This window comes from Paramormyrops kingsleyae, chromosome 8 (genome assembly GCF_048594095.1).
Source record: "Paramormyrops kingsleyae isolate MSU_618 chromosome 8, PKINGS_0.4, whole genome shotgun sequence".
NCBI lineage: Eukaryota > Metazoa > Chordata > Actinopteri > Osteoglossiformes > Mormyridae > Paramormyrops > Paramormyrops kingsleyae.
Genome location: NC_132804.1, coordinates 19673838 through 19962195, shown reverse-complemented (window position 1 = coordinate 19962195; position 288358 = coordinate 19673838). Strand labels below are relative to the sequence as shown.

Here is a 288358-nt window from a genome sequence, read left to right as displayed (position 1 = left end):
GATCTAAAGGGGTCAAAGTAGCACGATATTAATCATGACTAGTGTGTGGCTGCAATACACGGATAATTACTATATGGTGCGCCAAGTGTGAATAATGTGTGAATAATGAGGCATAAATTCTACCTAATCAGTAGCTAATTTAACTTTGTCGCATTCCTGTTATGATTTAAATAACTTAAAATAAAAGAAACACAGAAAAGATATTGTAATAATTTATATATTGAGGCCTGTTTTATGAAGTAGAACTAACTTTATGATGTCACACTGGACATCTAAGATCTGATTCGGTGAGCGAGGCAGAGCGTACAGCGGGCGGTCAGTAACCCGTCAGGTCAGCACAGAGAATCTGTGCAGCAGCTGGCTTCCTACCAGCAAGAATGATGGGAAATTTGTTATTTGCAGGGATCCAACTGAGAGTCACAGCTGATATTTGTGCAGAACTGAGATCTAAGCTGACAAAAAAAGCCATCTGTACTAAATATTTTAAAATTGGAATTTAAATAGGAATTTCCTCTATGTCTATGTGTGCTATGTTTACTGTTTGAATGCCTTTGTTAATTTCATCAAATACTATATATTAGAAAGTATAATTTCTTAGCTGGCATAATAATTATTAATAATATAAGTGAATAAAGCTATGGTTATTTCTTTTTGGCTCTTTAAAATGTTAACACTATATTACATGTATTAATTCAGATTGATAAAGGTAAGACAATGGCTTTCCACGCATTATGATTGCAGATCACTCCGTAGAGTGATTTGAGTTTTTAATATGAATTCTGGTCAACATGCTTGGAGACAGTAAGGCACTGACACCTCTAATGAGAATTTCATTAACTTCATTCATCAAAATGAGGGAGGAAGCAGCATCTAATGACAGCAATTTGTTGTGTGTGGTTGGTGTAAGAAATTATGTTGTTTTGAGGATTGTGATGCCCTGTTAGACTAGTTGTCAAAGACCAATGGCTGCTAACTTGGCGTGTAACTCGTGTATTTAACTGAATGATGCTTTAACCCAGGGTTAATGTGTTTTGTTATTTTTGTTCAGTTAATTCATCTGAATGACAGAAAAATCCAGAAATTTAGTGCAACTAAACTGAATTCCTCAATGAAAGGCCTAAAATAAAGATGTACTTATTTTTTTATTGCTTATTTAGTTTAATTAGTTAATTAGGCTGCACATGATGTATGTATTCCATTTATCATAACCTGATATAGATTATCAGTTAAAAACAAGAACAGCAATTTTCCAAAAAAACAAGACCAAAGCTTCACATTAATTATGCATTCATGTATGTATGCTCTGTTACATAAAGACATCACATTGTTACAAAAGCAGACTTTGCTCAGCAATGTTTATTACCTTCCTTAACCTTATAAAAGTCCAGGCCTAGAAGGCCCTGATCTTCACCAGGTGACCAGTCACCCTACCAGTAATTTTAATCTGTCATCAAATGAGCCATTGCAGCCAGTGGAGTCTGTTATGAGCTCAGCGTTTCCACAGAATTCCCAAAGTGCCACTGAATCAGTGATGGGGGAAGAGGTTGAGACTATATTGGCTGCAACACCTGTCAACCTGTGATGTCTCCTGATTTCTTTCTCCCGTCTTTATTTTATTCTTTTCTCCCCTGTCCCTCTTAACCTTGATTCACTGGCACCCAGGTCACATTCCAGTGATGCATGAAGAAGCCCTTTAATAAAGCAGGACCAAAGTGTCTGGCCTTGGACTGTAAGGCAGCTTGCAGTGAAGACTCTGTAAATGCGTTTCACTGTACGTTTCATTAATCTTTACTGCACCGACATCTTATCAGTACTTGTACATCTAATTATGCAAGTTTTGCCACAGTTCCTGCTTATTCAGGTACAGGGTTGTGGTGAACCTGGAACCTGTCCCAGAAAGGCTTATTTGTCCTGTGGGAAACTGATGGGCATAATTAGTGTCCATCTCTGTTGCAACTGATTAGTTGAAAAGACATTGGGTGTTCAATGTAAGGTGCAAATTTAAGAATTTTCTTTTCTGAGAGTGCCTAAGATACTAAATTTCCACTACCAGACAAACATTGCCTTCTCTACTCATTCATTTTTATATTATTATTAATTAGTTTGTACATTAAGGTGACCATTTAATTAAGCATTCATTTAGTTTTTTTTCCCCATAGTATTTATAGCACTCGGATATGGTCACTGTGGAGCTTATCTGAGGAAGTGTATGGCAAAATGACATGCTATGGGCAAATCAGAGATTCCAGTTTACCTTCCAAGAGGACCTACAAACTCCACACACGGACCTGGAGTGAGAACTGAACACACCACCCTGGAAGTGTGAGACACAGCATGAGACACACTAAGACAGCTCACTGGACTAATTTACTTGTGTGTGGACTTTTATTTACTTGTCTATGTACTGTTTATCAAATTTCACTTCCTTTCTGTGTGAAAGCAGGGTTTGAAGTCAGATTTTGCTGAAACGTTATATATATATATATATATATATATATATATATATATTGTTTTACTTTATTTTTTCCCCTTAGGGCGTCCCTGAATGGATTTTCGGGAGCAGGCCTAGCTGTGCGCGTCAGTATTGGGTACTGGCCTTCAAAACTGCGTTTTCATAGGGAACGAGATCGCAGAGATCAGAGATCGCAGTTATTGGCTTCGATAGTGTCGATGCGCCGTCATTTGCACGTATTACAGCATACAATTTTACACAAAATGATAGGTGCGACTGTGCAAATTACTTAACAGAAATCGAGCCACTCTAAATTATAGCTCATCGTGTCAAATTCAGTAATGATTATTCCACGTTTAAGTAATGACTAAAGCTCTGCAGTAGTGTGAATTGGCTAGAATTATGTCGCAAACGATCTTCTGTCAGCATTTCTATGGACACCGTGCTCCTGGCCGCATATCGCACAGCCGATGTCGCTTCGGGGGTGGGGGGTTGGGGGGTATGCAGGCACTGTACTTACCGATGCAGCTCTCCTCGGCTGCCGGGGCAGCCAACACGCACCTCGGGTTGCCCTCCCTCCTTTAACACCTCCCCCCCGGCTCTATATGCCTTAGTGAGAAGCACCGCGTTGTTCTGTATACGAGATATGAATTTTGATAAATTCTCTGTTAAGTTCGTACAGTTATCGTTAAATATTCATCCATCCATCCATTTTATTTATTTGTTTGTTATTCTTGTTTACCTGTTTAAAAGCCACTCGATTTACTATCGTCGCATACACATTATTTTAAAAAGCACATGCTCTTTCCTCTGTGGTATTTTCTGTACCGATATTCTGACAATACGTCGAATGCTAAATAACTCCCGTTATTTTACTTTATACATATTTTAATATATACTTTTAATTATTACTGTCAGCGTCTATTTTAAATCATACTGCTATTCATGCGTTAAGTTTAAAAAGAGGTGTCAAAATGTAAATGAGGTGCAGTAGCCGAACGCACCGGAGCATGATAAAGCAGTTGGTATTGTACGTGCTTTTTAATATTTGCATTATGCATTTTAAATACGTTAGTTATGCGTTTATTACACCAACGGACATACTGTACATAATAACTTGAGATTATGTGCTGTGAACGTTATTCAGATATGAGAACCAGCAATTCGATGAACAAGTTACTGGGTTTACATCTCCAATAGGTGAATTACACCAGATTACAATATTATTCAGCAAATAACGCAATTGTGACCTCTGTAATGACACGTACAGAAACTGCACATAGCTTAAAAGTGATCAAGCAAGGGAAACGAACCCATTAACTTTTATTTCCCGTTCCCCAGCAAAAGAACTGTGCAAACTTCTGAGTAATAAAGAGCTCTTGCAGTAGAAGCCAGACTCTGATTAGCACATTTCAGCTGCACTTTAAATAGCGTGTGATTACAGTTTTGTCTCTAAAACTGCTATGTGTTTGGCGTTGCAATCTCGCCTCCAGGAGAGAGGTAGCAAAGCAAAGTGCCCTCTTGTTGTGACCAGTAATTTGTTTGCAGGGGAATTACAGTCAAAAACTACAAGATGGTTACTGTTATTGTTTGGGAATTTTATTACCTGCACTGTGTGTGGTGAAAGCTTAGTAGCACTTGCTCACCATTGTGTCAATATTGTCTCTTCATTAAAGAAATGGTGTTTTGAATGTGATTATTAGATTGTGAATTTGTTTGTTTTTTTCTGAATTAATCATGAAAAACTAATTTGATCAAGGATCAGACTATCTTAATTAAATACATTGGGGGACAACATCCTTATTGCAACACCTAAGCAATGGGCAGCACTGTTGTTTAAGATATTATGAGTTTACATCCCCTTTTTGCATTGAATGGAGAAAGGAGACAGCAGTGGATCAGAGAAATGGGAGCTGACAGTTCATTCCAAGCCAGGTGGGTTTGTTTATTCCCGGTTCCTCCCTTTAGTTGTTCCCCAGAGACTAAAATGCTAGTGGGATCGCAGACAAAAGGGCAGCTTCACATTCTGCATTAGAGCAGCAGGCCTTGCTGAATTACTTCTGAATTACTGAATTGCCTTGGTAACAGAAGTAATGTGTCCATATGGGGGGCTTCTTCTGGATAGTATGAATTGTTCTTGTAATAAGTATTAAATTGAATTCATGTGGATAATTGTCACATTCCGCTCCGTACGATCCCGATGTGTGCCACGCCCCCCTCATTACCTCGTGTTCAGCCCTGATGGTTCTCACCTGTTGCCTGTTCCGTTTACCTAGTCCTGTGTATATCAGTCCGCGTCTCCCCTTGTCTGCCAGATCCGGCATTGTATTGTCATGTGCTGTGCTTCGTCCGTCCGTCTGCCGTCAATAAACCCCGTTTGCCCGTCAGTCCGGCTGCTTTCGTCTGCTTCCCTGCTCGCCTCCCTGGCGAGCGTGACAGAATGCCGGATCTCTGTAGCAACACGACGCGGGAGACCGAGCACCACCGGCTCGGTCTCCTGCAAGACTTCGTGTTCTGGCGCTCCCAACCAACAGTACTGGAGGATCCTGTAGCCCTGGAGCTGGCCACCCGGGGCGCGGACCTCCTCGCAGAAGAGCGCCCGCCAGGACAGCAGTACCCGCTCGAGCGGGCACGCAAGCTCCTACGCCGTCTCAGCAAGCGCCTCGCACGGCTGAGAGGCGAACGCGTCGCCCGGAGCCAGGACGAAGCGTTCGCGGTGGCTCCGCTTTCGCCTGCCAGCGGCAAGAAGCGGCGGACCAGAGTGCAGCAGGAGGAGGCTCCGTCGCTCTTCATGGGGGCTTGCACTCTGCTCCCCGTCTGGGAGTTAGCCAGGGAGCATGATGGCTCACCGCTGCCCTGGGATGACTTCACCGCTACCCGCCTGCTCGGCGTCCCGGGTGAGCTGCCGCCACCGCGGGAGGCGTATCCGTACCGGCCGGAACGCCTGCACGGCAAAGGGATCAGCCCGGTGAGAGACGCCATTCCCCGGGTCTCTAGAGCCGGTCTGCCCGCGGCTGCGCTGCCGGCTGCAGCTGCCGCCGCTCTGCCCGCGGCACCGCCTGTCCTGCCTGTCCTGCCGGACCCGCCTGTCCCATCTGACCCGCCTGTCCTGCCTGCGTTGCCTGCAGTCCCGGTGGCTGGTCGCGTGGAGGCTGCGCCCGCCGAGGCGCCCCCTGCTGGCCGCGTGCTGGTGGCGCCCGCCGAGGCGCCCCCTGCTGGCCGCGTGCTGGCGGCGCCCGCCGAGGCGCCCCCTGCTGGCCGCGTGCTGGCGGCGCCCGCCGAGGCGCCCCCTGCTGGCCGCGGGGTGGCGACGCCCGCCAAGACGCCCCCTGCTGACCACGGGACGGCGGCGCCCGTCCTGCCGGCACTGGAACTGCCTGTCTCGCCTGTCCTGCCGGCGCCTAAACTGCCTGAGGTGGCCACGGTTGCGCCCCCTGCTGGCCACGTGATGGCGGCGCCCGCCGAGGCGCCCCCTGCTGGCCGCGTGCTGGTGGCGCCCGCCGAGGCGCCTGCAGTGGCCCCTGCTCTGCCTGCAGCGCCCCCTGCTGGTCGCGTGCTGGCGGCGCCCGCTGAGGCGCCCCCTGCTGACCGTATGCCCGAGACGCCTGCAGTGGTCCCTGCTCTGCCTGCAGCACCCCCTGCTGGCCGCGTGATGGCGGCGCCCGCCGAGGCGCCCCCTGCTGGCCGCACGATGGAGGCACCCGTCCTGCCGGCACCGGAACTGCCCGTCTCGCCTGTCCTGTCCGGGCAGCCCTGCTCGCCGGTTCTGCCCGTCTCGCCTGTCCTGTCCGGCCAGCCCTGCTCGCCGGTTCTGCCCGTCTCGCCTGTCCAGCCGGCCCAGCCCTGCTCGCCTGTCCAGCCGGCCCAGCCCGTCTCGCCTGTCCAGCCGGCCCAGCCCGTCTCGCCTGTCCAGCCGGCCCAGCCCTGCTCGCCTGTCCAGCCGGCCCAGCCCTGCTCGCCTGTCCAGCCGGCCCAGCCCTGCTCGCCTGTCCAGCCGGCCCAGCCCTGCTCGCCTGTCCAGCCGGCCCAGCCCTGCTCGCCTGTCCAGCCGGCCCCGCCTGAGGCCGCCGCTCTGCCCGCGGCCCCGCCTGAGGCCGCCGCTCTGCCCGCGGCCCCGCCTGAGGCCGCCGCTCTGCCCGCGGCCCCGCCTGAGGCCGCCGCTCTGCCCGCGGCCCCGCCTGAGGCCGCCGCTCTGCCCGCGGCCCCGCCTGAGGCCGCCGCTCCGGCTGCCCCGCCTGCGGCCACGCCCGCGGCTCTGGCTGTCCTGCCTGCGGCTCTGACTGTCCCGCCTGCGGCCACGCCCGCGGCTCTGACTGCCCTGCCTGTTGCCTCTGTGAAGGCCTTGACTCCCTCACCCTTACCCCGGCAACGCCGACGCCCCTTAGGACCCCGCCTGTCAGTGTCCCGAAGGGGAAGGGGCCATAGGCGTGGGGCCCGGTTCCCGCCCGCCCTGCCCCCTGGCTCGCCCTCGCTCGCCTTGGCTGGGGCTCCGGGGCTCGGGGTCGGCGGTCGCCGTCGGGTCCTCCCCTGGATCCTCGGTGCCGGTCCTCGGTCCCTCCTCCGGCTCCATGTCGGTCGCCTCCGGGCCCCCCTGCTCCGGCTGTGCGTCGGACGGCGCCTTCGCCGGCTCCGGCTGCGCCTCCGCCTGCCGCGGCTTCCCCCTCCTGCCCGCCTTCGCTGGGGTTCCCTCCTGCTCCCTCCGTGTCCCCTCCGTCACTCCCTCGTCCCGTTCCCTTGGCCCCTGGGTGGTCCCCTCCTGCTCCCTTCTTCCTCCCGCCTGCGGCCCCTCCGGCCGCTGCCCGTCGCCCGCTTGGGCTCCCTCGTGCTCCCCTTGTTCCTCCTCCCTTTCCGTTGGTCCCGCCTGTCTCTGCTCCTCGTCCCTGTGTTCCTCCTTTGTTCACTCCTGGCCCTTTTGTTCCGCCTGTCTCCCCTTCGGTGTCTCCCTTCCTTGTCTGCCTGTCTGCCTTCCCAGTTCTGTGTCGTCTCTTGTCTTTCGTCTCGTCCCTGTTCTTGTTCTGCGTCTCCGTTCTGTTCCCTGGTTTTGGTTGACGTTCTGTTTTGTTTTCCAGGTCCTGTTTTCCCGGTTCGTCTCGTCCGTCGCCTCTCCTCTGGCGCGCCCGGTGTGCGCGCCTTTGGGGGGGGGTTTTGTCACATTCCGCTCCGTACGATCCCGATGTGTGCCACGCCCCCCTCATTACCTCGTGTTCAGCCCTGATGGTTCTCACCTGTTGCCTGTTCCGTTTACCTAGTCCTGTGTATATCAGTCCGCGTCTCCCCTTGTCTGCCAGATCCGGCATTGTATTGTCATGTGCTGTGCTTCGTCCGTCCGTCTGCCGTCAATAAACCCCGTTTGCCCGTCAGTCCGGCTGCTTTCGTCTGCTTCCCTGCTCGCCTCCCTGGCGAGCGTGACAATAATGTTTTGTAATTAAAATAGGTGTGATTAAGGAGACCCACCAGGGTTCTTCTGTGTTCCGTGTATCCGTCCCTCCATTTCCAAACCTGGGGCCTATCCTGAGAAGACTTCAATCAAAACTGAAAGGGCTTCAGTATTAATTAGTCATATTTAGCAAAAATGAAAAATTATTTTATTTGTTATTTATGTTTTCAAGCTTAAGCTTGGAGCTGGATGGTGCTGCAGTAGTTAGCTGTTGTGTTAGTCATCTGGGACCAGGGTTTGAGTCCATGTGTGTGCAGTTTGCATGTTCTCCCATGTCAACATGGCTTTTTTTCTGGGTACCCTGGTTCCCCCCCCCAGTCCAAAAACATGCTGTGGCTGCCTGGAGTTACCAAAACACCTTTAGGTGTGAATGGCATGTGAGTGTGCTCTGTGATGGGTTGGCACCCTATTCTAGGTTGTTCCTTGCCTTGTACCTGTAGCCTTCAAGATCGGCTCCAGACCCCCCACAACCCTTTATAGGACAAGCTGTTTCAGAAAATGGACGGGTGGATGGAAGTTTAAATCCTACTCTTTAGGCAAAGGATCTCAGCTTTGAGAAACAAAATGATTAGCTGGTCTTATGCTGATTAGTTCCATTCTCTGAATATATGTAAAGTAGTTATGAGGGTGTGCAGATAATGGTGGGAGAAGTAGCTTTCCGCTGCTGCACTGAAGGAAATCCTGCGAGCTGAGCTGAACTGAGCACAGTGATTTCATACCTTCAGGATTGTGAGTCTGATTACCAGCTGTGTGTGTGGAGTTTGCGTGTGTCTCCCCTTCTTTGTGTTGCTTTCCTTCAGATACACAGATTTTCTCCCACAGTTCAAGTTATAATTGTTTTTCTCCCTGTCATGGGCTAATGTGCCCAATGAATCCTGGGATAGGCTGCAGGCTCATCACAACCACATTTTGTATAAGTAGTTATGGAAAATGGTTTGATTTCCTTCACATGCAAAATTTTGCTCTTGGAGCAGAACTGATTACTCAAATAAGTTTGCAAATCAGCTCTTGCTTTGATGTAAATATGTGCATTTTTGATTCGTTCTTTGTTGTGGTTCTACTTAATCTTCTCAAGAGCCTTGCTTGACTCCCTCTGGCATGTGTGTGACATCGTTTTGACATCATGAACAGGCGGTTCTTAACACTGAGTCGCCACAGTGGAAATCCCAGGGCTCACTTGCCAACTCAATTAATTCTGCCATCAGACGAATACTCCCACTCGCTGTCTTCAAACTCCATGTCCTACTGGGCTTCTGGCAGTGTGGGTCGATGCAATGCTTCCAGAAAATGGCCAAAAGCTGAAGGTTAATGAGATTTTTATAAAGTGTCAGTCGCACAGTTTAAACTAAGAGGGAATTAAGATGCATGATAATTAAAATGAATTGACCTGTGAAATGAATGTGTCCCCTCCCCGATTGCAATTGATGTACATGATGGAAAAGATAGAGAAGACTGATCAAAGGGAGAGGGGGGGGGGTACCCATTGCAGAGATGGTGGTTGAAAGAATTAATCCTTTATCTTCAAGGTAGTTCTTTATTAGGGGTGGCTGGGAGTAAAAATGTGAGAGATTATGAATCAGGTGCACATTTTATTGCATGTCATCCATTGTTCTGTCAGCTCCATAAAAATTTTAATTTTATGCTTTTTAAAATACCTTAAACTAGGGGAAATTTTCCTAGAGGTGACCCTATTTTATGTTCCAGTGTTTCTGTGGCAGCTTGCCGACTTAGACTTTTTTAACTAATTTACTTGTTCATTTTACAACATTCCCGATAAAAGACATCCAACTTGTACCATTATATGTTAATAAATAGAACATGAAACATCCCCAATTTATTTTGCTAGCTTCACTAACCTTATTTACAAGAAAATACTGATGTAAGTTATTAAATCAGATGGTTTATACCACCATTGCAGGGCTAGACATAAGCCGCGGCACCGCGGCCAATGGCCGTCGTGCCTTTCAAAATTGGCCGCACGCCTCCTCAAAATTGAAGTACCTTACGGCCAAGATTGGCCTGCCTTTAATGTTTGTCTGGCCGTATGCCCCCTTTTTACCGAAAGTAACGTTCATTACACAAAAGACTTGCGCACGACACGGTCCACTTTACCTTGTCAACAATCGATGCATCTGTACTGAACCCGAACCTAACCTAAGATACGAGAAACGAGGTCGACCCGCACATCTCGTAATTCCCAACTACTGAATGAACCGCAATGAATTCTGGACTAATACGATCATGTGTTCGTCGCATGATTGGCTGGTACGGTATGTATCGTCCAGCCTACTATGGAGCCACAGCAATGACAATGGTGCATCATCGGGGGGTTACGTTTTTGATTGGAAAAGCCATCCGACGGTTTCCGAATAACAGATAAAAATCATCGTGTAGTTGTCGTCTGCTGCTTATGCTGTCACCATGCCTCGCAAAGATCGAGAACGTACAGTACGTACAGAACGTAAAATATTGACGGCTCCTTTATTGTTGGATTTTGTTTTTTGAAATAAAGCTATATATATATATATATATATATATATATATATATAAATATAAATATATATATATATATATATATATATATATATAAATATAAATATATATATATATATATATATATATATATATATATATATATATATATATATATATAATATATATATATATATTCTGTCTCAAATCGAAGGTCGTATTGCGTAGGTTGTCTAAACTTGGTAATTACAGTAATTGGTAATTAGTGACTCAGTATTAGCCCAATGCCTTTTTGGAAAGTTTCTGCTTTTTTGAAAATAAAAAATGCATCTTTTATGGAAATAAAATTCCTCCACAAGGCCCGAGGTGTCCTATGAAATTTAAATAAATGAAAAAAAACATTTTTTCAAATTAAAATTTTTAATTTGTCAATTACTTCACAAAAAACAATACCACTGCACACTAGCTAATTTACTCCAGATTTTGGCCTTGTGCCCAGGCTTAATGGCCTTGTGCCCTAGAAAAAATATGAATAGCCAAGGCCAAAGTGGCTGTGCCCTCCTAAATCCTTATGTCTAGCCCTGCCATTGTGACAATAATCAGGAGCAGCAGTGGGAAGAACTTGGCAATCTGCAGCCGAGTCACTAACAGAAAATGTAACTTATTATGTTACATTGTGCGCAATGGCGAAATGGTAACAAATTTATTAAAAATTCATCGCTGGTTGGTATCTTCTAGCTACAGTAGTGGGGACACTTCGATGTGATCCTTACCACAATGAGAAGCAGAGCTGAGTTAAAATATAAGTAGAACCAAAAAACACTGGATCGAGGGATATGAGTGAAAATGTAAAGGATTCATCACCAAAAGGATACCGGTCAAGATCGAACTAAAGGAAATGAGTCAATCAAGTTACATAGTACCATATGATGGTTAGAGATAAATCCTTGAAGGCAGAATCAGTGAATGTGTCTTGGTTTTAATGTTTAGTGAGAGATTTTCTTCTTCTGACTACAAATCTCACATATATAGTGAAACATTTCTGGGATTAAGGTGCTGATGTCATGTATGTTATTAGGACTTGTGACATGCTGCATTTATATCTCTTGTTTTTATATATACAATGTCATTATGGTGGGAGTCATAGCCTAAAAAAACTTGGTACAATATGTGTACAATATTTAAAACTTTTTTGAAATGTAATGATTTGTAATGTTTAGTAGTCAAACTGTGTTGTTCAGGTATCTATGTAATGGAAAAAAGCTTGTTTGTGGAATTTGCTAACTACTGCAGTGCATGATGAGTATGATTTTTGGAGGCTACTTAAATTTCATCATCTGTGACTGCTGCAACTGGTGCTGGCAGGCCCTGGTTTCAAATTTGGAAGGGGGGGTGCATGGTCCAGATTTGTCCCAGGGCCCAGTGTACAGTTGTTCTGCTACTGCACCATGGTGGCACAGCCATGAAGGAGGATACCCTCTAGTGTTTAGGCAGATCTGTAAGAAATATGGAGATGACAGTAAATATTCTTTCCTATGTCTTTTGAAGTTCTAGGTGTCGCCTCGCATCATCCGCACCCGTATATTCTAACTAAGATCTGGAGAATATAGATGAGATCTGTGCCACTTTAAAATGCCTTTGAAAATGTGTTAGGGTACCAGGAAACAGAGGTATCTAAAATCATAATCGAATCTGCATGTTTTGGAAGAGACATGTGGAAAAACCAAACAGCTTAGAAAGCTGTGCTAATTATAATTAATTATCCAGATGGTCTAAATTGGACCTCATTTGCCAGTGCAACAAAACAGATTTAAAAGGTCTTAACTCTTTTGCTCTTTTCAGGACCATTTCAGTCATAGTGTTAAAAGCTGATAATAGAAGAAACGCAGAGACAGACTGACACTGGGGATGATGACAATAATTTGTTCCTACCTGAGCTGTTCCAGGCTCTAAAACTATATTTGAAAAGTCCTTGTCATATTCTTGCCTTTAGGTTTTTATGTAATCTGTCTGGATGTATATTTCATGGGTATGGGTCACATACAGAGGAGACAAAAAAACTTCAGGTTAGTAACATACCTGTTATCAAAAACATGAGAAGTCATCCTTCAAGCTAACAAGAAGGCCTCAAGTCAACCCTTGAAGTAATTCTTCAGACCAGGGGTCTCCAACTCCGATCCTAGACAGCAGCTCTCTAGGACTGTAGTCGGAGATCCCTGCTCTAGACAAAAGGGGGTTCTACCTGGTACTTTGTTCGGGCACCTAATAAAGTGGCCACTGTTCTAGTCAGGCTATGCCTCTGTTCTAGGGTATTATGCCAAAGACTTTGGTTAGTTACACTGACTATGGATGTTGCTAAAGTATTGGATTAATTCAATGCTGATCTGTGTCTGGGTACAAAGAAAAAAGGCATAATCAAAAAACAGCAGGTTTTAGAAAAGCATGCTACAAACTAGCAATGTACAGATGGCAGCATTTGAAAGTTACATACCATTATAAAGTTTGCAGTGTTGGGGAAGCTACATTTAAACGGCTGCTTTTCAAGCTATAAGCTACTTATGATTAAAAGTAACTAAGCTACAAATGACAGAGGATAAGTAGCTAACTACATTGAAGCTATTTTGTCTGGTAATACATAATATTTGTGCTGTATGATACTCTTAAAGAAAATTTAATTTTAAAACTGTGAAACATAATGTTAAAAATGAAAATCTATACTTTTAACAATGCAATGTCAAATCAGATACTTCACAATTGCTGTCTGAAAATTATAAGGGTTATCACAAACAATCTCGATGATCTGTCCAAGAACCAAAGTGCTCCACCGCATTTTAATGAAAGTGTCTAAAATATTGTTTGCCGTGAAGTATTTTTCAATCCTTTAACATCCATCCCCAGAGTATTCAAGCAAAAGACACCAATCAGAAACACCCGGTAGCTGAAAATACCCGTCTTTGTAAAGAGAGAAGAATAATACAGGTCATCGTCGACTTACAGCCCCCATCGGTTCTGAATGACTCGTCTTAAGTCGGCCCTTTATTTTATATGCAAAAAATTATCACATGTATAGTATGCTGTATAACAAAATTATATCATCTTTAAGTTATATAGTTTGGTGGTTTTAAGCTTTTTAATCACAATGTTCTTTGTTCATTATTGGTATAACTTTTTATCACCATTAAGCTACATATGAATTTATACTGTACTATGAGCCTGAGCACGAGATGAATGAATGAGCGTCTGGCGGGGATGCTCGCACTGCCGGCAGATGGGGGCGTAAACTGTCATATACTCACACGGCGTAGCACTCGTGCTGCCAGACACAGCACAGTCATTGCCGCGTATTTGCAGCCTCGGAACGGTCGTAAAGTCGATTAGTCATAAGTCGCATAGGTTGTAAGTCGACGATGACTTGTAGTATTTCTTTTAACGATGTAGTGTTTTACCGCGCTGCATTGATATTTGTTAAAAACAAAGTTACTGGAAAAGCTACAGCATTTTAAAAGTAGCTGTGCTACTGATAACCTACTGAAACAAGTAGTTAAGTTAGTAGCGTCGCTAATTTTAGTTAGCTACTCCCCAACATTGATACTGTAATAAGTTAACCCTGTATTATTATTAGCTGACAGAAGCTAGTACTGTGTTCAAGGACACAACACAATGCCATTGCTATGGTATTACACTGCTGAGTCAGGTGCTATAGCTTCATACGCACCCTGACTACGTACCTTAGAGTGTTGTAGCTGTAGTGTTTGACATACTGAAGGCATATGACACACTGAAGCTAGGAGCAAAATGCAGTGTTGTGCTGTGCGAAATCATTAATCTGAGTCAAACATAAAATGCATTGGTAAGTGAAATGGTGCCTGTTCCCATTCGGTGTTGATCTTAGCTACAGCCGAGTGGCGTAAAGATCCTGTGGGCCCTGGCTGGTGAACCAGGAGGCACCTGCACATCGTTAATGAAACACCGCGTGAGCAATTGGACTCGGGGCTGAGATTGTGCGGCGCCCGCTGCTCCCCGCGTCAGCCGAGGCACGATGACCCCGGAGCGCTCACATCTATTAATGTTCCTTGGTTTTATCTCCAGCCCTGTTATCTTCCCCCCTGCTCCGCCACGGGGGAAGTGAGAGTTCAAGTATGAGTTCTGTGCATTTTTATGTTTCATTTTTGATGCTCTGTATTAAATGAAAAAAGTAGAACCAGTACAACTTCAGAGTTTGGTGGAAAAATATGGAAAGAAGCAAAGAATCAGATGTTCAATAGCAAATGTTATCAATCTCAATTTTTATTAATTGCCTCAGAATTATATAGGCATTGAAATCAAGTTTCTACTCCTTCTTCATGCTGTATTTGCCTGCCCAACCATAGCAAGTCATTGCAACACTTATTCTATATTACACTAATTTCAGCGCTTCTTTTCCTTTTAGAGGTGATGCATGTTCGCTCAGAAGATTGCCTGTTGCTAGGCTCACGGATGTCAGATTAATATACTTGGTATGCTGCATCAGTAACTAGGAAACACATTTTGTTCCTGAACCTGAGTAGTTCTGGGCTGAACAGAGCGATGTAGTTACAGTTTGGTTTAATTGACTGGATCCCCAAATGACCAATACAATCTATTTCAGAACCATTGTCTAAAATATAATGTTCCATTTGCACTGGAAGAATTGGCCTCAAACCATTTCACAAACTTAGAGTCCAATAGGATAACAAAAGTAATTTTGTGGGAAAAGCAGATTCTGAAGTAGTATCTGGGGATGTCCAAACATGTTTTGGTAATGAGACGTTGCCTTTCTCCACACGGATTTCGAATGTTTGAACACATTTTATAAATTGAGGTCTCATTTGGAAACTGATCAAACACTTTGAAAATGACCAATATGGCCCAGGATGAAATCCTTGCACTCAGTCACAAGCTTACTTACTACCTAAGTGATCATATTTAGTACATTAATCGTGGCCTTGTGATTTCCACATTTTTGTAATGGTAGAGGCCTGATCAGAGCAAGTAGGTGTATTTTAATACATATGATAACACATGCTTTCAAAGTATTTTAATGTCTTCCCAATACTGTCAGTGTATGGCACGGCATAATACAAAATTGCATAATTGGAGTCACCCTTATGGTGGTTCTGGTCCACACAATTATGCAGTTAGAGTTTCTGTGGCAATAATTCATTTTATCCATCCCATCTCTTGTACTATATGTATGTTTTTATTATCAAACAGAGGCAGCTATGCTTTTAACGTCAACATATTATGTTCCTATTACATATTATGCTTATATTCACCATAACATGCTTGTTTTGCTACAATACGAAATATCATTTGTTTCGCCACTAATTCGTTGAGCCGGTTAGTGTTTCACTTTCTCTTTTACTCTGAAATAGCTACTGTAAGCGTTTTTTAATGAAATCGGCCCTTGTACAGCGCCGCTGGAGTCACTGTTGCCAGTGCATTCGTATGGGAACCAAACATGGTGCTGAATTACTTGTCTCAGTCACAGGGTCCAGAAAGGCTTTATAATGGATTAGTTTAGTGACTACAGAGGATTGAAAGCTACAGATTAGTTAAAATGCCAGTCTGTCTGAGATACAGATGGGATGTGTACTTTTTAATTTTATGCACCGTTCCCTGTGTACTCTGGAGACTATATATATACCCACGCTTATTCATGCCTCTTGAGTAAATTTAATTAGGGTCAGCTCTGCATTCTGGTTAATCACAGGCAGTGGGTGTACTTTAAAATCATAATGCAGAACTGTAGTTACTTTGCCTTAAGGCTTTTCATTGTCGCATTGTTTATTATAGAACTACCTCCCAGACGAAGGGGAAAGGCTCCGCAGATGGGCAGTGAAATTACACACTGCCGAAACTGAAAGCTTTTCCTCTTTTGCAACCTAATGCTGTAATTCATAGAACTTGTGACAACAAGATGCTGTGTATTCATGCTTTGGATGAGCTACAATTATAAACCTTGGTGGCACTGGGAGAGGGAGCCAGGTGACCGTGATTATGTCAGGCTGTCTATTCCACACACCGTGAATCCTGTAGGTGCCGCCTTGTGTGTTTTTCTGTAACCTGGGCTGTGGGACCGAGGCCTAAAAGATCCTAGACTGCTGCCCGCATGGCTCAGGGCTTTCGAAAAGAAAAAAAATGAAAAATCAGGGACAGGGTAGTATAGAATATCTTTACTGTCATTGTACATGTACAAAGAAATTCTTTGTGCTTTCTCACCAATGCAGCATGTTGTTCAAAAATGAATATTAACTTATAATTGATTGATTGATTGATTGGTTAGTTGAAAAATTAAAAGTAATAATATACAATATCGATGCAGAGGCAGCTTTACCAGCAGTGCAATTGCACCTCCTACTCATCCGAAGAAAATGCCATTTGAACACATTATGTTCAATAAAATGAAATCATTTTGTAAAGTTACATATAATTGAAAAAGTGCCTTTTGTGTGTGTTATATTAGTGTGCAATAATAATTTATTGTAAATGTATTCACTGTAATTTTTTTTTAACAAATTTATTTGAAGGGTTGAGTGTCCCATTACTGAGGGGGACCCCACCCCTTGGTGAGCAACTGGCCCTTAATAAGTTACCCCCCCCCCCCCCGGGAGAGAAGCCTACAGTCGCCTTTGTAAAGCTGAATAATGATTCATAGTGCAGTAGTGCAATGATATACAGTGTATTCTTTTTAGCAACCATATACGTAACAGTATAGATAGTGAGAAGCTCCAGGGTGAATTTGATTGTAATGCTGGGTCTTCATCTTTGTTACTTGTAACCCAATTTACTGTATACATATTGCAGGGAAGTAGAAACTGATTGAACTAATCCACAAGCAGAACCCCAGTCAGCTTCCCACAAGGCTGCTGTTCCATTCTCCTTCTCTCAGGTATATTAAGGTTCCTGTTTTCAAAAATAATGGCATCAGCATTTTTGTCCGCCTCTAAGATGCTGGTATAAGTGTGTATGGTTTTGGTGGTGTGGTGGCTTGCTGGGCAGCACTGTTACCTCATACTTCCTGGGTCTGAGGTTTCAAGCCCTCCCACTGTTTAATGTGTGGGAGGTTTTCAGCTTGTGTTGTGTACAGTTACCGCCTGGCACTCCGGCTTTCTCCTGCAGTCCGAAGATACGCCGTTAGGTGACTTGGTATCTCTAAATTACACAAAGTGTGAGAGCGCTCTCTGTGATGGACAGCCATGCTGTCGAAGGTGGTCCCCACCTTGTGTCCTTTGCTGATAAGTGCCAGTGCCCTTTGCCCCGTGACTCAGCATTGGATAGATGATTGGAAAGTAAGACGGATGGATGGAAGCGTTAAAGGCTTAGTGAATCATTTTAAAAGAAGATGAAGATTGAAAGTCTTCCCATCTGTTATTACCTGCCATTTTTTTTTCTTTCAGAGCCATCTTGTAGTTAGCAAATATTCCTTTCTTGCTATTACTTTTAATTACATGACTAACTGAATTATTCCTTATTCACTAACTTGCCTTATACTGAGATTTTTTATGTGGTTATACTTATTGCATATTTTCCTGGAAATACAAGGAGGCTGTGGACTAGGAGGGGAGAGCCTGGGTCGCTCCAGGAGTGAGACTAATCTTTTTTCCAATATGCAAACTTCTGTTCACCATAGTTTAATTTCCCAAACAACCAAGATTCAACTTAGTTTTAACCATCATTATAGCAATTTTTATTTGGCAATATTAAAAACATGCTAAGGTGATTCAGAGTTGCCAAATTGTCCATAAGAGTAACTGTGTGAGTGAATGGTGTGTGACTGTGCCCTGAGATGGATTGGCCCCCCATCCTGGGTTATTCCCTGCCTTGTACCCATGGGTGTGCGTGTGTGAGTGAATGGTGTGTGACTGTGCCCTGCGATGGATTGGCCCCCCACCCTGGGTTATTCCTTGCCTTGTACCTGTATACTCCAGGATAGGCTCTGGACCCCCCTCAACCCTCCACATGAGAATCTGGTACAGAAAATGGATTGATACGTGTCTTTATTTTCTAAGTGTAACTCAGCAACTGATCCAAAGCCCCTGCCTTACCTTTTATATTAAATATTCTTTAAATGGCTGAACTGGTATGATTGTTTTCTCTGTAACTAAAAATGTATATATTTAATATATTAATTTTTCAGTTTCTTCAAATAACTGATTTAAGGGAAAATGTCACACTGCAGTATACTTTTAGAAAAATGTATCTACATCTGTTCAGATACGGGGTACTTCGCTTGATTTTACTCTTTCAGTATAAGCCAGACTTTTAATGTTTCATGTTTGACAGCAGCAATATTATGAGATTTATCTTGCCTTGCATTTATTGATTTAAATCTGGCGAAAAGGACCAGATTATTGCAAAGGTAGCTGGTAGCCAACACAACACAGGACCTGAGTAACTGAGGAATAGAGAGACTGGAACGGATGCTTCCATACAGGTGTAGTTCCAAAACTAATTAAGCAACTAATATCCCACCACCCCAGCTGATGTATGAAAATGCTGGGCTAAGCTTCTTTCCCATTGTTTTAACTGCATAGCTGCAAAAAGAAAAAAAAAATTATCTATGACCGTAGGGGTGATTTTTTTGGGGGGGGCAAATTCAGGAGCTTCAGTTATGAAGACTGTCCAACTTGTTTTTGCTTCATGCTTAGGTGCAGTGACTAAGGCGACATTATCGTGAGAGTCTGAGAGAAAGACTAGGAGATACTATGGACAGAGACACACATTTTTCAACTATGATGTCCAGGTAGAAGGCAAAACAGACCAGCAGCTATGAATGAGCCTATTGTACATTTCAGCCCTAACCATTGAAATGCAGTTCTGTCAAGTATAGTCTATGGAGAACTAATTGTGTTAAGTGGACACTGGTTTGTGTTGCATTGCGTAATCCACATGTAAAAAGGTACTTTTCCAAGTGAAATGGAGAAAAGAACAGAGACTGTAGAGTATTGAGCAGTGGTAAAAGGTCACATGGTCAGATGAATCACCGTTCACTATGTTCTCAGAAGGCAGAGAAGTCTGGTACAGGTTAGAATAAGCCTTGAGTGCTTATTTTCTGTAGCGGTGGGTTCTGGTAGCTCCGTTGTATTTCCCAGGTACGGATTTCGGTTCCTTCAATTCCTTAGAGGGCAAGATAAATTCCAATAAATGTGAAGCCATTCTGACTGATCCTGCGGTGAAGGATTTCTTTCCTGATGACATTTTTATATTTTGGGATGACAATGCTCGTATCCACAGGGATTGGCTGGTCGCGGAATTGTTTGAAGAGCCTGAAAATGGTATTACCCTTATGCTGCGGCCAGCCCAGTTATCAGATCTCCGGCCAGATGAACACAAATGGAGATGCCAGAGAAGGACCTTAGACCTCCAATGTCAACAGAACATGTGGTTCTTGTGCAAAAATGGCACATCATTCTTCCAGTGGAGCTTCAGACACCTAGAATCTATGTCAAGGTGCCCTTAAACCATTTTGGCAGCTCATGCTGGACAGATGCCCTATTAATGGCTTTGTTTCCTTTCTTTTTGTGTATATATCTATACAGTCACAAAAGGGAGAGACAAGGTTTGACGTGCTGTTGGTGAACCTAACTGTAGGCCACATGCTACAGTTGTGTCTAACTACCTTTTCTTAAAATTGTAATTCATTAAGGGAATACATTTATTAGTCCATGCTACTGTGCCAGTTTTTCCCTACAGTACATCGAAATTATGCTATTTGTTTATGCATGTTTATATATGTTAGCGCATCAGGCATGATGGTGCTAATGAATGCTGAAAACTCCGGATGACAAACAGTAATTGACTGGCCCATTTATCTGGGATTGAGGCTGAGAATGTGCAGTAAAGTCTGAAAGGTGAAAAGACAGACAAGAAATGCCCTCAAAACTGATTGAACAAATCAGATATGAGACAGTACAGATTCTCCCATGTCTGAATTACAGGCATTAATACTTAGTTGGTGATATGAGTCGGGTCCATGTAAAAAACTTGGCCTGTGTTCAGCTATTTTTTTTAATACCTAAGCAAAATGCATGTTTAATGAGAACTGCCTATTCTCAGCCAATTTTCAGTGCATATTATGGGCTGTCTTTGTCACTGGTTCATTTTGTAGACCAGAGTTTAATCCTAGTCCCATGGAACCTCATAGCTAAACTCACTCCTGCTCAAAACTAACGTAATTGATTAAAATAATTAGACATTATTGCGCTGTTGGGAAATATTTAAAGTACCGGATTCTTTGAAACTGAGACACACTAATACTCAACCTTTTATTACATATTTTTATTACAAAGTGTTTTTTTCCAAACAAGATTTGGTTCATTTGTTTTAAGCAAAGCAAGCTGTACAAATTTCCTTTAGGCTATTCAGAAATGATTACTTAACAGTCGTCTAAATGATTAGAAACCCAAGTCCAACAAAAAACAGGGTGTAAAACAATGTCACAATTTAATCAATTGCACTGTTAAGCTTTATTAATTAAGAGGTAATTTGGAAGAAAGATCAGCATATACTCATGGGGTTGTCAAGTGATACTCTGGGGATCAATTTTTGTATTTGTCTGTGTTTTTATGATGTTTTACCCCCTTGGTTCTATCCTGTTCTGTTACTGGCCGTTACAGAGCTCCTATGTGGTAGGATTGTGGTCTCTACCCTAATTGGTCTATTAAGCTGCCCTTGTCAATTTGTATCACCTGTGAGATGGGAACCAAAGCACACCACAGGGGAGGAAGTGGGAAGGCTGTGGACTAGGAGGGGAGACCCCGGGTCTCTCCATGAGTGAAAGGAGAGTTTTAGTGCACAGGTCTTTTATGAGGGCAAAGTGGCTGTTTGTAGTTAACCAATGATTTTATATGGGAAATGAAGGGATGTAAGAACTTAGCCCAGTATACAGGTATAGTATGCTAAGGTGTGTTAGTTGCCGACATTTTGGGACCTGTGAGTGGACGAGGGGGGTAGTGCGAGGGGAGTTTGTGGGTGGATACAAACTGCGATTAGTGTAGGGCTGCTGGGGGGAGGGGAGGGGAGGGGAGGTAGTGCAAAGGGAGTTTGTGGGTGGATGCAAACTGCGATTAGTGTAGGGCTGCTGGGGGGTAGTGCAAAGGGAGTTTGTGGGTGGATGCAAAACCATGATTAGTGCTGCTGCGAAAGCTGTGCCAAGCTGGAGCATGACTAAGGATTTTCGATGGCCAGTAGTTAATGGGGGATTCAATGGTAGAATTGTGTGGTGTTTTTTGTGCTTTTGGTCAGTGACATTGTTGCAGTACACTTAAGGTTTTGTTTCTTTTTCCTATTTCCCTTCCGTTCCCAAGTTGTCTGTTGCTCTTGTTTTAGCACATTGTCTAGGTAGAATTACAGTTAGCGGAGGCTAGGACAATTATCTGGTTAATCGTGTTTTATTTGGATGTAATTGCTGCTATTAAATTGAGGTGGATATCAAATTGGTATGGGGTTTAAAGCACATTGGTGTGCGGAGGGACACTTCCATTGCTTGTATGTACACCTCCCTACATCAGTGCCTGCATGATTAGTACTATTTCCCCTGCTGAGTTGGGAAGATCTATGCCCAATGTGATTGTTGATATTGAAGGATGGCATGTAATAAAGCCTTTATTGTGAAGAATCATAAATTTCCTGTTGCCTGTCTAAATGCAGAGGATCATTATCATGGGGGTGGGATGATTAATTCTTCCTTAGGGGGTTGGTACTGGATTTGTGTGGATATTGATTTGACACAAGCCTGATGGGATCTATGGACCAAGGTTAAACGACGATTTTTTCTGGCCAATCTGCGTTAAAATCCTCTTTTTCCCTGAGCACCGCTAAGTTCAAGAAGGCTACGAGAAGATGAGTTTTAGAAGTTCCCTGTAGGTCTTTTGTATCGCTTCCCACGAAACCTTCTGTTCCGCCTTTCTACTACATAGGCGAGGCTTTGTATCAGACTGTGGTCTGCCATCTGCTTAAATCTGTAGCTTTTCACTGTGTTACTGAGTAAAAATGACATCACTGTAATTTCCAGCTGTCCCTAGCTCACACACTGCTATTAATTCTTTGCCTGCCCTGAAACCCACCTTTTTAGCTAAATATAGTTCCTGAATGTTGGACTTGAGAAAACTCTTGCTACTGCTTTCAGTGAAGCCCCATCTTTTTGGTGTCCTTCTTGAGGCATAAAATCCATATTTAATCTGTAATAGTCAACATTTCTTCTTCATCAGATGTCTTAGGAGAATTTGGGACCCTGTGGTTGGAAGCTGTCAGTTTCCTCTGATCTGAGGCGATCAGTTGAGGTTGACAGGAAACATGCAGCCTGTTTCTGATAACGTAGCTGCTGGGGGAATGTGCCCATTGCGTGAGTCACAGTTAACTCAAACTGAAGACTCATCGTTGTTTTTTGGCGCATCACTTAACGGTGCAAAAGCGAAAACAAATGTCAGGTTTGAGAATGATTTTCATTTAGATATGAGAAGCTTTGTTAACTCAGCTGTTTAAATGCCAACAGTATCAGCTGTATATCGGCATTTGCAAATTCCATTTTCCAGGGACAAGCAGAATGCAATGTAATTGTTTGTTATGACTGCAAGGTCATTATTGCTTTATGTTATTGCTATTTGGTATTTTTGTCTTTTGTGCTCTTCTGCCTGACAGGGGTGCGGCTAAAGGGTGTGGCAGCCTTAAGCCTAATCACCTCACAGGTGCTGCCTGTTCGCAGATGTGGGAGGAGAGAGCAGAGAGGAGGGGTCACTAGCTGAATGTTGTTGGGTCTTCTGTTGCTGCGCTGTGTCATGACTTTAGGAACAATGGCATGGGGGAGAAACACAAGGGGGTGCGTTGAATTAAATGGACAGATACTGGCAACAAACAGGATCGCAAAGGATCAAAACGGGCAGACTAGCAACCAGGAAGGGCACAGACAACAGAGAGGTTTGATGTCAATGACTGGACTGAATATTATGGGACAAACAGGTACTTAAATACAGAGACTAATGAGAGGCAGCTGGGAGTGATTTCCACATGAGGGATAAGAACAAGAGACAAGCAACCAGGAGGGTTAAACGAGTAACATTCTTGTTAGAGCCGTGATGGGGAGGAGATGGGCAGGGATATGACATTTTTGGTTTTTGTTCATCGTTTGTCCAACACAATAAGGTGTTAACGTGCTTTTGATATTTCTTTGTTTTGTTTAGGTTGTCAATAGGTTTATTTAGAGTAGTTAGGATCTGTAAGACTTTTCAGTAACACTTTACATGAGGGAGTACAGATAATACAATATTATGCTATTAATTATATATTAATTAACCACAGAGTAAGTCTTACTGACATGCTGATCATTGGTCATTAAGGAATCATGTCATCTTTTACCTTGAACAATAACTGTATTTATTACTATATCTGTTAATACTTCAACGATTTACATTATCTCAAGTAACTACTATATTTGTTCATGACTTCAGTAGTAACTGAGTTACTATTAAGTATTTGTGTCCACTAAAGTGTTACCAACATATAGTAGTACACACTTACTTAATGCATTACTTAACCAGTAACTGTTTAAGTACTGATCCCATATTCATTCATCATTAATCAATCAATCAATCAATTTTTTTAAGGAGTGCTGTGACTAACCTCGAGGGTTAGTTAGGTTTGCTTTTAGAGAAGCACACACCATAAGACTTTTCAAGAGTTTGTCAAAATCTGGGAGCAGAAGATGATCCTTCTCTTGTAAATTGGTTTTATCAGTTATCTGAAATTGTCAATATTACACAGAAATGAGATTTACTTGTCAATCTCTTGGTAAATGTTTTTCACAAGGCTTCTCCTTCCATTGATCTGCATGCATCCATATTCTTTCTGTCCTCTTACATAAATTAAAGCTTTCTGCTAAGTCAATCAGCAGTATTTCATTCTAAGTATCTATAGATACATCCCTCATCCATAACTACTAACTGGGCCGGCCCTGGGTGTTGTGGCACCCTAGGTGAAATTCTGCTATATTAAAGCCATTTCAGTAGCATGAGGTATCTGGCCAACTGTCTAGCTCAGGTTTGTTTCGCCTGAAATATAGCTTCTACAGTCATTGACAAAAGTCTTGTCACATAAGGACATAGTAACTTAAAAAGGCATATAACTTTATTTCTAATCAATCAATTGTTACATTGAATGGATCAATTTAATGCCAAGGGCTTTCACATTAATAACTGGGTGCAAAATGAAACAGTCAAAAAGTGTCCTGATGTTCACAGCTTGTTAAAGTCTATAACACCTGTTTTTGCATGGACAAAAGTCTTGTCATGTCTTTTAATTATTCAACCAATCACAAATTAGAGGTTCACCTGTGACAAATATTGTAATGAACATAATCCCAGGTGTGTATAAAAAGAACCCCAGCACACCAGACCTTCACTTGAAGTGCAACCTGACTTCTGACAACATGCCAAAGAGTCAACCACAGACCAAGTCTGCTGCTGAGGTGGCAGACATCGTTAATGTATCCAAACGTCAAGTGGAGAGGATTAAAAAAAGATATGAAGAAACTGGTGATGTTCATGACAAGCCCAGGTCAGGCAGACCCCGTAAGACAACTCTTTGAGAGGACCGTTTGTTGCTTCGAAAGTCCAGGGCCAACCCTTTTTCAACTGCAGTAGAGCGACATTAGAACTGGTCACCAGAAACCGCTGTGTCTACAAGAACAGTTTCTCGAATTCTCGCACGCAGTGGTCTCCATGGCCAAATTAGTGCTCAGAAACCAGCATTAAAAAGAACACAACAAAAAAGCATGTTGAATTTACCAAGGCCCACAGCTTGCAGCAAGGATAGACAGTGGCAAAGTGGCAGAAGGTTGATTTTTCTGACGAATCATCCATTGAACTACATACCAAATGCCGCAAATACTGCAGGAGACCTGTTGGAACCCGCATGAACTCAAAATTCACCCAGAAAACAGTCAAGTTTGGTGGAGGAAAAATCATGGTTTGGGGTTACATCCATGGGGGTGTTCGAGAGATCTGCAGAGTGGATGGCAACATCAACAGCCTGAAGAATCAAGATATTCTTGCTGCCCATTACATTCCAAACCATAAGAGAGGGCAAATTCTGCAGAAGGATGGCGCTCCTTCTCATACTTCAGCCTCCACATTGAAGTTCCTGAAACTGAAGAGGATCAAGGTGCTCCAGGATTGGCCTGCCCAGTCACCAGACATGAACATTATTGAGCATGTCTGGGGTAAGATGAAGGAGGAGGCTTGGAAGACGAAACCAAAGAATCTAGACGAACCCTGGGAGTCCTGCAAAACTGCTTTCTTTGCCATTCCTGATGACTTCATCAACAAGTTATTTCAGTCATTGCCAAGACGTATGGATGTGGTCCTCCAAGCTCATGGGAGTCATACACATTATAAATTTTTTTTTCCAAGGCACCATGGCTTTATGTTCTGATGTTATTGTAGCATGTTTGTGTATTCTAAATGAAATATATGTATAATTTCTACATTATTTTTGCATATGACAAGACTTTTGTCCAGACAAAAGTTGACCTTTCTGTCCTAATTACATGACAAAACTCAATGAATGATGCAAAACTTTATTTTGGTATAATAAGCATAATCTAGAGGGCTTTGCCTTTTCTTATAAGCCATTTCTGATTCCAACTGATTAACTACAGGTCAAGTTATTATTTGTTGTTCCTACAACTTGGTTAAGCGACAAGACTTTTGTCAGGCACTGTAGTGTAAATAAGCATACTGTCAAAGAATGCAACCAGAGGTATTTCAAAATTTTTTTTCCACCTGCTCTTTTGCACCCCCTAATTAAATGACGCCCTAGGTGATCGCTTATGTAGCCTATAGGGCAGGCAGAGTCAGTACAGAGTTGCTGTGAACTTGGAGCTTATCCCAGAAAGTAGCGCTTACAAGGCAGGGGGTTAACACTATGGGGATCCTTTTACCGAGCCTCATTCTTTCAGCCTGCAGCATAAAGCTGAGATACCTGGAGAAAACCTGTGCAAATATGGATAGAATTGAATTTAGCACCCTGTCATGGTTAGACTACCATGGTAAACCACGAGGCATCATTCTACAGTCATACTGCATATAGATCTGAGTGATCTGCTCACAACCACAACTGTTATTGTAAAAGTTGTTGTCTAGCAAACGGTCACATGATAAAGTAAAGGGGGATAAACTTTCATCTCACATCTTACTTTGGCATTTGTATGTCGCATTTGATTTTTGGGGTTTCTGATTAAGAATCTAACATGGCCCTTGTCTTTAACTGAAATAGTGGGTTATATAAACACTCCTCAGACGTCGCTGTTATTTTAACACTGCTAGAGATTTGTGTCGAAGCTGGTTATTAAGAGCATCCTGAATCTCACCATGCTGAGTTCATGCATCCAGAAGCACCATGTTGTTCATGCCAACAAATAGCCCAGCAAAAGCAAAAAAAACAAGATGTACATTAACTCTTGTCATTGTTGGCTGAGGTATCATAAGTCACCTTGGATACAGGCAAGGGTACAGGTTTGGTTTCAACATTGGTAGGGGCCAAATCAGCTTCAAACCCCACACCCCCCTAAAGAAGTACAATATTGGCTGGGTCCTGTCCCTACCATCTATGCCCAAATCTGCGCCCTTGGATAGAGGTGACCTCTGTAAAAAATAATGTGCTATCTAATTACAGATCCCTGGAGGACATGTTTGCTTTTCTCTTTTTTCCCCATCCATCTCATAATAATGGACTGTAGGTGTTCATAAGTACAAATGGGGGCTTCAAACGTGGTGGTGGGGGTGAATAAGACATTGATATTTAGGATGATTATAAGGCACTAAACTCTGTGAAACTTCAGTTCAAGCTGACATCTGGTACATTGCATAACAACACGAGTTTATTTGTAAATTGCTGATTCCTTTAGCCAGAATAGAGAGTTATTTCGGGCAGCTGTACACAATGAGGAAGAGTTCCTACAGCAACACAGGGGTGTAATGTAAGGAATATTCCTGGGACTTGAACTGACACCCTTCGCACAAATCTGTCCCCTTAATCACCACATTTGCATGCCAGCTATTTTTTCCCCTTAGTTTTTACACATATGCTTAAAGCAGAATTGTAATTTGTAACATGAGCATGTAAATTCTATAGGGTAGTATGCATCAAAAAAATCTCTGCTTGGTAAATGTATGTATGAACTAGCCATCATGTTTTAGTTGCTCAATTATTTTAAGTCTTTTGATTACAATTTCATACTGTATATCTGTATTGGTATTTTGTCAGATAGGTCTGCTAGTGATTTACAGGGTCCACTCTCACAGCCTCAGTCCTCCCATCTGTGATTCTGAGCACTTCCCTCAACGTGAACATTAGCAAAGTCAGCGCTGTGCCTTGTGCTTTGTGTTCCAGCTGCTAAAGTGATCTCTAATCCATTTTTTGATTATAGCATGCACATTTTGATGGAAGTATGCTCTTCCTCGTAGATTAGTGATTAGGGTGATATTTTTTTTTATCTCTGCGTTACATGCGACGGCACACATCCAAACGTGCCGTTCTCCGGCACACGGATTCCAAGACCTCTTCCATCAAAGTGCTCCTTCTCTGTGTTGTGCGGATTCCGCCGTGTCCATTATCCTATTATCCCTCTCACTCCTCCCGCTACCGTACTGCATGATGGCCAAGGTAACAAGGACATTTCTAAATGATGTTTGCTAATATTATTTTCTGGCTCAGAAAAAGATTATTTTTTATGGATTTTTGTTCCCTGATTTTGTCACTCTGGCGTATAGGAGATCATTTGAATAATAAATCCGGACACAGATAGCAGAGGATAGCAGAGGAGAACTGCCCGTGTGTCCTTGTTACAACACTGCCTTGTGAAGGACTGGAATAGAACGGGAGTTACAGCACCTGGTTCTGTTTCCCGCAGTCAGCTGGAAGATGCACTGGCTGATGATGATGTCATATGGAGCATGTGAAGCACGATGCTACACTCGTCTGCACAGCCACTGGGGTCCAGAGGCTAGTGTGCGGCACAGAGTAGCACCAGACCGTCATACGGCATGGATCACCTTACAAAGCCTGCATTCGGAATCCATTCTTTAAAAACCCAGATTGGCCCAGTCGTCATCACTATCGCCTGTAACGGGGTTGTTATGGTTTCGGATCAGGCATAACCATCTGCTGGTGTGGGAGTGAGTAATTGAAGCTACGCAAGGAAGTGTTAGGATGGATCGTGGCGTTTATTATAATGATCGGCCGTGACAGAAGAAGGATCTGCCGTCCCTGAGCACCTGCCCGTTTGCCCAAACTATTTTATGTGATCTTGTGTGTGTTTTAAAGGAAGACATGACAGACCCAATATGCCTGACCCAATGGTTGAGTGGTACACATCTAACAGAATTCAGTATATACTGAGTAAATATGCAATTTTGGATGCCCTCATTGACCCCCTACCCACTAGAGCCACCCCCCCCCCCCCATAACGTCACTTCTTGTTGTGTAAGGCTTCCTATAGGTCTACACAGTGCCTGGCATCCACTGCAGGAGGACAGAGGTCACCCAGATTACATTTGAACAAAAACACAACTTAGGAAATAAATCAGTTTCAGTGCATTCAGTGTTTCTTTAGATAGCTCAATGGCTCCAACAAGGATTGTGGGTTTAATTCCCCTCCCAGGCTCCGCGTGTGTTGAGTTTGCATGTTCTCCCTCTGTTGATTGCGTTTCCCCCAGAAATTTAGTTTCCTCCCATGATCTTAAGACATACTGTATAGTTATGTAAATGGTGTCTGTGAATTGTGCATTGAGTGTCAGTATATTACACCGTCCTGGGTGTTCCCTACCTTGTGTCTTGTGCTTCCTGCGATAGGGTTCAGGTTTCTGTGATCCTGTAATGAATAAACAATTAGATGATAGATGGATGGATGGTTGAGCAGCACTTACACTTGCCACCACATGACATCCCGTTATAGGTAATGGTTATTATTGTTAATTATGATTAATGGCTTTTATTCCATTGAACGCCAGGAGTGAGCCTCAAAGAAACCTTATTAACAGAGTGCTTTGGAGAAACTGGGGAGGGGACGCTTTTATTTCTGCCAGGAAGCAGGTGTAATGGAAAGTGTTTGGCAAGCAGGATACTGAGGCACACAGTCACTGTCCTCAGCACTGAGCAGGAATGCGCCTGAAAAGATTATTCCCTGGGGTGAAAACAGTAGGGCATCTCGTAAGGGTAGAATTTTTTTCTAAGCAATTTTTCATCATTTTACAGAATTCGGTATTTTTCTGTTCTGTTTCTGTTTTCCGCTCTCCTGTATTTCGTGCATTCAGACTCGTCTGTGTTTCATCGACCGTTGTGTTGACATTAAGCTCGCCCATCTCAAAATGGCAGAGGAAAGGACTGCATTAATATTCTGTCTGTGGCGCCTGATTTCCTCTCTCTGCTCCCCTTTTACTTTCGCCCGGGTTTGCCTCCCGCAGTCGCTGTGCGTCCGCATGGCATCCCCAAGCTGCATCGATCCCCTCGCTTTTTCTTCGCACATGTCAATATTTATGCTGCCTGTCGCTTTCGCTGTTCTCCCCTTACTCCCTCTCTCTTCTCTCCTTTCTCCTTTGTCTTCTCCACACGGAAGCCTTCTTTGGGACCGGGGGAGGGATACAGTGTTTCTGCAGCAGCTGTTGTATAGATTCTCGTGGAGATATGGTTATTTCTCACTTCGTCTTCCTACCTTTCCTACCTTTTTCCACTGTCACAGTCTGTAGAGACCCCTCTCATCTTGGGTCTGCTAACAAATCAGTTGACCCTCTTCACACCTTCTTGGCCCCTGCAAACGGCAAAGCTTTTATTTTGGCCTAGTTTTCAAGCTATAATATGCTGTCTTTCTGGCATCCATAATACCCGAATCATATTTACTTGCGAGTCCCCATTTGTTTTGGAATGCAATTTTATGTTTGAAAAGAGCAAGGATGCCAGTAAATGTTTGGTTTAGGATTTTATTTCTGCTTATATTGATGTCTCAATTTATTTTATTATGGACTAAGAACACAGTTTAACGTGCCTTAGTCACGAAAGCATTAAATTAACAGTATAAAATATGGAATATTTTTTGAAGCAGAGAAGATGCCGGGTTTATTTTTTTTTCAGCCTAACAGAGAAACTGGCATGAATTGATCAAGGGGAAACACAAGACAAAGGCTAAGAATTCAGCATATAATCCCCCAGGTAATGATAGGAGCAGCCAGCCAAAACAACGTAAGACAGGGAAACAAATCAAATGTGTATCTGGGCAACCAACCTATTCACAGCAAACACCCAGCAGTTATGGGCGCCGCAATGGAGACCCTCTCCCAAGGAGGCTTTTTTGGGCAGTGTTCCTGCTTAGGGTCACCGGGGAGACAAGCAGCTCCTTAGCAACCCTTCAAACTGGCTTCACACTGAAAATCCGAGAGCTGGGATGAAACCTGTTCATTGCATCACAGTCATAATGCAGTGTTATCTAGTTACGTCATACGTCTGATTTGATTGCGAGTATTTAGACTCGTGAATGGCGGCAGGGTGATGGTGTGGTTAGCTGAAACCCCTGGAGACCCAGGCTCTAATTGGAGCAGCCAGATTACCTGCAGGTGGGCCATGTGGGGGGTGTGTGTGCCCTGCGATGGCTTGGCACCTCATCCTGGGTTATTCTTTACCTTGTGGCCCATGTTTCCTGGGTGAGCTGTGGATCCCTGCAGCCCTTTAGGACAAGCGGATGGATGGATGAATAGACTCCTGAATCACATCAACAGGCTTTTGTATCTTTTCTGTATTGTTCCTTCATGTTCTATTACTGCTGACACTATTAAAACCTCCATGCTTCAAGGTGTGACAGTGAATTACAGGTCATCCCCAGATGACGTATCCTGGTTTGCATCGTCGGTTTATTTCGTTGTTGTTTTTTACCCTGATCCACCCGCAGTTACAGCACTACACCAGCCGGCCTGGTCAGACCGTGGTGACGTAGAGTGGTGTTCGCTTGTCACCCATCATACGGATCAGTGGGCAGGTGCTGGCATGTGGAGGAATCGCTCTTCCCTGCAAACCGAAGTCTTTTACCGAAAGCTATTTAAGATTCCTCTTGGGTGTCTGTCATTGGTCAGCTCTTACTTGACGTTCCCGCTGAATCTCTGAATTAGTCCAGTAAGGCTTGAAGATGGGTTGGCTCACAGGCCTTTCGGGGGGGTGTTCGGGACGTGCCTATCTCCCTTAAACAGCCCAATTTCTCAGAAAAACAGCAGAGTCTTTGATCCCAGACCAGCACTGTTGTGTCACCTTCTATGCTGAAACACTAAATCAGAGGAATGAGAACTTGAGAAATGAAGAGAGTTTCTGTGCTTTGCAAGAATTTAATGCGGTACGCTGATTAGCAGAACGGCTTTCCTGGCCGGCTTTACCTTCCTGTTCCCCCACCCCAGGGCAGCTGCAGTGTGGTGCGCCAGCAGCCATGCCACCCTGTGACTCAGAACTACCATCGATAAATCTAAGACTTTTTATTGCTAATCCATCTTGAGTATCCGTGCCAGGCCATCAGCACTGACCCTGAGATTTTCCTTTGTTTTCTCACTGGGTCCATGACAAGCCATTTGGACCCGCAGTGTCCCAGGCCCAAGGAACAAGCCGGGCTTAACAAAGAAGCCAGTTGGACCCGCAGTGTCCTGGGCTTAAGGAACAAGCCGGGTTTAACAAAGAAGCCAGTTGGACCCGCAGTGTCCTGGGCTTAAGGAACCAGCCAGTTGGACCAACCACATCTCAGCCATGAATTTTGATTTTTTTTCCACTCTCACCATATATAAGTCTGGGATTTTGATTCATGTGGCTGTTTCTCCACCAATGGCTGAAACCTTAGTTATCATCCCTACTATGCTGATTATGCTGATTAAGCTAGTGGACCAATTTATGGTAGTTGACCAGCTTAAGGTATGTTCTCGCTTGATGGTTTGACGGTTTAGCTGGTCATACCATCATGACCAGATTGATAGTCTGGCCACATCAGAATAACCAACTGGTGACCCACCCAGCTCAACCATCAAAGAGCAGCATCTTAGACCAGCTAAAACCAACTACCAGCATAAGCTGGTTTTTACCTGGATCAGTAAACAAGACGATAAAGGAAAGAATATTCGCAGGTTATTCACTTTCTGATATTATTTACAGGCCGTATTGCCAAGGGACCCACGCTGGACCCATGCAGCGAGCAGCGATCATTTCAGACCCGCTGAGCGGCTCGACGGCCGTCCGGTCCGCACTGGAGGAATGCAGCCCTCGTCATGACTCACCGCCACGCTCGCCTCCTCTGGGGCCGCAGCTGCAGCCGCTAATGACATCCCATGGCTGCGGCCGCATTCCCCAGTGCCTCATAAAAAAAGAAAGCAGAGCGCGGCGGGAGAGATGCTGGCGGGACTGGGGAAATGCGTGGTCGCGCTCCCACATGCACCGTGACATTCGGATCGGTCCACCCGCAAGGCCAGGCTCCTACCTTCCCCACATTCTTCATAAGCCACAATGAACCGAGGATGAAATACGATAGCTGTCAGCCTTTTTCCTTCTTAAGCAGATGATGCCTTCGATTCTCGCCTGATGAAAAGCAGCAGATAATCACGCCACAGTGAGGAGTGGTAATTATCAAGTGTGTCTAGTATCGGTCGAGGGCTTGTAATAAATAGAGTGACATCACTATACCAGCCAATACCATAATTGTTGTCTTAGGAATATTTATAGGGATATGATTTAATTACTGTATGTCTCTGGGCAAAATAATGAATAAACATCACAATATTATTTGTAAGGTCTGCATGGAGTTGCAATGAAAGGAGAGCTGTTGAATATAAATAAGACATTTTTTAGGTCTACTTTATGAAATATCGTTTAGTTCTATTTATCTGGTGTTCCAATTGGATCCTTTTGCTAACTTTTATGGCACCATGAAATAAATGCAATTCATCATTGCATTTATGGGCGGAGTTTGGGGGGTAGCGGGTCACCTAAGTTGAAATTGCAATTAAATGATAATACTAGAGCCGCATGTTCTATGCTGGCACTTTGCACCTTTGCATAAGCAATATGTTGGTGCTCTATAGGCAAACAAAATAATAGATCACGTGTGTATCAGATATACGCGTTAACACATAAGGTAAGCAAGATGTTTTGTTTTGTTTTTTGTCCCCCAAATGCACACATCAGACTCCTATGATTGCATTCCCTGGTTAACGTCCATTGTCAACAGTCTCAGGTGCAGAGGTGGAAAGTTCAGGTTCAGAAAGTACAAATCCGGACCAAGTTTTTGTTTTAACAAAGCAACTGAGTACTCTGAGAACTCTATATACTCAACTAGATTGTTGAAACAAAAACTTGGTCTGGATTTGTACTTTCTGAACCTGAACTTTCCACATCTTTTCCAGCATCACAGAGTAATGGCTGTGAGAACTTCCCCCTACCTCACATTCCATGTCAGTCTGTGAATGCGAATCACAAAACTTGTAATATTGAGCTTCCTGCTGTGCAAATATTCAGATACATCCGTGTTAAATGCTTAATCTCTACTGCCTCCCGTCGCTTGCAGTCAAAAAAAGAAAAACACAATTAGTTTGTCAAGCACTGCCGAGTGTATCAGTTCTGGCTCACAGACGACCAGTTCCTGAGTGGTCTCCCAATAACGGAGGTTGTTTTATCAAATGTCAGGAAGGCGGATATGAGACTGGCTCAGTTCAGTGGTCAGTTTTCACACAGATATCATTTAACTGTATTGTAAAAGCAATAATTGCATGCAGGATTAAATGTTTGATCTGCCTCTGCTCAGGCTGCACATTGTTCAGCATGCAGGCATAGTTTGAATCATTTTTCCTTTCCCTGTGGCTACATCTGCTGAATATAGCTGTATTGTGCTGGCAGTAGACTTCATTATTATGTAATTAAGCTTTACAGTTAGTGAGTCTTTGCATGCCACAAAGATGATATATGTTTGCACAGCATGCTGAGTGTGTTCATATATGTGAGGCACTCTGGGACAACTGTGTTGGGAAGAGCCCTTGTGTGTGTGTGTGTGTGGAGTTTGTTTCTGTTTGCATGTGTTTCCTCTGGATGCTCTGGACTTCTGCCATGGTCCAAAGACATGTACTTAGGCAGAGGTGGTCCTAGGGACTCTAGGGGCCTTAAGCAAAAAATAATCCACGGGGTGATTCGACACACTTTCGCTCGACATGGTATAATTTTTTTTTATCATTATTTCAGCATGAACCCTAAATTAATAATACCAGTAAAGAGAATTACGCAAGTACTTTATTTTCACTTTGGTGGTAAACAGAATACATAAATAAAGCTAATTTGTCGTTGTGATGTACTATATAATCGGCCGCCCTCGGGGGCCCCCTCCCCGTGGGGGGCCCCAGGCCATCGCCTGCCATGCCTGTCCTGTCGCTGAACCTCTGTACTTAGGCCAATTGATGCCTCTAGATTGCCTGTTGAGTGTGGGTGTGCCGTGTGATGGACTGGCATTCTCCACAGGGTGTCCCCCTGCTTCGTGTCCAATGCCATGTGAGAGAAGCACCAGGAACCCCTTTAATGACGCTCACCTGGATAATTGTTGGGTCATCGCATGGAGTCAGGATGGCCTGAAACCACCATGGAGGAAAATCTACCAGCATCTCAATTTTGGCAAGCATGACAAAGCATTATTCTTCTCGATTAGCATTGATGTTAACTATCATACAAAAATGACTATCAGCTCATGCTTGCTAGATGGTATCTGAGGCAACTTGCCTGGATTAAATGTTCTACCAGGTTTGGAATCTGGTCAGAAAAGTCAACACAATATGGATAACATTTACCTTGTGCTTGTGAGACCTTCAGACAGCTTTTTCTGTATCTAAAAGATGTTCCATAGCACTTTAACTGCACCTTCATAATGCATTCAATATGCATTCAAAGTATATTCAGTCGACCTTCACAATGCATTTATAATGCATTTATAAAACATTCATAAGCAGCATGTAAGTCTACCTTAACATGTCTTAAAGCATTGCATTCATAATCCTTTCAATGAACAAGATATGACAGCAGTTACATTGATAACAAACAATATAATCGTTTTATCATATAATGCCTTTTATTAATGTATATTTAAGTACTGAGATGTGTTAGGATGTTAAGGTATGCTTACATGTTGCTTATGAATGTTCTATAAATTGATTCTGAATGCATTATGACGTAGAACCAAATGTCCTTCGAATGCATTATAAAGGCATTATGAACGTGCAGTTCATGTAAAGTTGTATTAGGATGAATTCGCGGACGATTACGTCACCCACGTGACATGGAATTAACTTTACTATAATATTCTGGAAAGTTATAATTATGGATTAATTCCGATCGCGTGTTGACTGATCGTCCTGAAATTCAGATCAATCGTCCATGATTCACCCCGAATGTTACTAAACTGCACGAACAAGTTATTTACCGATCCCCTGTAAAACCTAATTTTGCCGTAAATAACTTGGGCTCATAAAAGAAGCCAGGATGCTTATCTTGGTTTCGGGAGATAGGGTGGGGGGTCGGTATACAGCACCCTATATTGCCTTTAGGGGGGAGCAGGGAGGTGTTGCGCAAAGACACCTGGCGCCAGGACGCCCATTGAAGTATGTTATCGCAAGCAGAATCACTCGGACAAAAGGGGGAATTGGAACACCATATATTGCCTGGGGGGAAGGGGTGAGCCTGGCCAGCTTACCCCCTGCCCACACGCAACTCTAAATTTAGTATAAAGGAAGGGGGAGAACCCAGTACTGACCGGAGTTCAGCCGTGGGATAGAGCGCGCATCGCCCGGCACTTTCTCGGAACTCACGTGTTGGTCTCCTGCCAGGACTGAAAGGGCTCCCCAGTCCATGTGTGAAGGTGGGTGATGATAGCACGTCCGAGTGTAAATAGCTTTGCAACTGCTTCTGCTTTCTATTGATTGTTGCGAGTAAATTATCGCCGCTTGTGATATTTCGTAACTTTCTATGTTTCCTTGCTTCTTTTATGTATAATTGCTTCTTTTCTATATATATTCAAACCTTTGCACCTAATGTTATTAGCTATAAGATATATATTATTTGATATCCGTTGTAGTACGAGTTATTTTGCATTGCCTTCAATATGATAGCTCAGTATTGGTGTTAATGTGAGATCATTTTGTATTACTTATTAAAGTGTATTTGAGTGAACCTAAGCGTGCCTGTTTGTTCCTTCGAGAGCCCTATATCCCTCTCTCATCCATTTTAATACAAAAGTGTTACCAGATGTTCCATCTGGTAGAAGAAAAATGCTGCAATATGATTGATAAAAACTGCTATTAGCATTAGATTAACTCAAAAAATCTAGCAGAGTGCATGGCCTCAGACCATGCTTTTAAAAATGCTCCCTAAACCAGTATGGAACAATGAGAATCATAGTTAAATATGTAAACCAGTATCTAAGGCTGGTGGTACGCATGTTATCTTTGTCTCTAGAACAGGGTGGAGGGTGACCTGATTTCTTTTGCTGAATTTGTCTTTACTCAAAAGCATGCATCAAATGGGAGGTGAGCTGTGAGTGAATGAGGTTAGGCTAGCTGCTCGCACACCAGCCTGCTGTTTCTCTTTGCATTTAAAAGTAAATCCCGACGTCACAGACGTGCCGTATGTGCGTCCCGTCACAGTTTCTCTTCGCTGGTGATGCTGTTCCATAATCTCTATGGCAAATTCAGCCATCCTGCCCTGGCCGCTGCTTAGTGTATTATCCACACGCATCCTTTGTGGATTATGACCTCCATCAGATTAGCTTTTGAATGAAGCCCTTGTTCTTGTGGTTTGAGTATTTTTGCCAGTATGTGACTTGTTGTTTTACATTGTATTATTTAGGGTAACGCTGTATAAGAAGTGGACCGATGCAAAGTACCCAGAAACTATACTGTGTCCTGAAGTACCATTCAACCTTCCACTAAATCTTCACACTCCACCCCCCCCGATACCGCTGCCAGTGCATCACCAGCCGCACCACCCAATTCCATCAGATTGCTAAACCAGTGACTGACTTCTGTCTACCATTGCATTATTTTGCCATTTTTTTAAATGATATTTTAATATATTTTTTGCCATTGTTAATATTCCATCTGCACTGTATCATTATCTGCACCTTATTTATTTTTATTTTCCATTTTATACTGTTTATACTTTTTTCTTATATAACTGTTTGCACTGTACAGTCTTGTATTGCACTGCTGTTTGTCCTGTACTGTCCTGGCTTTTATTGCATTGCTGCTTGTCCTGCAGTGTCCTGTCCTGTCCTGCATTGCACTGCTGTATCTCCTGCACTTGTCTTGTATTACACTGCTGTTTGTTCCGCACTGTTCAAGCCTGTATTACTCATCTCATGCCCTGTCCTGACTTGTATTGCACTGCCGTTTGTCCTGCACTGTCCTCTCTCATATTGCCCCGTTGTTTTTCCTGCAGTGTCCTGTCTTTTATTACAGTGCTGTTCGTCTTATCCCATGATGCCCTACCCCGCAACTGTAGCATAAGTATTTGACTGTGTTGCTAAAACCCCATTTAAAAAATTAAGTTTTGTTTTTTTTCCTTTTCCATCCGAAAATTGGCATTTTGTTACAGAAGAGCCTCATGCAGTGCTGTCCCTCCCCATGCTACTGTCGCAGTTAAATAGTGTTTGCAAAGGAATGAAATTAGTGTGAAGGCCCATCAGCTGGCATCAACGGGGAGCCCTGAGCGCTAAGATCAGCCTCATCATAGGGGCATCACTTATCCTAATGAGCACAGCTGTGCCAAGGCGGCCATTCCAAACGCTTAGCACTCAGCTGCTTCATCCCCCCACGTTGTCCTGATTTCTCTGACAAGATGTTGCAGCCTCGCTTGTTCTGTCACTCCCGCCAGCGGCTGTTCTCCCACCAGTTCTCCTAACCTTTATTAACTTACAAGATGTGCAGCAGCTCGGGGAGGTGTGCTGGCTCACTGGGTAACACTGTAGCCTCATACCTCTGGGGCTATGGGTTTGATAGCAGCCCTCGGCTCTGTGTGTGCGGAATGCGTGTGTTTCCCCTGTGTTTGCGTGTGTTCCCCCTGTTTGCGTGTGTTTCCCCCGTGTTTGCATGTGTTCCCCGTGTTTGCGTGTGTTTCCCCTGTGTTTGCATGTGTTCCCCCTGTTTGTGTGTGTTTCCCCTGTGTTTGCATGTGTTCCCCCTGTTTGTGTGTGTTTCCCCTGTGTTTGCATGTGTTCCCCGTGTTTGTGTGTATTTCCTCCTGTATTTCTGTGTGTTTCCTCCCATATTTGTGTGAGTTTCCTCCCGTGTTTCTCTGGGTTACTTCCTATGTTTCTGTGTATTTCCTCCTGCGTTTCTGTGTGTGTTCCACCTATGTTTGTGCAGGTTTCCTCCTGTGTTTGTGTGTGTGTTCATCCTGTGTTTCTGTGTGTTCATCCTGTGTTTGTGCAGGTTTCCTCCTGTGTTTGTGTGGGTTTCCTCTTGTGTTTGTGTGTGTTTCCTCCTGTAGGTGTTTCTAATTTGCCTGTATTGTGTGGGTGTGGGTGTGTGTACCCCTTGAAAGCAATACACTGACCATGAAAGAAAGTATCGTCTCATATCATATTTCACCAATGTCATGACTGCCTGTGATGCAGTGTAATGACATCTTAAGGCAATGTCAATGTGATGTTTCCCGGACATTACACTGTTGACACGCTGTAAACACAAGACAGGCTTGGACATCCTGGAGTGGCCTAAAGTCTAGTGATGAACTCCTTTGTTTTTGTGCATTCCCACCATTTTACTTACTCTCTTTTCCCTCTACTGCACCCTCTTCCATCCTTCCATCTCCTTCTCACACAGAGTTAATGAATACCCTTCCCCACATCATAGTACAATGTATTATTTACATCTATACCTTGTCTCTCATTCTAATCATGATTCATTAAAACTGCCACCAATTGCTTAGATAGTATTTAAATTTGAATTTTAATGAAATTCTTTTAGAACATGAAAACAATTGCCGATTATTTAGATGTTTTACCTGGCATAATGTAAACAGTGTCTATTCAGTAATTAACTTCAAACTTGTCAGCTTGTGATTCACCAGGATGAAGTATTGTTTTTTTTTTTTTAATATGGGCTTTAATGAATGCTGAAGTAATTGTTTTGCGTAACTGCAATTTCCTGTGCTGACTGGAATCTTCCCTGACCACATTAACCTTAACATGTTCATTTTCATGGCCTCATTAATGACTACAGAACTTTTTTTTTTAATCTCTTCTGTTGTAGTGATATCTTGTGCACAGTGCCTCCAGGGGCTGTGCTGAAATCTCTTAATGAAAATTTGTCCTTAATAATGAATTTAAATTACAGTTAAAGTTTAATAAGGCTGTACTATAGTCATTATGTGCCACAACCTATCAGGACCTATTGCAGAATATTAGCACCTCTGCTAATTAAGCTCAACTGACACTGATGGGACCATGCTATGTATAACAAGGGCCAGCTGGTGGATTCCAGCAAGGGAGGACGTAGTGGTACGGTGATGACAGTGCTAGTGTGTTAGTTGACATCAGGGCTTTGTTTTTGTTTTGTTTTGGTTTTGTTTCGTTGGTGCAGTTTAATGACCTTTCTTGTTTTTTAAGAAGACGTCTTTAGCTATATGAGGTCATGCCATTTTATACCTCCCTTGTGACAGATGTCCGCCCCACAACCTGCTGCATTTTGAAGTTGGTTTGCTTTTCCTCTGAAAATATTGAAGGTAGTAACCGAGGCAACAAAGACAGCCTAGAGGTGTTTACTACTTGTGTTTGTGACTAAAATTGCAGTCCTCTCCTGCTGGTGGCGGTCAATGGGATATACAAACTCATTAGATGGGATCCTCAACTGCAATGCCTGGGTGTAGTCTGGTCTGGTGCAAGGGCTAATGATATCACTGTGCCTCCGTGTGACCTAAGGCATCCTGAACCTTGGCTGAGGAGAACTCTCTTTCTCGTTAACAGGAGAAACAGTTGTGGTCAATGAAGAGGCTTAATGAGGTCTTCCTTTCTTCCCATTATATTTCTTTACTGCTTTCTTCTTCTGCCTCTTGTTCTGTCATTAGCATACTTGACATCTATATATCCTTACTGTTTGCCTACAAAACAGAACCAATCTACTACCTCATGTTTTGATATCTGCATTTTGATTACATGGATACCTATAGTGCTTGTTTAATAATTAAAATTAAAGATTAAGGTTTGTGTTGTCTGTGATCCCAAGGTTACTCTCTCAGATTTACCACAGCCTCGCAATGGCAGGGAAATGGAATTCTTGCTTTGTGTGCGCCGTAAGTTTAGGGGGGAAGGGGGGGGGGTAGAGACGTCACTGTAGGTTGACAGGTAGAAGGAGCTGCATTTTAAGTACCGGGAACGTGTGGAGGGGGCTGACAAGATCAAAGGGAAGGTATTCTTAAGAGATTCCATCCTTTCCCCTGGCGGTCCTCTGACCTTGACAAGATAAGTGAAGTTCCACCTAGGAGATCAGTGTTCAGTGGTGACAGTCTTTGTAGCTATGAACTCCTCCTATTCCTTTGTCCAGCATTTGTGCTAACAATGAGTCAGACTGTAAAACAGAATGACAAAATGTAACAATACTATTCTTATAACATTCCAATATGTAATTTTCATCATGTTAGAATGGGAAAAAATACCACCAAGAAACATTTATTTGTTGTACCATTATTCCATTTTATTGTGTGAGGTATTTCCTTCTTCTGAAAGGTAAATTTATTGTACCACTCTTTTATATTACATGTATATAGTGGAGTGTTAAGTTTTGATTTCACTTCCCATTTTCCTTCCAGAGCCAATAAGCATTGTCTCTCTGAATTATTATATAAAAAAAAAACAGTGCATTTATTTGTTTGTTTGTTTGTGATGATGTTTTACTGTCTCTTAAACTAGCAAAATACCAGCTTAATGTGGCTCCAGAAATGAGGAGCACGTTTTATAGGATGGCAGTAGAAGAATACTTCACATGAAGTGATAAATAATACTATGTTTACTGCTAGACAAGATTTCCTTTGTCATTAGATGTTGGTTGGGAAGGCCAAACCATAATCTGTTGGACATTCAGAATGAACTTTATTCCATTTTATACTCACACTGTGGACTTTTCGTCCATGGTACCTGCATCGCTTCTGAAGCTATTTAAAGCCAGAACAGGCATATAGGAAAGGCTCGCTTGGGCAAAGAGCTGGTCTGTTAGTGTCGAGCTGAGGAGCAGTCATGACGGACTGGCCAGTAGCAGGCGGAGCCTTGATAAGATTGTCTGACGAGACAGCGGTTACTGTGAGTGTATTTTTGTATATTCGAGTCACATGTATAATGCAATAACTACAGGGCTATGAGCAATTCAAGCCTCTTATGAAATAAACAAATATCTCTCTCTTATTATGAGGCACAGCATACAGCTGAGCCTACACTAGTGGCCAAAATTGTAGAAACACTTCCAGTTTTTTGGATCGCAGAACTTTATTCATGTGTTGCTTCAGTTACTTATTTATTCTTCCAATGTATGACATTTGTAACATTCTTTGATTGTTTATAAACGTTACTGGCAATATTCATGTAGTAATTTTTGAAGCACAATGCCAAAAATGTTTGGTGTTTCCAAAGTTTTGGCCACTAGGCTATTGATAGCTTACCGTACCGTCGTAATAAATACTCCTTAACAAAAACTTCATAATATAAGCTATAGGATGGACGAGTGGCATAGAAGCAAATGGACAGCTTGTGATATAATGTGCTGCTTTACTACATTTCAAATTAAATGAAGTGTTGTTACTTCTGCAAGTGGCAAATAAGGCGTCATTTCATTTCATCATTTCAAAGCAGTGAAACAGGAATTGCTGTTTTCAAAAACACACAGCATTCTGACTTACTATTAAATCACATTTATCTCAGTTTCACTTACAGATGAAGAGGGAGAAAGTATGACAGAAGGCAGTAGGGGAAGCTTTTGGATAACACTGCCATAAAGAGTGTATTTTTACATATTTAGCTGCTTGACAACTCCAATTTAATAATCACAATTCGCTTAATTCCATGCGGAGGAGAAGATTGCTATTCCTGCCAACTTGACCTTTCAGCTGGAACAATGCAAATATATTTAGTGTCTAATGTCTATAGAATTGTCCCAGTATGCAATATTTTAAGACCTCAGGGATTATAAAAATTAGATTAACAATTGGGATTTTGAACCTGGAATTTTTAAGTATGATTCTTGTGAGTTTCATTTCTGATCTGCTGAGACAGCATATGTGAAGCAATTCACATTCGCTTCAATATATGACCAGTTTGAATTCTTGGTGCTAAAAAAGAAGTCACTGTCATTTTAAATAACATATTAAGATTCTCCATATATGTACTGCATATATGTATATTTATTACAGTGGATTAATACAGTCCATATGCAAATATTATTTCACAATTGTTTAATGTTCTGGATAATTTGATATACTGAAGACTCACATATGTCTATTTATAGATGACTATATCTATACCTATACACACAAACAGACACACACACGTTTGTATTCATATCTTTGTGGGGACCATCCATTCATTTGTATGGGGAAAACCATAATAATTCTATAATTAGATTTGCTGTGGTAACCATTATATGAGTACACAGCTTTGATGGTTTCTTCCTTATTCCAAAGATAGACTACTGAAGATTTGCACAAAATGTTCCTTCCAAAGGAAAAAAAAAAATTCACAAAAAAAAAAACATTCTAAATGAGGTAGAGAGGCCTGATGTGGGCTTGCTGGTGCAGTAATTGCATTTTGAATTATGCAAGTCTTGGATACAAAAGGGAAAATATAATTAAACATTGACAAGTACAGAGGCAAATTTGCCAGTAGTATTTGCATGGGCACCCCTCTGGTGAGTACAGTGTGCATCCAGAAAAATAGTTTGTGACACATGTTACTGTCATTACAACTGAAAACACAAAGTAGGCAACCATACAATGAGGGGAAAATCCTCTTTGCATTTTAATGAAAAGGAAGGACTACATTAAAGGGAAACAAATGTATTACAGAATGTACAATTGTTGTCACAGTTTATTTTTATTAGTTGGAAATTCACTGGATTTAGCTAACTGAAAATGTCACTTCACGTTTGTCATGTAATTCGCAGATCTGATAAACAGGCAGAATACACAGTTCACCTTGTCTGTATCAGTCTTTCAGACATTGAGGGTGACTCGTGATCGCCATTACACATATCGGCACACTGAAAGCTACTTCTTATTAGTTTCAATTGTAGAGCATGTGACCAAGATAGTGAGCGTTGCTGTTGTCCTATTGGGTATTAGGTGTCTCTAAGTGAAAAATACAGGTGGATAAAATTGCAGTCTAGGCAAACGTAAGTAATCTTTGGATACAATTGGACACTAAGCGATAGCAACAGCAACAATGGGAAAATTGAGCCACTTCTGAAATAAAACCACAGTCATGTTGTTGTTAATTTTTACCGATTAGCTGATTGCTGGTGAGTCCAGGTGACGGACTCTTTCCCAAATGGTTACTGTATCCTTGGGCCTTACTTGATAATCATTATCCTTTATTGCAATTCATTAGAGGCCTTGCTTGAGGATTTTGCCCCTAAAAATGAGGATGGCTCCTAAATAGGATCTGCTGTGCCTTGCAGATCTGCCAGCTGTCATTCCCGGCGATGTGTCTGGGGTAAACTGTCAAGCCTTGCAGCAAGTGTCGCGGTGTTTATCCTGAAAGTGACAAGAATGTCAGCTGCTTCCCGTGGCTGGAGGTTAGCCAGTACAAGCACACAGGGCAAGTACTTGGATGTGAATCAAAAATAAAAGACTGGACTGTCTTCCCAGTGGTGTGTCTTTGGAAATTACAAGGCCTGCAAAGCTATTTTAAGGGAAGGCAGGTATGGATGTGTTAATTGAGATGTCGATCGCATCGGAATTCAGAGAAACAGTTCTGTGAGTACCGTTTTTAAACCAACACTTCAGAAACAAATAAAGAAGTAATTCTGTTATCGTCTTGTGGTATGACAGGCATAAGCCCGTACTTTTGCCTAGAGGTTGATATTATACCCACATAGTGTGCATTTAGAAGCTTGTTCACGTTGCATTGAAAAATGTATCGACATAAGAAACTGAATAATGAATTGGCATTAACAGCTGATTATCATCAAATCAAGACTCCCAGATTAAACTGTATGCATGGATAATTAAAAGATAGATAGATAGATAGATAGATAGATAGATAGATAGATAGATAGATGGATGGATGGATGGATGGATGGATGGATGGAGGCAGGCAGGTATGCAATGCTTTTGTTGAGCAAGATTATACCCAGCAAGTAGAGCATGGTGCTAATAATGCGATGGTTGTGGGATCAAATCCCAGGGAGCACACATACATTGTAGCCCTTCCATTTGGATGAAAGTTTCAGCAAATGAATAACATGTAATGTAATGGGGGGCAGGATGCAGTCCAGCAGGGCTCACACACATTCCTGTGGGCAATTTATAGATACCAATTAGCCTAGTTCCATGTCTTTGGATGGAAGGAAAGCAAAGCACTCAGGGGAAACCTGCACTCTTCCAGTAATATTTCACCTGCCATGCCGAAGCTATTAAAGCTGGTGACTGGTGACTCAACACCTTATCAAAACTTCTTAAGTTTTTTTATTTCGCCATTTGTCTCTATTGTCTATAAATGCCACTCCTACAAGATGACAAAACTAGTAATCACATAAGCAGCAGAAGAGTGTTCCAATTTTATAAATCATGCCTGTTTTTTTTTTTGTCGGTTAATAATAATAATATCCAAGGACATAGTTGATTAAAGCCTGAAAAATAAGCTTAGGTTTTCTGTAACATGGTGACTAGTACTGGGGTTAGGTGCTGGGGCCAAAACAGAACAGAATCAACCGATGTTTATATATTCGTAAATGACGGGTAGGTGGGGCCAATCAGAGCTTCACACTCCAGTCAGCTGACTCTTCCTCCGGAGACTGCTATAGGCCACACCCCAATAACACCCACATGCAAGCACACTAATCTTCTTTTTATCACCATAGTTGAAAGTTTTTTAAAGAAAGTAGTGGAAGCTGGGCCATATGTTATACTTCCCATATGTGCATTGAGTAAAAAATGGAAATAATTCCCTAATTAATTTATGTCTTTTTTTTACTTTTTAATTGATCATTAGGTGATCATTTAAGGGATGAACATTAATCATCTATACTCAATTATACTACTGTGATCCTTATGGGGAGGAAAACGAAACTGAACTGCAGGGTTTTGGGAACTTTTATAATGATATTTTTAAGAAAAAAAAAAAAAACTAGCATACTGCATCTTTTATTTTGTGCCGAAAAATCGCAGGGAAAGGCTTCAAAAAGCTTCACACTAGTGGTGACCAGCTGTGAGGAAGCATGACTAATTGCTCTTATTAAAATGTAGCAGTCAATCAATTGTCTGAGCGCTGGTAGAAATACTAACATAGAAACAGTCCAATTAGGGGGTTGACCTTGAGTCATGAGAATACAGGTGAGATCTGATAGATTTATAGCAGCTGTCTGAAGACGGAAATTATAATAAATGTGGCAGATGACTGACCCAGCCACCTGAAGTTCACTGTGTTTGCCCCCCTCTTCCCCCACATGCTGAATCCCTTGCTGCTGAGGTCTGATTAGCTAGACAGTCACCTCCGCCCACCCAACCCTGGGCTGCCTGTTCCCCAGCCATGCTCCATGCTCACAGATGCTCACAGGGAGACCAGCGAGCCAGCTGGTGGGTTTGTTTCTCTGCTGCAGATTTCGGCGAATGTCACCTTCAGTTTACCTTGTGGCTCCTCAGGCTGCAGCGCGGCGTTGACTTTGTGGGAGGGAGAATGTGTCTGGAGGCGGATGTGCAAGATGTGTGTGAGTCTTGTTGGAAGGAATGCAAAGGTAGGTGAGGAGCACTTTGCAAACTGAGGCTATTTTCAAAATACACAGGGTAACAATCATGAAAAGTGCATATATATATTAAATAAACTCTGCGCTGCTTTGCGCCCGGGAATCAAATATACATGTTAGAAGAGCAAATAGTCCTTACATATTTCAAAAATCTCTTAGACAAATCAAGTCACAAATCCACAAAACAGGTAGGATCTTCAAAGTGTTTACATCTGGTTCAAAAGAAGTGTCTTGGTAGTGATGGTGGTTCCAAATTCAAATGATAACTAAAGACAGCAAGACAGCTTCAATGCCTCAACCAGAAGGGAAGTCCTTCTTCTTCACAACCGTCAACAAAAAAAGACCATTGTACCAAAAAGACAGATGTACATCAAATGCAAGCAATTCCAAAAACAATTTAACAAGATAAATAATTCAATATACAGAAAAAAACACAAAGTGCTTACGTATGTTGCATTGTAAGTGATTTTTACCAACATAGGACTCCTTGGATGAAATCGGATCGCTTTATCCGCCACGAATCTTTCAGCACCGTTTCACTTGCTCGGGTGGACCTCCTAGCTAGTCACACGAGAAAATGCTAAATTCATCTCTAATTTGAACACTTTGGATTTCATGCAGTGGATTTATAGGAGTAAATGTGTTGCATTACAGTGACTGACAGGGTATAAAGGTTTGTGACCCTGAATGGGGAAAAAACAGCCAACGAACTTTCCTCTGGTTCCCAGTAGCTGAATTTAATTAACTGGCATAACATCAAAACATTAATTTCATATCAAATGTGGGCTGTTTGGGCTCAGTATTTTGCAAGCTCCACTCACATGAAAAACAAACCGATACTTTCAAACCTCCAATAGTATATCCTGCATACATTTTTTCTTTTTTTTTAATTAGCCATTTTATATGCTGGAGTCTGTGACCGTGAGAAGTTAATTGCCTGAAAATCAGCTCTGAATGGTCTATCAGGTTTTCTGTTTGTTCTGCTTCTGCACTGCAAGTTTGTTGTGTTTGCGGCGATGGTCTGAGTTATTGTGCATAATGCACGGCGATGAAAAAACAGAACACGTGCGAGGACATCGCAGCACACTAAGCCTCCGCCGTAGCTTTATGTATGAGGGCATGCAGACCTGAATGATAAATCCGATTTCGCAATGTGACAAGGCCGGACTCACACACTATCATTGTGTCTGTACACAGTTTATAAAAATCAGTAACTGCACTGGGATTGGCTGCAGCATAAAATGACATTTGGAGGCTGTGTTTCTCGTGGGGCGGCAAATTGAATCGTGAGGCATTTGGGTGCGTGGGGGGGGAGTGGGCATTTAATACGGGCCTGGGAGCAGAGAGCGGCTTACAGTGGTGAAGAGGAACAGAAACAAAGGCCAGATGTTTGGATTTCAGGAGAAGGGAAATGCACAGGACAACAAAACGGGAGTTGGGATTTAGGAAGGGCTGCGATTCTGCGTGCATTTTGGCATCAGGACTGAATTTCTAAGGGAACAAAAGGAAGAACCGCATTTTGTTTTATAAAAATGCAATGATAATGCACAGAGGAATGACTTTGCCACCCCACTTTGGGGTGTCCATATCTCTCCTGATCTTATGTATTTCAAGGTGAAATTTTAGATAATGTTACTCAGGATTGTTTTGAGCTCTTCGCAGATCTGGTTTAACAACGAGCAAAGTTAATGTTTCCCATATTTACATGACACCCCAGCTCCAGGAACCAAGGATACGATGAAGCAGGATGATGAAGAGTAAAGTGCAATGATGGAAATTAAGTTTAGGTCTGATGACATAATCCGACTTAGCATTCTGGATTTCCAAATTGAGTCAGCATTTTTATGGGCGTGCTATTTCTGGGGCGGTGAGCTTGTTCTTGGTCACCCCGTCAAACGCAGAACAGGGAGCTTTCAGCCAAGGCGAGGGGGGAGATCGCTCACCTCCAGTGGGGATTGCTTTTGTTGATCGTGAGCGACTCGTCCTCATGGCCAGCACACTATGAAGATGCCACACCACCCACTTCGGACAGCTGCCCCGAGCACCCTCGCTCAGCACACACTGAAGATCTGCGCCACTCTCTAGAGCAGGGGTCACCAACACGGTGCCCGCGGGCACCAGGATGCCCCCAAGGACCACATGAGTCGCATTATAAAAATAGCACAACTCACCAGTGAGCAGTGTCTAAAATGTAATTTTGTCCTGTTGGTATTCTTCTTTAATCACATTTGCATTTATATAGATAAATAACAAAAAAAAGCATTTAAAACAAGTTTATTATACATGAAGTTCGTTATACATAAGTTTAGGAGGGCGTTTCAAACTGGTAGTCCTTCATATGGCTCAGTACCCGTGAAGTAGCTCTCAGTTTCAAAAAGGTTGGTGACCCCTGCTGTAGAGACTCCAGGGCACAGCACCAAGGCCTTAGTGCACACTAGCATGCTCACTGGATTCAATAAAACTGTCAGTCAGAATACAGAGCAATCAGTGCTTAACTCAGCTGTCCCACAGCAGACATAATGCAGTGCTGTCATTTAACATCTGATTGGCTCTATTCTCACTGTTTCTGAATTTATACAACACTGAAAAACACTTCTTGGGATCACGGTGATAACATGCTGGCTTGTACAGTATGTGACAGTATCAGAGCTGGGAAACAGACAGGACTAGGGACCAAAATACAGCAGACTGCAGAGTTTATTCAGAAGCCAGGGCAAACTGAGCTTGAATCAGCGGGATGGAGATGCGGACGGAGTCACAGAACATGAGTGATCGAAGGCCGGGGAAATTATTCCTACAGACACACAGCGGACGGGAGGCAGGAGCGCAGGCTAGAAGAGGCGGGCAGGCAGGACGGGAGCAGCAGGACAAGATGAGAGACAGGGTCAATTGAACGCTCAGTACGGCACATTGAAAAATGGCAACAATACTTTGCAATGATGGCGCAAAGTCGTCAGCGTTTCATGCACTGAGCCTGGTGAAACCACTGGCAGTCTGCTAATTGGAGGGCCCCGCCCCGTTCGGAGGGACAGATACTTGGGATAAATATGAGCCAAGTCTAATTCTTATAACCACTAGCATCTTCTTTTATGGGCGAGCGGCAGTGAATGCTGCAGTGGCTGAGCAGGCCTGTATGTCATCTCCAGGAGCGCGCTTTGTGCCACGGCTTTGGAAAGCAGCAGTTATAATTTATTGCTGTAAACTAATCATTGCCTTGTATTTCTTGTAATATAAGAAATGGCATGGCAGATACCGTACTAATCCCAGTCAAGATAACTGGTTTGTCAATACAGCTCAAAAACGAAAACCACAGAGACTGTCAAAGATAGTGTGTCGCAGAAGTGGGAATGCATTTTTTAAAAAAACAACGGCAATGACTATAGTCCACAATCCATCATTGTCATCATCACTTGGATGAACACCAGAGATTTTATCATCCCGCGTGGGTATTTCATGCAGCTTTTCATGGCAGTGACAAAAAAAAAAAAAAGACTTCTTAAAGATTAGAGAAATTTGAAATGCAAACTGAAGTCAAGAAAATTATCTTCTGTTTAGTTGATTCTGTTTATTCAACAAGATCAGTTTGTTGCATCAAGCAATATTTCAGCATCTGTGATGGTCTGGTGGCCAATCCCAAGGTCCATGCCGCCTCCCTGCCTTCCAAAGCCTGGCTCCAGATCAGTGTGGCTCTGTTTGGATAAGCAGTTATTTATACTTATGGATAAAAATGCTTGTCAGTTTTGGCACATTGCTAGTAAGTTCCTATTGATCAATGAATCCAGTCTAGGCAAGAACAGCCCATTACAATTTGCATTATGTCTTGATTTTTATGTTTATATTATGTTTATAATATTCAATTGAAGGAACAAATAAAAAACATTGAATAAAACCCAATAATATTATTTCTTATTATTTACAGTGTGTAGTTTGCAAGATCTAACTTCGGTATATTACCAAATAATTTAATGAGAACCAAGGGTGTAGTTAGAGATTTATATATAGGGGGGTATTCATGACTTAAACCAATAAATACACATTTTTTAGTGGGGGCATTTTTTGGGGACTAAAAGGGGTACAATTACACCCCTGATGAAAACACTGAAATTACTGGTACATAATTGCAGATTAAAGCTAGTTGTCTCCCCAAAGCATTTACAGCTTCCAGTACTAGAATGCACTCCCTTTAAACACATTTAGATGTTACCCCATGACAAACACATGATGAACACTGAGCAACCACAATGCTACAGGGGAAACAGATAGACCACAACTAAGCACTGCAGTCTGGTCAAGATGGCTACCAGTATTATCATACTCAATAATGTAGGGCTTAGGAAAATGCCTTTCTCTCAGCCAAGCCAATACCAAAAAAGGTGTTAGATAATTTCCACAATGATTTCTGTTGTTTGTTAAAAATGTATAGGAATACACACAGTGAGTTTAAAAGCATCTATCTAATGTATACATACAGTGAAACATCACGACATGATGATAATTCATTCATCAAAATCTTCTAGATCATACAGGAATATGATTTATTTCTCTGTTTGTAAGATGACTGCGTGATGTAATGCTACGTAATGTTCTAAAATTCTGTTTAAATGTTTATTTCAGGCACTAATGGCGCTAACTTTACCGTTACCAGTGGAGCTGTTCAACCTCGTGGTGCTGAAAACGTAAGTTTTATTATGTGTTAGCTTTTTCTATGGTTCATATTTATTTTTATTTTTTTAATCGTTTTATTTCCTTCAGTTTCCTTTTTTGCCATTACATTGTTTAAGATATGTTGATTGGTTTATTACGATTAATTTATTTTACGGTCATTTTAGTTATCTGGTCGGAGTTATTTAAAGTGTAATTATATGCTTTTAAAAGCTTAAATGTGCTAATACAAACGGGAATTTCAAAGTCCTTCATATTCCCTTGATCACTTCTGCCCTACGCATTTTTACAATTCATCTCCTGGTCAAAATCACGATACCGTACAGCGCATTGATCATTGCACATTAGGCCCGTTTGATTGCATCCGTCATCTACTCGCCCACAGAGCTGATCCAAAACCCACTGCCAACGCTGCATCATGGGCGCAGAACCGGGCACATCCAGGAGCTCGGTGGCTCATAGCTCATTCATAACAGATCCTAATGGGGTGAGAAGACAGGACATATCAAGGGAACTGGCGCCATCATTCCTTCAAAAATTAATTTATAAAATATACTACCCTAAGGGTCTTGCAGTTGGAAATTGGCACTTGTGGCTGCGAGGAGTCACTCACCATGTCATCTTTTAAAAACCAGCCACCGTATATGAGACTAGTCATGCAATACGGCATCTCTGCTTGACAACCCAACGCCTGCGCTCTTTCCCTGTTTATATTCGTGCTCATAGTCGGGAAGATTCATGATCGATTGATTGGTGTTTCATTTTTTCCTTGGGAACATTTTCTTTTTGTTTCATCCCTCTTTCACAGAAATTTTTTCAGCATTCCTGCTGTCTTTGTCAGGGATACCTAAATCTAACAACGGTTGCTGTCTTCACCAACCTCCGACGTATTTATATGTATCCAATAATAGCCTACATCCAGAGAAACAGTTCAAACCAGAATCATAATGTGAATATATTTTAATATCTTACGAGCGTTGGGAACGTGTAGCACCACTGATCATTTACTTGTTTAGTTATTTATTGTCTAATCTGCAGGACGATATCCAACCGCAGTCATTGAAAATGCACGCATCGATCGCTTAAAAATAAACTACATATTAAATGGGCTGTGCGTTTATCATTTCGTGGCAAGAAAATAATGTATTTCTGATAAGGTTTTGGATTACGGGCTTGATTTGCACCACTCTTCTGCCTATATGCGCTGCCAATTCCGCAGGGATTTAACTGCTCCCAACACCTTGTAGTAAAACTTTAATGAAATAATCTGCGCCTCAGATCCCTCCGCCTACTTGATATTTTACAATGGAAGCCTGAGCACCCCTCTCCCCGGCTTCAAAGCGGATCTTCCTACGCAGCTTTTGGAGGCAGGCAGAATAGACCGAACTGAAAGGGGAAGAAGAAATAATTTTCTACAACGTGTGGCTTGAGGCTCGCAGCTCCCAAAAGGCGCTTTTCTTTTCTGTCCTGGAGTGATTTCGTTTTAAAGGAGAATAAGCTTGCTGGACCTGGCTGGATTCTTTCCCCCAATACCTCCCCTAATGTAAGACAGGCAAAGTATCCTACAAGCATAAACAAAAACGATGGGAGCCTTTGGAGTAATAATACACATTTTGCATTACATAGGACTCTACGTTCAACTCAGTTTCTCTTCTAGACAAGGTGGGCATGTTGAAGTAGAGAACCGCATCTCTGGAAATGGTAAGTAAAACGACAGCCGTCCACTTGGTTTTAAATAAAACAAAATTCAAAGTGAGCCAGTGATACATCGGTGGACCGCGGATGCTGAGCGTGTGAAAATAAATAGACATAAGGCGGTACTGCTTTTGATCGATTTGACGAGGATATTTAATGTTGTCCCTGGAATTTTCCAAGACAGATGTACCGTGATATTTTAGAACTACTTTTAATTTGTAAGATTATTTGACGCGCTCCTTGGATATTTTTAAGTATTTAATTATACATGATAATGTTAACGCATCAGTTATAATATTGCAATCGGTTTTGCCATGCGCATCAATTTCAGTAGATTGCTGATAAAAATGGATTGTTTCGGTTTTACCCAAGGCGTTTTGTGCCAGTGGATTTGCTGACGTTTCAGCGCTGCATTTATATAACATTTTATCTGGATGAGACTTAAACTATATTTTAATATTCACTACTGTGTTTTCACATATATACTATCGTTGTTAATGCGTCAGCGAGGAATTAAATGTGAACATTTCTGCAATGTAAAGTTTGTCTACGACTGCTTTGGAAATACACAACCGTAAATATGTGGGATGCAGAAATAAGCAAGGGGGAGTTTTATACCATATTAAATCGGTCAAAAAAATCCGACGGACTTTGAACTTTGGTTGCATAGAGATTTGGGTTACTGTGACCAATCTGAAATATACAGCATTTTCGCCTTATCCAAATGTTCCAGGCTGACCTTAAAAGGCACCCAGTATTTCATAGCCGTGTCCTCTGAAATTCCTCACAACGTCTTATTCCGGACATCAAACGGCTGGAATAAAAATGCAGCCTTTGGCCAAGGAAGAGTGGTGCACGATGGCTACCCTAATACAGTCATTTTACAGGTTGTGACATGAGTGTGATCAGTCCTTCAGTGGCCAGCGGCGCGAGGGTGTTACAGTGTCACTGCCTTTGTGCGCCTTCGTGATAGCGGAGGTTTGCAAATCAAGGCAGCAACTGCGCGACAGACGCTCATGAGATCAAATCTGCGATGCGTGTTTTCTTATGGATAAACTTACTTTGTTACAAATCGAGTGTAGTTGCTTATCAAATAAATTCAGTTTTCAATTAAAGGAATGCTTTACATGTACTTTACTGTGGGGAAAATTATATTTAAGTTTTAATATGGGCATCAATGTTCTACATAGTCACGTAAATCTTACTGTTACAGTAACCTATAATAATATAAGTGTTTCTGCCTTCATGAGTACTGGCTGAGAGAAAGGCATTTTCGGCAGCCATGCCGAAAAGCATGTAACAGTTACCTGTAGCAGGGGCGCTATGTGGGATGGGGGGGGCGTTAGGATGATTCCAAGGGTCCCTAAAAATTTGGAACATAATTGGATTGGTTTCAGTTCTGGGCCCAGTATGACGTGTTTTCATTGCACCCAGAATCTCTAGTTGTGCCCCTGATCTGAGGCACTATAGGTGAAAGTAGGGGGGAATTAATTAGCCCTCAAATGAAACCATCGTTTTGTAAGACTCCCTATGTTCAGGATGGTTTGAGTCATGATATGTCTTTTTCCTGTTGTTTTAAGAGCACATCTCCATTACTGGAACTACGATCAAATAGCTTGTCAGTCACATTTCTGCTGTGGATTTTACATGAGCGTATGCATCTTGCTATATTTTCTGATGCCCTTTTCCCTTTCTCTGCACACTGAAGACTGCAGGCACTACAGACCAGCTAACACTGATTATGAGAATCTGATATCTGTGGGTCTGGAGCCGGTCACAGGAGGTACAGGGTTATGAGGCAGGAAAGCACCTTGGATTAGAGGCCAGTCCATCACAGGGCAGATTATATAAATAATCATTATAAACAATCATATAAATAAGCCCGACTCTTGATGTTAGTCTAACGGTACTATTTTGGCATCCAGATTATTTTTCATATTATAAATAAATTGCTTATTATAATTAAAAGATGGTACTATGGTATAAATTTGTTCTCAGTTGCATACTGAATTGTTATTGATTTTTAGGATTATTAGACGTGCTCTCCGGATATTTTTAAGGACTGGATGTTTTAAAAGGTAATTTACATCATTTTCTTATGTTCAAGTCTACAGTTTTTTCACCTAAGAATTTATCTTTTTTCAATTATTGCATGTAGCAGCCATACAAAGAGATGGAACGAGTGTGTATGTATGTGAAGGCTGTGGCACTGCGGTGCTCCAATCCGTTTGGAAGCTCAGCTGTCCAATTATATATTATAACACCATAAATTATGAAGAGGAGCAAATCCTCACCAGCTCAACATTTGTCATAAATGTCACAGATCAGCATATTCATCATTTAAAAAACATGGAAAACATGTGGAAGAATTTCTATGGGGAAGAGGAACTGAGATCTTGCAGTTAAGAAAACATTTGTTGTGAAAACAAACCTTGAAATTGTTTCGCACACAGCTCTTTCAGTCCAAGTATGTATCAGCTGTACATGTGTTTACTTCATTGATGAAAAATGAATAAAATCAATCAACATCCACAGTTTGAACATCTATGTCTGTCTATGCTGGAAAATCAGTCAAGAATTTCCCAACCTGATTTACTGGTGTATGTCCTGTTTATGTGACAGATTCCTGGCAAAAAACAATTTTTACATACCAGTCAGTTTTACTTGAACTTTCCTGACCTTTTTTAATGAATTTCCAGTCGAGGAGGCTCCGTCCTTTCAGCCAAGCAGGGAAGCATTTCCTCAGAGCGAGCGCAACATTAATTTAGAGTCGGCGGGCTCTAGTTGGAGACCGCGGGGTGTGTAAAAATGTGCCAAGCGCCAGCGTGCTGCGTTGTGGCCCTTGGATCACACCCTGCGGCGGCATTCCGGTCTGCCCCCATCGTGCTTTTCAGATCCAACATCTACTCATTTACATCCCCTAGTGTGAGTTGTCTGCTGAAATCTTGCATCTGCACCCATTCCCCCCCCCACCCCCAGAACAGCCTATAATCTTGCAGTTCTGCTCCAGTGCAGTGGTCCGGAACCGTGCAGGCACCCAGGCAGGTAGGTCAGGCTCCAGTTCTCGGCCTCTGACTGGTAACGTTGTAGGTTACCATCCTGACCTGTCAGCATCTTGTAACATCTGGCACACAAGGACCTCCTGGCCTGAAAGCAGCAGCTCCATCACTCCTGAGATTTCAGCGCTGGAGTTGTACCCAAGAACTATACTGTCTCATGTCTTGTTTCATATACACAGATTTTGTATAGCTATGAAGCTTTTTTTTTTTTCGCATTACAATTTCTACATAAAAGTGTCTCTTGCGACACTGGGACAGCAGAAGGGCCCCGCGCTGTCTGATAATACAGGCATCCGCCTCCGCAGCCGGCACTGCACCTATCCCATTACCCGCGCACCACGCTGCGGGCGAGCCGGCAAGCTCACAGTTCCAGCACTTGCTCTGACTCAGTGGTGGGTCATGACGGTGCCCTGGCGCCTGTGTTGTGTTTCCAGGGGTGGTGGGCTGCGACTGTGAGCTGGTGGGGGGCGGTGCTGAGGCAGTGGTTTTAGGTAAAGGACAACAGGAAATAGTTGAAGGGGAATAATGGTGTCCACAGTTTGTTTATGTATATATATATATATATACACACACACACACACACACACACATACACACACGCGTAAAGTATTGTAATTATATCTTTGCGGGGACTCTCCATTCATTTCTACAGGAAGAAAATCTAATCCCAATATGACAACCTTAACCCCTGCCCAGCCCTAACCTTAAGCATAAGTAACCAAACTAAATACAAGACTTTTGCCATTTTTAGTTTTTTGATTGCATTCATAAATCTTTGTGGGGACCTGAAAAATGGTTCCCAAAATGTCAGAATAACAGGTTTTTATCACATTGCGGGTGTCATTTGATCCCCACATTGTAATATAAATATAACCCACACATGCATATACAATATGTATATACTGTATACACACACATACACACGTATATTAAATGTTTTGTTTGATCATAAATACTGGTTTAAAAAATGTAAAGGAGAAAAATATTATAATTGTATAAAATCAAATTCCACACAGTTAACGTCGACATCCATTCAATTGTTTAGTGTTTAGTTTACTTTAAAAGGTTATTGAAATCCGACATTTGCCAATAAAGAGATAAAGAACAGTAGGAAAAAAACTGATGAATAGTTCAATTGAAAAATTAATAATTTGAAAAAGCGTGTGATGGGTTTTATAGTGGCTTCTAATCATGCCGTCCGTGGTGTTTATAAAATAATAATGTGAATGCTTCTTAAGTGTCACAGAACAGATATTGCTGTTTTGACGGATTTATTTTGACTTCAGATGTCAATATGCCTCCAAGCACATGTATAATAATGTATAGGCTGTGCTGCCTGAGATTTAGTCTTCTGTGAGGGATTTTTCAAAGGCTTCCCCAGCTGGTCTGTTTTGAAAGGGGCCTGACAGCGAAGGACTGTGTACTTACTGTGAGTCATTATGGAGCCGTTACCAAATCATCCTGTGATGACATGAAAAGCAGAGGAGTGTTGGAGCTCAGGCAGCTGACTGTCACTGCCGGGGTTTTCGCCAGTCTTTTTGGGGGCATTATCATAGAAAAAGCGCTTGAGAGGACCACTGGACTCGTCTTGTGGGTTTGAAGGGATTTGGCGTTAGGCTTAGCTTATCTCTCCTAAGCACATTACAGCCACAGGTGACACGACTGCTTCCTGAGTATCCGTGGGAGCTTGTGTGTGAGGCGTTGTCACACAGGGATGTCTCAGCCGCATTAACTTAAAGACAGTAGAGCAGTGCTGCCTATGTACCTTGTGTATTCTTTTAGCGTAGCTAAAATTCTGCTTTTAAGCAGCTTGAATCTGGATCTATCTATCTATCTATCTATCTATGGATCGAACCATCCATCCGTCTGACTATCCCACCATCCATCCAAATGGTTTGCACCTTGGAATATTTCTGGTTAACTCCACATCTCATTTGCATAGTTACTCAGTTGGTATGTTGAAAGACTCAGCTCCTACACACAGCAAACAGCTCTGAAACCCGCAAATTACTTGTAAATTGAAATTTGGTTGCCGAACAGAGAGGATTTCCTACCAAGGCTCTGCTGGCATTCCTTTTTTAATTAGTCGTGGGCAGCATTTTCTTTTAGCAATGTCTATAAAATGTGTAAAATAAGATTATTTGGGTCTAAGTAGTTTAAACATCTAGTCACCAGCTTTCTAAAATAACCTAGAAACTGCATTCTGTGCAAAAAGTGACAAGTTTTGACATGACTTGGAAAACGATACTCCACTGTATTTGTGGTGAGCTCACAAACAGCAGAGCACAGATTTTTCTTGGCTTGAATTTTTCCTTCTTATTTTTCTTTGTATTTTCCACTTAATGTTTAATGGTTGCTCAGTTTTGCAAAAACAGGTCAGTAACAACAATGTGAGGCACTGAAGTTTGCAAAAGGGGGCTGCATTTTGAAATATGCTTTGTTAAGCTTGTAGTGCCATAAAGTTTCAGCTAACCCTCCCCCACCCCGACTCTACATGGATCCACAGCCTGGTAGCCTAGTCGGGTAAGATGCTGTTGGAGAGAATTGAAACTGTGTGTTTCCAGGTGCAGAGGCCTCAGTTCTTGGTGTAGCTCCTGTTTGAAATTCAGTGTTAACTAACACCAATCCTGTTAAATGAAACGTAGGAGATGTGGGGAGATGTAAAGCATTGTGTGTGTCGAATTATTGAATTCACTCTTTCACTCTGCATTAGCTGTACCACAGAGTACCCATATTACAGGGTGGCATTTGTTTAATTAATTTTCTAGCCTCCTTCAATAAGACATGAAGCCCCCCCCCCCCACCCTCCCCAATGGCGATCAGCAGCTAGCCCTTTGAGAATCTCCAGCCTCCTCCTTTTTTCATCACATTTACATTTCTGATGGCACCTCAGTGATGACATGAAAATAGTGCAACATTCCTGTTCCGCATTTCACAGCTAGGCGTGTAGGTGTGCTTCCGAAATGAGCATCGTTTATCAACCTGCATTCACCGCTAACGATCTGTTTCGCAATTAAATGCTCGCATTCCAGTAACAGTTTGATTAGAGTTGGGTAGATAAAAGTCATTTTCAGCAGACAATGACACATTGGACTATGGATGGCCTTTCCTCACTCAAGGAAGCTTCTGCCTCATTAGAAACGGCATTATCTGTGCTAAAATGGAGAATGTGTGAAATAGCCTTTAGGTAGAAGTGTGTTTGATTGCCTGTAGACGTTAAATGGGAATTCAACTCAAAATTATATTGCTTATCATTTTTTTCCATAACTGGATGACTTGATGCACGTCCAAAGGCAATTACATTACACAGAACAGAGAGCTGCCCTGCCTATTGAGGAAAATGTTATTTTGTTACACAATTTGTATTTTTTATGTAATGGTAGCCCGTGAAGAGTAGACTTCATGTGCTCAGCGAATCAAGCAAATTGTATTACAACGTCAATACCTGCCGTATGTATTATAGATTTTTGTTGGTCGGTGGAATTGTTAAAACAGCTGTTCCACATTGTGGCATTTACTTTAAAAGAGAAGGCTTTCATGCGGTGTCTGATTGTCAGCCTTGGCACAAATCGGTGTGTTAAATGACATTTCTTGGGTTCCGACTTTCCCAAATCCCACGCCCAAACCCTGCCTAGGAGAGACCAGTGTGACGAGGCTTGAAAAAGGCAGATACTCACAACATGTAGGTGTTGAAACTGAGATCCTCTGGTGACATACAGCTGTGGCCTGATGAACCAGAATTCAGTCAAGTACTGGGACACAGATGGGAATAATGGTTGCCTGTTGGCTGAGTCTGTTATGTAGTTAGTATTAAAAAATGATAACATTAAGGAGATGAATGTAGCACAGATCACAATAATTACGGAACCTGGTAAGTTCACGATTGAGTAGTTGTGTGCCACAAATTTTCCTGTGTGGAATAAATATTTTATGAATTTAGCTGTGGTTAATATTGGTTCATAACTTCATTTGGTTCATCCCTTACTTGATCCCTTTTGAGATACAGTTGGCCTTATATATATTTTATATTGTCCCCTTTTCGTCAGGCTCAGTTCCAGATTTGATGGAGAAAGAACAGATCGACCAATCAGAAAAAAAGTTGCCTTGCTCACTTCTCCCTACCCACTCCATGGCTATTCTATTAAACATCTGTCACATACTTCTTGGATCTTAAATGAAATGTCCTGTCAATTGTAAGTTGGGCATATTTCTTCTGCAATACCCAATACACACAAGGTCTTGTTTAATAGTTAACTAGAAAGTATTTTTTTCTATTCCATAAACACCTCTGAAAACCAAACAAAAAATAGCTAAAAATGTGACAATATAATTTGAGCTAAATGTTTACTAATATAGTGGTATGGAAGCAGCCCAGCCTGAAATTGTTCAATGGGCTTTTAAAATCAGCCTTCGTTTTCCAATGCCTACTGCTATTTCTACTGAAATATTAATGTTGTTAGGCTGGTGTATTAACAACCTGGTGACTGTTTTTAATGACCAGCAACCATTTCTTGCATCATGAAAAGTTGCCTAGGGAGAATTAATGGACGATCACACCACCTGCCACCACATGAACCTTAATTACAACCAGCCACTGAAAATAACATCATAGCTGAAAACTTTAGATTCACTTTAGATGCCCAGCTTAGCTTTCTAATGCTGCTCCGCCAGCTGGGATAAATGTTGAACCTCTATTGCACACATAATACTCACGTTTGTTTTTTTTTGTTTTTTTTTTTAAGATGACTGCCACTATTTTTGAAAATGGAAACTGGATTGTGGTGAAATGCATTCTGGGAATGCTGCAAATTATGATTCTAGATCTTTCCACCCACACCACTGGGTTGCTCCTTTGGGCGGTCCAGGGAAACCTCAAAAGTGGTCAGGATATACACACTCATTATTTATGTGGAAATAATTATTCAAGTACTGTGCTAAATGACAACCGGGCTTTGTTTGTGTACAAATGATAATTGCCTATTTGGGAAATAAGCAGTTATTTGGAATGAAAATGCTCCTTTTGATGGGGGGTTGACAACTGCTTATGAGAAGCATTTTTTTTTCTTTAATAATTATTGGTTTAGTCTAGAGTGTGATGGGTTATTGCCTCCGTGTGAGATCCATACATTTCTCCTCAATTGTCACTGCTACGCGCAGACCCTTCCCTGGGCATTTCGCAATGATTTTCAGTTTTGCTTGTGCAGCTGTGGCAGTAGTGTGGTGTGAGTGATAAGTGTTGACAGGAGAAATGAGGCTTCAAAGGCCACCGTGAGGGGGATTATGATGCTGCGCCAGTCACCCACCTGTCAGGTTCAGTGGTTTTCATTGGGTTAAAGCACATAATCCCACCTGCCAGGAGTCTGCCGGAGACATTTCTCTGATCTCCGGGCTTCTCACTGCTCTCCTATTTATCTTCGGTCAGTTTATTCCCACTCAGCCAGGACAATTGCTTTCTAGCCGCGGGAACATGGACTGAAAGAGAGAGAGAGAGATGGGGTTACGCACACAGGCTCCAGAGTCTGAAGTCTCGCCCTTGATTTTTTTTTTTAACCTACCTACGCTCCTCGGGAGAGAGATTTCAACTGCAAGTCCTCTTTGGAGCATTCAATCGACGGAAAACACCGCGATTATTAAGGCGCGAGGCCTGCGGTGTGCGTGACTTTAGATTTTAGCTACAGCTATCGTCTGTGGCGCCCGCGTGCTATTTGCAGGCCCGTTTGATTTCCGATCAGGGTTCCCAAGTCCAGGTCCCCGCTGCAGAGACACACATTTTAATGATGCTGCTCCAATGCTAATTTTGTTGCCACGGCGCTGTCTGACTTGTGCTCCCCCCGGAGCCATCGTGCGATTGAAGACGGCGAGAGGCTCTGAGCGGCTAAATTTATTCATCTCATTTGAAGATGGACTTGTAGGGAGGATGAATCTCTCGAGGAAAGGGGGTGCTTATTTATTTCTGGGTTATTTGGTGATTTTTTTTTTTCTCTTTATTTCTTCACATTTTAATGAGGCTTTCTGTTGTGTATAGCCAGCAGAGCCCTGCTTTCCAGATTTTGAGAACACTAGCCGGATGCAGTTAATACCATTTATAGCAGCATGGTCAAGGGAATGTGGCCATTATAATTTTGGAAATGAGTTTCAAGATGTTTTTTGCAAGCAAGCTCTTTTTTTAGCAGCTGAAATGGGGCACAATGAGATCTTGATGCCCAGTGATGGTCTGGTTACTCTGCACTCAGTCAGTGGTTGCTTACACTCACTTGTCATTAGTTTTTTTATTGGTTGCCATTAGGTTAAACCAGGGAATGCCTAACTGACAGAACATAACAATCCCACCTAATGTGGCTGTCAGTGTTTCATTTTACTCATCACTAACTAAAATGATCACTGTCATGCTACATTTTTTCTGTTGGCTATTATTTTTCTAATAGTATAACATCAATATTTATAACCATTGAGCTTCTGTAATGTCTTTCACTACCCTCTTCATTCATTTTAGTCTAGATGTTTTATCACAATATTCAGTATTGTTCTACATTAAGGTGATTGAGCATTGGATACAAAGATGGTCAAGGTTTTCCTTTGAATATTCATGAGCAATGCATATATGAATTTCATGAGTATATGCTAAATTTACTCCCGTGGAGACTTGTTGTAGCACAAATATTCAATGGCAGCATAAAAAGACAAACCAGATACTGTGTGGTCGTGTATCTTTTTATTGTTTATGAATAATTTTTTTCATGCCAAATGTTTGCTGTTTAATGCAGTTATCACTGAAGTCGGTGGAATATTAGAGTATCCTCATTCCACTCAGGGGAAATTTTGCGAGATTTGTTTGTTATTTGTCTGTTATTTGTCCTAGGCCGAAACAAGATAATTTGTTACTTTTCCGGTGGAAACCACATTTGAAAATCTCAGTTGGATCTTAACAATAGATCACTGCAGGGTCTTGGATATGCCTTCCTTATCCCATGACATTTTAATGTGGGATTACTGTAGAATTTCCGCTTCTTCTCCATCCGGACCTGAAAAATACAATGTAAAATGAGCATGTCACCCTGATTTGCCCTGCTGTGACAGTTATTATTGTGATGTACTGCCAAATCTGCAAAAGAATCCTTTTTAGGAGGTTAACGTCTTACAATACAAACTTAACACAAAGATTAAAACATATAGATTATTTTAATGTAGGTGTTTCTCTTCAGAAATGAAATGTAACTTTAAGCAATAAAGTTTCTTTATTTATTTTATATTTTTATTGTATATATTTTCTGTACTAAACATCTATACTTTAAAACCAGATTATCTGGAGGTAACCCACACAAACGCAGGAACAATATGCAAATTCTGCATCAGACTGATGGGTGACGTCATCTCCTTGCTTTAAAATAGACGCAACGCAATGTTTACTTGCTATAAATGGAGCTACTGCATAACAGTACTGATTGTTACCATTAGACATTAAAGTGAGGGAGATTGTTTTCTATATATATACGGAATTCGGGGCATACATCATTAGCGACAGCAGAGTGGTGTTAATGGTTTGTACGGGTCAGGGATCACTGGGCTTAGTGGTGGGTCCAGCACTTCCGCATTCCCATCAGTGGTGGTTTAATGATCACGCATTGCCAGTATACCAGTAATGATGTTTTCAAAGCTGACCCATACACTATGGGCAATAACTGTGAATTGACTCCTGGGAACAGGACAGAAATGGTATGTGAGGGTCTGGGGTCATTATGACCCCATACTTTCACATGAGCGATAATCAGCCCCCCTGACGTCGTTCGCCGTGACTCGGTTACACACGTTCCACTTTCAGACTTGGGCACCAACCTGGTCCCGACATCCAATTATTTTCTGCAGTGAAGAACAGCGCCACGCTGTTTCACATTATGCTGCGTTGGATGTGTTTATTTCTGCCCGGGTTCATAGTTTTCGTTTTGGCGGCCAGTTAAAGTAGAACCATGCTGCTGCAGCGCTAATTGGGCCCTGGGGCCTGATAGCAGGGAAAAGCTTCTCCGAAAGCTACTGGCGACTATCGACATGTTAGATTTCATAAGGTTAGCTCAGAATAGCCGGCGGGCCTACCATGCGTGAAAGCATTTAGCAACTCCACAATCGATGACTAGGTGAAAGCTGAGAGGGTGAGAGAGGAGCCCCTTCAAAGGGATTGTTTTTTCATTGGATTCTTGTAGTTAATTGAGCCACAGGGTGAGTTCTTGGGAAAAGTGGAGTTATTCCTTGTACTCTTTGTGCCTGAGTGTCTTGGAAACAATGCCATGCGGAAAGATTACTTAATAGATAACTCAGGTTGCGTGGACAACAGCACAAAAAACTCTCTTTTTACGTTGCGTTTTTCTATATTGCAGCACATTTAAAAATTCTATCCATTGTTTTGTTTAGTTGGGGTGAGAATTCATCAATCTTTAATGTATAAAGCAATTAATTTTATTCAATCAATCTCAATCAGTCAGCCTTTATTTATATAGCACTGTTTTGACCACAGGGTTTACAAAGACAAAGAAACAAATTGAAATAAGCATTGAATCGAATACCAAAATGAGAAAGTGACTGTGTATAATTTTTTTTGTAATTTCATTTGCAAATATAGAAATTATATATATATATTTTTACAGACCTTCTAGGTGGGGATGTGATTAAGTTTTGATTCAATCATAGTGAAATCATTTTTTCTTTGAGGTGTATTATACTTTCCTGGAATGTAATTGTTCTTTGTTACATTTCAATATACCTCCTTGAAGAATTGGCTTCTTCCCAATAGCATTGGATGCTACGGTGGTTTGCAGGCAATAATAATCCCCAAGTTCCACTCATGCTGTACTATTTAATTTTTAAACGTGGCCGTCATGACAGTTATTTGTCAGTAAAAGATGCAGTGTTATTGTTTGTATGTAATCCTGTTATATAGAGAACAATTTAAGTTATCTTTGTTCAGTATTATTTTTCCAAAAGTTGAGAGAAAATCTAGCTGTGGCATCTGTCTGGTGCGTGGCTCAGCGGGTCAAGCCTGGGATTAGAAGGTCGATGACTGGGATCCTGTCTGCCCAAGAATACTCACATGTCCATGGGGCCCTTGAACAAGCCCCTTAACCCCCTAAAATGCTCCAGGGGCATCTGAAAAATGGCCTGCCACCATTGCTCTGACCCCAGAAATCACTCTAAACTCTGTGTGTGTGTGTGTGTGTGTGTGATTGTATGTTTGTGTGTCTCAATGGACAGCAGAATGGGATATGCAAAAAGAAGCATTATAATGTACCTGCACTTCTGCAACTTTTCTGGTGCAGCCCGTAATCTCGGCACTGGAAGAGGAGACTTTCCTCTTCTTCCTGTATATTTATTAGTTGGTTTTCCATCTCCAGGTGCATGAGCACACAATCAGCACAATGAATCCGTGCCGCTCTGTGCCATGAGTGGGTGAGCGGCAGATAACGTGAAAATGAAGAAAGGGCAAACCCGAGCAAAACAGAAAGAGCCGGAGTGTGAAAGCAGCCAGGAGTTATCTCTGTAGGAGGAGAAACAGAGCTATAGCCAGGAAACCTTACAAATAGAGGATAATTCACACTTCCACAAGAAAAAAAAGTAGCTCTTGTAGCTGAACAAGTAGAGCATCACACAGAGGTCATGGGTTCAAATCCCCGGGAGCACCCATAAATTGCAGCCCTTATCCGTAATCTAAGTCGCTTTGGATAAAAGTGGTGGGTATATCTAATAAAGATGCACCCATATTTCCAGAAATGTGAGAAAGGATGTGTTTAAGCTCAGACTTCTGCAATTCTGTAACAATGTTGTAGGTTTATTGGTATCATACAAAAGTCTATTGACAAGCAATATTTAACTTCTGCACAGATATTTTCTTTTTATGAAGTGTCATAATGTTTTTCATTCAGTTCTTGCCATATTACTATTAATCGCAATTGTACGAAGTACGAAGCACAAGTGTCTGGCATTGTATGTTATTGTAAGGGGCACATACTGATTACAGCACATTGCCACACCCACTACACAACAGAGCACCTCAGGGATGAGAACCTGAACACAGCTGTGCAATACCTCAGCACCACACTAGCCCAAATAGAGCAGTGTGAGTTCTTTCCAGTGGCTGGAATGCCAATCCTGCCACCAACCCCCCTTGCAAGTTGAAAGACCTTCTTATAGGGCTGGATTCATATCACACCCAGGACAAAGCAATTACAGGTTAAGGGCTTTGCTCACATGCCCAACAGAGTACAATCAGTCCAGAAATTGGCAGGATTTGAACCAGCAACCTTCCGAGTGCTGGCACAGAGCCCTAGCCTCAGAGCCACCACTCTGCCAACATTGTGATATTGGAACACTCGGCCAATATTGTAAAGGTGTTACTAATGAGCCTGCTTGTCGAAACTTTTAACTTAAAACTACTGATTGTTTCTAGTGTGATATATATTTTTGTAAACAAAAGAATAAAGTAATGATTTTGTAATAAAACCAATAAATTTACAAATTTTTACAGAATTAAGCAAGTGTCCCAAGACTCTCTGTGAGCACTGTAATTGGTAAGAAAACAAAAGTACTTTCTTGTAGTTAAAACAAGGTTGATTACAATCTCAGGAATGACCTAAAACCCAGTGACCCTTAAGAGATCGTTAAGAACATCAGTGGTAATGCATTGTGCGCTTAAAGCTTTTAGCTGATTTATGGTGAGTTGTGGGAGCTGGGAACCAGCCACACGCCTGTTTGTAGGGTGAGATGATTTGCAGACATGAGGTTGTAGAACTGGCAGGTCGTCAGACATCCTTTAATTGTCTACCGCTTCACCTTGTCTGAAGTACAGTGGGAATTCACTAATAATGGTTTACCCTTCCTTTGGCACAACTGTATCACAAAATTAGCATTGTTATTAATCATTCAGATATTCAGTTTGTATTCATTTTATCATGGTTTAGGGTTAAGTTTAAAATGATATTTAAATAATTATTAAAGCCAGAATAACTGAGTAGACAAATAACAGGCTACTCTATTTCTGTACCTGCATGTACGTGACAGTTATCAGGGCGCTACACTAACTTAAGTGTAACTAAGTAAAAAATTTTAGTAGCACAGACAAAATTTTGGGTGCATAGTCAGTTCTGTCTTTTAAGCACTCAAACGTAATGCATCATGTCATAAGAATGACAGACAAAACTGTCAAGAAACTAGATTTTTATCTTTGTATTTTGGATTTCTTTTGATGTTTTGTCATATTCCTCATTACAGTTCATACTGTAATTAAGTTCGAGTGGCTTGGCCAAGCTTTGTACCTATAGTGTATGTAACTGGTTTATCTGTGTTGTGTGAATTTTCTATCTAACTCTGATGCCGTGTCCTGATAGCAAAAAATTCAAAATAAACAGATTTTGTGTAATTACAGTTCTTTTGTTTGAGCTAATGTGCCGTTAATGTTAATAACAGCAGCGAATCTAACACCCTAAACAAAAAGACTGGCTGCTCTGTCCTGAAATTGTACAGCTAAAAACTTATCTCTACCATACTGCAGAGGAGCACGCTGGTTTTGAAGCAGCCAATTGTAGCGTGAAACGCAACTGGCATGTAAATATATGCAAATGTGACGTGAGAGTGCTTTTTGATGTTTCAGTTTTTCTTAAGCGATGTTACAAGTAACTCGCACCAGTGCGCCAAAATCTTTTTTCACGTTCGCACACCGACATTTTTATTCGCATATGCGAGTGAAATGGCTGTACTGTAGAGCGCTGATTATGGAGGAGTTCAGTCTACAGGCCTTTTTAAAAACGTTTCTGTGTGGAGAATATTCCCCCTTTCATGTCACTCACATGTGTGGGTATAATAGGATGAGCAGCTAGTAAGCCTTGGAGCTCTTTTTCGTTGATTGACCTTGATGACCTTATGGACTATTCACATTGTGGTGTGGATGACCAGGGTCACACCAGAGAGCAGACTTCCCCAGACAGCCCAATATATACACTCACTGGCCACTTTATTAGGTACACCATGATAGTAGCAGGTTGGACCCACTTTTGCCATCAGAACTGCCTTGATTCTTCATGGCAAAGATTCACCAAGGTGCTTGAAACATTCCTCAGACACTTTGGTCCATGCTGACATGATAGCATTATACAATTGCTGCATATTTGTTAGCTGCACCTTCATGAAGCGAATTTACTGTTCCACCATGTCCCATAGGTGCTCTACTGGTTTGAGATCCGGTGACTACGGAAGCCATTGAATACGGAGTACAGTGAACTAATTTTCATGTTCAAGAAACCAGTCTGAGATGATATGAGCTTTGTGAAATGGTGTATTATCTTATTATTCTGCTGGAAGTAGCCATTAGAAGCTGGGTATACTGTGGTCATAAAGGGATGGACATGATCCTCAACAAGAGGCTGTGGCATTTAAATAATGATCAATTGGTAGTAAGGGGCACAAAATGTACCAAGAAAAATATCCCCCACACCATTACACCAACACCACCATTGAATTGTTGATACAAGGCTGAATTTATCCATGCTTCTATTTTGTTTACATCAAATTCTGGCCCTACCATCTAAATCGAGAATCGAGAATCATCTGACCAGGCAACATTTTTCCAATCTTTCATTGTCCAATTCTGGTGAGCCCGTACCCACCGTAGCCTCAGTTTTTTGTTTGTAGCTGACAGGACTGGCACCCGGTGAGGTCTTCTCCTGCTGTAGCTCATCTGCTTAATGGTTTGATGTGTTCAGAGATGCTCTTCTGCATACATTGTTTGTAATGAGTGGTTATTAGAGTTACTGTTGCATTTCTATCAGCTTGGACCAGTCTGGAAATTGTTCTCTGACCTCTGCCATATATTTTTCCCAGGCATTTTTGCCCAGAGAACCACCGCTGACTGGACCGGGCTCCAGAATGGCCTTTTCACTGGCACTCACCGAAATTTTAGGAGCACCAGCACAAAATTTAGGCGCACCACTTAAATCGACATGCAATAAAACACATTAATATCTTTTCCATCTTAACTGTATTACTGATAAATGCTCTTGTAGTACATATAACTTTAACAAATAACAATGTAACATTTTACTTTAAGGGTAGAAGTCACAATGTGAGGAAAAAAATCAAGTTAAATGGTGTGTTTTAAAACATAAACACTGATAATAAATTTTAAGGTAAACAATGTATGTGGTCAGCCTCTATTCCATCAGTGCATCTGCCCCTGCATAGATTATAATTCAAGCTGTTGTTGTGCTTTACTGGTGTTTCATGAGGCACTTTCCCACCGAAATTCTGGAGCCTGGTTCATAGTTCCAAGCTCCTGGGCCATTTCGAATAAATATGTTTCCTTACATCAGTGAAAAGATAGATGCAAAAACAACATGTCCACTACAATGGACATAAATAAATGGGTGGGGTCTCAGGAGGATATTAGCAAGTTGCACTGGTGTGCCTAGTTATAAAATTTAGTCACACTATCTTCAAACATGGTCGCAGTCTGGAGCCCTGCTAGATGTTTTTTCTTTTTCGGCATATTCTCTGTAAACCCTGGAGATGGTTGAGCATGAAAATCCCCGTAGATCAGCCATTTCTGAAATACTTATACCAGCCCATCTGGCACCAACAACCATGCCACATTCAAACTCACTTAAATAATTTTTGTTTCCCAATTCTGCTGTTTCATGTGAACATTAATTGAAGCTCCTAAACTGTAGCTGTATCATTTCATAAGTTGTGCTGCTGACATATAATTGGATGATTAGATATTTGATCTAACGAACAGTTGAACAGGTGTACCTAATAATGTGGCCAGTGACTTTGTGTGTGTATGAGAATGAAAACATGAAATAAATATTTTTTTAAATCATATACATATGTACATATAAATTCTTTTTTTACTTTGTGATGCCCATGTGCCGCATTGGCCTCAAAACTTTTTATTCTCCAACCCAAGACCACCCTTTTGAAATGTGTACAGGGGAGTACATTTCAGTTCATTTGTCTTGTGCCCCATTCACAAAAAAGCCAAAGGTTGTTGTTGATAAATTGCCCTTTTTGGGGCCAGGCAACACATTTGAATCAGAGAGTTAATTAAGCGTTAAAATGGTTTGATGGCCTGATGATTTTTTCCATTTATTGCGGTGGCTTTCAGCCGGTCGGTTGGGTTCTTCCTTTCTCTTTTCATCAATCTTTCTGCTTGCACACCAACACACAATCACATATAAAACTTTATTTTGTAAAGTTATATGAACATGATGTATTATCCTTCGTGCACTTCAGTCGTCCCAAACAGTGCCAGCTCGGCTGCATTAATTAAACCAATTCACTTGATGCCTGGTGCTAACGATAAATAAGCCTGTTCCTGCTTTCTGTCTTTCATCAGCACATGGGTGGTGTTGTCTTTGTAATCTGTAGTATTTTCCAGAACCGGACTCTGCTGTAAGCGGAACACAGTTCTTGTGATTATTTTAAAATGGGATTTGTGTAAAGGTGAAGCGGTAAACAGGCGGAAATGAGAGATCCTAGTCAATGACTAACTCCTGTGACACGTCACTTTCAGACAGGCCTACAGCTGGCATTACTGAGGCGAGGAGAAGCTCATCGCTGAATATTGGCACCAAAGATGTAGCTTCTCCGCAAAGGTATTTAGGAGCCGAGGCCCTTATTTTAAGTGCAATGCTCAAACTGAGATTGAGATCAATGAACTTCTGAAGCCTACTTAAGATTTACTAAAATAATTACAAATATACTTCAGAATGCAATCTTTTCTGATGAGACCACCTGGAGATTTTAATGAACCAAAAACATAGAATGTATTGACTCATTCAAATTGTTGAACCATTTGAAGTACAAACTAAATGATAGCACTAAGCTGCATGCAACCTCTTTTAAATCAATTTATTAATCTAACTAGCTAGTATTTTTATATACATGCGGTTTTAGGTGATGGCTTTTCTGGATTCCCCAGTATTTAATGACTGGTCATGTGGCTTTTTCAGAAGGTGTGGATAAGTTCTGGGGTCATCTGTTGTACTCTGGTCTCCCCTTTTCTTTTCTAGGAAATTAGTTGTCCTTCAGTGCTTTAATGAATTGAGGTTCTGCAACTGTGCTTTTTGCTGACTGACGCGTCCGGTGATTAACTTTTAATCAAAATAATCCTGTAGTGCACAGTAACCCTGCTCAGTGTGTCATGCTCTTAATTTCTCACAAATGCCTAACTGTTCCATTTTTGTCCATACTGTTTTTGCATTTTTAAACAGTTTGATATTTTTTCTTACATCTTTCAAATTTCCATCCTCAGTGCTTTTAAGATTATGTAGACAGCTTTATGAAAAGGAAAAAAAAAAAAAAGTAATAGGTCATTTATTCGACCCTCTGCAAATCAGGTTCCTGAAGTAGACAGCTCTGACAGATATATTCATGCTGGAACTATATGACCTGGGAAATATCACTGTCGTCGAAATATGAACAGAAAATTAATTGTCTGCCAAAATGAACATGTTCCTTTTTAATAGGATTTTTAATCAAATGCATTTTTAAATGAACTCAGTTTCAAATTAATGGCACGTGTTAATACGGACAGCACTGCTGTTTTACCGTCTATCGCTGAAGCTAATTTCAGAAATCCCAACACGATTGCCCCCAAGTGCTTAAGGCACCATATAGTAACATCTTGACAAACAGAGAAATTAACAAAGTAATGGTATTATGGATGAACATGAAAGTAATTGGCACTTTTTGATGTTCAGTGTTGGTGTGGAAAATTCTGGAAAGCCCCCAAGGTCGGCTCTGAGTCTCCAAAGCCAGCAGACTAACCACAGTCGCGCTTTTCTTAATAGCTGCGTGGACATTAAGGGAGAAGGTTTACCAGTGGCGGAGTTGGCTTCCTGTCAGTTCCTGTTAGGTCAGCCGCTGATGGGCAGCAGGGGTCGGGTCTGCAGGCGGCATGAAGTCAGCAATGACGACTAGGAGCCTATAAGTTGCCAAATCCGTTTTATCAGACGGCCCCTGCTGTTGTACCCATGAGAAAAGCACTTAAGTCGGAATTGCTCCAGTGAACTATCCAACTGTACTAGTTGTAAATAAAATCTTTTTTGGACGAATGTCCAAGCTAAGTGATTAAACAGGGTCTCTTGGTGGCACTGCAGAAGGTTCCAGAATGTTCTGTGGGATTGATTGTGGGATCCTGCTCTTTAGTTTATGCTGCCCTTAGATCACAAACCCATAGCCTTTTGCAGTCTGTTCTTTTCACATGATATTCTGCATTTACATTTATTGATATGTTGATATTCCTATACATGTAATCATAATACTTGTTTGTAGCCAGGCTGTCTTTTGTGAATACAAATTAGCAAAATGCTTTTTCATTGTGAACCAGAGATATGGACCATGGACTTTGTGGTCCCATACCTCCACAATAGGTTCGCGGCTCATCTTAATCCTACAAATGGATATCTGTCTAATTAGCTTGATTATAGGGGAAGCTGTATTGATTTTAAGTTAACCTGTATTGACTTTATTTACATGTTGATTTAATGAAACAAGTTTGCAAACCAGCCCAGTTGTTTACGATTCTTATTTTTCCTAGATTCTATGTTCTTATATTCCATTCTCTGTCATGGGCCACCTTATCTTAGAAATATGCTCTGATAATTTAAATATAGAAGATTAATCTTGCTTGGGGGGACTGTGGGCCAGGTAGTGTCATATAGGTAAAAGGATAGATAACAGAAGCAAATCAGATAAGCTGGGGGTGAATTGATTGGTTAACTGACTCTCTCCATATATCCAAGTGAAGAGTATTAACAACAAACACTGCAGCCTTTGGAAGAGGAACTGCTGGTGTAACCGCAGACTCCTTTCAGCGAGATGGACAAGGACGAGGTGAACAGCATGGAGGGAGAACAGAATTAAGAGCACATTTTATTTCACAGCTCTTTGCTTTCGCAATGGCTGCAGTATTGATTCTCCAACAGTGAAACCCTTTGAAATAAAATTCAGCTGAATTCTGAAGAGGTAAAGAGTGCTTTAAATCTCTTTGAGCTATCTTCTCCTTTTAAGTCTTGTAGTTTTTTTTGGATTTTTAAGATCCCATTTGCCTTTCATCTTGCGATAATGCTATGAAAAGTATATTTGCAGGCATAGAGATGTACCTGACACACTCGCCTGTTTTCGTACACGATGATGCAAAGCACATCACAAAGTTTAAGCAGCTGTACTCAATGGCAGTACCCGTGTGATAATGAGGGGAGTAGAAGAGTCCACGGCTTGCTGTTTGGGGAAGTCCGTCTCCAACCGGCTGAGATGAGGCTAGTTGCGGTCACCTTCCGTGTGTCAGCCGATCTGCGTGGGTGCTTTGGCCATGCGCTGGTCCCTCTGAGCACCGGAGAGCACCGGCTCCTTTAACTGCAGAAGCCGACTGTCACCTCAGCTACGCAGTTCAAGGGGGTAGCTGCCCCATTACAGCAGAGGGACTTGCTGACGAGCTGCAAATATCTGACATCAGTCTCGGGACTGATGATGAAAATGACGAGTGTCCTTAGCCAGGATTATTTACTTCCTATAACATATCTTCAGATAGCTAAACTATTAAAAAAGAATAGTACAAAGTACTATTAAAAAATGACACAAGTCAAAGGACTAACAGTGCCAAGCATTATAAACAGCAAATGAGAAAGTCCCAAGCTGGTGACTCTCCTCCAATACCTACCCAGCTGGCCCTGTTTATCCCTAATGATGTAATCAGTCCAATCAGGGCCAGCTGGGTGTTAATTGTGGGAAACTATTGGCACAGGGCTGGTGATCAATCACTGTGACAGCAAAAAAGGAAGAAAAATGCATCCAAATGCAGGCCGCTGGTTTGGGCATGGCTCCCACTGGCTCACACAGTACATGGAGTGAAACAGAAGTAAGGTTCAGCCGCAATGAGAGCGGTTTGTGTGAGAATGCAGTTCATTGTCCATTACTGCTTTAAGCACAGGAGGATGCTTCTATAATATGTGTGGCTAATGGATTTAGCTGCGTATCTGGTCTGGGTAGCAGGTGGACCTGACCAGCATTGTACTCCCACCTACCTGCTCGTCCTTCCTCCCCCTCTGGCTGACAGTTCCTACATTTCTGAGTGCAGCAGATCATGATTTCCAGCAACTTGTGGAGCATTCACACCCCACGCTGAGAATGTTACAGGTACACAATAGATGTGGAATATTTATTAAACCATTCCTCCTGTTCTCAGGGATCAAATTTTGCTAGCGGTGGTCTGTAAGAGAGGATTATTAAAATTGAGAAGGAAACTGTGTGCACAGGTTTAATCACGATTAATTGGTTTGCTTTACATTTCAAAGTACCGCAGGAAAAAAGGCACAGGGCAGTCATTTTATGCTGCAGTCAAGTAATTCGGTCTAAAAATAATCTCTGGAAGAAGCCTCCATCAGCCTGCACGACTAATGCGGTGGATGTGCAACTTTGAAAATTACTTCTATGCAGAATATTAATGCACCTGCATCATAATGATTCACCAGTTCCATATAAGAAGGTGGTTTGTGTTGTTTTGATCCTCACGATTTCCGGAGGAGGTAGTTTATTGTGTGATTTTATTGGAGCTGAAGTTTCTTGACAAGACTACCAAGATGTTTTTAAATGTCAGCAGGATAATAACTGCCCGGGGGGGTCCTAAGTCTCTCATAATTGTTTCCTTGGAGACCTGAAATTATGAAATGGCAGATAAAGTTGTAACAATTACGCACTAGGTAATTGTTTTTATTTTATTACTGCAAAGGTAATTCAGCAAGATTTTATGGCTTTCATAAAAAAGGAATCGGAATGCAGTTGAACTGTAAATTCATTTGAATCAAATGGGGTTCGGCTGGAAATCTTTGATTAGTTAGTTTGAAATTATACCCCTCTAATATTTGCTATACTTTATTCCCTTCATTGTCAAATCAATCCACAGGAAGGCATTACATACATCCAAGGTAGTAGGCTTTCTGCTTCAGCTTTTAATACTCAGTGCGCAAAATAGTTTGGCTATAGATTTAGTGCTGTAATTAGCTGCAGATCACTAAGTGTGTGGTGAAACAAGAATGAAGCTTCAGCACAGTGAGCTTTATTTCTCACTGTGGTACTGTAGGCTGGATTACGTGTAAATTTTAGCCCTTAATCAGCAGTGCACAGGCTTAATAAAAGGAACGATTCAATTGAATTTCATCAACAGTTTTTACTCTTTGCCGGCAAAAGGGGTAAAGACACATATTAATGCATATTAATCAGACAAGGCTGCAGCAAAGCCATAGAAAGCTGAATCACCAGAGCTGAAAGCACATTTTTATTTTTTCCTAATGACATCCATTATAGTAAACAAATCCAGTTAATGGTCCATCAAGGAGAAACTTCTTTAGTCTTAAACCAGTTTGAAATGTGGTTTATTGCAGTTTTCAAAATCTTTTGGTAGAAGCCATGAGGTTCAAGAACTCTGGCGGCCATATTGAGATTGTTGTATGTATGTGTTACCTTAAATATTCTTGGCATATGTATCAAAAAACAGGATTTGCATGGACTTTATTGTCCATGAAAATAAGTATCATAATACATTGGTCAGGAAACCTATCCAGCTAATTCTTTATATGACTAGAGGGTAGTAGACTGACATATTTGAGGGTAAAGGTAATTTTTGTCGGTATCTTTCTGAGCCATACTTCAAAGGCCTATCGCAAGAGGCTTCACATTATGGCTGGATCATGGAAACGTGTGCAAGCACGTCAACCGTTTCCAAGAGCATAAGTGGCATGGCGGAACACAGGTGCGAGTAGAATCAAATGGAGCGACGTTAAACTGACACAACTGCGCTCTGCTGAGCATAGAGGGGGAGAGTATCATTTAGCTTTGGCTAAATGGCTGTTTTGTGGATGAGGATACTGAGGTATAAGTTGCTCAGTTGGTGGGACAGAGGAAACAAAGTATGGTTTAAAATAAATACTTGTTTTTAGTATCTGTTAACATAAGAACAGGAGTTTATCCTTTGAAGAATAACATCCTAAAACCAGGACCTGAGCAGAAACATTGTATTTATCTCTCAAGAAGATCACATGCCGTTCCTCACATCTATTTAAGGCAGAAGCTTCCTCTCCTCCTGCTCTCATCTCAGCTGGGTTTCTTTCTGCTAATCCTTGTTGGGTATTGTTAACTGGAGCCAGCAGAGCTTCATTAAACTGGAGCCGGTGCAAGCAGCAGGAACGCCTCTAAACTGCAACCTCACAGTGCAGATCTGAAATCATTTTTCACCAAACAGACATCGCAGTAATAGCTCCGTCAGTATAGCATCAGCACAAAAGGAATGGTCTCTGCAAGCACTGTAAACGTGTGCTATTTTTCTTCCTCTTCTTGTCAAAGCCCGCTGGTTAGCCTTGCTAAGCCTGCATTTGCGGGGTCCTCGAGAAGGCGCAGGGCATGGTGAAGTACACTGCATTTGGACTTGGATGCAGTGCTGTGCTGCTCTTAAGGCTCTGGTGCATACAGCAGGAAACTACACTGCAGTCATAGATAATGTCACCCATCTGCAATGTCAACAGCATGTAATCTAGAACCAAGGCAAATAAAAGGAGCTGAAATTGGTGGCTTGGTTTATTTTAAACATATTGAAAAGAGAGCTTATCTGTAGTATTATTTCCTCAGTCGGCACATCTGTTTTCTTATGGCTTGTCTCACAGCACTCTTCACAGAAGTTCCCCATGACATCATCACACAGAGCGGGCAGGATGTTGAGATGGCCTGCTCCTTCCGGGGGGCTGGCTCTCCTTCATACTCCCTGGAGATCCAGTGGTGGTACATCAGGCACCACAAAGACTGGACGGACAAGCAGGCCTGGATGACCAATCAGGTGGGGCGTGGCTTATTGAGTAAATCAATGCACAAAAATAAATAAATAAATGAACAGATTACTGTTTATTTTTTAAATGGAAGAATAAGTATCCACATTACAGTTTTTTGTTTTTAATTAAGTACAAAATAAACGTCTACTTGCAATATTTAAAAACACTAAATAAATAAATTGTCATAGCTAAAGTAAACTAAGTTTTCAGCAAACAAATAATCTTTTATCCACTGTGAGGGTTAGAACCAGTCCCTGATGTTTGGAAAGATATAAAAAGCAGATTAAAAATCTCACTGCTTGTTCTGAAGATGAAAATTTTCAGTCCCCCGTTGTGTCATCAGACACTTTAATTGGAAGAGAGGAAAACAGATTGACTAGCCTTCTGCTCATTAACCCTCCTGCATAACTCAATGCAAACCCAGAATAATTTTTATTCCCCTGGTATTTTCTTTTTTTTCCTGCTTTGAATAAACTTTGAGCATAATTACCTTATTTTTGCCCAGATAGATTTCACTAACAACAATCTAGCCTGTCAAAATTAACGTGCCTACTGCATAATTCCAATAAGATGTCCTGTCGTTGATCACATTTTTGCCAACAATAATTTCCATGATGAAGGGATAGCAATAGGATGAGGTTAAGATATATAACTACAGTACAGCAGGTTGCCTTTGCTTCAGGCAAAAATAGAAGCTACTGGATGCATTTGACTGCCACAGTTTTTTAATTGACAGTTTGGAGTGTGAAAGGCTTTAATTGTTCCCTCTTTTACAGGTGGTGCCCGAAGATGAGATGGTTACAGATGCCACAAAAATAAGCGTGAGTATGCTCTGCCTGCAAGAAAACAGCCCCCTCCCCCCACTCACATATGAAATACTATATATGTATACTAAATTAGAGTAAGCGTTTGGAGCATCATCTTCAGTCCCAGCGTGAACTGGACTCCAGTCTGTCACAGGCCACACACTCCTACGCAGACTGTAGAGATTTCAGATACAACTGTGTAAAAGTCTCGAGCAAAGAAAGTGTTTAAGGGTATTTATCTGGGTAATAACTGTATATTTGCACAGGGAAAAAATAGAACATATGTAAATTAACAGTAACACTATAAAAATAATTTCAGTAACATTTAAATCATTCATGTATAATGCATTATAGATACCTGTATTACATTATATATATACATATATAATGTAATACATAATTATATATATATACATTATGAAACATTCATAAAGTATTATAAGCACGTCTAAATATTTATAAAAAAGAATAACACATTTTAGCCATGTGTATTATGCATTATGAATACTCTATGAAGCTCTCATCTTTAATGTACTATAAATACCTTCATAATGCATTATAATGGCTTATACTGACCATTATAATGCATTTTGAAGGTATTTTTTGTGCAAAAAGTTCCTGATATGTGTTGGATGGCCATATGAACACCTCTTTGGTTCACAGACCTCTCCTCAGGGGCACATCAGCCATCCATAAATTCGTTAAACTTCACCACTAGCCCAAATAATTAATTAATTTATTTAAATAAGTCATTGATGTATTGATTAGCCAAAGAAGGTGGGCTAGTGGTCGAGTCAAAAAAAACTTACATTGTCTTTTCTGGATGCCGTTGTTGGTTTGCTTCCAAGATGTTTGTCACATGATCATAAATGGTAGCACAAGTTTCAGGTTGAGATGATGGAAAGAGGTGCAGATGAGATTTTAAGATTTTTCATATTAAGAGTTAGCCATAGAGTTTTCTTCACAAAAAATATCACATTTCTTATGTCAAGGCTTTCTGTTAACATTCAAAAATCATTCCAGATGGTGTTCATTGTTCCTACTGGTACCCAAGCACATTCCTTTGGCCCTCCCAATCCACCAAGTATTGTAGCCAGCTATGGGAGCCCAGGAGCACTCAGATGAAGTGTTGGGAATGGCCTAGAAGGTGGCTGCCTGCACTTGCAGTTTTAATAAGGACACATGGAATGAGAGTTTTAGCTTGTACTGTGATGGTAGAATGAGACTGTAGAGTATGGAGTCAAGCTGTTACACAAATGGAAAAGGACCAATGAGCCTAGAATTTAGCTTCTTACAAGGGAGCCTGAGGGGAGAGTGTCCTACACCACTTGTGGAAATGACAGAAGGTGCAAAAAAACCTCATGATTTCCTGATTGAAATGTCTGGTCTGGCTGCTGGACTGTACCTGGAGCATCTCAAGAAATGTTGTGGCAGCATGTAGGTTTTAAGGACATGGTGGGATAAAATCTGCAGTATCCAGTGCAGTGGGTTATCTTTTTCACAAAACTAGCTAACACCCCTTGCAGAATCTATTCAGAGGCACTAGGATAGACATTGTTCTCTGAGAGTATGTGAGACTAGTGGCAAAGTCAATGGCTAAATGAGACCCAGGTCTATAAGGTGTGGCTTGAGGTTATAAGATACCACAGGACAGCCGACGAGATGCATCTAATTGAGCACGGTTGGGACATGCATTGACAAATTAGTTTACTTCATAATCTGAGGCCTGCAGACGGTGTTGATTTGGGGCAGTGGGTGCCAGTTACCTGGCTGTCTTGTAGGAGAAATAAAGTGAATCCACTGCAGTGGGGGGAGGCTTACTCAGGGGAAGGACACTCAATAGGAATTGAATCAAAATTAAGGGCCAGTTGGATCTGTTCCATGATATTTCAGTGGATGGGGATGATGCAGTAGAGAGAGGCATGCCATTGATGGAAGATGGGTCTTGTAGGCAGGACATTGAGTAGGAGCTGGATTAGAATTAAATGCCCGTTGGATCTGATCCATGATTTCCCACCGGATGCACTGCATGTGGGAGGTAGAATTATCTCTGGAACTTCTTGATTTTATGGAGTCTGGACAGAGAATCGGTTGTTTTGTTCTTCGATCTGCCGGACCTAAAACTGGACCTAAATGAAGAATAAACACCAGCACTCCTGACACAGACTTTCAAGATGGGTAAGAACATGGAAAGGATGCTGAGCTCCATTGGGCTAATGGCACCAGAAAGTGAATCCTCAATAGCTAATTTAATTGCTAGTAGCTTCCCATCGTCGAAGTCAAAATGCATCTACTCCAGAGAGACCATTCTTATGTGCCTCACTTAACAATTGGGACAGAATTGCCCTCACATCAGACACTGACGATTAGATTACCACTTTCTTATCCAGGTTGTGAGTGGTGCTGCAAAATAACTGAAATAATTCATAAATACTATGATATAAATTTATAAACCCCAGGAATTTCTGTAATTCTTTGATGTAAGTTTACCTCACTCTTTTTTTTTAGGTACTACTGTACCTTTTGAGTGATCTGTTAGTACTCATTGAGGATTAAACACATACCCAAGCAACTGGGTTTCAGTTTTGTGAAGCTCATGTTACACTAATTGGATGAAGGGACTTTTAGTAAGGAGCTCCTGCAAGAGAGGTGAACATGAAACATGTGGCTTTGATAATCAGGTAAATTAAGGAATAGTCACTATAAACAATGACAGATCTTCCAAGGTCCACGTGTAGAACTTCATTGATTAAGATCTGGAAAACCGACAGCATATTCACTAGGCTGATATGGGTATGATAAAATATTCAGAATGGCTACGGTTGGCATTGAATGTGGGGTTCCACTTATCACCTTCATGTACCCGTAACAGGTAGCATGCACTTCACAGGTCTAAGTTTGTGAACTACTGTACTTAGCTTCCTGTAGTTGCACAGGGCTGCAGGAACCAGAGGTTGTAGTTAATAATACTGCACCATGACGTAATTTAGGCTCAGGTAGTTGATATACCAAGTCAGAAACCACCATTATCCTTCTCTATGAATAAGAAATGACACCATTGCAGGCAAGGTAGACGGGTATATGAATCCTTGCAGAGGTGGAAACTTCAGGTCCATTAAGTAAAAATCCAGACCAATGTTTTTTCAACCAACCAGTTGAATATAGTGAGTCACAGTGATTCAAGTGGTTGGTTGAAACAAAATCTTGGTCTGGATTTTTATTTTCTGGACCTGAAATTTCCACCTCGGAATCCTTGATATAAAGCTTCCTAAATAGACTTTGCCATAGCTTGTGAGCCTGGATCGGACAATAGATTTGACCTTTAGGCAGCAGATCAATAGCACAATCCCAAGGTCGATGTGGTGGTAGACAGGTGGTCATTTATTTGTTGAAGACCTTTGCTAGATCTTGAGACTCTGGGGGAAAGAAAAGATTCCCAGAGCCTATTAGATTGTCTACACTTTGCAAGAAAGGCACGAAAAAACTGTCCTTCGCAGTCAATTAGCTTGTTCTTAGAACATGAAATTTTGGGATTGTGGCAAATTCATCACAGGTGGCCCAATCTACTAAAAATTTAAAGTAATTACAATTGTACCGTGCATTTTCTTAGTGTAGGTGAGTGGGCATATAGCACTGAACTGAGAAGGACAGCTTGCCCTGAATGCCCAGAATGACCACAGAATAGACTCGGGTGCTGTTCCACTCTATACCTTTCCTCTTCCAACAACAGATGCATTTGACTAAGTTGCATGCATACTCCACTGTTGTCACTTGGGTTGACAAAGGCAGATGGAAGATGGTCTAGGGATTGAATGTAAATGGGAGAAACTCTCATAATCAGTGCAAAGTCATTCCAGCTACTATTCTGTCCCAACTTGAGTCTAGAATTCTATGGCATATTCTTCTGCAGTTTTGTTCCCCTGCACTCTCAGAAAAGGTTGTACCAATTTGTACCTTTGTGTATCACTGGAGTTGTACCCTGAAGGGTCTGCCAATTGTTCCCTATTGCTGTAGGTAACTGTACCTTTTAAGGTACACAAATGAACTTTGAGGAACATCCCCAAAGTACAGACATCTATGTTACACCAGTGGTACTAAAATGTTCCATATAGTCCATTTCTTTACCTTAAAAGGTACAATTACCTACAACTATAGGGAACAATTAGCAGAATTTTGAGGATACAGCCCAAATAATAAGCAAAGATACAAACTGGTACTTTTTTTCTGACAGTGTGTTGAAGAGCCAGCATATGATTTCCAGCGCTTCTGCCCTTCAAAGGGTGGTGAAACGCATCTGAAACATATTTTATAAAAGTAGACAGGAATCTGATGGGGAGGTTAGGATCCCTTTGAGACCAGATTATGGTTGCGCAGTGTAAAATCCTATCCACGAGCAGCAAAATAAATGTGTGGAATCTGAACATCATGGAACACAGTAGGTTGACTAATGCAATGTCGTGACTGGAAACCTTCACATTAGTTGCTGCATTACTCTGTGCTGGAGAAGAAACTGGATCTGCAGATGCAAATGGTGACGTGGTGGGTAAAGATCCAGTGTGCAGAATTTGTAGCACCTCATCTTGAGATTTAAGCCCCTTTCAGACATGCACTAACACCCTGAACTTTTCTAGACATTGCCCAGACGGGCTGTATTTGTGAACACAAATATTCGAATCAGTCACGCCAGACCTTAAATGGACTTTACTTTGCTAACTCCCTAATACAAAGCCCAGGAAATTTGTGATTGACCTCCATGTGTGAATGGAACAGGGAGAATTCTGAAGAATTCACCATAACTTAATAGGCATGCTGATGACGTGAAAACAGAAGAATATAAACATGTGAGGGCAAAGAAGAGGAGTAGTTTACACAAAGAAGACCCCAACAAACATGGCAAACTGGAGAGACAATGGGATTTGGGAACTTCTGTCAGTAGAGCTGGTAACAAAACACTGTAATTACTGCAGTGTCCTTTTTTTGCGCATTGCCCTGCCTCGTGCATGCGCTACCCAAGCGCCACCCCACATCTAAACTTACCAGAGTATTTATAGTAGGTGTGTTATGCCTCATGTGTAAAAATGTTGCTTGTGAGCAGAGGTGGCAATTTCAGGTTCAGAAAGTAAAAATCCAGACCATGATTTACTATCAACCAACCAGTTGAGCATAAAGAGTCACAGTCACAGAGTACTCAACTGGTTGGTTGAAACAAAATTATGGTCTGGATTTTTACTTTCTGGACCTGAAATTGCTACCTCGGAATTTGTGAGTTTGCATCTCACAAGGATGTTCTCCGGTTGTGTGCCACGTGTGAGAGGGCAACTGCAGAATATGTCTGTACCTGATTCTCCAGTCAATGTCCAGAGCTTATTTGTGAAAACATCTTTAGAAATGTTTTGTAGGTGTATTTCATGCTGACCTAACAATGCACCTTGTGCTCCAATGGCTGCTCGCAAAGACGCTAACTCTCTTGGATTTTTTCCTATGCTTTGAGCATGAACATTTCTGAGGGATTTCCTCTCTAGCTTTAAAAATACTGAGTCACATGTTAAAGGTGGCAGCCCTTCCAAAGTGATATGCTTTAAAGTTTATGAGCTGTACTTAGTGGAAGAAGTACAACTTCTACATTTTGTTGTAACTTGCCCATATGTCTTGGGTTTCCAGGGACACTGTCAAAACCTTTGGAGGAAAGGCTATTTTCTTTGCAATATTTCTTTAGCAGTGGATGAACCATTTCTCAAAATTATCCTCACATTTTGCAAGTGTGACGAAAGCTTTACCAATGCCTGAAGAGGCTCAGGGATTTTCAGAATGACCCAGGGATTTTCAGAAAGACACTGAGGTTCTCAAAAGCCAATGGTCTTTTACACCAAATTTACACTGTAATCTGATCATTTGTGGCCTTAAAACCAAGCTGTATTCATTCCACTGTTTTTCCCCAGAACAGTTCCATCACTTGATCTACACTGTTCACCTATTTCAGTTATTTTTTGCAAGGATTCCACGAAATTGTTCGGTAACCTCAGCGTTAGCAATACCTGTCTCGCCATTGACTTTCACATCATGGAGGGTAGAACAATTCACCAATCTTTAATTCCATGCTTTCTTTCAAGTTTCAAAGATTTGTCGAGTTCTTGAAGGACATAAGTAGGAAAAATAAGAATCAAAAAAGGAGAGTGGCATGTATTGTTCCTAATCATTCATCCAGAACAGCATCCCAGGAACCTACCTCAGGAATCATAGGTCATAGTAAACACAACCCAAGCCCATAACAGGACAGACCCACACTGGGCAATTTAGAGATATTTAGGTGTATGTGTTTGCAAGCAGGGGGAAAGTTCAGGTCCAGAATGTAAAAGTTCAGACCAAGATTTTGGTTCAACCAACTAGTTTAGTACTCTGTGACTCTTCATACTCAACTGGTTGGTTGCAACAAAATCTTGGTCTGGATTTGTACTTTCTGGACCTGAATTTTCCACCTCTATTTCCATTGTGGGGGGACTAAATCATCATCCTCTGTGTCTGAGAGCGTGAGATCGGCCCCTTTCCGAAAGGTGACGGTGACGCCTTCCTGCTAATGAAGTGCGCAAACCGCAGCAGCCTGAACATCAAAGCCATGTTATTCTCCCCACAGCAATTGAAAATATTACACCATCAGTCTGCCACTGTGCCAGCAGCAGTCTGGTAAATATTCACCTGTTGTTGTGTGGAAGTCAGGGTCTCTGAGCATTAAATGCTTTCTGTGATCAATCTTCTGAACAATGCTAATAAGAAATGGGAGAAATTCTATTTCTGTGGTTGTCAAGGCAACAAAAAATTGGTAGTAAACTGTTCACCAGAAACATCTGTTATGCTTAATGGCTTTTTAAGCACATTTTAATCTGTCAGGCGATTACATAATCCATCTAGTATCACTGTTTGCTTGGTCAATGTCTATAGTATGTGGACTGGATTATGGGCTTAACTTTATAAAATTATTTTATAAGGAAAATATGCCTGATTTATGTTTGTATCCTCAATATTAAAATAAATACCAGCCAATTTATCCATCACCCATCTGTCATAACCATACTTCTCCGGTCCAGTGATTCAGTAAGCCTGGAGCCCCTCCTAGGAAAAGGCATCCTGGATGGGATCCCGGTTTATCACAGGGTGCGCGCACACATGTAATCACATGCTATGGGCAATTCAGAGTCTGTTTTTTGACTGTGAAAGGAAGCCTGAGTACCAGCCAGTTAAATCTTATTACATTTAAGCAGAACTTGTCACTGGTGGGCAAAACTATTTTGGCCCATCTCATAACTAAGGCCACGCCATGGGGTTGTGGGGATTTTTTTTTATAATAACAATGATGTAGCGTACCACAGAATATTGTCTCGTGTGCCCTGATTGGGTAGTTTCAGTCTATTTTTGTATCCTATATATGAAAGATATTATATTTTAATTTGGGTGGCTCTTAATGATGCCTTTTTACTGACAGTGTTTCCCTCGGGGATTTCCCCGAGGTGCTTAAGCGCATTCAGACTGCACATTAAAGCCCAGGATGAAATCACCCCAAAATGCCCAGCGAATTTAAGGATCTGCCAAAGGGCATGAGACACAAAAATAACGCTTGGCTGCCTAAAACTTGCATGTCACAAGGGTTGCCCGCTGGTCCATGAACCCAAGGCAAAAAACGCATCCCAGGTTAGGCTAGCTTTTACATTGATGTCATATTATTCTTGCTGACAAAGAGTAATTCCACTGTAACCTGCACAAGGTTAACCAACCCACTCAGACCACCTGCTACTGGATCATGCCATTCTTAGTGGTGTAACTCTCTATGGTGAAGATGTGCACTTTACTAGGGTGACATTAAGGATGCCTCTGTAATTACACTGTAAATATGATTTAGAAATGAATATAGGATAGTCTACGAAATTCTTAGTGTTTTATTGATATGCCACTTTTGCTATTAAGAATATACTATTAAGTTTTTTTTAGTCGGCTGACAGGTTTTTAGCAACAGCATATTCAGTATATTACTATCCTAGGAGGCAAGCATACTGACAGATTTTGTAGCTAGAATAAATATGGATGGATTATTTTTTCCCTCGTCTCGCACAGTCCAGGGGAGTCTTCATAGTGTGTCGCTTGTGAGTCGCGTGTGCAGGAAGGTATCGACTTGACTGCGTCTGCCTGCATGCAGTCAATCCGTTTCCTCGAGAAAGATGGCTTTATTGATGACACAACAGAGATGGGGCCCCTTTGTGTCGCCTCTAAGCACCCCGAGAGAAGGCAGCCGTCGTGTCAGAGTCTGTGATGTGTCACATCTACGGCTGCGGACGGCTCAGTGTAGCCGAGGGATGCGGGCGCCCCAAGGGCTCTGACTGTTGTTCCAATCCTATGATGAAGCGAGGGGGGGAAACACGTGGGGGAATGTGTTCTAGGAGAGAACAAGCAGTCTGGAGCTATTGGGATGGGGTGGGGGGGGGGGTATTTCTTTTCAGCAAAAAACACGACTCATTCAATTGCTCTACTTTGTGCCAGTACAGATAAGATTATTTTCTTTTTGCGCAGCAGAAATACATTAATGTAAGCAAGTTTGCCTGTTTTGTATTTGAGACTCTCTCTCAAGAAGGCTGTCTTGGGAGGGAGTGTCGGGTGAGCGTGGTTGGCAATGCTAATTGGCTTCACCTGTTTCCTGTGATGTGTGTAGCCAACCTGTGGACCCCAGCAAGCAAAAGCTTTCGCAGGTGGTCTCAGTTTCTTTCCAGCCCCTGCAGAAAGGGCCAGTTTTCTTTTCACTTTTGGTCAACTGACTGGTGCACTAGCAACAGCATATTTGGTATACTGGAGCACATTTATCCCTCTCTGAGCATAATTTAAACATTTCCCAGAGGTTTATTCGCTAGCTTTAGTCACATGACTCATAAAGGGGGCAGCCCTTCCAAAATAATATGCTTTAAAGTTTATGAGCTGTGCTTAGTGGAAGAAGTACAACGTCTACCTTTTGTTGTAACTTGCCCATACACTGTATGTCTTGGGATTCCGGGCTACGGAGGAAAGGCCACTTTCTTTGCACTGACGGATAGACGATACACCAGTAAAGATCCCATTCCTGCCCAGTCCAATGTCATGTAATTCAGACCAGACATTATTTCACACTTAAGACCTCGCCTTGGCAAAATGTCCCTTTCTGTTCCTTTCGTTTTACATTCCTTACACTGACAGCCACTGTACGAGCGACTTCATTGTTTGATTTCGCCCTTAATAACCGCTTGTCCTGTCGTCGGACGTCAGGTGGTGAAGGTGGCCGGAAGCAACATTTCCCACAAGCTCCGGCTGTCCAGCGTGAAGCCGGCGGACGAGGGCACGTATGAATGCCGGGTCATCGACTTCAGCGACAGCAAGGCCCGGCACCACCGGGTCCGTGCCTACCTGCAGGTGGAACCGGAGAAGACCCCCCCGGACGTTACGCAGCTGGAGGAAGGCCACCCTTCAGAGCTCAGGCAGCAATCGCCGTCACATGACCACCAGAAAGAGGACAGGAAGCTGAAGAAGCTTTCGGATGGTGCCCCCACTGACTGCACTGACAGCTGCGTCCTTTAGGGTCACGGCTGTGTGTTTAGGGTACGCCAGGACGAAGGAATGCATGTTCTTAATCTTTATGAGAAGGTTTCCCATCCATAGATGCCGTTAGTTCTGCTTTGGTATAGCTCTGATTTTTTTTTTACAGATTTTTCCTTTTCATTTTGTAGTCGCTGTGGCAAAGGCTGACTTTCTGCTTTTTTTGGGGGGGGGGGGGTTTGTCTTTATTGCTTTGTTTTTTAAGGCCTGATGGGAAATATGTATTTCATTGTTGAAGCTCTCATTCGATGTATGTAATGTGATTTTTTTTTTCAATTTTACTTTTTCTTGGTCCTCAGCTAAGATGAATGGCATAAAATGCTGCTGCCATTCAGTGTTTTAATCATTCTTTTTATCATTTGCACACTTTGCCTTGATGTTTTGTAAGAAATCAATGTATACTCTTGTACATTTTTAAACAACTTCTAAAAAATGTTGGTCACACCATAAATGTATGCCTTCAGTACATTAAATTAATCGTAAATAAAACAAAAGCGGTGATTTAGCTTGCCTTCATGAACTAAGTTTTTTTTTTTTTTTGCTAACTTTGCTTCTTGGCAAAACTTAATGTCATTTTCAGTATATGTATACAGTACATTGGTTTTTAAAAATCCTGTCTTGGTTCATTTAGCCATATACTGATTGTACCACAGTTTACTTTTTACCTTAATTAAAATACTTTTTTCTCCAAAAGAGAAATTACATTTTATTTTTGACAGATGCAAATTACTGATGTAAATCAGTCGTTACCCTCCAGTCAGGAAAAACCGAAATGAAAGCGATTGTAAGGGAAGTCATTTTCACTGTCTTCATCATTCATTTGCAAATGGCCTTCATTATAAAACTACCATATCACAATGGTTGTGTCCTGTTGTACAAGCCAAGGTCTCTGTAGGTGCCATTGAACCAAATTATTTTCATTAAGTGCTTGTAAGATGTCACACCAAGCTTAAAAAGCTGCAGTGTCGTCCAAAATGAAGCACCATTGGGGTACAGAACATTGTCCTTGGAGTTAAAGCTGAATCATACTCCTGCCTCATTAAAATCTGTGTTCATGTTATAATTCAAATCATATAATATGGGGGGGGGGGCAAGAAATTTCAGAAGAAGCTGGGGTTACATTTAGCTTAATTTTTTTTTCCAAAGATTTTTTATTAGATTGAAACCAGAAAACACAAAAGACACACAAAGTTATTATACAGTAACTAAGTACATTTCACAATGATTGCTTTTAGAAAAGAACGAGATAATAATCTGACATAGTATAATATAGTGTACTGACACATTCACGTATCTTTTTGTTGTGTTTTATCGATTTAATCCCTGCTCATCCCACACAATAACCCTATCAAGCCAAATTTAAAAAAAAAAAAAAAAAAACCACGGAACCATTACATTGATTTACTAAGTAGCGCTGGAAGTTGAAGGTTTGAAAAATATTTCAGGAAGCGCCCCCACACCTTGTAAAACTTTTTGCTGGTATTGCTAATCGAATAACGGATCTTTTCCAAAACAGATCTTTACCAAAACGAGCAACTAATGGATTAGGTTCTATATGGTATTCAAGAATTAGGGACAAAGTTTTACATTTGTCTCTCCAGAATCTTTTGAGGTTAGGACATGACCAGAACATAGGGATAAGGGAAGCCTCCTCATTCTCACATTTATCACAGCAGGGGTCCACATTCGGGGGAATACGAGATAATTTGACTTTGGACATGTGGAACCTATGCACGACCTTAAATTGTAGAAGACAATGGCGGGCACAGAAGGATGTAGAATTAACTAACTTGAGTATTAAATTCCAGGTATCCATAGACAATGACTGATTACTTTTAGCTTAATTTAAGATGGCATAAGGGCAAAATTAATTTTAAAATTAACCCACACTTAAATTATGTGATATTGGTTATCATGCATGCTGTGGTTGTTTTTACTTGTTACATCAGCCCATGGTCTGCAAATTATATTATTCAACTATTACATTTTTACTCAATTTTTAATTCATTACGGTCACCCTGGTCAATGTTTTACTTTTGCTGTCAGTGTAGCAGAACTGATAAATGATAATATATGATGCATACATATTACAGCAATATACATTTTAAATGATTTATTACCTAGTTTAAGAGTTTTTCATATAACTGTCATCATTATTGATATGTCACTTCCCCATCATCCATAACCACTGATCTTGGGTCAGAGTGAGCCTGGAACCTATCTACAAAGCTCTGGACACAAGGCAGGGGAAACTCTGGATGATAGGTCAGTGCCGCAATCACACACTATGGGCAATTCAAAGACAGTGATCCATCTAACCACATGTTCTTTATACCCAAACTCAGTCTTTGATAAGTGAACATAACACACCTTCTTGTTCTGCATCATGTTAAGTAGCATGTTCTCAGCTGAACCACTGTCGTGTCATTGGACTTTAGATAAAAGAGTGTGGGCTTATCGTATTTGGCACATTAGCTTGACTATCACCTACCAGGCTTCCACGGCTTGTAAATAACAACTCTGCTGTCAGCAGCAGGGTGAGCTCACGTGAGCGGCAGGGCACTGTGCAGCTCCAGCCCCACCGGAGAGTCCTCAGCAGAGGCCGGTTCACGTTCCAGCTAAAAGGAACATGATAGCAGAGTCATTGAAGACTACGGTCTGCGTCAGCCAGCTCTGAGTGTCTCAGGTTCATTAAGCAAATGTCTAGGTGAACATGATCAACTCATTTCCACAGTGGAGGCCTTAAGAGCAGACAGCATGTAGGAACTAGATCTAATGTAGCTCTGGCAGGCAAACATTAGCAATGTTCAGTTAATAGTGTTTCCTTTCCTGACACGGAGAAGGGCCTTGGCCTATGAGGTACGGAGCACACGCTGATTACCCACCACATGACAAACCACCTCAGGGATGAGAACCTGAGTGCAGCCATGCGGCGGCCATTAAATGGACCACCGAATGGACCAGTTGGAGTTTTTTTCCAGCGGCTGGAATGCGAATCCTGCCACCAAATTGCCCTATGATAGCATAAAAATTACTGTCCCCTCACCAGTCATTTTCTTTTGTTTCACTCTAAGCTCATTAATGCCACAGTTTTCAAGGAGCATTTGACTTAGCTTAGTATAGCTCTGGGTAAAAGTGTAGCTAAGCATAAGAAGATTACAATAATTGCCAGCAGGTCAATATTACCAAACCTTCCTGTTTGCCTTCTCTTACTTGCAGGAAAGGGAAATGATGTAAACAGCTAGAATTCAGATTTCATCTTCTCCCCATTTCCCTTCTGTTACGAAACCCCAAAAGTTAAATTAATGTGGTGTGTTGACACCCTAGGTTGCAGATTAGTTGGCTTCTGTAGTCTTTTTAATTGAATGTTCTGAAATTCCATCTCAGGATGTCAGGATGTCTTCTGAAAATAGAGAAAAAGATTATGAAGAACAGGTTCCCCTATTACCTTTTTCCAGTCTTGTTTCAGAAATTAAATTTTAGATTAACTGCTTGCAAAGAAAGTTAGTTTTGTACTCATCTTCAGTTAGTTCCAGATTATACTCCTAACCATCAGGAACATGTAGGTGAACCAGATGGGAGTAGCAGGGGCTGTTACTTCGAACCTCAGTGTTTGGACCCCCCCAACTCCCCCCTCCCCCTCACTGGATGTGTGTGTCTGTATGTCTGTGTGTGTGTGTGTGTGTGTGTGTGTGTGGGGGGGGGGGGGGGGTCCTCCAGGCACTCCACTTTCCTGATGCAGTCCATGCAGACATGCATGACATGCAGTTTGACCACTTGATGTCTCTGAATTGCACATGGTGAGTGAATGTCTCCATTGCTTTCAGTGGACTGGCATCCCATGCAGGATGTGCTGAATGGAATAAGCTCCAGCCCCCCCCCCCCCCACGACCCTCTAGGAACTACGCAGTTGGAAGAGAGATGGATGTAAGACAATAAAAATAAGTGTGTTCAGGCTCCCTTTGTTTAATACTAATACGTTGAAGCATGTCTTACTGATAGGTACCAATAAGTTCTTACTTTTTGTGTCCTTTATTAACGCCAAATATACATCTGTTGTAACTAAACATACTTTTATACACACACACACACACACACACACATACACAGACACACATACAGACACACACACTGCCCACTGCCTGGGCAAAAAAAAAAGTCGTCATTTGAATTTATATCAGCAAATACTTAAGAGCCAATGACTGGATCATTATTACAGCCCAGCAACGTTATGCAGCAATAAAGTGAAGTCAGCTGAGTACCTGAATCTACCGGCCAGGTTACACCTCCATCCATCATCAGTGGATTTTTTCTTCCCTGTTGGCATGGGCATATTCCAGGATAAGAATGCCAAGATTCATTGGGTTCAAATTGTCAAAGAGTGGTTCAGGGAGCATAAGGAATCATTTTCACGTATGACTTGGTCACCACAGAGTTGTGACCTTAACCTCATTGAAGGTCTTTGGGATGTGATAAAGGAAGCTTTACGGAGTGGTTCAACTCACTGGTCAATGCAGGTGAAAAATGAATGCAAATCTGGATGAAAATAAAGGGTGAGATGTTGCATAAGCCTGTGGAAACAATGCCATGACAAATGTGCGCCATAATCAAAGCTAAAGGCGGCCCAACGAAAAATTCAAATGGCAACTTTTTTTTTTTTTGGCTGGGTACTGTATATATACATGTGTGTGTGTGTGTGTGTGTGTGTGTGTGTGTTGTGCAAATTATTCAATTTATAGAAGAGTTCTGTGAAATCCCATCCGGGAGGGGGGGGGGGTACCTCTGCCTTTTGCCCTGTGCTACACCAGACTTATTGTTACCCTATACTGGATAAATATCTATTGAAAACCGATGGATGGATGGATGGATGGATAGATAGATGGATGTAGCAAAAATGATTCCTATATAAAAATTAAATTCGCCTCATGAAGGAAGCTATATAGATCTGCAGATATATATTCAGTCGTATATGGTTGTATTTTTGGCAGACTTAGCGGTTAGTGTTATCTGTCTAGGATGACGTGATATATATGTGTGCAAGAAATGTTCTAATAATAGTGTCGGTTTCATGACTGTACCACCCTTGAGAAACTCAGCAAAAAGCATTTTGAGGTGTGAGCTGAGGAATCAGAATACTGAAACACCACTTAACGCAGTCAGACGGAAAAGCTATAACGAACCTCATTCTTTGCCTCGAGTACGACACCTTGTGGCGATTCTTATACAGATGTTTGTCTCCCATAAATGTGCTCTAAAGGCGCCATTCAGGCGCAGTCTCCGTACCCCAAATGTCCCTATAATTAAATGTATTAAATAATAAAGAATGAACCGTGCCACACAAGAGTAAACCAGACAGGCATACCAGTGCATACCCATACGTACACTGGATAAATTTTGCCGATGGGGGTTTGGCAGAATTTTGCCGGCCTAAAAACCCATCGGGCCACGAAGAAAATGCCCGATGGTGTGAAGAGTTTCATTCATTATGTTTCATTGCATTATCTGTTACCACGGTCAGACACTATTGACACATTAACTCAAAAAAGACCAGCAATCGACAACATCGTTACTATCCCTTTAAATTCGGTAAAACGGACGTGACAGCAGATTCCTGGGTAAATCCCGTTTTAAAACGCCTGAACAGCATACGGGGGTAATTTTAGTTTGCACTTAAAACGGTCGAACTCCTTTATGCAGAATGTTGATCAATGTGAGATTACCATCATGTACATAAGGAACAGAAAGTATCACAGATCTTGGGGTGTCACCCTTGACAACATGAAAATCTAACCTTACTACATATCAACTCCACCTTTCATTGAACAGCACCAGTATGTACAGTATATACCACTTTACTTAACTCACTACATTTGCTGTTTCGTATGGTATCTCACATTATATGTTCATACAAACATATGTCTATTATTATTGTTGCTGTTGTTATCTTTAGTAGTTGTATTTTATTGTTCTTACATTTACTTCCAAATCAATGTTATTTATATGGTGCTTTGCAGACCCCCGGGACCGGGGACCCCAGAGTGACAATTGCAAAAATACTCCCCCAAAGAGTATCATGTCTAACCCAGGCATCTTTTTTACCGAACCAGCTTTTGTATTTTTAAACAAACTGAATAGGATTAATTAGTTAATTAATATTCACATCTCATTTTACACGTAAATGGTTAATAGTACTGTTAATCCCCCAATAAAAAGAGTGGTTGTCTTTTTATGAAGACTATCAGCTCCAAGCCTCCTTGAAAATAGTTGGGAGGTTGTGTTATTTAAAACAGCTGTCACACACACACTAATATTAAGTAAATTAGTAAAACGTTACTAAAAACTCGTTTGTAGTGCATTGCTGTATTAAGTCCAAATGCATTGCTAAAGGGCAAAGTTACGCTCGTGCATTTGCTCTGCGACCCCATGACGTGACGTCACACGGCCTTCTCGCCAGTCTTAGCTAGCTAGCTAGCTAGCTTCTTCAAAGAAGTTGGCATTGGTTAGGCAACTAACATGCGCATAATTGGACAGTTAGAGTAATTAAAACAAGTCTGGCTAAGGTAAACCGCGTTTAGCTTAATTATTTCTTGTTGGGCGGTGACGGTGTTTAGTCGTGGCTAGCCAGCCGACGCCGCAGACTCTGACTGTTAGCCACGGGGCGTTCTCCGGACAGTTACTTAAGTTTAAGCTCCTGCATTCTGAGTACTGTCAGTGCGTTTTTATTATAAAAGTCAGTACAAAGTGCGAATCTTTATTAAACACACAAATGACAAGCTCGTTATCGGTTAAGTCGATATGTGCGGCGTGCTACTAGCAAGTAGTCTAGTTAGCTTTTAAACTTACTCTAGTGCTAGTGAACGTAACAGGTAGCTAAGTGTGGCGTAATAAGTTAATAAGCCTTAATTTGTATTTAAAGTCAGTTTTAATGTTCTGTGTGCGTTTTTCTCCAGCGACCAGCACCGTTTCATGTTTGCAAATATATACAGAAAACCGAAATACTAACTTTGCTTTAGCTAGCTATCATTCACCCGCGGTTTAGCAGGCTAGGCTAACAAGCTAGCAGGTAGAATCCACTCGCCTTGGCAACGGGGCAGTCTTGTCTCCATGGGCGTATAGCGTTATTTATCTGCCGTCCGGCGACTGTGCAATTTAAATAATTTAAAGAAAAAAAAAACATAAGTCGGACGATGTCGTCTTTTTCGGAAACGGCCCTGGAAAAAAAGCTGTCCGAGCTCAGCAATTCGCAGCACAGCGTGCAGACAATGTCTCTCTGGCTCATCCACCACCGAAAACACTCACCGGTCATCGTCCGAGTGTGGCACCGGGAGCTGAAGAAGGGTAAGTGTCTGCTGGAGAATAGGGAGAAACTGGGAAAATAACAATAAACTGGGCTGAAGAAACGGGAACGCTCGTGTATACTTGTATAGTGTGATTGGCTATATGTTTGCAATGAAGGTGTAATTGTGTGTATTTACAAGTGTGCCAAATATGGACATTAAAGTCATGCAATTGTAAAGTAGTACTAACAGTCATGAAACGATGGATTTCTTAATATACTACCATTTGCACGGTTACGGATCGTGGGGATATACATTGCCTATTTACATTCTACTGTATGCATGACTCTGCAAGATTTGACAGTGATGAGATAGTTACTTGCGGTCATAGTTGCTAAATCGATTGCTTCGTGGTTATATTTTAATCCTTTCGTTAAACTGTGAATTTGTTGCGTTCCCGTTTCAGCCAAAAGCAGCCGCAAGTTGACTTTCTTGTACCTCGCCAATGACGTGATCCAGAACAGCAAAAGGAAAGGCCCCGAGTTCGCTCGCGACTACGAGATGGTGCTCGTTGATGCCTGCTCTCATGTGGCGAGGTGAGTCACTTACATTTATCCCCAGGTGAGATGATTATTTAGTTTTACAAGCTTGTAATTTAAGGAAAGGTGAGAGTCTGATTCAGAGAGAATCCCTCTGCACTTATATGTCTAATGTCTTTTGGCTTTCACAGACTACTTTAAACCTTGTGGGTTTGTTTTTATAAGGTTTCCGTATCTGATGAATATTATGGAACATGTTTGTCTGTTTCACATAATCACAAACTGTACAAGCACTATATGCAGTGCTATGTGAATTTGTGTATAATGCACTTTCCTTAAAGAAGTATGTGTGTAAAGAAAGGGCCTAAATTGAGTATCTCTCATTGTGTTTTTTTATAAGTCTAATTTGTCTGTGGAATGTAATTCCATTTGGTGAATTGTACAGTATAAGGAAATAGAATTTACCAAATAAAATCTGTCATTCATACTGTCTTCCTCTTAACTGAAAGAACTATCTCCTGCAGAGAGGCGGATGATGGGTGCAAAAAGCACATGGAGAGACTGCTCAATATTTGGCAGGAGCGTGGTGTATACAGAGCAGACTTCATTCAGCAGCTCAAACTGGCCATTGAGGATTCCAACAGCCCCAAACCTAAGACAGGTATGCATTTGGGGGGCGTATCTTGGCAGGCCAGAGACTGCTGCAATGTAACCTGTGTCCCATGTCGGTCTTATGATTGCGGCTCTGAAAATTGCTGTAGGATGTTTGCAGGTGTTCTTATCCTTGTTTCTTGTACTGTGGAGGAGCCCATGATCTTGTTTAGTGGATTTTAACTAAATTATGGCATTAGGAATTATTTCAAGGCTTGTATCATCATGTATTTGTGTCAAGGTGACCAGCTACTGTTAGGTTTGTTTTTCTAGCAATTTTTTTAAGCTCTTGTCATTAAAACAACAGTTTGTGGTCAGACCCCTATGCCTGATTAAATGTGCTTTTACACTCAAATGGGTGGATCTCATTTCTTGTCCCATAAACATTTACCCAGTGCGAATGTACTTTTTATGGAAATCCAAATTGTTGACTTGCTTTTTCAGCCACAAGTAAATTGAACTAACCACATGTTTACCCAGAACAGCATTGTAGCAGCCCTTCCAGTGAGTTTTAAAGGCAGTTTTTATAATGGGTAATTTTCACCGAAAAATGTAAAACTTCAATCCCAGTGGAGACAGACTTTGAGTGTAGTTGTCTTTGTCTGTTAACTTGGAACTGATGACATGGATGCCTGGAGGAAACTTTAGAACAGCAGCAGCCACCCAATCTGTGCCATGACTTTCATTATGAGAAATATGTAGGCAATGTGCAGTGTCTCACTAAATATCCCTGGATCAGACCTAGCTTAGCACATCTGTGATGTTTTAAGAAGGACTGGTATTGAGAGGAGCTGATAGGCAGCAAAGAACTGTTTTTAAAATTCCTTTAAGTGATTTATCAATCAAACTGTTTTATATGCAGAGGAAAAAAAAGCCATCAAACGTTCATACCAGAAAATTCAGGAGGAGGAAGAGGAAGAGGAAGATGATGACTACAGGGGACACTATTCTCCACGGGACTCTGATGCCTCAACTCCCCTGCTGGTATCAACACTCAGATTATCTTGTGCTACTGATATGTCAAACAACATGAAAGTGCACGTTTGTGTGTTCACCAGCAGATGTCAGGCGTGTCACCTCTCACTGGCTGACAGATTCCCAAGGAGCCAGAGTGTAACATGGAAATGACTCCTGACAAATGAGATTATTTTTAGCACTGTGACATGGGAGAAGTTTAACTTCATTAAAATCTGTACATTTTAAGCAAATTCTTTATGGTTTGTTATTCATCTAATTGCATAGGTGACATATCCAAAGCAGCTATTTTTTTTTTCTCTTATTGATGGTTTTGTTTTTCCCTATTTTGAGCTTTTCAGACAGGCATAATTAGGTCCTCCCCTGGTTCCCAGTGCCAGGAGATAACTCTGTCTTGTCACCCCAGTCTTGGTGTTTACTTTTATATTTAATGATGGGTGCCCTATACTGCCACTTGTGCTTGATGACTTCAGCTGGGTCTGGCATCAGTAACCGTGGGGAGATCAGTCAGCTTGCTCTCCCTCTTGCAGACCGAGGAGTTGGTCAAAGCCCTGCAGGATCTAGAGAATGCAGCCTCTGGTGATGCCGCTGTCCGCCAGAAGATTGCCTCGCTGCCACAGGAGGTCCAGGATGTCTCGCTGCTGGAGAAGATCACAGGTGAGGTTCTGCTTAATTTTGGTTTATTAACCTTAATTCTGCCATTACTACAGCCTTTCAGTTATGGGCTGGTTTAACTGCAACCAGGTTGGAAGCATGTTAGGCCAGTCAGTACCTGATTGATTTTAATTGACTGAATATCTTTATTGTCATTGCACACATGCAATAAAATTGGATGCCGACTGATTAATGCAAAACAAGGAAGAGCACAGAGTGGCTGTGTCGACTTATGCTGCCATGTTACGTAGCACATAATGACAGCAACTGTGACCATTAAAACTTTTTTTTTTCTCTTATCGCTAAGCAGCCGACTATCCCTTCACAAACGCCGATTTAAAGAATAGTACTTTGGCAACCAACTGTGAATTGTTAAATATTTAAACTGCCCCCCCTGCTCCCAGCTGTGGCCTCGTGTACAGATGTTTACAGACTTGTCAAAATCTGCAAGACATAGGCTGTAAGGCCTCAAAACTTTGCTGGCTTTCAGACAAGGAGGCTGCGGACAAGCTGTCCAGGACGGTGGACGAGGCCTGCCTGCTCTTGGCTGAGTACAATGGGCGCCTGGCCGCGGAGCTGGAGGACCGGCGACAGCTGGCACGCATGCTGACCGAGTACATCCACAGCCAGAAGGAGGCCCTGGTCGAGAGGGAGAAGAAACTAGAGGTCTCCGTTCCCTTCTGTTCTCAAAGTCTGCTTCTGTCTGTGCTGTGACAGTCCCCGAGTTAAATATCAAGTGGCATGACTGGATAAGCTAAATTTCTTTTCAATTTTCAACTAGCCAAAATACCGACTGAGTGGCAGATTTATGTGTTCCAGTAAGTCGATTCAGTATATTCAGAACTGGACAGGCGTAGGTTTGAATTTTGAGTCATGTGTTCATAGTCTTTTGTATACATATTTCCCATTGAAATTATTTCCAGCAAATATTTTATCATAACACAGGTTATGATGTGTGCGAAATAACATCGTAGCACTGGGAATCTGCGCTAAGAAGTGTGGGGGGGGGAAAAAATCTGTTCATCTATCATGAAATAACCTTTGGTGTCACTGTGGCCATGTTCCAGGAGTACAAGCAGAAGCTGGCCCGTGTTACACAGGTGCGCAAGGAGCTGAAATCTCACCTGCAGAGCCTGCCAGACCTCTCCCTGCTGCCCAGCGTGACGGGGGGGCTGGCCCCGCTGCCTTCTGCCGGGGATCTCTTCTCCACTGACTGAACATTTCCCCCGTCCCCTTTGTTCCTGAAATCCTGCCCCACATTCTTAACCTGGGTGTGGGGGCAGGCAGCACCGCCCTGAAAAACTACTGAAGTTGATCATGGAAGCTGCGGCAGTCTTGGGAGGCGGTGCGTTCTGAGGTTTTGGTTTTTACCTGATTCCTGATTCACCAGCTCCAAAATGGGGGGGAGGGGGGGGGTGTAGACTACGCAGGATGACTTTAGATTTTATTCATTTTACTTTTTTATCAATAAAAACCAAATATCAGTATGTAGCAAAGTTGCCCAGAACTTTGTTCCCCAGGGCTGTATTTTGGATTATGGTTATTGGTGTGACTCGGGTTGATTTACGAGTGAAAGCCAGGTTTTCTCAATTGATGCTTTAAAGCTCGTAGATTTATGGCAGGAAAAAATTTCATTTTGCTATTCTTGCGTAATGCGCTGTGGAAGTTACAACGGCAAGGCTTTGTATTTGCCCATTTTTTTTTTTCTTTTTCTTCGAAGTCTTTAGGTTGTTCTGAAGCAAGTTAAGTTTGTAAACTCATTTGAAAAGGTATCTTGCTTGTTTATGAAATGCTAATAAGAGTCCATTGCTGGCATATAAACTGAATTGCTCCCAAGATATCCAATTGTTTGAATCGGTAAACCTGCACACAACATTAATTTTGCCTCTGCTTGATACCTTTCTAATCACTGACCTGCATTCTGCTGTGAAAGTATCCCCATGAAAGTCATTTACAATCCTTTATATACTTTCCCTATTTATGTAAAAATTAAAAAAAAAATGGGAAAATTCTCCACTGTTTCTGTATCCTCATTTTGACAGATGGACGCTGGAATATGTTGCAGGATATATTGATTTTGCTGTGCACAAGGGGTCTCAGGCAAACTAACCTGGGGCTGAATTTTGAGCTAAAAGAGATGAGAGGGAATGCACAATGGAGGGGGGCAACTGGTGAAGATGAATAATTAGGAATAATTAGAATTGGAAACATGTTGCAGGTCTTATAAAAGAGTCTCTGGCCTGTGAGCCAGTAATTCATAATCTCTGCTGTACATGTTGAAATACTTTGTTTCAGCTGAAGTAGCTTAATCAAGGCTAATAGTGTGATGTACAGCATTAGGCCCAGATAACATTGGTGTTCAGCCGAAGGGAAAACATCTGAAGCAGAGTTTGTTTTTGTACGTTGTCAGATGGGCTGAATTAGTACTGTTACTCCATTTTGGAACATATGCTCACAGAAACTTCAGTGATCTGGGTGTGGAGAATTAGTGTGTAACTAAGACTTCTGAGTGCTGTTCCTGGAATCCAGGAGAAACTTCAGAACTTCCTGCATATCCTTCACCAGCTCCTGCTACTGATTGACTGACTGACAGCCTTCTCTCACCACTTCATCTTCATGTGTCTTTTGGCATTCTTGCAGTAGTCCTTTAATTGTTTTTGTTTTTTCTGGCAGTATTTTTTATATTTCCTACCATTCCCAACAGCACTTAATATCACTCATGCTATATATATATCAGTGCTTCACATACCGGTTCTTGCCCCCCCCCCTGGCAGTTCATGTTTTTGATACCAGGAGCTGGGAGGGAGCGAACACATGGACCGTCTAGCCGAAGACTGCTTTGTGAAACACTACTATACATCAACATTCTAACCAATTCTATAGCGATATAAACCCAATTAAAATAAATAAATAAATTGCCAGTAACTATTTTATAGGAATGATGCTTGCTACAAAGTGTAGTTTTTTTCGTGTGCCCTTTAGTGTGGAATAAATAGATATTAGGAAACAAAATGTTTCGTAATTGTGGAACAAGTATTTCACTTTGGATTTGTGTGCAGTGGAAAAAAAAAGGTTTTCTCTTCCTTCACAAAACCTATTCACATATTGTGGTTTGATACAAAGAATGATTTCTGGGATGGATGTTCATTTGCAATTTAATAACAGTCTGATTGCTTTCATCCAAAATTAAACTGCGTGCTGTGAATCTTATTTAACTGAACTTCTCTTGATAGAGTTTTCTGTTTAAAAAGTAATTTGCCCCGTTGTCTCTGAATGGCAAATACAAATTTGTTCATCCGTAAAAGAATGTGAAAATCACCTGTCTTCAGTTTAGCTAAAACCGTCTTCCTTGCATTCAGGTAATTCTATGCACCCAAACAGGCAATAAAGATATAAGGATAAGTAGAGATATTTCAGCCTCTGGTGAAAGATCATTAAATATTTTCACTTTTTTAATGAACTATATGCTTGTGCTTATGGTAATTCTACAAGCTCAGCTTTCCAGCCTTCATCTAACCTCTTACCGGTGCAGTTTCACGGGAAGCCCTAGGGGTTCCTTGGATGGGATGTCAGACCATCGTTGAGCACAATCACTTATGTGCTATGGGAGACTTGGTCCTGTACTCATGTAAAGCTGTAGAGAACATTTGTAGAGACTCTGTTTTGGCAAGAATTTCTCAGCTTATTGGACTGCAATTTCTGGATATTGGCAAATTGCTACGTCTTACTGGATCATTCAGTAAATAATATATTTAAATGTTCTAAACATTCCTTGTGTGACCAAAAGTAGTTTCCCCTTCCAAAATCTGAAACACTGTGACAGGTCTGCTTACTGTATGTAGGTTCTTGCATCTGATTGATTACCCCTGATAAAGGTCTGAGAATGGAAAACAAAACTCCAATGTGTGCCTGCAAGCACATGTATTTACACTACTTATAAAGTCCTGTGTGTGTTTCTGAATGGTTCCAAGATTGTGTTTGAGACCGGGTGCAGTTTGTCTGTTATTCAGTCATAAACCCCACCTACATATTCCAAATCTCTGTATCGGTATTTCAAACAGCGGAAGTTTATGACATGTTTACTCATGCCTGCCATGTCTAAATGGCAATAAAAAACAAATAAATATTACCTAAGCATTCTTTGTTTTCAACAGTTGTCAGATGAATGAGTTAATGTTTAATTGTTACCAGTTGTTGATTTATTGTTATAAATATGGGGATTATAACTATGATCCGATTAATCTGAAACACTGGACATGACCACAAATAAAAACATTAACTGGAAAAGCAGCTATTTTTTGCCAATTTCAAGACAGAAGTAGTGGAGGCAAGCTTGTTAGATACCTCCTGATTTAGGATAAATGCAAAAGAGGTCAATCAACACCATCATAAAACTGAATCTTTTGATATTATGAAAATGCTTTTTCTGAGACCCAAGGAAAAAAGTGTCCTTCAATTTTAGGTTATTTGTCTTTGGGGGAAATAAGACATCTTACAATTTAGATTTTTTCAAATTTATTTTTATTTTTAATTTCACAGCATGTCCTCTTTAGTGCACAACAGGAATATATATGTTTCCTTACATCAGTGAAAAGATAGATGCAAAAACAAAATGTCCACTACAATGGACATAAATGAATGGGTGGGGTTTCAGGAGGATATAGTTTTCATTGTGATGCCCAACATGGTGACTGATAGTGGATCCAACAGAATGATAATTTTCCTTTCTCTCAAAATGCATGGTTTAAATGTTACATAATGAAATCAGTGCATAAACTGTTATTTGTTAAGTCTAAGTATTGGAGTATATTAAGCATTCTGTATGACTTCAAAAATGATGATACTGAACAATTATCAACAGTAAAGATACTGTGTACAATGTAAAGTACATTTTTCAGGTGCACGACCAGAAAATAACTATGGAAAGCCTGAATTCCATGTCCTATTAACAAAAAAGAAGGAAATGCATAGATCATTCTTATGAAAAGTTACCACCACCTCTGCACCTCTGAGAATAGCTTAAAAAAACTATTTAGCTATTGACCAATCCAAACACATTCTAAACAGGGAAATCTGGAATGATTAAGACCGTTCAAGGAAAAGGCAAAGAATTCCAAATAATTTTGCGAGGGGGCTGTTAGTTTCTATAAATTTTACCCATATTTTACTAAAAAAACCGATTCATAGCACCTGTTTTCCAATGAACAGCATTTTTTAATACAATAAATCAGAAGGGTAGATAAGGAATGTTATCATTTGAGCAGTGATTGAATGAGAATTTCTGGTATCGCTCCGTGTACCCTGCCATCTCTACCCTCACAGATATAGCTTCGACCACACTTTGTGTTTTTACTCTGCTGTTTGAAGTCCGTCTGTTTGTTTGACTTTATGCTTCCCAGACAAAAGCAAGACTGAATTTATATTTGGAGGCAGGCATATTGATTCATACAGTTGCCAGATGGCAGGGTCATGCTGTCAGAATCTCAAAGCTCTGGCATTAAGCTATAATTCATTATTAACTCATAGCTGTCTCATAGACATCTGCCTTTTATTAAATGCCGTGATGTGACATAATAATTACTGCAAACATTGTCATATTTACAGGCACATGTCCTTCGGGATTAATAAAAATCTATCTATCTATAGAGTAGGGTTGTGGTACTTGCTATTTAGTGTATAGATTTTAGAATATTTAAACATTCATTAAAATTTTAATTAATTTATTTAAATTTTATATGATTTTCATTTGCATGCTTATTGTAAGTTTTAATCATTGCCGAATATGTGAAGATTTTTAGGATTATAAATGTACATTATCAATGTAAAATGTACATTTTAGTAAATTTAAATACTGATATTCTGACTTTTCATTTTCATTTTGTACTACAACGAACACAGTGGGCAGCAGTGAAATTGTTCCACTAATGACGATACAAAGAACTCATTTCCTGTGATGTGCATATCCGTAAATATTCCTGACAGGGTCATTACCTGCATGGTGCCTTTATAGACGTGTTCCAATTAGTCCCAGCTTGCTGTAAGGATCACTGAGGCAAATTCTCCCCATGTGAAAAGTTTGAACTGATATTCATCCGGTGCTGTGCCTACTTACGGAATCATGTCTGGGTTGAAGGAGGAGGCTTGTGTGCATCAGGGAAGCTAATGATTGTGTTGCTTGGAATTTTTAACTTCCAACTGTTTGATAAAACCTTTGATGTGTAACACTGTAATAATGTGTAACACTGGTGGTGTAACATTGTAATAATGGCAAAGGTGCTCTTTGAATCTGTGCAGAAGGCAGTGCTGAACCACTTTCATAACTTACCAATAAAACCATAGTGATGGACACAACAGAGTAAATGTCAGTATAGTGTTTGAAGATGGGAACAGCAGCTTGGGAGGAACTCAGTTACGGATTGTTAGCTAAGGATTAATAGAAGAAGTGCAGTTGGATCAAAGCCTTCTGGACATCCAGATGCCGATATTGGCAAGACAGAAAATGTAGTATGAAGCTGTTAAGAAACATGTAATGTACAGAACCTCAACCAAAGAAAGGTAGATGTAGTGAAGATGGAAATTGTTTTTATAGATGATGATTAGGCCAGTTAGACATGACCGTTCGGTTTATCAGTTTTACATATGAATCCAGACAATGTCCTCAAACGCTTCCTATGCAACTTGAATTGCTGCATGTTTTTAACATGGTTTAATGTGATCACTAATGTGCGAATCAGTTTGATAGGATTGTGGGAGGGTATTATGAAATAGCATGGTAAGATGACTGGGTCTTTTGTCAGCCTGTAGTAGCAGCCATTGGGTATGTACCCGTAACAGTCGCTTGATTCTGTGTAGCATCGGACCTCTTCCTGACCCACCGCCAATACTCCTGATAAGACTCAAGAATTGGTGTGTCATGTTTGGTTCAGGGGGCTAAATATCTATTTCTATTCCTTGATAAGGGTATCGGAGGAAGTCTCATCATTCGACAGCTTTACGCAAATACAGGACTGAGGTTTACTTCTGCATGATGACTGTTCAAGAACAACAGAATGAAATGCATGAAAAAGCAGTTTAATGGAATACACATATTAGTTAAAACAAAATGCAAAACAACATGTAAGATGTAATTAAATGAAAACAGCCAAACACTTGTGAAGAAATGACTGGCAGGCAAATATACTGCGTCATCAGGTAACAGACTATCATAGGAGTTACTGTATAAATGAAAAAAAGAGGGATTTCTATGCATATATGCACAAAATGCAGGGCTAATATAAAATCAGTATTTATGAAAATGCATTCTGTTTTCCTCATTATATAGTGACCTATAAGTTTCATCTCTACTTCCCAATGATAACATTCCGGTAGCCCTTGACATAACCAAGTTTGTTGCTGTTGATACCAACCACCAGCTTCCGGAGCCCATAGTGGGTGGGGGTGAAGTAAACTTTAATTTTGGCTTCCTCCCTAGGTCCTACCGTCGATTCAAGCCTGCAGAAGAAAAACACTGTCACACGTCGTGGAATGCGCTGTGTGCCACACACATCACAGCCCGTCCAGCAGAAGTATGATACCATCACAGTGATTCTGGCTGAGGCCCTCTCCCTCTTAAAGCTCCTAATTTATCTTTGTCTCTGTTGTCCTATATGTGCATCTGATTTTTGCTTATTTTTGTGCTTTTTTTGAGGGAAAAAAAGCATCTGGGGCTTGAAGGCGCACACGATGTATGAATGTTTCATGACAGTTTCTATAGAGACAGAAGGATAGAGGGATTCTGCAGCTTCCTCAACATCCAACCAAATAGTCCATGTGACATTTTCTGGCCAGGAACCAACGGCATTTGAACTCAATAATGCAATTATTCTATGAATTGTGACACCTATTACCATTGGCCCTTACACAGCAAATATTAAATATTTGCGTTGTTTGTGCAGGGGAAAAAAAGTTCCTTTTCTATGTTTCTACCCACAATGCATCTAAAAATAAGGTTTTTCATAAGGACTAAATGTCACCGAATGTAAGATGCATGAATCTTATTTGGAAAAAAAAACACAAAGCCTACGTTTCTGTGATAGTTCTTCCTCCGGTTAGGTTAGATCCTTCCACGTTGAAGCAACAATTGACAAGAGGCTCTGGGAGGGGGTTTTTCATAGAGATCTCTACCCCCAGTTTGCGGTTCACTTTGGGTTCTCCCAGGACCTACAGAAAAGAACAAGGCCAAGATAAATGAACAGCAAACTACAGTGCAGCATACCAGAGGCGAATTGGTCTATATTGCCTGTTTGGATCATTTTAAGGCTCACTATAATTGCCCTTGATATCCCGAAGCCTGAAAATGTAAAAATGAGCATGTTTCTGTTGTACCTTGATTTTGATCTCTGGGTTCTCCAGGAAGATTGTTCTCACTGATAGAAGGACTTCATTGTTACTATAGTCTTGCAGAAGTGCTGCCAGCTGGATGAGGCTGTCGTCAGTGAGATTGTTTCCATATTTGCAATAGTTCAACCTGAGAGGAATCTTCTTCTCTAAAAATTCAACAAACTCATGAAAAAACTATGCATTACAAAATATGATGAATAAGGTAGCAAATAAGCAATTACCATTAAAACAGAGCAGGATTCAATATAAAGCCCACGGTCAGACAAACCTTCTCCAGATGAGATCTCCGCATTGAGCAGGTTTTTAAAGCCACAGTCGTTCCCCAGGACGCCGTTGTATGAAATGGCCCTTGAGCAGAACATGAGGCGGCACAGCTTTGTGGTGTTTGTGTTGTTGGTGATACTGGCAAAGACGTCGAAGTCGCAGCCCTTCCTCATTTCCGGCGACACCGTGATCTTTAGCTGCAGTCCCGTGTCGTCCTGCTGCTGCAGCAGCTTGTGCTGGTGGTTGGCTTTTTTGAAGGTCTCTCTCTCCTCTGCGGAACCTGTTAAAATTGTTTATCTACATTGAGCCTCATTGTGATAGTTTCGGACAGAATGGCAACTTCAGAAGTTGGGATGAGTGCCAGTGCTTCAAAAGGTCTTCTTTAAAAACCGAATGCGAGTTAAGAGTGACTTGCTTACCCTCAGGGTACTTGTACAGATGGGTGATGTCTTCCCTCTTATCAGTGCCCACGCTCTTGGTGCTGATATTCTTCCCAACTTCAGCGGTCCATAAGACCTTCTGCTCTTTGCCATCTTTGTTCTTCTTGTACACCACCACATCAGCGTTGACCTCGGAGAACACGAATGGAGCGTCGTACTTAAACGTGAGCTCCCCTTCTTTAATGGCTTTTACTGGCACAGGGCCACAGCAGTAAACCCCTTGAGGCACAGTAGAGTGAAGGAAGATGTCATTTAAATGGCGATTGACCACATTAGACAAAACAGACATGGCATCCAAGCTGCAGAGCACAAGTAAGGAATAACAGCTCATCTTCACGAGGCATTGGGCAGATGTAGCCCATAAACCATACCGTCACTCTTCTCCTGTGGCGTTGGGTCACTAGCCTGCCAACCATCATAACCAGGCGCGAGATCAGGACGGGTCATCCAACCTTCCACCCAGCAATGATAGTTCCTGCATAGCAGATGTAAAACTCACAATGGGCTCATACATCTATCATGCTTTTGCGTCTCCTTTCAGAAATTAATTGCCAATGATCTGCTGATATGTGGCCCAGTCATTGACGTCATTTACCATATCATGTCTCTGGACTTCGGCACAAGTTTTCCATCCTCGTCAACGTAGTGCTCAATAACCAGATTGCTGTTGGTGTCGTGAGCAGATAGGTAGTTGGTAATCACTCGACAGGGGATCCCCAGAGCTCTGGCAACTAGTGCACAACCAAAATAGAAAAGCAAGTAAAATGACTAAACGTATAACGCAGAGGCACTCGGCAGAATGTGCATTGTTGCAGGAGTGCTCAGGTAAACCTTGCTTGACCAGCCTAGCATGTAATTACGATATCCTGCCTCTACCCTATCTCCACCTGTAGTTCCTGTTTATGACATCCTAGTAAAGGAGTGTGTGTGTGGGGGGGGGAGGCTAAAAAGCATGTGAAAATGGGCAGATGCCCCCCCTTCAGAAATCTTCAAGGCTGATGTACAACATGTGCGCTAGGAGATGTCCTACAAACGGCTGTATCTACTGAGCATGCCCTTTGGAATGAAAAAATACAACACTGGCATTTTAAGACTTGCTCCAATCAGAAACAAGACTCATGTGGTACAGGAAAGGGGGGGGGGGAAATTGGGGAATTTCACAAGCTAGGTGGGAGTAACAAAAGGGGAAAAGGGAAATGAGCAGGGAAGACAGGATGGGGTCTCCTGAGAAAGTAGAGGAGCATTCTGTAACCTCCTGAGATCCCACCCATTCATTTATGTATATTGTAGTGGACATTTTGTTTTTGCATCTATCTTTTCACTGATGTAAGGAAACATATTTATTCCTGTTGTACACCAAAGAGGACATGCTGTGAAATTAAAAATCAAAATAAATTTGAAAAAAGATTATATAAAGTCTTATATCCTCCAAAGACATAGAAAATCACAATGAAGAACACTTTTTTCCTTGGGTCTCAGGAGGATATTACCGGTTGACTGGGACATCCAAGACCCCCTCAAGACTGTATAACTGAACGGATACTGAACTGAGATAAACTGGTAATGGAACGTGTTGTTAAATGATGACATGCTCTTACCTGTGCAAGCCACAGCTGCAAATACCCAGCACTGCCCATAGCGTACTGGTTTGCAAGAGTTGGCGTCCCAGTCATGCAGAATATCAACGCTGCCCCTCCAGAACAGGGGGCTGGTGCCATCCTCAAAGCCGCCTTGCCATCTGCCAAGTAACACTCCCTTGTCGTCATTACAGTTCACCTGGGAAAATGAAAAATAAGTTAGTTCTACCTTCAAATAAACAAGTACAGGAAAGCACAAAACAAAAAGAAACATAGAAAACTTGGAAAGTCAGTCAACCTCTGCTTTTCTGGAGCACAGATACTGCAAATCAGGGTCGATCATCCATCTACAGTATCTTTTAACCACACAGGGCAAAAGGCAGGGGCTGACCCTGGACAGGATGCCAATTCATCACAGGGCACATGCATGCACACACCACACAATTAGAGACTCCAGTTAGCCTGACTGTATGCGTTTGGACTGTGGGAGGAAACCCGCATGACTTAAATTGATCTTTGCAAGTTCTCTCTAAGGCAGAATTCAAACTCCTAACCCCAGAGATATGGGGCAATAGGACTAGTCACTGTGGCACCTACTCTACAGTAGGGATTTTTTATGCAAATATTACTTAAAGGAAATCTCACTCAGTCACCTACATTTGCATATTGTATCCTATGATTACTTTAGGTGAGTTTAAATTGTACTCCCAGCCAGCACAAAGATAAAATGTCCTTCATTTCCCAGAAACCCAAGGAGAGGTACAGGTATAGCGATGCAATTTCCGAAGGATGCATACCAGTTGTTTGATGGAGAAAAACAATATAAGTGAAATATTTTAATAATTATGTCTGTTTTTGCTGTCAGTGATAATTTATACTGAAATGCAGCAGGAACTAAAGGGCGCAATCTTGGCTAAGAAATCACACTTCTTAGAACAGAGGCTGGCTGTGCAAAACCTATTTTATTTACAAATTTCATAGGGTGCACTGCTGATAATACAATGCTTTATTAATTGCATGCAGAATAATAAATAGTGATCTGGCTCCAAACTGACCAAGTTCAGATCTGATTCCTTGGCTGCCTGTCATACCAAAAGTCCGTTTGAAAGCAAGACAGCTACAGAGCTCAAGGCAGCTTCTACAAAACTAATGGGTTCAGGCCCAACACACAGCTCCACTGTGTCAGACCTCATCATGCTCAGATCCAGACTCACCATTGCGCTCAGTACCCGGGACACATACACGGGGTTCCGTCTGCCGGAGCAGTCCTCGCCAGGGTTGCGCTGGAACTTGGGGTTCTCGTTCAGGATTCTCAGGCAGGCATCCAGAATTCCATCTTCAAACTTATCATAGTGAAAGCAAAAGGTTCCATCAAACAAGCACAAAAATGGCCTCACTCTAAACATTTACATAACACATATTTCTTTAGACAAATTCTTTCTTTTAAAAACAGACTCAGCATTTTTCATCATGCCCTATTCTCTGCACATATCAATGTATGTCCACTTTGACGATTGTGAGTAAATGTAATTCGCTCATTCTCCTTATCTACAATTATGTTTGACGTATATTTGACCAATAAAAAGATGTCTTATGAAGTCCTCTATTTAAACCGTATTTCTGTTTGTACTAGTTAACAGTATACGTGGTGGTCATTTGTATGTGTTGCTTTATATCACTAATTTTAACAACTTAGCATTCATAACTAGATAGGTAGCTAATTAACATCATTGTTAACGAATGTCCTTTTTAAACATTGTTCTGTTGCTGATGGCTGTGTACAGATAGCTTTCTATTAGTGGTGTATTATTATGTTGTTTTAGGGTTATTTTGTAAAGTAGTTTTTGAGAAAATGCATTTTTTCACATTCCTGAAATAATGGATTTTTGGAGATAAATGTTTTTTCGTTGGATAGCAACAGTATTTTCTACCATGCAAGGCAATGAGTTATTTATTTTCAGGAAATCTGAGTCTACAATCTGGAAATCATTAAACGATCTTGGTGAGGCAAAAACCCAGTAAACCTTGAAATCTGATCTTTAAACGTGCATAAATTTGTGCAGCTGCACACAGATGTCCCCATGACAGCAAAACAGCTAATTAAATTGTATTGCATTCAAATTTGGTACCTGTCCAAAATTCCATGGTATGGGAACTGGAAATTTGTGACTGCCTTGATAAATAATTCCATCTTGAGACAAAACATACTCTTTTAGCTTCTCTTCATCGTCCAAGTACACAGCGTCTCCTGTTGGCCAAAAATCAAGCGATGAATATGATGGGTCAGGAGTTTTGGAGTCAGACCCTTAGCAGTGGGACTGTATGTCAGGCGTTTACTCACTTGGGCACCATGGGTTGAAGAGGAGCACAAACTCTCCCAGGTTGGTTTCATGGTCCTGCACCAAGGTCAGGGTGTATCGTCCTATTGGGGCGTCGGGAGCAGAGCACATGGACACGGAGATGCTGTCTGCTGTGGAGCAGGTCACGGATGCGCTCCATTGAGTGTAATCTAAGTAGTCGCTCAAGCTGATGATGACCTTGGTTCCACTGGACTCTGAGGAACATGGTCCTTCATGTGGGTGGAAGATACATATAGTTTAGCACAATGTTTTTGGCTCCTAAAGACTGGCTTGCATCCATCGATCTTTCAATGCCTATGCAGTATAGGTTCAAGGGGGGTACCTGGAACTTATATTAGACAGCAAGAGGAAGTCCGTCACAGGGAGCAAACTGACACAATCACATACCATGGGCAATTTAGCAACTCCAGCTCATTGAAGCACATGTTTTTGTACTGCAGGAGGAAAGCCACGGGGGGGGAGGGGGGGGCAAATTCCACACACAGATCTGAGAGCTGTAACTGAATCCACAACCCTGAGGGTGTGAAGTGATCACTGCATAAACCTGAATAAGCTTGGCAAGAGGCACCCGGATATTTTAAACAACTTGGGCGAAAAATCTAAAAGTTATGTCTATGGCTGCAGACAAATGAGCCTGAAACGGCCATGCAGAGGACTTCAACCCGCTGATGTCTGCCTCAAACTGTGGATGTCTTTAGCTTAATGGCCAGATTATTTCCCTGTTAGTATAACAGACCCACAGGGAGGAGGGAATGGGGAGCTCATTACTACCCTCGGGCTTTTCAACAGGATGGGCCAGCAAAGCAAATGTCTGAGCCGTCTTGGTTTTATAAAAGTCAAACCGACTAGGCGGCCACAAGAGCCGGGACATAGCTTTCGGTTCCCTGTCACACTTCGGCAAAAACAAAAAATCGTCCCAAACAACTGAAAATCAATTACTGGTGCATGGAGGGACTTGCCCCTTGACCTCTCCTCTACCTCAAGGCATCTATGACCTCCCTGGACTCAAAGTCCCCTTATGGCTCTGGCTATTTGTATAGCTGCTTATTACTGGAATCTGTATACGTTTATTGCAGTTATTCAGGCTAAGTACCTTGGTCAACAATACTAGAAAGAAGTCACTCCTACAACTTGAACCAGCAACGTTTTGTTTACAAAGCTACATTCACAACTACTACTACTCTTATTGCCTTCATTTCAAATATGTTCAGGGTACTTTCACAAGTTCTGGGTCAGGCAAATTTTAAGAGCTATAATATCTCCTATACATAGCAAAAGCGAGGCTTAAAAAGCAGTCTTTCCCTCCGGAAGGGTTAGGGTTAAGTGTGGCTGAGAGGCCTCATCTGTAGCCAATGATGTAAGGTCAAGAGGTTATGTCTGAATGTGGAACCGCGATCACAGTCACTGAAGGCCAACACTTCCTGAATTGGATCAAGCATTTCCCATTTTCTATCAAACATCGCCATAACAAAATTACCGCACATTCAATTTCACCCTTGCCAAAAGTGCCTGCCTTTATTTTACTCTCTTGGTGATGTACTTAATGAAATGGCCATCATCTCTGTTAAGAGATGATTTCTTGTTGGAGAGGGAGCCGCATTCCATAGGATAGCAGAGCACTTGGCAGTGCTACAGGAAATTAGTGAGAACAAACGCAATACCTTATAAGGACAACCTGACTTGGCGTGGTCCTAAAATCCCAGTCTATCTTATTGTTTATCCCTTATGGGTTTTCTGGACTCCAAACTATAACTTGTCTCCAATGCTTAAATAAGCTTAAGTCACCTCGTTGTTGTCAAGGAATCTTCATAACAAATGATGCTATCAAAATCTTCTACATAAATACTGGATGTCGAGTTTCTTTCTGTCAGATCAGAAACACAGTTCCTCAGAAGTGTCTGGACAGCAGTATCTCTCCTAAAGCACATGCTATCCTGTCATGAATTCCACTTCCTGTATTATATCTTTAACTTTAGCAACACCGACAAACAACAGTTATTGTCAGCCATGGAATGTTTGGTGAGCATTTCTCAAGATGATTTCCTCAAGAAGCCCTATCAAGGTTAGAAAGTATCATTACAAAAGGTTAGCAGACTGATGGGAATTCTCTTTCTCCACCAGCTTAGTCATTTTCCCTTGCTGATATTTAAATAAGCATTTACAAGAATTTCTTCTGTTCTCCAAAGAGTTACTGGTGTCTTGTCGCTTCAGTCCCCAAATACACCCCCAGGGGCAACTCCAGCCCTCCACATATTTGTTAGATTTCACCACTGATTCAATGACCTTATTTAGTTAAATAACTTTATACGGTACTGATCAGAGGCGTTACTCGTGAGAAGGACGGGTGGGACACGTCCCACCCAATGTTAAAAACAGCAGTGTCTGTCCCACCCAGTACTATCCAGAATCTTTTAAAAATATGAATTAATTGGGCCAGGTGAATTTGGGTCTAACCCACTGATGGAGGGGTAAAAACTTTTAGCCAGTGATTTTAGTTGAATGCGCATAAATGAATGTACACTGTCAAACGGACAGGTAGCCTATATATATATATATATATATAGGTACTGTCATGACCTGCTCGTCCGATCCTCCTATGTGCCACGCCCCCCTCGTTACCTCGTGTTAATTCCCGATTGTAGTCACCTGTTGCCTGTTATTCTCTGCTTGTCTTTTGTATATTAGTATATGTAAGGTAAAGGGTGTTCACAATAGAGAACACAAGTAACTTACCACCAATTAATACGAATACAGCATCGTCTATGACCAATATATGTATAACTGAGGTTGATGTGATACTAAGCCTAGCAAAACTCAAAATAAATAAATCGCAGGGGCCTGATGGCATCTTACCTTTAGTCTTGAAAGAGATGAGGGATATTATTAGCCAACCTTTGACTTTAATATTCCAGAAATCGTTATCTGCGGGTGTGGTACCATCAGATTGGAAGCATGCTAATATAACACCCATATTCAAAAAAGGGGATAGAAGTAATCCAGCAAACTATAGGCCAATCAGTTTAACTAGCATTACTGGAAAAATAATGGAAGCTATAATTCAAGTGAAAATGGTAGATTACCTAGATGCAAATAACATTATAAAGGATAGCCAACATGGATTTAGGAGAGGTAGATCCTGCTTAACGAATCTGCTTGAGTTCTTTGAGGAAGCTACAAGTGAAATTGATCACAAAAAAACCTATGATGTGATTTACTTAGATTTCCAGAAAGCCTTTGATGTTGTCCCCCACAAACGGCTCTTGTTAAAGCTTAAAGCTGCAGGAATTTTAGGAACTGTGGCAGCTTGGATCAAAAACTGGCTAACTGATAGGAAGCAGCGAGTAGTTATTAGAGGCACTATGTCACAGTGGGCCTCCGTTTATAGTGGGGTACCGCAGGGTTCAATTTTAGGACCACTATTGTTCCTAATTTACATTAATGATATTGACACGAATACATACAGTAAACTGGTTAAATTTGCAGACGACACTAAGGTGGGCGGGGTAGCAGATACTAATCTAGCAGCAGAGAGGCTTCAACGGGATCTGGATTTAATTAGCGAATGGGCTGATACTTGGCAGATGAAATTTAACACAGATAAATGTAAGGTAATCCATGCAGGGAGCAGAAATATACAGTACAGATATTTTATGGGTTCCACTGAAATAAAGGTAGCTGATTACGAGAAAGATCTCGGTATGTATGTTGATGCTTCCATGTCCCACTCTCGCCAATGTGGGGAAGCAATAAAAAAGGCGAACAGAATGTTGGGTTATATCTCTAGATGTGTGGAGTTTAAGTCAAGGGAGGTGTTGTTACACTTATATAATTCCTTGGTAAGACCCCACCTAGAATACTGTGTGCAGGTTTGGTCACCATACCTCAAGAAGGACATTGCTGCCTTAGAAAAGGTGCAACGAAGAGCTACGAGAATGATTCCTGGTCTTAGAGGAATGTCTTACGAGGAGAGGTTAGCGGAACTGAATCTGTTCAGCCTTGAGCAAAGGAGACTAAGGGGGGATATGATTCAGGTCTATAAGATTCTAACGGGTCTGGATGCTGTTCAGCCAAATGACTATTTCAATATTAGTCTAAATACTAGAACTCGTGGCCATAAGTGGAAATTAGCGGGAGAACATTTTAAAACAAATTTGAGGAAGCACTTCTTTACACAGCTTGTAGTCAGAGTATGGAATAGTCTTCCTGCTATTGTAGTGGAAGCTAAAACCATGGGTTCCTTTAAATCAGAGCTAGATAAGATTTTAACAACTCTGAGCTATTAGCTAAGTTCTCCCCAAACGAGCTTGATGGGCCGAATGGCCTCCTCTCGTTTGTAAATTTCTTATGTTCTTATGTTCTTATGTTCTTAGTCCGTGTTCAAGTCTGTTTCCCTAGAGCTGTCATTAACGTGGTTTTGCTGTGTGTTTCCCCCGTCTACCTGTCAGACCTAAATAAACCCCGGTTTGTCCTATTTACGCATGCAGTCGTCAGAGGTACAATATATGAGGTCATACAGCCTAAAGTGAGAGGACAGATTTGACTCAGTCACTTAGTGCATCTACCCCCATCCCCTGAAAACACATTGACACCCTTTATATTCATTGTGCAAAGAAGTTGTGTGTTAGTGATCAAGTAAACAAGCACATGGTGTATCGGATGGTTCCTGCAAATACTAGAGTGACTTTAAAAGAGGCTTTTAAATGGCTAATCTAACACAGATATAGTTTTACACCAATATGAAGATCATTTAAACATAATTTTCTCTGGCAGCCTAAGACTACAGCACAGTCCTGTATATTACATATATTACAGCAATACCCAGTGGTGCAGGTACCTGTCTCAGCTATGAGGCGGAAGTCGGTGACTCCGGGCTGATAGCTCCCGGAGTTTAGGTACAGGGTGATGGTGAAAAGGTTTCCACGGCGAACGATCAGTCGATCTACACCGTTGAGATCCGTGCGGTGATCTGTGTTGTTGATCTCACAATCCAGGTCACACCTTGCGATGTCCAGCGCTGAGAGTGAAAGGGGTTAAAGGTCAAGGGGGATAGGTCAAAGGGGCATTCACAAAGAAGCATATACAAAAAACTATACAAAAAAGGGCCCAATTATCACAAATCTCAGAAAAAAACACTATTAAAGCACAACTATTTGGAGGGAAACGGATTTCATAAAATTTTTACATTTATATGTAATCCAGGAAACATGCTCTGCAGTGTGAAAACAAGCATTTCCTCAACCAGGAAAACCAAAAGGGAAAATCTAAGTCCGTTAAGCACAAACTCCTTTGAGGTGTTCGGATCCTCCCTTTTTATCCTGGATACAAATATGACTCAGGAAAAAAAAAAATCCCACCCTGATTTCCTGTTATTGGAATATGTGATACGTTGCCCTTTACTGCGTGTTTAGTAGTGACTCCATGCCTCCATGTAGGAAGGCAGTCACTTGCTAAAATTAATCACAATGGCTGCACTAATTCAGCCGGAAAAAAAAATAATGTGGAAAAAAAATCTGTGTCTTCTTGTTTCCAGGCACCGAGGACAAATGCGTTTCATATTGTGGGTGTTTTGGTTTACAAGAAGTAAGTTGTTGAGACACTAATAGAAAAGAAAACATCTAAATTGATTCCTTTTTAACTTAATTTCCAGATCTTGAATGCTGCACAGTTACATCTTTTTCATATTTTGCGTGAAACAAGGATCCTCTGAACCTCAGATTGATGATCCTTCTAAGCCTAAACACCATTCAGACCCTTGGTGGGGATTGTAACACACCAGGTCTTTCCTGTTAATCTATGTGGCAGTACAATCAGGGCCTACAGTGCCTGATATGTCAGGTTGCCTTGGTTCACTCTAAAATACACTCGAGTGCGACAGCAGGCCTGATTTCAATTTACTGCTCCCAATAAAGACTCTGGAGACATTCTTTTTTTCTGAGCAAACCACATACCATGCATTCATTTTATAAATCTTGACGAAGGTAGTCTGGAAGCCATATGGTTGATTGTTTACACATGAAAGCAGGTAAATATTAACCTTGCATGTTTTCAAATAAAGAGGCCGACATCAAGGGGTTAACCGTAAATAACATGTTTGTTTTTTTTCTGTGTTTTGTTCTTCGTTCTTACTTATGCCACCACAGCGGTCATTCCATAAGCAAGGCCCACTGAATGCTTACATGGTACCTCCATTGACGCAGGTTTACAAACAGGGAGGACTCTTCACTCTACCCTAAAGCCACAAGATGTCCTACTGGCACACCCAGTATTTACGAAACACAGGAGCCCTTCTCTACACAGACTGGCTGACGTACCCCTATTTCACTCCCAGTCCACCCACACCGACTCTGAATCTAAGGGACGCTTCTCCTATTGCTGCTGGAAAACACATTAATGAAAAAGTACACCATGTAGGCACTAAAAATGCTACAATGTTGCCTCCTACAATCTGTTGCCCAACAGAACACATGACATAATATTACAAATATTCTTTATTTGTATGCTATATTTACCCTTGAATATTTCATTTTACACCCACGTGAAAAAGACAGGGCTAAATCTGTATTTTAAATGCTGTCCTAATGATGTGAAGGTTTCTTACAGATACAAATCCCAAAGCAATCATCGATATATATATATATATATATATATATATATATATATATATATATATATATATATATATATTATTTATTTATTTTTCTTCAAATATTCAAGCTGTTCGAGGTTCTTTAAGTCCTCCTATGTATACCGGGGAACCATTTGCCGTCAGTATTGACAGCAATTACCGCTAAATTCTACGCTAAAAATAAGTCTTCTGAAGTGCCCAGATGGCAATAGATTTTTGTGAAGACTATATTGAAAGCTTATAAGTTCCGCCGGGACAGTTTACTCAGCAGCTGCGTCCAAAGTACGTACAGAATGCGGTGCTATTTTTGTATAACATTTCAAGTCACTTAGCTCAGATGTGTTCGCTGCCTTTTAACTTCAGTATGAAGACTTTAGGTTCACGGGACAAAAACAAAAGCATAAAAAATAAAATGTAAATTAATGTATAAAAGTTAACATCGCGGGAGAGTCGAATCGAGAAGCAGGTGTGTTTGGCTCGCATTTCTGCAGATGAATGTTTTAGAAGCATGTAAATAGTAGAATACTTAAAATGCCTAATAACTAGACTATAAACTAATTGTATTGTTGCGTGCACGTTTCTCTGACATTTTTATTCAGTGTCATTCACCACATTTCGTCATTCAGTGTTCTTTTTTAATGCATACAGCAGTACATACTGTATCACCCTATCACCCTCAGTTTCAATTTATCAATGAGTACTTAGAAGGCAAAATTATGCACAATCATCGTTATAATTTGCAGTATAACTCGAGTCTTTCTTTGTGTTTTTACTTTTTTTCAGTCCATGGGTTATTTTATAGACAGTTTCAATCTGCATGAAAGACGATATCACACCAGCAAAGGAAACAAAGAATGGAATTTAGGTGGCAGAAAGGAAACTCGTTTTCATCGGGAAGACGCTTAACATGCGTAAATGAAAATATAACGGATGGTTGAAAGCCAGATCATACCTTGAGCCATGATTCTGATGCGAGCTGGGATGACCTTCCGAGGAGCGGTTTACCCTGAACGTGTGTTCCCGAGTGCTGTGCGCCGGCCTTTTATATCCCATCACCGGAATCCCGTCCCTTACCCCGCCAGTTCCATGTAACTACTGCTTCGTACAAGTGGGGCGCGTCTTACTGCCAGACAGGCCGGAACGTCACATGTGCTACGCGGAATTTTGAAATAATGAATATGATTATTTGCGCAACATGTACCTAACCAAGTACCCATCGTCACTAGAAGTCTTGCCTTAACTTTCCCTGAATTAGAATTTTTTAAATTATTATTTTAAATGAAACGAAATAAACGGAAGGCCTTCTTGGATTTTTCCGAAGTTTTGTAGTGTAAACTAATAACGTCATTCTTTGCGACAGACTATGACACGGAAAGTTTAACGGACACACCAGGATTATATACACTGTATCCACTGCTCCAGTGCCCAGTGGTGCCTGCTGACTTATCTAGCAGGAAAGAAATTTCATGAACTTTTCATGACTTATTGCAAAGGTGTCATCCTATGACAGTAACACATTGAATTCACTGAGCTCTTCAGAACAACCAATTTTTTCACAAATATTTTTAAACCTGACTGCATGGCTAGGTGCTTGATTTTATACACCTGTGGCAATGGGTCGATCTGAATGAAACACCTGAATTCAGTGATTAAGAGGTGTACGTGTCCCAATACCTTTGTCCAAAACTTAAATTTAAATTCAGTGATTGCACTATATTTCAGTGTTTCTGCTAAGATTACTGTAAATGCCAAGATTAAATGCAATTATAGGAAGTATGTCCTGGGCGATGAAAGAGAATTCTTTCAGCACACGCACTGTAGTGTTGTGAAAGACCTATTGCAAGGATTTTTAAAGAAAAATGATAGTTTTGCAATATGACAAACAGATTACATGAAACAGTTTTTGTTAGTCGTCATTAATGTCATAATATTGCACATGTTTTGCACAACATTGCACGTGTACAAGTTTGCTGGCGTCACCAGATGTGCTCCATGTTCCTTTAAATGCTGTGATAAAGTCCAAAGCTGCAGTGTTAAAGTCTTGGGTTTATTATAGCAAAAGGTCACAGCTCCGTTAAGCACAATTCTGCACAAGTTCGCTGTTCATGCATATGGGTCATTGATATTCGTAGCTGTGTGAGGAGAATCCAAAGGCCAAAAGCCAAACAAACTAACTCAAGTGACACTCATATATACAGACATTCACATTCCACTTATTAATAAAACACCTTTAATATCTATTGTCCATCCATCCATCCATCCATTATCTATACCTCTTTATCCATCTGTGTCGTGGGTAATATCTATTGTAATATTAAATAATAAGCAAACTTTAAGACATGCATCCATCATCTGAAATGATCTGTTTGTCATATGGGGTCCACAGTCTATGGGCACAAGGCAGGAAATAAGTCAGTATGGGACACCAACCCTTTGCAGGGCACACTCTCACATCTATGGGCAGTTTGGTAACTCCAATTAGCCTCAGTATGCTCTTGGACTGTGGGGGGAATCCCCATGATGACACGGGGAGAACAAGCAAACACCACACACATGGAACCCTGGCGGAGACTCAAACCCAGGTCCCAGAAGTGGGAGGCTTCAGTGCAAACCAGTGCACCTCCATGACACCCCACAAGGTACCCATCTGTTTAACAACAACAACAATAATAATAATAATAATTATTATTATTATTATTATTACTATGTCATGTATAATAGAAATCAGTATCAGACAACACCTTTTGATTCATTTAGGGTTGCTTTTGTATAGCAGGGCAGTGGTCCCCTGCGATGGGCTGGTGCCCCGTCCTGGGATATTTCCTGCCTTGTGCCCATAACTTGCAGGATAGTCTCCTGACACCCAGGATACCTGTATAGGACAAGTGGTACTGTATAGAAGTTAAATGAATGGATGTATGAATGAATGAATAATACAGCAATACCATTTCACTACTCTACTTCTTGTAATATAGCCAGTCCTATTGTATAACACATACATTGATCAGCCATAACATTAAAACCACTGAAGTGAATTACATTGATTATCTCATTACAATAGCACAAGTCAAGGGTGTCATTATATATTAGGCAAGTGAACGGTTAGTTCTTGAAGTTGATGTGTTAGAAGCAGGAAAATGGTTAAGCGTATGGATCGGAGTGACTTTGACAAGGGCCAAATCAACCTGGCTAGACGACTGGGTCAGAGCGTCTCCAAAATGGCAGGACTGGTGGGGTGTATGCTTGTGCAAGACATGCTAAAGGAATATGATATGGAGAGATGCCCCTGATCATCGCCAAAAGTGCCTACAATGGGCATGTGAGGGTCAGAACTGCACCATGGGCCAACGGCAGAAGCTGGCCTGGTCTGATGAGTCATATTTTCTGTTACATCATGTGGACGGCAGCGTGCATCTGTGTTATTTACCTGGGGATGAGGTAACCAGGCACCAGGATGCACTGTGGGAAGAAGGCAAGCCGGCGGAGGCAATGTGATGCCCTCAGCAATGTTCTGCTGGGAAATCTTGGTTCCTGACATTCATGTGGATGTTACTGTACTTTGACACATACCACCTACCTAAACATTATTGCAGATTAAGTACACCCCTTCATGGCAATGGTATTACCCGATGGCAGTGGCCTCTTACAGCAGGATAATGCATCCTGCCGCACTGCAATAAGTGTTCAGGAATGGTTTAAGATGCATGAAAAAGTGTGCAAGGTGTTGACTTGGCCTCCAAATTCCCCAGATCTCAATCCAACTGAGCATCTCAACAAACAAGTATGATCCATGGCCCCTGGCAACTTAAAGAAGGATCTGCTGCTAATGTCTTGGTATTAGATACCATTAGACACCTTCAGAGGTCTTGTGGAGTTCATGCCTGAGAGGGTCAGAGCTGTTTTGGTGGCATGAGGGGAACGTACACAATATTAGGCATGTGGTTTTAAAGTTATTCTTGATCGGTGTTTCATACAACTATTGAATGTATTTCTAAAAAATGGCTTTTAGCTAGATCATTGCAGATGCTCCCATTTAAAATAACTAAATAAATCAATCATTTATTTTACTCTCTTCCAGGCTTTTACTTTGTAAACTATACACTGATGACACTGCATGTTTATGGATAACTGCTGTGAAAAAAACAAAACAATCCCCAAAACAAACATTAGTTCAGATACAATACATGTCTAGCAGGTTCATAACAAATGGTGATGAAATACAAGCCTGACAAACAATTTCTGGGAAAACCATTTTTACGGATGTGGTCTGGCAGATTACTGTACATATGTTTATAGGTATCAAGTTACAATTCTGCTAATAGTTTTTTAATAGTGTTTTTTTCCAGTGAAGCAATATTACATATCAAAAAGGCTGTATGTTCCAGATGTTTCTTCATAACATGTCCCACATATGTTCTGTGTACAAAGCTTCCATAAAGACTTTTATTACAGCAGTACAGAGTCTTGGTGTACATCAATGTGGTCAAGAGAAGCACACATGTGTTTTTCATTCCCATCAGTGTGTGTGTGTGTGTGTGTGTGTGTATCTGCATGCCTGTGTGTGTCATATATATATATTACATCATGGGGACCAAATGCCCCCACAATGTGATACGTGACAAACCTGTTGTGGAGACCATTTTTTCAGTCCCTGCAATCAAAAAACTAAAAATGTCGAAAAGTCTTGTATTTTGTTTGGTTACTTATGGTTTAGGTTTGGGCTGGGTAGGGGTTAAGGGTGTCATGATTGGGATTGATGGGGAATACAGGCCTAGGAAGCACTTTTATATTGGACTGGCGAGGGAGCAAATGTGAGACAGCTGGAGTGATCCACACAAGGACAGGAACAAGAGGTAAGACAAAACAAGTAACAGGCGTGCCTCGTTGAGGCCCCACTAGGGGGAGAATGAGGAGGACAAGAAGGCAGGATATGACAACAGCCAATAAATACAACATCTTAAGTATTTACGACATCAAAAAGGCAATGTTGCTGCATGTCTACAGGCATTCATTTACAGCAGCACACTGACCTGATGCCTTTGAATGCTGGATATTTTATTTAGATGAAAAAATTCCATAATCAGTTTGCTTTTCCTAGGCTTATATTGACTGAAAATGTCCAATCTTGCTGTTTCTTCAGTGGTACTCTTGAACAATTGTGAATTTCTGGCAAAGACACTTGCATAGTGCAGTACTGTATGTATTACAGGTCTTTTCACTGTGGTCAGTGTGATTAGCATAGCCATTCGTAGCTCTTTCAACAGTGATGACCACTGTATACTGCTGAGTGTTGGGGCTAGAGTGTGGTTGTGGTGGGGGAAAAATTTATATCAGGAATGGGAGGACTGAATTTCGGGAAACCAGGTGGGTTTTGGTTGAGATGCTCCTCCCTGAAGTCAAGACTGGAATTCAAGGCCTACAGTATATGTCCTCTGCTGCTCTGCTAGTCACAGACAGGCAGCTGTGTTCTCAGCCATTAATCCCAGTTCATGTTCTCCCTGATGATTCAGAGCCGTCCGCTGCTGTTAAAAATGAAAATAAGATAACAAAAGCTATCGGAAATGGTTTTCCCTGGAGTGTAAATACATTATAATCATGCTTGTTTTACAACACTCAGTAGATGAGCCTCATTCTCATTCCCCAGATCGTCCTCCTCCCAAGCCCCTGAGGCAGTAAGGACTTTCCATGACTTGCTTCCCGTCACCAGTACTGCCTGTACAAGAACCCTTCGAGTGGGAGGGACACCCCCGCTGGGGCGGCAGCAAACCGGCTTCCCGACAGCAAAGCACTGCTGCCAGAGGTATAACTCAGCCGGTCCTTGGCAAAACTGGGCTTTCCGTTGGACAAGAGACCCCAGGAAGAGGCAGTGCCCTCGGCCCTAGAATACAAGCAAGAGAGCAAAAACCATGTGAGGATGCATTGGCTGGTCTAACTGTGAGCTTACCTACTGTATGTGAATGTTTGTGACCCCAGGTTTGCTTACTGTGTTTAATGCCTTGTCCAACCCAAAAAGCCCCAGCGTTTAAATGGATCTTTACCTATCCAGAAAGTAAACATTGTTATCTTATTATGTTCCCATAAAAAAAAAATAAAAAATAAAAAATAAATAAAAAAAAAAAAAAAAAAAAATTATGTTCCCATTATTTTCATGCTTTATGCCCTGTGATGGGTTGGCGCCCCATCCTGGATTGTTCCCTGCCTCACACCCGTAGCCTCCAGGATAGGCTCCAGACCCCCCCATGACCCTAAACAGGACAAGTAGTTTCAGAAAATGGAGGGATGGATGTATGGATGGATGTACATGTTTCAAGACCATTAATAATGTTAAAATGTCCAACAATACCTCGTCCAGACAGCGTACTCAGAGCTCTGTAGCTAACAGATGCATTATTAGGTTTGATATGCACAAAGGGTTTGGTAGCCCTCAAACTCCCTTTCCTGCATCCACATCTCTGTAACAAATCAGGCACATCCCGACTGTCCCAAGTTCAATGTGTCCCTGGGACAACAAGGGAGGAGCATGCCTTTCACTTCTTAAACCAATCAGAGTCTTCATTGTATGACATCACTGCATTACTAAAGGCCAGTGTTTTTTATTAAGCGGCAAGGTGCACAGAAACTACCTTTTTATTGTGTATTCCTTTTGTCAAGGGACATGTCATTTACGCAAAACATAGGAACATATCTACCTGCAGTGCTTTTCCCCTGCAGGGTATACTGTAGGTGTCCTGCGACTTTCTCCGGAGAATCCAAATCTCAAGACACAATCCTCTGTCTGCAGAGTTATGTGTTATCCCTGTTTCACATAACTGCACGTAGAAAACAGGAAACTGGAATCAGACCACTGCAGGTGAATATTGGTGTGAGAGCAGGACTGTTTGTAAATGTACTTGTCATTTCCAGCTTCTGTCTCATTTGTCTTAACTGAAGAGTATGAGATCCTACAAATGGAAACATGGCAGAAACACTTCTTCCTGAAGGCTACTGGGGATTCATTTTGTCGAATGAAATGACCTTGTTCCTTCTAGTTCGCCTAGAAAGAGAGTAAATGCTTATCTATACTTGAAACAGCCTCTTATTTTCATATTGACCTTTTCATATTGACCTTTTCATATTGACCTTTGCATATTGTGACCTAGCCTTTTTACTTTAGAATAGGTTCTGACATCACAGTCTTGAATGTCATCCATGGCGAGGAGGTCGATGCCACGGCTTAGCTGGAACTGGATGCCCTCCAGCGCAATGTGAATCTCACCCTTCTCAGGGCATCTCTCCACATCATATTCCTTCAGCATGTCTTGCACAAGCATGTTATACTTGCTGATCTTCTGCACACACTTCAGCTGGAACAAAGACAGGTCTGTCTTACCACCCAACTCCACCTACCTTTGCTCTCCTTCATAAATAATAAAGTCAAGGAGATAAGCCTTTGGTGCGGCAATGCTGTGACTATAGTCACACTAGCAGAACTCCCACCATGGGACTTTAAAACATGAAGGCCCAGGGAGCAGGACTGGGATGGTATTTACAGAAATAACTCCAGAAATAGACTTTGTAAGAGACTGGAATCCAAACAACAGATAGAGCTATACAACGCAGCGTTCACATGAAACCAGCTTTGAGAAATGCATGACCATGGCTAATCGGTAGGGAGCCCGACTGAGGTTTGTTCTTGCTGTAGAGCATAAGGTTCTCCCAGTAAATTGGAAAAAAGAGCAAAACACAAATATATTCAGGATTCCTTTTATCTTTAATTAACTGGAACATTGCTTCCAAGGTAGCTCAAGCAATGTTTTTTTTTCTAATTTTGTACCTGAGCCACCAGAAATGGTCCCGTTCATAACATAACCTGAAAGTGAATTTATGTTACAATAGAGTGTATATTGAGCATGTTGACTTAGCATTTAAGGGAAAGACCATAATACTCAGGAGCGTAAGAGTATCTCTGAGAAACATTACTCTGAGGAATAGTGCTGAGCCTTTTTGAGGGGCGAGTGCTCAAGGCCTTTGATGCATAAATGTCACCTGACCTTGGTGATGGCAGCAGTTGTTGACTGTGGGGGGTGGGCTGGGAGGGGGGGCAGGTACTTTAAATAGTTGGGCAAAAGGGGCAGTTGCTGAGGCAGCCCCAGCACCCCTCATTTAAGATTTCAAGCATATATTCCAGTGTTCAGATGGCCACCATATGTCTGAAAGCATTGGATAAAAAACACAAGAAGCAAAATTAAAAACATGGCACTTTCTATTTTAGTAATCATTCGAATTAGTGGAATGTGTTCCGGTGTGACTTCGAAACAAAGTCCTTGGAATAGAAAGGACTGGGACAAACAAACAAGCAAACAAAAAACACCAACATTCACAATAATATTTACACACAAAATTCAAAAATCCCATAAAAACAGAGCAATATTGCATTTAAGTATCTTAACTTACCTGATCTAGACGGCTGTATTACTATAGATGCACTTAACCTGAATAACTGCAGTTAAATCCCAAAGCTAAGATCTGGTCCCAACGTGATGGCTAAGCAGGTACATCTAAGGAGAAAAGGGATATTTTATCTTACAAAGCACTGCTGATGTTGTTTGCTGAGGCATTATGCTTTGGTTTTGGACCCTTTGGCCTTGTGTACAGTAGTTAGCGGCCATCCAAAGGTCTGACGAAACGGTTTATATTAGAATAGAGCTGCAGTTTTCTTGTAACTTTTCATCCTCTGGAGCAGGGGTCTCCAACCTTTTTGAAACTGAGAGCTACTTCACGGGTACTGAGCCATACGAAAGGCTACCAGTTTGACATTATAGTGTCAGACTAGCGTTGCTGTTCCAGTTTGTGGGCAGAGTTTGGTTTAGCCTCCCTTATCAAGGTGGATTCCAGCTAACAGGGAACGTTCCCCAGGCTTTTGCCAAAATCATGTCAAGGTCTTCTCAAAGTTGGCAGAGAACGTTTTTACTGTAACATTAGCATCCACGTTCCATCAATGCCAGTACAATAACATTGTTACCTGGATATCCCTTTGAAGGAATTAATTGAAAAATATTGTTTAACATAACATATTATTTTTAAAAAGTATTATACAGTATGTATACTGTATGATGCGATTGAGCCATCCAGCCTTGAATCCATGATGTCTGAGGTGTAATCCATGATGTCAGAGGCTGCAAGACGGTGTTAGAAATAAACCCAGTCTATGGGAAACATGCAGCGGTTTATTCACAATTAATACAAGTTACATCAATTTAACCAAATATAACATTAATGTAATTCTAATATGTGGTCCTAAACTATACCATCTAATCATAAACAATAGTACAATTCCATACCTCAGCTGAGTGGACACACAGTAACTGCAGAAAATATCTGATTACAGATGTAGATTCATACAGCACTATGTGGGAGCTCTGATTACAGAGTGTCTCCCTTTGCTACTCTGGAGTTCTTCCTTAAGTTTTCCAAACCAAGTGACAGACTGTACCAAATATTGTGATTGATTATATTAGGGCCTGCTCTGATCTTGTGTGTGTGTGTCCTGGAGAACTGCTGATCTTATCAATTCTCAGACCCTCAACCAATCGAATCGCTTTAGGAGGAATGTGATAATTCCTTTGTTCTACCAGGTAATAAGATCCTCCACTTTGGTGGATTTATTCTTACTTTCTATATTTCTCTTATGTGAGAACATACTGCTTTAAGGTTGAGAGTACTGTGCCCATCATACTGTGACCATTCAAACAAGACCAAACATGGGTGTATGTGTCCCTAATGTCTGGGGTAATGCCTCCTATGTTAGTATGACTTAGCGAGTGTAGGATGCATCTTTGTCTTGACGCAGTCAGGCCTTGTCGCTGGAATTTGGCTGCGAGGTTCTGGCCGCCCAGTGGGGGTGAGGTGTCCCTTTTGATGTAGTGATCGGGTGATTTGGGTCCAGTCTTGTCAGAGCCAGTGGACCTTTGCCTTAGGACACTGGGTGGGACATTGCAGGCTGGCCAGAGCTCAGACCGACGGGGCCTGCAGGGCCTGTGGCCTTACAATTCCTAGATTGAAAAATAGTTAGTGTTGATTGTTCATATTTTACTGCTCTGAATTCAACCTTATTCCCATTGGTTAATGTGGTGTTTTTCTGGCATTTGTAAGTGTTCGTTGTTATCTTGGGGGGGGGGGGGGTGCAAAATTTTTTGCAGAAGATTATATAGAATAGAGTCACTTTTTTCTTGCTTCGCCCCTTTTTGTTCTCCATGCAGGGGGTCACAGTAAAGGGGCAGCCACCTTACAGGCAGGGGGTCACAGTAAAGGGGCAGCCACCTCACAGGCAGGGGGTGTTAAGGGTCTTGCTCAAGGGCCCACAGAAGTGTGACCATTCTGCTGAGGCTGGGCTCAAACAGGTGACCTTCTGATCACAGATGCTTAGCCTGCTGACCCCCCCCCATGTACAATGTGTTCAGCTACGTTGTCAGACAATCCAATCCTTTGAAAAAAAATTCAATGACTTTCACACAGTTTAACACCACATGTTCACTGCTGCCTCCTGGGTCCTCATCTCTCCCTCCACCCTTTTCTTGTCACAGAGGAAGAGGTATGAACTGCCTTTATGAAACTAAACAAACCGAAAGCTGTCAATCCTGACTATGTGACCCCTGCTGTGCTCAGCCACTGTGCTGCCCAGCCGGCCCCTGTGTACACAGCGGTCTGCAACCACCCTCTCTGTCTGTCCAAAGTGCTGCAATGCCTAAAAATGGCTACCGTATTCCCAATCGCAAACTCCTTCAGTCCCAGTTGTCTTAATGATTGCCGACCTGTCGCCCTAACGCCAGTGACAATAAAAGCACCGAGGTGAGTCTATCACACCTCAGGTCCTGCACTTCCACACTACTGGACCCACTTCAATTTGCCTGCCACCCCAACAGGTCTGTGGAAGACGTCATCAGTCAAGCACTCTGAGCATGTGTGCTGCTCATGGACTTCAGCTCAGCTTTCGGTTCTGTCAGCCCCTTCACATTCTTCAAACTAATGGAGATGGCCAGTGACATTGCTCTCTGCTACTGGCTTCTGGACTTCATGTCCCCCCACCCTGTCATCAGCACTGCTTTAGCACAGACCTCTGACTCTGTTTCCACAATATAACTGCACATTGCATGTGTTATGTATTATATATATAAATGCATGTTGTCTGTATTGTGCCTGTGTCAGTTTTTTGTATTGCACTTTTTTGGTTGGTGCAAACTACTGTATTTACCACATACCTTCCATTTACTCCTCTCTGTTGTGTGTCTTGTGTCTGGTATTTATTTTCTGTCTGTTATGCCCAAACTGTTACGTGTCTATTGTCATGAAACACTTTCACATTGGTGGAAGTGTTTTCTGGAAGCAGAGCCTTTTTCCGGCGCCCAGGACTTTTATTGTGTTCACACTGCAGGAACTTGGCCCGATCCTAGTTCCTCGGAGGCAGTTCCAGAACCTTTTTTTTTAGTAGCCACTTCAGACTAGGTATTTTTCGTTTGAGGACAAACGACGGGCAAGGCGCTTACAGTGACAGCTTGGTGACGGATGGACCTCAAGCGCCAGCGTTATCTTGGAAGTGAAGCGGAAGTGTGGCGAAAAGAGATACAATTATCAGAGCAAAAACTGAGCAGATGGAATTATTTTTGTACTCTTAATTACATTTAACACATCAATTAACATATGTTTTTGCTTGCATCCTCATTTTTCTGCATCTGAAAATTTGGGGTAAAAAATGGTGCTGACAGTGTAACATTACATCATTTTTTATTCTGTAGAAAACAAAAAACCGATCTGCTGGCCAGATTTAATAAGAATCTTGAACAAAGGCTGCGTCCTGTTTAGATTGCAACAAATAACTAACAAAACAGCTGATTTGTCCTCTGATGTTTTGCCATGACGGTGTAGTTTTATATGAAATTATGTGTGAAGTGTATCCTATGAACTTTTTGCATCTCCCGTGCTGATTTAGCATAAAGGTCGCAGTTCCTCTTGTGTGGTGTGAGAGCGACACGCGAAAGTCACCAGGAGCTGTGAAAGTTCCAGGTTGAGACCCAGGGACTTGTAAACCGGGACCAGGTTCCGGAACTTTGGTGTGAAAGTGCCTATGGTATCTGCAACAGTAGCAAGCTGTGCCAACAAAAATTTCCCCTGGCCTTGGTCATATAGTAATGATTCTGGTGCCTCTGTTACAAGGACTGTAGATGTTTCCTAGCAGGAGTTGCTCCAGTGAGGGAGCTGGAACTGCTGAGCAGAGTGAAGGGTCCTTTGTGAAGGTTGGCCATGAGTGAGCAAGGGGTCTGGGGGCTCCCAGTAGAGGTTGTCTGGCAGAGAGCCCTCCCCTAACAATCTGCTGCCTGGGGATCTCCTCATTGCTTATGGTGGTCTCTTGCTTCAAGTTGGCTCCCTTCTCACCTACTCTCATAAGCTCCGCTGTCTGTTTTGTTTCTCCTGGACTGCTGGACTGCCTGCATTTGCTCTCAAACCTGCTAGCCTCTTCTCAGGGTTACATAAAACACACCGGCAGTAGGATGCATCCACGCTAAGTGTTGGAGAAACAGCTTCCCCCACCACCCAACCTCTAAGCTGAGGTTATCGCGGCGGCAGATGCTTGCAATTCATCAGTCTTGTAATCTTCCCTCCACGAACTGCCTGACATCCTAACGCTTCAACCTCTGAATTCCTCAGCTGAAGTAAAAGCATGAGGCCTGATGTCCTGGAAATGTTTGCTGCGGAAAATTCACCGAACCGTTCCTGGAAAGTGCCCATGCTGTCTCTTTCCAAATAGCACGGCAGTGAACTCTGCCCCAGATCCTGTCTGCAGCCTTCAGCAAATGAAGAATCCTGAAAGAATAATATAAATCCATTATGCTCCTGTGCTCTTGGGAAGCTGCCAAGATGCTGATCTTGTCATAAAACATGGCTTCCCGTTGACGGACCCTTTCACAGAATCGCCGCAAACTGACAGCAGCCTCCAGCTCAGCGCCGAGCTGTCTTGCTTGTGACTAGAAGTCCGCAAGGATTTATTTAAAGGTGTACAGCGTTGCCCTGAATTCATCCATCTCGCGGGATGGTGCCCCTTAGATCTTCTCTGTGGCCACCAGCAGCTGCATTGCCTGCCACGTCTCCTGAACAATATAAGAAGGTCTATGGAGAAAAAAACTCCAGGCAACTGTAACATTTTTTAATGCATTTAATGCATATGTAAGACAGGGTGGGGGTGCGGCATGGACGTCCTGGGCTGGGTGATGAGCCCAATGCTTCACTTTATCTCTGTTTATAGATCATTCCAGAATCGACTCCGGACCCCTGAAACCTTGCATAGGACAAGTGGGTACAGAAATTGGACGGATGTATCCTTTTTTCGGATCTGTGACACCCAGGTCTGCACTATGCTGTCAAAAACAATGTCCTATTTCTTCCTCCCCTCCCCATGTCAGTGATGTCACACTGTTCTGTTCACCGTTCTGCAAGCCTTTCAGTATAAAGTTAAATACATAATAATATATTTTTTTGAATTTTATAACGGATAATACTGCACTTTGCTGTATGTATGAAAAGTCAAACGTACAGTGTCTGAATCAAGGAGAATTGGAAGGCCTCCAGCCTGTGGTGTAACTCCCTCCAGAGAATCCCCAGCGGGGGCAGCTACCTTCAACTGTTACCCCCCCCCCCCCCCCCCCATACTAAGCCGCTCCCAGATCTACAGAGATAACAAACACGGTGAATAAATCCTGACAAAGGAACAGACCAAGAGCGTGAACAGCATAGCAAAGACAGTATTTTGAAGGTAAGGCAAGGCAAGTTTATTTATATAGCACGTCTTCAAACACAGAGGCCATTTAAAGTGCTTTACAGAAAATAAAAGCAAGTAAGACGAATAACGAAATGGAAAATTAAAAACTGCAAATAAAAGACGATACAAATTAAGAGTCAAAGTTGAAAGAAAAAAACGAAAAAGCAGCAGCATTAATTAGCAGTGACAATCGAAAGGACTGTGGAATAGAATCATTTTTGGGGGTTTGAAAGCGGCATCATTTGGTGCATGTCTGATCCTCTCGGGGAGTCGGGTCCCGGGGTGTGCGGCACAGTGGCTGCATGCCATGTGGTCTTGCTTACTTTCCACTCTTGGCACCGTCAGCCAACCAGCTCCTAAAGATCCTAGCAATACATTAGGATCATATCCAGTCAGAAGGTTTGGGAAAAGTACCATTTCATACAGCTGAATATCTAGATTACTTATTTGCCTTTCCTAAGTCAGTACAGCAAATTTATTCAAAACTGGAAAATATATAGAAGGCATTGCTGAAACAGATGATATGGCTAAATAAATTCTAAAAATATGAAATAAATAAAATAAATGACAGAAATGGATGAAACAGGAAATATGCCAGAATAAGAATAAGAACAGTTTCTTGTCTTTTTTTGTCAAGGTTGTGCTTCCTTAAATCTGGCCTGCATGTACCTCAGCTTCAGCATATAGCCATGAGCTGCCTGGACTCCATCAGCATCACACCAAGGTGTGAACCAGCTCCATTAGCAGGGTGTACAGGCCCATCACTGAGCCCTTAGCATCGGTTCGGCAAAACGCCCAGTTAGCTACTATTTCAGTGAGACTGTATCCACTCAGAGTTGACATGGGGATTGTGCAAACCGTCCGCCTTGCTGTCTGGCACAAATCTCATAGCAAAAATGTACCACGCTATCTACACTTATAAGCGTATGATGTTTTCTGACATTATGGACAACATTTTAATGAACTCCAAGTTAGGAATTTTTATTACATAATATAATGTACATCTTATTTCATTTCCATCCATAAAAATACTGATAAACTCATGAATTTATTGTGCAATAGCAGTATGCTGTTATCAGTTACATTCTTTTTGTTTAAAATGTAGTTATTTATTGGTTTTGGGTGGAGAATAGTTAGTGGTTGCTGAATTTTTGGACACAGATGTTGGCTCAATAAAAATATCCTGGTTAGAATAGAGAGTTCACCACATAACAGGGCATTTTGCAGAAATTATGTCGTTGGACTGCGGGAGGAAAATTTATATAAACACAGGGAGAATAGGCAACCCCCCCCCCAAAACACACTCACAGCCAGAACTGTACCCACATAACCACCACATTCACATGCAAACCCATGTAATCTGACCCCAAGGCAATAAAAACTTCCACCACACAACAACAGAGTTATAGGGTGTTTGAATAAATTAGTTCTCTGTTTTCTTATAATACATTACCTCTAATCATCTTACCAGAAAGCTCTGGGGTGTGAAAAATAAAGTAGCTCCTTTCTCAGGACAGACATCATACGATTATATGATTATAATGTTTGTTATTATTACCTAATGTCTGTTATTAATGTATATTAAAGCTGTTAAGGTGTGTTTGGATGTTAAGGTGTACTTACATGCTGCTTATGAATGTTCAAGAAAGCATTATAAAGGCATTATGAAGGTGCAGTAACTGCAGTTAATGTAAAGTTAAAGCAAAATTAAGAACCTAATAAGACTATTCAATGGTCAGAAGTACAGCATAAGAACATTCAAAGAATGTAAAGAAGCACCAGGTTAGTAGAGGAATTCATGGAACAAATGAGTCTTCATGACGAGTATTTCAGGGACAATCAAGGGCACTTTCACACCTGCACTGTGACAGTTTCTTTGGTGAGGACAGACCTCTCAATGGCCCCATGGAGCAAACTGGAATCCGGTTGGAGGTGCAGCACAGTTTCTGCATTAGAAGGGCTCCAAAGGAAATATCTCTCAGCTTCCTATTATCTTGCAGGTCATTTTGCCACTTTTAACTTCACCAGATTATCCCCTTTGAAGCTTCCCTGAAGGCAGATTACTGTAAGCGTGTGTTTGAACGATCAGCCGTAACATTAAAACCACTGACAGGTGACGTGAATAACACTGATTATCTCATTACAATGGCACCTGACAAGGGTGCCATTATATAACACACAAGTCAACAGTCAGTTCTTGAATGACCAAGTGTAAGAATCTGACTTTGACGAGGGTTAAACTGTGATGGCTAGACAACTGAGTCAGATCATCTCCAAAAGTGATGAGTGGGATGTTCCCGGTATGCAGTGGTCAGTATCAAGGCTCACTGGTGTGCATGGACAGCGATGGTTAGCCCTTCTGTTCCAAGCCCACAGGAGAGCTACTGTAGCACAAATTGCAATGGAACAATGGAAGAAGGTGGCCTGGTCTGATGAGCTACGTTTTCTGTTACATGCTATGAACAAACTGGTGCGTGTGCATTTTTTACCTGGGGAGGTGATGGCACCAGGTTGCACTATGGGAAGAAGGCAAGCCGGCGGAGGCAATGTGATGCCTTGGGCAATGTTCTGCTGGGAAACCTTTGTTCCTGGCATTCATGTGGATGTTACTTTGACACATATCACCTACCTAAACATTCTTGCAGACTAAGTACACCCCTTCATGGCAATGGTATTACCCGATAGCAGTGGCCTCTTTGTGCAGGATAATGTGCCCAGCCGTGCTGCAAAAATTGTTCAGGAATGGTTTGAGGTTTAGGAGTTCAATGTATAGACTTGGCCTCCAAATTCCCCAGATCTCAATCTGACAGAGAATCTGTGGGATGTGCTGAGCAAACAAGTCCAATCTATGGAAGCCCCACCTTGCAACTTACAGGATTTAAACGACCTGCTTATAATACCTTTATGCGAGATACCACAGGACAACTTCAGAGGTCTTGAGGAGTCCATGCCTCAATTGGTCAATTTTGGTGGCACAAGTGGGACCAACAGGATATTAAACAGGTGATTGATTTTAATGTTGTGACTGATTTATGTATGTTGATTTTGTATACAAAGCTGTTAGCAATTTCAATAATTGAAAACAGACCTACATACCCTGATGGAGACAAGTTGGCTGTGATCAAATATCTTGGCTCTTATCCACAATGGTTCTTCTCATTTAACCGTCATGATGAATCTATTTGGCAGAACTGCGTCCCTTCAGGCAGAACATTCCATACAAGCCAGCACAGTATGGCTCAAAAATGTGGACTTGGGCTTCTGGAGCGGAACCTAGCATGGATGCTAATTCTACAGTTACATCTCCGTGATCGCAGTAACGGGCTCCACAGCAATCACTTAACAAGTGAGGGCTCCTTCCCATTCCGGCATATCTGGAGCTGATCCAGAATAGAGGAGTCAAACTGTTTGGGAAACAGGCTGAGACAAGATAGAAGTGAAATGATCTGATTCCTCAAGGAATTTTACTGGACTGTAAGACCATGGATGAAACAAAATGTGAACATACCAAAGGAGGCACAAAGTCATTTCCTCCACTCCCCTGTAATTCATTACTAAGAATATTAAAGTAGTCGCTGTTGCTATGTTCTGGCATTTGTATTTCACAGATGTTAGCATCAAAATGGCAGACTCTCCTCTCCCAGATTTGTTGAAATGGTGCCGTTCTGCCAAGCTTCCTGTTCCTTTCCGTAATCCCTGAGTTTTGTGGGTCTATGTGTCATCTGTGTTGAAGCAAAATCTCACGTTAGCAATACCTACAGTATGTGTTCACTTAGCTATTAAACATCTATCCATCCATCCACCTTACAACTGTTTTGGATATTCATGCATTTTCATGTATTCTTCATAGCTTAAGTCTTGGCTAAGTACTATTTTAGGTTAACTATTAGATTTTTTTTTTAAAATTTCAATCACAGATTAATGGTTAAAATGAATTTTTCAAAAAAATACAGTCTCTCTCAACCCAGGCTAGTCTTTAACACAACACTTACAATTGGTCTTCAAACTTTGGGAAGGACTGCTATTTTCTGTTAGTCGCCATGAAGCTAAACTCCCTTCATTACCCAGAGCTGCATCAGTACATATGCCAACAGGAAGCAAGTTTTGCTTGTTCACAACAGTCATACTACCTAAGAAATATTTCTTAGCTTAGAATATATATATATAAGCCATAGAGAAAATGGGCCAATAGACATGCAAAAAACCCCACAGACATTTCTTTTTTGTTCTTGTTGATCATGCAAAATACTGCCAACGTGTGACCATCAGACAAGGTGTGAGGCAGCGAGTTGTATCCGTCTCTCTTAGACAAATGACATAAATGACAGTATGTGTTTGTGTGAGATGAATAATGGGCCGTACCATTCGGTATAAACAGACCTTTAGCATTAGCAGGGCTTTAAAAACGCCAGAGGGGGGAGGCGCTGCCTGGAATCCACCACCAGAGTTATCCTGAGTTTGCTGACCTCCCTCCTGGAAGACCAGCACAGGGAGACGTCATACCTAAGCCTGCAAATTTCACAGCTCCTTAACACCATGTGTCTATAGTGCATAATATGGCCTCATGTCATACTCTGATGACACACCTCCTGGCCCCAGTTATATGTGCTTGGAGTACTTGTGTTCTGGAGTTTACATGATCCCAGAGATTTCCTTCAGCAGTCCAAAATCATGCTATTAGGTGAACAGGTGTTTCTAAACATCTCATGTCATGTGATGGTGGGGCTGAGCGTGTGCCGATGGATTGGCATCCCATCCAGGGTGCCCCTTTGGCTCGTGCCCTCTCTAGACTTACTGCAGCCCTATACTGGATGATGGGTAATAAATGGGTCAATCAAGGTACAGAGAAGAACGTGGGCCACCCAAAGTGTTGAACCTGCAGCTTATAAGAGATCTGTTTTTCCTCTTTAGGAATTAAGAAAAACTGCATAAGAAACATACACCTGCAACAGGATGGTCCAAAATTCCAAAACTTCTACCATTTACTACGGAGAATTCATGGGCAAAATTTTATCTTTCTAGTCCTGAATTTATGGGTCCCTCAAAACTGCTTCTTTTTCAACAGAAGCCAGATTAAACCACTTTCTGCAGATATGCAACAGGTCGAAATGAAATCAGTTCCTTAAAGTCTGTATGCACTACAGTCACCTCTCGGCACATTTATATAAAATGATTATATATCAGAATAAATCAGAATTGCAAAAGAAACATCATATTAATGAAATTAAATCAGTCTGCAAACCTGCAGGCCTGTAGGCATGAACCAGTTGAATCTATAACGTTTCACTTCAAAGAAACACAGATTTCACAACAGATGGCATATCTTTACCGGGCTTCACAACCACTTTCAGAAGGTACTGTTTTTGGGACTCATCCCTAGTGAGGCAACTATTAAAATTTGTTGCAAGAGCGATCAGACATGCCCTTGACAACATTCTTGAACTCCTGGTATGTGGCATGATGTTACCATGTTGACAGGGCTTTCGTGAGAAACGGTCAGACACCTCTGTTGGCCATTTGGAAATATTCCATTGAAGATCCTCCTTGATCTGTTGGTAATGTGGTCATGGAGGGCTGTCAAGTTCTTCTTCTCCAGCCTTTTGAGTCCTTTGTTCTGGAGTATCCAATTTCTCCATCATCCTCTTCTTGTCCCCGTCAAAAAAATATCTTTTGATTCACCAACATGAAATTAAACTGACTGAAAATGTAAATAATTTCATAGACCCAAAGCAAGTTCACATTTGGGGGTAACTCTAAATTTTGTTCAATCCCGGCTGTATTGTGCACATAGGCTCACAGTATGATATGGAATAAGGCAGGATGGGTCCTGTTGTGTTGCTAGAACTTTTTCAACCTTATTAATGATGGACCACTCTAACCTGCAATATTTTTTACATGAATTTAAAATGAAAAGTTTTTAACTGCTCTGCTACCTGCATCATAATCCCACCTGGCAGGTGTTTTAATCTTCTCCTGATGCCTTGGTAAATAACTAGGCCGCTGATGAACTCAGAGATGAAATAAAACATATCTGCTACTTGCATAACCACGGGGGGGGTTCATCTTGCTTTGCTGCAGTCACTGTGTTTAACAAGCCTTTTCCCAGACATATGAGCATAAAGTCTTTGGAGCTATTTTTAATTTTTTACAACATTACACACACACACACATATATACTGTACAGTACTGTGCAAAAGTCTTAGGCAGTCCAAAGAAATGTTTAAAGCTGTTTATCTGGGTAGCAAGTGTACTTTGGTTTAGAACAAAAAACACAATTTAGCATTAGAACATGTGCAAATTAAGAGTAACACAATAAAAACTAGTAATCATTTCTTCTGTTTTCTAAACAGTTACTGATATCTAGTTGGATGGCTAGATGAACACCGCTTCAGTTCCCAAACTTCTCCTCAGGGGCACCTCAGCCGTTCCATGATTTTGTTAAATTTCACCAACAGCTCAATTAAATAATTAATAAATTGGTTTAAAAAGTCAGTGACAGATTGACTAGCTGTATGAGGTGTGCTAGTGGCCAAGTCAAAAAATACATGGCTGCACTGGACGGTCGCTGCAAATACTGGGGTGATTTTAGCAGAGGTTCTGAATTGGATAAGCTGACACACTTTGACAGGCATAATATCATAGCTTTACACCAACACGAGGATAATCTAAACATCATTTTCTTTGCCTGCCTATGACTTTTGCACAGTACATATATACATATATATATGTATATATATATGCGCATGGGGGTGGGTCACACAGTGCAGTTTTGCCTGTGCGTGCGTGTGTGTGTGTGAGAGAGAGAGAGATTATGTTTATATTACATCGTGGGGACCAAATGTTCTCCACCATTTAATAAAAATCTGTTATTTTTACATTGTGGGGACCATTTTTCAGGTCACCTCAAAAATCTGTGAATGCAATCAAAAAACTAAAAATTTCCAAAGTCTCATATTTTGCTTGGTTACTTATGATTAACATTAAGGCTGGGTAGGGGTTAAGGTCGTCATGTTGGGATTAGAGTTTTCCCCATAGAAATTAATGGAGACTCGCTACAACTATATAATTACACAAACCTGTGTGTGTGTGTGTGTGTGTGTGTGTGTGTGTGTCTGTGTGTGTGTGTGTGTGTGGATATGTGTGTTGTTCTCTGGTTTTCTGACCCACTCACCCTGCAGTGTTCCATGTCCACAAGGACAGCTTTGAAGATGGATATAGGATGGATATAGGAATGTGTTCTCTGCTTACGGGGCTGGATGTCATGCTTCCACCTTGTAGCTTTACAGACAGAAACATACAACTGAATGTTTAGAAAAATGTTGTCACCCACGGATTTCTCCATCCATCCATCCATCCATCTTCAACATCTGCTTACCCAGTACAGAGTCATCCCTGCGAGAGTGTACACTCTCATGGATGATTCTCAGAACTTTTTCATTCACAGACGTTTTGGACTGGGAGAGAAAACCGGACCAAAATAAAGAAATGCAGGGGTAGAGTGGCAACTCCATGCACAAAACTGTGTCCCCATTCTCTGGGGGCGTGAGACCAGAGCTAAATGCTGAGCCACCCAGATACAAAACACAACAGTTCTGGAAGGTTCCCTTAAGAATTTCCTGAGTGGATGTAATTGCTGGAAAGCTCTATGTGTATGAAAAAACACTGGAAGAAGATAGATTTATCTTCCACTGGTGGAAGCTGACATAACATATCACCCTTTAAATATTACGAATAATCACATTATCATTTAATACAGTATATGGAGTGTGGCAGAAGAATTTGACCCGACCTTGAACTTACAGGTAAAACATACATCAGTTTATTCCCAATAGCTCATGCATTTTAAAGCGAATTTAGGGATCGAGACAAACTGTAACATTACCTTGCTGCCCCCTAGTGGTAAATCAAAGTGGCATAAAAGATCAAAGTTTTTATCTAATAATATAGTATTCTGAACGATTCATTTGCTTTTACTTTTTGTAACATTTTACAAATTCTTGACCATTTGATTTGATATAATGTCGGTTTGAATGGTGTCAGCAGTTCAAATCTTGGGCTGTGGACAATGTGAAACATGTATTGCTCTCTGATGAGTCCACCTTCACTGTCTTTCCCACATCTGGGAGAGTTACAGTGTGGAGAAGCCCCGAAGAGGCTTACCACCTGGACGGTTGCAGCATGGCGGTGGATCAGTGAGAGGTTCGGCTGCAATATCATGGCATTCCGAAGGCACACTACTTGTCTGAGATGGGCGCCTCATTGCCAAGAACCACCCAACATTGCTGCATTGGCTGCAGTAGCAGGTCCTACCCCATACTAACAAATTATTGCGGTCTAAAACCAGCCGTTTCAATTTCATTGACTAACCCCTGTAGGCAAAAAGAATGTGTGTGAATTGTAAAAAATTCTAAATTGTAGAAACACTTCCAATTTTTAGAGACTGCAGAACTTTATTTAACTCTTGGTCCAGTTAATCATCCAATGTGTGATATTTGTAACATAATTTGTTTATAAACATTACCACCAATATTTGTATAGCAATTTTTAAAGCGTAGTGCTAAAAATGCCAGGTGTTTCCACAATTTTGGCCACTAGTGTATATTTTACGTTTAAGGAAAAGTTTTAAGATTCAGAATGACTATTAACAGTTTAATGAGTACTGTAGAGAAAGAAAGGGGTCAGTAAAGACCCCAGACCAGCCTGCCGCTCCTAAGTGGGGGGGTCGATGGACCTCATTTAATGGGGGCATTTGACCCTGTAAAATGCTTCTCTGCCTGATTGTAATTGCAGAAAATCAATAAGCCAGGAAATGTATTTTCACTTTAATCTTGATTCTTGGGTTAAACCACTACACAAATATGAAGACTGCACAGATTCACTAGCGCTTACCATCTAGATAGTCTTACACACAGCCTATCATCAAAAATACATTTTAGCATATTCAATCAAAGGTATTAGCTAAGTTAGAACCAGGACTATTGCTTTGCACAATTAATAACTCTTAATTTTGCCTGCTTATTACTGTCTCACATAAATAATATCTTGCCACGAAATATATTTCCATTTGTGTAGTAAAATGCACAGAAAACAAAAATATGTGAGAAAGTAGTATTTATCATTAGGAATAATGCCAGTTTCTTTATTGGCATTGGCATGAATGTGGGGTCTCTTTCCTTTAATGCGGGCATCGAGAAGCTATAAAAATGGACGCACATTTCAGATGCAAGTTTGGTCAATAACTGTCTTGAAAATACAGTTGAGTATACACAGAACAGATTGCCTATATCCCTGTTTTCCTTTATTCTGTGTTGTAAATTTTAAGATTCCATTTTTCATTGTCTGTGGCAAAGTACCATTAATGGTAATGAGGCCCTGTTTCCCTTGTAAAACACTCACATAAAAATAGATCAACAGTAGAATGCGTCTTCATTTTTCACCTTTAGGAAAAAATAATCAGGTTATTGCAGCATTTGTGATTTAAAAAAAAGTACAGCTCAGTGGCAAGAGAAGCAACCTATTCAGACACGGCAAAAGCAGACATCCAGGTAGACAGAGAGTATTGGGAAAAGGGCAGAAACATGAGCTGCAGCCCAAGGGCAGGAAACGCTACAGCCTCGTTTTCATTAAGGCGGCAAATACTCAGGTTCTGAGACTAGCTCCGTTTGAAGAAATTATACTTAACTTAAACATGCAGTCTATACAAAAGTCTTAGGCAGCCAAAGAAAATGATGTTTACAGTATATGATCTTCATATTGATGTAAAATTATGCAGTTACGCAATTACGCCTGCCAAAGTGCGTCAATTTAAAAGCCTCCGCTAAAATCACCGCAGCGTTTGCAGCAGCCATCCAACACACCCATGTATTTGTTTGACTCGACCACTAGTGCATCTCATAAAACTAATCAATATGTCGTTTAATTAAAAAAAATAAAATAATAATAATCAAATAAGCCGCTGGACCAATAAACGGAATGGCCGAGGAGCCCCTGAGGAGAGGTTCGGGAACCGAAGCGATGTTCAGCTAGCCATCCAACAAGATATCGCTAACTTTATGGGGAGCAGAAGAAATTTGTACTAGTTTTTATTATATTTCTCTTAGTCTGTAGGCCTATGTGTTCTAATGTAGCGAATAGAGCTTTCTATCTGCTTACCCTGGCCAGGGTTACTGAGGACTTTTAATTGGGGACCATTTACTTTGTCATTTTACGAAGTGTTACAACCTAATTAGTGCCCTGATTATAAACCCTTTATAACGGTAATCTTATTGTAAAGTGGTGCCGATAATTGTGGTATTATTTTAAACAATCCTAAAGTGAAACAGAAGTCAGAATTATTACCAGCCTCATTGCTGTTGGCTAATCCACCAGCATAAGCTAGCACACCTCTCCCTGTTTCGGCTGCCCCTGTTTCCCCATCATAAGAGCCGCTTGCCAAACGTCACGGTGGTAAAGCACAAGAACCTGTGATTCACGTAGCTGTGGGCTTCGGTAGAAGGTGAGAAAATGTTTTGCCGCTTTTAAAGTCTGTGCAGTGGAAGCAGCTGGCGGGACATGCGGCTCGGCTTTTAAAGGACTCCCAGCCCCTGAGTCCGAATGAGCGCGTGCAAAGCAAAGCAGGCACTGGCACCGGCCAGAGCTCGGCATCGAGCCGAAGCATTTCTGTCCAGCAGGGTTCTCCTCACTGGAAGAGCAGCTGCCAACAGCTTTGTGGAAAGTCTTATTTATTTTTGGCATTAATTCTGATGTTTAATCCATCTTTCTCGTCATGAAAGGACTCAATACCTTCACCATAAAAAATATTATATAAGGATACAGTATATTTTTGGATATTGTAAATTAGACAATATAGGCCTACTATAAAGATGTGTGTTGCTGTTGCTAATTATGCATTTATGTAAAATAACAACGCAGTTCAATGTTCTGTACTAATTTGAACTCCTATAATGTTTCCCCAGTTGGATTCCCAATAACACTAGTCAGAACAGAAAAGAAAAAAAGTCAGTAGTTGCTAGTTTATTTGGCTTTCAAGCAGCCAGCTGGATCAGTTAGTAGGAAACACTATGGAACCGAGAAACATACAGGGACATGATGGACGGCTGAAAAACAACATCAATAGCAGTTAGCTCAGGGACAGAAAAGCAAAACCACACTGAGCTAAAACAGTCTATATTTTTAATCAATACGGCAACCATGAGCTGCTCTGAATGTTATTCGTCTTCAAGGCCATTCCAGCAAAACCTGACCTCAAATGCAACATGACTGTTTGATTAAATGTTCCATTATAAAAAGATAATACTGAATAATAAATGTATGGTTTCAGATTGCACATTTTGTACCATGCTCTTAAAATACTCCATCCATCATCTAATCTTTTATCCTGGCAGGGTTATGGGGGGGGGGGGTTTGTCAGTCCATCATGGAAACATACACACAAACACTCCCGCATGCAATCATACTCTACAGCAGGGATCTCTAACTCCTGTCCTGGAGAAACCCGGAACCTGCACGTTTTTGGGTTTCCCCTCATTTAACACACCTGATCCTACTTCCCTGCTAATCACCACCCATTTCTTCAGTTGCATCAGGTGTGGAACAGGGGAGACCTAAGCTGTTCTGGGCTGGGGGTCTGCAGGCCTGGAGCTGGACAGCCCTGATCTACAATTTCTTGTATGCATGTCTTTCTACTGCAAGAGGAAACATGCAGAGCACCTGGAGGAGACCCACAAAACACACACACACACGTTTGTAGTCATATCTTTGTGGGGACTGTCCATTCACTTCTTTTGGGCAAAACTCTAATCCCAACAATGACAACCTTAACCCCTACCCACAGAATAGATGGGGGATTCCCTTTATGGAAATGCTTTTATGTGAAGTCTATGGGCCGATTCTTAGCCGACTGACTAATGCAGAGCTAAAACTGACACGAACAGGCAATTCACTCAATGTTACTGAACAGGTGAGCAATCAAGCAGGGTTTTTCTGCTGGGTGGAGGTGGAAATGTGTGTCCATACTCCCAACCTACGCACCCGTAGATGCTACAGATGGAGTCTAAGCAGCGTAATAAATAGACTGAGTGGAAAAGTTCTGCTGTGGACAGCCATCCGCAATACTGGGTTACTGACCCCGACATTCACAGTCACCCAGGTACTGTAAGCCACGTCATTGTAAATCATGAGCTTATTGGAGAGGTTTCTTTCTTTCATGGATCAAAGCACAGCTAAATTTAGTTGATTTAGTTCATTTGCATTTGGTTATACCTGCAGAAATTAACCAATAGTTTGCAGCCTTTTAAATGACCATCTTCTAGTATGATCAGTGATAGGTCCCTTTTGGTTGATCTCACCAACTGGGGAAAAGAAGGAAATTTTGAGGAAGGGTTCAAACTTTGGTTTGCATGTTCTCCCCGTGCATGCGTGGGTTTCCTCCGTGTGCTCCAGTTTCCTCCCACCGTCCAAAGACATGCAGCTTAGGTCAACTGGCTACTCTAAATTGCCCATAGGTGTGACTGCGAGTGTGTGTGGCTGTTTGTCTGTGTTGGCCCTGTGGTGGACTGGCAACCTGCCCAGGGTGAACCCTGCCTCTCGCCCGATGATGCTGGGATTGGCTCCAGCTTCCCCGCGACCCTGATGGATAAAGCGGTATAGAGGATGGATGGATGGGTTCAAACTTTGCCTATGTAGCGACCAGGGAAAGGGCAGCTGTGCATGTGAGCTGTGTGGCTGGGTCAGCCGTTCATAAGGGTGTGGCTTGTGGGAAGAGGCTGTTCTTCTGCCCGTCTGCTTTTATGCAGGAATAAAGTTTGCAAACTCAGGCACTCATATCTTTGGGCTGCAGGAGTAAACCTGCATGACATGGGGGAACATGCAAGCTCTGTATGCTCACCTACAGCGACCCACAGCGCCACTGTGATTCCCTTAAGCAGTAATTCATTGTGAGTCAGAAAGCAAGTACGCAGAGAGTAAATATATATGTTTTGCCAAAAAACTATTTCAGGTGAGGTTCATTTGCAATTCTGACACAGTTTTTGTCTTCCACTGCCTATTTCAGCATTAAATGTACATATTTATACAATAAACTAGGTTTAAGTGAAGAATTAAGTATCATCCTTACAGAGACATGAGACAGCTGTTTGTACCGTTTGACCCCAACCTACTTTTTTCGCTGCTGATGTAGGACAGCTCATTGAGTAATATGGGACGTGCGTTCAGCTAGTAAGAAACTGAACCAAACTGTGTGATAATAGGCTGCAACAGCACAGATAGCTGGAATAGACCTAAAGGAGCATACAGGAGTTTCACTGGATGTTTCCATCCATCCATCCATCTTCCAAGTGCTTATCCTGGTCATGGTTACTTGAAGCCTCATAGGAGGTATCTTCAATAGGATTCATATCCATCACGGGGCACACATGTTCTTCCCATGTCGTGCTGGATTCATTCTGGTTTATTAGGTCAGCATCACTATTGGCGCCCCCTGTCTGAGGCACAGTGAAATTGGCATGCTAAGTCAGGGCCCCCTCAGAAGCTGGTGCCCTAGGCAGCCGCCTATAGGATTAACTGGCCCTGCTTCCCCTACTCTGGGTTTGTATGAACCTATTCCCATTAAGTCCATTATAATGAAAAGAAAATGCACATATAAACTTTAAGAAGCGCACTTGATTTGAGGTGACGGATCATTAAATTATTTTGAGAACCTAATAACAATCCATTTCACGCATCATCATCATCATTTAAATTCATAATTTCCCTAAAGCAGTAATTAGATAGGCAATAGTAACATTCTATACTGCGTCTCAGTTTGACATGTAACTCCAGCTTCTCAGGTGGACAGTCAGTGCTAATTATGTCCAGACCATCAGACGCCCGTGGTTATGTCAGGCCATTAGGCTGACTTGAAGAAAAAAAAATAATCTATAGTTTGCCAGGAAGGTAGCGTAAAGCCTTTACTCTGCATTTGCATTTAGATTCTCTGGCACTGTTATCCTAACTGATTGTCATTTATAGAACATAGATTTTAGCACAGCAATTTAGGTTAAGCATCCTTTCAAAGGCAACATTTCAGGGGCTTGAACTAGCAACCAAATGGTTCCTAGCATGAATTTATCCTCTACTGGACTCCAATGGCACAGGGGTGAAGTTGAAGAAGATAGTGGAAGAGAGAGCAAGGCAGAAAACTCCAACTAAACCAGAGTACCCATGGGAAACCTCACAATGACATGGGAAGAACATACAAACTCCACACATGGTAATGGGAGGCGACAGTGCGAACCGCTGCACCACCATGCTGTCTCACAAAATCGTAACTATGAAGGTCAAATTAAACAGTCAATTTTACAACAAGCCTCAAAGAATGACCACCTTCGATTCAGTTAAATTTAAAGTGCTGCAGGCAGAGCAGATCCTCCATCCAAGTTCCATCCTCACTTGTACTGTGCAGAGTCATGAGGGTCCGGGAGTCTGTCCTCTGGAAGCTATGGGTGTCAGGTGAGGAATAACACAGGATGGGGCACCGACCCATTGCAGCAAAGTGATTCATCCAAAAGGAATAACACAGGATGGGGCACCGACCCATTGCAGCAAAGTGATTCATTCAGAAGAGAGAGTAAAATAAAATATGTCATTGTTGCTTAAATGTCGTAGAGTTCACAATTATAATACCGACCCTCTGCATTGATAATATTCCATTTCTGCACTTCACTACCTCTTTGATTATTTTCACACCCTTATCTCCGCTGCTTCACCTCTGTGTCTTGTAGTTTGTGCTATTCCCCCGTGCACATGTCCCCTCCCCTGCAACTTGGTCCGAAGAATTCCGGACACACGTGACAATAACAACTTGAAATTTGAAACTAACAGAAAAGAGTCTGTAACAGCCCTTCCTTTTTTTCCCTGCAGTTCCCAAATATTACGGTAGGTGGCAATGCGGTTTCATTTCTGAAACTACATTCGGCATGTAGCGTCACATGAAACAATGTTTAAAATGCATACATTTCACAAAATTCTAATTGTAATGGAGTTATTTCTATGAAGAAGAGGAAAGCAAAAAAAACTGTTTCATCCAAATAATAAATACAGAGAAAGAGGCTACTGAGTTACTGAAATTTTGAGAGTTGACGATACAGCCTAATTTAAATGGTTCCTTGGTGATTTCAGTGGCCTTCATAAAACAGAAGTGGCTGGAAGTAACCTCTTTTGAATAAATATAGCTCCCAAGTGATACAGGTGCGGAGTAATACATTCCCATTGAGAGCTGTACTGCAGCTTTGCAGTTGTCAAACGGAGGGAAAGTGCTGTGTGCATTTGGGTCAAAAATCCGGAGGCGCAGAACTTTAATTTTTTTTAAAGGAGCCACGTGATTTGAATAACTGTTAATAGTAATAAAAAAAGAAGAAGAAGAATAGTAGTAGTTGTAGTATTTAAAGTATTTTTTGCTGTTCCTTCTGTTGCAGTTCCTAGTGATTCAGCAACAGGACAGGCAGGGCAGAGGGCAGAGAATGGCCTACGGCCCAGAGCTGGGAGCCTCCCCGGCCCCCCTGCCCCGAGGGCAACTGATTACATATTACATTGCAATGACAAATTTGGTTCATTCTTCATTTGTGCGCTCTGTTTATCACCAAAGTGAAAACAAATGACTTGTATTTTTAAAATTCTCTTTGTTGATGTTATTAATTTACACTTCACAGTAAAATAAGAGTAATCATTTTTACCATGCTGGGGGAGGGCGAGTTGGGGGCCCCATGGAGTTTATAGCCCAGGGCCCCCAGAGTCCCTAGAATCGCCTCTGGCTGTTCCTGCTGTTTCTGTTGCAATTTAATCCTCTTGTCAAATGTTTCCCTTAACTACAGTCATGATTTTCGAAGGGATACTGCATTTCGACAGCAAATCCCCAGTAAAATTAATAATTATATTGACTTTGGTATCAATAGTTTTCTGTTGAAGTTGTTATACAATATGTTATACAGAAATGATCTATCAAGAACTTTTCTGTTGATTGCCATCAACGATCAGCGTTATTGCAGTTTTGCGAAGGGAAATGATGCAATAAAAGGCAATTAAAGCTTTTTGGGGGTAAATGGGAGGAAATTAAAAGAAAATGGCCTTAGCTTGCACTGTAAGTTGTTGACTGTTTTCCAAAAATGAAAAGTGGTGCTTTGAACTTTTCAGTACAAACTTTGTCCTTTGTGCTTAGTAAGCGATCCTGAAAATTCTGGTTCCATATGCATACAGATTTCCACATATACTGTACCTGTCAAAAATTTGAGTACACCTGCTTGACACTACATTATCTCTGCTTTACATTGTATTCACTTCGCTCTTATCAAGAGTGGAAATCTGTCTAGCTAGTCAAAATTCAAAATATTTAGGTCCGTCTGCTGTATGCTTCTGAGACAGCGAGGGTGAATGCATGAGCTTTGCATGCATGGTTCCTAAGGTCAAGCATGGCGGAAGAAATGTCTTGGCCACGGGTGACTTTGCTCATGCCACAATTGATTTACAGTTAGTTTACAAAAGCTGAGGCAACCAATATGACTCTCATAGCACATTTGAAAGGCATACTGTTCCATTAGGATTTTGTCTGATTGGGCAGTCATTCAGCAAGATAATGATTCACAACTAAACTGTGCAAAAGCTATCTGGGTAAGAAGGAAGCTGAAGCTAATGAAACGACCGGCCCCATCTCCAGACATCAGTCCCAGAGAACTTGTATAGGACCAATGGGAATAAAGAGTCAACAGAAAGTAGCCCATGAGCACCATACATATTTCTGGAAATGTCGCAGAAGACATGTTGCGTGATTTCCAGCTGAAATTCATTAACCAAAAGCTTTCTGTTTGTGAAGTTGTTCTCAAGGAAAATGGTGACTATTTTGAGGAATCCAATATGTATAGAGACAATTTTCAGTTTTCTTGTATGCTGCTGTGAACTTTACGTGTTGTTTTTTAGGTGGATGGTGACCATCCATGGACCAGCAAGTAGGGTTACAGTCCTGTCAGGTGGCGTGGAAGCAGATGAAATAGTTTGTGTACAAATATGCAGAACTGATGGAAGAAAGGGAGACTGCCATTGATGGCTAATGTTATTTAGTGTGACGGTGAGCTTGTTGTAAAGTGATGAGCCAACTGGGGCATGGAAGGAATTTCATTCATTCCACAGGGAAGTTGGTGGCCTATCACCCAGTCAGAGATGTAGGCGTGAAATGCAGGAATCCAGGGCGAAATTCGAGAGGAGAATTGGAGATGCATGTTATCAGCATCGCGGGATGCAGGGAGTCAGGACTGTAGTACAGGGAAAAGAGGGGCGAGCCCATCACTGACATCTGTGGGACTGCAGTAGAAAGGATTTGAGAGCCTTGTCAGGCCAGAGAGGCAAAACTCACACCACAATAGTGCAATTGCTTTGATTCTTAGCTTCACCAGGGACATGAGGAGGACCTTACAGCATGTAACATTGAAAGCTATGGAAGGGTCCAGTAGGATAAGAACCGTGAAGAGGCAGGCCCTTCTGTCTGGATGGATCTCCTCAGGAACAGCATGGAAGGAACATTCAGCTGAGTGTCCTCGTCCTTGAGCTGGATGAGTTTTGGTACTTTGCTCTGGGAAAGAATCTCAGATGGTTGAACACAGTGCAGTCTGTCTTAAAAGGCAACAGAATGCATCTATTTTTGTCAGCTTTGTTGCTGAGGAGCTGTCAATCCAAGCCTGCGTATAAATAAAAATGTATAAGTAGAGCATGTATAGATATAAATTACTCTGAGCATCAGCCTGTGTGGTCTTTAGAAATTGAAATGAATGAGGCGCCGTCTGCTTTGTTCAGGGCTGACATCTGCAGCGCTTTGATTGATGCTTGGAGCGGCTGCGGGCCCCTGGGACGCATGCTCTTCATTAGCAGCCAAGTTCATTAGCAGGGCCCGCGCACACGTGCTCCTACGCATGCGCAGACACAACGCAGCCCGGGACGGAGGGCCACTCTGCGAGGATGAGCTTGGGGGAGGGCTTTGGGTCTTTCATTCACTGTCCACAGGGGAAGGGAGCAGTAGGGCTTTTGCCAGGCAGAGCTCCACCATTCCTGGTTCTGTACTTTCCCCTCTTTCTTCTGAATTGTTATACTCTGACCCACTGTTCCTTATCATTTTCTCCCCATCCTCATTTATAAAGGTTTGATTTGTCAGAAATGAGAGACTTTTATGTTGTCGCAGTAGAGACACCAATCACTGGCACACAGTGCACAGTCTACACAGGTCATTCCACACATTATGTGACCTTCATAGACGCCCCTATGATTCCTAATAGTAGTCATACAGGATCAAAAAGATCAACCCATGTGTCCGAAATTTTTCTGTAATTCAGCAATGATCACCTTTTTCCCCACACATTTTTTTAGCCATTCTGACTGCACAACTAATCCAATATGAATTGATTGACTCAGAATCCATACAGGTTTAAACACAAATTAAGTAATGTTGCTCACCAGGTTGATGTCAACCCAACATGCATCCACGGCTCCATATTAACAGCTTAAGTAACGGCTCAGGATAACACAGTCGCTGTGGGCCATCATTCCGGGTGCTGCACCCTCCCGCGGCCAATCATGGGAGCAGACGGCCATCACAGAGATTAGAGGGGAAAAAAACGGGCCGTCGAGCCAATGAACTGACGTCAGAGGGCAAAATCCCCCGTTGCTGGTACTCTGGGGGACACAGTGAGAGCAGAACATGCTACTAATGTTGGTTGAAGACAAATGGTGGGGCAATGTGTGGCTCTGCGGGTCAGGACTCGTGATCAGTGGTTCAATTTTTTTCCTAGTGATGTCACCATTTTGGCCCTTAATCCCAATTGCTCCAGGGACACTATCTCATCATGATCACCTGTACATCGCTTTGGACAAAACCATTGGCTAAATGAGTAACTCTTTTTAAAAAAAGGATGTTCTACAGATGTAGCCATAGTCTCCTCTTCTCTCTTGCTCACTATCAGTTGGGTTTTGGCTTGCTGCACTCCACAGACACCTTCTCGGTGAAGCATGAAGGATCTAATAACGCTTCCCGAAGGCTCAGGCGCTAAAAGAAAGCGATTGAACAGACTCCATTTCAAACCGAGGAAAATACAGTTTAAATACTGAAAAAGGTCGTGAGAACCTGCTGGGTTCATCCCTGGCCCGTCTCACCTCTCCTGTCCAAGCGGCTGGCTTCAGGAAGCAGAAGGGCAGGAACTTGGGCTGATGAGGCATCGCTGCTGTGGTGACTGACTCAGTTAGGCGATTATGCTTTCTGCCGTCCCCTTCAACACCGGCGCGGTGAGGTCCTCACAGCTGTCAGACCGCTTTCCTCCCAGGTCAGCCAGCAGAGCAGTGACAGTCATGTCCCGGGTCCTTGACACTCAGGTGATTATTTGGTCGTGCGGCTGACATGCTGCCCAGAGCGGATTACACTTCTACCCCTTTACTGGGTCATGCCTTTATTCCCTGAGCAACATGGGATGAGTGTCTTGCCCAGACAGGGGCATCAGAGGGGCATGGATACCCTGACAGATTCAGGGGGCCCAGCACCTGACAAGGGACCTTGTGAAAATCTAAAATTATATGTAAAATTGGGACCCAAGGTGACGTTTTGTGAGGGGGACCAAAATTTCTAAGCACACCCCCGTGCCCACAGAGCTGTGACTGAAGGTCTTAGAGAGACTTCAACCAGCAACCTACAGGTTATGAGGGGATCCAGCATGTTTTCCCCTTTACACGAGGGTGCTGACAGTTAAACATATACTATTACATCATATTCTTGGCTGGTCTGACTGTTTTTCTAGGTGTCTTTCTGTACGGCATCCCTTCCGGGCCTTTGCTTCAAGCTCTGTATGTTTTCATTGAGGCTGATGTTAGCATCGATCTCTCGCACTCACTTTTCAGGGCTGATTTATTTTGGGAAGCGTTGCCCATAAATGCAGTAATCTCATTATCTGCTGCAAACAAATTGCGGGGCTGGGTGAGGTCACCATGGAGAATCATGCAATGGGGAACAAAATAATAACCAAGCAGCAGTACCTTGCAGAGACTGTGTGGGGCAGATGCACAAAGCCTTTGACACATACATTAAAGGGGCACTCTGTACCTTTAAATAGAGGCGCTTTAAATAGTTTGGGCAAATGGGGCAGGCGCTCAGGCTCCCCACCCCCCAGCCCCCGCACGTGCCAAGTACCAAATGTGTAAGCAAATGCAGATTAATATAATATATTTCTAGTCTGCAATAGAATAAGACTGACAGATTCTGCATATATATATATGGAAAATGAAAGTGCGCTGAACCCCGATTGGACTGCCTTTAGATAATGTTGCCATATTTTATTTCTAAAGTAACAGCCTCATAATTTTGTGAGATGGAGGAGGGAGTGGGTGTTCGGGGGTGGGGGAAAGGCAGGGGATACTGTGTATTACTGTGTATTAGCTGTGTTAAGCAGTCTTTTATTTCCCCAGTACGTCTCCAGTCTGTTAGTCCCTTTGTGAGATGGACATGGCTACCGTCGGCATGCGCTTCTGCTCAGCCAGTCTGTTGAATCACAGAAGTTCTAGTAAACCGTCCTCCCCTATTATCCTGTGTTATGTGGATTTATTCACCGACCTGGAGGAAGCAGATCTATGCAGTTTGTCCAGCATCCTTCAATACCGTGCCATGGATCCCCATCTTTGAAGGCTACAACACCCAGAGTTGACTGTAACAAATCATTAGATCGCCATCCAGGGCTGGTTTTGTACTTTGGATACCTTCTAAAGTTCTTTGAGCTGCTTTCCGGCTGACCGACAAATGTGGGCACATTCACTATAAAAAAAACTAAATCCTGGGGATGAAATGAGTCTACAGTAGTTGTTTTTATGTACAAAATCTGACGGATGTAGCAGAAACACAGACAGAAAGACATCAGTGGGAGTTTAATCCCACACCGGCAACAGAAAAAGTATTTAACCCTTGTAAGATGGACAACAAATCAATTCTTGAAAGCGTAAAAAATGAAATAATGTGTCAATAATTAGGACAAATGTGAAATGCTCTGTTTACTTTCTTTAAACGCACATAAAATTTTATGCATTAATCAAACCTTCTGGAGAAATTTGCTCTGAGCTGAAGGAATTAAATGTACTGAACCTTTTTATACGGTAACAATATATCATTTTATGGTATATGGAATAGATACAAAAGTGAAAGGAAATCACTACTGAATGTGCTTGTGTAGATGCTTGTGCCTGTTAATATATGACCTTTAATTACCTGTGAAATGTTACACCAAGTAGTGTTACGTCTGGCCCAGATGAGTATAGACACCCTCACTTAGTGTCATAGTTTCCCCATCTGGAACATTTAGCAGATGACCAAATTAATGTTAAGTTATAAAAGCAGGGTCAGGCAGTGTCCCTGCAGAAACTGGGGTTAAGGGCATTGGGTCAAGGTCCCATTTCTGACATCATTCTGCCAGCCACAGGTACTAATCCAACAACCTTCTGATCATAGGCACATAATCCTAACCCGCAGAGCCACCTCTGAGTTGTCACTGGATTCCTCCAGAGTCCTTTCCAAACAGAGTCCTCTCCAGCTTACTGCGAGATAGCGAGAGAGACTTCACCACTCACTGTTTATTGAACACCTAACACCCACCTGCGTAAAAGCTTGTTAATCTGCTTCATAATTTACAGTGCCGCTGTTATGATGTTATTAGGAAATGTGTTATTTGGATCAGATGTTTAACATCTCTTTTTCCTCCGCAAAGCTCAGCAGGAATACTGGCTTCTATATTTGCAGTGCAATTATGTTTCACTTAATAAAACTTCATTATGTGCATGAGGTACTGTTATAAAATTCATACCCTCTATAAATTTCACAAGGAAACTAAACTGGCATGCAGGCCATGATGTAATGTTGACATTCATATTTATGTATGTGCCAGACTTTGTAGGGATTTAGCATGGGTGACAGCACTGTCACCTTTCTGCAATCTCCATCACTCCAGTGTCACCCCTTCTGAAGCTGGGCTTACTATCTGTAAAATGTGTGGGGCTACAGCTAAATCAATCTCATTTTGTACATGCCTCCCCCCCCTCCCCCACTACAAACCCCACACTTTTTAAACAATTGCCCCCATGTAAAAGCATATGAAAAGCGGCCGGATTTTTCCAAAGAGCAGCCAAGGATGACCTGTGTCATGTGATCCAGAGATTGCCTTTTTATGGATGATGAACTCCTTGGTTCACTGGCACGTCTCTCTGGACAAAAGCCTCCACCAAATGAATAGATAACGATGAACAGTAGAGAGAGATGAAAAGATGGGGGAAAATATGCATGTTCAGTCTTAAGATCAGTTAGACAGCTCTGGACCAGCCTCTGATGTATAAATCTTTCATTAAGGAATTGTGCTTGTGTGGGAGAAGACCAATCAGAAGGCCTCTTACTTTTTAATGAAATGCCCCTTAATGGTGTCCAGTCTCCCCTCGTTCAACTCATTATACCAAATAGCAGTTCCTTGTTTTTTAAATCACACGAGGTACTGATGATGCCACCCACATCCAAGAAATTAGTTCAAATAAACCTTGTTTTAGAAGTTTACTTTAGAAAGCCAAACTTGCTTACAAGAAGGACAATTCTTCACCTTAAAAAGTTCAAATGTTCATTATTCAAAAAACCACCTTCCTGCTCCTTGCCTTCATTTTTTATTTTTTTTTGATCATCCTAATTGAACAAGGCATTGAAAAGGTTAATTAATTTAAACACAAGCCTGCCTGCGCTGTTTCGCAGTGCTGCACTCTCTCCCAGCAGCTAAAGTCAAGCTGAAATACAAATTACTGCATAAAGAGCTTTTATGCTGCTGGCAAAAAGTGAAATAATGGCGTAAAATCCCAATTAAGCCACATCTAACACACCAGGAGAAACAGCTGATTGTATTTCAGGCACTGGTCACTCTCAGTGGGTCCAATTTATGTCAAATGCTGTCGACTCTCTGATTTTGGGGGCTTCACACCTGCATCTGGCACCAAAAGAGGAACCTAAGTGAAGTGGTATATAGAGTTTTCGCAGTAAGGTGACCTTATTTGGGCTCGGGAAATGGACTTCATGTTGGACATCTCTTCATTATTACACCATAATGTACAAATAATTAATGTCTTCTCTACATCCTGTCCTTGAGAAGCGATGCGTTCAGCAGCGTGTGGGGCTACAGTGGAGACGTTAGCAGAAAGCGTAGCCCAGTGGACTGAATGCAATCTCGTTTGGGAAACGATACCGTCAGCAAACGTGCTGTAATGCAGCTTTGTTAGAAAAATGTGAAACAGGCAGAAGTGATGTAGCATTCACCTTCAAAGTGTTGTCTTACATTATCAATGAGTTGCTATAGTAACACTAACATATAGCACTGTGACGCCTCTAGGGTTGTGGGTTCAATCCCTTGGTCTGTGAGCAGGGACTTTGCATGTGTATATGTGTTTGGGTCCTGGTACTCAGTCCTTGGTATCCCCTTCCTTGGGCCATATGCTTCATGGAATTGGTTCCAGGTTCATCGTAGCCATGTCCTGCATAAGCTGTTATGGAATATGGATGGATGGAACTTCTCAGGTCAAAGTCATGCTATACGTTTCATTCCAAAATGCAAATATTGCACATGTAAGTGAAATAATTGCATATATTATAGTTGTCAGTAAACGTTTTTGCATAACCAAAATCTACTGAACGATTATTTGCAGCTGGATGGAATATTTCCGCTGCCATTATCAAGATTTGTGTGTTCCATATAAATAAGGGAAATTTCCTCATTTTAAAAACTGTCTGCCTGTCTCTTCTCTTCTTTCTAATTGAATGAAACAATAATCATTACGCACTGAGGTGCAGTAATTGGTCGCCCAAAAGCAGAGCTCAGCTGCCGTTTTCTGTGCTGTTGAACGGCACTGAGCTGCCATTGGGACCGCAGTGAAACAGCAGCGCTGTGACAGAAAAGGTCAACGACAATCACATGTTCCTGGTTAATGAAGTGGGCAGGCGTCCACGCTCCTCTTTTAGCCATAATTGGTCAGCAATTATTTGGAGAGTCGATATTGGCGAACTCAGGATGTGCCTGAGTGGCAGGCAGCCAATCAGGAGGCCCGTTTCATCATCTTCTTCTTTAAATAGTGTGTTATTCTCAGAATAATAATGGTAGAAGACAAAGTCTGCCATGTAACTTCAAGGTGCAACATGTCAGTCATACAAAAAAAAAGACAATAAAAAAATGCAGTTTTGCAAGGAGAAATGCATAATCTAACACACACTGAACATGATATCCAATTGTCACATGAAATCACTGTCTCATATTTTTGGCACCAACTGAACAGACACTCCCAATCCTTCCATTATCAGCCGGATGGTCGTCATTCAGGCCTGAGCCACGTAAAGTATGACATTACAATTAGTTAATGGCCTCAGGGAAAAAGCGTTGGGGTTTATCTCTTCAAAAAAATCAAAAGAATCCTCCAATAATCTGCTTTAAAACCATAGCTAATCCTGCACTGGCCTGACTTTGGGTAGCAATGGTGGAATTTTTATAAATGGCAAATTCTTTTAAAAGTGTCAGATCGTCTGGCTTCTGAGCCAGGAGACAGTTCATTGGTTCCCTACGTAACACCCCGCCCCCTGAATCCTCATGCTCACAAATCACCTCATCCCACCTTGCCGAGTGCTTTACCTCGCCCTTCGTTATCATCTCGGGTTTATCATGCCTGATTTTGCTGATTTAGCTGCGTGGTGCGTGGGGGTGTGTGTGAGCCCCCGCCCTCATTTTAACACACCCTGCCAGGGACGCAGCTGCTAACAGAGATGGTTCAAATGTAACGAGCCTGAAACCCGATGGAGATACTGAAGCTGTAAATACCTACTGTAGTTCTGGCAGACGTGAGTTTAGCAGAAAGCGTGAAAAAGTGGGCCATCCAGAGAGAGACATCCAGACTATAAACACGGACAGTACAGTAATTGCTGCGCAGAGGAGAGTCCTGGGCTTGCTGTTCAGTCCTGCCTCTCTCATGTTCAGCGGGCATGAGCGGCTCGGAGAGACTGATGGGCGGGGTGACCGTGCTGAGAGGTTTTCCCCATGAGATGCACAAGGTCACAAAGCTGGATCTGGAATTCTAGAACACCTCACCTGGACAGTGATGCCGACAGCCCCTCTTAAATGCAGTTCTGCAGAAAACGCTGATATAAAACATGAGCTGGACTATTTGATCAAATTCCAAAGTATCATAAGACTACTGCAGCTCCAGAGTTACCACTCCAGGCTTTATGGAGAGACCTAGTGAGGGTTTTTTGGAGGCCGATTTGGACACATAACACACAAAGTTGAGTGGGCTGTCTTTAGTGGCTCAGTGGGCTAAGCCTCTTTGCCTGTGATCAGAAGGTTGCTGGTTTAAGCCTTGTGAGTCCTTGAGCGAGGCCCTTAACCCCCAGCATCCTGGGTGCCGCAACGGGTGAGTGCCCTTTGCGGCCAGCTTGCTCTGAAGTTGGGGGAGGTGTAAAAGGAATTGTCCCATGGGGATCAAGAATAATAACTATTATAAGTTGCAGGGTTACCATGAGCTGCTTCACCCATGGAATGGTTGGAGGACCCTGCTGTTGCCTGCATCTTCACACACTTGTTCAATCTCCAGCTCTCTACTTCCGCTTCCCATGCTAACACTCTCGGTGTCATATCAACTCTCTGAGTGTCAGTGAAGAACGACAAACTTGTTCTGTTTGTCCTGCTCTTTAATTCCATTCCCTGATCCCACACCAAATATCTCCATTCTTTGTCTAAGCTTCTCATCACCGACAATCACAGATTACTCAGATTTATTGTTTAATTATCAGCCGTATGATTGGCCCTTGTAAAATGGCTTTAGGCTTTGGTCTCTCAGTTCATTGATCCCTATTGAGTTTTCCTTTCATCCTGAATACTCCCCCCTTTGTTTATGTGCGTAATGAAAAAAGGTAAAGGGTAATAGGAAATAAACTCTCTGAAATATTAGATTTAAAAGAAATGGATAGGAAAGACAATATCTGAAAATTGCCATATTATGCAACAGCAATAAAGATTGATAGTTTTCTTACCTTCTTTTGTGATTTGTCTGTTATTAACCATAGTGCTCCTTTGGTGTGACGCATACATTTCTGAATAATGTGAATATGTCAGAAACCGGAGAAAAATGTCTGTCCGCTTCTTGACATTGGTAATTGAACATTACTTGCATTTTCACCCCACATCACACCATTCCACTCATCAGCTCGAGCTGTGGAAATCCGAACACAAGTGTTCACAAAAAAAAAAAATCACCATAGTCATGGGGGGTCCCTTGAGGAAGATGGGGGCAGGTTCGCTTTTTAAATGACCTTAGGCTGCACAATGTTATAAGAGATCCTAGCCGTATATCGACCCTGTAAAACAGCGGCCTGTAAATGAATTACTTTTATCCAAATAGACTTTCATTATTACCCATTTATGAAGCTGGATCGGTCCAGATTAAATACTTTAGGCTTTTGTGCCCCTCCTACAGTGTCTGGGATATAAATCTGTGACCTTCACACCATGCTACCTAGGGCCCACAAACTACACAATGCTTACTGAAATAGGTCCATTATATGAAGAAAAACAGGATGTTGATTGGCTGGATGGGGTCCTGAGGAGAGGAATCAGGCAGCACGGGTGGGCAGCCCATGCACAAATGTCATCACAGCAGTGGATCCAGTCAATTCAATGACATAACAAATGTCTTTTTACTTAATTTGGTTTAAGGTAAGCAGAAGTGGTGTTGGACATTAAATACTCTCTGGATGAGTTACACACTGGGGTTAAACATAAAAGAGAATCTGCAGGAATTCAGTAAGCACTTTGGGGGAGTTCCTTTTGGCTGCGAAGTCTGTCGCCTTTACTTCGGTAAGAAGTTGTTCCAATCCTACAAGCCTTAGACGATGACGTGCTCAGACAAGGACATGAGAAGGTGGCACCAGCGTCCAGGTGGCCCCTTTCATGGGCTTTGCTCTCATGCGCTGTCAGTTTCTTCGTTGCAGTTTGTAAAGCTAACTAAAAGGGAAGTACTGGGAGAGCCGTGTGCCTCAGACAGTCCTAGACACTCCTGTCCTGTCCTCCAAGTAAGTGTCCTTCTTTTAGGTTTCTCTCCGTTAGCAGTCTACAGGAGATAGCTGCGCGATAGACGACGGGTGGCGGAGTTTATCCCTGGTTCAGCACCGGACAGCTCCCTGCCGGCAATTCAGCATCAGGTCACTACTGCTCTTTAGCACGAGTGTCATGAGATTTCCAGTTCTTACCGGCTTTAACGGGCTTTACTGTATTATTAGGGATATTACTGGTAGTAAATATTTTTCTCAACTAAAATTTCTTGAAGGCTTGCAAGATTAATTGCACTTCTGTGTTAATCACTGTCAGTGCCATTTTGACTGTAGTGCCGTTAAACTACATTTTCTTTTATACATTCAGTGCTTTGCCACACCCTGTGTCTATCTGTTGCGGGTCACCTCAGGCTAAGCTTGATATATTGTCTTGTGACCCCCATCAATTACTGATTTCAGGAGTCTTCATTTATTAAAAATATTGATTTCCTTTGCACTAGTGACTGGTCTTCATTTATCTCTTAATACAACTTGTCTCAAAATTTGTCTTGTTTTTTTGTTGTTGTTGTCGCTGTGCCTATAGCAAATGAGATAACATCAAGCAAGTCAGCTCTGAAGAGTGTATTAAACTGGCTTTTTAATGGCATTTTCAAAAGAGATGCGTTCTTCGTCACTCATATGAAAACTGACTGACACTTTACCAAATGTGGAGGTGGGTTTCAAACAGCACTCACGATGGGGCTGCCCCCCCGCCCCCCATGCTATAACAGGAGCAGAACAAGACCAAGGTTTGGTTACAACCAACCAGCTGAGCATAAAGAGTCACAGTAACAAGGTCTCAACTGGTTGGGTGTAACCAAACCTTGGTCTGGATTTGTTCTTTCTGGAAGTGTGCATACAGTATGTGAATGGTCTTCATGTGTCATGGTGCCTGAATGGGTAGCATGGTAGCCTGATACCTGATAATTCCAGGGCTAAGAGTTCAAATATTGCCTGAATATTGCTTGTGTGCAGTTTGCACAATTTCCCAATGTTTGCTCTTATATTCCAAACCAATTGCCTCCTCCATTCTTCAAACAGACTAAGGATTATTACCTGATTTTCTCGATACTCCAGTGTGATGTATAAATCCCCAGACCTTTTTCATCTTACTATCTCAGGCTGTGATTCATACGAATGTCTTTGTCCGGGTCCAGTGATCAGAATAGATCACCAGCATTTCTTCCTTGCTTGATGTGCCATGAATGGTAGTTAACTTGCTCACATACGGCAAGGATCCACAGGGTCACAAATGCAGCATCGCCCTCCTTAATTTCCAGCAAACTCCACAGGTGAACTTCCCAAACACATTTAGTGGTATCAGTCCATTTCTGGTTTTACCTCATTTGCACTTCAACCAGATGAAGTACTGGTTTCCATCTACAGGTAAGACTTCTTATTTGGATGTTGAAGCTTATGTGATTCATTGCTGTCTATTTAGCTGCCAAAAAGATTCTTATGTTTTTTAAACCTTTTAATTAAGTACCTGCCATCTATGTACTATGTGCCACATACAGGTCACATGATTTAACTGCTGTTGTCTTTGGTCTTCTGTTTATCTGCATTTCATTCCATGGCATCCTTTGGATAATGCATGCTTATCCAATCCTTACTGCTTATCCAGCAGAGCGTCATTGCAAGCTGGAGCCCCTCCCAGGTAGTATAAGACAACAGAACCTTCTGGATGGGTTATCACACTCACTGTGGGAAATATAGAGACACCACTTTCACTATCTGCTTGTTTTTAGCTGTGGGAGAAGCTGGAGAAAGCAATGCAAACTGCACATGCAGAGCAAGAACGGGATTCAAACCCACAACATACAAAGTGCCAATTCTACCCACTAAACCACAGTGTTAAACCACCCACAGGTCATGTGAAAGCTGCTTGTCTTGTTGTCCTTTTCTATGCCTCGCACAGGTCATGGGGAGGGCATTACTTTTCCCCAGCTGTGCAATCACTGGAACATGAATGCACACAGGAACATTATGTTTATTTAATTAGCCGATGCTTTTATCCAAAGCGACGTACAATGGAGAATTGGAGAGCAGTGACACCCAGTGTCCCCGGAGCGACTCGGGCAATGCACCCTGCCTAAGGGGCTAACGGTGACAACACTCAGCCAGTTATGGGATTTGAACCGCTGCCCTTCTGATCAGAGGCAGAGTCCAAACCTTCAGAGCCACACCCACAGAGCACCAATGCATGTGGACCACTCATCCAGTGTTGCACAGCGGCATCATTAATTTCATGTTAATCAAATAAGCCTTCCCACAACATACAGCAGGGGATTCTGGGAAGAGGCATGCACCTCCTTAGACGTATCCATCGCTGATGCCTATGTGAAGCTGAGAAGAAAGCTGTTCCTGCCCTGATTCCGAGATCCGATTCCACTTCAGTCAGGCTGTGCAGGCAAGAACCCTATCTGCTAAAGACGCTCCAAATAAGAATATAGGAACAGAAGAAAGTTACAAATAAGAGGCCATACGGCTCAGCAAGCTCACTTGGAAGAAATTAAACTAATACTTTAAAGTTGGCAGGATCTTGTCAAGTTCAGATTTGAAGAAATCTAGGGTCTTAACCTGCACTATGAAACATAGGATGAAAGAGAGCAAGTCATCCATAATTCAGTACTTTAAAAAAATCATTAAAATAAGTTGCCAAATAAAAATATCCTACCAGTAAAAACAAGATGCTTTTTTATTTTTTCAAAAACAAACAAAAGGACACATCAGTGAATGGAATGATAAGCAGATTTATGTGATGAGCTAATGTGGTATGTAAAAAAGGTACACAAAGGATCATCATCTCTGAAAACTGAAAATTCTGCACGCCGTCATTGTGAGATCGTGTCCTTTCCACACGTGTGTCCTTCGAGGAACTGAAAAATCAAAGAAGCAATCTGTGACCTTCAAGACGGAGAGTCACTGGATCATGAAAATGACGTGTACACACACAGAAAAAGTACACAATGTCTGAATGTCAAAGAATGTATCGTATAGAATACTTTGGATAATCCTCAAATAGGGGCAATAGTTGCCAGAGTCTCTAGTGACTTAATGTAATTTATGCATGAGAGCATCAAAGATTTGAATCGTTGGGAGGAAGAAACTTAACATAATAAAGCATGTCCGATAACAGTTTGCACCAAAATAAAACAAAATACGCATATCAGTTTTCTGGAAATTAGAGTAGGAACAAATCATGCCAGCTGGATAATGGGTTCTTAAATGTGTACTGTATAGTTAACTCATTTAAATTCATTTAACTTGTGCAATGTTGCTTCAGTTGTTGACTGTAATCTATATGCCACTACATTTTAAGCAAAGTTTTGAACAATCATTACACTGTTCTGAATGAAAAAGAGGATTTAAATTTCACAAACAAGACATAAAGTGGAAGGCCTTCAAGGAATTCAGGCTGCTGGTAATTTTCTCATTTGCAGTCGCTGATTCAAACAAACATTTTCGGATAATAAACCGAGGCAGAAATGGTTTGACGCAGCTGAACCCCTGCCCATGTATTAATATTAAAACTGCCGTAAGTACTTAGATAATCTTATTTAATGCACCAATTTATATAGCATATAATGGCTGAAACATTTTAACAAGTATTTAACTATTTTAATTACATTTCTACACTTTAATGACAAACGCAATACGCTTAAAATTAATAATTAAGTACCTCCTAAGAGGTTTTGAGTATCTCGCAATTACCAGTGTGTCATTAATATAAGGAATGCCGTGTCTCTTTCGCTCTCCCTCCCGTTCTCCTTCTCGCTTTCTCTCTCCCTCTCTCCCCCAGTCACTCTCTCCCCCCTATCGAGCGGCCGCTGAGCGCTGCCGCATCACTGGGCGCCTCGCAGACTTCGGTGTCCTGACCGCAAACGTGAAGGAGCCGCTCGGCGATGGGGCTCAGCACGGGAAGGGGTGCTCGTATTTCCTATTTCTGTCTCTGACAGAAAAAAAAGAAAGAAAAGAGCAACATCGAGTCACTGTTAGTTTCATCCGAAACGATGGGCTTTTGACACTTATTGCCGACATCTGAAAAAATATATATTTATATTGCCGGGACAACATCGCCAATGAGGGCAGGATAGTAGGAAGAGCAGTTGTGATCCCAAGCAGCCATCAAAATACCTAAGGAACAAAAGGTAGGCTATGTGTTTCCTGTTGCTTGAGATTTCATATTTGCGCGCTTTTCTGTGCAGAACAGCTTGTTTTAATGAGACTGGGATATTCTGCTTGAATTTCTGGGCGAATGAGCTGCAAGCGTATCCGCGTTTGGTGCGACTCCGCCGGGGCTTTTCTGTCTGCAGCAGCCGTGAGTGTGATAGACCTGGGAGCGCTGGAGCATCGCTGGCATGACGAGACTCAGCGTGACCAAGTACAATTAAGGAGGTGCTTTGCTCTTTTCCGCGTCAACGTCTCCTTCTGTGCCTGTTAGTTTCTGTGTGTGGTTAGCTTTCACAAAGCGCACTGTCGAACAAGCCTTTTTGTGTTTCAGGATGCGTCCGTTAAGCATTCGAAACTGGGGCAAGTGAGATGTTTACGCTGAACACGGTGGTATTTAAATATTTACTCATTGCATTCACATACAAGGAAAAACACCCCGTCTACTATATCTCTTCTGTATCTGTGTATGAAGAGACGGTCCTTGTGCCATCCAGCGAAGACCATGTCAAATTTCTGTTTTCTTTGGGACAAGAGCGCAGAAAACAAGAAGTATATATATGCGTGTATTGGAGCCTCATTTACGAGTTATTACGCCCGGATTAGCCTTAAGGTCCGTTCCCGTGCTTCACTAACATCACCCAAGCTAATACTGAAGAGTAAAGGCGAGCCAGTTAGACTCTCAGATCATAGTCCATTTATAACAGAAAAATTCAGGACTCGGCAGAGAGGAAAGTTATTTAACGCACGGGCAGAGAGTGAGCCCAAGCTTTCAGCTCAGCCCGTTAACTTTTGCCTAGTTTTAGGTCCATTTTTTTAGGTATTATTTGGGGAAATCCAGTCTCCTGCCTGAACTAGACGTATCCTAAACTGGAGTAAACAGCTTTTGATGATTTGCCGGTGAAACATCGTTTACACGTTTCAAGCTCGCTATCCCTTAGGCTTAAGGAGACACATTTATAATGAATTAATCCCGTTTGGAGGTTTCCTACACTGAAAATATCAAAGTCCAAATAGCTTTGGTAAACCACTGTTTTTTGACCGGTTTGTTGTGTAGGACAGCATGTTTCGTGCAAATAATCGATAAAATGATTTAGACCGCGTGTGTGGTTTTCCCTAAAAAGTGTTTATTATTATTATTATTATGATTATTATGATGATGATTATTATTATTATTATTATTATATTTTTAGCAGATAAAAGCTTGTGGGTCACCGATAGAAATGGGAGCAGTGTGCACTGGGGACCAAGACACTGTGTTCTGGTGATCATTTAAAATAGACCACAGAACTCATTTTCCCTGGTCCGCTGAAGGGCTTGCAGCCCCTGTCCCAGAAAGTTTGCGTGCTGGCTAGGATTTTGAGTTCAAGCTACCGCCCTTAAATCTGCCATCAGAGAGAGCTTCAGCAATTAAAATCCTCTTTCAGCCCTGGGAGGTCTGATGATTCATTCTCAGTCTGAAACAGATTTTGGGATCACAAAACTGATGAGTGTTGTGACACTTTGGAACTTCCTGACAAGCAAGTAGAGAAGGAGAGAGAGAGAAAGTGTGTGAGAGAGAGGGAGAGAAAGTCCTACTGTCAGTGCTAAATAGAGACTACTAATCAGTAGGAAATCAATAGTCTTTTACAGGAATGTTTATACTAATTAAACTCAGTTATCGGCTATCCTGTTACATTTGTGCTTTTCAAAGGCTTAAGATCATCCTTTTTCCATGCTCCCCCCACTATGATTGCGCCTAAAAGTACTAGGTCACACTATGTCCCAGCCCCCCAAGTCTGCATGACGTCAAATTAGCAGTGGTTTCAGTGTCTCCCTGTAGACACGCAGCTTTTTAAAATGACCTCAATACAATATTGCCTAAATGTTGCAGTGGCCCTGATGTTCCCCTCCAGCAAGAAGTCTCTGCAGATTGAATAAAGTGCAAATGCGCAATAGCCCGCAGAATGAATGTGAGTCTGTTCTGAAATGACATCGCATTTTCTTCAGGAGGCAGTGGCACATAACGGCTGCATTTGTGATTAGGCTTCTGCATTACTGCCTGGCAATTGCATCTTTTACCTGTTACTATCCCCATGTCTGCTTGTATTATTCCACCCAAAAGGTCCCAAAGTAGGTTCCTTGATCTTCTTGTTGTTTGTGGCATGGGCAGAAAGCTGAAGATGCAGAGGGCATATGTTATGCAATATGTATGCCACACATTGTATTAAATATCTACAGTTTTGGAGCTGTATATCTGAGCGGTGAGATCATCGCGATGGCATTGTTTCACCTCGTCATGCCAGCCCATCCGTGGGGGTGGCACCTGTCCACACCTGCGGGCGTTTCTTGCTGCCCCCTCTGTCCGAAGCGGACTGATTCCGCAAATACTCTCTCTCTCTCTCTCTCTCTCTCTCTCTCTCTGTCTCTCTCCAGAAAGCTGGTCAGCTTTGTGCTCTGATCCAAAAGTGCAATTAAAAAAAGCACTGTCCGCCATCCAGAAATAGTGCTGTTGGTTTAACATTTATTGTGGTGGAAGTGAACATCACACTTGTACTCATGTTCTGGAATTCTTATTGACACAAATGTGTTTACATACAGGATTATGACTGGGAAATCACCTACAGGTTTGTTTTGAAAAAAAATATGATAATTCGTGGTATATTATACGTCATTCTAAGAAAATAAAAGTTTTTTCTATAGAGAAAAATGCATGCCAGTCATTAATATGTGCAGAAATTAATCAATGCCTATAACACTGGATACATATGCAAAAAAGTATTAATTAAAAAACATAGAAACTGCAAATACATCAAACTAGAAAGCAGATAAGGAAAACAGTAGATCCTCTAAGGTTCCTTTCTATTACAGAAAATAAAATGATGTAATATTAATATAGGCCTGGTGGCTATGGTTTTAGAACTAGTCTTAGTATTGTCCTGTTTTGTCTTCCAATAATTTTAATGGGAAAGTATAAACGTTTGCAGATTTATTGCAAATGTCCAATGAATTCTGAGCCAGCAGATGGTTTAGTGGCTAAAGGGAAAGATTTATGGCGATACAGTCAGACAAAGCCATCAGGTGTTTATCTCCTGGAGCAAAGCTGTTTGAGGAACGTTTAGTAGCTGGATTGGATTAATACAATGGAAAACTGCACAAACCGTTCACACACAGTGTAAGTCAGTTCTTTGTAAGTAAAGTAACGTTTGTGAGATCTCATAGACATATTTTGTATCGTGCCATTAATTTAAGTACCTTGTGGCTTTCAACTCTGTAAAAGACAGGAAATAAAAGCACTAAAAATAACTGTCAGAGCTTTGTTATCCAGAAGATGCAAGTGCTTTTAAATCATTTGCCTCAGAAGGAGCATCACTGGAAGGGTTTTCTGTTTACAGCAGAGTGCTGCAATGAATAAGCAAAAATGCCACGATTACCCAGGTCCTCCATCCAGAAAAGCAGGGTGTGCAACATAAATAGTCCATATGGAGTTTCAATAAGAGGACATTCAGCAAGTTCCAAAAACTGAGCCAAGATGGACTGAAATAAAACAACAAAAAAAACTTCAACTTTTTAAAACCTCTCCTAAAACTTGTGCTTATAGAAGGTAGTTCTCCAATTACATTTCAGTTTGATTGTATAAGGAACGTATTTTATGTAAGTTCTGTACCACAATCCCATGTTTTCAGTATGATATGATAAGCATGATATTCTAAATTATTACGATACACCTTAAACTTTCTGTCTTTAAAAAAAAAAAAAAATCTTTTCCCATCTGGTGCTACAAAAATGTTATATTTTCGGCATAACAGGATCTCTATTCTTGAATGAATATTTACACAATGAGTGACAAATATGCTTGTTAACAAATTCAAAACAACTGTTCCTTACAGGCCTGGAGTCCAACAGAACTTCCATTACTTATCATACTGTAGCTACAGGCCTGTTTGTAGCTTGTTATATTGTCTGAGGTAGATAGTTATCTAAGTGCATATTGAATTAAATGAAATTAGCTCGACAGCTAGCCCCTTAGCTCGCCTCTGATTGCAGTGTAAATCTGCAGTGTGTTGGAGCAAAAGAGGGTGTTTGGAAGCAATGGCCCAGTTCTCGCAGCTTTATATGTTGCTTGACTCGCCTTCCCATTTCATCCCATGGTTGTCAAAGTCGGCCCATTCCATCCATGTCCCGTGGGACTGTTTGCAGTCACGCCAAACCAGAATTTTTTTCATAGCACAAATTGTCCCATATGGTTTCCTGTCTGATTATACCAGATTATTCGTTTGAGTTTCACCGCTGAGGTCTTGCAGCACAACCCCAATTTTGGAGCGCAGAGCATCATAAAGCAGGGAAAAATACTGATGATGCAAGAGACAAATGCCTTGTGTTTTGGGGATGTGTGTAGAAGAAACTAGATCCATTACAGAGGTGGAAAGTTCAGGTTGAGAAAGTACAAATCCAGACCAAGGTTTTTGTTTCAACCAACCAGTTGAGTATATAGAGTCACAGTCACAGAGTCCTCAACTGGTTGGTTGAGACAAAACCTTGGTCTGGATTTGTACTTTCTGGACAATTGGCATCAATTGGCATTTGTATTTGAAGTGTTTTTGCATGACATCTACAAGGGAAATGAACTATATATTGTGCATGGATGCCAGGTGTAGCGCCGTGTTAACTGGGACTGTGTTCATCACCACTGTAGAACAAGCCTGCTACACTTTCAACTAGCACATCTCCAACATTTGAAATACAGCTGGGTGCCCCTTTGTCATACAAAACATCACATGACACAAACAAGACATCACCGCAGTAGGGATGCGTTAACAAATGCAGCTTCTCTGTTGCATGCGTAGACGCTATAAATCGAACAATCTAATTGCCGTTTGAAGGAATCACATATGTCAGTGGTATTGCTATATCACAATGGGCTATTCTGAAAGCCAAGCTCTCAGTCGTTATAAGTGAGCATGGTCAACCGTGCATACGCCAGGGAATAATTACACACTCTTATGAAGAAAGTGGTTAACAGCCAGCATGCACTTTTGCCATCTTCTATTATTACTCTATAATAACATTTCATACAGATACAACTGTATTGTAAAGACATTCAGTATAAGAGATGTTAAACACAAATCGATATAATGCTAATGTCGACTTCAAGTCAAATAACTGTTGCCGTTACAGCATAGTAGTATACAAGTAGACAAACATAAGATCACTTGACATTATACAGGTAATGGCTGTCATATTTAGCATTTAATAGGAATAATATTTTTTATGTAACATAACCATGGATTTCTGTGTGTAAGCAATGTTGTCTGCCATGGCTTCCTGCAAAGTATTTAGCATGGTGGATCACTCAGAGCTGCACTTAGAGCCCTAAGCGTTTCTGTCTGCTCTGGGCACAGCCCAAGCAAGGAGTCTTGGACACTGAAACAGGTTTCCTGTCCATCAAGATGAGAGCAAACCTCTGCCTAAAATCTCTCTCCCTTCCAAGGTGCTCTGCTTATTCACTTGTTGCCATGGTGAGTTAATCAGGGTAATACCATAGTTTTGATGTAACTATGGGAGTTGTCCTTTTAGAGTTACCGTGGCGACATCTAGTGCAGGTGTCCTAAGGGGTGACTGGGACTTGGTGAACTGTGTAGGTGTCGGGGCAGGGGGATGTCATTCCTGAAATGTAATCCATCTCTCTGCCTGCCCTCGGAAATATGCATGCTTTGTGGGATCCATCCCATGGATGCACCAGGAAACCAAAAAACACAAATCCGGATACTCCTCATTATGAAATGGAAATTAGCACTAATCGGCGAGGGTTCAGAATATAGCGAGCATGAAGAACAACAGAACGATCCAATTCCGGACTAATTTCCTAGTGATGACCTTAATGAGGCTTGCAAGGCTGAGTGCTGTCACTCTCTCCCGACGTGAAGCGGCAGAGTCACCAAGGAAGAGCAGCCTGTAACCGGCCCAAACCGGAGGCTGTAGAGTAACCCGGGAAGATGGGGGATTACGGCAGGGATGTGCAAATTCTATGGTTGTGAAGGACAGGATTTATCTGGGTTACAAGGGGGCTACAAAACAGAAGAGACCGAAGAGAAGGAGGAACAAATCATACCCATAAGATTGTCCCTCCCTAGCCTGCCATGCACCCCTGTTCCCAGCATGGTTGTATCTCCATGGGTGTTGAAGGCCAATTTCTCCATAACTAGGCAGGAGGCATTCTGAGCCGAGACATACACCTCAGGTGGACCTCTGCTCATGAGATCTCTCATCGCGTGTCACTAGAACTCCTCCTTCAGCCCTCCCTGGGGGGTCAGCTCGCTTCTCCGCGATCAGCGAACCCCAGAAGTAGGGCGGGAGCGATCTGTCCAGAGCAGAGCGCGGAATGGTCATGTTGTGGCCCACGTGCTTTGGGGGCAGGGTAGGGGGTGTTGGGAGGGGAGGGGGTGACCATCGCCTGCCTGCTGGCCGCCTGAGCCAAGCAGACATCTGCCGCGGCCATCTGAGGCTGCCGGCCGTGTCTGCAGCCTGGCCGGGCTGGATGCCCCCCCCCGCTCCCAGCCCCCCACCTCCGGCCCCCCAGAATTCACCATTTCCTGTCTGACTGTTGCCACATCGACACACTGCCATTACCCACTGTCTCTGGAGAAACTAAGAGGCGTTTAATTGCTATTATAACAAGGGGAAGAATGCTGATGTTCTTTGATGAGTGTCTGAAATCTGAGCCAGTCACCCCAAGACTCCCCTTATGTCCATTTTACATGCTTCTCTTTGGTCATGCTGCTATCGATCTGTCTGTCTGTCTGTCTGTCTGTCTGTCTGTCTCTGTCTATCTAATCTACATTTTGTGATTCCTATCCTGGATGCCTCCTCCTCAATGAATAAGCAAAAATGCCATGATTACCCCATCCTCCATCAAAAAAAGGAGCACCCATGGCATAAATAGTGCATAAAACCATTCATTTGATGTTTCAGTAAGAGGACATATAGCAAGTTCCAAAACGTGAGCCAAGAATGACTCAATTACAAAAATGTCATTTAACTTTTTTGTTGCCTCTGCTAAGAAATACTTCTCGAGCTACGTTTCAGTTGATTGTATAAGGAAAGTATGTTAGACTTAGAATTCTGTGCCGCGATCTCATTTTTTCAATTTGATATGATAGATATCATATTTATATCATTACAATGCATATAACCACTTTAAACTGGATTTTCAGTCTCTTCAGGTAAAAATGTTAAATCTTTTCCCATCTAGTGCCACATTTGAATAAAATTAGTCTTTGATCAAAAGAGTACCTAAATGTTAAGTAGGTGCTCGCTTTTTTAAGCAAAAATGTGTCTTCAGTATCACAGAACCTTGATTCTTACATGAATATTTACTAACTACATTTAGTGATCCTGCCTTGTGTGCCTCTTCTGCACCCCCAAAAATATCCCATTGAACAAAACTAATCATTTGGCAAATGCAGGAAACCAAGTATTTTACAAGTACTGTCTTGCCCTTTGTCCGTACATCGCAGAGGGCCGCTTTATAAATGGACGCCCCTTGGGTTGATATAAGGTCACCGTCAAAAGCCTGCAGACGTTTAGGGTGAAATCCAGACGTAATTTTTCAGCGGGTGACAGTCATAAATTAAACTGATGGTAAAGCTGAACTTGTTGTAATACTGGCAAACAGCCAAACAAAAAGGCGGTTTACATGCAGGTACATTAACTTGAAGGTTAAACCTGGACGGTGAGGTGTCAGTTCAACCCATTGGACTGTTTATGTTTTTGAGACGTGAGATGGTGAAATGAGATGTGTAAGGAAGGAGGCATGGGCTGCAAATTGGTTTTTCTGGCTGACCACCATCATCTGTGGTAATGTTGTAAGCTGGACAGCTCTCTTGGGAATTCCCCCCAACACCACCCACATGCATGTTGGGAAGAATTCCCCAGTCCTTCGAACCCTCCTCCCCGCATCATATATCACATTTCCCCTCCATACTGTGAGCGATACCCCACACTAGGCTTGTGCTTCCCCTGCGGCTGCAGGCCCACTGGATCACGTCCTACCTCAGCTCTTTACCATGTAATGGAAGTCATTATTTGAATATCAAGCCACATGTCTGAAGCTGCAGTGGATAATTGAAAGAATTCTCCACAGTCTGACGGAACTGAGCAGCCCTGAATTACAATTATTTCCCACTGTCCGAGCCCTTGTTCCTGTAACGCACTCTTCACTCACAAGCCCCGGTATTTAATATTTTGTTTGACAGTGATTTTTGCCACATCCGTGGAGATAACTGGTGGAACGGTTTAGTAAACACATGAAACGGATGTGGTGGTGCACTGATTCATTTGGTTGACTGTAGGTCTTTACAGTGTTATGGGTACCAACTAAACAATTAGACATTTTTTATCATTGATGATGAGGATGGCTGCAGTTGAAAAGTGTGTTTTGGACCATCAGGAAATCGCAGATAAGATACTGCCAGCTGAAAAGCACCGAAGAATGAATGAAGCGTGAAGCATTTCATATACCAGGCAGCCAAAAGTACACGGAGAAAAATGTTTCGTGCAAAGTACACAGAGCGCAATATCAGAAGGTTAAGTGAGCCTTTTAAACATTTCCACTAGCCTCTATATGTATTTACAGAAAAGGGATCAGAACTTACCAGTTTACAGGAGACACGTACATCAGCAGTCTGGACAGAACACGAAAATTCCTCCTGTAGCGTAAGTTCTATAATGTCAGCTGATGGGTTTTCAAATTCAGCAAGAGACAGGAACAATATTGTTAAAAATGTCTCCCCTCCACATCCGTGCAATCTTAAATTTTATATCAGTGGTCTTATTATTATTTGTGTTTTATTACTGGTTAACCTTACTTTGTGATTGGTTGTGATTAAGTACTGCTCATAATGATCTGACGGCACTCTGTGAAACCATTATTCATTATATTCATCATAAGTATAACGTTGTAAGTAGACCCTAGATCATTCTCTTTGAATGAGGGTGCAGGTTGGGAAGTGCTGCTTGCGACCAGACGACTGAGATGTGTGAGATGTTTGTGCTGAGGGTCACTGCAACCTTTTCTTCTGCTCCATTTTGCTCCTTATCCTAGTTTATGGCTCTTCAACCTTGATGTCTGGCTGAGATTTAGACTGTGGGGAGTCTGAGGGTGAGATCTGAGAAACCTCTTTGTACCATTTAACAAGGTCGCTTGCATCTGCAAACATCCATGTCATATATGCAGGTCCGGGAGCAGAAGGACAGCTCGAGACCATGTGTGCATGTGTGTGTAACCCTTCCATGTTTGGTCACAGTACAATATATGTCAATGTCTTTGGTTCGGGGGGGGGGGAGGATTAGATCTCCCAATGTCCCTTTTTTGTATTTTAAACTGATGGTTTATCTTTTGATTCTTTCAAGATACTATCCTAGAATATTAAATACTTCAGCAAGGGTTTACATTAACTGCACCTTCATAATGCCTTTATAAAGCATTCATAGAGCATCATGTAAGCATAGCTTAAAATACTAACTTACCTTAACAACTTTAATATGCATTAATAACATTATTAGATTATAATGTCTATTATTAATGTATAATAATAATTATGACTGCAATGCTTTAGGACATGTTAAGGTATACTTACATGCTTAATGAGGCTTGTAAGGCATTATGAAAGTGCACTGAATGTTCTATGAATGCATTATGAAGGTGCAGTTAATGCAAAGCATTATCGATACTTCTTTGTAAATTCTTTGACACAGACAAGCAGAACACAAACACATGCAAATTCTTATAAAATGGCACAGATGCTTATGCACGCCTTTTTACTATGTCTTATTTCGAGATACAATGAAGCAGACACTGAAAAGAACGGGGCCCAGGTAACAGGTGTTGTTCCAGAGACCAGGCTGCCTTTCAGTTGTAATGTTACTTCCATGTGTCACATCAGTTCCTGGGCTCAGCATCTGCATGGCACAAAGTCAGAAGAGCATAAGGCCTGCCAGATAGCGTGGTAGGACGGTGCAAGGTTTGGTTCAGCAAGCCTCCGACTGCAGATCATCCCACTGGGGGGGGGGATTGATGTGGTGACCAATAATTGGAATGCAATGATTATAAAGGAAGGAATGGGTTAGAACAGATACTGAATGCACACAGCATAAAACAGATCCCTGACAGCTAAAACTGGAAGGGGGCACCATCCATTCATTCATCATTATCCGGGGTACAGATGAAGGGAGCCTGAAGTCTGTACCAGGACATTTAGGGCACAAGGAAGGAGGACAACCTGGACAGGATATCAGTCCATCACAGGACTCACGAATGCATGCAGCTACATGCTTTAAGGCTGTGTGGAGACACTGGAGCACCCAGAGTAAAGTACTGCAACCATTGAAATGTTTACATGTTGTTGGATGTTTTTCTAGTGCCATGAATTGTTCCCAAAAATAATCCAGCACACAATCCAGTATCAGTAGACAAACATGCCGTTAAATATGCTGCTTTTGAATTTATGCATAGGTGCTGCATTGAAGTACTGAACACCGAAAACGGCTTTTTTTTTTTTGCCAGCTTCATTTGGGATTCTGCGGGTCCGTATCTTTCAGCATTGCAGTCTAATCCCATATTCCGATTTAAAAAAAAAATTAAGAATGCCTTCTTTTTTTAATTTTAGTCTCGTTATAATCTGTGTTTGGGGAGCCCAGAATGTTCTTTGCTAGAAAGTTCATAGGAGGGAGTCTGTTGCTCATCTGTGGAGGTGACCTAGTTCAGGGAGTGATAGGACGAGTTTGAAAGCCAACGGAGTCATTAAAGCTACCACAAAACTGCCTTGTCTATGTGTGCATGTACCTTAATGACATTCAGTCACTATCCTCACACATTTACTCAAGACAATGCACCATTTATACAAATTTTTGCTCCTACACAGTTGAATGGTTTAGATTAAAGAACAATGTAGAATCCAGTAGAATCAACCAAGGACTTAACCTTCCTTGTCTTTGCTCTTCTTCTGTAGAGACTAGATATTTCCTTGAGTGATAACAGCTAATGCCAGGTCTTCAGTGTATGAAAAAAACTGTCTTTAGTTATTTCATTGTTCTTGGCCTTGTCAGTGATTGGGACACAGTATGACATCCTGTTGCAGACATTTTGTGGTCAGTGATTTGGCAGCATATTGAAATCCCACCCAGAGCAGATTTCAAAGCATCATTTCCCAGCATCGCTTAACAATAACACAAGTAGAAATATGCAAATTAATTATTGAGTACGCAGAAGCTGGACAAACGCTGCCGCGTCGAGTGTTGGTGCCTGCATAGGCTATGTTCCTCGCTGACCTTCTGTCGTTTCCGTGTTCTGAAGTCTCGGCCCTGTTTTATCTCTGTCAGCCACTCCATTTGTCACACAGCTGGGCAGCATTTATGTGGAGGTCTGCTGCAGTGAACGATACAACAAAGTATTTGGGTTTAACTCCTGCATGCAAGCTGACAATGGTTCCCAAGACTGTAAATGAGAGAGCATCAGTGTGCCTTGTCTGGGTCTTAGTTTCATTTGCCTGACTGACCCTAAGCCTTTCAAAATGCACTTGTTGTCTAAATTTGAGAACATTCTCTATTTTGTTCATGACCATTCTTAATGCAAACTGCCCAGTGCCAAGAAATGGTGGCTTAATGGAACTGAAAGCAGTGGTGCATATATAATCTATAGAACCTTTGTTCTGTATATTTAGGTTAGTAAATGCTGTCCTCCCTAGATCCCTGTATAGGGTAAGCGGTGTGGAAGATGGTTGGATGGATGGATGGATGGATGACACACTAGCAAGAATTTGCTAGTTTGGATCTCTGAGAGGGGCTCTGCGGTTGTACCTTTGAATGATCTACTCAATCTGGACTACTTCAGTGTTTATTAGTACAAGTATAGCAACTGTAGACATGGACTCCCATTTTGAGGCTGTATCCTGGTTCATAAAGGATACTAGTCTAGTGACTAAACAGAATGCCACTGCTTCCTGTCCTTGGAGATCCTTTATGATGTTGTATTGAGCAAGACATTTACCTTCAGTCAAGTCAAGTGTCCACCTGTATAAATGATAGAAATCACAAACCACTTCAGGTAGGTGTCAGCTAACCTTAGCTAACTGACCAGTCTGTCTAGCTGTAATATCACACACGTGTGAATCCCCAGGCTACGAATTACATCCGTACCCTAAGTCTGTCTTTATGTCGAATTTGTAGGTAAGTTGGAAAAAAAAATAATACAGTACACAATAATTACAATTATACAGTAATAATAAATGGATCTACACACTGTATTCTACATATGGTACTGCATTCTATCCTGGGCCGACGAACTGCCGAAGCCTCGCAATGTTTTCACGAGCGTCCCAAAGCAGTGTGTGCGTTCGTTATTATGAACCATTGGTATTTGACCTGAATTTTTAATATAATGGGCTTTATGGCTGTCCTTTTGTAAGGATGAGTTGTCTGTAAGTTGGACGCTCTTAACCTGGGGATACCTGCATAATGAGTCAGGTCTGCTGGTAATACAAGTCCAATAGAGGAAGTGGCATCCAGCCATCTGAAGGCCGATCACATCCAGCCGAGAGGAGCCCGTCACTGCGGGGAGATCTCAGCAGGGGTGTCTCCATCTCCACCGCAGCCGTACTTCCCCCGGAGGCCTTGCCCTCCTGATCGCTGATCCGGTGAATGGCGGGGAGGTGAAACAAGATGCTCAGAGGCGGGATGGAGGCGTTTCTGCCCCGTGGATCCATTTATCCTTAGAGGAGTCAGGAGGACCGTACAGGATCTTTGAGCCAGCTGATGTTTATAAGACAAATATACCAATAATTCTGGCAAGGAAAACTAGTTTCTTTATCCTGCTTCTTTTTTGTTGCCTGACTGTTTTAATCTAAGCAAAATGTTCTTTTACCGTACGCACACTTTTCAGTTCCGCGTATTGCTAATGACACGTGGAACATGTGCGATTTTGCTGATAAGACGTGACATTTTTCATCCAGAAATAATGGGTTATCACTGCTTTCAGTGTAATAAAGCAGCAGCAAGCTGCTGACGAGCTCTTTGGGAAAACAAAGCAGAGGAAAGGCTGGACAAATCGTAGCCCTGGACACAGCCGTGGAGGGGACAGAGAAGCCCAAGACAGCCTTTGGGGTAAGAAGGCGGGTGTGGTTAATGACACTGGCTTCCCTACTTACAATTTTTTGCTCTTGGAACCTGATGTTCCCAGAACACCATCTCACTATACTGCAGCTAATAGGAATGGGCTAAGCCTGTGTGCCTGTAATCAAAAGGTCGCCGGTTCAAAGCCAGCCTCAGCACGTCTGTGGTTCCTTGAGTAAGACCCTTAACCCCCAGCTCCCTGGGTGCCGCTACGGGTGGCTGCCCTTCGCGGGCAACTTACTCTACGAAAAAGATCAAGTTGAGGGAGGCGTAAAGACAATTTCCCCACGGGGATCAATAAAGTATCGATTATTATTATTATAATATAAATATCAATGAAGAGCATGGTAGGGCAACAGGTGGTGCTTTACACCTCAAAGATCCAAGGTGTATCTGCAGGATACACATATAGCATTTTTATAAAGTAATATTTTATTTTCATATTAAAAGGATATGCAGGTAATATTATTGGGCTGACATTGAAATTTGGTAAAGCGTGGAAATAATGTTCCATTACTGTTACATTAAGAGTGTTTTCTGCCAGCTTTGAGAAGACCTTTGCATATCGCCGGGTAAAGTTTGGGAGCGTTCCCTGTTAGCCGGGTAGTGTATGAAAGAGATCTTTCTATGCTCCTCACATACAAACTCCTGGGTTACATATAGTACCCTCACGTCCCTCCTGCATTATACACGGAATGCAGTTGCCATAGCAATGAATTTAAAGGGCAGTAGTTCACCTTTAAGTTACATCCTTAGCCACGCCCCCACCAATGTGCATTTCGATGACGTTGTTGACTTTCACGCAACCACAACGGCACAGGGCTGAGACGGAAATGGCGTGGACAAAGCCTCGAAACCAGGACTGGCTGATTCTGTCTTCCATCACAAATCACCTGGCTTAAAATGCACGTCGCTGGCCGGTTCATTGTACCCACTAGTTTTGGACAATATAAGACGACATTGGCTTGTTTATTCGTTCAGCCACAACCAGTACCAGGACCAGCTAACAACATACAAATAAATAAATAATCAATAAACGGATCAACAACAGTGTGCAAAATATTCTAGCTCCTGTAGGATTTATAGGTTCCTCTGCCCATGTTACCAGGCTGATCACTGGTACTGGCTGGTGGTCCACATGCTGCAGCCAGGGCACGGTGTGGACACCACATGAACACGTCGCTTCCAAGAGCAGAGTCATGACCTGATGTGGAAACGACGCCTGGCTGGATCCTCCAAGCTACGACACCACTAATAAAACACTACTCCCTCCCCCAAGCGGCATTGCTGTCCTTGTGGTTGATCTGCAATGGCCTTTTGCATCTGCTAAGGCTGGTGCACTCTTTGGTTTCCTGGGGTGGGCATGTAGGAGACTTATTCTCCGGTTATGCCTCACGCAGCATATGGTATATTCAGGTTGTCGTAGTGCCCCTGGCTTTGATGTTTTCAGCCTTGGAATCTCCAGTCAGAAAGGCTCATCATTAGTGTCGAATGACAAAGGCCACACGTACACGTCTCTGCCTCCCCATATTCAGCTTCATTTGGTTTCTCCCAAAAGGGCTGCTTCATAGGAACACTACCAAAAAAACAAGGGTGCAGGAAGAATATCTTTTTCATTTCATATTCATCATTGATTCAATGTTTTGGGTAAAAATAGACGTACAGGTAACTGCTTACTGCTTATCACTTCCTGAAACGCTATTTTATGTAGCATTTTACAGTTACTGCTAACCGTTAGCATTTCAGCCTGTCGATTAATAAATGTCAGTATAAAACAGTGGAAATGTCAGATAATACAGTCCTCACACACATCTGATTTCCCACTTTAATGTGTAATTATTGCATTACACAAAAATAACAGTTTTGACTTATAGTTTAATTTTAAATGATTATAAAAAATCATTAATTGATTATTATTATTATTATTATAATTGATTATCTATTATTATCAGGATTTTTTATGACATTTTTAATATCTTTACACTGTACAGTCGACCTATGAGGTCCATTAAATGCTATGGGGCCTGTCCGTCACGTAAAATGTCCATATGACATTAGGGGCCATTTTTAAGCCCGGGCCACTACAGGTCATTTCATTATTCTTGAGAGAAGCATGTTTGTAATTAGCAATTTATTTAAAAAGTGGACAGATGAGCAGTCTTGGAGGGCATAGTCAGATGTGAAGATTACAGTCTTTTTGTTTAGGAGCGTGATGAAGCAGAGGGGTCTCACGGCCTCAAACGGCCTGGTGTTCCGTTTTTGGGGTGAAGTGAGAAATAATTCGACCTTGCAAACATGCATGCGTCCCTGAGCATGAAATTTCGGGCAGAGCCTTCCCTTGATCCCCTAACCATCTGTCTAAACATTTCGTACTCCTCACATAATTTTATTAAGCGGGAGACAGCTCATAACTCTGCTGACATCCGTCCGGAACCACGGCCCTTCATGTAGCCTTGGAGGGGACGGGAGACGACGCTGCCATGGGACACAAGCCACTCCGCTTGAGTTTACCCCCGTGACACGGCGCCTCCAGTGTTTACCATCTATTTCTGTTACGTGCTTCATCTCGACGACACAGCGCATCAAATCTGCAGCCCGTAAAGGAATGACAAACAGGCAGGAAGCGTTCAAAGAAGTGCGACTGTTTTACGACGGAGTCAAGTCCTCAGAGGGTTGGAACTGCAGAGGGCTTTACAAAAAAAACACAGAGCATTCAAATTCAAAGGTTCTTAAGGGGAGGGGTCAAAAGGTTATGTAATTTTTGTAGTAAAATGTTTATGCTGTGTGTGTGTGTGTTTTTTTTCTTTTACCATATTTAAAAATGTAATGTTTCCCTGATGACTGTTCATTCTCTCATTCTCGTTTTCTCTCTCTCTCTCTCTCTCTCACACACACACACACACACAAATCTTCCTCCCCTTGTGTCTCGACTTAACTACCAGGCTAGACCTCACAGAAAATCGCCCGAGGTTAGCGGATTTATAATCCCAGCTATGCGGTAAGAAGGAGAGAAAGGTTTGCCCTGATTTTAAGACATTGTGACATCACTCTGCCTCGGCTGGAACCCGCCGCGTCTTGGCGGGATACCGCTGTCGCTCGCTGCTCAGATGGAGCCCTTATCCCTTTTCTTTCTCACAGAAAACCTGCATGAAATGTCTCTGTTAGAAGATGTGATGCAGCCCCTCCCCTGAACTCCCAGGGGGTCTTTCCAGTGTCTGCATACCCAACATTCATCCCCAGCCTTTTTATACTTCAAAAGTCAGACAAAATACAAAAGACTATAAATTCTGTTTCACTGATGCTTCTCTATATGGCTAGGGTTATGTATTTAACAGAGCTCTAACAAACACAATGCCAGCCATCAGAGTTCGGACCCGATCATTATTCTGATTGCATTGCATTGTTTTTGAACCAATGGCATCAATTGTCTGAGTAGGGGAGGCATAGTGTTTCTCTTTTACGGTTATGGGGCTTGTAGTAGCGCATCTGCTGAGAGACGTCACATCTCCCCTTTCGGCCAAAGCTGTTGATTTCCCATTAAGGCGTTAGGAAATAGACATCTGGCAACCAGGCGAGGAGATGCAGTGGGGGTAGGATGCAGTGAAAAGCTGACGCGAGGCTGAAATCCAGTTTTAAGGGTGTCACTGTGCCTTGCCATGGTTTGACCTGGCTAGTTTTGTCAGAAGCCCCAAGCAATTCAACAGGGACAGTTTAATCATCTCTGTCTTGTACTCGACCGGCAAAACTCTCCAGAGAAGAAGAGAAAATGTACGATGGTCAGTGTATTCGGGACAGGGAGCCAAGTGCTTCTTCATCTCTGTGACACCAATGGCTACAACTTTCCACCAAAACCTTGAAGCCTTTACTTAAGAAGCACCCCGACCCGCTTAAGAAAAGCTACTGCTTTTATAACCATTTTTGTTTAATGATATTTCACTTAGGTGGTTTTAATGAAGTGAAAGGATTTACTTTCCACATATTGTTTCAGTTGATGCTTTTTATTTCACCACATTTTATTTTACCACTATATTTTGTTTATAATTCACCCAACTTCCTTGGGCTGATTTCAATAACCACCAAATCCCTGATGATTTGTCACGTAAACAAGAAGGGCTGAGACAGAGACGATATAGGACTTGCTGTCAGCAAGGCCTCTAACAGTTAATAGTTTTGCGTCTCAAAGCTTGCGATTTAATTTCCACACTCAGTTACACCCACTTTAAGCTGTCACACTTCCCTGCATCTTCTGGCTGTCGGACATGAAGTCAGTGATCAGCATAGACTGACAGGCATCAGAGACAATCCTCACTGTACGACCGGGCCGTAATCTGACCACAGCAATATGGGATTTCTGGAAAGCATCACTTTGGTCAAGTAATTTGCATAATGCAATTTAAATTCACTATGCCTCTATCAGGGGACGCTGGCCAGCATATCATCTTGTTCTTGCAGAATATGTGTTTTTGTTTCCTCTCAGGGACCCCATATCTCAAAAATTCCTGACAGGAACAAAAAATATTTTTGTAACTTAAAAAATAAAACTCACAATATTCTGTTAGCTGGGACCAGATACTAGGCCATGTATTGTGATCTCGGGTTCAGGAATTTAATAAAGAAAAAAGTAAAAACCTGCCCTTCGATGACGTTTGATCCTGCCATGTTTATGTTTGCTAACAATTTTTTTTATAAAAATAAAATAAAGAAAAAGAATATATGTATATATATTTTTTAAAAAGCTAAATGACAAAATTGTTTCACTTCATGAACTCCATCATTAGCTGATGATTTATTTTTCTGGCATTTCACAGGAGTTTTTATAATAATAGTGTATTATTCATATAATCGCAGTTGTAATGGATGCATAGGGATTGCATGTGCTCTATGATTTATCCTCTTTTTGCCAAAGAATGGCTTGATTGATGCATCTTAATCTGTCTGTTGAAATTAACATTTTTTCCATTTTCCCGTCACAATCAGATAGGATAGAACAGCTGAAAAGTCAGATAATACAGTCCTCAGCAGACATAAGCTTTGGGAAATACTCTGGAGTACAACAAAGAATTGCGAACATTATTATTTAGACAGTTATCTCCCTATTAAGCTCATACTCTTTATAAAGGGAGCATGTTGCTCTGTTTTTTTAGGCCAACTGGTCAGCAAACTGGATTCGCAAGAAGGTTTGTTCTATTCAGGACCGAGGGTTGCGATTTGAATAATAATGTCCGTTAATCGGCAGCACAGTTCACGTGAATAATGCATGCTAATAGCTAACTGCATCCAGATTTCAAAATCTAATCGGTAATTAGCTTCAGCATTAAAGTGATCTTGAGTGAGCTACATTTGCATGGGGCTTTTGGAAAAATACTGAAGGACGCAGCCTCAAAACCTTGGGACTGCTGGGTCGAGTTACTAAAGCAGTAGTATGTTTGATTGTGGTACTTAATTTAAGAAACTTCTGGAAGAGTATGTCAGAGCAAATGTATGAATAAAGTTGCAAGTGTCTTCAGAAATAAGTGCTGACTGAATATAATTGTAGGTTTTAAGGGCAGGAAAGTGGCAAGAGACATTGAGATAAGATGTTTTTCAACAATTCTCTCATCAACGTGGTTGTTTCTTTCTGCTCTTGGTGACCGAAGAGCCCTTATGAGTAATTTAATGGTTATCAAAACTGCAAAACTGGGACCCACAGCATAGCAAGGATCACCCTGTCCTCCTACACATGTGACCAGTGTGAAGGTCTTTTTATTTTTTTGCAGATCATTCATGTACGGGTATAGCCCTCAAGGACAAGGGTTGAACCTCCCACTAACGGGATCTTGGCGCGTTATCTGAGCGATCACCTCAGATCTCATCGATTTTAATGCACTTCTACCATATATGGGCATCGATTTAAATCAACTGCATGTCATCTGTGATGTTCGCAAAGGTTTTTCTGTGTTCCTTTTGCTCAAATAATTTCTAGTTTATAAATAGGCTGAAGCTCTATGCAACTCTGCGGGACATGACTCCAAGTCTGTGATCAAAAGGTCGCCGGTTCACATCTAATGGCTGGCAGATTGATGCCACTGTTGGGCCCTTGAGCGAGGCCCTTAACCCCAATTGCTCCAGGGACCGTCTGACCCTGTGATCCTCACTTGTATGTCGCTATGGACAAAGCATCTGCTAAGTAAGTACATGTAAACCTGGTCAGTGTGCTATTTCCATCATGACTATAGTACAGGGGTGGGCAATCTTAACTGCAAAGGGCCGGTAGGCAGTGTGCTATTTCCATCATGACTATAGTACAGGGGTGGGCAATCTTAACTGCAAAGGGCCGGTAGGCAGTGTGCTATTTCCATCATGACTATAGTACAGGGGTGGGCAACCTTAACCGCAAAGGGCCGGTAGGCAGTGTGCTATTTCCATCATGACTATAGTACAGGGGTGGGCAACCTTAACCGCAAAGGGCCGGTAGGCAGTGTGCTATTTCCATCATGACTATAGTACAGGGGTGGGCAACCTTAACTGCAAAGGGCCGGTAGGCAGTGTGCTATTTCCATCATGACTATAGTACAGGGGTGGGCAACCTTAACCGCAAAGGGCCGGTAGGCAGTGTGCTATTTCCATCATGACTATAGTACAGGGGTGGGCAATCTTAACTGCAAAGGGCCGGTAGGCAGTGTGCTATTTCCATCATGACTATAGTAGAGGGGTGGGCAATCTTAACTGCAAAGGGCCGGTAGGCAGTGTGCTATTTCCATCATGACTATAGTACAGGGGTGGGCAATCTTAACTGCAAAGGGCCGGTAGGCAGTGTACTATTTCCATCATGACTATAGTACAGGGGTGGGCAACCTTAACCGCAAAGGGCCGGTAGGCAGGTCTTCGCTGCAACTCCATAATTAGATTACTAATTAGGGGACTGATTGGCTGAAGAGTCCTCACACCTGGCTTTGAACAGCTGACCTAAAGGTTATCACAAAAACCTGCATACACACCGGCCCTTTGCGGATGAGATTGCCCCCCCCCCCCCTGCCTTTTAGAAGGTTATTGTATATTGCAATTACCATCACTGGCTTAAAGCAAATAAGTGTACTTTATAGTGCTCTGGGGCTTACACATGTACTATATTTCTTACATTGGTTCATGAACTATCAGCCTTTCAGCTGAGTCGGAATGCTTTTGGGCTATTACGTGTCATTTTATATGACGTTTAGTGCAAATCCTAAAATTTTATGATTCTCAAGAAAGTTAAAAAAAAAAAAAGGAAATAGTTTATGGGCAAGAAATACAAAGTGAAAATTTCAAGCACCAAAACTAATGGTTCCTTAGAACATGTAACTCCATCAGTCATAATGTGCTTTTGAGTGGCTCCGGGTCTTGTAGCACAGCCAGTGTAGATGTTGCCATTGGAGAGATTTAATGGTGCTGTTTAGCATCAACCAGAAGCTCAAACATCACTGATGATTCCCAAGTTGTCTTCGGAGATCTCTCAGACAAGATAAACAAGATAAAAAGGCACAAAACTGCCTGTGGTGATGTACATATGATTACGTACACCTCTGGAAAAATTAAGAGGCCCGTGTTCGCGTGGGTTCTCGTCAGGGGTTCCGGTCTCCTCCCACGGTCCAAAAACGTGCAGCATCAGTTGATTGGTAAGTCAAAATTGGCCCTGTGCACCTTGCAGTGTGTTGGCGACTGACCAGGGGTGGTTCCCGCCTGTGCCCATTGTTCCTGGGATAGTCTCCGCTCCTCCCAGCGACCCCAGTTGGGATTAAGTGGTTTCAGAAAATGGATGGATGGATTTAATCCTGGTTCCGCCTGCAGAAGACTACACTGAGCAGCAGGTTGCTTCCAGGTTCAAAATTTCTAAGACAGCAGTATACAAGAATAAAGTAAAGCAGGAGACACTGGCAATGATCAAAAACCTGCCAGGTAGAGGGCAGAAGCAACTTTCTAATGGCAGAGATGACAATCAACTTATCTGGCAGTGCCTCATGAATCGGAGGATGACACCAAGTGATCTTCAAGAAGAATGGGAAACATTAAGTGGTGTGACGTGCACTAGGACAGTTTGTATCAGGCTCCTAGAAGCAGGACTAAAGTCCCATAAAGCAAAGAAGAAGCCCTTCATCAGTGAGAAACAGGGAAGAGCCAGACTGGAGTTTGCAAAAAAAATGTGTTTTACACTGGCGCAATACACATAAACTAAGAAATTAGTGAAATTTTGCTGTGGTCTCTTAATTTTTTCCAGAGCTATATAGTGTATTGATACACAAGATCCCTATCTTTCTTAAACATATGGTTATTTTCTGGCAAATTTCTACTGTAAATTTCTTCAGTGTGTAACACATCAGCTCTACAAATCCACCATGCACGATGCTATCTAAAATAAAAAAAATAAATAGAAAAAAATAACACAAGGAGCATGGCCCTGAAACACTGTTATCTGAAGCAGATGGAGACGCGTCCGGGTACGTGTGTATTCAGAATCGCTATTCATACAATGCCGTCTTTGATCCCAGCGCAGAAAAAAAATGTAGGCTTCTCTATTTCAAGGAGATGTCATAAAAATAGGCCACTGGCTGACCTAATTGCCAGTGAGGCAGCTGTCATTTGAAGTGGGACTGAGAATGGGAAGGAGAGCGTGCAGATGACAGGAAAAGACTGCGCAGCCTCGCTCTCCACTCAAAGAGAGCGTTTATGCAGCAGTCCCAGCCTCGTACTTTATATAGGCAGTCCTGACCGAAATAGCACTTCTGTAGTTCACGAGATCTCCCCGGGGTTGTCCAGCAAGGTTACCTTATGCCATTATTTCCCCTGTTATGCTGCTCTGATTTGGACATGATGATTTTTTAAGGAGGAAATAAGGTGGTAGTCCACTGCCTGCTGCTGCAGTTTCATCTGGAGCCACAAATAAACCCGAGAGGAAACCAGAGCGCATACAGCTGAAGTCTAAATAGCTTTTTCATTGACAAAGATCTATCCAGCCATTGATCCAACCATTCATCCATCCTTTGTAACCTCCTATCCAAAATAGGCCAGCAGCAAGTGTGGAGATGCCCTCAACATGATCTACAGATCAGTCCATCCATAGATCAACATAGATCCATCTATACTTTTATTATGATGCTATTTATTCTCTTACCAAAAAGTCTGATTCAAAGCAACTGATATGTTATACAGATTCATTCATCTTACCTATATCAGGTTAATTTCAACAACATCAATGAAGTTGAACTTCAGTACAGTGTCCTATGGTACACAGTGGATCCTATGTCAGGTCATCAATCTTTCTGGACACAGATCTGGACTCTGCTAGCAAGCTTAACTGCTTCTGCATCTTGTATCCTCCTCTGTGGCTCAAAATTAAACATATTTTGAAATAACGATGCTCTGCTGAACGACTCTCCCCAACCGTCATAAGGGCAAAACATTTTCTTAGACCTGAGTCATGATGGAGAATGCAAGCGAATAAGTGACATTGAACCAGCCATCGATGGCAATGATTTTTGCACAAGCAGTGGCCCCTGCATGGAAAATCTCTCTCGCAAGGCCGGCGCGTCACATGAAATATATTCGTGATTTCGTTCAAAGCTCTCCGTGCCAGCAGAGCATTGGCAAGGCCCTTGTGTTCCACTTCTGTGGAGGGTAAATGAACCGTATTTCAACCGAAGAACGAGACGGTGGGAACAGCAAAGGGTTCTGGGATCGCACCCGTCTGTAGCTGTTATGCAAAGATGGTGCCGTCTAAGGGATGATGGAAAACTCCTAGGCATTCAAAGGGAAATCTCGGGATGATCGGATAATCACACCGCACTCAACACCAACTAGCTACTGATGTGTCTTCTCAGCAAAGTGAAAGTGCAGCACTTCCCTGCAACTCTGGAGACAGAAACGAGGCTGTCTATCCCCAAGGTCTTCGCAAAGAAAAACGGCAGCATTTTTGTCTGTTTTTCAGCTGGCTGTTCAGTGACAAACATCAACGGTAATCTAAGTGCAACTGGTGACCATCAAGTCATCACTGCCATACATTCTGACTTCTTGTTTATACACCATTTGTACTTTCAGTTTGTCTTTCCAATGCATTGTTTTTTTTTACCCTCTTTAAAAATGAATTCCCCTTTGTGGCTGATCCGGACGAGCGAGGATTTCAAACCAGGGCCACACGAGGAGACGTCAGTCATACTGATGGCTGACGCATTAGCTGGAGTCGTGATGAAACAGTCTGAACAGCTAATTAAATAATCCCTTAACAGTTATCAGCTTGGGGTGACCAGCAGGCAGGGAGACTGAGCTCAACTTTGAAGATATTAGTGCTTTTGTGAATCTCCTCTGGAGATCTGAATTCTGCAGCATGGCCAGATCCCACTGGAGTGAGTTTTATTCTATTACTCTTATATATCGTAAGCATTTGCTTCTTGGCCGAGACACTACAAATTATACATAACATTTGTTATTCCGGGGTAATGTGGCATCTCAGTGGTTAGAGGGAAAACAAATGAGTTTCTCACCCTGTAAAATAAAACCAGGGAGTGCATGCAGCAAAATAAAATGTACCAGTAACGTCAGTTTGATTGGGAGTGAAAATAAGGTCAAGATATATAACCGCAGGTGCATCTCGTCCCCCCAAGGCGAAGTTCTAGGTTAGCAGAGATTCAGCACCTATTTCTTCAGCCAAAAACAGGATCAGCTGAGTTCAGCCTTGGGGAGCCGGACTGACTTTCATTAAAAAAAAAAAAAAAAAAAAAAAACGCGCCAGACATGAAAGACGGAGCAGCGCAGCAGAGCGCTCGTCAAAGTCCACCAAAGGTCACCTGCCGAAATTGAGCATCACAGATGCTCACTTGTTCTCTGCCTCCCGCTCGCCCTAGATTTGACCTTGCCTTCTCCCCGACAGCCGAATTTCCTCCAGCTCCGTGGTGTAATACCTCACAAATCACCTCACCACGCTGCAAGACTGTAGCGGATAAGCACACCAGAGGTTGGATGCTTGCATTTAAATATGAATGCAGTTTGGGCGCAGTGTCACAGCAGTGGTCTTGAGCCGCGCAGACAGAATACAGTCACATGAAGCTGTGCCAGGGTGATGCAGCACCAAGTGATGAGGATATTCCTTCACTTCACCTGTGCCTTGTTAGCCACTATATAAATCTGGCTTCTGTATTTTCTCCCAGGATCTCGAACCCTGACACCTGGTTCTGTTCCCCATTGTAAGTCTTTCCCTGACTCAACATATGGTACATTTTATTCCTTTCTGTCTCCTGCCCTGACACTAATATGAAGGACTAATGTTGCCATTTTCTCCCCACTGTTCCACCCAGCTCCTTCCCATAGCCCAATAAGTACCCTGTTCCTCCTTCTCATCCCCGTATCACTTGATCTCGATCGCCATCCTGCACAGAGCGATCCACAGCCGCTTCTCCAGTAAAGGGTCAAAGTGCTAACAGGGCAGGGATTCGAGACATTCCTGTGCAGTACTCCCGGATTCGGGCGCTCAGGATGCTTACCGTCGTTTTGGAGACTGCAGCAGTTTCCCAGAATGAGGGCATGGCCCAAAGCACCATCAGTCACCTTATACGTGCCTGTTAGCTCAGCTGCATATCCACAAAAAGGCCGGAAGAAGAGGAAAAGAGGATCCGGGTGCATGAAGTTTCCCACTTCACCACATTGCCTTGATTTTTAGGTCACATTTCTAACGTACTGGCGAGTACAAAATGCCGTTTGTTGTCAGACTGTAAAACAGACTTTATTTGGGGCTTAAATGGAAATGACAAAAAAAGTGATGAGTAGGATTGCTGGGAAGTTACTGTTGTACCTTTAAGTGTGATGCTTAAATCAGGCCTTTTTCCAATGAGTGTTTTTTTCCTGTTAATGTGAGTGTGTCGGCATCATTGACACAGAGGTGCCAAACTGCGTACATCACCGGCTCATGGCTCGTGTTCCCCGTGTCCAAGGCTGGCAGAGAGGCGGGCGCCATGACGACCCCCGCCGTTCAGCACCGCTGCGTCGTCGGTAGGCCTGACTTCGGCGTCGAGATTGTTGGCTCATCAGCGCTGGTCGCCAGAACGTGCTACTCGAGGGAAAAACCATCGATGGTCAAAAGAGGCAGGCTGGTTTAGAACTGACCCATCAATCATATCTCTCTGGTTATGAAGAACCTCACTTTCATTTTGTAAGAATAACGCCCTCCCCAGATTTAATCAGATATTTACACATATTTGGCACGTTAACATCTCAGACCACGTTCTTTGTGTGTTTTCCTGGGGCTCTGTAGGTGAGGAGGCTGATGTATATCTATCCAAACATGGATGAGGAAGGTTGACATATTCTCTGGGAGGCCAGAAAGGTTTTAGAGCAGAGCTGCAAATCCTGGATTTTATCAGCTGAGAATTCTATAGTGTTTTGATGATATTGTGATACAAGATATGTTCAGTCAGGGACACTCAGTACCTTACAATCCATGTATCTAGAACTTCACTGTGTCCCCTCAGTCTATTGACAGCCCTTACCACGAAAAAATCAATGCATATTAGGTTTGGAAGGGAATGTACGGCATTTTCTCAGTGAAAGTATATTTCTTGTTTATTGAATCTCTCAAACACTGAGACTAATGCAGTTATGTACTTACGGTTTGTTTTGGGGATTATTTTAATAGCATACTTCCGTTCTCTGCCACATAGTACTGACACGTCGCTCACATATCGACAGGATGAGCCATTTTGCCAGTCAACAGCCACAGGCAGGAAACTATGAAGTCCCAAACAAGTTTTATGTCTCCATCACCGCGCCCCAGAGAGCCGCGATCTGCTGCTAAATCGAGTGGCGCTTTAAGTAGGTTGTGTTCTCACAGGCAGCTACGGGGTCACACCACTGGCTGATTTCTCAGGGTCGCCATTTTAGGTAGCAGCCACCGCATGTTCCGGGTGCGGGGCTCCATCCAAACCAGGAGTCTGCATTTCTGCTTTACTTTGGTGGGAACCTATAGATTCTTTTACTAGGGTGACCAGATTATCCATGTCAGGGGGGACACTTTGAGCTAATCATGCATGACTCACTATTATGAAACAGCTGGATGAGACATTCAATCAAGGAAACCAGTCAAAGCACATAAGGAACTGAACTCTTTATACCAGCACAGGAGCCTTTCAGTTCACAGGAGCCTTTCAGTTCACAGGAGCCTTTCAGTTTTAAAACCTCAAAGTGTCCTCCCTGACATGGACTAACACTAAAGCTTGGGCTTTAGAGCACATCAGGGCTCTAAACATCTACATCCCAGTGCAAAGGGGTCCCTGCATTGGTATGTGGAACATAGAGTGCTCTACATCTGTAACACTAGATGTTGGGTGTTAGAGCACAACAGGGTGTCCATCCCAGTACAAAGGGGTCTCTGCTTTGGGTACGTGGAACATAGAGTGCACTACATCTGTAACACTAGATGTTGGGTGTTAGAGCACAACAGGGTGTCCATCCCAGTACAAAGGGGTCTCTGCTTTTGGTACGTGGAACATAGAGTGCACTACATCTGTAACACTAGATGTTGGGTGTTAGAGCACAACAGGGTGTCCATCCCAGTACAAAGGGGTCTCTGCTTTGGGTATGTGCAACATAGAGTGCTCTACATCTATAACACTGGATCTTGGACTTTTGAGCACAACGGGGCATCCATCCCAGTACAAAGGGGTCCCTGCTTTTGGTATGTGGAACATAGAGTGCTCTACATCTGTAACACTAAAGCTTAGGTTTAAGGCACAACATGACATCCATCTGGTATAAAAATAAATAATGAACTTATTAAAAAAAAACATCATCCTTGATGCCCCCAGAACGGATGTTGTAGCTGTTAGGGTTTCCTGACACTTATTTGTTTCCCATGGACACTTTATGCCTTACAGTCACCTCAGATGCGTGTTAGAGCTTGTCCAGGACAATCCATCTGTAAATACATTCACAATACACACCACACATGCTTCCTCATGCCATTCTTTATCATTATCGCCTGTAAAACCAATTAAGATATTGCTTGTGTGTGGCCCAGAATTAAACTATATTCTAAGTCAAAAAAGTACACAGCCGGTCCTCTGGCAAAAATTATCACCTCAAATGGAAATATTTACTTTTCCACTTGACATTTGATTTAATAATCCAAAGCATATGCATAGCAAATCCACCTTAGTGAGTCAAATCCAGTTTGTGTAATACCTTTCTGTATTATTTTCCAAATTCATCATTCTCTTATCTCAGCATGTAATATTCCACATTATAGTGCTGAATGAATACACTGTGGTCTTTCACATTTTACCAAACTGTATAAGACAATCAGGCAAAGAAATTGGATGGATGGGTGTGTAATTCATATGAATGTTCTACCTCTAGCAATAAACTATAATGTAACTTAATGTATATATTGAGTGACATGGTTCCTGGTTGCAAGAAATTGAGAGTGAAATTAATTTCTCTGGTAGTGATTTTATGACTTAGCATTAAGTTAAATGAATTGCTGCTGTTTTTGTGACAATTTAGAAATTTCTCGGGTGAGTGATTAAGTTGTTATGGACAAAGGCTGTAAAACCAAATAATAATAATGACAATAACAGCAAAATAATTGTGTAAGGGGTAGGGGGGTGATGTGGCACAAGGTTCTGGGTTTGAGTCTCACCTCCGGCTTTGTGTGACAGTTTGCAGACCGGTTTCCTGGTCCCCATAAGGGAAAACTCTATTTTATAAAAATCGGTGACTGCTATGAAAAAACTAAAAATGCAAAAACTCTTGTATTTTGTTAGGTTACTTATGGTTATGGTTAGGGCAGGGTAGGGGTTAAGGTTGTCATAGTTAGTGTTAGCATTTTTCCCATTGAAATGAATGAGCGGTCCCCATAAGGATATGTTTACCCTACATGCATGTGTGTCTGTGTGTGTGTGTGTGTGTGCACCTTGAAATACTGGGATTCCATCTAGGATGTCCTCTGCCTTGAGCCCTGTTCTTCGTGGGATAGGCTCCAGGCTCCCCTGACCCTGCACCGGATAAATCCTTTGAGAAGATGTTATAGAGGAGGAACACACCACCTTTGATATGGTTTTCCATCAGCTTCGAATTCCGCATTTTTCTCTGGAGTTCAAACAACTGAAAATGTGCTTTTCACCTAAAGTTGACTGTATCACTGATAAAAGTGATATCCTGGGTCCGTCACCTGTGTTGTACATCAAGGCAACTGCCAGGTTGTCTGAAAAGAAAACAGCAACTGTATGAAATGAAAGTACTCAGTGATGAACCAGCCAGCTCAGACACAGTGCCATGTTGAAGGATTACAGCTAAAAGTTTTCGCCGGTCTATACAGCTAGATATTTTTAATGGGACCAATTCAGATTGAGTACCTTGTTCAAGGCTACTAGAGCGGGGTCTGACCTTTAGGGAGTCAGTCTGCGTCATTGACGGCTAACTGAAAAATCAGCCCTTTTATTGTAAGAAAAAGAACTGTATTAAAGTTAGATGTGTTTATACAAAATATGCCCCTTGGCTTTGAAGTCATTCTACCTGACCTTTAGTACGATCTGTATGTCCAGTGGCTCAGAGGGGGGCAGGGCTGCCCTACACTCCCAGCGATGGGGTTCAGATTTGCTCGCCTCGATATGTGTTGGACTGGCATCCCGCCCTTGTGCTCCACGTTGCCTTTGCGTTTGAAGATGGATAGATGTATCTACCAAATCATTCGCACTGAAGGTAATTGCAGTAAATGTTTCTTTGACCTGTAATTGCTCTTGTTGATTTATGTGTGTATCATGTGAAACACCTACTGGCCACTTTATTATGTACACCTGTTCAACTATTCGTTGAAGCAAATATCTAATCAACCAATCATATGCCAGCTGCACAGTGTATAAAATCATGCAAATACAGATCAGGAGCTTCTGTTAATGTTCACGTCAAACACCAGAATGGGGAGGAAAGGTGAATTAAATGACTTTGAACGTGGCAGGGCTGTTGGTGCCAGATGGGCGGGTGTGAGTGTTTCAGAAACTGCTGATCTACTGGGATTTTCACGCACAACTATCTCTAGGGTTTACAGAGAATGAGCCGAAAAAGAAAAAACATCCAGTGAGCGGCAGTTCTCTGGGTGAAGATGCCTTTTTGCTGCAGATGTCAGAGAATAATGGTCCAGGTTTCAGGCTGATAGAAAGGCAACAGTAACTCAAATAACCGCGTGTTACAACCAAGGAATTCCGAAGAGAAAAGCATCTCCGTATGTTAACATACAAGATGTTGAAACTTGAAGCAGATGGGCTACAGCAGCAGAAGACCACACCGGGTGCCACTCCTGTCAACTGTGAACAGGAAACTGACGCTACAGTGCGTACGGGCTCATCAAAACTGGACAATGGAAGATTGGAAAAATGTTGCCTGGTCAAATGAGTCTCAATTTCTGCTGAACTTGGTGTAAACAAGATGAAAGCATGGATCCATCCTGCCTTATATCCATGTTTCGGACTGATTGCAGTGGTGTAATGGTATGGGGGGATATTTTTCTTGCCATATTTTGGGCCCTGTAGTACCAATTGAGCATTGTTTAAATGCCACAGCCTGCCTGAGTATTGTGGCTGATCATGTCCATCTCTTTATGACCACAGTGTACCCAGCTTCTAATGGCTACTTTTCCAGCAGGATAACACGCCATCTCACAAAGCTCATATAATCTCAGACTGGTTTCTTGAACATGACAATTCAGTAAACTCAAACGGCCTCCACAGTCACCAGATTGCAGTCCAGTAGAGCACATATGGGATGTGGTGGAGATTCGTATCATGAAGGTGCAGCAGATGAATCTTCGGCAGCTGCGTGATGCTGTCATGTCAGCATGGACCATAGTGGCCAGTGATTGTATACTGTGAATTGAAAAAACATTACAAATCTAACTGCTATATGCTGTTACTATCCAGTTAGTATCACAGTCCTCCTCTTATCTTACAATAGGCTTGTACACTAAACCATTCAACTGCACACAGACATAGAAGAAACAAGAGGTAAACTTAACACATGGCAGCACACAATGTACTGTAATTTTTTAAACCCCCTTTTTAACTGAGCACAGGAACCGAGAAGTCGGCGTTTGTTAATCGTAACCTTGAGGAGTCAGTACCTGTCCCAGCCTCTGCCTCCGATTGTCCTAAATGAGAAATCAAACATTAAATCATTATGGTGTGGTTATCATTTATTGTGGTTATCTGACAAGCTAATCGCTCTCTATGTGGAAGTACTAGATGGTAGCAACGGCAGCGTTAGGGATGCTTTCGAAATTAAAAGACAACAAAATCAATCAACAGCATGACTTTGTTTGTAATACAGGAAGGTAATTAGCATCCGTTATCTGTCTCCCAAAGGAAGAATTTGAAGGTGTTTGACTCTGTGGAGTAATAACCAAGAACGGACAGATGATCATCTCATTTTTGTCGAGTCCCACCGTCAGGTGCCGGTGTCATGCCTTCATCAGTCTGTTCTCTCCAACAGGAATGCTCTCCGCCGTCTCCATGACGATCGCTGGGGGCTCAGCTGCTCTCCCAAGGTCACCCCTGCAGAGCAGAGAGCCACCCTACTCCTCTTAAAGGGGAACTCCACCCAAAAATGGGATTAAGTTTGTCTCGCTCATCACCTGCCAATTTCCTGTGCATTGGGCGTAAATTGCACTGCCGTTCACCTTAAGCAATGTCCTTGACTTTATGTCACCCTGGGGTGTAACCAACTTGTCCTTCTGGGCTCATTGATGGTACAGGGTATGCACATTTGGGGATAAATGCACGTGTTACATTTTTGTATTTAGCTTTTAATGTTTCAAATTATTGTTATTGATCCTCGTCAATACAGGCACCTACCAAAACCTCACTTCAGAGAATTTATATTTACATTAAAGAGGGTTTCCTGTCTTCTTACTGGTTTCCCATAACCATCAGTTTCTGATAAATAGGTGGCTTTATGTCCAGGCGCAGAAGCCAAGACGGTGGAATGGCCTGTGGGAACTATATAAAACTGACAACTACCAGCCTTAATTCATGCGCTAGGTAGCAGAACACATACTCACAAACACAAAGTCATTGTATTATCTGTGAAAATGTAATAAACACTGTGAGGTCAAGATTTCTATGACAGCGAATCTGGGAAATAAGATAAATCATGGTTAAATTTCAGTGGAATTCCCCTATCAAATTACCAAATCTCACCAGCACTTAGCAAGGCAAAGATGTAATCAGAGCTTTATGAAAGATGCACATGCTTGTATTTACAAAAATATTATTGAGAAAATGAATCCAATATGAATAGTTTCTGAGCATTTTATTTACTGAGAAAAATAAAGTATGGTTAGTTAATGACTTGACTTCAGGATTGAATAGTTATATATTGTAAATTAATTAATTAATTATTCCATCCAACCATTAAACAATCTACATATCCTAGTCAGAGACTTGGAACCTAGTCCAGGTAGTACAGGCCACAAGGCAGGGGGACACCCTCGACTGCATGCCAGCCCATTACAGGGCACGTGCACACAAACACAATTACACATAGAATATACTCTGGAGATACCAGTTGTCCTATCTACATGTCTTTCAATTGAGAGAAGAAACCAGAATATTTATAGGAAGCCCACATGACACAGGAGAACACACACATACACACACACACACACACACGTGTGTTTCTAATTATATCTTTGTGGGGACTCTCCATTCATTTCTATGGGGAAAACTATAATCCCAACATGACGACCTTAATCCCTACCCAGCCCTAACCTTAACCATAAGTAACCAAACAAAATATGAGACTTTTAGTTTTTGAATTGCATTCACAGATCTTTGTAGGGACCTGAAAAAATGTTCCCCACAAGTCAAAATAACAGGTTTTTTATCACATTGTGGGGGACATTTGGTCCCCACAATGTAATATAAACATAATGCACACATACACACACCTCCACACACAGAGCAAGGCAGTGTTTGAAACCATAACTTTGGAGGAGTTTGGCAATGGTGTATAATTATTCTTAACTAATTATTGTTAACTAATGGGTCCGGTTCCATTGATACTATTTTCCATGATTAATGTGGGATTGTTTATTGCACTTGAATTGACTTTTTCACCATATCATGACAACATGTGAAAATAAGATACCATGTTCCACTTGACTGACGGTAGCTCATAAAATCCTTTGGAGAAGGTTCATTTACAATGAAGTGGACACCCACACTACTCAGTGTTTGCAGTTACTCTACTGAATTAATACTAACTCTGTTCTCTATGACAGGCAAACTGCAGTCTGATATAAATGTTTGTTGCCCTTGTTTTCTGGCTCTTTACTAACACTGCACTTTAGTTTCTCTGCCATCTATACCAAAGTCTGAGTTTGCAAGTTCTCCTATTGTCTGTGTGGATTTCCTTTAGGTACAAACCTGCAGTCCAATGACAATGAACTTAAGGTGAACTGCTTATTAACACACAGAGAGTGTGTTGATATCAGGGTCTTAGTGTATTCTGGAGTCCTGCCTTTGGTATATTGAGAAAAATGGTGGATGGATGGATGAAAAAATGGATGGATGGATGGATGGATGGATGGATGGGTATGCTAAAGCCGTGATTGCCCAATGATTGCCCATTGTTCCAAAGTCACTTTGGAATCCACGGGATGGCCTCAGGTGTCCAGTCCTGAGTTTCCATGTTAGGTTGATGAAGTAGTGATGAAGTATTGCATTTGGCATGAGTGGAGGTCTCACAGCAAGGTCGATTGGCAATCCACTTTAGATACCTACATTGTGCTCCTGACAGAGAGGCCAGTGAAATCTGATGTTACAACCAACAGAATGAAGATGTTAAGGGACCCTTTTAACTTGCCATGTGCTCAGGATTGCATGAAATTACATGGGACATTAAAAAAACAGAAGGAACCAGATGTGTATTTGGTAGAATGCTTGTTAAACTTTCAATAATGTTTTGTTTGCACCTAGATACATGGGGATAATACTCCATTCTGCGACATGAATCTGCAGCATGTCCTTATCTGCTTATGACCTTATGAGTGTTTACTTTAGTCTTTTCATCATGTTTTATTCATGAACATTGTCTTTGAGCGGACCTGCACCCACCCCCAAACCCTCAGCTTATCAACATCAAGGCCAGAGGCACTTAGACAAGAGGAACATTTACATAGCTCTTATTAATAAAGTGTCCTGTATTACTTTTAATTAATTTTTTATAATGACAGTTATTTTGCATTAGCAATTATTGAATAAATGAATGGAATTTGGGCAGAGAGACACCTATTCCTGGCCGTTTATAAAAGAGTACCCCTGTGATTTCACTGGAAACTTGAATTATTGATATGCTCGCTGGCTTTTACTGAGAAATCAAACAGAGAGATTATAATCCTATGCGTAACCTTGAAAAATGGCATCTTATTACTAGACAATATTCTAGCTTTAATCACATATTCAGTTTAGCATCTTGGCTAGGTGAAATGCTGTTTATTGCCATGTCTTAAGTTTGTGGTCTTTAAATTAACTTGTGAATCTTGGCGTTATCCAGCAGGGGAGAAAAACTTTTTTTTTTTACTTTTTTTGTCAGAAGTGTTGCTGAGTGTTAAGTTTATATGAACGCAAGATGCAAAGTTCCCTCTGAGGTTACCCAGCTGAGTAGTGTGCGTGGCAGTAAATTCCACTTTCACTTGTTTTATCCAAAACATCTAATGTCATGTACACCTTGTTTGGTTGTGACAGTATAACAGTTTACAGTTATGAGCACCAGGCATTGTGTCTGTGCGCTCCGAACACGGTCATCTAGTGCACTCAGGAACACAGCAGAATTAGCTACAGTACATCTGCTATCAGACTTCAGGTGCAACCTTTGCTTTGCGCTGAGTCTTAAATTTGCGTCGTTTTTTTTTTGTTTGTTTTTTGTTAATGTGGGCAGTTTTGGTTGCCGATGCTGAAACAGTAAATATGGTTTGAGACTATTGACTGTAATGTTTTTGAACCAACCCAGAGATGCAGAAAAGAGTCAGATGATGACAGATTAATGGAGCCCACCGAACACAGCTTCAAACCACGATGCCCAATCCTGACCCCCCCTTGTCACCCCCCCGACAACCTCAGGTCCATTATGTTTTTTTCTTTACATATATGTTTCCCCTTTGTTCTGAATCCAAAACAAATATCTCTTGTTTTCGTTCTGCTGCTGCTTTCACTTCCATTCTTGTATCTATATATAGTCCCTTCCCATCTGGTGGAAGTCTTACAGCGGGACTCCGAGTCTGTTAGTTACGCGCTGTTATACTTCGGGAGTCTGTTAGTTACGCGCTGTTATACTTCGGGAGTCTGTTAGTTACGCGCTGTTATACTTCGGGAGTCTGTTAGTTACGCGCTTTTATACTTCGGGAGTATGTTAGTTACGCGCTGTTATACTTCGGGAGTCTGTTAGTTACGCGCTGTTATACTTCGGGAGTCTGTTAGTTACGCGCTGTTATACTTCGGGAGTCTGTTAGTTACGCGCTGTTATACTTCGGGAGTCTGTTAGTTACGCGCTTTTATACTTCGGGAGTATGTTAGTTACGCGCTGTTATACTTCGGGAGTCTGTTAGTTACGCGCTTTTATACTTCGGGAGTATGTTAGTTACGCGCTGTTATACTTCGGGAGTCTGTTAGTTACGCGCTGTTATACTTCGGGAGTCTGTTAGTTACGCGCTGTTATACTTCGGGAGTCTGTTAGTTACGCGCTTTTATACTTCGGGAGTGTGTTAGTTACGCGCTGTTATACTTCGGGAGTCTGTTAGTTACGCGCTGTTATACTTCGGGAGTCTGTTAGTTACGCGCTTTTATACTTCGGGAGTATGTTAGTTACGCGCTGTTATACTTTGGGAGTCTGTTAGTTACGCGCTTTTATACTTCGGGAGTCTGTTAGTTACGCGCTGTTATACTTCGGGAGTCTGTTAGTTACGTGCTGTTATACTTCGGGAGTCTGTTAGTTACGCGCTGCTATACTTCGGTCAGCTGATTCATCCAGATGAACTTTTCTCCAGCAGCAGTTTAAGACTTGTGCTGCAGAAAGGACCGTTGAAAAGTTTCTTTGCAGTATAATTAAGTGGCCTCTGCTTTAGGGCAGTCAGACCTCCGAGCCCTTCGGCCTGAGGCCTCACCTCGGCCTGCACAACACGCACACCTCAGCCCATCCGCTTCCCGCTCATCAGCTCACTTTCACAGCCTCTTGGCTCCCCGTCCCTCTGCATCACTGTGTGCTTCTATTAGCCATAGAAGTCCTCAGTTAGTCTCTGTTAGTGTCCTTGCATGCCACTCACTGGGATGTGACATCAAAGTGTCCACCTTCAGAGCCCAAGGCATGTTTGCAGGGCGAGCCCGCACTGGCGTAACCGTGGAAACAGCCCGTCGCACATGCAAGCACCGAATAGGGAGGCTAATGAATGTGGCAGATAGCAGCGCGGTATCTGCATGAGGGGATTCTACGAGGGACGGTGTTGAAAAAGGGCTCCGCGAACAGCCTTCGCCGCCGTGGGAAGGGGGCCGGCAGTTAAATGGCTGCTTCAATCTGAAGCACGGCGCTAGAGAAGCTTATTGTCCCCGCTGTTAACATCCCTCCCGGGCCGAGCTTCAACATTTTCTGATGGAGCTTCCATCTCCGAGGCCACGGGCGGTTTATCTCAGCCTCTGCTTGCATGCCTGGCAAGATTTTTTTAAAAGTCTATCCATAGCAAAGACCATCACAAGGGAAAAAAAAATTAATCGATCCACCTGCTGCTTGTCAAAGTGGCAGCTGCGTGTCATCACCTGGACTGAGTAGGAGAGAGTTTGATATTTGGGAGGGGCACAACTTAATAATAAAAAAGGAAAGGTCATTTTATATGAATGCAGCCAAATTAAATATTGGGGAGTACTCATTTCCCCCATCCCCTTGGATCTTATGGCCCTGCCTGGACCCACACATGGCTCACCACAGTGAGGTACATACTACTCTGGAGGCCTGCTCCAGGACCGCCATGACAGTCTCCTCCCTGCTGCTCGGGGGCCTCATTAAGTAGGCTCTGGATAATGCCTGTCTACCATGTCAGTTGCAAATTCTTCATCATCATCATCATCATCATTACAAAGAAAGAAGGACATCAGAATAATGGTTATTAATGTCACCAACAACAGCAGCCATGCTACCTGCACGTCAGACTAGGTAATCACCTAAAGCTGAGCAGGTCTGGGCCGGGCCAGTACCTCGAAGGGAGACCAGGCAGGAAAGCTGGGTTGCTGCTGGAGGAAATGTGTGGCCAACTGGTTAGCCCATCCTGTGATCTGTGTGAATCCCAGTGCTATGATGGGGAGGGTAAGCTGTAGAAATGGTGCTGTCCTTCAGATACGATGTAAAACTGAGGTCCTGACTCTCTGAAGGCCTTGAAGATCCCTGGGCCTCCACAGGAGTAGAGTACCCTGATGTATTAGCTAAAATTACCCGCTGTGGCCTTATCATACCTGGCCTCCTAATCATCCCCCATATCTAACTGGTGAATTATCTCCTGCCTCTTAGCTACTGCGTGGTTAGTGTGCTTTTATTTACCGGAATTATACTTATATTTCATTGATTAATCTTTTGCATCTGGGGTAAATTTAACGGTGACAGCATTTACATGGTAAAATGCTGAAAAACAGAGCCAGTCCTCATAAAGGTCAGGCTGACAACAACAAAGATTCCTGTCACCCGCCAGTTAGACCATGTGAATTTACTTGAAATGACTGTTCCTGAAGTGTGTTAAGCCCATGTCAGTAACTCTGTGTGGGGCAAGAAGACCAGCTGTGCTAATAGATCTCTTAAATGTCATTATGGCAGGAATGTCAGGTGTGATACTCTCTACAACAGGCTTAACGACAGTCTGTGGACACACACCAGTTGTCCCCGACTGATTTTAAACGACATATTGTATAGAACTGAAAAACAACCAATACACAACTATTGAAATTTAAAATAGGCCTTTTGCTCATGTTTCTTGTGTATAAACATTTTAAATTCCATTAATACAACATTTCCCATAATTCCCTTGTTCTTCCTTTCACTGGTGTTTTTAAAGAACTTATAATCTTATCACCTTAACTGCACACTGGTCAATAGTCACGTGACTTCTGAAGACAGACCAGAGAATATCAAAGTCTGCTTTGGTAAACTTTTTGCAATGGCATTTTCATTTTATGCAATACTTCATTCATTTGTTTTAATAAAAATAATAATAATAATTGCATTTTACTGATTATAGGGTCCAGTTCCAGAGGGGTTGAATACTTTCTATGTACACTGTATTTACTGTGGTAAATTAGGGGTCTTTGTGGTTAAATCAAGCTTGTATTAAGTGCTTAAGGAGCTAAACTTGACAGCTTCCGGAAGTTCTTAGCTACTTGTCCATGGCTGACACCTCTCCTAGCTGGAGGCCCACTTCCTGGGTGCTTATCCCAGTTGCTGCCGCAGCCCAGAGAGCAGCCCAGAGAGCAGCCCCCATGTGCCTTCTGTCCGTGCGCATCTGCTGCTCTTTTCAGAGTGAGAGAGATGTCCTTTCATGGCTTTTATACCTCTTTCATGCAGAGGTCTCATAAACTATTATTTACTTTTTATTTATTTGCTTTTTGTTAGTCAGCATATAGCTATAAAGTATAGATTCTGTGATTCCTATTTACTGACAAACTGGAACACACTGTCTACAAAAAGAGCGGCCCGTTCTCTTGTGACTGTAGCTCAGTCTGGAGTGACACTGTTAAAGCCTCAATTTGTCCTTTCGAGCCACGCGACGTGTGTCCAGTTTCTTCTTCCTGCCCGACTATCTGCTGTTTCCTGGCTCCTTACGCCTTGCTGCCGCTGTAATGGACGTGGCTGCCTCTCCGTGCAGCGGGAGGCAGTGACTGGCTCAGACTGATGAGAAGCTGATTCACCCCTGACTCGCTTCATAGTTGGAAGCGTTACTCTGTGTCCTTGCTCAGATTACAATGCACAGAGGAAAAGGACGAGGTCATGTGACAGGACGCTGCTGTCTGCACTGGCCAAAAGCTTTATGGGGGAAACAGTTTGGTATATGAGCACATATACTGTCAACCTATGTGCCTTATTCCATCAGACTGGCTATTTCTGCTGCACATCAATTTATTCTCTCTTTCAAAGTTGGGATTATTATATTTGTCGTACTGGAAGTAATGCTTGTTTTTTACTATTGCTTAATGTAAATTGCTTAATTCTGTATAGAGCCCTTATGCCATGTGAACATTCCATTTCACATTTATTTTTATTCTGCTTCATCATGGTCTTATTAAACTTCATCTTTTTATATGTAGTACTGTCCTTTCCTTTACTGTGGGACTGAGGGATTTTCCCCCCAGAGGGATCAATACAGTATTCAGTATCAATCAATAGTTTAATGATCCTTTTAAAAATCACATATTAGCCTGATGGTTTAAAAGCAGAGTATTTTTAAAGAGGCTTTTTTTAAAGTGTCCAGATCCATCCAGGGTTACGTCTAGGGCCCAGACACAGCAAACAAGGTCCCATGCATCCCATAATGAGCACTCCACTGCCCTCTGCTTCACAGGTTAGCTGAAGCAGGTGGGCCGAGACCTCCCTGATCACGCCCATCATTAATCACTCACACCTGCAGTTAATCTCGCTCTCTGTCTATTTAAGCTCTGTCTGCTTAATGTAACCCTTATTAGTCTTAGGTTTGCTCGTACAGGATTGCCAACTCTGGTCAGCTGGCTGGCTGGCTTTAGATTTTCAATTTGAGACAAGTCTGCACACACATTTACATGCATGTAACTGTTGTATTACCTTGTAAATAGTCTGCAGGGTTTGCAAATTACATCCAATGCTTTTGATGAAGCTAATTTTGAGTGTCATGCCAGATGCATGCGAGCTGGCGATCCTGGTCATAGATGGTATTCAGTTCTGTTTGGATTGGTTCTGGCTTTGACCTACAGAAATGTTTTCTAGTTTCTGAACTAGCTTAGTATCCCAGATCCTGTTTGCTGCTTCAGTTCTCAGTCCTGTCCCGACTTGGCACTTGAGTCCAGCCCAGTAGTCTTGTCTTTATACTTAGCAAACAGCAGCCTCAGTACTCGGAGACAAACCTGTCGAAGAGGAAAAGTCAGACAGTAGAAGACCTAGCAGGGCGTGTGTACACAGTCTGGGGTGTCTCTGTTTGCCAGTGTCAGTGTTCCTTATTTTGAACTTATTTAAAATTCTGTTCTGCAGCTGTCATAGTTGCAAAATATACCAAGAAACATGAATCTGTAGCCCGTTGATGCTTATCCATTTCAGGGTCACCGGGAGCAAGGGGCATACTATGCATGAGATACCTGCCCATCACAGGGAACACACTAACAAAAGGGGGCTTTATAGACACCAGATGACCCCCTAGCTCTCTTTGGACTGTGAGAGGACACTACATAGACGCTACATAACAAAAGACATAAGAAATTAATACCAGCAGTCATGTCCCGTCAGCCTTAGAGATGTGAGGCCAGTGTGTCACCCAAATGTTTTTTTTAGCTCCCATTTAATGTTCGCAGTGTCTTGTGTCAGTCATGACCTTTGTCTTGCCCTTTGACCTGCCCCAGTCCTCTCTAATTGGTTCATGAGCTGCTTTTCCCCAGAGAACAGTCTCAAAAAAACTCCCTCTGTGCCTTTGTGAGTGAAACAAAGCGCTAAAGGGAAACGTGAAATCTCAAGAAGAGTTTAGAGGACAAGGCATTCATTTTTGTTTTTTCTCTATGCAAGTTGCATTTCCACAAAGAAATGTAGGTTTTCAGGCACTGCTTATCAAATCAAATTGGAATAAAAAACTGCCTTTTTAATCTGAATGAAAGTATTTTAATTTCTCCCATACCAATCTAGAATCAAACATAACCGTGATCTTACAATGAAGTATGGTTTGCCCACCAAACTAATATACCTTCTAAACAATTGCTGCACAGTGGGTGGCGGTTTATTTAGAATGAATAAGAAAGAAGATTGAACCTTAAAAAATCCTTAAAACCTTGTTAAGCATACATGGATCCCATGGGTGAGGCATTATTACAACTCAAATATAAACTCTAATTAGCAAATGTGAGAAGATTATTAAAGTACACAAGCAGTTCTGTTTTCTGGGTTAAGAAGTGTGCTAACAGAATGAAGTAGGCTGTTTTCTGTCCTCGGCTTGGGTTACTTTCTTAAAGTTTGGATCTAAGGTAAAATTTTAAGGGACTATTTCTGATCATTTTAAATACTGATCTTCTTAAATCAAAATAATTTTATTGTATTAAATTGTTTGTTTAGAGCATCTGTAGTATAAAACCTAAAATGACTTAAGTATGTTATTCCTTTTCCCAAAAGGGTTTATGTTCAACCCCATCTCATACACAATTAAATTAGCCGGCACTGGAGATGGATTCAGAAGCTTCTTTGTGATTGGCTCGACCCGCAGCGCGACCCAGTAAACGTCCTGCAGGTGCAAACATGGAGAGATCTGTCTGCAAAATATGTTTACTGCCCTCAAAGGACTGTGGAGGTGATTTTACAGCCTCCATTTGTATGATTTTATGTTGAGAAGTATTAATCTGGTAGGCTTGGTAGACTATCAAAGTGAACATGCTGATATGCTCAGTCTCATTTTCTGCTAAATTGACCTAAATGTTAATAGGAAGAGTCTCACATGATCTCTCATTTCTTATTTTCCGGTCTTTATATGGGATTTGATCTTGTTTTCTGCACTATGCAGTCATAATTTATCATCCTATCCTATTCACAGCTGTAAATACTTATACTGAAACAGAATTTCAGCACCATGTCATGTGCTTCCTAAAGGTTTTTGTCAGTCTTTTTTTTCCCCAGATTTCTACTGAGATTTTTCACATAATCAAAATGATTTGTTATGTTTTCAGTTACTGTAGTATTTGCTAAAGAATCATCTGCCATCTTCCCCAGTAGTACCAATCTTATTAATAAATGCAGTCGATGGTGGGGAAGGCTCTTTTATTGCAATCGGAAGGTTCCGGATCCTCTGGTGTTTGGGATCACCGTGGCTGTCAATCATAGCCTGGTTAAATCTATTGGGAATAGATAAAACATTCACTGGGACTCAATAAAGTTTCAATCAGTGCGTGATTGATAGCACACCATGAACTGTGGGTTTCAAAGCTATTTTTTCCATCAGTAGCGACTTTGATAGGAAGTCCATCACACATGGGGTCAGAAATCCCAATCTGTTCCACCCCAGGAGACCCCCAGTCGCTCTCCCTGTTAACTTCACGCCATCCATTGACAGCCGTTAATCTGCCGAGTGCCGGTTAAACACAAATCCCTGATCAAAAGCTTGTAATTCTGCCCTCGTCACCCCCGGTCTCTGTCCTGTGGTGTGGGCTGCAGTTTTACTTAATTTTCAGCATTCAGGGGAATTTTCCACGTTGACCTTGGCAGTCCCATTAACTGCTTTTAAGAGGAAGCAGTAATTTGCAGCTCATTAACAGGTTAAATATTTGGCAGAAACATACCACCCACCCCTCATGCCCCCAAAATGCTAACAGTTCCCTGGCTTCCAGCAGTAATTTTGCCATGGAAAAAAAAACAAGCAAGCACCTCGCCTCAGAGGTGGAGGAAGAGAGAAAGGGGAGGATGTCGGGGCTGTTTTTGGCTGGGGTGGAGGCGAACGCGCCGGGGTGGAAGCGAACGCGCCGGGGGTCAGCCGGGGAGACGAGCCGTTGCCGTGGCTTGGCACCACCAGCCTCCGCAGGAAGCGCACTAGGCACTGCCAGGGACCGAAAGGGGAGGACAGACACGGGGGACCGGGGCACTGCAATCTGCTGACAGATGGGCCCTGAGTGCCAGCGGACAGCTCTCTTCCCAGGCCTCACAGAACCAACGAAAGAGTAAATAAATGATGAACGACACCTATTGTCACTAAACTGGACGAGGGCAGCCGTGTCAAACGATGTGGGGCAGGACAGCTTTAGAGGCGGCCATGTTGGCTACGTCGCTCATGGGGTAATATATCGAACAATCACAGGCGCTCAAAAAAAAAGCACAGAAGAGCCTAGCAATACTATTTTTGCATTTAGACCATTTTGGTTCCAAACTGGGTTGTTAGATCTCAGGGGTGATATATATATATATATGAATCATATATTTTATATATATTTATATATATATATATATATATATATATATATATATATATATTTATTTTTATTTTTTTTTATTATTATTATTTATTGGGGGGGTAACTGATTAATAACTCTAACAGTGTACAATTTGATAGATTGAAGGTGTTTGCAATACCGGATACGCAGAAGTAAAAGACAATTTAAAATGAATTGCTGCTCTTGTTTCAGAAGATGCTGACTCATCTTCCCAGAAGATAAGGCAAAAAAAAAAAAAAATAAACACAAGTATTGTTCATTGTTGATTGACTTGATTCTTGTTTGTGTTATAATAGATGCACATAGTACATGGAGACACATAAACATGCAAACTGATGCTGATTCCCTTGATCATGTGACCATGAATAGTCATGGACGGTTTTGACGTCCGTTGGCACTTGTGCTGCACGCCTGCAGAAACAAAATGAAGAACCATGAGCTGTAGTAATGGGTCTTTGAGATTAGAGTAATAAATACTGTTATTAGAGTATCATATGTCCCACATTTTCCTGTTTTTTCTGCTTATAACACGCAGCATACATCTGCACCACAGAATAACTGATTTTCACATTTTGTCCTCTTGTCTTTCAAAAAAAATCAAAACATTTGCTCTGTATTTTATTATGTTACAATAATCATCTTGGTCTGGGTGCAGTGAGACGTGACTGAGCAATCAAACCGAAGAGCTGATATGTTTATTTCCAGAGATTGTCTAAATTAATAAGCCACTGCTTTGAAGAAAAGCACATTATTCTATTAAGAAAACCAGTTTCTGTTTATTAAGTTCAATTATGTGCCTTGTTGGGGGTTTGATAAAGATTTGTCCCCTAAGTCACGATCAGGCTGCCGTGTTTATCAGTTTGTGCAGGTTTTTCTTTTTTTTTTTTTGGATTTAAAATGAACTGTGGGGATCTTCCAAATGCCGCTTCACGGGGACAGTTAATCACGATTATTCTTTATGGTATACAGTCAATTTTCTTTTTAAATGTGTCAGTCCTGTTACAATATGAAGTCCACATTAAATCTGGGTAAATATTAATGCTATCTGATCCCTTCCCAGTCATAAAAATAAACATACATGTTTAATAATTGTTTTAATAGCAAAGGTGCTACAGAAGGTACCCCTTTTGGGACTTGAACCAGCAACCTTCGCACCACACTGTAGTGTTTTTAGTGCCACCTGCTGCCGGCCGATATGTTCTATCTTAGTTGCGCTGTCTCTTGCGGTTACCCTGACTGAAAACCCTCATGCACATGGATGATAGGATGCATCTGTGTCGATTTGTGTCAGGTGTACGTTTCAATCCGGTAGCTGCGTGCTGAGATCACCATTTGGCTCAGGGTTTGTGAACAATGCGAGGAGCAGCTCACTATGTGCACCAGTTCCACTCAGTGCAGCACCTGAGACAGCGAACCGGGTCACACTGGAAGCTGTTTCTCTGCCACACTACTTAGAAGCTTTCGAACGTCATATGCCATTAAGCACGACACAGATGGGAATCTTCATTACCAGTTAGTGTGTGATTTAATTAAAAAGCTGCTTGCTCCACTCCACATCCAAACCTTGTACTGATTTTTTTTTGTCAGTTGTTCTAGGGGACGATGTTTCTGTCTGAATATTGAATGCAGTCACAGCCCATCCTGGTTCCACTCGATATATTTTCATGGAAGCGATCAACTTGCCACGAGGTGATCTTGTTTTAATACCCCGTAATCAATCACATGACTGCCTCTCCGTTCGTTCACTCTCGCAGATGTGTGGGTCACCACCACACTTTGGCAGAAATACTACTGGACATACTGCAGTAGACTCAAAATTTCTCTTTATCTATAAATTAAGAATGATCTGGGTGTGCTTTTTCGTCTCAACACGGCTGGCTTTTTCAGAGAGGCCCTGCAATGACAAATCTCATGAATAACACAGAAGGTCACCTGACAATCCAGTGCAGAAACACCCAGGAATGGGTGACAAGCAGACTTCCTGCATGCGTTTTCCATTTCTGGTGATTGGTGGCTTGTATTTCCTTGGTCCCAGGATGCTGATTCATTCCCTGCCGCTCTATCACAAGGCACATACATGCACAGGGCAATTTAGTGATGCCAGTTGGTGTGACTGTCTGCGGACTGCAGAGAACCTGAGAGGAACCCACATGATACATGGTGAGCGCAAAACAGATCAGAGCTGGGATTCATACCCCCTTCCCTGGAGGTATGGAGCAATAACACTACCCAGTAAGCGGCCACACCATCCTGTAAACCACTAGAAACCCTATGCAGCACCAGATCATTTTTAAAGCATGCAGTTTTGAGTTGATCTGTCTGGAGGATAAGTCAGTTTGAAGAACCTGGAGATTTGACACAAAGTGGAATGGATCCACTAGGTGTCTCCCTTCCTATTGAGCTGCCTAGTGGGAGGGTAGGAGGTGTGGGATTGTAGCTGTACTTTCTCCGCACTGAGAACCTGTTGTCGTGTCATCTGAGCTAATCTCACACACCTGTTCACTTCACTGTAGGCCGACATACTTTTGTAGGTATGTTCATCAATTATGATTAAGTCAACATTTCATGTTTTTAATTTCTTTGTACTGTATTTCTGCCTCAACGTCACCTTGTGTTTTTAGGCTGTAAAACCTTCTGCTTTCTTGACCGCCTCAGGTGAATAGTATTTTAATGGCACTTTTCTGAAACCACACCATTGCCATTACAAAACACTAACTCAACAGATTAGCAAACCAAAATGCTTGAGCAAAGACGAAGGACCAGCTTGGGATGTGGGGACATGGATGAGGTTCCAGGTTCCAGTTAAAACAAGCAGAAGGCATAGAAGAACTTCCATATGAAGACATAATACATGACACGATGTTAAATCAGCCCACACATGACATCGGTTACGATACAATCTGAATATGATTTCTCATGAATATTACCCACCAGCACATTGGTAATACACACAGTGTGACTATACCTTCCTTTTAGGTAGGAAATCTACCAGCTTACCGTTTACAGGACTGGATATTGAAGTAATTCTCTTTAAGTGCCTTGCCAAAGGATAACTCTGAGGGGTTTCTGTTAGGACATTAACACCAACCCTCAGCTTAGGAGGCCTTGTCTTCAGTGGCTTCTGTGTCCAGGTTGCGTTTTTGGTCAGGTTTACATGGTCCATTCCGGGTTCTACAGCTGCTTCCATCACAAAAACAGAAATGTGCCTTTACCTGGGCGCAAAATAAGCCCTAGTGGCAAGAATGCGAAATTGATTTCTGAACGTGGAGGATGTGGATCAGTGGGCATCCATTCTTTTGGAGGTGCACAATCACACAATTTCTCATTATACAACTATAGTTCAAGACCTCCGAATTGGCTCACTCTGCAGGCAGTTGGCACAAAACAATGAACACATAAATAAAATCATTTAAAAAAAAAAAAACCATAACATAGGTTAGCCAGTTATAAAGAGATGAACACATGGTACAAATAAACACATTAAACACTCTAGTCAAAGTGACATTGTGTGCTTTCCTCAACAGACCTTAAAAAGTAAAATCATGCTTTCACCTCATTACCCATTATTAATAGCAAGAGCATATAAGATGATATACGAGTGTGAGGATTCGCGTGCAGCCGTCAGTACTGCTGCTGGGAATAGGATACATTTTAGGGGAAAGCAGGACATCAGTTTCCACTAGCCACTGAAAATTACTCCCAATGGACAGGTTCAGACACTGTTAAGGACGTTAAAAATGAAACTGACATAACAAAGAACCATCAAATAAGCCCTGTTACAGGTATCCACCTCAGGAACAGAGACATTTTGAAAATCTTTAGCGGGGCATAAGGGCAAATGGCATCCCAGTCCCATGGGAATCGGAACTTTACATAAGTAAAAGAAAAGGATGCTTTTAAAATTTTGTTATAAAATAAAAGACTGCAAGAGGCATAGTGGGCTTATGGCCTGTCCTTTTTTGTCATTTATTTTCATTATTGTATTATTGTTATTGTCTGTACAAACTTGAGGTCCTGTTGCAGACTGAATGCATACATTTCCAGAAACAAGCCCACCGTCTCGTGGGGACAATTGGGAAATGTGTTGCAGGCTCAGGAGAGGCCCGGGTGGGAAAGGGTTAGGGTGGGAGAGGCCCGGGTTAGAGAGGGTTAGGGTGGGAGAGGCCCGGGTTAGAGAGGGTTAGGGTGGGAGAGGCCCGGGTGGGAGAGGGCAGATGGGAGAGGCCTGGATGTAGTACTTTTGCCTCAGGCCCAGGAATAATGTAACAGGCCTGTCCATAAGTGTGTGTGAGTGTGTGTGAGTATGTGTGAGTGTGTGTGAGTATGTGTGAGTGTGTGCCCAGTGAGGGATTGGAATATTGGCCAGTGTATTCCCTGCCTAGTACCTTGTGCTTTCCAGGATAGTCTCCAGGCTCACTGTATTGACCCTCTATTGGAAGAAGTGGCTCAGGAAAATGAATTGAAGGATGGATGATTACAGAAAAGACAGATATGAGGGAGCGCTTCCTCACTAAACTTAATCTGATGAAGATAAGGATTAAATTACCTGAATTACCTGATACGTGAATGCAGTCTGGAACTGCAGAGCTCAACAGTGGGCCAGAGGGCATGGAGAGATCCCACTTTGCGTCAATTTCCATGTGGATCATAATGTTTTTTACAAATGTGTGTCATAGCGTGAGGGTGCTGATTCAGACTGATGGCATTCTGTGGGGCTTTACTAAATACCGTCGTAAATAATGTCTTATAGCAAAATAAAAAATGCGAGTCCAACCGCACCTGGTGAGTCTGCTGTTCGAAGCATGTTTTACAGGGCGTTGAAAGCTAAAGATAGAGGAACATTCCAGAATTTTTCTAGCAAGCTTTCTGCTTGATTTGTCCAGCAAGCACTGCAAGAATTCCCTTCGTAACTGGGCCTCCCTCTCTGGTGATGACAGTCCGTGGGTCCAACGCTTTCTGCCAGGATATTATAGTGGAATTTATAGTGGCAGAGCCCTACAGGCACAGGCTGCTACTGACTGGTGTTACTGTACCTGCTCAGGATACCTTCGTCATCCTCTACATCCAGGCACGAAAGCGCAACTATGATGACGTTCACCTCCGATGTATGTCCACTTCACCAACCCAGCTGATTAATCAGTTTACCACTGACCGCGAAGACGATGCTGCTATCAAGCATTAATCTGAATTTTCTGCACCAAAAGCCACATACCTCTCCTGTCCTCAGTATACTTCACTCCAGCCTGTCTCTTCCTCGCCTCAGCTGGGAATAATTGGCTTCCATCCCTCGTCCTTGTTGTGTTTTGACCTTTCACCCCACGGCACGTATCTGACTCCCCCTCAGCTCCTCAGCCCCTGACCTCATCCCGCTGTCACACGTGTGTCTCCGGGCTTTGAGTTGGCGGGCTTTATTCACGGGGGGGGGGGGGGGGTAAAAACCCTTTACACTGGCTTGCTTTGTTCTTTTACTTTTTTCAGGGCCAGACAAGCTTTGAACATATTTACACATGATATTCACAAAAGAGTACAGATGCAAGTTGTTTGCTTTGTTGTCTTGATTCCTAATCCATTTCATAGATGTGAGGCACTGCTTTTTGCATACCATTACTTCAATAGCCTTGTCTCTCTAAAAGGAAGGATTCTCATGAGGTTCGACACACTAGTAAGGCCTCACTTCCCTGGGTGTTTTCTCAGTGAGGTCACTCAGGGGATTAGCATGCTACTCTTTACTAGCAAAGGGGCTTATTAGAGGGCACCAGAAGTCGACAAACAGGACTGCGGGATATTTGTGATCTCTATTCTGTCGAGAAAAATGATCCTAGATCATGAAAATATTGTTGGCATACAGTCCATTTCATTGGGAAGATGGATGAATGGATGGATGAAATCATTTTCACCCAAACAGATGACACTGAGATTTCCCAGCATCAAATGACAAAAAAAGAGAAACCCCTGTATATAAAAATAAACCTTTTATGAACATTTAATACAAAACTATGTGCCATCACAACCATTTTAGGGGCTTCTAAGTGGCTGAGGCAGTAAAAAGATGCTCGGAGTTGCCTCTTTTACTGTTGGCAGAGGACGTTCTGCTGCGGAGAGCCTAGGTGCCCCCAAGCTTTAAGTCCACAGAGAGGCTCCCCGGCTGCCCTACAGGCCTGTGGGCACTGCCAGGCTCCCAAGGGCCGCCGCTGAAGGGCACGCAGCTCTGCCAGTGGAGACAAACTGTACCCTGTGAGCCACAGGCTGCCGGCAGAGCAGTCGGAGTCAGCCGGGTAGGGAGGAGATTTGAGGATCGCATACCTTGCTTCCAGGAACCCCTCTGGCCAGACAGCGTGCTGAAGGCAGCCCCCAGGCTGTGTGTCAATGCAACCGTGAGTGTCGCATTCTCCAGGACACGCATTCCCGGGATATGAACACAGAATAATCAGCCGTTTGCTGAAAGCGATAAGAGAGGCGGAGCCAGTCCTCAGTAGCCCCTCACATGGGAGAGGGCTGACCTGAGGCACCATTACGGAGAATGGACTGTCGTTGGCAGCCTCATGCCGCGTCATCATGGCATCGTGTCGCCATGGCGCCGTGTCGCCATGCTGCTTTCTTCACTAGCTAATGCTTCCTTTAACTTCTCCTTAAAAACAACACAACCAATGAAGAGTTATGAAGTGTAATAGCGACCCTAACATTACATCTCAAATATTATGTCATTTAGAGCCTCAACGTTGCCAAATTTTTAGAAAATCTGGACAGAATGTAAAAGAAGTAAAAGAGAGAAACATCCTGCTTGATCAAACTTTGACTGTACGATGTTTACGGCCAGGTCCGTGCTGCTCCGAGCCTCTGTTCTCTCATTGTGGGTTACATGTTGTGCTTCCATCTGCCTAGACCTTTAAAGACAAGGAAGGAGCCACAGTCGGCCAGGCTGTCCTCTGCGTAGGGTGACGGGTGAAGATCAGACCTTTAAAGATGAGGGACGAGCTGCGGTGGTCAGGCTGTCCTTCACGTAGGGCGACGGGTAAAGATCAGACCTTTAAAGATGAAGTCAGGTGTTGAACCTTCTTCATGATCTGACACAGACGTGTATCATTAGGACTGACCATCCATACGCATCTGAAGTCCCTTTCTTTTAAAATGTTAAATTTGCATCCATTTACTGCCACAGAGCTGTAACATCCCGTCCATTAGCATCCCTGGATCAGCGGATTAGGCCTCTGATTCTGTGATGGAAATAACGTTACTGGTTTAAATCGGTAAAATAGGCAAAATAGGCATGATCCATTGGGCCCTTGAGCAAGGCCTTTATCAAAGGCCTTTAACCCCCCCGCACACACACACACTGCCCCATCATTTCGTGCACATTTCACTAAAACCCAGACTATGATGTTGCTGTCATCACTGCTATGGCTTTGGGTTATTTTCCACAAAGAATTTTCACAGTCACAAATGGACCAGTGTTGCACTGAAAAAGGACATTCAAATCCTCTTCTGAATTTACTGGCTTCCATGCCTGAGCCACAGCTCGTGTCAGTGCTGCCCCGGTTTTGGTCCACAGCTCATGTCAGTGCTGCCCCGGTTTTGGTCCACAGCTCGTGTCAGTGCTGCCCCAGTTTTGGTCCATATCTCGTGTCAGTGCTGTCCCAGTTTTGGTCCACAGCTCGTGTCAGTGCTGTCCCAGTTTTGGTCCACATCTCGTGTCAGTGCTGTCCCAGTTTTGGTCCACAGCTCATGTCAGTGCTGCCCCGGTTTTGGTCCACAGCTCGTGTCAGTGCTGCCCCAGTTTTGGTCCACAGCTCGTGTCAGTGCTGCCCCGGTTTTGGTCCACAGCTCGTGTCAGTGCTGCCCCGGTTTTGGTCCACATCTCGTGTCAGTGCTGCCCCGGTTTTGGTCCACATCTCGTGTCAGTGCTGTCCCGGTTTTGTCTGTTTCCCGGCTTCACCGGGGCTCGTTTATAATTGAGCACAGCTGGTGCTGACGCTGCTGATGAGAACAGGCCGGACGGAAGGGCACCTGTCCCACACTCAGAGGACAGGACGGGAACATAAGATGGGAACAGAGAGGGACAGGGGGAAGGACGAGGAGAGGTGTCGCCCGCTATCGCCGGAGCCGCCGGCTGAGTCTGCCGACCTCTTTGTTAACTGTTAGCTCCATTTTTTTTCTCCTTTTTTTCCCAGAAACACTGGATCACATCTATTCTGCAGTGCTACAATTTTCCAGGAATAGCTGTTTTAATCAAAGGTGTAGCAACATTTTTTTTTTTTGGTTTTACGTTACATTTTATGTTTTATTCATTTTATAAACATGACATTATTTCAAAATGGTATGAAGAGGTAGAATGATGGTGAAATGGGGACCAGGACAACCAAGCAGTTAGAAATGAGAACCTGGGCCCAGAGTCCTAAGTCCCTGTGCTTAGGGAGTGAGCAGAACAGCACTGGTGAAAAGCAGTAGCTGCTTATAGTGAACAGCCCATTATCTCAGACCTGAACCAGGCCTGTCCTAACACCTGTGGAGTTTACATGTTCTTCCTCATTCATTTCCTTCTCCTCTTCCTCCTTTACTAGTATTTTATTTTACTTTCCTGCATCTGTCACTTCAGCTTTTCCTTCTTCATTCCCCGTTTTGGAGAATAAGTTTACGTCGGCCACATTTGTCAAATATGTTTTCTATCAGAAAATTCACCGGGGAGAGGTAGAGAGTGAAAGTCATTTTGCACTTTTATGTCTTGTAAATACACCATTCTTTAACAGGGTATCACACCAAGGATGAAATGTATTCCTTCTTAACACGTCTCAGGGGTGATATTTACCCCATGGCTGACAGATGGTTAGTTTCATTCATTTAATTGAAAATCTGTGCCTTTTGATTGGAACCGCAGCCTTTAAAATCCACCCAGCCATCAGGTGAATTGACATGCCGACATGAGGAATATTCCAGCTAATACTCATCAGTGAACATACTGTATAATGACACAGTAGGCAGCTGGCCCTCTGCATCTGTGGGTTCCACATCCACGTATTCAACCAACTGTGGATCAAAAATATTGAAAATAATCCAGAAAGTTCTAAAAAGCAAAACATTAATTTGCCATGCACTGAGCATAACCCTGCATTCACACAAATTAAGTGATGTGCAAGTAGCGAGAGAGTGAATTTCTATTTTCTTTATTATAACTATATATTCTATATGTGTGGTGGTTGTATCTATATTGAACCTGTACAGACTTGTCGTTATTCCTAACCCTCTGTGCCTGCGATCAGATGGTTGCTGGTTGTCTGGGCAGAACAGTCACGTCTGCGGGCCCTTGAGCGAGGCCCTTAACCCCAACTTCCATGGGCGCCGCTGCAGGTGGCTGCCCTTCGCTGCCAAGCTTGCTGTCACTTGCTGTCAAATATCCCACAGGGATCAATAAAGTGCACAGTAAAACTGGTCTAAGTCGCCGGCTTGTAACTCGTCAATGTGCACAAGTCGAAGCTCAAGCAAAAGTCCCGATTTTTCCTAATGATGTTTCCTTTAAAATTCCTTGTGTAAATCGCCGCTTGTAAGTCGTCAAATTCCCTTAGTCGTCACCTAAATCCCGAACAACACAAATGAATGGATTTTCCTCCCTGTAAGTCGACACCCCAATCGCTGCATTCCCGCCACCTGCTTAAAAAAAGGGATTTAATAGGGAGACATAGCGGCACCATGACAATACAATGACGGAACTGGGGATACAAGCTCTGACGTGGACTTAAATACACTAAGACTAAGGGACGCTAATGCAGAACAGCTGAGAACAATCAGGAATTCACATGAGGTAACGAGGGGGGCGTGGCACACGGAAGGATCGTACGAGCAGGTCATGAGACGCATGTGATCAAATGTGTTTTCTATGTGTTTCACCATACCTCACTGGGCACAGGCGCTGCTGTGGATGTACGAAGGGTGCCCAGGCCGCCTGTGGCCCTGTTAGCAGGTGACTCCCTCCCAGACGTCACAGTACCTTCCTCATGAGGGTGTCGTAAGTCCCAACAGGTCTGTGTTTACTGATGTGTCACAGTTACAGGCCCTGCTTTACTGTTAATGAACCTCATTAAGAAGTAGATTTATCAGTCGATGAAAAATTGTCTGCCCTTAAGCTCTGACCTTAGTTCATACTTATTTTTGCCCAGCATGTATCGCTGGTGCTGGATCAAACTGCTGGAGCATGTTAGCTGGTCCTCCATGTCAATGATTTCATGTCATGTGATGTCACGTGATGTCACGTGCTGCTCTGAGTCTGTGTCATTTCGTCTCCAGTGCCCAGGCCTATTTTTCCATTTGGGTCACCATCGTTTCATCTGAAATATTACAGATAGAGTCTGGCCGCATCCGGTAGGGTTCTGTTTCCGGCACGGGCCCAAACATTGATGTTTTGGATCAGATATTGGCTTATGAGGAAATGATTTATGGGTCCAACTGAGGGCGTGACAGGAGTCCCCTCCAAAAAAAAAACAAGATTATCAGGAGCAGGCGGCCGCACTCTGCGGGATCTGCAGGAAAACATTTTTTCTGTCTGCTGTTTGTTTTTGTGATATCTGTATTGGTTCATGTCAGGCTGAATAATTCACAGTTCTGTGATCTCCGTGTCCGTCTGGCCAATCAAATCAAAGAAAGCATTGTGGGTTGTACTAATGACAACCTTTATTTTCCTCTGTGAATTCTTGTTATTCTGCAAAAATTACTGAAGCTGGCGTGATAACATGTATCCTGCAAAAAAACACATGATGCCATCAGACATAACTGAGCCAAATGTAACAATTTCTATGTTGTCTAACACCTTTCCATCTGTAATTTGACCACAGATACAGCACATAAATATTTGCTGAAATACTGTTTTGTTGGTGGGACTTATAATTATATACAGGATGTTCATGGGAAGGGGCTTCGCAACAATGAGCAGGTTTCCTGGCAAAATGTTGTCTTTTTCTTGGCTGAACAGGATCCAGGACAGGGTGAGCCTAGAATAATATACACAAAGGGAGGTCTGAGCTGAAGTGACATACAAGTAAAAGGAAAACACAAAGGAATGGGGTATCAGGACTAAATGATCATATAGGAGGGATTACAGGTCTTTGAAGTGGCATCCCTGCTATTCAGGCTACTGGGTTGGCAAAACAAAACAGGAGACATCAATTTATATTTAAGAATGAGTGAGTGCTGGACTGCATCACTGTTAGGGTGGGAATGGTGAAGGAGGGACAAATCACGTGGAGGCTCCACGTTTTGTTTGACGGAAACAAACAGAAAGGCAGAAACAGAAAACAAAAGGGCCCGAGAAATAAAAGCAGGGAGCAACATTGGGAACAACAATATAAAATACAGGGAGGAACACAGGAAAACTGCGAACTAAAAGGGAAAAACCAACAAGACTACAACTAGCAAACACTCAGGTACACAGAGAAACAGCCACACAGGGAAACTGCCATAATGAACCAACAAGGAATAGAACAAGAACAGGAGCTTAAATACATACAGACAACAATGGGCAGGTGTAGACCCTAACTAAACCAACCAATCAGGACAGGCGTGGAACAACAAGAAGTAGGTGGGATAAGTTGCAATTAATAAACACAGAAACTAGGAAACCTTAACAAACACTGAGTGTCAACAATACTAGGATAGACTAGGAACATAAGTCTAAGCAGAACAAAATTTAAAAAAAGCAGAGCAAACCTAAAACAAGGATACCAAGCAAAGACAATAACAGGTGCAAAGGAAAATAGTAAACTGATGCATATAAAATAACAGGAAAGGCTGGCCTCTGACAAGCCCTGCACTTATGACTGGAGGAGTTCAGCATCTGGGCTGTTCATTAAACCCATTGAGCTACTCAGTGGCCTGGGCACCCGGGAAGCACACTAGAGGCTGAAGGGCTACAAGACAGAGAGGGGGGAAGCAGGATGACCAGCGACACCTGCTGGTCAAAAAGGGACAAAACACACAGGACAGGATCGGGCGGGCAACGACCCCGACAGTCATTACAAATAACCCCATTAAGCTGACTCTTCACACTAATATGGCCAGTGGACACACCTCCTTCTCACACTACTTAGGATGCATTCAGACACTATCACACACATGCAGCGGTTACAGAGATCATGAATGCAAGCACAAAGTAAACAGGTGTACTTTGCGGCCATGTTAGTATCTTTATTTTGTTATTTATTTGCAGACTATCTGGTCTCTGGCCCTACAGTTGCAGGACACAGAGTCTGTGCCTACTGTACCAAAGTGCATTGTGGGAAGCATGCCACCGCGTAGGGTACTGATGTTACCCTGGGTTCAGCAGCAGCAAAGCTGGAGGGGTTTTATCTTTGTCACATGGGCTTCTTTTGTGTGTCTTATTCTCTATGTGGCTCTTTCTCATGGTTGTGCAACAGATATTCGGTGTTCCTGTTTCCGAGGTCACACTTTGACCTTTAAAAAAAAAAACCTCAATAGTGAAAATATTCAGGTGGATGTTGGAGATGAGGATGAAGATAACCCCAGTGAGGTGAAGCCCTGGGGTGGAAGGGAAACAAACCTATACGACAGCAGCCCGGCCAACACCTCTGAGGTCTCGCATGCTTGGTGCTACGTGACATTCCCCTGACCGCTGCACAGCCTTTGCCTCTGGCATCTTCAGGAGCATCAGAACATGACTCAGCAGTCAGAGGGCTGTGGACCCTTCTACTCCATTCCAAAAATTTAACAGCACTTCACAAGATGAGCACTGTGACTCTCACGTAAATAGGTCAGGATGTGATCTGCAGCTTGGTGAGCTGACATGCAGTAGGGTCTCGGGTTCTCTACTGCAGGAAAGGCTCCTGAAACAGGAATTTTGGCTTCATTGTGGGGGTGGTGGCACTGTCTAGCTGTCCTTACATGTAAGTCAGGTTTCCTGTTCTTTACTTAATCTCTGTTATCCCACAATTTTGCATATAAGTGCCCCCCCCCCCGACCCATATAGATCCCTAGACCTTGATGCCCAATCCAGCCCTTCTAGGAGCAAACCTTTTATTTTTAATACTTATTTCCATTCCCCCTTTCTTATGCCGAAATACCCTCCTCCCAGTAGCGTATGTCCCCTCATCTCCATTTCCACCCACAAAACCAAATCCCAGTGTCTCCCTCCCATCCCATCCTCACATGGTTCAGAGGTATCTGAGAATCTGGGGCTTGAGGTGGTGGATCTCCACTTAGGACCCTGCAGCTGAAAAGCAGAGTAAGATAGGGTCAGATCTGGAGTACCATCAAATGGCCTTTTATATCCTTTGACAGTGTTAAAAGTATCTAATAGCTCTCCACCTAAAACCACCGATAGTTAAAAATACTCTTCATTTGAGCTTGAGGCAGGACCTCCTCGATCCGGATCAGACTGGAGCAAACTGTGCCCCACCCCCCACGCACCGGTTCACGTTACATAACAATAGCAAGCGTGCGATCGGTACATATGGGAGATGTGCATTATCCCTCACTGTAACGCTACAGCATTTCCACCCAGCCTCTGGTTCAGGCCCCACAGCATCCCCACTAGACACTGTTTGTCGTCTCCCACCGACAGGATGGCATTTGCAGATGCCCGTCGCTGCCGTCTCCCCCCAAAGGTCAAAGGTAGCATGTGGCATGCTCTGTATGCCTGGTGCCAGTCTCAGATTCTATCTGGGTCGTACCACAGTGGCACCCTCCCTCCACACATTCTATCTGGGACATACCACAGTGCAGGCCCCCCCTGACCGATCCTCCCAGAGGCTCGTTACTGACGCACTATGCACATCTGAGTGCTCGAGTGAATGTGTGTGCAGCGCTGGGGGGGGACAAGCATTAATTATACAGAGTGTAGCGTGATCGCATCATACCCCGACACCCTTTCCAATTCCCATTCCTCCAAATGACTTTTCACTCATGGGGACATTGTCCTCTGTAAACAAATCAAAGCATGCTAGACATCTCATACAACTGTCATGTTAATTTATGCTAAACACCGCTGGCTTCATGAAATCACCATTGTGATTCACCTATCTGGCAATGTCTACGTGACGCTGGTGTTGTGATGCCAAATCCCCGTCGCCGCCTCTGCGGGGTCTGGCTGGCAGCAGCCCCGGATGTGGCCCGCAGACTCTGGGTCTGCTGTGAGTTTGTGTCAACCTCCGAAGCCAAAGGAGAGGCTGGCTAAAGGACCCAACAGCTGCACTGCTAACGACAGCCGCTGAGTGAACTAGTGCAGCAGCAGATCATGCAGACAGATGTTTTGTGAAATGCTCTCAAACTGTTCCAGGCTCATGGGAGTTCTAATTGCATGAAAATGTTCTGAGGGCAGCAAGAAAAATGATTGGTTCAGAGGGATAACCAATCAGATTGTAGAGAAGGTGGGTCCAAGCAACTAAGAGGAGGTTAGACATCTTTTTGGATGGTCCCGCCTCCCCTAGTTAATTGGACCCACCTCCTCTACATTCTGATTGGTTATCCTTTTGAACCAATCATTTTTCATTCTGCCCTCAGAAAAATTTTATGTAAGTAAAACTCCCATGAGCCTGTTTCAGAAAAACAAAAGCTGGCGGGAAACCTTTTGGCTGGTACATTATTATGACACTTATGAAACCCTCAATAAAAACGTTTTATTTGATCAAAGTCCTGTTTCCTTCTCTGGAGACACCAACATTTCTCATGAATGTTTCTATTGCCATAATCTTGGCGATAATTTTTTGCACAAGATTTAGGGGCATGCAGCATGAAAGAGCCCAGGCGTTGCATAATTATATTACGACTCATCGTTGTAATTGCCCATCGCACAGAGCTTGTTTGGAGGGCTATCTTCATAAGAAATAGTAGCTTGGACCTGCACTTCACTCTAGAATAGCCTGGCCTTATTGGATTTCTATGTTTTGGTGTGGACCAAGGCAGGTTGTGACCTGCAACAAGCAGGTAACAGACACTCCAGGTTGAGGGGATATGGTCCAGGCTAAAACTTAACATCCTCTAATTTGTGGAGTGTCTCTGTCTGCAGCGGGGTTATGACGCTTCATTGGCCAGTGCCAGTGGTTTTTTTTCAAGGCTGAAACTATTAAAAGATCAGAAGTAATGTAGCAGTACATAATAAAGGATTCTGTAAATTAACTGTATAAAAATCAGTGCCTTGGGCATAGTTGTGCTTTTTTAAAAATATTATGTGTCAATTCGTATTGAGTGTGTACACCACCAGTCAAATGTTTAGCACACCACAGGTTTTTATCACTTTTCAATTTATTTCATAAACCGCAGATTTTTTATTCTTGTTAAGCATTGGAAAGTTGAGTGAACAACTATAAATGAAAATATAAGTCAAATCAGTTTCCTTTATGACATGGAAAGAGTATGTAACAGTGCATATCTGACATCCTGTTAACTGGTTGTGTGGTGATGGCATAGACAGATTCTAGGCTGTCCTTTAAATCCACTAGTTAACTGTTTCATCCCATGAAACAGAGCAGTATTTAATGTCCCTTGTACAAAGAATGCCTTGAATGTTCTCTGCTGTTATAACTGGTAGGGGAGGTTACTTTGATCCATGAAAGATATGACATTTTCTTGCTAATAAAGGTACTCAAATGGTGAACATTCTATAAATTTATTTGTTAGCAAAGTTGAGTGTATTGAGTGTTGAGTGCTGAGTGCATTGAGTGTTGAGTGCATTGAGTGTATTTTTAATCAATGTTAAGTGAGTAACATGCATATGTAGAAAATCTCAGTGTGTGCAGATACTTTTGATTGGTAGTGTATCTATACACATTTGCATTGATTTGGCACTGAGTTTGTGTAAAGCCCCTATTCCACTCAACCATTTGCACGTGGTATGGTCCTGTTCTCAATGCCACCATTGGTCGAGCTTCAGCAGTTTTCCAGTAGGCCAGACTAACACAGAGAGGGGGAGGGGTTTTTCCAAAACCTACCCCTGTTTAGAAGATCAAGAACAAGCTCCATGTACTGGGAGGGGCTGAGCTCTCGCGGAGGGAACCTCCTAATTCTGACAGCGGTGACAGTGTGACTCTCGCCGTGACGAGCCACCTGCAGCAAGGACATGAGCTTTCGGATTCGCCCCCCCTTTTCCCGGCGATTATCGACAGGACACGCTGTCACAATAACGTGCAGTACCCGAGGAGTCGGCCTGTGAATAGGATGGGCACTGAAGCGGCACGCCATCCTTAAATGGCACGCTACACTGAGAGCGGGCAGTTTACTGCCTACGGGGGGGGGGCAGCCAACACCTCCTTCAGTAAAACCATGTGTGTCTATACAACTATGATCCCATAATTCCATGACACAACTCATAACTTAACAGACTGAGTAAAATTCCTCCCGCAAGGTCCATGCACGCTGTCCTTTGTGCAAGTCATTGTGGCTGAATTGCCCTGCATCCAAATAATTTTACTGGATAGATGAAATCCTTCAAGAATCATCCTTCATGGTGAGGCAAACCACAAGGATCCTGTTTGGCTTGATCCCTTATACCATTACACATCTTTTATCGATTCAGGATTTCTACTAATTTATTATTATTATTATTATTATTATTATTATTATTGTTGTTCTTGTTCTTGGTATTATTTTTCGAAACATTACAGGCAAACGTGAGCATGAGAGTAAAAATACAAGACTTTTTTTAGGAAAAATCAGTGTGGAGCAGCTTAAATGAAGAAAGCCTTCCAGTTGTCTTTGGGATGCAATTAATACCATACCTAACAGTTAAGGCTGCCTATCTTTTATAGACCCTTGAAAAAGAATAATGTAAACACCTCCACCCAATCCACCAACCCCCTGTCCCTCCTATACCCCTGTCCCCCCCCATACTCCTGTACCCACTATGCCCTCGTCTCCCCTATACTCCTGCCCCCCCTATACCCCTGTCCCTCCTATACTCCTGACCCCCATATCCCTGTCCCTCCTATACTCCTGTCCCCCAAATCCCTGTCCCCCCCTATACTCCTGTCCCCCCTATACTCCTGACCCCCATATCCCTGTCCCTCCTATACTCCTGTCCCCTCTATGCCCCTGTCCCCCCTATACCCCTGTCCCCCCTATACCCCTGTCCCTCCTATACTCTTGTCCCCCATACCCCTGTCCCTCCTATACTCCTGTCGCCCATATCCCTGTCCCCCCTATGCCCCTGTCCCCCCTATACCCCTGTCCCTCCTATACTCTTGTCCCCCATACCCCTGTCCCCCCTATACCCCTGTCCCTCCTATACTCCTGTCCCCCATATCCCTGTCCCTCCTATACTCCTGTCCCCCCTATGCCCCTGTCCCCCCTATACTCCTGTCCCGCCTAAACTCCTGTCCCCCATGCCCCTGTCCCTCCTGTACTCCTGTCCCCCATATCCCTGTCCCCCCTATACTCCTGTCCCCCCTATACTCCTGTCCCCCCATACCCCTGTCCCTCCTATACTCCTGTCCCCCATATCCCTGTCCCCCCTATATTCCTGCCCCGCCTATACTCCTGTCCCCCCTATACTCCTGTTCCCCCATGCCCCTGTCCCCCCTATACTCCTGCCCCCCCTATACTCCTGTCCCCCCATGCCCCTGTCCCTCCTATACTCCTGTCCCCCATATCCCTGTCCCCCCTATACTCCTGTCCCCCCATATCCCTGTCCCCCCTATACTCCTGTCCCGCCTATACTCCTGTCCTCCCTATGCCCCTGTTCCCCCTATACTCCTGTCCCGCCTATACTCCTGTCCTCCCTATGCCCCTGTTCCCCCTATACTCCTGTCCCGCCTATACTCCTGTCCCCCATATCCCTGTCCCCCCTATACTCCTGTCCTCCCTATACTCCTGTCCCCCCTATGCCCCTGACCCCCCTATACTCCTGTCCCCCCTATGCCCCTGTCCCCCCTATGCCCCTGTTTCCCCCATACCCCTGCCTGGATCCTCTCTGCTGTGCCACTTGCTGCTCCTCGCCAGGCCTCTGACAGTCCCCCTAGCGGGGAGCAGTTAACAGCCCTAATTGAGATGGATATCCAAAGCCCGTTGCCGGCTCCCCATGCCAGCCGGCCGGCCTTCCTGCCAGGCCAGGCCGTCATTAATAAAGGCTCGTCTGCTGCTGCAGTTTCTGCAAAGCGGCTTGTTCTAAGGACCGCCCTCTGCTGACGGCCTGCGCTGGAGCGTCTCTGTGTTGTATTATCGATATCTGGCTCCCTTTACATTGCCCCAGAGAGAGTATTCCGGTACAACCACAGACAGTGCCCACATATTCAGAGACAGAGACAAAAGTTTCAGTACTCTTTGTAGGAATTCCTTCCCATGCATGTCTAGACACCTTCTGCGCCTTAATAAAATATTGAAGGAGACCTCATAATGAAGGTGTAATGCAGAGTGATTTCAGGGAGACATGCGAGACTCAGCTCTGTAGCAGCAGCACAAGAGACTCATTCACATCCATAAAACAGTGGCGACACTGTGAGGTGCACGGAGCAGAGGCGACGGCTTGTGCGTGTGTGTGATGTGGGAGCTGGTGGGGGGCATATCAATGGCACGGTTGCTGGATTTGGGCAAGACTTTGTGTTTCCATGGAAATAGATCACCAGTGCCGACACCACAGGGTCCTCAGTAAATAAAACCCAGCTGGCCCCGATTGGCTTAATCGACACATGAGGGTTTAAAATAGGATCAGCTGGGCACAAGGGGAAGAAATGTTTGGTTATGGAGGGACACAAAAGGCTGTCTCACCAGAGTAGGGTAAAAGGACCATGAATGATTGTAACCAGAGGCACAAGGGTCAGGCAGAGCGGATTTAGCCTGATGATGGTAATCTCTCCTCTCTCCCTCACACTCCCCTTTTCCTTCCACTATGCTGAGAGCATCAACGATTGTTTGTATCCGTACAGCCATGAGAAATGCAATAAGTGCACCAGGCCCTGCAATGGCACTGAAAGCCAGCTCTGACTTCAGGGAAACCCATGTCTCAGGACTCCAGAAATCACAGACTAGGTGATGCTGGGTGTCTGTTTAGCTCTTCAAAGCACTCCTACGATGACATAAATGAAGGATGACTGAGCTACATATGGTCAGGGAGGTACCAGTGACGTTTGTCTTTATATGTGCAGCAAAAGGAGACTGGCTCCCCTCTGATTCGATTACCCAGAGCTCAGGCATTGCAGTCCCCCATGTGAAAATAATCCAGTTCAGCTTTGAACTTTGCTCTCCTCTCCTAAGATAAGTATCTCCAACCTTCTCTATATATATATATTGGTTCCTATTTCCAAGACTGGTTTTTTACTCCTCGGGGGCCAAAATGCTCTTGCTGTCTAACATTGCTCACTAATTATTTTATGGATATTACTTTTGTCTAATTAAAATATATACATTTTGGATGAAATCTATATCTCGTGAGAAGCTGAGCTACATTCTCTGATCGATATCATGATGGTATAAAGATGTTTTAAAGACGTGCCTCTAGTACAGTTGGTTTATCTTCTCATAATGATCAACATGGAAGGTAGGTAGTAGCAGCGAAGTGACTAATGATGTGTTCTGTGCAGTGTTGCATTTGTATTTAAATGCGATATAATTCAAATGGCTCCCTGTATCGCTGTTGGGTGCTTCCCCATGGTTCCAGGGCTGGAGTCATTGATAGCAGACGGAATTACCTTTAATGTAGAAGGATTTATCAGGCCGCCCTGTTGCCTCATACTGTTTGTTTTTGCTATCAGGGGGGAGTCTCCCTTTACGTCATTGCATCAGCCTCCAGCTGTTCACTTTCACACTGCTTTCCATACCTGTCGGAATTTGTGAAAATTCCCATGGAAGTTCTTTGCTAATTCCATACCTTTCTAGGAACGCAGAAACGGTACTGCCATTGGGTCTGGCGGTATAAGAGTCTATGAAATGATTCCATTCACACACCAATGACAGGGTTTTCCCCATAATCCACTGGAAAGAGAAATTAAGCTGATTCAAGCCATATCTGTCATTTTATATATTATTCCTGTAATGCACCTCCAGGCACAGCTGACAAATGTAAACACTGATGGAAAGATGCTTGTCAAACTGTCTCTATCTGGGACAGTGAACAGAACCATTGGCACTGGGCTCAAAGTGGGACTGTCATTCAGGGAACAGAGTGTCCTTATCAGGGGGATAGGGGTAGGACCTAGACTGACAGCGCCCCCTAGGGGAATGCCAAGAAGAAAGCAGCCTTTACATAAGGGCCAGAGAAGAGGGGCTGAGGACTGATAAGGATGAGGCTCGTTGGCACCAGACAGAACAAGCGTCGGGGTTTGTGAGATTCGAGGTTTGTATCAGGTTATTATTGCCAGAACAAAAAGACATAAAGCACCGATTTCCAGTCCAGTTGCTGATGTCAGCCAAATAAATGCAGTTATTGTCTGTCGCTTGGGATGATAAGAACAAATCGGTTGTGCTTTTTTTGCCATCCGGCTAAAGGGAGATTCTCACAATCAGATTTAAAAGCACCATAGGGATTTACAAGCTTACAGGCAGTCGCTTTTGTTAAGCAATTGTTAGATCATTAAACTTATAAATGCATGGAATTTATGCAGGACTTACACCAACAAATGCAATTTTTTCCTCATATGGATAGTAAAGTTATTACTTTGAACAAAAGATACTCTATTTTCCACAACCATTTGCCCGGCGTAATGTTGTGGTGGGCCTGGAGCCCATCCCAGGAAGTACAGGGTAGGGGGACACTGGAAACTCTGCGGCACCAGTTCGCCTAACCTTATGCTTTCAGACTGAAGAAGGAAACCAGACTACATGGAGGAATCCTCTACCCAACACAGGGAGAACATGGAAACTCCATTGAGATGGGAGCTGAGGGAGGAGTCAAACCCTCAGCTCTGGAGGCAGGTAGCCGCTGTGATGCCCACTGAGCCCAAAAGGCCTCCAAACCACCTTTTCAGGATAAGCTTGAGGATGTGTAAGTCTGAGTGAATGTACTGCTCTTGAATGGCTTCGTCTGTGTCCAGGGGCCCTGGAGTCAGGTATTGGCTATAGAGTGCAGGTGTGCAGGGCCCAGGAGTCGGGTACTGGCTGCAGAGTGTAAGTGTGCAGGGGCCCTGGAGTCGGGTACCGGCTGCAGAGTGTAGGTGTGCGGGGCCCATGAGTTGGGTACCGGCTGCAGAGTGTAGGTGTGCGGGGCCCTGGAGTCGGGTACCGGCTGCAGAGTGTAGGTGTGCAGGGCCCTGGAGTCGGGTACCGGCTGCAGAGTGTAGGTGTGCAGGGCCCTGGAGTCGGGTATCGGCTGCAGAGTGTAGGTGTGCGGGGCCCATGAGTCGGGTACCGGCTGCAGAGTGTAGGTGTGCGGGGCCCATGAGTCGGGTACCGGCTGCAGAGTGTAGGTGTGCGGTGCTCTGAAGTCGGGTTCCGGCTGCAGAGTGTAGGTGTGCGGGGCCCTGGAGTTGGGTTCCGGCTGCACAGTGTAGGTGTGCGGGGCCCATGAGTCGGGTACCAGCTGCAGAGTGTAGGTGTGCGGGGCCCTGGAGTCGGGTACCGGCTGCAGAGTGTAGGTGTGCGGGGCCCTGGAGTCGGGTACCGGCTGCACAGTGTAGGTGTGCGGGGCCCATGAGTCGGGTACCAGCTGCAGAGTGTAGGTGTGCGGGGCCCTGGAGTTGGGTATCGGCTGCAGAGTGTAGGTGTGCGGGGCCCATGAGTCGGGTACCAGCTGCAGAGTGTAGGTGTGCGGGGCCCTGGAGTCGGGTACCGGCTGCAGAGTGTAGGTGTGCGGGGCCCTGGAGTCGGGTACCGGCTGCACAGTGTAGGTGTGCGGGGCCCTGGAGTTGGGTATCGGCTGCAGAGTGTAGGTGTGCGAGGCCTTGGAGTTGGGTATCGGCTGCAGAGTGTAGGTGTGCGGTGCTCTGAAGTTGGGTTCCGGCTGCAGAGTGTAGGTGTGCGGGGCCCATGAGTTGGGTACCGGCAGAGTGTAGGTGTGCGGGGGCCCTGGAGTCGGGTACTGGCTCCACAGCGTAGATGTCCCCACTTTTGAACCCAGTTCCTTGTTTCTGTTTGTGACACTGACCCAACCGTGTCTCAGTTTGACCCTAAGAGGGGAAAACACTTGTAAATAATCACACTCACCCTCATTGCCAAGTCATTGTGTCATCAAGTGGTTCTCACATGTGGGTGTTGTGCAAATGAGCCTAAATTGCTCTTGTGGCATCAAAAATAACTTCAGCTGAACTACCAGAATGAAAAGCTTTACTCCCCTGTAAAGGGTTCTAGAAAATTCTAGAGAATTATGAATCAATGAAAGAGGGAGAACATCAGTACTGTGTCTATGAGGTTGTAAATATCAATGTGAAAACTTGTCCCAGAAATCACAGGTACTTTGAATAGTGACAGACACTAACAGATCTCAAACAAATTCTATGAGCGGCTCTGTAATAATATTGCTTCTGCTTGTGTCCTAGATTTGAGGAGGCAATTGAACATGATTTGCCTTGGTGACCTTGGCAGTCCCTTTGACACATGCAGAGTGCCTGTTAGTAATGGAAGTTATTTGACATTTGCTATTCCTGGGGGCCTTTTATTCATTGCATACAGCTTTGTGTGATTATATCTGCTGCCGACAGCATGGCTTAGTGGACGGTATGATCATTACCATCACGTCTTCGATCACTTAACATCGACAGCTCTCTGCGGCAACTGAACATTTAAGACGGAGTCTCCCTGATGTTTTCCACCACAGCTCGAGCTTGCAAATCGAGTCTGCCGGTGTGCCTGGTGGCAGACATTGAGATTACAATGACAGACTCGCCAGGCAAACTCCCAGAGGAAAGGAAAAGAAGTACTGAGCTCTTTGTTTTTTTTCTTCTTTTTGCTTCTCCCATCCCACCAGACAGAACATACGAGGGTGAGCCTCTGTGCTTTTGCTCGCGTTTGTCAGAATTTTGTCAGAAGTGTTTGCAATGGCATTACATAGTGCCCAGTCGGATCTAAAACATAAATTCCTGTAGCACCTGGGATGGGTTTCTTGCTGTGTTGAAATGAGATTGACAGTGACTATTTACCCTGTATTTTAGTATGAACTTGTAGTGCTTTCTCCTGTCATTAAAAAATACTTACTCGTCTATCCATTCATCTTTCTAATTTCCATAACCCAGAATCCTGTGCAAGGTCATGATGAGCATGGAGAATAACCCAGGAAGCAAAGTGTAGGAGCACTTCCTGCTTGGGATGTTAGTTCAATTCTGACAAAAGTATATTTGTTTTGTGTGAGTAATATTCAGGATATCTCCCAAGAAAACAAAACAGAGCTTGAAGCAGTAGCGCTATTTCACACAACACCTTTGTTAATGAGCAGGAACCTGTCAACTTCCTATGATTCTTATGTCATGTTTGTCTCCCAGAACATGGACTGGAGACTCTAATTGAGGTAGAGGAGTGTAACCAGGAACTTGCTGTGCAATCACTGTTTGTCTTTTGCTGGTAGCCATTTCAGTCACGTTGTTTTTGTCTTTCACATGATCAGCTTTCAAACAGAATCTGTGGATGTGCTCCCCACTTATTTTCATGCGTTTGTCTCAAAGCCCGTTTAAAAATCTTTGAATCTGTCCTTCCCATGATACCAAACCAACACCCGACAAGGCCAACCAGAGGTTTGGAGGAGATACTTTCTGTTTATGGATGCAACACACTGTCCCTTATGGAAGCATTCATCTGTAAACCACAATGAAAAAACACAATAACCAATGGAAAAAAAATTGTTATTAACCATTATTAACGTTAACTATTGCCCTCCTGCTGCCTCTTTTGGTCACACAGTCTGGCTGCTGAGACTCCTGTCACTGTGTCTGACTATAAGCATCCCCATCAAGAAAATATATTCCTTTTACAGATAACAGAAAAAAATGTCTTTATACGTGTCTTCAACCTAGGCCAATTTGGCCGCCTCTGGCAGATGTTGCACATCTGGCCCTGATCCGTCAGAGATCCCTGCTGCCCTGGGATTTGAACTTAAGCGTTATCACTTGCTCTGATGGTATCTGGGCAAATCGAGACGCAATCAGGGTCAGTCTTCAGGCCTGCAGCATCCGACCTTGACATCCTACACAAACCCTTTTCCACTATTTTTGTGCTAATATGTACTGGCATGTTGTGAATTCCACATTTCTTGCTATTTTACATTACTTGGATGCTAGCAGACTTCCTCTTCACTTTCCACCACAACAACACTTTTATCTAGAGACAGAAGTGTTTGTAATGTCATGTTAAGGTTAACGACTTGTGGTTTTGGTATTAGAATTATAGACATTAAAGGCAAAAATGCCACAGCATTTAGCAATGTTTTTGTCTTTACTATGAAGTCACTATTATCCAATTTTCCAAATGCTGCCCTTTGCAGTCACAATAAACATCCAGAAGTGTTCCAAAGTTAACTCAGAAGGCAGAATAACCCATTGGGCTTCACTTCCGCCCTTGGAGAATCTGAATCGGCCTGTTCAGTCTGGGAAGGAAACTCAATAGAACGGCAGGAAAATGATGCTGGCCGAGACTGTTTTCCTGCAGGCTCTATAAAGCAGGATGTCTGAAACCAGTCAGCATAGTGGGTCACTTTTAAACATCACCTGTGTTGCCCTAAAACACTAGGCTTTCATGGCAGCGAACATCCACGAGACATAGAAATTGGAGGATAGAACTGGGGAGGATAATGGATAAAAACAGCTTGGCAACCTGAGCGAACACACAAAAAGCCGTTTTGCTCTCTCACAGAAAATGAACAATTCTAGAGCCCCCAAGATCCAGGACATTGTTCCAGGACTGTCTCTCACACAAAGAGAAAATGACTTTATATTTTCCTAAAGTGGCTCATCCCGGAACCTCATCACTTTGTGAAAACATCTGCAATCGCCCCACATCTCACTGAAGATCATGGTGATATTAAAAGCTGAGTCCTTCATCATAAACAGCACACATCTCTGTGTATAATGTCTTTGCGGTCATATTAACAGTTTATGTCTCTTACATAATTTTTTTTTTTTAGAAAAATCATCGTTGCCAGACACTTTGTCTTTTGAGTTCCCCTTTGCGTCGTTTCACATCATGTGCTCTTTAGTGCTTTGGAGTCTCGCCTAGAACAAGTCTATTCTGGGGGGTGGGGGTGGGGGGGGGGGAATATGATGCCCTAAAAATGTCAGGCAGAGTGAGAGAACTAGTTCAGGATTTAGAGTGATCATCTCGCTCCTGTTGTGTGTGTTCCGGCCATCTGGTGCAACCTCACTTTCATTGTTTGAATAGACACAGTAGACTGATTAGAGAATACTGAGGCCCCGTGCCTGTTCCTCATCTACCAAAACACCACCTTGGCAAATCATCGGATGCAAAGGAGAAAGAAGGCCAAGCTATGGAGCAGTCTGTGGCTTTTTGTCAATGCGACATTGACGTCCCTAACTGAAGACTCAATAATAAATGTAATCACTTGTAAAGGTCATGTTTATCTTTTTGTCTTACTAAAACTTACATATGGATTGTATTGAATTCTATACAACTAGATCATTTTGTTGTTCAGTGAAAGGGGGACATTTTGGTCCTGTGTCATGTGCTGTTGAATTGGGAACAACTGGAAACACTTTCTGACCAACTGTAACAGCTCATAATGCATACTCAGTAATTAACACGATAATGAAACTGGGTGCAGTGTGCACTAAGACAGGGTACAGTGTGCACTAAGACAGGGTGAAGTGTGCAATAAGACAGGGTACAGTGTGCAATAAGACAGGGTGCAGTGTGCAATAAGACAGGGTGCAGTGTGCAATAAGACAGGGTACAGTGTGCAATAAGACAGGGTGCAGTGTGCAATAAGACAGGGTGCAGTGTGCAATAAGACAGGGTACAGTGTGCAATAAGACAGGGTGCAGTATGCAATAAGACAGGGTACAGTGTGCAATAAGACAGAGTACAGTGTGCACTAAGACAGGGTGCAGTATGCAATAAGACAGGGTACAGTGTGCAATAAGACAGGGTGCAGTGTGCAATAAGACAGGGTGCAGTGTGCAATAAGACAGGGTACAGTGTGCAATAAGACAGGGTGCAGTGTGCAATAAGACAGGGTACATTGTGCAATAAGACAGGGTGCAGTATGCAATAAGACAGGGTGCAGTGTGCAATAAGACAGGGTACAGTGTGCAATAAGACAGGGTGCAGTGTGCAATAAGACAGGGTACATTGTGCAATAAGACAGGGTGCAGTGTGCACTAAGACAGGGTACAGTGTGCAATAAGACAGGGTACATTGTGCAATAAGACAGGGTGCAGTATGCAATAAGACAGGGTACAGTGTGCAATAAGACAGGGTGCAGTGTGCAATAAGACAGGGTACAGTGTGCAATAAGACAGGGTGCAGTGTGCAATAAGACAGGGTACAGTGTGCACTAAGACAGGGTGCAGTGTGCAATAAGACAGGGTACAGTGTGCACTAAGACATTTGTTTTTGTCTGTTTTACTTCCATCCATCCATCTTCTATCCACTTATCCTGTCAGGGGGCCTGGAGCCCATTCCAGGCAGCATAGGGCATAAGGTTGGGGTCCACCCTGGATAACATCCAGTCCATCACAGGACACCTTAAAGTTTAGAAATTTTAAAGGTGTGTGTGTGTGTGTGTATATATATACAGTACATAATCTGGATGGACAATCACAACAACTCCTCCCTCTTTCGCTATGCCTGCACGCACAAAGCCCACAAAGCCCTCCAGGAACTACCCGAACATGTCACAGTGGGTACATAACTCACTATGCTAACATTCGCAAACATAACGTTAGCACTACGCATGACATTACATGTGGGGAACACGCAACAGACGGAACATGGCACAGTCATAAACAGAAACATGTACAGGGGCTATTCACAACACATATGGCAGCAGGCATATTGGGAAACATGCATATTAGCTGCCGCTAGCGAGGTGCTGTTCACCGAGGCTTACAATATTATATTCCTAGCTATGCATTCCTGGGAACATGAGCATATTGAAAAAGTCATAAACAGTATCTCAAAAGCTGAATTAATCCCATCTAGAATATTCACACTTATAACTGTCATTTTATTACTCATTATACTGTTCAATCTATCTAAATCTCTCAATATGAGTGCTAATGATGAAAAGAACACATTAATTAATAGAACGAGGAATGCCCTACTGTAGCTCCCCTGATTTGTCCTGTCCATGAACGTTTCAGAGGTCTCTCTTAAAGCCTGATTATAAGGCTTGTAACCTCACTGCACTGGAGATATTTCAGCCATTACTACACATCAGAAAGTTAGCTCTCCCCTGAGACTGAGGGAAGGAGATGATTTAAAAGCCAGGCGATCGCTGGGCTTGTTGCGACCGAATCCTAGCTATCTACATTTTATCATTAAGGGGAAAACCGCGCTGCAGTAGGAGAATGTATGATATCATTCTCAGTGAGAAATGTACAGAATATCTAGGAAAACTGAGAATTAGACACATGAAAAGGCTTGGAGACTTAGTCTATCTGACAATGCAACAAAGATTATTTCATATTTATTAATACACTGAACACACTAAACGGTGCTAGACCAACTAGATCATGAAAAAAAGCTGTGAACTCTGCAAACACACACATTTCGCATTCTACAGACTTCCAAAATATATCATAGACCTGGAAATATAGCAAATATAAATGTTAATAAATGTTAATATCAAGACTCAAGAGGTTTTTATTTTCGACACATCCATGTAAGTATACAGTGCACTGAAATATTGCTTCTCTTGGCCCCCCTATAGTGCTACAAAAAATACAAATACAATACATTAATGTATGACATCCACAACACAGTACAATGCAATACAATACAATATAAATAAGGTACAGAACTATGTTTGATTATGTACATGTGTGCAGTGGAGTGTAAATGTGCAGTGTAGTATAAATGTGCAGTGTAGTGTAAATGTGCAGTGTAATGAAAATAGAACAATGCGCAAATGTAATTATCTGCCGGGGTACTGGCAGTCTTTGGGGTTACCCATCTACTTTGTATTAGTTTAGCCTGTACAGTGTGGATGTCAATATAAATTGAAGAAAAACTGGAAGAAGCAAGATTTTATTTAATTCCCTTCCACTCCGTGTGTGTGTGTGTGTGTGTGTGTGTATATATATATATATATATATATATATATATATATATATATATATATATATACAGTGCACACAGAAGGTCTTGGGACACTTGCTTAATTCAGTAAAAATATTGCAAATGTATTGGTTTTATGACAAAACTGTTACTTTATACATTTGTTTATTAAAAAAAATGCATATCACATTAGAAACAACTAGTACTGTTAAGTAAAACATTAATTTCAAGTAGTAATAAATTGTTATCCAAATTATAGTTGTAAAAGAGCTGTTCTGAGTTTTAAAAGTCTCAATGGGTGCTTTTTAATTAGTAACACCTTTGCAATAACATAAAACACCAAACATTTGTGTTCAGTATCCCTTTGGGAGCCAATGACTACAATTGCAATTAACAGTAAAATGGCAAGAACAGAACTAAATGAGTCAGTCCCTGTAACTGCTTCTCCTGGAGCCTATCCTGGAGTCTACGGGTGCAAGGCAAGGAACAACCCAGGATGGAGCGCCAACCCATCGCAGGACACCAACCCATCGCAGGGCAACGATGGGTTGGTGCCCTGCGATGGGCTGGTGCCCTGCGATGGGTTGGTGCCCTGCGATGGGTTGGTGTCCTGCGATGGGTCCTGCGACACTCACACACCATTCACACCTACGGGCAACTTAGAAAGTCCAACTCACCGTGCCATATTTTTGGGGTGTGGGGGGAAACCCCACGAAGACAGAAAGAACATGCAAACTCCGTGAAGAACGTGCAGCCTTGGCAGAACATCAAACCCTGGTCCCACAAGTGTGAGGCAATAATGCTAACTACTGCTGCACCGTGCCACCCCCTCAATAAAAATCATGACACAATATAAAGAAAATGTCTGTGCGTAAGAAATGTGCAGATTGTCACGTTCAGCAACGGAGGCGAGCAGGGAAGCAGGCAAATGGAGCCGGACTGACGGGCAAACGGGGTTTAATTCACAAACACGGTGACAATACAATGCCGAATCTGGCATACATGGGGAGACGCGGAGTAATACACACAGGACTAATCAAATGAAACAGGACACAGATGATCACAAACAGGAATGAACACGAGGTAATGAGGGGGCGTGGCACACATCGGGATCGGATGGAGCGGATCGTGACACAGATATGATAAACTTTGCTTGTCAATGGACTTTTGCTATGAAACCAGTAAACTTGCAACATTTTTAGAGAATTAAGCAAGCGTTCCAAGACTTTTGGTGTATAAACGTAACATCTGGAAGTGTTTGAAATACTAAAGAAGAAACATTCAAAAACTAATGTATTGCTAAAATTTCCATTGAAAGGTATTTATGGAGCGTGCACCCTGAATAGTAAAATTTCAGTCCCATGCTCAGAGGTAATTATTGTGGGTCAGATCATCCAGAGGGGTGGTATGGTGGTGCAATGGTTAGCACTGCTGCCTCACGCCTCTAATACCAGTGTGTGAGTCTCTGCCGTGGCTCTGTGTGTGGAGTTTGCATGTTCTTCCCGTGTTGTCATGAGGTTTCTTCCAGGTACTCTGGTTTCCCCCCACAGTCCAAAAACATGCTGAGGTTAATTGGAGTTACCAAATTGCCCATAGGTGGCCATGTTTGAGTGACTGGTGTGTGAGTGTGCCCTGTGATGTGTGGGCGCCCCATCCTGGGTGGTTCCCTGCCTTGCACTTATAATCTCCTGGATAGGCTTCGGACCCCCCGCGACCCGGAATAAGACAAGTGGTTATAAAAAATGGATGGATGGATTGTTCAGCCTGTGGCCTTTGTTATACCAAACAAAGGTGCATGGGATGAAAAGCAAACAGAAGAGATCAAAGAGGCAGACAAAAATGTGGCCCAGTTAGGTGAATGGCATTGTGGAATGTATAGAAACACAGACTTGTGCATATTTTTTATCCAGGGAGCTTCAAACAGCCCCATGCAAACCCATCATTACAAAGATTACAAAGTTTAATCACCACTTACAAAATCAATCCATTGCTTTCCAATGTGTTTCTGGTCACAGCTAAATGAATAGAATCATACATTGCCATTGGACTGAGTGGAAGCCTGAAGGTGTTTACAACAGGAACGTCTTTCAGTCTTAACACTTGCCATGACTCCAGATGGACATCAAAACTCGGAAAGTATGTGTCCCTTATCAGCCACTGTGCTACACTGATATCTTTCACCTCACAAACACATTCATTTAAGACATGTCTACATTAGTCCAACTTGGCCTGTATGAGCATAGCTGTCAAGTCTCCCATTTTGGCTGGGAAACTACCGTATTTTACCGCTCTTTCCCGCCATCCTCCCGTATTAGTATTTTCCCATAAATCTCCCGTATTATAATATCATTTTAAAAAAAATTCCTCTGCCTCTCCAAACTGAACTGCCAGTAGCCTCATGAGAACTGCCACCTGCAGTAGCCTGCAGGTCATTTACAACATTAACCAGGTCATACATGCGGAGGTTAAAATGGCAATGCTGTGTGCCAAAAACAACGTTACTATCACCTTCTGTGACGACTTCAACAAGGATACAAAGTCTGCAACAAATCTGTATAATAAGTCATTAGTGAATGCCAGAGAGTCACATGAGTGAACATGAGAAATTAAGAGAAAATGTGTAATGAAAATAAAATGTAAATGACAAGTGGTTATTTTAGATTTCTTGTACACCTGTCTTAATGTAAGGGATACTGGAGCTTGGTTGGGGGGGTGGGGTGGCTCGCGGTGGGTGCCGGAAAATTTCCCTTCTTTTCAAATCCAAAACTTGACAGGTATGTGTATGAGACCATAGGGCAACGTAAAGAAAACTCTGAATAAAATATCATCAGAATTCATATAAATCAGCAGTATGGTGGCTGGGGGAGATGGTCGTCTAGCTTGAAGATCGAGGAGAGGTTCTGCTGTAGTATACACAGATTGTCATATTTCTCAAATTGCTCTTGGGTAATACCCAGCTCTATAAATTTGTAAGCTGATTTATTTAAATTTGTCAGCCAAGGATCTAACCTTAACCCATGGGGACAGTTTTTAAAATGACTGTTTTTAAATGGGGTTATTGCATTCGAGTCACGGTACAGCCTGGGAGTCAAAGGTCACGTGTCCTGTGAAGTTTACCCGTGTCACTCTGCCCAATCATTCTGCGTCCTGTGAGTCATCTCCGCTTATAACTTGATTACTGTTTACAGAGCACATTGGACATGAGCTGCTTCCCCAGTGCATCTTCTGTAATAAGGTGCTAGGTGTCAGTGTTTAAGCCTCACTCAAGATTTAACTGAGTGATGCCCACAGAATGCACCAGACTGTTCCAGAAAATGTATAGTCAGTGCCTGCTTTCAGATTCTGTGAGATCTCACTTTAGAATAGAATAGTGATACTTTATTCCTTGTCTATCTTGCTCAGTATGAGGCCTACAAACACATATGCAGAAGAGACAAGCTTGGGGGTCACAAGATATGCGGTATGTGTTTACGGTGGGTCTTATATTTTTCAGCACAGAAAGAAACACAGAAGATGGTGATGAACTGGCAGGTGAATGAAGGAGTGAGAGAAACTGGTGTCAGACTGACTTTCCACAATACCTGCTAATAAGCGCCAATTAGCAGGTATTACAAATGTCACTTTTGATAAGCAGGTATTTGCTGAGTCTCGGCGGTTTGCACTGCTGCTTTCTGAGCTTGTGCTCTCCTTGATTAGCCATGTGGAGCTCCATGGGTCAGACATATGTACCTGTGCCCAGAAGGTTGTGGGGTTGAGTAATGACATCAACACTGGGCCCCAGAGCACGGCCCTTAAGCCCAGCTGAATCAGGGAAACTGCGCACTGGGTGACTCCTGTGCTGGGGCCACAAAACTAATTCTCATTCATATGAATGTGGGTGTCTGTGTCTCTCATGGAGAGAATTAATGTCCTTATCCTAGTGGAAGATGAAGTTTCTTTCTTCTTAAATTTGTACAGAATATGACAAGTAAGAGAATGTGCCTTTTCATAGATCCCAGCACTAACTTCCTGCTAAGTGGTGATATGGCTTAAATATACATGGAGTTGTATTATCCTTTTCATTCAGTTACTTCACAGTTACTGCCCTCCCCCCTCCCCCTCCATGAGCTGGTACAGAGTGCTGGTACTGTAGCTTTAAGAGTACGCTCCACCCCAGTCTTTTCAGAATGACACTAAACAGGCTGAAAACTGACAAGGGTAACCATGTATGATGGGGGTGATACAGCAGGGATTTTTAGGTGCTTCTCCTGTATGGTAATGAAGTTCTAGAGCACGATGAACAAGGAAAGGTGACGTGCATCATAATTAGCCTTTAGTAATTAGCTGGCAAGGGAGGGGGACTCACCATTCACCCGAGCATGGAGGGTCAGGTGATCAGCATTGTCAGGGTTAATTTGATCCATCTGACCCCTGTTTCCTGTGTGTCTGTTTCCCCCAAACCAGAGGACCGGCTTCAGTCCAGAGGCTGCCCCCCCCCCCCCCAAGTAAATACCAATAACTGTTTCACCTCCAAAATAGCTATATCATTTTGCACCCGCCCCCATCTTTTGTAGTTCTACCACTCTCACTCTGACCCCATGTGTCCCCAAAAAGGCAGAATTTACAATAAATCATTTTGCTGTCAAATTCTCCCCTCGTCCAGTTTGCTGTCAAACTCTCCCCTGTTCTGTCCCCCACTCCGTCCATCATGACGCTTTCACAGCTGTCGGGGAGATGAAATTGGGCTTGTGTGAACCACTGCCAGTCTTCAGTGTGTGTAATTATCATAACGATAAACCAGAGGCGTGTGGGGTGATGTATCAGCATTTATCAGGCCCTCTCAGCTCCGCACATTCAAGGCCGAATCTCAGCAAAAGCAGCCTTTTCTGCGTAATGGACTCTGCTTTTGGGGACTCGGTGGCTTCCTGAGTTTCATTCAGCATTTGGGTGGAAATTTACAGGCAGAAATAATCTGAAGACATGCCTTCCAAGACATGTTCAAATAGTCTAATTCAGTAACAGCATATAGGAAAACTGACATCTGCTTCAGTTACATCAACTATATTTTACGTAACTGCAACAGTATTTTATGTAACGAATGTTCTTTGGCAGGGCAGCCACAGTGGGTAGTGCTGTTACCCCCGTGCTGTTCTGGGGGTTCATGTCCCAATCTTAGGTTTCCTCCCACTGTACAAAGATGTGCCATTAGGTGGGCTGGGGGGGGGCTGCCCTGTGATGGACCGGCGTGTCAGTATTAATTGTGCCCTACGCCACCAGGGAAAGGCTGCAGGCCACCCCCATGACCTTGTGTTGGATAAATGGTTGGAGAATGGTACATATTCTGTGGATTGGCCCGTTTTGTTACTATTTTAACACAATCCATGTTTGTGACAGTTAATTAAACCGAACACATTTATTCCTTATTAATAATGTAAAATATGCTTGGATATACAGTGGTACCTCGGTTCTCGAACTTAATCCGTTCCGGACGCCGGATCAAATCCTAAAAAGTTCGAGTTCTGATCGAATTTTTCCCATAAGAAATAATGGAAAACAAATTAATTGGTTCCCAGCCCCCCAAAATTACACCTAAATATGTTTTTTTTTTTTTAGCATTTAAACAAAATGAACAGGATAAAACAAGAAGAGCATTTTTTTCTTAATGGCTTCCAAAACGATAAAGATCTTATCCCATCATTACCCCTGTCCTGCCCCGATAGTCTGCTCCTTCCCTCGTTAACTTCGTGTGGGATCCCCGTGTGATCAGCTGTTTCTGGTTGTTGTCATTAGTCCTCTGTATTAAGTCCACATTTCAGTTTGTTTCCCCAGTCCGGTCATTGGGTGCGTTCAACTTGCTTACAGCGCTGACTTAAAGCAACGCATTCTGATCCTGACGCAATGCATTACGGTTAGATGTATTGCGACCTCTCACCCGGCTGCACAAACTGGAACCGCCTCCATGACAACACACCTTTGCTCTTATTGGCTGAAGAGTTTAGTTACACGCATGACGTTTGTATTCCAGGCAGTTCCGATGCGTGATCTGCTATTTCTCCCGAATATCACGTAAAGCAGTGAGAACTGGTTTTCAGTTACTTTACCTGGTAAAATAAAGTTTAAATAAATGACATAAATGCTCTAATAGTACACGTAAGTTAGTGGTTTATTTATTGTTAGTTACTGTAATGTTGCACTGCTTTATTTGGTTAATCGTCCAGCCTGTGAAGAAGGCATTCAAGTAAGAATTGCATTGTAGTATGACTCATTTCCTGGCACGTACAATTTATATTAGGTCAGTGTTCACGGTTCGACTTCTGATATTCAGATCAAGTTCTAGGTCAAACTGGTTTGTTCGACTTTCAAGAAATTCGAGTTCTAGTGAGTTCGAGAACCGAGGTACCACTGTATATTTAAAATACGCCCCTGGATCATCAGCTACAGTATGTCCTGACTTTTTTTTTACTGAGGCCCGTCAGCCTCCATAAATACAGGCCCTCTGTTGACATGTCTGCTTTCCCAGCATGCTCTGCCACAGCAGCGCTTTGGCCAGCCCTGACCAATGAAGCTGAACCACCGCTAACTCAAGAGCCATGATCACTGCTCTCGGTGCATGAGTGAAGTCCATCTTGGGGGTCAAGTGGTTACAAAGAGGATTTTTAATATAATTCAGGTGCGTTTTGTGAGTGACCCTTAGCTCGGCACATTTAGTGCTTGCGGCGACCGCAGCTTGTTACACGTTACAGGTCAGTGAGCACAATTTGATTTGAGAAACACTCTCAAGCAGCTCTCTCTTACTTCCTCCTCAGTCCTTGGCAAGCCACCCCCCCCCCCCCCCCACAGACCCGACCCGCCTGCCTGAGAGAGCAGCCCCATCTTATTCATACAGACAGGCATCCTAGTCTAATACATAATTGTGCCTGTAGTTTACCTGAGAGACCTTGCAGCATCATAAGCACAAGGCAGGGGACTGAGCGCCAATCAGCTGAAATCGTACAGCTCCGTCTGGCTTGTATCTTTATTGACTTCAAACGGGAGGCAAAATTTGAAACATTTATGAGGACGACTGTACATTCCTGATGGCCTGGTTGGGCTCTGCAAACCTCTTGCTTGGTTTCATTCCGCTGCGATGAAACAGAATTGGGACATTTGTGTTTTGTTTAACTTGATTGCTTTAGGGGTAAGCTTCGATTTTCAGGGAGAGAGGAGAGAGACACAAACACAATAGATGTGCTTTTTTGAAGTTTTCAAAACTACAAAAAAAATTAAAAAAATCAAAGGCATTAATTATTTTCCCTGTTTTTTTGTGTTATTGAGAGAAGTCAAAGTCACTTCTTGTGCATTAGCATGAATTACCATTGGGGAATTAACATCCATTATTCATCACCCATCAGCAGAACTTGCTTAAGTAACTTTAGATCCAAAGTTCAGAGCTGGTTTACATGTCTAACCTTATCAGGAAGGACAGGGACTCGAGCCATTTAAGCAAAGTAGCTTGTTTATTTGCATCTCTCTGCATTCCAGCTCTCGTCTGAATACCGCACCTTGCATAACACATAGAACGTTGGCCATTCATCTGTCTGTGGAATTCATTTCTCTCTCTGCTCTTCTGACAGGAAAGGAAGCCGTGAAGGATCTTCCCTGGTCATTGTCTACAAGGGATGTCAAAGAATGTGCCACCAATGTGAGTTGCCCTGATTTCGTTAAATGTCCATTCGCCGTACTTACGGGATTGTGTCCCAGGGAAGAATGGAGGGAGCAAGAAGAGGTAATCAAGCAACTGCAATAGCGTATTGAGATCCAGGTCCCTTGATAAAGTGAAATGGTAATTGGTAGAGAAGGGTGTGTGTGTGTGTGTGTGTGTGTGTGTGTGATCATCCCATGGTGACCAGGGTACTGCACAGAACCAACACGTCAAGGAGCAGAACCACTCATGTGAGTCCATTGCGGCAGTGATGTCACTACAAAGAGCCCAGGCTTGTTGCTGATTGGTTCCCTATCCTGGGGGCAGAGGTCATTTGTGCGGTGATTGTGTGATTATCTTTCTCAGACAGTCGCACTGATTGTGTTGGTTCTGGTCCGTTCCACTGTCAGTGCTCAAAAAAAAAATCATTTAATTAATTTAATTACAATGTGAAATTAATAAAAGGAATAAAATGTAAAACTTTAATGATCGTGTAAACCCTCCAAACGGATGTAGTGTCACATGGGGCAGATTACGCATTACGAAAAAAAAACGGTACCTTCACTTGTCCTCGTAGTGGATGAGTTTAAAACACAATAAATATTAAATAAGGGCGACAGGGCATTAGCACATGTGAGGTGTTGAGCTTAGCTAATTACCAGTCTTTGTGATGCCTGCGTCTGCAGTTTAAGGGTCATGACCTTGTGGGGGCCTCCTCGTGTGGTGATTATGTAGTGGGCCTCTGCCTTAAATGGGCCTGACTAAGGAATCATGTAAAATTCTCCATCTCGTATTTTTTTTAGAACACAAAGTGATTTTCTTTTTTTCCCCTCCTCCGTTTTGAATGATTTCTCGTTAAGTTACTATTGAAGAAACTTACATGAGGAACGGAGACTTTAGAAGGAGACATGAGGAAACTGGGAGACAAAGCAGAGATGTTACAGTAACCTTGTTTCCAGGTGCCTTGAGATACTTCGAGTGGAGATACTTGAGTCTTTTCCAGTATCGTGCATGGATGTGTTTTTAGAAGCAGCCCTGTTTCGGTAAGATTTCGAGGTGGTTTCTTACAGGGAGATACCAGAGCAGAAAAGCCAGCGACGTCACCTTGCTTTCACTTTACTGCTCCAGAGAAACTGTTTGTTCAGAGGCTCAGTAAGAAGCAGTCCAGAGATTAGAAAAATACACTGAGCAGCCATGATCTTAGACCTGAGAGTGTGAGAGTTTGGATTAAGGATACCTGTTTAATGGAGGAGAACCTGGAACGATTCTGAATCATTTAACATCTAAGAAACGTCCATATTCTGTCATCATTTTATTAATTTGTATTTAAATGCTGTTCGTCTTTTATATATTGTTCTGTAAATATTAGAACATAAACATTAAGTAAATAGTGAGGACATCGCCCAGTGAGATCTGGATTTCAGCATTTCCTGGACGGACTATAAAGATAATTAATTACCCTAATGGTATTCAGCTCATCAGTTCGTCACCTATGTGCTAAACGACATGTTTTGTCTGATTATGAGCTGTGCAATACATTTACTTCACTCGTGTCCCATCCAGAACATTTAAAAATAGATAAAAAGGCAAACATTAGACAAAGTGTGTAGGTGAAGTAATATAGCTTAGGGATAAGGTTAGATTTGTAGTGAATATCTTCTCCTTTGCGGAGCATACGGGTGTAACGGTCTTTATTTAAAGTGTAGTAGAAATTCTGATATAAAGTGCATGTGTGTTTTAGGAAATGCTAATCCAGGCTCAGTATGTATGGATTTTGTATGTTCTCTCTGTGCTGTGAGAGTTTCCTACTTATACTCTCAGTTTCTCCTGCAGTCCAATGACATGTAGTCAGTCTAACTGGTATCTCTAAATTACCTGTAGTGTGTGATGGGATGTGTGATGTGTGTGTGCATTTAGCCTCGTCCTGCCCAGGATACCCTTCAGGTCGCCCTTCGACTAACCTATCTGGTATAAGAGGAAGATGGATGGATGTTTGTGAGATCTGACACAAAACTGCACTGTCAAGTCTGTACAGTAACTGTAACATTCAGCACTTTTTCCCCCAACACATCTGAAAAAGTAATTTCAGCAATTGTAAAATAAGAAGAGCGGCAGACTGGAGGTGATTATGTAGGCAGTGACTGCAAGGATACAGCGCAGATACAGCTGTCAGGAATTAGCGTGGGGCCCTTGGGAGGAGGCGTCACAGCAGCTGGCAGAGATGAGTGTGGGCCCATTGGAAGGAGGAAGGTGCCCTGATAGTGCTCTTTAACCCATCATGGCTAAAGGAGCGAATGGGTATCGCATTTTGAAGGGGGTGGGCAACATTGGTCATGATGGCCGATATAACTTTTGTCTTCCCCCACTGGGGGGCTGTCTCCAGGGTGCCCAGGAGCAACCAACCCTCCCCACCAAGTTGTTCTGTCATCCTGCGTTTATTTTTTTGATGTTGCTTCCCCAACTGGCAGGACATCCCCAGTAGCTTGCTGCACACTTTTAAAAACCTCGTTCTTCTCCAAAAGAATAGCTTGCATTAGCCTTTCTTTTACAGAGTGTCAGTGTTGCCCATCCAGTGTAATTAAGTGGACCCTGAGGTGTTTGTATATCCACACCACCTCCACATCCTCTGATAATTCCCCAGATAATTGAGGATTTTTTGCGGGTGGCACCGCCAGGGGTATACCTAGGAATTCTGGGCCCCCTGACAAAATGTCATGATTTTACATATGGAAGGGCCCCTGTCAACTGAATCTACCAGGATATCCGTGCCCCTTAGATGCCCCTGGCACAGCTTGACATGGTACCTGAGGTCTGGGTAGAGGGTGAGCAGAGAGGGACAGGACAGATCCTAAGGGGGCACCCTCAACGCCGTCTCTGACACACAGTCCCAAAGCCTCACAAACTGATAGGTGGAGAAATTCTGACTGTACTGCCCCCTAATGGGAGTAGCTCAGGGCATCATCTACCCTTAAATGTACCTGGTAGCAGAGTACCCAGCTAGACTGTGCGTGAAGGTTTAGGCTGTGCATCATGAAACTGCTGTCATCAGCCAGCTGTGCTGAACTGATGCTTTCTTTGCCATTTGCACAAGTATATTGGGACATCCCATTAAGTTGTCCATAGTGGTACCAGTACGTACAGGTGAGGGTTAAGCTTGGGGTTGGAGTGCTGGGTCTGCCATTTATCTGGCACCACTGGATCTGTTGAGGGTCTTGCTAAAGGCAACAAAAGACATACTACTATTCTGCAGAGGATGGGATTTGAACCAGCAAACTTCCGATTATATACGCAGTTACCCAACCCACTAAGCCACATGCTGTCCCCAACTGGGTGGTGCTGGAAGGAGTGTAGTAGGGAAAACCATACACGACGTTCATGCCATGACGGTTGAAACACATGGCACATATTTCATTACGCTTGGCAAGGAAATGGGCAGCTTTGCTTCAAATGTAGCATCTGGGCTTTGCGGGTTTGACGAAAGCTTGTTCTGGATTAGGCCTGGCCCGGTTTTACCGTGCACTCTGAAACTTTGATAAAAGCCTCTGAACCGGTCTCTGAACTCTGCAGTGACAGGAGTTTGAGCTCACTTCTGGAGGGCTTCCAGGCGAGTCCCTGGCGGAGCCGACGCCTCTCAGAACTACAGGTGGCAGGATCATCAGAGGATCTCTGCTGATTAAAATTACAGCTCTTCCCTTGTAAGACGGGTGGTGGAGAGATACTGGATGAGACGGCAAAGAGGAGGCCTTCAATTTTTCACGATAATGTAAAGAAAAAAATGAAAACAGTGCTGTTGAGCTTTAAAAATATTCCTCAAGCTTTTTTGTTTGGAGACAGGATATGAATAGCTTGTATGCTTCCAAAGACAAGTTTGTGATGACTAAAATATTTACAAAATTTTCTAAAACTCAAATCACTTCCTTTTACTTACCTGTCACATGACCCTCTTTGTAGGTTGACATCAGTGATTCCCAGCCCAGTCCTCGGGGGCCCCTATCACCCCATAAAAGGGAAAACATGGTCCGTCTGGGGTACCCAAGAACTGGGTTGGGAATCACTGGAATAGCTAACCTGTATTGATGTGATAGAAGTACTTCCTCTTCCTCTCCCCGCATTGTGCCTGTCAGATCTGTATGCCAGCTGGCTGCGGCTCTGAGGGTCCAACCCGAGCCCCCCCTACTGAGACAGGGTAGCTGAAACACCCCCCCACCCCTTACATCGGGCTGATCTTTAGCTGGAAGTGGAAGAGACGCTACTACAACAAAGAGCCTTCACAGAAACTAGTGCTCATGGAATATGTTGTGCTTTTCAAGTTCATTTCTGATTCTCTCTCATGGAGTTGGATCTCTATTTGGCATTAGGAGAAAACTTCAGTATAAAATTACTTTCTTAAAGTTCTCAGGATACTTTTAATAACTACAGCCAACATGTCCTTCGTGACTCTTCTTCAAGATAGCATGCATTGTAGGCAAGGAACCCAACTCAGGCTCCAAGGTTCTTGGCCAGCATTTCACCCAGCTGGCCCATCATGTCCTTATCAGAGAAATCTAGGTGAGCTGAGCATCATTAACTATCTGCCACCCAGCCCCATACCTTTGCTCTAACTCCCACCCCGGCCATCTTTCTGCCTCCACATTTTAATTTGATGTAAAGTCGGTCCCCACCCCCAGCTTCACAAATTCCACAGTCACATTTCAGTCATTTGTGAAAAATTAAATGGAGATATTTACAAACATTGAAGACTCACAGACGATGCAAAAAAATATATAAACAATATCGAAAATGATTTGGATCTCATAAAATCATAAAATATATAAATATTAGTGTTATTTAATATGCATTACTGTAAGTGGATATTATACCTTTAATATTTCCAAAATTGGAAAAAAAAAAGAACAAAGAACTGTAGGATCTACGCATCTTGCCTTGGAGACACCGTGTATCTCTGCCTGAGCTTTTAACAGTTACTGTCTGTAACTTTTAAGCTTTTCTGTACCGTGTGTGTATATATGTGTATATATGATTGGTTCCTGGACAGACTATAAAGGTAATTAATTACCCTAATGGTTAATTACCCTGATGATTGGGCTCTAGGCAGGTGCCTTGTTTGCCTATGTTTGGATCCTGCTCTGGTCAACACACACACACACACACACACACACACACATACACACACACACACACACAAACAAACAAACAGCTCCTTTGCCCTGTGGCTCACTAAGGACATCAGCTATGGGGATGCAGTTTCTCAGAGTCACGGTTCAGGCAGAAGGCACAGGCAGGGGAGCTTACAACCACAGCCCCTGTAGCATCGTTAACAGCGAGCCGAGCGAGTGCGGCCAGCCCGAGCGACACCTGCGCGTCCCAGTCGAGGCCGGGCAACACCTGTGCGTCCCAGTCGAGGCCGGGCTACACCTGTGCGTCCCAGTCGAGGCCGGGCTACACCTGCGCGTCCCAGTCGAGGCCGGGCGACACCTGCGCGTCCCAGTCGAGGCCGGGCGACACCTGCGCGTCCCAATCGAGGCTGGGCGACATCTGTGCTGTCCCAGTCGAGGCCGGGCGATACCTGCGCGTCCCAGTCGAGGCCGGGCGACACCTGCGCTGTCCCAGTCGCCATCCCAGTCGAGGCCGGGCTACACCTGCGCGTCCCAGTCAAGGCCGGGCGACACCTGCGCATCCCAGTCGAGGCCGGGCGACACCTGCACATCCCAGTTGAGGCCGGGCTACACCTGCGTGTCCCAGTCGAGGCCGGGCTACACCTGCGCGTCCCAGTCAAGGCCGGGCGACACCTGCGCATCCCAGTCGAGGCCGGGCGACACCTGCACATCCCAGTTGAGGCCGGGCTACACCTGCGTGTCCCAGTCGAGGCCGGGCGACACCTGCGCGTCCCAGTCGAGGCCGGGCGACATCTACGCTGTCCCAGTCGCCGTCCCAGTCGAGGTCGGGCTACCGTGGGGTTGTCAGCTCTGACTGCACGCTCCACGGGGCCACACAGTCAGGGGGCGTCGCACGCATCTGTTCCCAAGGCGGCCGACACTGTCACACCGGCTCAGAGCACGAGGAGGCCCCCGCAATGGGAAAGGTGACGATTGAGGAGGACAGCTCACAGCCATCGGCGGGGAGGAGCCAGGAATGGCCGGAAGGTCAGCTCATGGCCATTCTCCTGAAGCTGCGAGTTTGGAACAGATGCTATCCGAGGTTTAGACAGCAGCCTGAGAAGGATCACAGGTCTTGGCCGTGCAGAAGCTGGCATTGTCACATAAAGGTTTAGAGCTTGGTGTTTGCTAACAAGCCCTCTCCGCCTCAAACCGTCCGCTCGCCCAAGACACAAAAACAACACACCAGACTCATGGAGCGAGACTGACTGGGGAGGGGGGTCATATCCTCCCAGACGGGTCTGGTCTGTTAAACCAGTGCTTCTCAACCTGGTCCTCTGGCACCCACATCCCTACCAGCTTTAGGGAGGAACCAAAAACGTGGACTGTCTAGGTATCCCTGAGGATCAGTTTGAGAAATAGGTCCAGCTGTGCAAGATGGTTATTTAGCTGGAGTAACTGATACGTTATAGAGGAAGGTGTTTTGTCCTGGATCAATTCAGGTTTAACACCTCACTCAAGGCTGTAACAGCAGGGCTCCTCCTGTGCTTCACAATGTACATCCTTCACCGCTGTGCCACCTGCTGGCCCATGTTTCGTGCACCTTTTGTATGTCATTGGGATCTTTCACAGCCACTGACATATGTGCCTGCTGCTGTGTTTAAGTGCTGACTTACAGACTTCACAAGGGAGAAAAACACTTATATCCTGTGCAGTGAGACTGCGGACTGCCAGGATCTTGCTGATATTTGCAGAAGCCATTTTTCTGCACTTGATGGGCTAAATCGATTCGTCGACTGAAACCAAAATTTTGGTTTGCTCCTCTTCAAAAATGATCAGGGAGAACCTAACGATCTGCTTTCACATGGTTTGAAGAGAATTTTTCCAAAGCTTTTTTGTTAGAAGCACGTTTTTGTTAAAGTCGGAGTTACAGAAGGAGCCTTATGTTATAAAGCCATGCAGCATTGCTCTGAAGGAACTCAACAGATTTGTGCATTATGTAAAATAATTAGACTTTGGTTATAATGTTACATTTTCATATTGAGTATGGGAGGCACTGGTGCCTCACCGCTACAACGTTACTGGGCGCTGCTGTGGCTTGCATGTTCTCCCTGTATTACGTGATGTTTCCTCCAGATACTCTGCTGTCCTCCTGCAGTCAAAAGACATGCTGTTGAACTGACTTCTGTCCCTTAAACGCCAATAATGCATGACTGTGCTGCCTAGGATAGACCCCAGAACCCCACGTAAAGGGTGAGAAGATGGATGTCCTGTATATATATACACACATATGTACTCTTTTTGCACATACGTCATTAGACTTTGTTTTCCATGATTTTCTCTGGGCCCCTTGTGCTGATTGGACTAAGGTTGTTTACAGTGCCGACATAGACTCTGATGTGAGGAAACATCAGAAGGAGTTAAAGAAAAACTGAATGTCTGACCAGGGCAGCGGACTGAGCTGAGGATGGCGCAGATGTAAGCTTGACTGACCTCACCTACAGGAAATAAAATATGAATGTGGCCACCCTGTCATACTCAACGAAGTGGAATCGCGAAGGAATGGTGGATATCACATCCGAGTCACGTGTCGGTGGATATCACATCCGAGTCACGTGTTGGTGAATATCACATCCGAGTCACGTGTTGGTGGATATCACATCCGAGTCACGTGTCGGTGGATATCACATCCGAGTCACGTGTCGGTGTCTCGAGGGAAAAGAGGTTTCTAAAGAATGTTCACATCCTGTATTTAATGTTTAAAGGTGAAGCTGCGTAACGTGTGAGCGGCAGGGAGGCTTGTAGTTGGAGACTGTCAGGATGCCCTCTGGTGCTGCACTTGCGTCTCTCTCTTTATCGGTAAGGGTTTTGGTCCTGCCCCGCCTCTCCAGCATTTGTCGCTGCTGGGGTCCGTGGCTTTATGGGCACCTTTATTGTCCTCGTCTGCCCCTTTGCCAAGTCAGGCTCCCAGTTTCTGCCCCTTGTATTTGATCCATGCCTTGTTCATTAAACCTCATGCACTTGCACCTGGGTCCCTGCCTGGCAGTTTGTGACGATATCATTCCGTATGACTTTAATTTACAGAAATAAATAGTAAACTGTTGTGTAAAAACACATTTTGCATATTTGTATAATTACATATTTGTAATAGTATAGTGGAATGGGTTGGCATGAAGGAGATATTTATTTATTTAGACGAACTGCCAGACTGTTATATGTGTTACGTTTAAGGGTCTATTTTATACAAAAGTGTCATAAATAAAAGAGTTTGTGACCAGGGTAAGGGAATGGGGTAAGACACCGTAAAAAAGTCGGCCTTTTGTCATTGAAAGATGTGCCCTGCTGATACAGGAGTCATGGAGCCATTTATCAGGTTTTCTTTCTCCAACGCTTGAAAAAAATCAGATAGAGTGAGTCCTACCACTAGGCCAGTCACTTGAAAGGAAATATGTTGTGTGTAGAGGAATGCCTACGGGCACAGGGGGCAGTAGGTGTGTTTGTGTGGGGGGGGGGACACTGAGAATGAAAAACCGGGGCATGAGTGTGATGTGAGCGTGGCGTGAGTGTGACGAGAGTGTGACGTGAGCGTGGCGTGAGTGTGATATGAGCATGACGTGAGTGTGAGGAGGTAGCTTGGACCCAGGAATATGAGTGTGAGTGTCCATTCCGTGCCAGATAGCCTGTCTTCCACGGAGCCACATTCCCAAAGCTTCCTACCTCTCCGTCTCCCATCCTCCGATTTCCCTCTGCCCTACAAACCACAAACACAGAAGGGCCACACACAGGTGCTCCATCAAGTGGGAGATGCAAACTAACACAGGAATACCCACGGGAACCCTAACCCCCCCCCCCCCAGAGGATGAATATGGGGCGTCGACAATGCTCAGTGCAGATGTGCAGCGTGCTTTCTGCACATCCCTTTGGCCATTAAGGAGCCTCAGCTTCTCGACCGCGTTGCTGCGCTCGCAGTCGGGGAGATGAGGCTGAAAGCTTAAGGTGTGTCTGTCAGTATCATGCCTGTCAATGTTGCTCTCCAAGCTCCACGCATGATGCTGATGCAAGTCACCCTTAAAAACCGTGGGCACAGATTGAAGTTGCTCGCGTGGGCCACACATTCACGCCTTTGCTGTCGGTTCTCCCTTCTACACCTGGCAGATACACACGATGAAAAATGAATGAGCAAAACGGCAAGCAGCTGTGCTGGTGAAGGTGAAAACAAACATCTACGACAGAGAGAGGGATCACCGCGAGGACAGCAAGCAAAAGAACAATTAAATAAGACCCTCTAAAAGTAGTTTAATGGTTTAATCGCCCGTCATGCCCCTTGGCCTCACTGGGACTCCAGCCACCATGATAATAGCTCTTCGTCTTCATGCTTAACCTTTAGACTTTTGTTGTGACCTCACTTTGAGGCCGTAATGCATATTCCACAGAGCAGCCCAGGAGGAGTCCGTAATTATTGTATTAGTGATTTAATACCAGGCCCTTGCTAAGCCTTGTCCGCAGCCAGCTGTAAAAGTGTGGGTGAATGGGGCACAATCAGCGGCAGTGAGGAGGGGGGCCCAGGTCCCTCAAAGCTCCGCCTCCTTTAGTACACGCCCCTGCCACCTCGATTAAAAGAACCTCATCTCCCCTCCTCGGCATGTTGTGGCTGTGTCACCCTGTCACCCTGTCACCGAGCGGATGTGTAAATAAAGGGCGTGATTAACAAAAGAGCAGGAATCTGAGGAATCTGTCCAGGAACTGATGAAGTAAAGTAAATGTTATCATAAAAGATTTTTTGCTAGCTAAATAAGGGCAGCCCATGCTGCATGTCTGTGGGATCTGTACAGTTAGGGCATCTCACACAGGAGCTAAAATAACGACTATTAAGCTAACTGGCCAGATACTGTGTACTATTAGTGTCAGCTATATTAATACATTGCATTAAATTACAATCTAAACATTAATATAACTGAATTGTAAGAAACAGATCATAAATGAACCTATGACCAGTTCTGATAAAAGGTGGCATAAAAACGGCGTATTATTTTATATACTGCAATATTTCTTATTTTTCATTTGCCTATTAATTGTACAGTAGATGGTAGCCCAAGACAATACAAGCTCATACCATGCAATTGGGATTAAAACTTTCCAAAGCACAGAGGAAAATCGCTAGATAATTAAAAAAAAACTAATTTGACGGCAAAGAAAGTTGTGCGTGTCCCTGTCCCTGTTCCTATCCCTGTTCCTGATCCTGTCCCTGTTCCTGACCCTGTTCCTGATCCTGTCCCTGTTCCTGACCCTGTTCCTGTTCCTATTCCTGACCCTGTTCCTGTTCCTGACCCTGTCCCTATTCCTGACCCTGTTCCTGTCCCTGTATCTGTTCCTGTCCCTGTCTCTGACCCTGTTCCTGTGCCTGTTCCTGACCCTGTCCCTGTCCCTGTTCCTGTCTCTGACCCTGACCCTGTCCCTGTCCTTGTTCCTGACCCTGTTCCTGTCCCTGTTCCTGACCCTGTCCCTTTTCCTGACCCTGTTCCAATCCCTGTCCCTGTTCTTGTCCCCGGAACTAAATGTCTGTTATCTTTCAATGTGTTTGCTTCTTTCTCTTTTATTTTCTACTTTTTGGTTTTCGGATATGGTTAAATGAGGTGTGTGTGTGTGTGTGTGTGTGTGGTGGGGGGAGGTGGGGTGGTCATCCATCACAGCAGATGAAAAGCTGCAATTTTCACAGCTCTGAAAATAGGGCAGAGCTGTGCGGCAGGGGCCCCGGAGGACGGAAATGAGGGCAAGGTTAGTGGGAGCTACAGGCCGGGCTGCGAGCCGGCATCCGCCGCTCTCCATCCTCATCATCCGCTCAGTCCCCCCCACCCCAACCAACCCTCCTGCGTTGCCTCAGAATAGTGACACACTCATTCTACAACTATCCCACCCCTGGTGTCATTGTACAGGAAACAAAAAACAAAACGCCGTGACCTTTAAATGGACCCCTTTTCCAGGCTCCTGCTTATCAGCCTAGGCTGTCATTAAGGTGCCAGTGTACTGGGAGGCTCTGAGCGTAGATCCATGGGGCAGGGTCTGGCGGCTTCTGTGCAGTGCTGAAAAGCTCTCAAGGTTCTCTGTATAGCACTGAAAGGCTGCCCTGCATTCAACCTCCAGCCTCCTGCCATCGGACACTACAGTGCCTCCCCCCAATGTCATGCTGATCCATACCAAGCCAGGAAAGCATCCCCTCTCTGAAGTTACAGAAGTCTAGTGCTACCTTTTTTTAATGGCACATAAGCCGTCCATTCATTTATTTTTAGTTATATTATTTATTTCCTCAATGTTCCTTTTCAGGATATTCTGTTTATTTTTACTATGTACTTTTTTAAATATTTCTTTGCACAGTTTGCTTGTTTCTTACTATGTGTCTTTGCGCATTGTATTGTTGTCCACTACATATTTGCTTATGTCCTGCAATGGGTTGGTGTCCCGTCATGGGTTATTCCCTGCCTTGCACCCATAGCTTCCAGAATAGGCTCTGGACCCCCACATCTCAGCATAAGAGAAATGTGTATTGAAAATAGATGGACGTATACTCGCCACTTTATTAAATACATCTTACTAGTACTGGGTTGGACCCCCTTTTGCATTCAGAACTTCCTTAATTCTTTATGACATAGATTCAACAAGGTTCTTGAAACATTCCTCAAAGACTTTGGTCCATGCTGACATGATGACAGATCTGTCTGCTGCACCTTCATGATACGAATCTCCACCACATCCCATATGTGTTCTACTGGACTGCAATCTGGTGACTGTGGAGGCCGTTTGAGTTTACTGAATTGTCATGTTCAAGAAACCAGTCTGAGATGATATGAGCTTTGTGAGATGGTGTGTTATCCTGCTGGAAAAGTAGCCATTAGAAGCTGGGTACACTGTGGTCATAAACGGATGGACATGATCAGCAACAATACTGTCAGACCAATGTCAGACCAACCAATCAGATGTCTTGGTCCCACCTCCTCTAGTTGCTTGGATTTCCCTACTCTAAAATCTGACTCTTTGAACCAGTCATCTTTCCTTTTGCGTAACTAAAACTCCCAAAAGTGACAGGAGTGGCATCCGATGCAGATTTCTGCTGCTGTAGCCATTCTGCTTCAAGGTTCAATATATTGTGGATTCAGAAATGACCTGTATCTGCATGATTTTATACACTGTGCTGCTGTTATATGATTGATTGATTGGATATTTGCTTCTAGGAGCAGCTGAACAGGTGGACCTGATAAAATGGCCAGTGAGTGTGTGTTTGTTTGTGTGACTTTACTTACCTTGCATGCATAATAATTTCCCCATGGGATCAATAAAGTTTTATCTTATCTAATCAACCACATAATGAAAGTTAATCATAAGAGAAACAGAGCGGGCATTTAGTGGTGAAGGACAAAGGACATAAAGTGAAGGCAGTCCTGGGATGGGGGGGGGGGGGGCTCTTAAATTGCCTCTGTAAAAGAGCCAGCCCATATATAGATGGGAGAAGCTCTAGAAGTTGCCTTTGATTACTGTCATTAGAGTGGGTCCCCCCCCCCCCCCCCCAGATTTAATGATTTAACTGAACTGAATACTGTCTTATGGCTGGAGGAATTCCAGCTGAATTCTACTTTCTATGACCACCATCCCCTTCCCCCAACTGGATCCCTATCTATTATTGCCGTCCTCCCAGTTTGGGTGCTGCTATCAGTCCCACTAACAATATGCCCAGTGACTCCTGGACACATAACAGATGTGTAAGACATAGAGGTCACACCCTCCCCGCACAACCATCCCTACCTCACGCACAAGAGATCCCAACTTCTACCACGGAGTATATAATAAATAGGAAACGAAAATAAGCAGCGAGGTGGTATTTCGACTTTCCTGCAGACTTCATGCGTCTCCATTACGGTTCCGAATCACAAAAGGCCTGGGGGGGGGGCTTTATTTTCACCCTGCCATCATATGTGTTATTTCTGCCTGTTACCTTCCGTGACACATACTGCTTTGACTGCTTTGAATGCTGTGACTGTAGTCATTTAACACCGTCTAAGGTGGCATTTAGGTCCATGTAATTATGCAAACAATATTTACATTATTATAAAAAGCAACGTGAAATGTCGATGTGAAATATAAATTCTGCTTCAAATATAAATTCATCTGCTTTTTAAAGACAAGGATTTCTAAATCATAACATACAAGTACTGTATAAATATTTACATTTTAACTAATAAGAGGGCAAGCTACTTGATTTGGCTGATGACGCCCCCTTGTGGCATTTCGGAGACGGTGCGAATCCCTTCCTCCTGGCCAGCCCCGCTCTCGCGGCAGCATGTAGGGTCAATGGCAGCAGGGCAAGCGAGCCAAGCGCTCCGGAGCTGTCCCGACAGATGGCTGCTCCCCTGCCCACGACGGCCCTCAAGAGCGCGGCGTGAGGCGTAGAGGCGCAGACGCTGCTTCCGCGGAGAGACGAGTCTTTGCTCAGCGCTGAGCCTTTAACAAACGGCTGCCAAATAAATATTTAGAGAAGCTGTGGGGGGCGCGCCTGCACGCCTAAGACCCCCCCCTCCCCGTTTCCCGGCTCAGCCTCTCACCTGACAGCTGAGCGCCCCGCGCTTGTGTCTGCGGCAGCGGCGCCCTGAGAAACCGTCCTGCTCTCCCGACGTCTCCGCCGGGGGCACCATCTGCGTCGCACCCGAGCACGTGTGTTGCCCGGTGCCAGACATTACGCCAGACGCCTTCTAAAGCCGAGAACTGTTCTTGTTTAGGTTTTTTTGTTTGCTGGTTTGTTTGTTTTGTGGCAGCTGTTAAAGTTGTGATAAATGTAAATAAAACAAATGCCGAGACAAAAGCGTTGCGCGATCTAATCGATCGAGTCACCGATTCGGCTCAGCGCCCACAATTTCCCTGAGCCGCTGGATACAACAGTGGGTGACGAGCCCTTAACAGATAAGACAAATTCCGGGTCATTATTACGAAAAGCTTCTTGCAATACTTTTTCTCGTCGAGCAAATCTTCCGCGAGCTTTATGACATTAAACATTTTTATGTGGCCATTAAACGGTGCGGCTCAAATTAGCATGATCCTGTGGGGGTGCAGGGAGATCGCATCCAAGACAGGCACGGTTAATGGCATCTAATGAGCGCTGGTGCAGGGATGAAAAATAGCAATCAGACTCTGTTTAATGCAATTGGACTGATTTTCTGCCAGAGCCACATACAGAAGATTGAGATGAGAAAGTGGACTGTTTCATTAGATTCACTTCAGCAGCCTCTAATAGATTCCTTGCCTAAGGGCAGTTTTGTAAGTAGACTGATCCGCTGTAACATGGGGTGTTTACCTCATTTTAAACGATACTCTAAAGTGTTTTTTTAAGTTCATTGATTCTATAAGGGTCTGGCATCCCATCCAGATCTTTCCCCTGGCCTTGTACCCTGTGCTGCCTTGGGTAGGCTTCAGCCCCCCCGCATGGCGTGTTTTCTCGGCCTGGCCGATCGTTCTTTACCCGCTGATGCTGCTTCTCAGCTGGCCTGCCTTCTTGCTGAAACATCACTCCTGCAGTCCTTGCCAGGTTCAGTGACCGATAGCATGAGGAGGCTTTTCAGTCCTGCATTTCTGGTTCATAGAGACATGCTTGTGTTGTTTTCCATTACCAAGTACCTGTCGCCAATGATAACCTGACACCCCTCCTCCACCCAGCTGTGCAAATGGTCATATGGGCCCCTAGCTGGACAATCCTGTGGACAGTAGCTTCCAGAGTCAGCATCTCCAGCAGCTTTAGAGAGTGACAGATGGGCCCGGTGGGACAGCAGGCCAGCGACACGAACTCTCGGTGTGTCCCCACAGCAAGAGACCTGGTACAAAGTAAAAGTAATTAGCTACCAACGCTCTGATCCTCACTGGTCAGTACCATAACGAAATATCTGCTTCCTTCCTAATTCCCTCCATTTTTGTTTATCTATAAAACTGAATTTAGTATAATACATAGGACAACCTGAGGAAACACAACACACTGTTTGTAAATAATCATTTGATTCATTGAAGCAAGGATTAACTGTCATATCCTGCACACCTGACCCTCTCGTCTCCTCCTCAATGTGGCCCTGTTGAGCCAAGCCTGTTGCTTGTTACCTCTCGTTAGTACAAATAGTACCTGTTTGTTTTGTCAGCTCTAGTTGGTCATTGATGGTGCTCCTCTTATCAGCCGGTGTCCTTCCTCGTACACTCAGAAACAACGATAAAAATTTGTACTTTTGCTTGTGACTGACGCTGTACCCGTAGCTGCAAGTAATAGTACCTCTTAAAGTGCAGAAATGTCAGGAACATTTCTGTACCATCGATGGTACATTAATACTGTTTGTACCTTTGGGATGTTCCTCAGAGACCATTTCTGTACCTTAAAAGGGTACAGCCTCAGGGACAAGCAAAGGTACAAATTTTTACCCTTTTTCCTGAGAGTGTAGTAGTCCTCTTGTTTAGATCCCTCCATGTTTCTTTTTAGTCCATGTTTAATTTTATTTCAATTAAAGCCCTTTTTGGTTCATCAAAAATGCCGGCCCTCGAGTCTCAAAAGGCACGACATCGTCAGACACCGACTTTAACATTTGTTAACATCGAAAAGGTTTTAAATAAACATGCATTACTAACATGTCTTAAGTGCATAACACAATACAAATACAAATAATACAGGAGGGGCTAAAATCAGTCAGAGAGATACAGGTCATGAAGGGGTCTATGATTGTATATACAGCGGTACCTCAGTTCTCGAACTCATTAGAACTTGAATTTCTTAAAAGTCGAGCCAACCAATTCGAAAAACAATTACCTAGAACTCGATCTGAATCTCAGAAGTCAAACCGTGAACGCCGACCTAAGATAACTTGTACGCCTCGGGGAAATGAGTCACGCCATGTCTCTCAGCTGAAACAAAAGGGTAACGCTTCAGTCTCAGCCTCGCATTTGCAGTGATAGCATCGTGCATGTTTACACTAGCTGAATACATATATTTAGACAGTAAAAATACATTTAGACAATGATAGACAGTAACAGTAACTATTATTATATAATAAAATAAATTTAAAAATAAATATTTATTATTAATTATTTTAATATTAATAATAAACCATTAATAAATTTAATTATAATATTATATTGTCGTGCCCAGCGGGGACAGAACGGAGACAAAGGCGCAGACGTCAGGGTGTCGAGGAATATGGGGTTTAATTACAGGTAAGGCAGGCAAAACGCAGACGGACAAAACAATGACCGAACTGGGGAAACAAACTGAAACGCGGACGAAATACAGAAGACTAATGACAACAACCAGAAACAACTGATTACACGGGGATTCCACACGGGGATATCGAGGGGGCGTGGCACACGGAAGGAGCGGACGATCGGGGCAGGACACATTGTTGTTTTTTTTAACTTTACACATTGTTTGGATACATTTATTTTCTTACTTTAAAAATTACTGTTTTGACAAATGTTCTTAGATGTGTTTAGTACAGTATATGCTTTTCTTGTTTTGTCCGGTTCATTTTGCGTTTAAATGCTAAAAAAAACATATTTCGGTGTAATTTTTTGGGGCCGGGAACCAATTAATTGGTTTTCCATTATTTCTTATGCCGGAAATTCGATCAGAACTAGAACTTTTTAGGATTCGGTCCGGAGTTCTGAACGGATGAATTTCGAGTTCTGAGGTAGGCTACCACTGTATATCAATATGGACAAGAATGAAGCAGCATTTTATTCATATGATCAAAGTCTTGTGAACAAATCCCCCCTCGTGTAGGAAATGTATTCTAGTTATTAAATGACATGAAGCAAATCCTTCGTATTACCACAGGTGGTTTGTACTGAAAATTCTTCTTCTATTAGATAACGGGTAAATTGCACTGTTTAATTATCAAAGTTGACCTATTTTTTTTGAAAAAATTGAAAGTCAGCTTATAGTAAAGTACCTGGTCATAGGGCTTCCATAAACAGGGAGAACATGTTCATATATATGCATGTGGAGGAGTGTGCCCTGTGATGGGCCGCACCCTCCCCCCCCCCCCCCCCCCCCCCCCCCCGTCCTGCATTATGGCCCTACTTTGTGCCTGTTGTTTCTGGGATAGGCTTTGGATCCCTGTGACCTTGTATAGTAGTAAGACAGATGAAGAAGATAGACACATTCATACATGGTCTGCATATTTGATTAACGGCACTGAGTATTTACTCGTGTTTTTGAAGGAGTGTGTGTGTGTGTGTGTGTGTGTGAGTTTCTGTGGTGTCCTCACACTGTCCTCTTCCTTTATACAGGAGTACCACCCCTCAGGGCTGTAGCCAGTCCCCACCTGAGATGATCTGAAGATGACCTCAGGTGCCATGAAGGGCTTAGGTGCCATGAAGGGCTTAGGTGCCAACCGCAGCCGGCACCTGTCCGAATCCTGCGACCTGTCAGACTGTTCCCCAGGACCCCTGTACCCGACCGGCACACTCCCCCGGAGCCCCTACCTTCTGAGTCCCACTATGGACCACTACGGCACCATGGAGCCCCACCATTTTGCCTCCCCCAGTCCTGGAACCCTTCCACCTGAATGCCTTCTGCCCCTGAGTAGCCAGATTTCTAACAGCAGCACCTTCCCCCGAATCCACTACAACTCCCACTTCGACCAGGCTGACTTCTCGCCCGTGTCCATGCCAGCCGGGGACAGCATCGGGGGCATTGGGACGGGCACCCTGGGCGGCCCCATATCCATGGGCATGAGCACCGGCATAGGCCAGAGTCCCGTCATCACCAGTAGCTCGGCCGTCATATCGCCGAGTGGGAAGATGAACCGGCTGCCTGCCAACCTGCTGGACCAGTTTGAGAAGCAGCTGCCCGCCCACCGGGACGGCTTCAGCACCCTGCAGTTCCACCGCAGCGGCGCGTCCAAGCAGCGCGGCGACAGCCCCGGCCGCATACGCTACCTGGTCAACTCCGTGCAGAAGCTCTTTGCCAAGTCCCAGTCCCTGGAGGTTTCTGGAAAAGGGCACGCCAACGGGCGCTTCTCTGCAGGCCCCGGGGGCTCCGCTGGGGACGGCAAGCACGGGCGCCGCAGCAAAAGCAAAGAGCGCCCCCCGAAGGCCGAGCCCCCCAAGCGCCGACCGCGTTCTAACATGTCTGGCTACTGGAGTTCCGATGACCTGGACAGCGACATTGGTAACTACCGCAGCCCCATGACCATGATGAGCTTGGACCAGTCCACGGCCGACGGCCAAGCCTCCAAGTACTTCATGAACTCCTACAGCACCATCGACAAGCACACGCTCAAGGGCTCCAAGAGCAACAACAACCTCAAGAACCAGGCGTGCCTGGCGATATCTGCCCCCGGGGGTGGCGCCCCCCGGGCCATCAGCTCTGGGGTGGATACCGACTTCCTGAAGGGCGGCTCTTGGTCCACCTTGACCCTCAGCCAGGCCCGGCAGATGTGTCAGAGGGGCTCGGCCACCATCGACAGAGCAATGCTGACCAAGTCCAAGTCCTGCACCCAAGACCTGACCTGCCACTATTTGCAGGTACAGGAATGAGGGAGTATGACAGAAGATGAGCCACTTTACCCAGACTACCTTTGACAATTAAAGAAAGTCACTATAAGGGTTAAATTACCATATTTATATCCTTTCAGTTTGTTATGCGATATATGTAGTGAACACCAGGGGGCAGAATGCCCCAAATCCCCAGTCGACATCTCAGATCTAGCCAGCTATGTACAAGTCTAACAATCTGGACCAGCAAGGATCCCCTACTTGATATAAATCATGTGTAAACTTAAAACATCACATTTCTCAGTCTTATCTGTGCAACTTAATAGTATTTGTGTTTTGTATAATTTAAGATACATATATCCCACAACTCTGACTAGGGATAGATGGATGAATGGATTGACATTCTACATATTTAGACCTGTAACAGACTCGTACCACAGTTTTCACAGTTTTCACAGTATTCTGATGGTGTGATTATCCTGGATGATATTAAACATTCCTGTTTCAGTAAAACCGTTGCTATTTTCCCAGCTAAGCAGTAATGCACATAGGTTGAATGATGAATATTTAGGGAATAGTGCTGGTGTAAATGCTGAGCAAGGTCAGCTCAGAGATGGGTCATTGCGCCTCCCCAGGTCCCACCTGAGGACTGGAACAGCACCTTGGGCAGAGGCAGCAGCTCCGGTGAGATCCCCTGCCGGCGGATGCGCAGCGGCAGCTACGTGAAGGCCATGGGGGACCTGGAAGACAGCGACGACTCTGAGAGCAGCCCCAAGCCCTCGCCCAAGATGGCAGCGCGCAGGCAGAGCTACCTGAAGGCTACGCAGCACTCGCTCAGCGACCAGCTGCCGTCCCGCAAGTAAGTCTCTGCTGTTGCTTCCACTGCCCACTGGGGAGCGTCTACATAGATAAAGGGAGGCTGAGAATAACAGGAACGGCACAGTGCTTGGGTTAGGACACGTGGGGAAGTCGTCATGGCAACAGCCATCAACGTTCCGGTCAGCAAGATGTCCTATAGAGCCTGTGGACACTCTCTCATGCACCGGGCTCTGCGTGTGCGTGGTCATGCAGTGCAGCTGGTACATTCTACACACCTTGACACCTTTTCGCTCATGGGAATTTTATCTACACCAAAATGTTCTGAGGGCAGAATGAAAAATGATTGGTTCAGAGAGATAACCAATCAGATTGTACAGGAGGTGGGTCCAAGTGACTAGCATAGGCAGAACCAACCAATTAGATGTCTTGGTCCCACCACCACTGGATGCTTATAATCTGAATGGTTATCTCCTCAACTTCATACTTTCTGATTGAAATTCCTCAATGTTTTGTAAATGTGAAGCATAGATTATATGGAAAAGCTGTCTGGGTCATTCATTAATACAAGTCTTAGAGATCTACTCTACAGGACAGATAACATCAAGTTATCGGTGTAATGGTTAGCACTGTTGAACCCTCAGGGACCAGGGTTCAAGTCTGCACCATAGCTCCATGTACGTGAAGTTTGCATGTTCTCCCCGTGTCGTGGAGGGGGGTGCTCCAGCAGCCCAGCTTCCCCCCACAGCCCAAAAACATGCTAATTGTTGTTCCCAAAATCCCCATAGGTGTCCAGGTGGGAGTGAAAGGTGTATGTGTGTGACCTGCGATGGGTTGGTGTCCTGCGATGGGTTGGCACCCCATCCTGGGTTGTTCCCCGCCTTGCGGATAGGCTCCAGACCCCTTACAACCCTAAGTAGGGCAAACAAGTTCAGAGAACGGATGGATTGGGTCAGTGTTGTTCCCACAAAGGGTACCAACATATAATTATATTGTGTCTTAGAAAGTAAAAACGTAGAAGAAAGCAAAAAGATTTTGTTTGTAAGGTCCAATTTATGAGGTATGGCATAAGATAAAAGACTGATGTATCAGTAGTTCAAAAGAACTATGTTGTAGGGGTTATAGAACATGTGTGAATCTAAACGCCACATACATTGTATTTTATGAATAAATTGTTGGCGATTTTTAAGCAAGTTACTACATCGGAGATTATGTGTTTTATAGTCGAGTGAATTATTATACCTACTGCTACATTTAGTTCTTATGGTCCCAATTCTGACATCGCTGCTGTTTAAAATCCACAGGGATCCAAATTTCGCTGTTATGTCTGCTTATCGTCATCCTGGGATTTAAACTAGAATTAGAACAGATTGCACTCAAATGATTAGTGAAAAGTCTTGCCTTCTGCACAGTGCAAATACTGTAGAGTATAAAGGAAAATGCCATAAATAATGCAATGTGAACGCGAATGTGTTATACAGGCAGTTATAAAGCAATATCTAGTGCATGAAGAGAAAATAAGAAGCAAGCGTGTGCATGGCTACTGGAATCACTGATGGTGAAGCTGCTATGGAACAGGTTCTTTTTTCTTAAAGTTCAAGCTGTAGACAAGAGTTGTCCTTTCCTTGTCAGTTCATCAAGTTGACACTAGGTGGCAGCCTTTTAACAAACACACTCCAATGACCCCCTACTTATTTTACATGGAACTAGTTATTGTTTTATCCCATAACCCTTACTTTTTGTAAGGTTTACACTATATTCCGTAGATAAAGAAATGTAGACGTTGCGAGGTAGTGGTATAGACTGTGCTAAGAAACGGAGTTCTTAATGACTGCATGTTTGGAGTAGAGGTGATTGTGACCCTAACCCCTCCTCACCCTCTTCCTCGTGACCTCTGTCACCAGCAGAGCTTGGGGCTGCACAATGCTGCATGGGGATCTAGAGCCATTGTGGTCTCCAATGCAAAGTGTGTCCTCTCTACATCAGCTGGGCAGGTCAGTTCAGTTGGGGGAGAGGGAGGTGACTGTTGGGGGTGGGGGGTGGGGGCACAGAGTGCCAAGTGGCCGGGCCAGCGCTACGCCATGTGCGTCTGTACCTCTGCTCCTTCACCTGCCTATCGCACCCCTCCCACATCAAAGCGCCGCATCATCCTGGTCACTCCGCGCCGTGGCCATCTCTTATTCGGCGTGTCACGGGATGACAAACGCCAGAGGGGGACATTCCGCTTCATCTCGGCGGGGACCACGGTGTGGCACCGCAGGCAGATATCGTGGGCCAGCCCTTGGACCACATTTCCCGCCACCATTTCACCGCGACGCCTAGCGGAAACTCTCACGCCTGCTTTCACATGCTTGTTCTCCTCTGCTTGTCACCAGGGCCCATCCAGGCTTAGGGGGCAATAAAAAATAAAAACTGGCACTGAGGGAGGAGTTTCAGCCCTTGTCCTCTGTTTTTACCGCCCCCCTCCCCCGCAGCTGTCTTCCTTCCCTGAGGGAGCTCTCCACCAACCGCAGCCTGGACAGCCTGGACTGCTTCGGAGGGCCTGCCGGCTCGCCCTTTTTGCAGTGGGATGATGAAGACTTCGGTCGGACCTGCAGCACACTGGGGAAGAGCAGCTGCCACAGCCAGGTCAGTGGGATCCCAGACCAGGCTGGGGCCCAGGCTCCCAGGACGAAGGCTTCCCCGGTTCTCCAAGCTACAGCAGGCTAGTGGCTGAGACCGAATTCTCCACGGCCTTAAGAGGCAGCCGCTGCCATTTCCGCACGTGGGGAGATCTCTGTAACGGTGGACATGCACGTCATTCCGTGCGATCGGTCTCATAAAGGACCAGCTGAAGAGGAAGGAAACGCGACTCCCTCGAATTCTGCGCCCGCTAATAGCTACTTCGCTTCGCTGTAAAATCGTCACACCCACGATCGCCAAAATTCACATCGGGCGTAGACAGTCGGTAGGCCGCCATCTGAGGCTCCTTGAAGATTTGGGGGTTGTATGTGCCTCGCTGAGCCATGGAGAGCTGCCAGATGTTTTGTGGTGGGACCTGGGGATTAATAATCACCAAAGCTTACAATTAGAGATGCCAGGAAAATATTTGCACATGTCATTTTGAGAGAAAAAAAAAATGAAACACTGGGACATTTATTATGGTCTAATGTGGAGAATTCTGCTTTTCTAACTTGTGTCAATACGCATGGAGGGTTATTTTTTAACTACATGCTAGAAAAATGACCAACTTTCGTATTATCATATGTACCGACTATACGGTCCAGCATTTTTAATTATTTGTCATGACACCTTCGAAGGGAAGCTGGCTTGGTGACAAAACACTTCCCTCCACACACCTTCTTATAAGCATCCATCTCTACATGGTGGGGGGTCTTGCCCGAGGACTATATCGAGGAGGTATAGTTTTCCCTATCGGGGTCTGTTGATTCCGATAAACAATTATCAGCAGCTGTAGCAGTAGAACTAAGCAAAGGACGCTATGGTAGCAGCTCATGGGAGTTTTACTTACACAAAAATGTTTTGAGGGAAGAATGAAAAATCATCTGTCTTGGTCCCGCCTCCTCTAGTTGCTTAGACCCACCTCCTCTATAGTCTGATTCATTGTCTCTCTGAACCAATCATTTTTCGTTCTGCACTCAGAACATTTTTGTGTAATTAAAACTCCCACGAGCATGATAGCAGAAGAAAACCAGTACAAAAGGGAGCAAGCCAGTGTCATGGACCAGGCCTGTAACTGCTAACACCCTGGATCTGCAGGGTGGAAGGGAGAGCTGGGAATCTCGTTCGCTTAGTGACGTAAATAAAAATGGATATTATAAATCAAAGTAATAAATGCAAGCAAGCTCTTAAAGATGCCTGCAAGGAAGGAGCCAGACACCTAGGTGGTCGCTTAAAGATGAGCACAGACATCCCTAAGGGGATTTTTTTCTGGAGATTGCTTCTGTTGCCAGATATTACGTTATAGCTCATTAATAAATGCACCAGTATGTTCAAATCAACTGCAGCCAGTCAGATATATGATTAATCTCTTCATGATGGTGTGTGTGCTCTTTGTGTGATTTAGTTTCTTAAAAGAGGGGAATAAAGTCAAATTATGGAGGTGACTGAGGGTGATGGCCATTTTTCTGTCATGTTTATGTAGTTACCTTGCTATGGCTGGGTTAGTTTTAGCAGAAATATTGCTGTTTATACAGAGGGAAATTCCTTTGATTCGATCACACCGTCATGACTGCTGGTGGACTGGGCTAAGGAAAAGGTCACGTGACCTGCCGGTATCTGGCCAGATGTGCTCCTCCCTCCCCCCCACCCAGCATCCTTAGGACTTGCCTGCCCTTTCAGGTTCGGGAATTGGAGGTAAGCCACCGATATGAGGAGACCTGCTCCGAGTCGGTGTTCGGCGAGTCTGACTCCCAGGCCGTGGAGGCTCTGGACCTCCCGCTGCCCACCTCCTTCCGGTCACGCAGCCATAGCTACCTGCGCGCCATCCAGGCGGGCTGCTCTCAGGACGACGACACCGCCTCGCTGGACTCCGACTCACCCCCACCTACCGCCACCACCGTCCGCACCTACAGCACAAGCACCTGTGAGTACCATTTTGCCTTTTGGACTTCGTCCTAGGGCTTGGCGCCACGAGCGGCTAATCACAGTCTGACTTACTGATCCTAAGGAATGATCCAAGTCCTATATTAGCACTGTGGTTAAATGACCTTTAGACTGGAAAGCGGCTTTAGAGACGGATACGGAGGTCATTCTGAGGGAGACTTTTGAAGACTCGCATGAGGGCAACGGGGGGAAGGTTTAAAAACATCTAACAACCTTCTCCTATTATATTATTTACTGTGGAATATTTGCATAGACATAAGTCATTAGGTCTTTATTGCCTTTTTCATTTTTGCAAATTTTGGAAGATATTGCAATATATTACAATTGATTTTTTTCATACTACAGTTCCCTGTTATTGTCTTCATCATTTAGGTTCAGGGTCCTTTTTCCTAAAGTGATTTGAATTTACAGTAAAAGCATTTGGTTTTGATGAAAACACTTTTTTTTAATGATGCTTAGCTTATTTATGCTAAAAGGTTACAACTGAAAACTAGCCAAACATTCTTTAGGGGGAAAAACAGCAACATCAGCAAAAAAACAAACACTGGTGTAACAAACGCTCCTGCGCACTTCTGCTATTGAATGAGGATGGAAAAACAAATTAAGATTAAGTAGCACCAAGCAAGCCTTCAGCTCAGCTCTCTACAGATGTTGCGCACCCAAGGGCAGCTGTGCGGTACAGTTCATTGGTGTGGCTTGCGTGGGATCCACATTTATGAAGGACCCACCATCTCGTACAAACGCTGCTTAACGCTTGTGTGGTTAAATCACACAGCGTCATTGAACAGCCGGCACTTCCTGTCCATGTTCCATCAGAGCACCTAGAACCGGTCTTTGCAGCAGTAGTTATACCTTGGGCTCTCATTTCTGCTGGCACCAAAACGGCATGTCTGCTCCAAGGCCGGCGGAGTCACATGGAGGCGGGGGCTGGACTGAAGCCAGGCGTCTCCTTCTGTGCGCACTGACATCCCTAGTATCCTTTCCCACTAGGTCACATGGCAGCAGACATCTTCTCAGCTAACATTTTTGGAATGGTACTTTCTCCTAAAATAAAATTGTCCAGTTGTGCAGTTTCTATGTAGGCCAAAGAAAACATCCCGTAAAAAGTGTTCAGCGCACTGCAGATGAAGTTAGATAAGAAAAATGTTTCCTGATTTATTTTTTTCACAGTATCTGGATTAGTGAAACATTTTTAAAAAAAAATTTTAATCTGGAAAATGACAAACCTCTAGGGAACCTTACCCAAACGCTGAAGGAGCTTTTTCCGACTGGGCTAAACCAGTGGTTGGGGTGCTAGGTTACGTTAGCCCAGGAGACCCTCCTATGCACTTTCTAATATGTTCTAATTGGTTCCCACTGCCTTTCATTTTCTCTCTCCCTCTCTCTCTCTCTCTCTCTCTCACACACACACACAGTTTTGTAATTATATCTTCATCTCTATGAGGAAAACTCTAATCCCAACATGATGATCTTAACCCCTACCCAGGCCTAACCTTAACCCCAAGTAACCAAACAAGATATGAGACTTTTCGCATTTTTAGTTTTTTGATTGCACTCACAGATTTTTGTGGGGACGTGAAAAATGGTCCCAAAAAAATCAGAAGAACAGGTTTTTATTACATTGTGGGAAATAACAATGTAATATAAACATAATCCACACACACGCACACACAAAACACAAGGCTTAATTGATAGAAACATCAGTAATCTACATTACATTTCTTTGATCAGTAGGCTTACTTGGAGAAGAGAAGCGAAATCCAGAGTATATGATTCTTTTACCAGTCAACATAAGTTTTGCTGAATGTGTTGCTTTGAAAAAGGCACAAGGTTTCCAGGTATGCAGGAAAACCAAACTGCGTAGTTCTTCATGATGCTCACCTTTGGAACTGCCTTAATATCTTTGACCATTAGCAAATAATAATAATAATAAATGGATAAGAGTTTGGAAGTTAAAACTTTACAAACAAAAATATTGTGTAAGAATTATATAAGATAATTTGCTAAAACTGGTTTCAAGTTTACACTGGTTTCAAGTTTATTTTTAATATCAAAAATAAAACATATATTGGACTCAAAAGCGTTTCTAGCTTCTAGAAATCTAGAATCTGACTTCGATGACAAAATCGTCCCTTAATAAGAATGTGAACTGCAGCAGACCACCAAGCACAGCCCCGGCGGTGCGGAGACCGTCTGCCGGAAGGCAGGAGTGCTATAATTCTCTTAGAATGCAGAAAAGAGATTAAAAAATTACTGTATATTTTTTATGTGTTATATAACTAAAAACAATAATTCTCCAAATAATGTTTGCCCAGCTAGGATCAGATAACTGATCTGAGAATGGCAAAAACATGTTGTGCAATACTGTGATAGACGCAGCCTGAGACATAAAGGAATTGGGCAATGTATTCCTTTATACCATTTATTATCTGTAATCATTTACCGTTAGTTTAAAGTACCTTCTGTCGGTTTTTCTGCGAAGAACATATTATTCTTACGCAACGCTACATTTTTTGAGATTCAAGTAAGGATTTTGTCACTGGAAACGGATCCTCGTTGAAATACTGATTAAATCATTGACGTGAGAAATAAGCCGACTATCAAATTAGGCGGGGTGAAAATGCAGTGAATACTGGGTGGTGGTTCCTTTGAAGGTGTCGAGCGCTGCCTCACAAAGAGGGAAAGACAAAGACGAGATGCGCCCAATGAACGCAGGAACGGGCCGACATCAGCCAATTATATTCTGGTATTTGCGAGTACCGTTTAACGTTAGTTTTTAAGGCGGGATCACGTAAAATATTATCCAATAAAATCTGCTCACAGGTGTGATAGAAAGAACCCATATTCCAATTATAGTGGTCGCTGGGCGGGTTTTCTGAGGTCCGGCCCAATCAGATCAATTGGAGGAGTTTCTAAATGGCCTCTTTCTTTCCGCGACGTGGAGCATTGAGTAGGAGAGAGTGCTTATGATTATTATTTAAAAAAAAAAAAAACTGTGATCGAGAAGGGCAACTGATCGACGCACAACTGGAACGTCAATAAAAAAGGGGGGTGAGGCACGTTTTTAGAAGTGTAGAAGATGTTGGAGTTGCGGATACGGCCATCGATCATCAGACGAGGAGGAGATAAATGCTGCATTTGGTAAATCCATGGCACTCTTTTGCTTGTATTTCCCGGGACTTGTAATGACCAAGTCACTTCTGTTGCTGCTTTGGGATTTCGTGCTGGTCGGTGCGAGGAGCGTCGTGTAAAATGGTCACCGATGCTTCCTTCTCGCTCACCAGGTTGCCAGCTCGGTTAGACTTTGATTTGTGAAGTCTCCATCCATGCTTGCCTACCAGCTTCACAATCCAGTTAACTAATTGTGCATGTGCAGTGATTTCTTTTGTGTTTTCACTTCATATTATTTTTGTTAATGTTTAACCTGAGAAAGTGGAACATACCTGCCTAGCTTTTGAGAGTCCCCGCAGGTACGGCGTGTCTCATCAGCAGCCGTTTCATGTGTTTCTCCTGTCTTACCTGCCTTTTGTTATCCCGTGTTTTACGTTCTGGTTATAAAATGCAACGCGAGTAATGCTTAAAACTTAAAAACACTAAGAGTTGTGTAATTAAATAACTGAAGTAGTCAGGAAGCGTGACAACTCGCTTTCCCCTTCCTGGTGGAGATATGCTATTTTTTGTAAACCTATTGTCACAACAGCCACATTTTTACAGTAAGACTGCCATAGAGACTGTAAAAAGATCCCGTATCATTGAAACATAATCGCCACAAAGATATGTGCCTGGGGTCGCGATCACCAGGAACTGGTTTTAAATACCTCAGCCATCTGAGAGTTTTAATTCCCTAATCTTGGCAGTTGCAAAAAAAGGAAAGGAAAAGAGTGAAGTCGTATATTTATATATGATGCTGCAATGGAGGTTCACGTGCTAGACGGCTAACCCCATTGGTGAATAAATTCAGTAATTTCATTTTGAATTTTTAACAGATCAGATCCTATATCACGTGAGTCAGTAAACCCGGCATTTTTAGGAAGAGCGTTACGTACGCCTCTGTCAAACTGCAGGTGGTGGTCTTTTTCCCGAATAGGAGATGACAGATTATCGGTTGAAGTAGTAGCGAAAGTGGTGTAATTTTAAGCACGCGCTGACAGCCGCAGTGAGGCGCTCTGCGCTGCCTGCCCGTGACCACGCCCCTTCGGTATCACCACGCCCCTCCAGCTTCGACACAGTTCATTTTCCATCACCACGCCCCCTTCAGCTTGTTCCCCGTCGCCACGCCTCCTCCTCCCTCCAACTGGCCCTCTGCACAACTCTGGCGTTTCGAACCGGGTTCGGTCCCCTGTTTCCTGACCGCCCTAAAGGACGGTGGTAACTTCTGTTACACTACCGCCTTCGTATCGGTGCGGGTCGGCTGGGTTCAGAGAACAGTCTAAAGACTTGTTTAGGCGTAATTCTCCACCTTCCCCCCCGGATGCGGTGTCGACCGGCAACAGGCAAATGCGACTCTTCCACTTTATTTCGAAGAGAAAGAGCTCCGTTTCGAGGACTTTAATGGTATGTAATATTTTTTATAGAGACTCCTCTGTCTTGTTGTACTCTTTTATTTCGCCCTCTTTTAATGTCCTGATTTAACGGCTGTTGACAGTATAACATAGGCGTGCCAGTTGTTCTTAAATGTGCTGTAAAATACCAGTGGTTGGCTTTTCTCTTACTGTCTGGCGCGTATACTCTCCGTTGGGCCCTTATTAGGTAGCCCAGCGCGTGTGTATTGCGAGTTCAGGTAGGAAATGATTACATCGGCATGCCGCAGTCATGCACGAACCATCCCAGCAACTCCCTGAGAGTTGAAACTCTGCTCACATTTCCCATGAATCGTTGTTTTTGCGGTAGCACTGTGTATCATGTGTAATGTCCTTGTCTTCAGCAGAGTTCGTTTGCTTGTTGATAACTTTATACTTCCTTGCTGATAACTTTGATAACCACCCATTTCGTTTCTTCTGTCCAGGAAGTTGCTTTTGGTTTTTTTTTTGGTTTTTTTTCTCAAGACACCCGGCGTTTTGGCATTTACGTGGTTTTATAGGGTACTCTGTCTAATCTTTATCACCTTGTGTGTGGCACTCTTGATAGCTTAGTCAAGTGAGTAGATTTAAACCTCTTGCTCATATTGCCTGTTAAGATGTTTTTCTGTATTAAGTGAATCACCCTGTTCTTCAGAGTTCTGACATATTCTCACTTTGACTTTGGATTTTATGGTGCCAGAACAACCACCCAACCAGAGGTTTTAAACATATGTGGTTTTGTCATTTATTTATTCCCTTTCATCTTTGGGTTCATTTTCTTGGTTATTTTTGCATAACGTACCAGTCAGAATAGAATAAGTAGCTCTATGTCTCAGTGTTTACAGGAGAATATATTAAATGGCTGAAATATAATATTCTATATATTCCTAGAAAAATACTAGCCAAACCCTGAGGCAGGAAAAAGGTATCTTCAGACTGGTATACGAGAGGTCAGATTTTAAATCAGCTGTTCATCCTGTCTACCTGGCACTGTTCCTGAGATTTCCCATAATCCCATAGCGCTTTCTTTCAGAATTTTATTTGCTGTACAGAGCTGTATGATACTGATTGTATGTTTAGCATGTTTCAGGGTGGTTAACTTGGTCATTTTAGTCTCCATTCTCTAAGACTGGTGGTACCTGGGTGGCTTATCTGCCTCACATTACGGTTTGTGCAGTGAAGCTGTGGCCAGGTTTACGTGTCGTCTTATAAAGTGTCGTCTTATAAAATAGTCTGTTCGTTTACACAGTCAGTGGGAAAGCATTCAGTTTGACAGTTGTGCCTTGATTGTGGAATATATGTAATTAGGAATAAAGCAACCTGTGTATTAACAGTGCCACCTGGGAAACCCAGGTAGGATGCTGCCCTTGAGTGATCCTCTGAGATTCCTCACTAATCCTTGGTTCCATGTTTGGCTCTGATGTAATATTTTCTTGCTTTACCATAACCGCAGTATTGGACAATTTACATAAGCTGATCTGTTCGATTGTACCTTACACGTTGACCGCGTGGTTTTTGATCATATAGATTTATCCAGTAACGTGTCTTGGATGATGGCAGTATTAAGCAATGATGGCTATTTTTAGCTTTGCACCTCCCCCTCACCCCCTCATCTCGTCTTGTGGTACTTTGTGATCAATCCTCAGTGGTGTTCTTGTTTTATGTACATATGTTCCTTATTAATAATTAAGCTGCTTCCTGACATTTACACGATATTGCTCGCCTCTTGGTGGAATTGATAAGGGTCTTGGCTCATAATTCTTAGTTCTGCTTTCTTTTCCCTCCTTTTAGTGCCCAGCAAAAATGCTTTGAGGAAAGTCATGTTGTGGTCATACTTTTCAAATCTTCCATCTCTGACTATTCTTTTCTGACTGCCCCTAATGCTGAGCTAGGGTTTGCACTGTGTGCATAGGGTTTTGTCAGTAGAAGGTGTGCTGGTTCAGCGGTGACTGTCACATATGCTCATCTAAGCTCCTCAAAGTTTGTAGGTTACATACGTACAGTTTAGTTTTCAAGGCCTATACTCCGATTCAGAGCTACAGCCAAAGCAACACCTTGGCAACACAGGCATGTGTGCCTTCTGTCCTGGCAACAGAGGGTGTGTCCTGGGAGAGTCTTGGGGGAGGCTTTAGGTTAAGGCTGAGCTTGCAAGACCATGGGAGATCTAAGCCACCCGTGTGAAGCCTTGCGGGGGCTTGCAGAGGGTGTGAGAAAGGGAGGAGTGAGCTCTGATTAGTCTATAACGTTTGCTTCGTTCTGCTTGGCTCCTGGAGCAGAGGTGGACAGCTCAGGTCATGGGGAGCCATAGCTCAGGCAGGTTCGCGCTCTGATTTCTCTTGTAATCGCCTCTATTTTTGGGTTGCTCGGAACACCGTGTTAAGTGACTTTTCGGCCATCGGTCAGGTGCTGTTTTGAGGCTACCCTGATCATTTGCAGCGCTGGATAGCCAGAGGGTCCCCTGAGCTGTCAATAAACAAGGATGAAGGAGGGACTTGTTCTGTAGCCATAGTGGTTCACTGACGTCACTTGAGTATATAATATTTTTGCATCTTGCTTATTGAACTTTTTTTCTTGGGGTGGAAGTGAGAGAGGTTGGGAAAAATGAAACAGGAGGCATATACCTGAAAGATTATTCTCTCATGCATGATATGTAGGATACAGCATTCAGTCAAACATGGTAAGAGTACTGTTATGTGTAAACATTACTGCCATTTGTTGTCGGCTGATGTGGACCCTTGAAATGGATCCGAACCACTATGGCTAGTCTCCCATGCGTTCCAGCTCGTTCTGTAGGGATCGTGAAATCATTATCCTGCTTCAGCTTCACCTGCAGTTCAGTGACAGGCTTTCCAGTGTCACTGCCATAACAACCTGTCTTGTGATACTCTGCATACATACCAGGTATTTTTTTTTGGGGGGGGGGGGGGGGGGGTGTTCTGTAGGCTTCTACAGTGTTCTCTTGACTCATGTAGTGTGGCTTACACATTGAACTTGTTGGTTGAAAGTGACTGTTGTAGCCAACTTAACAGCTGCCTGTGTCCACATAGATCCGGATTGTTTGTTTCTGGTAATTTTGTTCTATGGAGGGAGCATGGTGTGGGTGTGACCTTCACCGATTGGTGATCTCTACTGACCTTTATGGCCCTTCCTGCTGTGGCCATGTTTGCTGCTGGGGATGGTGCCATGTGTAGGTAGGTGTATGCCAAATGGGTGCTTTCCTGCCAGGTCCTCCCTGCCGAGATCTTATTGGTTCCCTTATTGGTCGATGCCCGTCCACAAATCTTCAGGTCAGGGTTCATCTTCACTGTAATAATTTTCCTTCAGTGGTAATTACAGTTATAGTATGTTCCCTTATTTTCTAATAAAATGCCACCTAGCTTTTCAACAGAGTGAGACTTATTACCTCCACCCCAGTTCCCCTCCGCCAGTTGGGGTCGTAAATATGAAACGGCAGGAGAATTACAGCCAGCTCTCAGTGAATAGCATTTTATTGTAATTGGATACAAAACACTGGGTCTTTGTAAGGCAGCAAGACCAAGTGGTCTCAGTGATGTCATATTTCATTTTAAATGTAATTTAGTCACATAAATGACTATATTCTTTGAATTAATCTATTTCCCCGTCCTGCCAACAGTCACCAAGGCAAGATGCTATCTGCTTCAGGAATGTGAATGCTGAATTGTGCATCTGCCTTGGTTTGGCATGCTGTGGTGACGCGGTGGCCTACCGAAATGTGACATCCTGTTCTTTTTGGGGCCTGGTGATGCAGCTGGTAGGCAAAGGATGTGCCACTGTTTTTGTAAGCTTTCCAACTTCAGAGTAAGTGGGTAATCCGAGGAAGAGAGGCTTATTCAACAACCGGTGAAAGGTTTGAAACACGAACCCTGACAGGGCACTTAATAGGACATCAGACCCTTTGCTTCTGAACAGGTATGTGAGTCATCACTGATGATGTAATGCTGAACTCTCCTCCTTGCCTGCTTGGTTCTGTCCTACAGGTCTCCCTGCCCAACAGGAGCTGCTGTAGGACAAAAAGAATGGGACAAACACATACTTTGCAGTCATAACATCTTTCCCAGATGTCCCTTTTTCCAGGCCACTAGGTTAGAGTTGTCTGCTTCAGTAAGTAGCCATGACAGAAGAAGGTTAGATTGCCTGCGCCACAAATTCCTTCTGTGCATCAGAGCACAACACAAGATGATGCCTAATACCTCAGTAGACAGAGAAAGGTCCCTTATATCCCCATAGAATGTGTCTTTTTTTTTTTTTTTTTTTTGGAAGGACCATATAAAATTGACCGATCACCCACGGACCGGAATCGGCCGGTTTTCAGCGTGCTTGACCCGGATCAGAGACTGGCTGGCCAGTCTCATGTATTTTTAATACCAAACCAGTCTGTTTTACACACGTGCCACACTTCATGTGCACAGCGGCACAGGCAATAGGCTCATGGCCGCGAGAACACTCACAGACGGATGCTAACATGTCGTTAGCCTGGATGTTCTTCACTGTGAGTGAAGATGACACAGAGCTTGCAATTTGTAATACATGTAAAGCCAAAGTAAACTGCGGGGGAACCACCACGAAAACGTTGTCAACGATCGTGACTCAGAATCTGCAAAAATCTGTATCGGTCACACTTGCAAAAAAAATGGAAATTGGAGTCGGCCAAGAAAATTGCAACTTGTGCATCTCTAGTAATAATTATTGGTATTTGAACCACACCATTTGTCTTTCTTTGCTCAGAATAAAAAATACCAGTCACATTTTGGTGCCGCTAAAGCAATCATTCCTCCTTCCCTTGTTTTGGCTCCTCTCAGTGGCGTCATAAAGATTGTTCTCTTAAATGGGTAAGGGGGACCTCATTAGTGACAGTGATGCTGCAGCAGCTGACCAAACCAAGAGGAATATTTTAGCAACTGCATTCTGGACCGAGGCTCAAAATGCACGTGTCAGCATGTGGGGCTATAGCACAGCTGCTGGGTGCAGCCTGAAAAGGACGTGGAGCTTCTGGTTCCATTCAATCAAATGCTCATTAGCTGCCTCATTACTATAAAATATTCCTAATTATTCCTGTTAAATATCCATGTAAGCAGAAGAAACACCTAATAATTCTCCCCCCCCCCATCCTCTTGCAGAAAGCTGGCAATGTACAGTCATGTTTCTGAACACCCCCACTTTCAGAAACTGCCTCCTCTTGAGTCCATAATACATATTTAGCTTTTCTTCCACCGCTGACATTTTTTTTTCAAGGAAGCCATGATGGTGTAAAATTGTTAGTGTGTTATGTGTTTTATTACTGGATGGGAATTATCCACAGTATCGTGGCGCCGTGGTGAAAGATTCTGGTCCGTTTTTGCATCCTGCGCTTTAATGATCAGGTCTGATTGAGTGAACTTCGGTTTGGCTTACATGCCACCCCCCGTGTTTCCTTTGCTCAGTGCTACTGCTTGTGCATCCTCAGCCGTGACAAGGCGTGAGCTTGGAGCTCGCAGCCAGGTCTGACAGCCGCTCGTGTGTGTGTGTTTGTGTTTGTGTGTGTGTTCTTACTTCTACACCTTTCCAGTGTGCCGTTTCCTCATGTGCTACCCAAAGACCTGTTGGCGGAGCTTACTGTTCCAGTAATGTGGTTTGAGCCAGCCACAAGAGGAGGACCCGGCAAGGCCAGGAATGCTGTGTTTGCCGCATTCTCCTATGTCAGACTCATTCTTCTGATTAGTTTGATTGACATCGGTGTGATTTTAAGTCTGCTGTTGCCAAGGAAACCCTTTTCCTCTTCATTTCACCTCTTGTCATGAGAATTTGTAGCTGCCATGGGTCACACCAGAATCCATTTCTAATTCAGTCAATGGCACATATGCTGTTGGTGGGATTACAGGTTGTAACCCTGTAAAACTGTTGCCCTATGGTCAAAACACCTGTAGTTGTTTGCCAACATGTTATTCCAAAGGTGTTGTATGATAATTTACTGGTATCATTGACCCTAACCATTCCAAGGTCAGTCATCAACAAGGAATTATGGGTATAAATGTTTGCAAAGTTCTGAAGGGTTCTGTGCTTCCTCACCCTCAGCTAATGGATACAATTTGCATGTTTGTGTAGTTCAAACTCTGTGTATTTAGGGAGACTGTTTACATGATACTTTCTGGATCTCCCTCCATTTTTCTTTTTAATTTATGGAGGTGTCACACCTACCGTGCATTATACATTGATATATTTTTATTAAGTGCCTGACTGGCTTTTGTTTATTTTATGTCTTTGTCGTACTGTTGTCTGCATTGTATAGCCACGTGCACAACAGCTGGTGTGACAGCATGTCTAAGAAGGTTCCTGAGTTCAGTGCAGAGATTGCAGCTGGGGTTTGTTGTGGGAGGGGGGGAGTTCTGTGGCTATGTGTGGTTTGCACACTTCTGATGTCACCAAAGGGTGATTGTGACTGTTGTCATGATGGCCTCCTCTGCCTGAGAGGGATTTGTTACTAGAGGAGATGGTTTGCAGAACTTGCCAGCAGCGCCTGGCTGGTGGGGGTGGCAGATTTAGGACAGGGTTACGTTATGATGCCAGGCCTTCTGCTGATGAGGGGCACCAGGGGACATCATGTCTGCAGGGGCAAAAGAAGCTGCTTTTCTGGTAACAAATCAGAATTGCTTTCTTCTGAGGATCCACCCTGTAAGAGCTCTTTGTGGGCGTCACTCAGAATAATAAAGGTCCATTAGGAGGGTCCATGGACCTAAAAGGTCATTAAGAGGATGAGAAAGAAGCTCAAATTCCTGCATTTAATGGGAACAATGACCTTTTCAGGTTGAGGGTTTAAGCTCTACGGTGTCTGACCTTGAATGCCTACCACTACTGCTTTGCCTCATGATCACATCTCCATGTTGAATTTTCGTGTCTGTCTAGGAGAATACAACTAGTGACGTTTTGTAGGGCGCGATAATCTCTAACTCAAGTGTGTCGGTCATTGTTTTGTTTGCAGCCAGGCACACAAGACTGGGGCAATCTGTGTTCACCAAGTTGTGGTCACCACTGTTTGTAGTGACAGTGAATAACTCAACCAGTGGCATTTTGTGGGGGTGTTGTCATGGTTCACACAGATGACCTCTATGTGATGTTGGACGGTTGAGATGCAGCCACACAGCAGTTACTCTTCTCAAGTGTGTTGCATCCGTCGAGGCTGTTTGGGAATCCACCTCATTCTGAGCGAGTGGCAGCTTCCTGTCTTCAGCCAACCCCGTTCCCAGAAGCACGGTCCAGCTCAATGCACACATCAGGCTCCACTGTGTCTGTAGGTGCGACACGCTCGCAGTAGACCTTGGGGTTTAATGGGAACGTTGTTGATTTTTCAGCATGGTTGACCAGTCGGATTAAATAAGTGCAGACGAAGACTTGATGAAATCTTATAGTCAAGAAGTCTTGCTGATGGTGTGAGATAATGAAATGTTCCTTATTTTGGACAATTTGCATTAGGGATGCACCGATACCGATACCGGTATCTGGTATCGGCCTCGATACCACATTTTCTAAAGTACTCGTACTCGTTAAAAGTCCCCCGATACCGGGGACCGATACCATGGTCTGAGAAATGTCTATGTTTGAGCGGCGTGTAAGGGGTTAATCACAGGCGCCGAGTGCCCGCCCCCAGGCCCCGGCTGCAGCTCAGAGCAGGGAGAAGGCGAGGCGAGACATGTCAGCTGTGTGGAACTATTTCAAAGTGAATGAAGACGATAAAACAAAGGCGGACTGCAAATTGTGCTCAGCGAAATTGTCCAGAGGAGGCTCAAAAGGTAGCGCATTTAACACAAGTAATTTAATCAAGCACCTAAAATCCCAACATGACAACGAGTACAAAGAGTTTACCCACGCTTCTAAACCAACACAACCCACGCTGCAGCAAACTCTTGCAAGACGAGAGAAAATGTCCAGAGACAATCCACGTGCTGTGAAAATAACACAGGCAATTATCGAGTACATTGCATTGAGTGACCAGCCACTCTATTCAAATATTGTGCACTAAATAGCAAAGATGTTTATTAATGCCCCTTGTGTTGTCCAAAGCGGCAGAGTTTACAACAAACTGAAAAAAATACTTGAGTTGCACTGTCACTGTTTAAATTTTTTTTTACAATTATTTATTCTGTAATATGTTGCATACAACATGCTTTTCATTTTAAATAAATGTTCTTAATTCCAAACTAGTCCCCCGTTAAAATATATGACTAAAGCTGTTACCTGTAAATTTAAATCATGTTTTTATTAAGTACTCAGTATCGGTATCGGCGAGTACTGAACTGCAAGTACTCGTACTCGTACTCGTTTTCCAAAAAAGTGGTATCGGTGCATCCCTAATTTGCATAGTAAAAAATGTTCTTTGGAGTGGGCAAACGTCAGAAGCAGATTGGGCCCCTCTAATGGGAAGAGTGTTCAGTATTGCCGGTCGTCCTATCGGGGTGTCCCTCGTAACACCCTCTGCTTATGCCTTTGCCCTCTGGCATGCTAATTAACTGGGCTAACTGTGCCTTTACTGCTTGACGTGGGAACTTCGTCAAGGCTCGTGGGGAAGTTAAAACTGCCCCACCCTGATTGAATGTTGTCCCGGGGGTAGACATGCAACGGAAAAAAAAGGAATCTAATGTACAAACAATGCCAGAGAAGATTATATTGTGTTCTGTTACACACGTCCAGACGTTCCCTTTGTGTCACTGTCGTGCTCTTTATCCTCCACTAAGTGTTGTGTTGTGTAGGTCTAGGTGATTTCAGGTCTCTTATTGGCTTATCTAATAAAGACAATCTAATGAATCTAATCGCATGAAACATAAAACGTGGCCCTATAGATGAATGTTTAGTTGCATAAATTACAGCAGCTTGGATGGATTGTATGTGAAAGAACTCAATGGAGATTAAACGGACAAGCAGCATGTTTTTATATATTTTGTATGCACCGTAGAGAATATTGTTCTAATGGACTGTGTGTTAGTGAAGCAGAAATGATTCCTTGTGTAGTCCTACTATTTTTGGCCTGGTCCCGTGGTGTTGTCTGCCACACGCTGTCCAGCCTACTGTAACGCCTTGTTAATTTCCTCCTGGCCCTTGTCCCCAAGCAGCATCCCTTTAAGCTTGTGCAGACTTGGCAGGGCAATAAAAACAACGATCAAATGAGAGGTGCATGGAGAGCGCGGTGAAATTCAACAAGCTCCTTGACTGTCCCGCAGGAAAGGGTGTGAAATGGGGCGCGATTTGAGACCTGCCACCGTAACATGTGCATGGCATCGTGTTTCCGGGCAGTTCCACGCCCTTGTCACTGAATCTGGGTTTCGGGTGCCGGTTCAGTCGTGTGTCTCTTCATAAATAAAGATGGCAGAAATGAAAGGTTAATGGCTAATGGAGTTACGCCACGAGTACGAACCCCTCAGTGCTCTCGCCGTCTGAAGCCCGTTGTCCGCCTGTCCACAGCTGTTTTGCCGCCACCGGCAATAGTCTGTCATCGGCAGCACTTTGCTTCACTGGAGAACCTTGCCAGTCCCGTTTGGGCATTTCCCCGAGTGCCCTCGGGGGCTCGGCGTCGTGTGTCGGGGAAGCTCCAGCTCTCTCACTGGCAATCGAGCGTGTTCACAGGAGGCGTGTTCCTGCCACTGGCAGATGTGTCGATAAAAGGGAACCAGGCTGCAGTGTCGGTAGGCAACCTGCCGCTGTGAAGTCTTCCCTTAAAGGTCTATGCAGGAGGTTAAGCTGAGAGAGGCTGTGCCCTTCTAATGGGCACCTGTTCGGAGTTTGTTACACAGGTCAAACTGTAGCAGCAATTGTTTGTAATCCAAAAAAAGACTCCCATCTGAAACGAGAGACACCGTGCAAACCTTGCATTTCTCGGAGATGCTTTCTTACGGCCCGTCCCTGCCCTTCCAGGCCACACCCACAACTCGACGCACCCTCCCTATTGGTTGATGCACTCTCAGGAATTGGACCACTGAAACGGACGTGCTTGTCTTGAAGCTCGCAGTAGTGAACAGATGATCTAAGCCTCCCATTATGGGTTGGGTGGAGTCCTTTTGAATATAAAACCTATTGTTTACATGTACAACAAGCTTTTGTTACCCCTGTTCAGTTTTATGGTGACATGGGGAATTGCAGTCTTTTCAAGTATGTCTGCAACAGTTCTAAAGTGCCGTAAGGCTGCGGTGTGTGTGTGTGCGTGTGTCTGTGTGTGTGTGTGCGTGTCTCAATATCTTGTTGGTATTTTTGACCAAGTGAAAATTTCCTATGAATTTGTCTGTGATGCTATATCACTATTTAACTGTAGCAGATGGACCAAGCAGGTTTGCAGTACAGGCTGCGTGTCGGTCCTCTCCTTCAGGTGGCGCTAACACCCCTCTCCCATGTGTTTCCTGCAGTGTCCACATGCATAACCACTTGTAAGAAGGCAGCCCCGCCCCCAGTCCCTCCACGCACCACCTCCAAGCCCTTCGTCTCAGTGACGGTGCAGAGCAGCACCGAGTCAGCCCAGGACAACTACCTGGACAGCCAGGACCACAAGAGTGAAGCGAACAGCCAGTCGGGTCGGAGCAACTCCTCAGACAGTCTGAGCAGCGGCACGCGAGCCGGCGGCGCGCCCAAAGGCGCCCAAGTGCAGCTCCCGCTCGCCTCCTGCCGCGACGCCCGTTCACTCCGCAGCCCCCCCGAGGAGCCCAAGCATGGCGCCCTGACGGTCAACGAGCCCAGAGCCAACCCCGTGCCTAGAAGGAAGCTCTCGTCCATCGGCATACAGGTAGGGCTGCGTTTATCATGCTGACCCATCTGGCCGCTCGCAAGCACCTCCACGTTTCCGTGGTGACGTTTCCTCTGTTGCCAGGTGGACTGTGCCCTCCCAGCCCCGAGGGAGGAAACCCCACCATTAAGCAAGTTCCAGTCTATTGGAGTACAAGTAGAGGATAGTTGGCAGTGAGTAAAATATATTTTTATTTCTATTTGCACATTTGTTAGTGTTCGTTAGTCCCATCTGTGTACCAGTCGGCGTGTTCTGCTGTATTGGCAGGTAACCCATATAACAGAAATGCCAGTCGCAGGTACTGTGGGGCGCTGTTGTCAAATCCATCCTGTTTTTTACAGCTATGTTTTGCATGAGTCCATTGTTTCCCCCAAACCGACTTTGCATTAGTTCTCGGAGATGTAAATTTACATGTCTCCTTCCCTTGTCGCCCTCGGACCAGTTTCAAATTTCTCCCCCTTTGAGCCTGACCTTGTGCTCAGTTGTAACACGACCTTTCTATCATCCGCGGGACACGTGCCGAGTCGCCAGGGGCTGCAAAATGCCCCGGTTCACGACAAGGTCATCCGGAGGTTGTAAAATCTGCAGGTGGCTCTCAGAGGAAGTCGTCCGCCCGCATCTCAGCCTCTTTAGCTTGTTAGATCAGGTCTCATTTGGTAGAAGGAACTGCACGACTAGCTGGTTCTGTCCTATTTCTGGTCTAGTGCAGTGTTTCCAAACCCAGTCCTCGGGGAACCCCAGAGAGCCCATGTTTCTGCTCCCTCCCAGCTCCCTGCCGGACAGTCCACTGGGTTGGGAAACACTGGTCTAGTGTGCATTCCCTCTCCATCCATCCGTAGGCTCAGCCGGTCCAGCAGCATGGCCTCCAAACCAGAGACAGACTCAGACACACAGGAGATCATCGCTCCCAAACCTGCCATCAAGAACCTGGTGAACAGTGCCTGCCAGTCCACGGACTCACCGGGTCGGCACAAGCAGGCTGACGCCGACGGCGATGGAGGTGGGGCTCTACGCCAGTTGCCCGGCCGCGCCGCCACACACAGCGGCTCCACTTCCTTCTCTGAGTCACTGGACCCCGCACTGGACCCGTCCTCGTTGCCGCCGCCTGATCCGTGGCTGGAGAGCGGGAACAACAGCTCCCCCGGCGGGCCGCCGCAGCCCAGCGTGCCTGCCTGCCGCCGCGACGGCCACTGGTTCCTCAAGCTCCTGCAGGCGGAGACGGCACGCATGGAGGGCTGGTGCCAGCAGATGGAGCAGGAGACCAAAGACAACCAGTTGTCAGAGGAGGGTAAGGACCCCAGAGTGGCCCGTCTTCGTTCTGGATGCAGAGGCATCCCCCATTTCGACACATCAGCTTTCCACCCCCGTGGGCTGGCTGGCAGCCTCATTCTCAGCCCCTTTAGAGCTCGGAGCAGTGGCAGTAGACAGAATGAAAGTCAATCAGCTTTGCTCCACACTTCCCAGTCCAGAAGATTTCCAGGGTGTTGCCCTACATTTAAGGATTGTGACTTTGGTTAATACTCCTGCACAGCTGAAGTTACAGGGGTAATTTCCCACCTCCTCCCCTTGGCTGACCCCCTTTCTCCCTCTGCAGTCTTGGGGAAGATCCGCAGCGCAGTGGGCAGCGCCCAGCTACTCATGTCTCAGAAGTTCCAGCAGTTCCGAGGACTCTGCCAGCAGAACTTGGTGAGTGAGACACTTCTGGGCACCCCGAGTCCCTACGGCATGTCACCCGGTGAGCTCACAAAAAAAGGGCAGTTCTGAAGCAGGCTCAACATCGATTTTCAGAACCAACGGCCACTGAACAAAACGATTGGGTGTGTCATGTCTGACCTAGTCTGACTTGCGTTAATCGCTGGCTAATCCAGCTATCTTTCAGGAACACTAGTTGTACATTAATGTGAATTTCACATGGTGAATGAGCTCCCTCTAGTGTTGAGACAGCATTTGAGCTCTGAGAAGTGCTTGATTCTTCCTAGGAAAGGGTTGGACTCTGTATCCTCAGTTTCTTGGTGCCATATTTTATCGCTTTTTTTAACTTACCACCATTTTGAACTTCAGCGTTGTGTGTTTTCTATGACCCGGACAGAACGTCAACGCCAACCCACGGGCTACTGCTCAGGACCTGGCCGGGTTCTGGGACCTGCTGCAGCTCTCCATAGAAGACATCAGCATGAAGTTTGACGAGCTCTACCACCTCAAGTCCAACGACTGGCAGCCGGCTGACTCTGCGGACAAGAAGGTACTGCATTAAAGGGGTGTTGTGCCTTGTGACTGCTGCTGGTGGGGCCCTTTATCGCCACCCTAGTGAACTGGAGTAGGAACATCGTGTAATAGCCCTTTACAGTCATTTACATCCTTAGTCAAGAGCGATGCTCTCCTCAGTCACAGTGGCAGTGTCAGGATGGAAGCATGCCTGCAGTGGCAGTGTCAGGATGGAAGCATGCCTGCAGTGGCAGTGTCAGGATGGAAGCATGCCTGCAGTGGCAGTGTCAGGATGGAAGCATGCCTGCAGTGGCAGTGTCAGGATGGAAGCATGCCTGCAGTGGCAGTGTCAGGATGGAAGCATGCCTGCAGTGGCAGTGTCAGGATGGAAGCATGACTGCAGTGGCAGTGTCAGGATGGAAGCATGACTGCAGTGGCAGTGTCAGGATGGAAGCATGCCTGCAGTGGCAGTAGGTTTGAGAGAACATGTTTATGAAGGCAAGATCCTTAGTCTGGTGCTGCAGGATATTTCCTCTGCTACAACAATGTGACATCAATGAACTGTAGTAATGAATAAAAAACAGCTCCTTTTCATTTTAGTGCCATGTGTTAAGTGGCTGTTTTTAACCTTTAATTTGAATGCTGCTTGTCACATTCATGAATATTCGTCAGTAATGTGCAGGGCTCGTGTGATTTCAGTGTTTTCTTTAAAACAAGAATTATACCTCCATCTATCCATCTCCTATTAGTGTGTGCTGGTCAGTTAAGCATGTTCTGGATTAAAAGGTACAGGGTATATCAGATTTACCAGTACCCTATTTGTGTTCCATTTTATCCTTTATATCAAAATTAAACAAAACTGCATTTTTTCCCTATGTATCAACACTATGTACCAGATTCATGTTAATATGTTAATGTAATCCTCTCAAAGGTTTAAAACTTGATAAAGATATCCTATATATTTTTGTGAAATCCAAATAGGAATTGTAGTCTTGACTTGCTGTTTTTCATCATTTTCTGCTCTTTCTGTCCTCCCTCGTCCTCTTACAGGAGGACAAAAAGCAGCCGCCCCCCGTGCCAAAGAAGCCGGTGAAGGCCAGGCCGGTGACGGGCAAGGAGAAGGTCGGCGACACCTCGGACAGGCAGCGGCAGGAGGCCCGCAAGAGGCTGATGGCAGCCAAGCGGGCGGCCTCAGGCAGGCAGAACTCGGCCACGGAGAGTGCGGACAGTATCGAGATCTACGTCCCCGAGGCCCAGACTCGGCTCTGAGGAGCGGCAGGGAGGCCCGGGTCCAGGCCCAGGTCTGCCGCCTCGTCGGAGGACACGGGGGGTAGGGCCGGTCCCTGGCGGCACAGAACGGGAAATTGAAATCACTTCTGGGAAATACGTGCACAAAAAACAAAACAAAATGTGTAAATAAACTCCTTTTACTTGGTTGCCACGAAAAGAAAAAAAAAACCTCAAGACTTTGATATTATTATTATTATTATTATTATTATTATTATTATTATTATTGATGACGATAATGTTATATTGTTATCTTCTAATCTATATCAGACGGTCTTAAATGTCATAATATCTTGCATAGGGGCTCTCCTCCCACATGGACGTTGACGTTCCTCTTTCCAGCTGCAACACCCCCCCACACGCACACGCACACGCACACGCACATTGCTGCCACACAGGTGCCAGTTGAATGCCACCCCATGCATTCCTTTACAATAGAATGCGTGCACCCTCACACACACACACACACACACACACACTATGCCCTATGCTCAGCTATGATCTTTGTCTTCCTGTAAGCAGTACCTGCCAGCTTCCGGGTGCCTCTGCTGCAGGGGAGGGTGTAAAGCAGACTGACAGAACAGTAGGACCAATTGCAGATCAGACAGGGGGAGGGAATATATAGTATGACATTACTTACCTGTATGCAGGAAGTCTTTTTTTTTTTTTTTTTTCCCCAGACTGACAGAGCTGTAGGACCAATCAGAGACCCCTTCTGATGGACCTTGTCAGTATGTGGAAGGATTTAAGAAGCTGTAGAACCAATCAAAGGGGCCAAAACAAACACTGCAACATACTGTATTATTGTATGTACATCCAAACTGACAGCTGTAGGATCTATCAGAAGGAGCAAAACCGCTGTGATCCTTTTTTAATTCACCCAATCAAGCTTTTAGCTTCTCAAATCCTTTCAGGACAGTCTTTATCATTTTTGCATCTTGATTTGCTGTATTCATCCCACTCTGCTGTCACAATTGCAAGAATGGAGCCACACTCTTCATTTTCACATTGCGTGTCCTTCAGCTCTTCAGAGAAATGTGGCTCCTTCAGAGCATTACCACAACCCATTGTGATATGTTTAGTTTGTTTCGTGATGTGCCCGCCCCTATCATACGCTCTTCACAAACTCCTCATTAAAATTACTTCCATTACAGCCACGCTAGGGTCTGGCCAATGATTTTCTGGTTGAAGGTTCGCCACATTCCCGTTGTTGCACTTTGATGGGCAGGGTTGAAGGGAGGCAGTTGCACTAGATGTGTTTCCAGCTGAAAACAAATGTAGATACATTGCAACTGTGGACGATGCTTCTGTTTGATGCCTGCTTTCGAGTATGCTGACCAGGAGTGTGTCTCCCAGCACTGCTTATGTTGGTCCCTAGTTATATAAGGCCACCCATGCTCCAGACAGCTGGGGTCACAAGTACATCAACAACAAGGCAGTTCATTCAAGTATGCCCCAGACTCATGGTCATTTTCACAGGCCACAGTTGTGTCTGTGTGTGTACCACGTACCATTCATTCCTCTTCATTTTAATCACCAGAAAAGAATGGGACAACTAGGGTAGATTCGGGTGTGAGTGCCAGAATATGGACCAATAAATGTAATGTTTTTTTCTCTAGTTAATGCATTTTTCATGTTTTAGAAGCTGTCTTTGTGTGAGTGAGACTTAAGGTTTTGTACTCGGTGATCGGAACAGGTTGTCATCTCATAATATTCATGCAGTTTGGTTGGTTAGCGGGCTGTGTAGCAGGAGCTGGTAGGGACCCGTGTATCTTGTGGAATCAGTGGGTCTGGACCCATTGTACACCATGTGTACGGTTTTTCAGCACTGCCGTGGTCAACTGAACTGTTTAACCGAAACCGGCACTGGATCTACCAGTTGAGCCTCTTCCCCTAGCAGAGGCAGTTATTAGCGTTGTAAATTAGGACATACTGTGATCACCCAGGACCAGAGTATAGAAGACATGCCTAAGCCCCCTGAAAGTAGCGGGAATGCAGCCAGAACTACACATCATACTACCTGACAGACACACATCACCTGAAGATGAAATGAACATCAGTATCAAGTGTTTGTGCGTAGATTTTTATTTTGCCCAGACATTCCACTGTCCAAAGCTTCCACTAGCTTAGAAGGTTCAGACATTCCTCCAGCTGTGTGTGTGTTTGTGTGTAACTTCCTGTGATCCCCTGGACTTGGCCACGAAAATGCATGACACTCAACCGTTTCCACTGGCAAGTCGTTCATGTGCAAATATTTTTGTAGCAACTCCTCGGAGAAGCAGTCACAGGGTTTCTAGGCTAACACTCATCTGGAAAATGGTTACATGAACGTGAAAACTATACATGTATATTTATAATGTCTTCATACGGTCCGTCATTTTTATATCGTGTTTTTGCGTTTTAGAAACGGCGTGTAGCTTTATCCTAGTTGGCACGTTGTCGATGTGATGAGATTTGGAATGAAGTTGGCTCCCTCTGGTGGTCAGTTTGTAGATGCATTTAAACTTCAACACTCAGCCATAGTTTCTCTCTACAAAACACGCCGGTTTTTCTTTTGAATGTGATCAGGTATTGCAGCAGTTATATGGTTAGCCAAGAAAAAGAAGAGATTGGAAAAAAATGTTTACAAATTATAGCTAATAGTTCTGATTTAAAAATAAAAAATTAAGGGTCTCCTTAGGGGTTATAATCGTCAAACTTTGGAACCTGTGGTGTAAAATTTCATATTTAGGCACCCCCCAGTTGCAAGCGCAGCATGCCTGGTTTTTGTACAGACATAATTTGATTCTCGCCACATCTGTTTAATTGATAGTGGCATCTAAATTACCCTGGGTTACATTCTTTGACGTGTTGTCACAGTATGTTCTTCAATTACCACACACACATACACTCTGTGAAGTCAGGGTTTTTCAATATGTGTATATACAGTTTTCCTAAAATCACCCAAATAAATCCGGTTTATGTTTTAAATGTGCTGTTCTGCCGAGCCGCTTGCTTTGTGTCTGTTTCTTCCCCCCCCCACTGAAACATCGTGTTGCCGAAGTCCATTGGGAAAGTAGCACGTCAGGGGAAGCTAATGGTTTCCAGCAATATTACAGCACCAGTGAAGATACTGAATGGGCCTTCCTCTGGGTCACAGGTACCCAGTAAACGCCATGACTGTACATTTTGGTCACAAGCTGAAGGAATCGCTGCACAGAAGTACTTCCCTCTGGCGTGCTCCATTCCCCTTTGAAATGTTTTCTTTTGGTTTTCCACCCGGAGACCACACAGCCATGCGTGATTCCCTGTTTGCATCCCATCTGACATGTATAACTGCCCCACCCGGAATCTGTCCCTTCGACGTCGGCCCTCGTCGGTCACCTAGTGTTAGTTGTCTTTTGTTTTTTTAATCCACGGTAATGCCATCCTGGAAAGAATCCAGGATGCATTGTAGCAGATCCCCGCAGCTGTTAAATTTTACATTTATGGGCCTATTATTAAACATAAACATTTACAGAGCATTTGTTAAATGGCAGTACAGCAGGACCCTTTTTGGTTACAAATCCATGTACTCTGAAGCATGCGTCTTGGGCCTGTCTCGGTTATCTGCGCAGGCCAAGGTCAGCTGCCTCTCCCCACTTCAGCTAGAACCACACTTGGTTACAGTCTCTTCATCTCTTGTTGTATTCCCTGGCCTTTGGGGAATCCCTGTGGTTTTAGCATCAGGCCACTACAGCCACGGGGACTCTTTTATTAATCTTTTTCTAACTTTGCAGGCACAGTTTAGGAATTACAAATTGGAAGTGATCAATTTTTGGAGATGGATTGCCGCAAAACTGAAGCAGCGATGATAGAAAATAAAGGGGAAGGGGGGGGTGTACTTTCAGACATTTAATCCCGTTAGTGCGATAACTCAAAGAATTGGACAAATCATTGAACCTTTGCAGACATGTTGTACAGTTGATAGAGCATTGCGCTAACAACCAAGAGTTCGAGGGCACACAAAAATTGTAACTCTTCCCTCTAAGCCAGGGGTGTCAAACCCCAGTCCTGGGGGGCTGGAGCCCTTTGCAGCTTAGTTCTTTCCCTGTTCCACCACAAATGATTCAGCTCCTGAGCTATGTGGTAATTACCACAAGGAGTTGAATCAGGTGTGTTAAACCAAAAATCAGCAGGGCTCTGGCCCCCCAGGACTGGAGCTTGACACCCCTGATCTAAGCCTTTTTGGATGAAAGTGCCAGTGAAATATAAATGTACATGTGTATGAAGGGGGAAAAAAAGTTATCCGTGGCCCCCCTTAAACCTCCGTATATACCAGTGGTATTAAAACTTAATTTATATATATATATATATATATATATATATATAAATAAATTAATTATTTATTATTTTGACATGGCGTTTCTAGGGCTAATACATTTGTGCTGATCCCCCCCCCCCCCCCCCCCCCAAAAAAAAAAAAAAAAAAAAGACAGCTGCTCCGAGATACAAAAAACGGCATTTGGGATATGGGTAGTCATGCTTTATATTTTCGGTAATGCTTTGCCATCACATTTTCTTTTAACACTACAACCAACTACAAATTTCTCCAGGGTTCCTCCAAGTATGTACGCATTAGCTGAGCAACTTTCCCCACCGCAAACTTTCATTACATTACTAGTCATAACAGTTCAATGTGTTCAAGACCTTGTGCCTCTTTTAAACATTTTAATTATTATACAAGTAACAACCTATCATAGGAAAAGATTATGCAAATTGTAGTATAAGTGGAATGTGCACTAAATGCATACGTATACTTTCAGACCTACATATCATGACAAGGACTCACAGCATTCAGGTAAAAGCACAATAAATTTCCAGGTGATCCATCCAATACTTCTAGAAATTGTCCAAATTGGTGAGTATGAGATGAGTACGGCTTAGATAGCTAACCAAAATGACAGCACTGTCCGGGGAGTACAAAGCTGTTGTTTCTGACAGCAACAATTCAGAAGGTCACACGAATGCAGCTCTTAGAAACCTGTTTTCTTGTGAAGTACGTAACTACAAAGGAGATATTTCATGCATCAAAGCCAATGTAAATTAATTACTCCATGTGTTGTGGGTTTCTTGTGACAAAGTGCCCATTGTGAAAATTACCATAAATACGTAATGACTGTGACCAAAGTCACATGCTTGCCTGGGGGTTTCTCCTATACCTTTTTAGGTCATGAGACAGGAACTGGGAAAGAAGGAAAAAAAAAAAAAGAAAAACTTTTATTAACATTATTTATAACCCATATTTTAACAATAGCACCATTTAAAAAATTTAGTTTAAATTTATAATACTGAACAATACCTGGTTTGTTAAATTGTTGTAAATGTATGTAGAAATATTGATCGCAGGTAATTTCTCTTTGTAATAGATGAATCCAAATCGTTCATGTCCGGTGATGTCCAGTCGAATGCCAGTTTCTGGTGATGTCCAATCGAATGCCAGCTTCCGGTGATGTCCAATCGAATGCCAGTTTCTGGTGATGTCCAATCGAATGCCAGTTTCTGGTGATGTCCAATCGAATGCCAGCTTCCGGTGATGTCCAATCGAATGCCAGTTTCTGGTGATGT

The 288358-nt window shown here is 43.1% G+C and overlaps 4 protein-coding genes and 2 long non-coding RNA genes across 10 annotated transcripts; 4 read left to right on the top strand and 2 right to left on the bottom strand.

Moving 5' to 3' along the window:
• Positions 1–51691: 51691 nt before the first annotated feature.
• Positions 51692–87554, top strand: LOC111856420 (V-set and transmembrane domain-containing protein 2-like protein). The gene is made up of 4 exons (XM_023836359.2): positions 51692–52729; positions 76476–76645; positions 77414–77458; positions 86723–87554. Exons 1-4 carry the CDS (start codon positions 52612–52614, stop codon positions 87029–87031), a joined length of 642 nt encoding a protein of 213 aa, XP_023692127.1. The 5' UTR covers positions 51692–52611; the 3' UTR covers positions 87032–87554.
• A 2121-nt stretch (positions 87555–89675) lies between these two features.
• Positions 89676–94918, bottom strand: LOC111856421 (uncharacterized). 2 transcript variants are annotated; one of them, XR_011992628.1, is made up of 3 exons: positions 94825–94918; positions 91312–94416; positions 89676–90452 (listed from the first exon to the last, which is right to left on the bottom strand). It is a non-coding gene; the product is annotated as an uncharacterized lncRNA (long non-coding RNA). The 2 variants fall into 2 exon arrangements; XR_011992627.1 differs by lacking the exon at positions 94825–94918 and adding an exon at positions 94706–94798.
• LOC111856419 (regulation of nuclear pre-mRNA domain-containing protein 1B-like) lies at positions 94237–99157 on the top strand. Of its 2 annotated transcripts, none has more exons than XM_023836357.2 (7): positions 94237–94387; positions 94793–94922; positions 95390–95526; positions 96379–96500; positions 97022–97148; positions 97636–97811; positions 98213–99157. In XM_023836357.2, the coding sequence occupies exons 1-7, from the start codon at positions 94237–94239 to the stop codon at positions 98360–98362; spliced, it is 993 nt and encodes a 330-aa protein (XP_023692125.1). In that variant the 3' UTR covers positions 98363–99157. The 2 variants fall into 2 exon arrangements, with proteins under 2 accessions (XP_023692125.1, XP_023692123.1); XM_023836355.2 differs by having other exon boundaries at positions 95375–95526.
• Positions 99158–104200: 5043 nt separating this feature from the next.
• tgm2b (transglutaminase 2b) lies at positions 104201–117902 on the bottom strand. Its single transcript, XM_023836382.2, has 13 exons — positions 117743–117902; positions 115000–115179; positions 110147–110374; positions 109935–110053; positions 109020–109148; positions 107827–108004; positions 106824–106959; positions 106600–106703; positions 106208–106447; positions 105793–106068; positions 105510–105670; positions 105208–105344; positions 104201–104636 (listed from the first exon to the last, which is right to left on the bottom strand). The coding sequence occupies exons 1-13, from the start codon at positions 117750–117752 to the stop codon at positions 104486–104488; spliced, it is 2049 nt and encodes a 682-aa protein (XP_023692150.2). The 5' UTR covers positions 117753–117902; the 3' UTR covers positions 104201–104485.
• Positions 117903–130489: 12587 nt separating this feature from the next.
• On the top strand, positions 130490–134163 carry LOC111856413 (uncharacterized). Its single transcript, XR_002841135.2, has 2 exons — positions 130490–130573; positions 133769–134163. It is a non-coding gene; the product is annotated as an uncharacterized lncRNA (long non-coding RNA).
• A 27326-nt stretch (positions 134164–161489) lies between these two features.
• Positions 161490–285746, top strand: dlgap4b (discs, large (Drosophila) homolog-associated protein 4b). Of its 3 annotated transcripts, none has more exons than XM_023836375.2 (13): positions 161490–161869; positions 239869–239936; positions 257333–258571; positions 259177–259400; positions 261265–261351; positions 261832–261985; positions 263699–263942; positions 278907–279280; positions 279365–279453; positions 280120–280568; positions 280875–280966; positions 281370–281522; positions 282536–285746. In XM_023836375.2, the coding sequence occupies exons 3-13, from the start codon at positions 257384–257386 to the stop codon at positions 282752–282754; spliced, it is 3273 nt and encodes a 1090-aa protein (XP_023692143.2). In that variant the 5' UTR covers positions 161490–161869; positions 239869–239936; positions 257333–257383; the 3' UTR covers positions 282755–285746. The 3 variants fall into 3 exon arrangements, with proteins under 3 accessions (XP_023692143.2, XP_023692142.2, XP_023692144.2); XM_023836374.2 differs by having other exon boundaries at positions 161491–161869; positions 261262–261351; XM_023836376.2 differs by lacking the exon at positions 261265–261351 and having other exon boundaries at positions 161513–161869.
• The last annotated feature ends 2612 nt before the right edge of the window (positions 285747–288358 follow it).

Coding starts and splice junctions, on each gene's coding strand:
- LOC111856420 (XM_023836359.2), top strand. CDS start 52,612: ATGGGAGCCTTTGGAGTAATAATACACATTTTGCATTACATAGGACTC. Junction 52,730..76,475: donor GAACCGCATCTCTGGAAATG/GTAAGTAAAACG, acceptor CTTGTCTCACAG/CACTCTTCACAGAAGTTCCC. Junction 76,646..77,413: donor AGGCCTGGATGACCAATCAG/GTGGGGCGTGGC, acceptor CCTCTTTTACAG/GTGGTGCCCGAAGATGAGAT.
- LOC111856419 (XM_023836355.2), top strand. CDS start 94,237: ATGTCGTCTTTTTCGGAAACGGCCCTGGAAAAAAAGCTGTCCGAGCTC. Junction 94,388..94,792: donor GCACCGGGAGCTGAAGAAGG/GTAAGTGTCTGC, acceptor TTCCCGTTTCAG/CCAAAAGCAGCCGCAAGTTG. Junction 95,527..96,378: donor CAGCCCCAAACCTAAGACAG/GTATGCATTTGG, acceptor TTTTATATGCAG/AGGAAAAAAAAGCCATCAAA.
- tgm2b (XM_023836382.2), bottom strand. Junction 106,960..107,826: donor TGCAGCTGTGGCTTGCACAG/GTAAGAGCATGT, acceptor GTTGTGCACTAG/TTGCCAGAGCTCTGGGGATC. Junction 106,069..106,207: donor TCTGTACAAGTACCCTGAGG/GTAAGCAAGTCA, acceptor CAATTTTAACAG/GTTCCGCAGAGGAGAGAGAG.
- dlgap4b (XM_023836374.2), top strand. CDS start 257,384: ATGACCTCAGGTGCCATGAAGGGCTTAGGTGCCATGAAGGGCTTAGGT. Junction 279,281..279,364: donor TCTCGTCCATCGGCATACAG/GTAGGGCTGCGT, acceptor CTCTGTTGCCAG/GTGGACTGTGCCCTCCCAGC. Junction 281,523..282,535: donor CTGACTCTGCGGACAAGAAG/GTACTGCATTAA, acceptor GTCCTCTTACAG/GAGGACAAAAAGCAGCCGCC.